Here is a 288,358-nt window from a genome sequence, read left to right as displayed (position 1 = left end):
AGTGTATTAAACAATTAATGTTATTAAACCTTCATTTCAGTTGAACTATGCGTATTATTTCACACTGGTACCTCTGTTCTCTTTGCGTAATTTTGCGAAAATTGGCCTGTTATTAAAAGTGCGGCCCGCGATCTTGCCTAAGGTTTTCAACGTGGCCCTCGAGCCCCTACAAACTGGAAACCCCTGATTTTGATAATATATATTTTAATTGAAAAAATGCCAAGATCTTCAAATTTAAGGTATGGTGTGTGGGAATTGTGCCGTGAAACACTGTAACCTGTTACGTCAAGTTCTGAAATGATTTTCCGGTTTATATATCATGTACCAAGTTACGACAGGCGCTACCAGAGTGAGAGCACGTGACGTGTGCATGCGTACGTCTCATTTGTCAGCACGTGTCCACTAGGTGTGTCATGACCAGTGGGGGTGGTCAGGTGAATAAATAATTACATATTTACCGTCATAAAACATTTCAAACGATCACAGAGTGCAGCTGTCATGGGCAGGTGACTCGTGCGCAGTTCAAAACAACGAACAAGCAAGCTTTTCTTCGGTTAAATGAATATTTTATATCTTCTTTTGTATTTTCACACTTTCTGCCTCTGTGATGTAGTGGTTAGTGTGATTAGCTGCCACTCCCGGTGGCCCGGGTTCGATTCCCGGCTCTGCCACAAAATTTGAAAATTGGTACGAGGGCTGGAACGTGGTCTACTCAGCCTCGGGAGGCCAACTGAGTAGAGAGGGGTGCCATTCCCACCTCACCCACCCTCGAAGTGGTTTTTTGTGGTTTCCCACTTCTCCTCCAGGCAAATGCCGGGATGGTACTTAAGGCCACTGCCGCTTCTTTCCCTCTTCCGTGCCTGTCTCTTCCAATCTTACCATCCCCCTCACAACGCCCCTCTTAAGCATAGCAGGTGAGGCCGTCTGGGCGAGGTACTGGTCCTCTTTCCCAGTTGTATCCCTCAACCCAAGGTCTCACTCGCCCTTGAGGTGGTAGGGTTGGGTTCCCTCGCTGAGTCCTAGGGAGAAATCAACCCTGGAGTGTAAACGGATTAAGAAAGGAAGAAGGACAGAAAATGTTCACACTTGAATGTATCTGACATATACTTTCATGCTTCAATAACATGCTTTATGAACGGAGACTTTCTTTTCTGTTTAACTGTCTGCTCTACATTTAAAAGGCGCTTAGATATTTAGATAGTATCACCGAATATATCCGCCCTTTGGTGTTTCCTGACAGATACAATATGTTTTCATCTGCCTCTTGGCACAGGCCAGAGCAGAATGTAGTTTCTACCGAAGTCCCAGTCCCATTTTTGGCTGTAACCGTATGGAAGCTGCTGAAGCATTGTTATTATTATTATTATTATTATTATTATTATTATTATTATTATTATTATTATTATTATTATTTATATGTGAATAAGCTCATTAAGACTACGCAAAGTACTTAGAGACGTGCATATGCCTTCCCTTGTGCTCGTATTCCTTTCATTATTTTACTGCGGGCTTCCTTTCTGTCTTCAGGCCAGGTTGTTCCAGTCGTTTTCTTTGGTCTTTCTTCTTGGTCAACTAGCCTTTTGTGAATTTTGGATCTGAATATAACCCGGTTTTGTATATCAACTGGTGTAATTTCTGCCTGTTTCAAATCGGTTTTGATTTCGCCAATTCATTTCACTGTGACTGTTTTAGCTTTACTCCTGTTTCATAGAATTCGACATTTGTTTGGTAAGTCTGTCTGGATGCATTCTTTTAATATGTCCATAGAATCTTAGCCTGCATTTTCTAATGTCACTGTGAATATTCGTACACTCTTTGATATCCTGTCTGCCTCTAAGTTGGTATTCTCCGTAGGTGAGTTCTGGGCCTAGACATTTTCTTATGATTTTGCGTTACTTTTCCACATTATTTTAAATGTTTGCTTTCCTGTTAAAAATTAGCGTCTCTGATCCATTAAGACATTCTGGTTTAATGACTGTATTGTAATATCTTAGTTTTGTGTGCTTGGAGATATATTTTTATTACAGATATTTTGGGTTAGTCGATATGCAGTTTCCATCTTTTGGCATCTAAGTTCATTGGCTTATTCATTCTTTCTTAAACTGCTCACACTCCAGGGTTAGTTTTTCCCTCGGACTCAGCGAGGGATCCCACCTCTACCGCCTCAAGGGCAGTGTCCTGGAGCGTGAGATATTGGGTCGGGGGATACAACTGGGGAGAACGACCTGTACCTCGCCCAGGTGGCCTCACCTGCCATGCTGAACAGGGACCTTGGTGTGGGATGGGAAGATTGGAAGGGATAGACAAGGAAGAGGGAAGGAAGCGGCCATGGCCTTAAGTTAGGTACCATCCCGGCATTTGTCTGGAGGAGAAGTGGGAAACCTCGGAAAACAACTTCCAGGATGGCTGAGGTGTGAATCGAACCCACCTCTACTCAGTTGACCTCCCGAGGCTGAGTGGACCCCGTTCCAGCCCTCGTACCACTTTTCAAATTTCGTGGCAGAGCCGGGAATTGAAGCCGGGCCTCCGGGGGTGGCAGGTAATCACACTAACCACTACACCAAAGAGGCGGACTCATTGGATTATTATTATTATTATTATTATTATTATTATTATTATTATTAAACTATCTTACTTTTCCAGTTTCTGTGTTAGTATTAGTACCGTTTATTTGCTGTAATTCTGGCGTAAGAAATATGGAAGGCCTATTGGAAAGGGGTGGGCCCTAGATACATAGTTATAAAATGATTTCTATGCTACTTTAAGAATTAGACATTACCTATAATATTTGCATAGTTTTCTAAATAAATGCATGTCTAAAATAAATAACTATCCAACTACATGAATAAATAAGTAATTGAAAAATATATCTAAATAACTACAGGCATGATATTTTCGCATTAATTTATATTGGGTTTCGCGAAAAGGAAACAATTTTTCGCGCTATTTTGCGAAATATGGCTGACCCCATCTCCATAATTTCGCTTTAATCCTTTCCTAAAGTTATTCATAAAAAGTTTAATTCGTGATATTTGCGAATTATTTACGTGAATGATAGATAAATAAAGAGAAATAATATTCGTAATACATTATTCCTTATGTAATCTTGATTGGAAGTATAATATAGCCGTAATTAAGATTAATAACAAATTGCCCTTTCACTCTACATAGCCGTAACATTCACCCTGTATCGCTATACCCTTACGGGATTTTAAAGAATATTAATGCAAAGAGGTAAATGAAATGGCGTATGGCTTTTAGTGCCGGGAATGTCCGAAGACATGTTCGGCTCGCCAGGTGCAGGTCTTTCGAGTTGACTCCCGTAGGCGACCTGCGCGTCGTGATGAGGATGAAATGATGATGAAGACAACATACACACCCAGCCCCCGTGCCATTGGAATTAACCAATTAAGGTTAAAATCCCCGACCAGGCCGGGAATCGAACCCGGGACCCTCTGAACCGAAGGCCAGTACGCTGACCGTTCAGCCAACGAGTCGGACATGCAAAGAGTTACTTCAGTCGAATTGAGAACTGCTTATTCTGTTTTTTGTTTCCCTTCACATTTGTGACATTGGAATACAATTTCAAGCTCGTTACTTTCCATGAATTTCGCTGAATTTTTGCACTTATCGCAAATTAAGTATATTTCGCTTTAAACTGGCCTTGTCGCTTTAATTCGCGAAAACAAAATCACTAATTTCCTAACCAGAAACATATGATTACGATATCTCAAAATCGCTTCAAAAGATTTTTGTCGCATTTATCGTTATTGCAAAGAAATCATGCCTCTATAAATAACTAACAAGGCCCTCTTATCTAAATGGATAAGTATATAGATAAATAAATAAGTGAATAAATATTAATCCTAGATAATAAAGTAAACATTATGCAACATGAAGTTGTATAAGGGGAGCAAAATTTAGTCAATTATAATCGTGCTACAAACGGTTAACCTGCTTAAGATCTGAAAAACTGTCCCTAGCGGCGTATGAAGCTTCAGTCACGTGCGACTTCCACCATCCATCCCTGCACTAGCTTCTTTTCGAAATGACTTAGCTAAGTAAGTTGCCCCATCAGGAGGGGTAGTTTGTCTGCCAACAGAACGGCTTTGTCATATAATTACGATGACACATTCAAGTAGACCATGACTCACAGCGTATATGATATACTTGTAAATGACTCATCGCATCCCCCATCCCACGATCCAGAAATGTTTTGTGCTGAAAGGAATATTAGATGCCGTCATTCCTATAGAACTGTCAGAATACTAAAGAGCACTACTTTCTTTCAATTCGCACTGAAAGAGAATCAACAGTGCGAAGGAAAGTGAGCGAGCGAAGTGAATATAACTTGCGGCATTCTCTGAAGGGATGTGCTAGGCACTACAGCGCTAAGTAACCCTTCCTTTTACATGTAACTAAATTAACAAAGTTAAGTCAAGATCAGCCTAATTATGTATGTTATGTTGAATACATTTCTTAACAGACTACGAAAAACGTAAAAGTAAGCAATTTCCTCAACTGTGCCGAAAGCTGAAGGGCTAAAGGTGCCGGTAAGATTTCAAATTGTGAGTATTGAATGACTATATCAAACTAACAAAGACATTTCGAAACATCACTACCGGCCTAATTGCAGTTCCAAAACGCAGCCTAAAATCGTTTGTGTCTTCACTAATTTTCTGCTTGATTCAAATCCTAGCCGAATTAACTTATTTACATAATTATTTCTGTAATGTGTTCTTTGCTTCAGTACCTTCAGAAGTTTTTGATTTTTTTGAAAATGTCCACACCGAATATAGTTATAAGGGCTTAAGTGAAACTCTACATTGACTCACACTAACGCTCGCAGTGGCGCTTAAGTGAAACAATGTACTGACTCACATTAGCGCTCGTAGTGGTAGAAAAATGTAAACTCCTAATCTAATCGGCCGGATAACAATGATTAAGAAAAGTTTATTAGTTTTTAGGAATAAATAAAGAATGTATTCTCATGCTTTATTATATTTTATGTACCTAAAAGTCCTAGCCCATATCCCTAGGATGTTTTCAACATCGCGTTGCTTGCCTGAAGATCTTTTAAAGTAGAAAAATTGACTGATATAGTGCATACAATAATCTGGTAATGCTATTCCATTTAATTGGAACTAGAAATACTAAAAAGCAGTACGGTACGGTATTCTACTTTACTTTTTCAGTAAACATCACTTATATTCTGAGAATTAAATTTTCTCCTGCCTCTTTTCTTATATTTCAACAACTGCTTTGGGGATCCATGTTGATTACATATAGGTAGGGGTGGTGATATTTCGCAGTAGTGATATTACTGAAAATACTTATTAAGGCTTGTACTGCTATATTTTCATTTTACATAACCTATGAGCCACTTTTTAATGTGTTTTGAAAACACGATGAAATGCAACATTTACTCAAAATGCGAAATTTATACTAAAATGCGATACAAATGTGCAAGATTTTATTCTTCTTCTGAAAAATTAAATCGAGGAGTTTGTGTACTCTTAGACTGCCTGAAAATGCTGTTGGCTGTTAATCTCAGATATCCAGTATTTATCTAAGCAGCTCTGTAATGTATTTGGGGTACTACGAAAATTTTATAAGTTGCAAAATATTTCAGTGAATACTATTTAATTTTAAGTGAGAGTAGAACGCGAAAGGCAGAATTAATTGTTCAGATATATTCAGCGATTTCCGTCAATAGCGTTGTTTATGAACTTGATCTAAGTTGTTTCTTATATTTCCTGTTTTATTATTCTTATTTTGTATCAATATAAAATGTCTGCTTTAAAGTTATACTTTACCTATATTCAATTAAAATAAGTGTACTTAATGCATTTGTGTTTCGCTATTACCTCTATGCAAAAGTGATTTCACTTACACATTAATTTTAGCAAAATACACCAGAATCAATTCAAATTCCGTGCTGTCATTCAAAAAAGCTACAAGAACCTATATTACAAATGTATATAAACGCTACAAAATTCACAAATCAAAATGTTAAATTTCTTATTCCAAAACACTAATACTCACCCTCCCCACAACGTACAGGTCAAAAACACCCCTATATACAATTTTAAACTTATTAGTGTGATTTGAGGATTCGATATAAGTTATATATTCTATTGTCAATCTCAAATGCGCAGAAATTGATCTGAAGCATTTCGAATGAAAGGTATACTGTATTATGATTTGGAAATGAGGACTTTACTCTATAAAGAGGCTAAATATAAGAATTGAACACGAATATCTGTGAAATATTGGGTCACTTTCTTTCTCACCGTTTTAGATCATTCTTCGCTACTCCTTTCAAGATAAACTTCACTTTACCTTACAATAGAATCATTGTTGGTGTGAGGGAGACGAGAGATGACATGAGAAGAAAACTCTAACTTCCGAAGAGTCGTTCCATTTATTTTTTAAAAAAAATTCAAATTACTGTTTGAATTCGTATAGGCTACCAACAAATATGAATGTATATTCCCGTATTTTAACTTTTTTCAGGCGTCATGTTAGTTATCGCATTTGCCTGGCCCTGAGTTGTGGTCCTAGTTGTATTCTGGTACTCAGTGTATTATTAATTGGTCATCACTTGTGTAAAGGATCACTACTTTCATTTGTTGTAGGATAATGGCAATTATGTATGATCTTCGATAAAAGTCACCGTCAGAGACGCAATGGACCAGAGTATGCACCTACAAGCTTGTTGCCAGGCAAATTAGTCATAGCATTTCGGATCTGATGATGCTTAATGTTAGGTTGCAACGCGCTTCCTACAGCCAAGAGCTTGGATCGCTTAAGTTATTGTATTATTTTATCAACAATATATTTCAGATTCCCGTTTTGAGTGCTTAGATGGTTAAGGTGCTGCCTTTCTGAGGTCAAGTTGGTAGGTCCCATCCTGGCTCACTCCGGTGATATATGAAGATGCTCAAATACGTCAGATCCGTCTCAGTAGATTTCCTGGCACCTAAAAGAAAACCCGCGGACAACGTTCCGGCACCTAGGCGTCCCGTAAACCGCAAATGTAGTTGGTGGAACGTAAAACCAATAAGATTATTATTATTATTATTATTATTATTATTATTATTATTATTATTATTATTATTATTATTATTATTATTATTATTATTATTATTATAACTGTTACGATCTCCGCTAATACTACGTATATTCACCTGCCGTCTATCTACTCAATTAATCACGTGACTCTGACGTCATCTTCTAAACGCATCGCCTTCTCCGCTTATGTGTGTGCTGGTGCTTACCTATTGGACACGTGATTATGACGTTTCTGAAACATGCTGGCTTTCAGCTTCTTTACTTTTCTCGATGTTTCTGTACTGTTATACAGGGTGAAGCGAAATTCGCGCACTCGGGCGTCGCAGCGCGACACCTCACATGCCAGCAATAAAAAAAGTCTCTCACAAAAGTTAGTCCTGCGAGTATATCCGGCAGAAAAAGAACGTTGAAGAGTGGCAGTTTGGCAACACTGTAACCACATGTTGGGTAACTACCTCTGTCAGCACATACTAGTTGTGCTGTACAGTTGGTGCAGTGGATGGAGGTTTGGGTTAGCAGGCAGGAGGTCGAGGGTTCGATCCTGGGATGAGGCGCACTTTCTAATTTTTAATTTCCATCGGAAATTACATACTGTAATACATAAGACACCGTTTCTTAGGTCACATGTATCCTACATTTACAAAATTTAGTAACGCTGAACACGTTGTAATGCATCTTCTTCTTCTTTTTAATCTGTTTACACTCCAGGGTCAGTTTTTCCCTCGGACTCAGCGAGGGATCCCACCTCTACCACCGAGCTCGATAGCTGCAGTCGCTTAAGTGCGGCCAGTATCCAGTATTCGGAAGATAGTAGGTTCGAACCCCACTGTCGGCAGCCCTGAAAATGGTTTTCCGTGGTTTCCCATTTTCACACCAGGCAAATGCTGGGGCTGTACTTTAATTAAGGCCACGGCCGCTTCCTTCCCACTCCCAGCCCTTTCCTGTCACATCGTCGCCATAAGACCTATCTGTGTCGGTGCGACGTATAGCAACTAGCCACCTCTACCGCCTCAAGGGCAGTGTCCTGGAGTTTCAGACTTTGGGTCGGGTGATGTAACTGGGGAGAATGACCAGTACCTCGCCCAGGCGGCCTCACCTGCTATGCTCAACTGGGGCCTTGTGGAGGGATGGGAAGATTGGATGGGACAGGCAAGGAAGAGGGAAGGAAGCGGCCGTGGCCTTAAGTTAGGTACCATCCTGGCATTTGCCTGGAGGAGAAGTGGGAAACCACGGAAAACCACTTCTAGGTTGGCTGAGGTGGGAATCGAACCCACCTCTACTCAGTTGACCTCCCGAGGCTGAGTGGACCCCGTTCCAGCCCTCGTACCACTTTTCAAATGTCATGGCAGAGCAGGGAATCGAACCCGGACCTCTGTGGGTGGCAGCTAATCACACTAACCACTACACCACAGAGGCGGACTGTAACGCATCTAGTAAATGAAATGGTGTGAATAAATTCACGCCCACGACGTGGAAAGAGCGTCTTTCAAAGCTGACCAATGAAAACGAATGTTTGTGCATATCTAGGATCGTAGTATGTAAGTGCAAATGGTTCCTAGAGGACCCGCTGCAATCGCTGTTGACAATTAAAATGCCAGAGACCATACCACCTGGACTACATTTACGAAATAAAAAACATACGCCTCAAACCACGAACGACCCCCTCTACCTCCTGCATGCTAACCCAAAACTCTATCCACTGCACCAACTATACAGCACGACGAAAATGTGCTGACAGAAGTAGTTCCCCTACATGTGGTTACAGTGTTGCCAGATTGCCACTCTTCGACGTCCTTTTTCTCCCGTATATACTCGCAGGACGAACTCTTGTGAGAGACATTTTTTTATTGCTGGCATTTGAGGAGTCGCGCTGCGACGGCCGAGTGCGCGAATTTTGCTTCATCCTGTATATTCTTACTCCGCCGCTCTAAAAATTGAGTCTGCCTTCGTCTCGGAGTGGTGAAGCACGAAAACAACTGTGCTACGTTCTATATTGTCACTACCATCTGGACTGTTATTTCCTCATGTAATTTGGTGAGCAAGACTTATCATAATGTTATTTTGACATTAAATTTTTATTAGAGAATCTGCCCCAGATGAACTTTCATTCCGCTGGCTTAATTTTGTATCAAAATCACATATGCAAGACTTTATTTCTACTATAACTTTTCAATCACGAACTGTGCTACGGGCAATGTAATTTTGAAATCGCATTATCTGCTTCCTAAGACCAATGCTACTTTGTGCTATAAATATCATAATAACAGATCCCGCAGCATAAACACACCCGGCGAAGAGAATCCTTTCCCCAGTTCGATCCCAACATCACTTCCCCGTTTCCCTACCTTTCGCATTTTTTCTTTCAGGTTTGTTCCTTTTTTTTTGCTACGGGCTTTACGTCGCACCGACTCAGATAGGTTTTATGGCGACGATGGGATAGGAAAGGCCTAGGAATGGGAAGGAAGCGGCCGTGGCCTTAATTAACGTACAGCCCCAGCATTTGCCTGGTGTGAAAATGGGAAACCACGGAAAACCATCTTCAGGGCTGCCGACAGTGGGATTCGAACCCACGATCTCCCGGATGCAAGCTCACAGCCGCGCGCCTCTACACGCACGGCCAACTCGCCCGGTGTGTTCCTTTTTTTTCGGCTTTTATTATTCTTCATTGTACGCTTTATATTTATTCATACGATTTTTGTATGCATTTCTTATAATCTATATTGTAAATGTGGCACATTTTTCTTATCTTCTGAGGTTTCCTCTACATAATTCGCTATCTTTCAAACTCTTGCCTTCGATTTATGGTCTTGTTGTGCAATGTTTAATTATTTATTTATTTACTGTTATATATAGCTTATTTATATTGTTAACATTTGGTTTTCTCTTGTTCCTATATTCTATATTCTTGGCCTAGATCCTTCTCACTGCACGTTTCCATCGTTCAATTATTATTATTATTATTATTATTATTATTATTATTATTATTATTATTATTATTATTATTATTATTATTATTATTATTATTATTATTTTGCCTCTTCTTTTACGACTTTTATGCTTAAGCTATATATTGTGCCCGTCGTAGTCAGTCTGCGAACACGAGACACCCCAGGGGTGCTCAGTTCGGTGGCTGTAGGCTTATAAAATAAATGAATGTGGCAGGATTATCATAGGGTTCATCAAATAAGCACGTTCCAAGTATAGAACAAATATGACACTTTTATTTAATTATATGCAGTATTGGCCATCCTGAAATCTGTGATTATGATTATGATCGTTACGTTACGGAATTTAATATGGCTCTTGACGTAACAAACCTATGTGCAATCAAATGGGATGGTACACGACAGTTATTTCCCTGACATTCTAACAGAGTATTTACATTGTGAAAAATTTTTTTCTCGTCTTTAAAGTTATTAAGTTATTTGTTTAAAGTTGAATTAAAAATTTTCATTCAGAAAAAATGAGGTCTGGGCCAAGCCTTCATCGATAATCTGGAAAAAATGCAGTAATTGTAAGAACGAGTATAATAAAGAAATATCCAAGATTCAAAAGTTAACACTCATAGCAAAAATAAAATTTACAGTCGTTATCTTAACAATAAAATGAAAAGTTGAATTTGCCTTGGTTTTCTCTAAGTTAATCCGAGACGTCGGATATACCTGTTCACGTCGTCTCACATCTCTTTCCGTGAGAATTATACTGAACGTTAAGTATTTGACCAACAATTAAACAAAATAAAACGCCTCCTGGGCTTGCAAACGTAAGTAAATGGGGAGAATACCATCCATGTGGAAATCCTGTCCACTATCAATCGATAATATCAGTGTCACATATTTCAGAACAGAACACATAAAAAAATAATCCTCTAAATACTAACAAATAACTACTTATACAGCTAACTACGGAAATTGTCAAGAAGACTGTAAGCACCAAGAAGAAAATATCTACACTATGTACATGTCGACGAGTGTCGATCAACCGTATTACTCTCGTGTTAACGAATTTATTGAGTTACAGCAAGATTGAGTTATCACATGAGAGCGAAAAATTGCATCAACGAATAGGCTGGTATAGTCACGAATCAGATATTATTTAGATATTTCGTCGAAGACCTGTTCTTTAGACCTAAGGCCTTCTCGAACATTCATCTGTACCTTGAGCTTGAAATTACTGGATTACTTGAGAAAATTTGGGATATTCCCACGAATTAAAAAGTACATCGATTAACATGGACTTTCATTTTCTTCATCTGAAGACACCAATATTAGGCTACACTGCATCTATCGCGAATAATCCATTAACATGTGAAAAGCTCAGTTTCACGAAGATTTGTGTCATGCACAATTATTCCATATACTCTACACGTACAGTGTACCACAATGACGACCCTAACTTGTCGCATCTTAATCTCAAATATGTGTAGCCGTGAAATATCAGGACCTACCATCGTCCTACAAATACATAATATCCACTTAAAAGTGTCTCGATGATTAATTACTCCAACTAATTATCACATGTTCCCAATGCACATGTTCACATTAAATTCATACATAGAATTCGGACTCAATATCCCGATGACACGTTGTCTCAGACACGAGGTACAAGTAGAAGTTCCATTACTAGGAAAATACAGAAAATGTGGACGAAATATCCTACCATTAAATCTATCAGACATAAATTAATTCATATTCGTGACGAAATTTACTCAATAAGCAAAGATGGTGTCGATAACACATGGATAACTCTATCAGAACCCTCACTGTCAAATTCATGGCCACATGGTCATTAAGTAATCACATGTGTCACATTTACGACGTATTCGAGCAAATAAACAACCATAAAATGTGTCAAAATAGCTTACTAAGAAGAAAGAAAGAATAGAACAAAACTACATAGAACAGATATAAATGAGACGTAATCGACTTAACTTATAGAGAAATCTTCATGTCTGGAAGTCTGGGTTCTCAATCAGCCATGCCAGGACGAAAGAATCTGCATCCCGACGCCGCTGACGATGGTCGATAGTTTAGAACTTCATGGTGAAGCACTGGTAATCCATGATGCGAAGTTCCGTCCTCTTCTGGAAATATTCACGTCCACGTCTTCCGCGTCCACTCGTAAGAAAGCTGAAACTTACACAAAATGCTTTAGAGTAGGCTCCAAACACACACGTAACTGTATTTTGGAAATGACACGTACTTAAGGGATTAATGTCTGCACATTCGACGTCTGATCACAGCACTGTTCTAAATTGTATCCAATTTTCAGACGTGTAGAGCACAGGAGTGAAGCCAGTATTCACGACGTTCCACGCTGAGCGACTGAAGGTGATAGTCCAGGAACACGCCAGTGTGTGAGAATGAGTATTCGTATCACATGACTTAAATATCATGTCTGGTGCACATGCACGGAAGTAAAGTCAATTTAGGAACTAAATTCTTCTACTGTACGAATCTACAACTTCACCACAATTTTAGCCACAAGGTCGTGCAAATTATTTCAAAATTTCAGTTTTTAATTTATATCCTCCAAATGTGCTATTCTTTTATCCAGTTTATTTTACTTTAACCCTTGAGCCTTCCGTAATTATGCACGTCGCCACCAAAGATATTACAAATATTTCATTCATATCGTTCCTCGCAATTACAGGTGACACGCGCTGGCCTCCTTCTTTCACTCGCCAACCTTCATTTTTTTATTTTTATTCCGTTAGCCAGCCGGCCGCTCTCCGCACAAAAAAAACTCGTTCTCGCCCTTGTCCAAGGTCGCGCGCACCCCATCTCGCCGACAAGCGAACACAAGCCGCACCAACACCTGTTCACTCATTTGTGGCCTCACGGTCACATCATATTAACTAATTCTATAACTATATTATCTCAGCATCGTATGTACATTACCACTACAGCCGTGCACTACAGCACGGTAACATAACTGACCGGTAGTATTACATCTTTGATCAATGGAATTACTGAATTATTTATTTCAAGTAATACTGCAGCTATTTTCCGTCATATAACGAACTTTTAGGCAAGAACTTCTTTCTACAAGAAAACTAGAGTATTAAAATGCGGTAATGCATGATTTAGTCTAATTTGTGTGATTCCTTTTTACGTAAAGTAAACTTATTTACGAATCTAAATTCTGAAAACATATGATTCATTTTGTAAAAGTTAACGCCTCCAGGTACACATTCCTTCTCCTTGGCCTTTTATTTAATTTCCTGGGGTCGGCTCTTGGTGTGGATTTGGCCCTGAATTATAGCCGGTTGCCCTTCACAACGGAAACCCTATGTTGTAGAGGAACGTATTCACTCTTGCATGTTTCTGTGCGGTTAAACCCACAGGTTAAGTAAATAGGTTAGCATTATTACATACATGCTCAGTTATGTATGTATGTATGTATGTATGTATGTATGTATGTATGTATGTATGTATGTATGTATGTATATCAAATCCATCTTCATTACCTGTAATCACGATACACTTCATTTCATGATAACGAAATATGTTTTAAACCGAACATTTAACATACTTCATTGTCCGACTCATTAGTTGAATGGTCAGCGTTGAGGCCCTCGGTTCAGAGGGTCCCGGGTTCGATTCTCGGCCGGGTCAGGGATTTTAATCGCTTCTGATTAATTCTTCTGGCTCGTGGACTGGATGTTTGTGTTTGCTCCAACACTCTCCTCTTCATATTCAGACAACACAGTACACTACCAACCGCCAGAGAAACACGCAGTAGTAATCACATCCCTCCATATAGGATTGGCGTCGGGAAGGGCATTCGGCCGTTAAACAGGGCAAAATCCACATATGCAAGACAGTTCGCACCCGCGACCCGACAGGTGTGGAAAAAGCGGTAGAAGAATAATACATAATGTACCGGGCGGTACACCTCCACGCCGCGAATTCAAATATTGCGCCAGTTGAAGTCCCTCTACAGGAGGAAGCCTGAACTTTAACAAACTGTACTAACTCAATGGTTTCTCGGAAGATGTCTCTACTGTAAATTTTGAAGTGTTCTGAACTATGTCTATTTCGATTTGTATTTGTTTGCTCTGTAGCAAGAAGTGTGGATATTCTCTTCTAGATGGCACTACTTAAGAATTATAATTATGCACCCTAGTGCGAAGTGAAGGAACTGTTTCTTTGAAGAAATTTGGTATTCATAAGTTTGTTCTTTGTTAAATTTCTTTCATTCATTTTTTGGGGTTGGCAGTATAACCCTTCTCTTTCCGCCAGTTTTAAATTTAGCCAATCCTAAATTTTCTAAAATTAATTTTACACCAATCCTAGATTTCTTCTTCAGTTTTGACTTGTAATCTTTAACCGACCAATAAAAGTTTGTGGGCGGGTTGTTATCATTCATGAAAGGTCTCGAATTTTCTACGAGGGTATAAAACCTGCTGATTTTCTTGTCTCCGGGCCACGTCAGTAACATCTCTCTTAGTGTGTGATTATGTAGCAGGGGGCGGGAAGCGCCTCTTTCTTCGGGCAGTAGTTCATCAACAAGGTAATGGCCTGTTAACATCTTCATTTCTTGCTAGCTCAGCAGTTTTAACCCGCGGGGGAAGGTTCGAAACCTTTTTAATGTAAACTTTACTATATTCATGTAAATTAACCGCAATTTGGGATAGAGAGTGTTTAACCCTCTCGAGCTCCCACTCATGTTGTTTTGAGGTGACTACGTTTTCATACCCGATTTCCTTCTCTTCTTAGTATTATAAATTATTCTTCTACGAGTCACTTCCCTAGTATGGGATTAGCCCCTGTATAACTGGCCGAGTGCCACCTAGGTTTGAAGAAGTTTCATATAGGAGTGCAAGCTACGCCTCCAGTCAATTTGGTTTTTTGGGCCATTTAATTAACCCAGAGTTTGTTTTCTTCATGTGAAGGCCCTGTAGGTTGGGTACAAGATACCCCTGTTTCACTGTATGTGTGCCTTAAGGTCAGTTAGGAATGAAGTTTGTTGTAGCCTTTGATAGGCTTGTAAAATTGAGAGCGGGTCTGCTCTTTTCCTCTTAACATTGTAATTAGGAGCAAGTGCTCCTCGTACTTAGGGGTTTTCTGCCCTTTAGCTATTGTGGTGGTGAGCTGAGAGCTCAGAAATTAATCTTGGGGCTCGAAGCCCGAATCTTGTAACAATTGTAATTTCTTAACTTGTTTTCCTGCTACTTGGTACCTGTTACTCTGTTGTTGTTATCTGTTGATTTTGAAAAAAAAATATAACCTTTGTTAAAGTTTTAAATTAACTTTAATTTTGTAAGTTGAGACCTATTCCCGCCCGCACCTTCTTTCACCTCTAACTACCACGGGTAACTCCATAACACATAATATTAAACATACTTCATTATGTGTGAGGAAAAGAACAGGAAACTACCTCACTCCTCATTTCCCTAGTACGCCTCAACAGTGATGCCTAGGACGTCTATGACACCTAATGATGGAACTGTTGGGGATCAAACCAGCCTTCGAGCTGAGGACTGAACATTACAAATTTTATTGTGCAGTTCACAATTTGGAGGATCATTATTCCTTATTCATCCCGTGGCGTACTATACGTCACCAGTGCATTTGTAGACATTTCTCTGTGCAGCTTCCGTGTTCATTCCACTTTGTATCCAGCAAGGCTTAAAAAAAATTAACATCAGTAGGAATTTTCCAATGAGAGGATGGTTCGTAGTAGGTGGAGTCTTTTGATCAATACATTCGTTACTTGCCGTGCAATGAAAGCACTGCGCAATCGTAGAGCAGTCTACAGGACTTAAATGTGACATGAGTTCCACACTCCCTTCTCCCTTTTGCGCATTGAATTCCATGTATAATAATAATAATAATAATAATAATAATAATAATAATAATAATAATAATAATAATAATAATAATAATAATAATAAATACCTAACGAGTTGACCATGATCTTGCATTCGGGAGATAGTGGGTTCGATCCTGAAGGTGGTTTTCCGTGGTTTCTCATTTTCGCACCAGATAAATGCTGGGGCTTCACCTTAATTAAAGGCCACGGCCGCTACCTTCCCAATCCTAGCCCTTTCCCATCCTCACATTGCCTAAAACATTCGATATGTTAGTGCGACGTCAAACCACTAGATAATAATAATAATAATAATAATAATAATAATAATAATAATAATAATAATAATAATAATAATAATAATGTCAAACTTCTTTTGGGTGACTTCAATGCCCAACTAGGTCGTGAGCAGAAGTACAAGAAAGTTATAGGAAATTACCCTGCTCACAAAAGAACCAATCCCAACGGCAAAAGACTGGTGACCATTTGCGAAAATCACAACCTGCAGGTCATGTCGACCCACTTTCGCCATCTACCCAGAAAGCAAATGACTTGGCGTTCTCCCGTCCAAGCTCTCGGAGAGTTCCAAATTGATCATGTTGCGATCTCCAGGAGAAACAGACCTGAGATTATGAATGTCAAGGTAAAGAAAGGCATCAATGTGGCCTCAGATCATTATATGTCTCTTATCAAATTCAAACCAATTCCCGCAAACACAAGGAAGACAACCAAACAGATCACACGCTTCGACAATGATAAACTTCGGCAAAGGGTCGAGGAGTTCCAGGAGAAGGCTAGACCAAATGACTGTGACTTTAACAACGCCAAAAGTCTCCTTGTTGCGGCCGCCAAAGACGTTGCAGAAATCAAGAGAAGCAAAAAGCATGCCTGGTGGAATAGTACCTACGAATCAGTCCTCCAAGAAAGACTCAATGCGTGGAAACAGTACAACTCTACGAAATCAGAAAATGATTGGGAAACCTACAAAACCCAACGTGCCCAAGCAGCTAGGGTGTTCAGAACTGAGGAACGTAAATACGAAAAATCTCTCATTGAAAAGATAGAACAAAACTTTAGGAAGAATGAAAGCAGAGAGTACTACAGAGCTTTCAAACGCAAACTCACTGGCTATAAACCACCATCTCTATGCTTTGAGCGAACGGACGGCACACTGGCGACGTCAAATGAAGAAAATTGCAGCATTCTGGCAGATTACTTCAAGAATTTACTTAATTGCTCTAAACCGCAAAGCGCCATTGAGACCAAGGAACCCTTACTCAGGTACCCAGATTCCAGACCACCCGACAGAGACGAAATCAAGCGCCACATTGTCCGTCTCAAAAATAACAAAGCGCCGGGGGAAGACTCAGTAGTAGCAGAACTATGGAAATATGCCCCAGAAGAATCACTTGATATCTTGCAAAAGCAAATAGAAGAAATTTGGAACAAGGAGACCCTACCCGAAGATTGGAAAATAGCTTTGATCCATCCATTACACAAGAAAGGCAGCATGAAGAACATCAACAACTACAGAGGAATATCTTTGCTACCCGTGACTTACAAAATTCTATCACTTGCCATCCTGGAGCGTTTGGAAGCACAAGTCGAACATCAAATAGGTGAATACCAAGCAGGGTTCAGAAAAGGTCGCTCAACAGCTGAACAGATCCAAAATCTGAAAACGATCATCAGACATTGTACACTAAGGTCCAAGCAGTATGTGTCTGTCTTTGTGGACTTTAAGAAAGCGTACGACCCCATTGACCGGGAAGTCCTGCTAAACATCTTAAATGAATTTGGAGTTGATTTGAAACTGCTGGCATTAATTAGAGCCACCCTGACCGATACAAAATCCAAGGTGAAGTTCCAAGGATGTCTCTCGCATTCCTTTGCCATCAAAACAGGAGTCCGACAAGGTGATGGGCTATCCCCGATACTCTTCAACTGTGTTCTTTAAAAGATCATCAGAACCTGGCGGGTGAGATTACAGGAAACCAACTACAGTCCATTGAGAATAGGAACCAAATCCAAGGGGATCGCAACAGACTGCTTAGCATTTGCCGATGATATTGCTGTTCTCTCAAGCGACATAGAAACCGCTAGAGCTCAAGTTGAAATTTTAAAGGAAAGTGCCGAACAAACTGGTTTGCAGACATCGTTTGAGAAAACAGAAGTAATGACTAACATCAAAGAGGCTCCACCAAAACTCCATACAAAATACGGGGACATCACCCGAGTAGACAAATTCAAATACCTGGGTGAGGTCATCATGAAAAATGGACTGGACAAAGAAGCACTTCAGGAGCGAGTACGCAAACTGGAAATAGCCTACCAAACATCCCGCACAATCTACAACAAAAAATGCCTTTCCCAAAACACCAAGATACGTCACTATGAAACAGTTCTGAAGCCAGTAGTTCTATATGCAGCCGAAACCCTGTCTCTAAATGCCAACAAAGGACTCCTTGAAGAACTGGAGAAAAGAGAACGCAAAATTGTGAGAGGAATCTTGGGGTCAAAGTACAGAAATGGAATCCAACAAAAGAGATCCAACAAGGAAGTCTACAGCAAAATAGAGAAAATTACCGACACAATCAGAAAAAGACGGGCACGATTTTACGGTCATCTGAAAAGAATGGACAGAAGAAAGTTAACTAAAGAAATCTTTCACTTTTTTTATTCAAACCCCAAAACCACAATTCCCTGGTTTAGAAATACCAAAGAAGACCTGCAAATGCTACATATCTCAGCTGAAGACGCCGTTAACAGAGATCTCTTCCGCAAGGAAATATTGACGAACGGGCTAAACCGAGACGAGCAACCGAAGAGAAGACACGGTGCCCCTTGGACAGAGGAGCGTAAGCAGGCCCACTCACAAAGAATGAGGGAAATTTGGGCTCTAAAGAAGGCCAAGTTCAGTGTCAAATGCAACAAGACTTAACGTGGTCCTTGATGGCCCCAGCGAATTATACAATAATAATAATAATAATAATAATAATAATAATAATAATACGTTGCTGAAGTCCCGTTAACGTAAATCCACTGTCACGCATTTCAGTGGCGTCTGAGCTACGACCATAACCATAACCAGTTAGCGAGCTCCTAACCATCTGTGTCAAGCAATTACTTATTCAGTCAAAGCCCATCTTTTTAATGCTATGTGAAGATATAGCTTTTTCTTTTGCTAGTAGCTTAACGTTGCACCAACTCAGACGGGTTATTTGACGTCAATTGGATATGAAGGATGAGGACTGGAAAAGAATCGACCGTGGCCTTAATTAAGGTGCGGCCCCATTATTTTGCTGTCATACCACACAAAAAATCTTCAGGGATGCCGATCGTGGTGTCGAACCCGTTATCCCCCAAATTAAAGCTAATAACTACACTGCTCGAACCGCGCAGCCAACTCGCTTGATGAAGAGAAAATGTAATATGGGCTAGATTTATATTTATTATTCTATATTAATTATGTCAGTTTTCCAATGTTATTCATTAAATTAAACCATTCAGAAAACAATGGAGATTATTAAAGCTATATTCTGTATCAAATGGGAATCTCTTTCTGTTGTGGTCGATATTATGAAGTAAAAATATTTTGGCCTAACGCAGGTGATATTTTCCGCGGAGTGCATCGTATTGAGTCGGCGGGATAACGCGACACCTAGCGACTTGGCTTGACAATTCTTATTAGCCTCTGGAGGTCAAACCGCTTCCCATTTGACATAGACAAGAGAAGCGTCTGGATACGTTATTGCGATTGCAGTATGTGCGATTTATTTCTGTATGTAAAAAGAATCTTGCCCTTTGACCTGGGATAATGAACTTTCCATTTCAAAATCACCAACCGGATTGAGTGGCTGAGAAAGTTGAGGCACTGGCCTTCTGACCCTAACTTGGCACGTTCGATCCTGGTTCAATCCGGACCGGGCGAGTTGGGCGTGTGGTTAGGAGCGCGCATCCAGGAGATAGTGGGTTCGAACACCACTGTCGGCAGCCCTGAAGATGGTTTTCCGTGGTTTCCCATTTTCACACCAGGCAAATGCTGGGGCCGTACCTCCATTAAGGCCACGGCCGCTTCCTTCCAATTCCTAGGCCTTTCCTATCCCATCATCGCCATAGGACCTATCTGTGTCGGTGCGACGTAAAGCAACTTGTAAACAAAAAGGTTCAGTCCGGTGGTATTTGAAGGTGTTCAAATACGTCAGCCTCGTGTCGGTAGATTTACTGGCACGTAAAAGACCTTCTGCGAGACAAAATTCCGGCACATCGGTGTCTTAACAAACCGTCAAAAAGTAGTTACTGTGACATAAAAAACAATAACATTATTATCAAAATCACCATGGCTTCTCGGCAACAGACACGGCTAATAATAAGATGCAGTGAAGCAGGGATTTCTGTGTTTAACACTTTATATCGTCGTTTCGCTTAGAAAAACCGTTATGTGATAACATTTCAAATTAGAAATTTGACCAGAAAAGTTTTGTCATCGAAGGTTTAGTATTGCATGAACTGTGTCAACGAATTTTCGTTCTGTGATACATGTGCTGCGGGTCGGTATTCTCCCCTGAACATTGTTACACAGCGGTATTTCGTGGCGCAACGTCGATATATACAATATTTGTTTTACAGACGGTTCCTGTAAGTAACTGTATCCACTTTACTTCGTATGCAATCAATAAAAATATATCGATTTACACATCACAAGGAAGAACAAAGTATCCTCACATTGTGTTAGTAGAAAATTCATTTCCCAGAACAATAGTAGATTGCTTGTAGAAAGCTAATCTGTCCTCATAGGGCTCAATGGACATGTCCTCGTACAGACTTCCATGAGAGAGAACGGAAGCTACTAGTAGCGTACCATATTTCTGAGTGGTTATTTTTCCATCCAGCAAAATATGAAGGGCTTCTCATGAAAATTGAATAATTGTGCAGTCGGCGAATACATAATTGTTAGAAAAAAGCATCGAGAGACAATATAATACTTTAAATTAACGGACTTGTAAACTAAAATATATTATCGTTCCAATTGCGACATGTACATTTTAAAAGATGCAACAGTTGTTTTAAACTCATTCCTGAAATACCTGGACATCAATTATGACGGGCATATTTTGTCCCCCATTTCTACCAATAAAAAAGTGGAGAGCTACAGTGTACTCTGTAATTATATCTCAAGAGTCTAAGTTTCTCTAGCTATTAAGGATAAGTCAAAGAAATATTTCTGTGACATACACTATATTAGTAAATTATTTCTCGTAACATTTTGTTAGTTGGAATATATTTGCCGTTATCAACAAAAGCTAACTGGATGTAATAATTATGATTAAAATTAAAGAACATCTTCTCCCCAGTTGGTGTTCATCCGCGATTGGAAGAGGACAGTATTCTATTCATTTATTCATTCATTCAATCATTCATTCATTCATTCAATTCGCCCCCATAACATACTTACCGTTTCTTCCACTGAAGTAGGGAAGCTGCTGATTGTGAGGTATGAGTGGTGCTGAGTAACCAGTAGCGGCGATTAGGGAGTTGGAGCTGTCGCCCCCCTCCCCCTTCCCCTCCCACTTTTTTGTGAAAAAGAATTACATTTTTTTCCATTTTATCCGGCTGAAACTAGCAATTATAGGAATTATTTGAAGAGAAAAAAGCAATTTGTACAAGCCCTGTGGTCTTAACAGATAATTCCTTACTTTATTTTATTTGATTATTAACAAAATTATTAGCGGAAATGTGCACAAAATGTCGTTCGTCGCGGCTAACCGATGTGTATAGCACCACAGCAAATAGTGGAGACTTTGCATGAGCTGTAAGGAAGGGTAACAGAGGTTTATTTTTTGTCCAAGGTCATGGACACAGTTATGGTTTACCCTCTTGCCGCGCGCATTCGTCAGTCAGGCAGTCTCTTGAGTGTATATTAGTTCCTCGCTAGTTGCTTTACGTCGCACCGACACAGATAGGTCTTATGGCGACGATGGGACAGGGAAGGGCTAGGAGTGGGAAGGAAGCGGCCGTGGCCTTAATTAAGGTACAGCCCCAGCATTTACCTGGTGTGAAAATGGAAAACCACGGAAAACCATTTTCAGGGCTGCCGATAGTGGGGTTCGAACCTACTATCTCCCGAATACTGGATACTGGCCGCACTTAAGCGACTGCAGCTATCGAGCTCGGTGTGTATATTAGTTTCTTAGTGTGTAGTCAAATACTAAATGTTTTTAATTGTATAATCACGCCATGCTTCTAGTTAATTGTAATACATGTGTAATTATTGTTGCTTTGTTGAAAGATTTATTGTAAAGTATTGAATCAAAATCTCGAAAAACTATTATTACCGCACTTACGTTGGTAAACTGTCAACCTTTACCTCTCTGTTAAAATTCGCTCAAATTTCAAATTAGAAATTTGAACAGAAAAGGTTTGTCATCGAAGGTTTAGTATTGCATGAACTGTGTCAACGAATTTTCGTTCTATGTGATACATGTGCTGCGGGTCGGTATTCTCCTCTGAGCATTGTTACACAGCGGTATTTCGTGGCGCAACGTCGATATATACAATATTTGTTTTACAGACGGTTCCTGTAAGTAACTGTATCCACTTTACTTCATATGCAATCAATAAAAATATATCGATTTATACATCACAAGGAAGAACAAAGTATCCTCTTAAACGCTGAAGAAGACTTGTAGTGTAACACATTTCTGAGTGGTTATTTTTCCATTCAGCTTCTCGTGAAAATTGAGTCGTTGTGCAGTCCCGTAAGTCTCCGCCTACATAAAAATCTTACCATTTTGTAGCTTTTCTCCCCTCAGTTTTGATGTGTATATCACCACCCCCCTCGTCCTCTATATCCCACAATCCCGCATACTTTTTTTGTCTCTACAATTTGTCCCGCCCCCCCACTTCTAAATCCCAATCGCCACTACTGCTGAGTAATGACGATCAAAACATAACCAACGCGTTTGGATGAAAAGTCGAGTTGCGATAACACTTTCTGGGTGAGTGAGGAAATGAATAACAAAATACCTCATTCTTCATCTTGCCTAGTGTAACGTCGTCATTAGCTTTTGAGGTTTCGTTATAACCGCACAGCCTTTGCTGGTGTTATTTACAGATCCAACCACAATCCGGGTTGATGACGTAACACATATGTTATTAACCAGATGCTCAAGTCTGTATACCAAGAAATCTTCCAGAGCTATCTACAGAAGTGATAAACAAACCCCCAACCCCATGGCACTACAGCCCCTGAAGGGCGATTGGCCTACCATGTGATCGCTGCTCAGCCCGAAGGCCTGCAGATTATGAGGTGTCGTGTGGTCAGCACGACGAATCCTCTCGGCCATTATTCTTGGCTTTGTATACCGGGATAGAAGTGATATTCTTGCGAAAAAGGAATATTTTTCTATGTTGATAATTATTTGTCCTACCTTCTTTCAGTCCTAATATGTAATACATTTCTTTAGGAGGACTCTAAAATATTGATTAATAAAACATTCATGAACACAGTGAAACTGCGTGATACACCACAACAACTCATTCTTGAACACCTCCCTCTTAGCCGTAGGTCAAGGTAGATGTGCATACCACAGGAAGCTGCCGTCGTCAATATCTCCGTGGAAACTCGTCATAAACGCTTAAGAAGACTTGTAGTGTAGCACATTTCTGAGTGGTTATTTATCCATTCAGCTTCTCGTGAAAATTGAGTAATTGTGCAGTCCCGTAAGTCTCCGCCTACATAAATGATAACGGAACCTATCAAGAAGATCCGAGGAATAATATCTCCAACATTGTGTAAAAGGCGTTGTGCAGCTGGAGCCTCTATCACCACCAACACCACACCCGGCTCCTCATACACATCACCATGCTCCGTGATTGAGCGTCAAATGGGATCACCCATGCCAGGTACTGGACATCATTTCATTCTAACATAGGCAAATACTGCGTCCTCACCCACCTGACGTCGCGATCACCGCAACCGTCTACATATGCAGCTGCGAACATGCGTAGATTTGTAGTTGTTGCCAAGAATCCAGCATTGGCACCTCATATTTCGCAACACAGTGTGATCAAACCAGCTCCTGCTGTATGTCCGTGGCCCTTTTTTATTTTATGAAAATCATGTACATAGACCCGGCAAAGGTGAACAACACTGTATCCTTTTGTTTCTATTTGCTTTACGTCGCACCGACACAGATAGGTATTATGGCGGCGATGGGATAGGAAAGACCTAGGAATGGGACGGAAACGGCCGTTGCCTTAAGGTACAGCCCCAGCATTTGCCTGTTGTGAAAATGGGAAACCACGGAAAACCATCTCCGGGGCTGCCGACAGTGGGATTCGAACCCACTATCTCCCGGATGCAAACTCACAGCTCCACGCCCCTAACCCCACGTCCAACTCGCCCGGTACCACTGTATCCAAGATAGAATCAGTGAGTGAATAGCATACACACTATTTAACCAGCAATGCCAACAAGTAGTTACTCTCTTGCTTCACCAACAACTACGCCAACCATTAAGTGTAAATCCAGCGATCCAGGGACGGCTATTTCGAGATAAAAACAGTAAAACCATTCCACAATCATCTAGCGTCAGCCAATGGTGTGGAACAGTTCCGGTCCTATTACCGAGCTGTAAACATGACGCAGCACGACGACCAGAACCTCCTTCTTGCCCCACACCCATATTCTTATTGGCGTACACCGCGACTGGCCGCTCAACTGCAACCAGAGGGCTACCGACTATACAAGGTCGTACGAATCCGAAACTCTCAGGATCCGATGTCTTTAGCTCGAATTCTCTCCAGGGATGTCACCACCTTCGAGGTGCTGCTCAGGGATGACGCAGTCATCTACGGCCACCGTCAAATGGAGCAGCCTTCCCGCTCGGCACTGCCCGAGAAGATCCAGTGCTACAAGTGCCAGCGGTACGACCATCCGCCTGGAGCTCCGTGTATTCAGCCGTAGGTGTATGCCATGTGTAACCAGGAGCATCCGACTCCCAGCTGTCCCAATGAGGCAAATCCTATCTGTGTTAACTGTAAGTTCCCCCATCCCGCCTTCTCCCATAAGTGTAAGGCGAAACACGCCACCGAGCCATCCCAACTCGAAACTGTTCTACTTGTCATTCCCTAGGACCTATCCACCCATGCCTCCCACTCTACTATCTTTTCTTCCACCTCTGAGAAGAAACTTCACTTTATAGCAATATTACTCCAGAACGACCTAACTTTAAACGTCCCCACATCCTTTCACAAGTCCAGTTGTCGGTAAAAATTGGTCTTAACACTCTCATGGACATAGCATACTCGGGGAATAAAATGCGCTCGCTTTAATGCAGTCCCCCTAATGTGATAATACAGTAATCAAGACATTCTATATCTATGTTCGTTCTATCATAACTAATCGTGTTCCACAGACACTTCCCTGCCTCTGTATGATCCGGAAGATTCTATTCTAAATAAAACATTTTGAACCCCCGAACAACACCCACACTTCGCCAAATATAATTTCTTCAGAGCAGACAGACCAGGAGAAGCCGAGGAAGTGTGGCCGTTGGAGAAAAGTTCATGACAATTAAACAACATGTCCCAAATTGTTTCTGAATATTAAATAATATTTTGTACCTAATAGTTCATCAATAGTATTAGCAACTCATATTTCTCCCCGAACCCCACCCCATATAGATTTTCTCAAATATAACTTTATAGACTCATTTCAACAATATATTTTCATTGCTGATATTAACATTTCCTTTCCATTCCCATCCCCTCTCAAACTTCACCCTGTTGCCCTCACCCTGTCCCCTTCGCTATCTACCTGTCCTACTATAGATAAATGAATACAAACTGGTTCTGACCACACCCCTGCACTTATAATCATTTCTTTTTTTGCTATTGGCTTTACGTCGCACCGACACAGATACGTCTTATGGCGACGATCGGACAGGAAAGGGCTAGGAGTGGGAAGGAAGCGGCCGTGGCCCCTTAATTAAGTTACAGCCCCAGAATTTGCCTGGTGTGAAAATGGGAAACCACGGAAAACCATCTTCAAGGCTGCTGACAGTGGGGTTCGAACCCACGATCTCCCGAATACTGGATACTGGCCGCACTTAAGCGACTGCAGCTATCGAGCTCGGTATTACCATTTCTAATACATTCTACAACACCCGTCCTCCACCAACAAGACGCTATTCTCAAACTATCCGAAAGTATTATCGGAAAAGAATTAGGGAATTTCTTAAGGACTGTCCACCCCCCCGCCCCCAATTCTTTACCCAATCTCATCTCCCTCATCCAAACAGCAGAACAAGCCATTATAACGTCAAACAACCTCCACATATTCCGCCATTCTTATCACCCAAACAAATACCCTACTCACCCAAAACTCTAAACTTGATGACCTATATGCCTTCCTCCGTAGCGTAACATTTAGTGTTATTAGCTGCCGTCCTCGGGGGCCCGGATTCGATTTCCGGTACTGCCAGAAATGTAAGAATGGCAGGAGGGCTGGTATGCGGTTGAAATAGCAAGCCTACATGCAGCGCACCTCCATTGGGGTGTGCCTGAAAAGAGCTGCACCCCATCGGGATGAGGACACGAGTTTAGTCCGGCTCCATGGCTAAATGGTCAGCATGCTGGCCTTTGGTTAAAGGGGTTCCCAGGTTCGATTCCCGGCAGGGTCGGGAATTTTAACCATAACTGGTTACTTCCCATGGCACTGGGATTGGGCGTATATGCCGTCTATATCATTTTATTCTCATCACATGCGTAGGTCGCCTACGGGAGTCAGATCAAAAGACCTACACCAGGCCTCTCCGGAGGCCACACGCCATTATTATATGGCCTATATTACTCCTATATACAAGCCAGAGACCTGATAACTTTACAACTCCGAAGAACATTGCGATATGCAATAATATAGCAATTAAACCAAAACAATAGTCAAACGCCTGTTCTGAACTCTCCGGCATGAATAACTCAAGAAAATTCCGGACCACTTTCCGACAGCTGACTTAAACCAAAATCCATCATCTACCCAATTCACATACCATCCACCCCTCTCATAAAATATAATGAAAAAGCCGACACATTTGCCGACCACTATGTGAGCATTTTCCCCTTTCTCAAATCCTTTACGTAATAATAATAATAATAATAATAATAATAATAATAATAATAATAATAATAATAATAATAATAATCGTGTGGTCACAGCTACTGTGTGCAGACATTTGAATTTGACGCCATCTGGCTGTCTGTTCGTCAATTTCGATGTTCCGTTGTACCCTAGGTCCACTCGATGGCAGACCGAGTAAACCGAATCTCTCTTGGGCGTCAGTGGCTGAGATTTAATGAATTTTGTCGGGTAAACACCAAATATGTCACCAGAGATCTTTTACATGCCGACATCGTACGACATGGAGTGTCGAATGGACCTTTTTTTCGCCCTTCAAAAATCCGACTACCTCTGCCTGGTTTGAAACCGCTATCTTCGGATCCGGAAGCCGACATTCTACCACTCATCCACAAAGGCAGCTCTCTATTATATGATCACCCTGATGAACCCACTATAAACCTGTCACCCTGATCTGCCACACCTCAAAACCTCTTTCCTACACTTTCATGACATAAATATTTTTCCTTCGTTAAACGCTCCAATAACTCCTCATCATCATCATCATCATCTGTTTACCCTCCAGGTTCGGTTTTTCCCTCGGACTCAACGAGGGATACCACCTCTACCGCCTCAAGGGCAGTGTCCTGGAGCTTCAGACTCTTGGTCGGGAGATACAACTGGGGAGAATGGCCAGTACCTCGCCCAGGCGGCGTCACCTGCTATGCTGAACAGGGGCCTTGCGGGGGATGAGGAAGATTGGAAGGGATAGACAAGGAAGAGGGAAGGAAGCGGCCGTGGCCTTAAGTTAGGTACCATCCCGGCATTCGCCTGGAGGAGAAGTGGGAAACCACGGAAACCCACTTCGAGGATGGCTGAGGTGGGAATCGAACCCACCTCTACTCAGTTGACCTCCCGAGGCTGAGTGGACCCCGTTCCAGCCCTCGTACCACTTTTCAAATTTCGTGACAGAGCCGGGAATCGAACCCGGACCTCCGGGGGTAGCAGCTAATCGCGCTAACCACTACACCATGGACGCGGACTAATAACTCCTCCTCCGTAACATCGCTTCCGGACACGACTACATCACATTCCGTCGCATAAAAGAAGCGCCTATGATCCTTCTTCACACTGTATCTAATATCTATAATACCATGTTTCACACCGGTCTTATCCTGGACACTGCGGTAAAGCAAGCATTCTTTTATTTCTCAAACCCAAGAAACTTCCCTCCGACATTCGCTCTTACCGTCTCATCAGTCTCCCCTCAGCCCTATCGAAAATATTTGAAGGAATCCTTAGCAAACGAATGTCCCAATGTCCCAATACCTTCACTCCACGAATATAATCCCATCTCCCAAGCAGGCTTTCGGACCCATTCTTCTATCCAAGACCACTTTTTTCATGTCACTTCTTCGCTGACCACATACCTAAATTCACACCGATCCGGAGCCCCCTGATAAGCCTGGATGTTAACCAACGCAATTTCATTACGTGTGGCATACAAGCCTCCTTTAAAAATGTCAACACCTTGCGCTTCCTTCAACTCCTTATTACCTCAAATCACGATATGCCGTCCGGCTCAATGGCTAAATCGTTAGCGTGCTGGCCTTTGGTCTAAGAGTCCCGGGTTCGATTCCCGTCCGGGTCGAGGATACTAGATCAGCTTGCGGCCCGCCTACCCCGCTTAGTGGTAGGAGTAGAAATAACCTTTTGTTGCTGCTGAACTTCTTGGAGAGACATTGTTATGGTCATATTTCTTTCTTTCTTCTTTCTTAATCCGTTTACCCTCCAGGGTTGGCATTTCCCTTGGACTCAATGAGGGATAACACCTCTACCGTCTCAAGGACAGTGTCCTGGAGCGTGATACATTGGGTCGGGGGATACAACTGGGAGGAGGACCAGTACCTCGCCCAGGTGGCCTCACCTGCCATGCTAAACAGGGGCCTTGTGGGGGTGGGAAGATTGGAAGGGATAGACAAGGAAGAGGGAACGAAGCGGCCTTGGCCTTAATTAGATACTATACGCGCATTTGCCTGGAGGAGAAGTGGGAAATCACGGAAAACCACTTCCAGGATGGCTGAGGTGAGAATCGAAACCCCTCCACTCAGTTGACCCATATTTACTCGCATAAAATGGCAGAAATCTGTACAAGGATTCGTCCTCATGATATCAAAAACGTTACTCTTCATACACTGAGCACATCTATCGCACAATACTTCGGGATGCTTGTTGTATACAAGGAACTTGATATACAAAGCACAACAGAAAAGTTTATTATTTGTAAATCTTTACACAGTATATACAAAAAAGGAACGAAAACTGACTTGATGCTTGAAGCGCTACACACGTTAAATAATGGCCTAAACTAGTAGACTGATGGTCTTGATAAGATAGGACGCTTGAAGTAACCAATGTCCGTGATAGCTGATGACTATCTGTAGTTTGTAGAAATATACAGGGAACTTGAATTAAAGTTCGTGGTAGCATAATGCTAGGCCGAAGATGGAGAACTTGCAGGGAACTTGTGGTAAAGTTCGTGAGTAGCAGAATGCTAGGACAGGATGCATGTCGGTGATACGGGAGGCAGGATATTTGAGGCGAAGATGTCCTGAGGTGAAACGTCCCGACCAGAATTAGCTCACCTGTTCGGAACACTTTTTAAGAGGGTACCTCCGTGTCTGACATACGGTGTAGTCTGATCGCTGGACACTGTGGGAGTGCCCTCAGTGGAGAAGACGTCGCCCAATTTATATCCGCTGACGTCACACACGATTAGGTCAGCGCGCTGCAGTCTACACCTCGTGATATCTAGAAGCGTCAGTGCTAGGCGGGTTGCGGAGCTTGCAGGCGGCGGAGGACACACACAACACTGCTCATAGACACTTCGATGCTATGGTTACCAGGGAATTTCCTGTTTCACGATCCCCTTACACAACGCGTCTTAAGTTTCCGAAGCTTGAAGAGATATCATAGTTGAAGCTTGTAACTTTCCGAAATTCGTGTACAAAGAAATACGGAATTGTTTTGAATTTTTAAAATCAGTTCTGCCACACGCATCTTGAGTGCGAGATTTAATTTAGTTTAACACTCACCAACAAATGCTTCTACATTATTATTCTGGCACCTATACAGTATAGGAGCCCTCGGAACTAAATCGAAAGAATGTTATGCCAGACTGAACATCGCCGTTCTGTGGGCATAGGAGTGATGGCTACTAAATTTCATTTTTTAAAACATGCTTTAAGCCTCACCGACACAGATAGGTCTTATGGAGACAATGGGATAAGAAGGGCCTAGGAGTGGGAAGGAATCGGCCATGGCCTTAAGTTACAGCCCTGCATTTGTCTGGTGTGAAAATGGGAAAACACGGAAATTACATTTTTAGGGCTGCCAACAGTTCGGTTCGAACCCACTATCTCCCGGATGCAAGCTCACAGCTGCACGCCCCTAACCGCGCGGCCAAATCTCCCGGTTTAAATTTCATTGAAAACAACCTTGAAATAGAGTATACGTGTTTACCTTCTGCAGTAGTTCCGGCATCAGACTGGCTCCTTGGCTGAATGATCAGCGACACGGACTTTGGTTCAGAATGCCTCGGGTTCTGTTCCCGGCCGTGCCGAGAATTGCGACCACGCCTGCTTAATTTGTCTAGCGCGGGGTATAGGTGATTGTGTTCGTCCTAATACACATATTCATTTACGTACAACACAACACAGTAATAATAATCGTATTGTCTCAACTTTCGTGATGCACAACTTCTGAAGTAGTGCCATATAGGCTGCCTGCCTACCAATTTGAATATTCTGATTGTGCTGATGTCTAGCAACGAAAGACGAATTTTCATCATCATCATCATCATCATCTGTTTACCCTCCAGGTTTGTTTTTTTCCCTCGGACTTAGCGAGGGATCCCACCTCTACCGCCTCAAGGGCAGTGTCCTGGAGCTTCAGACTCTTGGTCGGGGGATACAACTGGGGAGTATGACCAGTACCTCGCCCAGGCGGCCTCACCTGCTATGCTGAACAGGGGCCTTGTGAAGGGATGGGAAGATTGGAAGGGATAGGCAAGGAGGAGGGAAGGAAGCGGCCGTGGCCTTAAGTTAGGTACCATCCCGGCATTCGCCTGGAGGAGAAGTGGGAAACCACGGAAAACCACTTCCAGGATGGCTGAGGTGGGAATCGAACCCACCTCTACTCAGTTAACCTCCCGAGGCTGAGTGGACCCCGTTCCAGCCCTCGTACCACTTTTCAAATTTCGTGGCAGAGCCGGGAATCGAACCCGGGCCTCCGGGGGTGGCAGCTAATCACGCTAACCACTACACCACAGAGGCGGACAAGACGAATTTTACTGGACGAATACTATGGTTGTGTTGATTTATGTTTGTTCAGTGCACTATCAGAGTTCTTTCACATACCAACAACAATGGCATGGAGCGCCATGATTTTTGACCGACCTTCAAAAATTGATTACCTCAGGCAGGATCGAACCTACGAACTTGGGACAATGAGCCGGACACATTACCCCTGATCCACCGAGAAAGCTTACACCACACTAAAAATCACCACAGGAACACATTATACTGTAGTGAATACCACACTCCACGTAGGGTTGTTGTCAAGAAAAGCATCCTACCGTAAAACTGGGCTAATCCATACAAAGTGCCTACCTCAGGTAGTTGGGAAAAGGTAAGGAAGAAGAAGAAGAAGAAGAAGAAGTATAATAATAAGAAGAAGAAGTAGAAGTTCTGGCAGCAGCGTACTGTAGAGTTGCTGTAAAACTCTCATTCCCTCTTTCCCCAAGACTAGGAGCTCCTGAACACCGACTGTCCCGCCGCACAAACTACAAACATTCTAGCTGAATCAGTCCGCGATTTTTATTTTTCAGTCATATGGCTTTGTTAAGAATATTGCAGTCACTAGTCTCTTGTACATGTGAATATTATCTATTAGGCCTAAATTATTATTTAATGAATTTATTTATTTATTTATTTATTTATTTATTTATTTATTTATTTATTTATTTATTTATTTATTTATTTATTTATTTATTTATTTATTTATTTATTTATTTATTTATTTATTTATTTATTTCTGTACTGATGTCAGCTGTTTAAGACTATAAATAGGAAAAGTGGCCAGCAACTAGTTTTGTTAGTTACTGTGGGGAATCCTGGGGTGGTAGCATATTGGATCCAATCCACCCCACTGCTATAGACTCCGAGACATCCCGGTGAGTTAACACGATTATGGGAATGGCTTCAATATACTGTATATCTCCTCGAGTTGAGAATATGACTCCACTAAGTCTGGATTTGCTTTGGGTGCAGAAGAATCACGTTTCAATAAATTTTCTTCTAGTAAAATGGAGTGACGTCCGCCTCTGTGGTGAAATGGTTAGCGTGATTAGGTGCCACCCCCGGAGGCCCGGGTTCGATTCCCGGCTCTGCCACAAAATTTGAAAAGTGGTACGAGGGCTGGAAAGGGGTTCACTCAGACTCGGGAGGTCAACTGAGTAGAGGGGATTCGAATCCCACCTCAGCCATCCTGGAAGTGATTTTCCGTGGTTTCCCTCTTCTCCTCCAGGCAAATACCGGGATGGTACCTAACTTTAGGCCACGGCCGCTTCCTTCCCTCTTCCTTGTCTATCCTTTCCCTCTTCCCATCCCCCCGCAAGGCCCCTGTTCAGCATAGAAGGTGAGGACGCCTGGGCGAGGTACTGGTCATCCTCCCCAGTTGTATCCCCCGACCCAGAGTCTGAAGCTCCAGGACACTGCCCTTGAGGCGTTAGAGGTGTTATCCATCGCTGAGTAAGAGGGAAAACCAACCCTGGAGGGTAAACAGATTACGACGACGACGAAAATGGAGTGACGTGAATAACGACTGTTTATGATAAACTTTCCATTTTTAGCGATGCTGAACTACAGTGGTATTTACCAAATGTGACGCATCAACTGCTGATCGCTGTGATCTTGGCTTCTTTGAAAGCAAAATTTGAAATGATCTGTAGAAACTGACCCGTTATTCCAGATGGTTATTGTGGGTAATCAACAATATAATGTCGACGGTTTCAACCACATACACTTGAATCAAAATTCAGAAAATTGAGGTATAAATTATTACTGAAAATGTGGACTAGAATTTAGAACAGAATAAAAGCTAGAAGTTCATCCAACTTAAATGAGTAACTTACTACTGGCATTTACAAACAAAATCATACAATTATACTCCTCCGAAAAAATTGTGAATGAAATACTTTCTACATTCTATTCATTCATCGAGATAGTTGGCTGAGCGGTTAGGATCGCGGAGCTCTGAGCTTGCATCCGGGAGATGGTAGATTCGAATCGCACCGTCGGTACTCTTGAAGATGGTTTTCCATAGTTTCCAAGTTTCAGACCAGGCAAATGTTGGGGTTGTACCGCAATTTACTCGTTAGCTATTGCTTTTACGTCGCACCGACACAGATAGGTCTTATGGCGACGATGGAACAGGAATGGGCTAGGACTTGGAAGGAAGCGGCCGTGGCCTTAATTAAGGTACAGCCCCAGCATTTGCCTGGTGTGAAAATGGGAAACCACGGAAAACTATCTTCAGGGCTGCCGACAGTGGGGTTCGAACCCACTATCTCCCGAATACTGGATACTGGCCGCACTTAAGCGACTGCAGCTATCGAGCTCGGTGTACCGCAGTTAAGGCCATGGCTGCTATCCCAGTCCAAGCATTTTCCATCCTTGGGTCGCTGGAAACTTTCGATGCGTTAGTGCGACGTTAAACCTCTAGCGAAGAAAAAACGAAGAAAGGTTTAATGGTTCAGTGGATCTGTTGGGAACATCCGTAGAACAATCCTCATTTTCAAATGCGGCTCCGCATTCCCGGACACGACAGAATTCACGTAAGTCTATTGATTAGATTGAGAACTATTATTTACTACCTAGGAATCACGTGCAGATGTCACTTTGGATTATAAAACTGAGAAAAGCGTGACTTTATGCAAGGAAGCCGTTTAGGGATACCACCTCTGCTCCACCATCTTGAAAATCGTTAGATGTAGACATTTCGTACCATTTACAGAGATTTCAAGCGAGCTTTAGTTATAGACTGAGGAGCACTCTACGTCACTCGACTCATGTGATAGCTTAGACGATATAGCAACTGATCACCTGAGCTAAGGTGAAGGTGCTAAAATACGCCAGCCTCGTGCTGGTAGACTTATCGTCATGTAAAAGAACTCCTGTAGGAACTCGACGTCTCCGAAAACCGTAAAAAATAGTTAGTGGAATGTAAGGGCGTCAAACATTCGTACATTCGACCCAACATTAAATGAAGTTATATTGCCCCGTGGAGTAGAAGTAGCGTGCTTCTCTCTTCCCCGAAGGCCATGGGTTCATTTTCTGGCTATTGTGAGGATTTTAACTCTAGACTGAAGGCTGATACGAAATTTGCTCGGCCTCGTGAGACCAACAGAAGTGCTGTTGATATGATAGACAGCAGATCCCGTTGCGGAAGCCAAATAGTAAGGCTGAGGATGTATGGACGCTGACCACGTAATATTCCCATATCTGCAGGCCTTCTAACAGACCAAGGCCTTTAATGGGCTGCATGTATAATTGTTTTGTTTGTGTTTGTTTTTACATCGGTCAAGTAGAAGTAGTTAATGTTCATGTTCAGATTTTTATTGACGTACTACCTGAATTTGAATTGAATTATGTTTAACGTCAACATTAAATAACTAGTGACTACACATCGCACAGCCTCAATTAATTTACCAAAAAATGTATATTGCTAGCCTTTTAAGGTCCGACTCCTTGGCTGATGGTCAGCGTTGAGACCTTCGTTCAGAGGGTCCCAGGTTCGATTCCCGGCTTGGTCAGGCATTTTAATCGCGTCTGATTTATTCTTTGTGTTTGTCCCAGCACACTCTTCTTCATATTCAGACAACACACAACATTACCACTACAGAAGCATGCAATGTTGATTATATCCCTCCCCATAGAGTTGGCGACATGAAGGGCATCCGGCCGTAAAAAAGAACCAAATCCACATGTGGAATCAGTTAGCATCCTCAACTCCACAGATGTGGGGAAAAGCGGTAGAAGAGAAGAATTAGGCTTTCAAGAATCGAGCAGAGTGGCCTCACGTGTTATCGCGCTGCGGCTATGGAGCCAAGCTTTGCATTCGGGAGATGCGTAGGTTCGACCCCCCCCTTCCCCCCGTCAGCTGTCCTGAGAATGGTTTTCAATGCTTTCCCATGTTCACTTCCAGGCAAATGCCGGGAGAGTTCCAATCATCGGCCAAAGGCGATTCCTACCACTTCCTTACACAATTTCATTCTCCATCATTCATTTGATCTTCATTAGTTCCTCACCTGAAGTTGGCGTCAGGAAGGGCTTCCTGTCGTAAAAACGTGCCGTATCAAGAAACGGGACTAAGGAGTAGACAAACAACATTAGCCTATCAAGAGAAAATCGAGTTTATTCTAAGATGATATTACTTTTAGGTTACATAACGAGTAAGAAGCTAAGGCATCTTGTTTTTCGCAATATCATCGATTGAACAATCCCTTTATCTTTAAAACTAAACAGTTCGTGTCTCCTGTGATACATCATAGTAATTCTTATAAGTAATTTCAAGTATGGAGGATTGAGTGTATTAGAGTGGTCTAGGGGTAGTGAGGCTGCACCTTAACCGGAGGCTCTATGTTCGAATTTCGGCCAGGTCAATGATTTTTACCTGGATGTGTGGGCTGGCTATGGTCCTCTTAGCTTAAGTGAGATTAATTGAGGAGTTATCTGACTGTGAGATAGCGGTCCCGGTCTAGAAAGTCAAGCCGAGAGGATTCGTCACTCAAACCACGCAGAAACCTCGTTATCTGCAGACATTTGGACCGAGCATGTTGGTAGCCAAGGCCCGTCAGTGGTGTAGCCTCATGGTGTTTGTTTGTTTGTTTGTTTGTTTGTTTGTTTGTTTGTTTGTTTGTTTGTTTGTTTGTTTGTTTGTTTGTTTGTTTGTTTGTTCGTTTGTTTGTTTGTTTGTTTGTTTGCTTGCTTGCTTGTTTGTTTCAGCGTCTTAGACAAGACAGCCCATGTTGGTGGGTTCGATCCACGCTCATTCCGGTAGTATTTCTTAAATACATCACCGTTGTGCTGGTAATGCGTCCTGTGGGACAAAATTCCGAACTCTCGGCGTGTTCGAAAACCGTAAAAGTATTCATTGGGACGTAAAAATAATATTTAATTCATTTCAAATGTCTGAGGAGGTGATAGTTTCTTCAGTTATGAACGTATTTACTGTGATGCAGCGTGTATCTTATGCTAAAGTACCCTCTACACCAAGTGGTTTCCAGGCTCCCAATGTTTCCTTCAACTTAAACGACCCCATTCTGACCAAATTATATAGGAATGTCTTCATCTCTCTTTAAAACTGAACACCCGATGATTATGAAAAATCTCACGTTACTCGGTCAGTCAAAGTGGAGGCACGGTTCTGCAACCTGCTTCTGTTAACCTCGCGTACAGAGTCGTAAGCAAGCACTGCTACAGCATGACTCATGTCCAGGTTTCGGATAATTATGCACTTAAAATGCCAAAATATGCATGCAAATATGCACTTTAGCGTGTCAAAACATGAACTAACATTTTAAAAATATGCATTGAAAACAAATATAAATCTGATATCAATCAACAATTTATATCATAAAAGTAAAAATTGTTACACCTTAAAAACCGCCGAAATAACAGAAGAAAATACATACCGTACCACAGTAAAATGCTCCAGTTTCTCAGTGAAATTGACAAGTGTTGATTACACTTAATTACACCATGGTTCATCGGATGCTGAAGCGCAAACTTGCGCCTATTTTGACCTACAGTGGGAACACACTCTACATCACATGCCACAGTTGGAGCATACTCCGACTTATCAGAGACTTCTTGTATCGATGCATCGTCAAGTTTTCTTAGTCTTGGAGAACACCAGATATACTTTTTTGCGGAGACCAGAGGTTTTAATACTACACCCTGCATTTTTCTGATAAAACTTGATTTGTTAGGTTCATTACGGACCGTTCTTCTTTGTCAGCAATACCAGTAGTGATCTGAAGAGAAAGTCCTTTATCTTGCAATTTCTTGATGGCTGAAGGTATGCACATCAAACTGGAACAAATAAACAGTTATAAGGTGCTCACAAACACATCTTTGCTCAAGACTTCCTGTGCTCCTGTAATAGAAGCAGCTTCTTCAAATCAAGGTTTACAACTACCCCTTATACTTCAAAATAATCAACATAATAAGCAGCAGCTTCGACCCACATTCCCCAGTTGAGCGCGGAGCTGTGAGGTTGCATCCGGGAGATAGTGGGTTCGAACCCCACTGTCGGCAGCCCTGAAGATGGTTTTCCGTGGTTTCCCATTTTCACACCAGGCAAATGCTGGGGCTGTACCTTAATTAAGGCCACGGCCGCGTCCTTCCCATTCCTAGGCCTTTCCTATCCCATCGTCGCCATAAGACCTATCTGTGTCGGTGCGACGTAAAGCAAGTAGCAAAAAAAAATAAAAATTAAATTTTCCTGTCAAAACGTAGCTATAATTGTGTTCCCAAAAATATTCAGACACTTCTAAGGTACTTTCCACGGTAACTCTTAGGGACTCCAGTGTCCTTTGTGAAGCGAATGAATTTTGAGTATCTCTGAGAACATTCTGCCATTTAATTAATGTTTCGTGTGCCTGTGATCCTTTATACAGTGCTTGAGTGGGAATAGACGAATTTAATGCGTCAGACAGTTTAAATCGCTTGTGAAAATTTCCGTTTGTTTACTGTCTTCTAAACCCTGTGTTTTAATACCCCGATAGAATGCTATACCATTAGCGACTGATCTACTGAATAGTTGAAATGCCAGTCTTACATTCATTCGCTGAAACGAATTAGGATCCAAGTGGGCAGAGGTCAGTTTGTAGCAAACTTTCAATCCGAAAAATTCAGGAGACGAGTCACATTCGTAAACTTTTCTGTAGAATTAATAATCAACAATATTGTCATTATAATTAACCTGTCCTTTGTCATGAAAATCATTTCTTACACATTTAAATATATGTGGAGCGTCTGAAAATGGCCATAATGTTCTGTTGGAGTCAGCTGGATTGGAAATATAACACTTCAGATTCTTTATGTTACCAGATATTCCTGAGCATTTCCACAACTTTTTATTCGACTGGCTACCATCAGATGTGAAACCAATGATTCGGACACCAACCTGCTCTAATTGTATGATGACCTGAATGAGAATGTTTGCAATTATATCACCAGAGGTGGCGTTCCGGCTAGCATATATCGCTATGGGTTGTATCCAGTTATATAGAAAAGGAACAAACATAAAAACTCGAGCATGATTTGCCAACTGACCCTTGCTTTTATCTTCAGTAAATTTCCCCAAGTCGCCTCTGTGGTGTAGTGGTTAGTGTGATTAGCTGCCACCCCCGGAGGCCCGGGTTCGATTCCCGGCTCTGCCACGAAATTTGAAAAGTGGTATGAGGGCTGGAACGGGGTCCACTCAGCCTCGGGAGGTCAACTGAGTAGAAGTGGGTTCGATTCCCACCTCAGCCATCCTAGAAGTGGTTTTCCGTGGTTTCCCTCTTCTCCTCCAGGCGAATGCCGGGATGGTACCTAACATAAGGCCACGGCCGCTTCCTTCCCTCTTCCTTGCCTATCCCTTCCAATCTTCCCATCCCTCCACAAGGCCCCTGTTCAGCATAGCAGGTGAGGCCGCCTGGGCGAGGTACTGGTCATTCTTCCCAGTTGTATCCCCGACCAAGAGTCTGAAGCTCCAGGACACTGCCCTTGAGGCGGTAGAGGTGGGATCCCTCGCTAAGTCCGAGGGAAAAACCGAACCTGGAGGGTAAACAGATGATGATGATGAAATTTCCCCAAATCAACAAAACCATTCACTTGCAACGATTCCGAGTTAAAGCGAATTTCTTCTCGTAACTTCACCTCGTCAAATATCAACATCCCTAAGCGTTCATGTTCCTCCTTTCCATTTAAAAAAATCTGCTATGGTAGCGGTAGCATGCTCATTTATGCCGTACGAACATTTGAGGCACTTCACCAAATTTCTCAAGTCATGATTTAAACAGTGCCGATAACCCTTGGGAGACTTTATTTTTTAAAGAAGTGCATCAAGAAGAAATTCATCACTATATCTCATTCCTTTTTTACTTTTCGCTTGACATTTCTTTAACATTGTATCGACTTTAATTTTCTGTTTTTTTCTGAAAGAACCGAATTGTTTTGACTCAGTGAAATTTCTCTTGGATTTTATATCAGAAATGTCTTTTTCAAGCAAATGTATCTTAGCTTTAGCGACATTGAGTTGATTTTGCGTTCTAATGAAATTACGTTTCTGATTCTTCAATCTGCGACATTAGAGCTATCTTCAACTACTGACCATACAGGTTGATCACTATCACTGATATTTACGATCTGTTCAGGGCTTTTATTAGATAAATCTCTTCGTGTGGATTGCCTATTCGTGGGGGAGTTGCGTTTCTTAACTGCCTTAGAAATATACTTGGGTAGATTAGGAAATATGTGAGGAAATGCTTCTGGTTTTAATTTCCAGCGCTGTCTTGGTATCTCTACTCTTTCACCATTCACCGTAAACGAGTCTGCTTTCACTAGAAAGTCATCGCAAAAATGAATGTCACAAACGAAACAGTTATGAGTTAATTTTCGGTCTTTTCTATGGATAGCCTTCTCCCATTTCAGTAAAACACCACTCTCTTTAGGGGGCCTAAAGAAATGCCTACCTGAAAACGATCGGTCATATCCAGATCTGCAGCCGGGTACAAAACACGAGGGCATGATGTGATAGTTTCCTCCCGCACTGATATACGTTGCCTTATAGCACAATAGGAGAGCCTCCGTGGCTCAGACGGCAGCGCGTTGGCCTCTCACCGCTGGATACCGTGGTTCAAATCCCGGTCACTCCATGTGAGATTTGTGCTGGACAAAGCGGAGGCGGGACAGGTTTTCCTCCGGGTACTCCGGTTTTCCCTGTCATCTTTCATTCCAGCAACACTCTCCATTCTCATTTCACAGCATCTATCACTCATTAATGTAAATCACTTTGGGAGTGGCGACCCCATCGTAATAATAGCCTATATCTGATTCATTCATTACATCCCTGACCTGGTCAATGACTGGAAAGCAGGTTTAGGTTTTCATTTTCATTTTCATAGCACAATCGCGACAAAGACCGAGGTATTTAAAACATAACACTTCTCACACAACTCAATCGTGAATACACTAATAATGCAAACTGTCGAAACATCTCTGACAGCGACAATAATGAGCAATAAAAATTACTACATCTGAAGACAAATATAACGCGGGCTAATGGCCAAGGGTCTCTGTTGACATCGCAATCGCCTGTGCTGCCACCAAGCGGGTGCCCCACCAACCTCTTGAGCTCTCTTACGGGTGAACGGAGATGAAGTCGCACTTCCTCTTCGATACGCTACGCCAGTAGTTATAACTATCATCATCATCATCATCATCTGTTTACCCTCCAGGTTCGGTTTTTCCCTCGGACATAGCGAGTGATCCCACCTCTACCGCCTCAAGGGCAGTGTCCTGGAGCTTCAGACTCTTGGTCGGGGGATACAACTGGGGAGTATGACCAGTACCTCGCCCAGGCGGCCTCACCTGCTATGCTGAACAGGGGCCTTGTGGAGGGATGGGAAGATTGGAAGGGATAGGCAAGGAAGAGGGAAGGAAGCGGCCGTGGCCTTAAGTTAGGTACCATCCCGGCATTCGCCTGGAGGAGAAGTGGGAAACCACGGAAAACCACTTCCAGGATGGCTGAGGTGGGAATCGAACCCACCTCTACTCAGTTGACCTCCCGAGGCTGAGTGGACCCCGTTCCAGCCCTCGTACCACTTTTCAAATTTCGTGGCAGAGCCGGGAATCGAACCCGGGCCTCCGGGGGTGGCAGCTAATCACGCTAACCACTACACCACAGAGGCGGACCAGTAGTTATAACTACGTGTAATAATACAGTCAGCAGCAATGTCACCTGCGTCCACCTATCATCACCGTTACCAGAAGTTATAACTACGTGTAATAATTCAGTCAGCAGCAATGTCACCTGCGTCCACCTATCATCACCGTTACCAGAAGTTATAACTACGTGTAATAATACAGTCATCAGTAAAGCTGGGATTTTTATGTAGTATCAAGCGGTATAATATATACATAAATATGTAACAAAAAGCACCAAAATATGTAGCAAAATATGTAGAATGGACAAAATATGTGATATCATATGATTAATATAAACTTAACATTTTGTCAGTTACAACACACTAAACACACTTTATATTACATTTTGCAGCACAGTGAACAATTAAGTATTTTTAAATGTTCTTTGGAGTCATATTATATGAATATATCACACACATATTCAATAGAAACTTATTATTTTCAACACTCAAAGCACTTTATTCCTTAAATTTTGTAGCACAGTGAACTATTAATATTTTTCGATGTTCTCTGGGGTCATGGAAAGGCGTTTGTCACTTACGATGTTCTTATATGCAGAGAAAGACCTTTCAACATCACATGATGTAACTGCGGCAAATTTTAGTAGAGGAATATTCGCTGGAGAAATGTCCTCGGGAGGATCAATGTCATCTTCATTTAGAATTCGGCACACACTGTGAAATGCTGAATAACCAGGATTTCTCTTCAACACTTTTTGCAATTTACTCAATACACTTGCACCAGTTTCCCCATGCACAGCACTTAGTTTTTCAATAGCATCCTCTATGATGGCAATAGAATCTTGCAGTGGGAGTCCTGATGTTTCTAGACGTTTGATGGTTTCTGGAAGCCAGCAGAAGTTGCCTCTGATGTAGGTGATTGAGGAGACCACTCTGGAGTCACTAAAGGCAGTTTGTGATTCACTAATAGATACAGCATTTTCAGGATCAAAAGAATCTACCACAGTCTTTATAGCATCTAGATGCTCACTATAGAATTTAACTGCTTCTATCCATGTCCCCGACCTCGTTAACACTGGTTCCGGCGGCACTGGTATCTCTGGCAATTGCTGTTTGTAAGACAGCACTCGTTGTGGAGCTTTTAGAAAAACCTTTTTGTTGCTGAAATGAATCTGTTCACTTGTGGAAACTTAGCTCTAATGTCTTCAGCAACACGTTGCAGTCCATGAGCCAAGCATGTAAAATGGAGCATATTGAGATAAGACACCTTCAAAGCAGTTGCAGCCTTAAGCTTATATGCTGCAGCATCAGAATACATCACTAATACATTTTCCTCTTTCACCTCAGTCAGCCACAGAGCTCTTAATCCATCATTCACAACTCTCGTAATAGTTGAGTGATTTGTATAGTCTAGCTCTTTACAGTAGATCAAACATGGTTTTGAGGCGCTGTCAGGTTGTAGCTTCCCCACCACAAGATTTGCAATAAATCTACCCTTAGCATCTGTTGTTTCATCAACAGCAACCCATATGAAAGAATTTCCTGTATGCTGTCTTATGTTGTGCATTACCTCGTCGTAGCAGACTTGAAGATAATTCTTGCGTAGTGTTGATTGGTTAGGAACATGTTGCTTGCAGTATTTTTTCAGAAAAGATGTGAATTCGGGCACTTCAAGTTTATACCGTGGAATATTGGCTGCAATCATTGCACTGCATATGTCTTTATAAAAAGGGTTACTTGAAGGTGAAGGCTGCATCTGTTTTAAAAGGATTTGTTTCTTTTGTAGACCTAACTGTTGGTTTCTCTATGCAGAGCACTTCGTCCATGTTGCTCAAGTTGGGATTTCATGGAACATGCGATATGTTTGTTGCATGCTTGGTAAATCACTACTTTGCCATCAGTTGCAAAGGACTCGTCAACTGCAATCCATGATTTTAACTTTGAAGCCAGCGAGGACGCTACTGGTGCCATATTGACTCTAGAGGAAACTGATGTTGATGAACTATCTTCTATAGCTGTTCAGAAGAAACTAAAACCTAATTGAGACATTTCAAAGGAAGACAGCTCTAACAACAGATTTGGAAATTCCTAAGTACATAACAAATAGGTCACAGAAATGCGCTTAGAAAAATATTCCTGGAAACTCCAACATGAAAGTGGCTAGTTGTAAAGCAATTAACTCTAAAAGGGATGAAAGATTTAAGACTGGCACATATAAAGTAACAGTTTTCCTGCAGCTAACTGGAACCTTTAGAATAACCTATCATCCTCTCAAATACCTGTCACTCATAATTACCTTAATCCCCCTGTTGAGAGAACAGACAACAGCCCCACTTTAAGTGTGAAACTTCAGTTCAGCAATTTATTATATATGAAAACAGGAAAACGCTAAAATATGTAATTTTATGTAATATCACTAAGAATATGTAGAATACCCACAAATATAAAAAAATATGTAAAATGAAATTCGGTAATAATAACCCTAATATAGTGTTTTGTGAACATATGACTTTTCCCAGCACCTAAATAGCAAGGAACAAAATATGTAATTAATTACATAGAAATCCCAGCTCTAGTCATCAGCAATGTCACCTGCGTTCACCATCATCACCGTTACCAGTAGTTATAACTACGTGTAATAATACAGTCAGCAGCAATGTCGTCGGCATCCGCCTACCATCACCGTCACCACTGCTTACAGTATGTCCGCCTCCGTAGCGTAACGGTTAGTGTCATTAGCTGCCGTCCTCGGGGACCCGGGTTCGATTTGCGGTACTGCCAGAAATTTAAGAATGGCCGGAGGAATGGTATGTGGATGAAATGATACATGCAGCTCACTTCCATTGGGGGTGTGCATCGGTATGAGGTCACGAGTTTACTTTTACCCCTACTTATACTACCTTTAAATACAGCCAGCATCACTTCCTCCTATACTTATTACACTTGGTAGTGTGAAAAGTTCTATTACTTCCACCACCTATCCCACACTCTGGTGGGGTCGCGGTGCGAACTGGTTTGTATATGTGGACTTGACCTGGTTTTACGACGGGGTACCTTTCCTGACGTGAACCCTATGTGGAGAAATGCATTCTCTTTTTTGTATTTCTGTGGTGGTCGGTAGCGTAGTGTGATGTGTGTACATGAACAATAATGTAACTGAGACAAAATTAACAACCAGTAGCCGGCTAAGTTCAAAGGCTTTTTCCCACCATCCAATACTTAATTTATATTTATAGCTAGATTTTGTGCGTATAGAAACATGTGTCAACTTAAATTCTAGCTAAACAATACAAGAACATGTTTCATTCCATTTTGGAACACCTTCAGCTTTAATAAATGTATATTAAGTACAAATATTGACACACATAAAATATCGAGAACACGAAAGATGATAATGAATTTAAAATTTTCTTCCGTAGAAAATGAAAACACTCAATACGCCATTGCTCGTACTGATAATATAGTTCGTTGTGATATTAGTCTTTAGAGGGGAAGAGTTTCTTCTTTCTTCTAAAATATAAAAATGTTGTTGACATTATACAATGTACATTCCATTAACTTGTATGTACTGAGTGTTGAATTTTAAACTATAACAACCGGGGGAACTCCTTAAGATCAGAACCTTACTTGATAATTCGTGGTTAAAATATAGAGATGGGAGTCTGTAATGAAAGGAAATACAAAGTATTATCATCACCATCATCATCATCATCATCTGTTTACCCTCCAGGTTCGGTTTTTCCCTCGGACTCGGCGAGGGATCCCACCTCTACCGCCTCAAGGGCAGTGTCCTGGAGCTTCAGACTCTTGGTCGTGGGATGAAACTGGGGAGAATGACCAGTACCTCGCCCAGGCGGCCTCACCTGCTATGCTGAACAGGGGCCTTGTGGAGGGATGGGAAGATTGGAAGGGATAGACAAGGAAGAGGGAAGGAAGCGGCCGTGGAGAAGTGGGAAACCACGGAAAACCACTTCGAGGATGGCTGAGGTGGGAATCGAACCCACCTCTACTCAATTGACCTCCCGAGGCTGAGTGGACCCCGTTCCAGCCCTCGTACCACTTTTCAAATTTTCGTGGCAGAGCCGGGAATCGAACCCGGACCTCCGGGGGTGGCAGCTAATCACGCTAACCACTACACCACAGAGGCGGACACAAAGTATTATAAGGGAGAATTTAAGATGACTCATGTTTGTATACGCATAGAAAATAGCTGCAACAATAAAATGTATTGGAAGGTGGGAAAAATCCACTGACTTTAGTTGTTAAAGCCAATACGGGTTAAAAAATGAGATTCATATATTGTACTAGTAGCCGAGTAATGAAATGTCGTATGGTTTTTAGTGCCGGGATATCCCAGGACGGGTTCGGCTCGCCAGGTGCAGGTCTTTCTATTTGACTCCCGTAGGCGACCTGCGCTTCTTGATGAGGATGAAATGATGATGAAGACAACACATACAGCCAGCCCTCGTGCCATTGGAATTAACCAATTAAGGTTAAAATCCCCGACCCTGCCGGGAATCGAACCCAGGACCCTCTGAACCGAAGGCCAGTATGCTGACCGTTCAGCCAACGAGTCGGACAGTAGCCGAGTCAAATAAATTAACTAAACGTGGCCAAAATCCTGAACGTGCCCAAAAATCGATCCCAGTACCCTCAACATAGGAGTGTAACGAATTATTATCATTAATTCTCTATTCATATATTTTTTCTTGAGAAGAGATAACCTAGTTCACTGACAGCTCCATCAAGGAGCAGGAATTGTGCTAAGAGCTTCACAATATTTTCTTAAGATACGTGTACTTAATGACGTGGATCGCGTCATTCAGTGGCAGTGAATCAGCTGAGAATAATGGGGCGAGGAGTGTTGTCACCCCGGCCACCCCGCGCGGGAACATGACTCACGGATCAAGCTTATTAGTTAATGTGTAAACACAAAAGATGAGGGTCGTGTGATTTCACTCAAGTGGCCGGGTGAATCAGACATCATCTCCATGACGACCGCTGGGGGGATCCTGAGGATACAGGGATTTTATTTGTAATCAATGACTTTTATTTTAGTGTTTGGCTTACGCACTATTACGGATTCAATTAAAGGAATGAAGACCAGGTCGCACTTTTGTTTTAATGAAAATTTTCAACTATAATAAACAAGACGTACAATATGATTCGATGTCAGTTTGTGTCCAGTGTATTATATTTAAATAAATATTCCAACATCACAGTCCACTGAACTAAATGTAGGGCCTAACAGTTAACAATGAAGGTTAATGACTTCACAATAGATTTTTTACGGCAAACAAGTTGTTAGAAAGCTTTTAAAAGTTTTAATGTCCACCTTATTCAATACTATACAATTTCTTGTGTAGATGTAAGCACAACATATTATGTTTATTCACAACTAGTTTCGACGCTATACTGCGTCATCAGCCGAACAGAGGCATGGGAAAACTGGCAATCATATAAATATTATCAATATTAACATTATTACAAATTAAAATCTTGTAATATTACAATTAAAATGAATATAGATTTAAAAAGATATAGTGTTTGTCCTTCCTTTCTCAACAAGTCGAAGACTTGCGGTTCTGTGTACCAAATTATTAAAACAATATGCTATCAGGTTCGCTATAATTACTGTAATTTTAAGGTAATTTTATGCTTAATTAAATATAAAAGAGTCTTATGAACGGGACTATTTTAATAACTTTGTGTGTGAATTTTAATTTGAATTCACCTTAAAATTACAATACGTATAGCGAACCTGATCGCATATGGTTTTAATAATTTGGTACAACGGACCCGCAAGTCTTCGACTTGTTGAGAAAGGGACAAACACTATATCTTTTTAAATATATATTCATTTTAATTGTAATATTATAAGATTTTAATTTGTGTTAATGTTAATATTGATAATATTTATATGATTGCCAGTTTTTCTATGCCTCTGTTCGGCTGATGATGACGCAGTATAGCGTCGAAACTAGTTGTGAATAAACATAATATGTTGTAATTACATCCACACGACAAATTGTATAGTATTGAATAAGGTGGACATTAAAACTTTTAAAAGCTTTGTAATCTCAGTTCAATACGGATAAAAATGAAGTTTATTATTTTTAAACAAGTTGTTACCTCATTGGAGCGCTTTTTGCCGACTTGAGTCAGGCGTCTGAAACAATGACGGCCAAATAAAATCGATTAAAAGATCTCAAACGAGGTATATTTTTACCGTAATACTTGGTAAGAAAGTTGTTTGTTAACTGTTATTAACTCTACATAATGGACGTTAGCATTAAAAGAAAAGTTATACGGTTTCGTCCAATTTCCAGACATAATAGTTCCCATTGGATTAACTTCCGTTAGGTTATAGTCAGGTTGGACCAAAAAGACATTCGTTCGTACAATGTACAAAATGAAAAAGCTACATTCCTGATTTAACCCATGCCCATATTATTTAAAATTGATTGGGCAAAAGCTACGTTTCTACTTGGATTTCAAAACGAAAGGGTAGTGCGGTATGGGTTGTACAACTGTAAACTTGCACCCTGGAGACAGTGGGTTCGAATGCCACCGCCAGCAGCTCTGAATAAGGTTTCCCGTGGTTTCCCAATTTCACATCAGATAAATGTTGGAGCAGTATCTTATCCACGGCTTCGGCTACCCACGCAGTCCAAGCCCTTTCCTATCTCAGCGTCTCCAATTTCCAGACATAATAGTTCCCATTGGATTAACTTCCGTTATGTTATAGTCAGGTTGGACCAAAAAGACATTCGTTCGTACAATGTACAAAATGAAAAAGCTACATTCCTGATTTAACCCATGCCCATATTATTTAAAATTGATTGGGCAAAAGCTACGTTTCTACTTGGATTTCAAAACGAAAGGGTAGTGCGGTATGGGTTGTACAACTGTAAACTTGCATCCTGGAGACAGTGGGTTCGAATGCCACCGCCAGCAGCTCTGAATAAGGTTTCCCGTGGTTTCCCAATTTCACATCAGATAAATGTTGGAGCAGTATCTTATCCACGGTTTCGGCTACCCACGCAGTCCAAGCCCTTTCCTATCTCAGCGTTTCCAAAAGCCCCACTGTCAGCAGCCCTTAAAATGTATTTTCACACCAGGCTGCATCTGAATTAACGCCGCAGTCGCTTCCTTCCCAGTCATAACTTTGCCCTATCCCATTGTCCCCTTACGGCCTCTGTGAGACGGTGGGACGTAAAACTAATAGCAAAAAACGGTAAAAACCTACTTGAAAAATCTAGGTTTTGTAGTCCCACTAATAAAATGTTTGACCTGTCTTCGATATTACAGTTATTTGAGCAAAGCAATTTTTCACATTTGACAAGATTACCAGGGACTACACCATGAAAGGATCAATAAAAAGTCAACTCGTGTTCTTCTTCCGAAGTGCAGGTACATCCCCAATGGAGGTGAGCTGATGTACCATTTTAACCACATACTAGCCATCCTACCATTCATAAATCTCTGGCAGTACCGGAAATCGAACCCCGACCTCCGAGGACAGCAGTTAATAGAGCTAACCATTATGCAACGGAAGCGGACATTGGAACAACAATAAAAATCAATTTTCCAGTTAGGGTAAAATTGCCTAAGAGTACAATTATTTTTTAGGTTCAAATTTATCCAGTGGATTTCATCATCTATCAAGAACAGGGAATGTACTCTTAAATTGCTGAACCCTTTACAGGCCAGTGGCTAAATATGAAGCCACCTGAATTTTCCCTCAGTAATCAAATTTTATTTCTTATTGGAGGAACATTATTTGTAGCAGAGGTAACTGTTCGTTGGATGTCACTTGTTTTGACATTGTTTTCTCATAAAATCCTTTCTAACGAACTTCAGAACCTGGTGGCTTAATATTTAGTCACTGTTCATTTGTACTGACTGTAGGCTGGTGACTCAATATGTGCACTATTAGTTCCACATGGATTATTGACAATGGTTAAAAATTATTATACTTATATGCAAATATTAATATTGGGATATAATATGGCATTCACTCCAGAAACACTCGATAAATAGCAACAAACTGAGAATATGCACAGCACGTGAAAGTGCTAGGTACCAAATAGCTTAATATGAGCTATTTGCAGGTACGCAAGAACTCGACGTCTAAACATTTATACTGCTAATAATAAGGGTTGGTATCTGACATTTCTTAGCGGGAGGTCCGTTTACTGCGTGCCGAGGCGGGATAAAGGGAGTGGCTGTGTGGTTGCTATGGAAACGAGGGTGGGGCGACTGCGGTTGCCATGGAGATAACACTTCAGGGCAGCTCGTCTTGCTGGGAGTTGCCAAACCTGTCACTGTCACTGATAAGAACCTGATTGTATAAGAGTGATCGCAAATGGGACGACACCACCTGGCCAGGTAGTCTACAACAGATCACAGCGGCAAGAATGAAGGAGGGAACAAGTGAGCCGGAAGCGAGGGGTAAGAGTATGTAGAAAGGAATGCTGGAATGTGGCAACATCGTGAAATGGCACGTGCAGTGCTCCTCCCTCCAACCTTACCTGTCAGACACCAACTCTTATTTTTAGCACAGTCACTTTCATCCCAGATGGCAGCACAGTGCAAGAAACGATACGCAGAACAGAAAGTGTGCAAATATTAAACCATTGTACGTCTGCAGACACCACCAAATTCAATAAGATTTAATATCAATGGCTTCTGTCAAGCATATTCGACGTTATTGAAGTGTCCACGTATTTAGTCACTGTTCATGTACGCAAACTAAGCATAACTTAATGTGAGAGTTAAAGGGCTAACTTGTTAGCGCGCATTAGTTGCGACTGTATCGGCCTGAGGGGAGATACGTTAATTTCTCTACGTGGCTTTTCCATTGTCGTTCATATACTGATTTTATATATCTCCGCTCTGTAATTAATTATTGTTCATCTGATTTATTATAACACGCTTTACTGATGATATTCGAAACGTTGCGCTATAGCCCTAGAATATGCAGAAGAAGGTGGTGAAGTGGAGGATTTTGACGATGGTGATGATGACGATCTAGCCTATTTGTAGTTTGTATTCTTCTTCAAAGCCGGCCCCCGTGGTGTAGAGGTAGCGTGCCTGCCTCTTACCCGGAGGCCCCGGGTTCGATTCCCGGCCAGGTCAGGGATTTTTACCTGGACCTGAGGGCTGGTTCGAGGTCCACTCAGCCTACGTGACTAGAATTGAGGAGCTATCTGACGGTGAGATAGCGGCCCCGGTCTAGAAAGCCAAGAATAACGGCCGAGAGGATTCGTCGTGCTGACCACATGACACCTCGTAATCTGCAGGCCTTCGGACTGAGCAGCGGTCGCTTGGTAAGCCAAGGCCCTTCAAGGGCTGTAGTGCCATGGGGTTTGGTTTGGTTTTATTCTTCTTCAAAAAATTTCGTTGTTTTTTATTTTTTATTTTATTTACAATTTGCTTTACGTCGCACCGACACAGATAGGTCTTCTGGCGACGATGGAATAGAAAAGGCCTAGGAATGGGAAGGAACCAGCTTTGGCCTTAATTAAGGTACAGCCCCAGCACTTGCCTGGTGTGAAAACAGGAAACCACGGGAAACCATCTTCAGGGCTGCCGACAATGGGGTTCGAACCCACTATCTCCAGGATGGAAGCTCACAGCTGTGCGCACCTAACCGCCCGGCCAATTCGCCCGGTCAAAAATTTCGTGAAGAGTGGATTTAGGGCCAGAGCTGCTATCACAAGGCTCATATTGAACGTACCTGTATTGGGAGTCGAACAAAAACATACATACGTGAACCTTGCAACTGACAGTGTATTGGATACGTAAATAAATTAGTGTCCGCCCCTGTGGTGTAGTGGTTAGTGTGATTAGCTGCCACCCCCAGAAGTCCGGGTTCGATTCCCGGCTCTGCCACGAAATTTGAAAAGTGGTACGAGGGCTGGAACGGGGTCCACTCAGCCTCGTGAGGTCAACTGAGTAGAGTGGGGTTCGATTCCCTCCTCAGCCATCCTCGAAGTGGTTTTCCGTGGTTTCCCACTTCACCTCCATGCAAATGCCGGGATGGTATCACCCATAAGGCCATGGCCGCTTCCTTCTCTCTTCCTTGTCTATCCCTTCCAATCCTCCCATCCCCCGTAAGGCCCCTGTTCAGCATAGCAGGTGAGGCCGCCTGGGCGAGGTACTGGTCCTCCTCCCCGGTTGTATCCCCGACCTAGAGTCTGAAGCTCCAGGACACTGCCCTTGAGGCGGTAGAGGTGTGATCCCTCGCTGAGTCCGAGGGAAAAACCAACCCTGGAGGGTAAACAGATTAAGAAAGTTTTTTTTTTGCTATTGGCTTTACGTCGCACCGACACAGATATGTCTTATGGTGACGATGGGACAGGAAAGGGCTATGACTTGGTAGGAAGCGGCCGTGGCCTTAAATTAAGGTACAGCCCCAGCATTTGCCTGGTGTGAAAATGGGAAACCACGGAAAACCATCTTCAGGGCTGCCGACAGTGGGGTTCGAACCTACTATCTCCCGAATACTGGATACTGGCCGCACTTAAGCGACTGCAACTATCGAGCTCGGTATTAAGAAAGAAAGAAAGAAAGAAAGAAAAAAGAAAGAAATTAGTTTCATTAAGTAATATTGTTTTCAGTTTTCTTTCAAATATATACTTTGTGCAGAGTAAGTGCGAACCGACACCCTCAGAACGTCAGTTGCCCAATAGTAAGCATTTTCCACTATTTCATTACACAAACCTACAAAACATACAAATTTTCAATCTGAATAATTACTGCATTGTTATTTGGCTAAATCAACAAGAAATAGTTCAAGCATATTTCACGCTAAAATTTGGATTTGTTTCACAAAATACTGTATATTTTTAAAATGAGTAGGCCTACTCTTAGTTGGTATTAAACTACTGCCAAACGAACTGGCCAAAATGAACACATTTCTATAAATACATTGTTGTTCTTTCGGCTCATACTTTATCAGTGGCGTATTAACTTCTAATACATTTCTAAACGAAGGATTGTTTTCAAATGTTTTAACAGTTGTTTTTATGCAGAACTTCCTTCACCTCCGAACAGTTGGCAAAATACGGTCTTGGCATGTTTCAAGCAAGTTGGGAGGCTGTGCTTCAACATATAAATAGCTGTAATACATTGCAAAGGTCGTGAAACCAATATATTGAAGCCACGAGGAACTTGGATGAAGAAATTAACAACTGCCCGATTAAGCTTAATGTGGACATTGGTAACATCAGCATTAGAAAGGTACAATCCCAAGAAAATTACAACAGTTTCAAGTATCAGAAATTCGGGAAGTGCTGTCAGCTACGAAATAATGGGCAGGGAGTTTGTTTTACAAAGAAAAAATTCACTCCTTGTAACCGTTGGATAGAAGGCATGAAGGTCTCTCTAGTTCGAAGTGGAGGGATACTCTGAAAATGACATGCAACGTGGCACCTGTAAAAGCCACACCAGGAAGATCCTACATTGATACCCATAGCAGAAGATGCGGTGAGACCGAAACATTAGCTCACGTCTTAAGATTCTGTCCTTTTGGCAAAACTCTCAGAAACACTCGCCACCACATCATAAGGTCATCTTTTACGCAATCCTTCCGTACCAAAGGCTTTCAAGTACACGATGAGGTTCATGGACTTGCAATAAACGGCAGCACAAGAACTTAAGGGAAAAGCACGTCAGGCCCCGCGATGTAGGGGGCAACGCGTCCGCCTGTCACCCGGCGTCCCCGGGTTCGATTCCTCTCATATGGTAAAAGTAGTGTCAAAAGATCTGCAGAGGTCGACACCACGAACAAATATCATTAAAAAAGGAAAAGCACGCTATATTCCAGACCCCACGATAATATACGAGTCGCATTTAACTCAACCAGCCGAATGTGAGCTTATGTGTAGCTATATTTGAGTCGTACACTTCGGTCCGCCACAAACTAAACACTAATAAGTTGTGGAAACGTCACGAAATGTTGCTGTGAGGAGGTTTTTGTTATTTTCGGCCATAATTAAAACCATTGGGGATTTGATAGGGAATGGGTCAGTATTGTTGTAAGCACTGTGGTAGAGCGCCTTTTGCATTTCTAGTAGTCGTGAATGTTTTAGGGATGAAATAATATTGTTTGAATCAAACCACGTCATTCGAGAAAATAATACTGAATGGTTAATGGAGATGTTTTAGAAAAACATATTCTTCTGTGGGGAGCAAAGGAGTAGGCCTACCGGTACACACAAAAACATGGCCTAACATGTTCCTCAGTCTATAGTACGGTATGAGTAAATAAATCCGTACACCAGGTGGCTCCCGAACGCCGTGCCTGCTGCTTATAAATGTCCCGCATGTACAAATGATGAATGGGTTATCTACCAACTGATTTTCACAGGGGCGCTATTGCCAGCGGGCAGGTTACGTCAGAATATGAACCGCACTGTCGCTCGCAGCATGTCACTCAGCGCTACCGGTCTAATGCACCCCTTGTATTAGTAAACCTCGTTTTCCATCGCATAGATGTAGGCTGGTGTACAGTACAGTCACGCTATATTTGCTGTCTGCATATCGGCAATTGCTATTGTGTTCAGCAGCGACGAATACACAGACATTATTTTAATCTGGACAACCTGGTCGGAATGTAGTCAAATCTCTAAACAGACGTATACCTTCTACACGCGTATTTCTCGGAACAGTATTAGTTTTTGTTTCATACAAACGACTCTTTTATAGAGTGGAATCTCTACACGTGTATAAATTAATAAGTTATTAAATTTCCTTTTCTGCATCTTTGGCGTGTTTACAAACAGTAGCGGCGATTAGGGGGTTAGGCGCGGAGGGACAGTACCCCCCACTACCACTTTGTGGAGTAAACATTACATTTTGATTTATCTTTAGCCAGCTGGAGCTAGGAATTATTTCAGAAAAGCCATTTGTACAAGCCGTGTTGTCTTATCTGCTAATTCTTTCCTTTATTTAATTTAATTATCAACGTAATTATTGGCAGAAATACGCACAAAATGCCGTTCGTCGCGGCTAACCGATTTGTGTAGCGCTACGGCAAGTAGTGGAGACTTTGCACGTGCTGTGAGGAAGGGTAGTAGGGGTACATATTTTCTGGCCAAGGTCGTGGACGCTGAGGTATAACTCACTCGCTTGTCGCGCGCATTCTTCAGTCTGCCAGTCTCTTTAGTGCCCGTTAATTTCTTAGTGTGTATTGAGATACTAAACGATTTTAACTGCATAATCACGTCGTACATTTCTTTAATTTTACCGGGCGAGCTGGCCGTGGGGTTAGGGGCGCGCAGCTGTGAGCTTGAACCCGGGAGGTAGTGGTTTCGAATCCCACTGTTGGCAGCCCTGAAGATGGCTTTCCGTGGTTTCCCATTTTCACACCAGGCAAATGCTGGGGCTGTACCTTAATTAAGGCCACGGCCGCTTCCTTCCAACTCCTAGGCCTTTCCTATCCCATCGTCGCCATAAGACCTATCTGTGTCGGTGCGACGTAAAGCAACTAGCAAAAAAAAGGAAGGCCATTCGGCCTTAAAGCTGGGTAAGTTAGAATGTTAAACTAGCAGTATTTCTTTTAATATTTTCTTTCCATGGAATTGCTAGTTGTACACTTGTTGTTATAGTTGTTGTTGTTGTTGTTAATGGGTAATTATGTTTTAACTTCACTTTATTATCACTTGTGATGTTACGCTAATAGTAAGCAGCGGCATGCGGTAAATATATTCGTTACCCCAGCTGCAAAAATGTTTTTTTAAATATAAGTAATCGTAGCCCACTACACTCTCTAAAGTCAACATTACCATTTTATGAACTCACTTGATAACTACGTGGAAATATAACAAGCAAACAGACCACACAAGTAGTATTTCTTGTAATATTTTCTTTCCATGGAATTACTTATTGTTTTCCTGTTTTTGTAACTGATGTTGTTGGGTAATAATGTTGTAACTTTATTTTATTTTCACTTGTAATGTTAAGCTAGTAGTAAGCTCAACCCATAGTATTGTAAGCCGTAGTGTTAAGCACTGGAAGTGCTTTTAGGTTGTGTGTGAAATTGTATATGTATAGGATTTAGAATGTTAAACTAGTAGTATTTCTTGTAATGTTTTCTTTCCATGGAATTGCTTTTTGTACTCTTGTTGTTATAGTTGTTGTTGGCTAATTATGTTGTTGCTACTTCTACTACTACTAAATTCTTTTCATCCGTCTCGCAGGCCGGGAGATTTGTTACGGTGAAGGAGATGCACGGAGAAGGTGTGAGGGTTGGCGGCCGTGGCCTATACTAGAAACTGTCCCGGCATTCGCCTTTGTGCAGGACAATGCAAAACCACGGAAACCATTCTCAGCACAGCCGGCAGTTGGGGCCAGCTGTGAGGTCCAGCTCTGTCCCGTCTCCCGAATACAGAGGCGTAGAGCCACGATAAAGCCACGGCCACCCCTCCTCTGCTCGGTTGGCCGGTCAAAGTGCAGAGCTGTTGGACCACGGACCAGCCATGGCCTCTTATGGGCCGAGACCCACTCTGCATCTACCGATCTAATTATGTTGTAACGTTACTTCACTATCACAGTACTGTAAGTTAACATTGCCACCGGGATATTTCCGAATTGCTATCTATTTGTTAATCATAATAATAATAATAATAAGAATAAGAAGAAGAAGAAGAAGAAGAAGAAGCCACATACTTATAGCATCAGGTAGCAAGCCAGCCAGTATCGCTCTCGGGGAGTTAAAACACGGACCAGAAAGTCCCCTGTCCAGAAACAATTCCAAATGTCCCCGTTAGAGTGCACCACTCTGCGGAGATGACTTCATCCCTGCTTTCTCCCCTCTCGCAACGGTAATTCCTTTTCCACGCCACTAGGGTACGCCTTACCGCACCACCCACAATATCACCAACATTGGTATTTCATCGGTAATCATAATCAATTGGTTTACCCCCAAATTTGTTTTGAGGATATACTTTCGGAAGAAAAGTTTTCTCATCAGCATGACTTCATGCTATACTTTTGTCGACTGTTAAAGAATTCAAGACATGCTTGGAGAACAATGTCTCCTAATATTTACAATCATCAGTGCCAAAGTCCTTCAGTTCTTTTAAATATTATTATGTGAGAAGCTTCGCGCCATTAACACTTATTCCGTCTGCCACTCATGTTCAAATCAGGATAATCCACTTGTTTAAACACAGGTTACCAGAAACTTGTCAAATTAGGTTAATTTCTAGAACCAACAAATCTTTGTATTCAATTGTATTACCTACAAGGAAAATCACGCGTTCTGCTTTATTATTTAAAAAAGTGCAAAATAATTAAAAAGCACACAACCTTAGCCCAAAAGCAAATCCCCCTCCATCTCCAATTTTCGCATTCCTTTAGCCACCTGCTTGCTCCATCACATCTCCCCAACCCGCCTGCATCTCTTAGACAGACAGGGGGCGTAACCCTCTAGGTGGCCCACCCCACCCCTTCACGGTGAAGAATGAAAACATTCATACTTAGATAGATAGATAGATAGACCAGCCGTAAAATGAGCTTAGTGCCAACATGTGGCTAAATGGCTGTACTGTTGCGATATGGTGTTGTTGGTGTTACTGTAGAAGTTATGCTTACATGTATTACGTGTAGGTCTAGGTGTGTTTTAAGGTGATTGAATGTTTTGGTTCTAGATAGTTTTTTATGCGTTATTATTTCTGATATATTATGGGTGAGTATGAGTTCGTCACAAAGTTGCCGGTGTTTGTATAGTTTAGTTTAACTATTTGTTGGTGTCGTTTCACGTCATTAGAGCTCAAATCTATCACCTGGGGTGTATTTGAATTTTGTTGTAGCTGAATGTTTAGTTTGAAATATTAACTTTTCAAGGCGTAATCTCATGTATAGCGGAGTGTGAGTGAAAATGAATACCGTAAATAATTTACAAGTTGAAAAGTTTTTACATCTTTCTAATGAGGAGAAAGTTACTGTAAAGACACTCGTAAGATCATTGCCAGATGTAAATATTGTGCAAAATATTAATACTGGAAATGGATTGTTTAAGAAGGTGTTTAAAAGGGATATTTATAAAAATAGTGATTGGTTGTATGGCTGCGAAGTTAAAAATACGTTATTCTGCTTCTCGCGCCTGTTGTTTGGTGGGGCACCCGCGTGGATCTAAGTAGGAGTTACGGACATAAACCATTTAAGTACCAAAAGAAACTTGAATGTTCAGCTATTAACATACAAAAATGCCTTTGCTGGCGAGATGTAGTGTTTACAGTGCACTATGTTTTCAGGTATGGGCTATATCAAATTTGTTACTTTCATTGACCTGTCTCAGTCTCATCCTTGGCTTTGACAATATGAAAGTGACTGAGGTATGAGTGATGCTAATAATACCATTCCTTATGCAGGCAGTTCCTGTTATGAATGGTGTGAAAATATCGCTCATAGGGTCGGTTGGTGCATGCATTTCAGTGGGCTTGGCAGACTGATATGTAATAGCAACAGCTGGCTCGGTGAGGAAAACAACGGGAAACTACCTCACTCCTCATTTCCCTAGTACGCCTCTTCAGTGACGTCTAGGCTATTTATGACAGCTGTTGGTGGAGCTGCAGAGGATCAATCCAGCCTTCGGGCTGAATACCCAACATACAACATACATACAACATACAAAACTGTTTAAGACTCACACTTTTTAGAAATGTCAACGTAGCTGCACAATAGTATAGTGCGTATAGGAGGAAAATTGCGGAGTATAACGAAAACGTTAGGCATAACATGTACAGTATGTGTTAAATAACTTTATAAACTGAATTCGTTTCTGCGGTTCTTTTGAACTCTCACTAAGGCAACTGTTCTCAAAGGAACATCCAAAACAATCCAAAATGAACTTTTGCAAATTATGTTGGAGATGTGCCAAGAAGACATATCAAAACAAATAAGGGAATCAGAATTTTTAGCTATTAAGCAGATGAAACCACTGACATTTCATGTATATTTCAGATGGTTGTTGTGTACTGTTACGTAGTAAGAGGCAAACCAATGGAAAGGTTCTGGATCTTTCTGTCTCCTGAATAAGCATGACGCACAGACGTTAGCTGCATGTTTATTTGAAGAATTAAAGAAGCTCAAAGTAAATGAAACTCCCCAAAACTGAATTGCACAGACATATGACGGGGTATCCGTTGTGGCTGGTTCCTCTGGTGAGGTACAAGCTATTGTAAAAAGAAAATCCTATCCCAACGCAGAATATGTGAATTTCTATGCCCATCAAGTTAATCTTGTAATGAGCAAGGCGGCATCAATCAACCGCAATGTAATTTTTTTTTTCAAATTTATAAGGAATTGTGCATTCTTCTCCAACAGCCCACAGCGGACCGCGATACTTGATGAGGTGGTGAGGAAACGTTTGCCAAGAGCTTCTTCTACTAGTATAGGTGGAATTTTTAATCACGGTGCGTAAACACAGTTTATGACTGCAAGGAAAACATTTTTGAGTGTATGGACCAGATATTGGAAGGTGACTCTGTAATGGTTGAAACTACAATTTGTAGGGTTCTTGGTCATTAAAAAAAAAAAAAAAAAAGGTTCTCTCCAGTTGTAGTTTCAATTATTGCCTGGAATTCTTCCGGAAAGCCGCCTCTGTGGTGTAGTGGTTAGCGTGATTAGCCGCCACCCCCGGAGGCCCGGGTTCGATTCCCGGCTCTGCCACGAAATTTGAAAAGTGGTACGAGGGCTGGAACGGGGTCCACTCAGCCTCGGGAGGTCAACTGAGTAGAGGTGGGTTCGATTCCCATCTCAGCCATCCTGGAAGTGGTTTTCCGTGGTTTCCCACTTCTCCTCCAGGCGAATGCCGGGATAGTACCTAACTTAAGGCCACGGCCGCTTCCTTCCCTCTGCCTTGCCTATCCCTTCCAATCTTCCCATCCCTCCACAAGGCCCCTGTTCAGCATAGCAGGTGCGGCCGCCTGGGCGAGGTACTGGTCACACTCCCCAGTTGTATCCCCCGACCAAGAGTCTGAAGCTCCAGGACACTGCCCTTGAGGCGGTAGAGGTGGGATCCCTCGCGAAGTCCGAGGGAAAAACCGAACCTGGAGGGTAAACAGATGATGATGATGATGATTCTTCCGGAAAGTTATGTCATTAGTCGAAGCTTTCTGCGGTCAGATACAACATAGAGACACTGATGCGGGTTCTGCACATAAGGCCGTTTTAGCATTTGAAGTAAACATCACCAAGATCCGAGAAGAAATTGACTGCACGAGCGGTAATGAACCTACATATTGCTCATTGAGGGAAAGGAAAGTGGACGAGACTCTCACAACACAATAATATCAATAAGTAAGAGTGTTTAGCACGACCCGGGATTATTGCAAACAATACTACAATAATAATAAAAAAGAACACTTACCAATAAATCCCAAGGAAAAGGTCATCGGGAGTTGTGGAAACAAGGGCACGAGAGGCCGAGTGGAAGAATTGAAACTAAGTTTTAATTAATAGTTGGCTGAAATAACAAATCCTCAGATTTGATTTTTTTAAGGAAACTTTAATAGAGGCTAAATTAATTAAAACAAACTTCCGACCTTGTCTAACAATGTACAAGTTTAAATATTTGAAATATCATTCATCAATTGAAGATTAATTAAAAAATTATTAGCACCAATATTTACAATGGTTGAACGCTAGAATAGGATACCAACTGAAAACCTTTTCTAATGCACTATCTCGGTTGTACTTGATATATGAAAATGGTATTTAACCACAAACGTGATGCAACTCCAATTATCCGGGAGAAGAAAATCAATAATCATGCAATAAATACCCACAAATGAGGGACAAATAAATAAATAAAATCACTACTCCAAGAGACACATTAATTAACTAAATGCCACAAGACCGCAGACGGTGTCCCGCACGCAGGAAAAATCATATGCACATCAGGCGAATGTCAATTGTCATCAATAGTTAACCGATACTCACATGTCAAACACAACAGAGTAACGCCCACTAACAGTTTTCATTCTGTTACATGACAGCGCAACTCATGACCACCACCATAATCAAGATGGCTACACGAATGTACCGAGGAGTTCATTAGAAAAGCTTTCTCCTAATTATCTTACTTGCTCAAATGGTGGTTGAAAAATCTTCAAATAATAAACATGATTTTTAGAATAAATTAAATAAAATGAAATTAAACCACCTTATAGATTATACTCATACTACGTACATAACCACTCTTTGTTAGGAGCTCCTCTACATAGATTTTTTATCTTACGTCCATGAATCTTTTAAACGACTGCATCATGAAGCTAAAATCAATTACATCATTACAATTACATTGAAACCCCAAGGCTATTATTCAACATCACCTGCATATGATCACGACCTGTTTCTCAAATATTTGCGAAAGATTGGATCCATAATTTTTCACACACTTACAACGCCGAAATAGTTTCTATTTTCCTTAAATACGGTACCACGAAATAGATTCCGTTGACTAGGTTACTCCAGTAGGCAAGAACATTGAAGCATAGGTAGGTACTCACAAGGTCGGAGAATAATAACTCGTTAAACAACAAACCAAGTCTTCGGGCCTAATCGCCCAGATGGACGATCCATTACCCAGGATCTAGTCCTAAAACCATCTTCACAGTCCTCCAATGTGCAGTTTTATTCCTTAATGTAGGAGCCGATCGTTGCCAGCAAACTTCCTTCTTCAGAGTAATAATCAGAAGAAAAAAACAACTGCTTTCCTCGTTCATTGTCGTCTTACGTCATTCGACCGTAGAGTCAGTTCAATTTCTCGTAGCTAGAGAGAAGCACATACTAGCGAGAATGCAATAAGGCAATGCATATCTCGATGTTCAAGCTCACTCAACAGGTGACAATTACATGAAGGCCAAAATGAGCCGCAAAATACATCATGCCATGCGACGAGTAATTCAAAAATCCATTATAAGACTAAGTGGAAAAGAGAAGCAAAGGAATTGTGTGATCTGATCATTTCCCAGGCTAAAGGTCATTTTAGCTCCTCGGGTCATCTTGTAGCTTCATCATATTTTTTCTTCTAGATACGTTCCCCTTGTACTAAGTTCCCTGAAGGTATCTTACAGACAGTATGTTCAGTGTACCTATACGTTTTTGGACAAACTGAAACTACGCCATGAATTATATCTTCCATCTATTTAGCACAAGAATTCAGATCAATGTCGGGTGCTGTTAGTGTATCAGAGTTTATAATAACCAACAACCTAGAGAGGACGTTTACCGAGTGCTTGAAACTATTGAAGTTAATTCTTACAATTCCTATTACATCTGTCAAAGCAGAAATATGTTTGTCTACTTTGAAGGGAATTACATCTTTCTTAAGGAACCGTATGACCCAGGAAAGATTGTGGGCTTTAGCAATGCTTTCTATTGAAATAGATCTGGTGATGGAAATCGCAGACTTCAATCAATGGCTGACTGACAACTTTGTATCAATGAAAAACAGGAGAGGAAATTTACAATTCATAATATGCATCTGCCAAAGTTATTCAGTGGGACGTGATTGGTAGTGAAAACTTTGAAAAACTGTTTGATTGAAGTTAATATTTTAACTGGTTGTGGGACATGAGAAACTGTCTTAATATAGAGGATCCCTACGATACCTTCAGATTTTCCTTTTGATTTCAAACGAGTCCAGTTCCCGGTAATAGTTCGCTTTGGCATGACAATAAACAAAGCACAGGGTCAGGCAGCGTGGCCGGAGTTGATCTCAGTGGAAAATGCTTTCTTGTGGACAGTTTTACGTGTCCTCTCGCGTGTTGAGTCAAAACGAAATCTTTTTGTGTTCACTACCGGAGGAAAAACGACTAATGTCGTATACAAGGAAGTATTATAAGTCCTCCGTTAAAGGGTGGCCTCTCGCCTTAAATTCATAACTGCTCCCATTCGAATCCGGAGCGGGTAGCTACTAACAGATAAAGGAAGAAAATATAGAACTAAGTCTGACAGGTGTATCGACAAAGGAACCTAGTACAGAAGTCGAATAAGCATTTATCAATACTAAAACAAACCGATTAAATTAAAATCGATTTTTTGTTAATCCCTACAATTTTAAGGACTAGCGTGTACACAAAGTAAACGGGAAGTGCAACAAATTGCATAGTCCTGTGACGGACCGATAATAATGGAGTGTGAATGCAAGCAAATATTTCATGCCGGTACTTCATTATTTATAACGACCGACTCGTTGACTGAATGGTCAGCGTACTGGCCTTCGATTCAGAGGGTACTGGGTTCGATTCCCGGCCGGGACGGGGATTTTAACCTTCATCGGTTAATTCCAGTGGCTCGGGGCTGGGTGTTTGTGCTGTCCTCAATATCCCTGCAACTCACACACCACACACAACACTATCCTCCACCACAATAACACGCAGTTACCTATACATGACAGATACCACCCATCCTCATCGGAGGGTCTGCCTTACAAGGGCTGCACCCGGCTAGAAATAGCCACACGAAATTATTATTATTATTATTATTATTATTATTATTATTATTATTATTATTATTATTATTATTATTATTATTATTATTATTATTATTATTATTATTATTATTATTATTATTTATAACAGGTACATTTCCCGGCGAATAACAGAAAAGTACCATCTAATTTGATCAGTCCTTGGCAGTGGCGGCGATTATTCCATTATTATTCCATTTTAGCCACCTGAATCTAGGAATTATAGGACTTATACAAACCTTGTTGTCTTAAGACTTAATTCTTTCATTTAATTTATTTAATTATTAAAAAGTACTTAGCGGAAATACGCACAAAAGGTCATTCGTCGCGGCTAACTGATATGTATACTATTAGTGTTGGCTACTGAATTGATGATTCGAAGCAGTGTATCGATTCATTCAAGTGTCCGAGTGAATCGATTCACAGGAACGGCGAGCTCACGGCACACGATTCAGTTTACTCCCAGCGGACAGTGCTAAGTGGCGTACTCACTGGACGTTGACGGGGAGCCGAGCTTCCGCTGCAGCGAGACAGTGAATCATAGCACATCGAAAGAATCGTGAACGAGCGCGGCTCAGTGAGACGTAAGATACTCACCGCTCCTTATCGGCTCACTGGACACTGGAGGGTGGCGGAGAGCCGAGCTTCCGCTGCAGCGAGACATACAGTGAGCCATGGCACACCGAAAGAATCGTGAACGAGCACGGCTCAGTGAGACACAAGATACACACGGCTCCTTATCGGCACACTGGACAGTGGACACTGGCGGAGAGCCGAACTTCCGCTGCAGCGAGACATACAGTGAGCCATGGCACACAGAAAGAATCGTGAACGAGCACGGCTCAGTGAGACACAAGATACACACGGCTCCTTATTGGCACACTGGATAGTGGACACTGACGGAGAGCCGGGCTTCCTCTGAAGCAATACATACAGCGTCATGGTACACTGAAAGAACCGTACGCTAAATGGACTCCCGAGCACAGCTCATTTGAAAATAATACCCACATGCATTCACTGTCCTCTTCTTAAGGGAGGTTTAAATAATAGATGGATTTATTTTCAGTGTTAAAAAGGTAGTCAAAACATAATTCTAAAGTACCTAGTAAGTAGGTAAGCTATTAGGTTATACTATTTAATAGTTTAATGAATCTTAGTATTATAACTTAGTTGACATTTGACAGTTAATTAAACTCGACTCTAGCCTGCCCTATGACTATGAGTCATGCTCATGACCACTCAAAAGAACGGCTCATTATTGTCTCAGTTCGTATGTCACATCGTTGCACAAGACTTCAATAATATGTGGGCAGTAAGTGAGCCGACTGACGCAATAACTTAACCAACAGTATGTTGTATCAGAAAACCAGTGGGCTACTGTACATCTCGGGTAGCCTCTACAAAATATGACGATTTTAAAAAAATCCTCTGCTGATAGAAAAATACAGTACATATTTTCAAAAGTGACTTAGCGAGTTGGACGTGCGGTTAGTATTGCGTAGCTATGCGCTTGCATTCGGGGGATGGTGGGTTCGAATCCCAACGTCGGCAGCCGTTAAGATGGTTTTCCGTAGTTTTCCCATTTTTACACCAGGAAATCCTGGGACTGTACCTTAATTAAGGCCATTGGTGCTACCTTCCTAATCCAGAACTTTTCCCATCCTGCGTCGCCGGAAATCTTCAATATATTAGAGTGACTAGCATTTCTTTTTTAAGAAAGGAGTTCATAGTATGAAGACCAGGTGGCAGCAGCGAACTATGAATGCTGTTGCTGCTGTCTTACCATTACATACTACACAGATGTAGTAGGAGCGTTGACTAATGTGTCGTGAATCGGATCACTGTATCGATTCAGTAACGTGAACGGAATCAAATGAATCGATTCAGTAAAATGAATCGAATGTCCCTTCACTATATACTATAGCACCACAGAAGTTAGTGGAGAATCACGCAGCATGTGCTGTGAGGAAGCGTAGCAGGGGTATATTTTGCCAAGGTTATGGAAACTGTAGTATGCTTAACCCGCTTGCTGCATGTATTCGTCAGTCTCATTCGGTCAATGTGTTTGTGTAGTTCTATCTAATGTCTGTTACTTTGTGAGCGTGTAGTCATACACTGTATGACTTTTTAATTGTATAATCACGTAGTACTTTTATTTAATTGCAGTACACATGTAATTTTTCATTCGGTGAAAGTTTTATTGGATAGTATTGAATCAACTACTGCACTTAGTAGACTGTCAACCTTTACATCTCAGTCGCAATTCGCTCAGAGAGCATCAAAATCATATCATTTTGTGGCTATTTTTCTTTCAACTTTGATGTCTACCAGCCCTGCAATCTCCCAGACCAGGGTTCTTTCTTGTTGTCTATACGTTTTTGTGTCCCTCCCTCTTTCCCACCACTTCTAATTCCCAATCGCCGCCACTGGTTCTTAGGGGAGTGACGAACATGATCACTGTATATAAAGAGAGACAATAAACGAAAATATTTAGGTATGTTTAATTTATTACTGGCACAGCTGCCATTTTGTTGAGGCACACGCGGCGGAGAACATTGTAAGAGATTCATCAATCTTTTTGGCTTTACTCTCCCACAAGACAACAATCAGAAGCTCACTATGACTGACATCTTAACTTACAACCCTTCAAACCACACATCATCACACAACACAAGCACTCAGTATTTCGATTCATATTGCACAAAGTCAACAATGCACCGTTCTCCATGGGGGATTTACATGGAGATCTACAGTAGGTCTACATCCCATAAGGTATCTCGCAGTTGCCAATTCTTAAAACCCTACACTCATTGACAGCATCCTACACAAAGTAAAGAACAGAAGTCACACACTCTCTCCCTTCAAATCCATTTTAGTCGTGCCAAAACTGACAGGATTTTCCCCAAATCCAAAGTTAAAGTTTTAATATAGGCTATCGCAATGGCTGAAAAGAAAACAAGAAAACTGTTTTGCCTGAGTATTGCACTATTTCAATGTTCTAAAATCAAGGTCGATCGTATTCATACCATCAATTTCCTAAAGAGGAGTAGTGATGGGACATTCGATTCATTTTACTGAATCGATTCATTTGATTCCGTTCACGTTACTGAATCGATACAGTGATCCGATTCACGGCACATTAGAGTCATCGCTCCTACTGCATCTGTGTAGTATGTAATGGTAAGACAGCAGCAACAGCATTCATAGTTCGCTGCTGCCATCTGGTCTTCATACTATAAACTTTCTTAGAAACAAATGCTAGTCACTCTAATACATTGAAGGTTTCCGGCGACGCAGGATGGGAAAGGTCCTGGATTAGGAAGGTAGCAGCCATGGCCTTAATTAAGGTACAGTCCCAGGATTTCCTGGTGTAAAAATGGGGAAACTACGAAAAACCATCTTAACGGCTGCCGACGTTGGGATTCGAACCCACCATCCCCCGAATGCAAGCGCATAGCTACGCAATACTAACCGCACGTCCAACTCGCTAAGTCACTTTTGAAAATACGTACTGTATTTTTCTATCAGCAGAGGATTTTTTAAATCGTCATATTTTGTTTAGGCTACCCGAGATGTACAGTAGCCCACTGGTTTTCTGATTCAACATACTGTTGGTTAAGTTATTGCGTCAGTCAGCTCACTTACTGTCCACATATTATTGAAGTCTTGTGCAACGATGTGACATACGAACTGAGACAATACTGAGCCGTTCTTCCCAATATAAAACAGGCACTTTTGAGTGGTCATGAGCATGACTCATAGTCATAGGGCAGGCTAGAGTCGAGTTTAATTAATTGTCAAATGTCAACTAAGTTATAATACTAAGATTCATTAAACTTTTCTTTTTTTGCTAGGGGCTTTACGTCGCACCGACACAGATAGGTCTTTTGGCGACGATGGGATGGGAAAGGCCTAGGAGATGGAAGGAAGCGGCCGTGGCCTTAATTAAGGTACAGCCCCATCATTTGCCTGGTGTGAAAATGGGAAACCACGGAAAACCATTTTCAGGGCTGCCGATAGTGGGATTCGAACCTACTATCTCCCGGATGCAAGCTCACAGCCGCGCGCCTCTACACGCACGGCCAACTCGCCCGGTATTCATTAAACTAATAAATAGTATAACCTAATAGCCTACCTACTTACCAGCTACTTTAGAATTATGTTTTGACTACCTTTTTAACACTGAAAATAAATCCATCTATTATTTAAACCTCCCTGTAAGAAGAGGACAGTGAATGCAAGTGGGTATTATTTTCAAATGAGCTGAGCTCGGTAGTCCATTTAGCGTACGATTCTTTCAGTGTACCGTGGCTTGGATGTATTGCTTCATAGGATGCCCGGCTCTCCGCCAGTGTCCACTATCCAGTGTGTCGATAAGGAGCCGTGTGTATCTTGTGCCTCACTGAGCCGTGCTCGTTCACGATTCTTTCGGTGTGCCATGGCTTAATGTATGTCTCGCTGCAGCGGAAGCTCGGCTCTCCGCCACCCTCCAGCGTCCAGTGAGCCGATAAGGAGCCGTGTGTATCTTGTGTCTCACTGAGCCGCGCTCGTTCACGATTCTTTCGATGTGCCATGATTCACTGTCTCGCTGCAGCGGAAGCTCGGCTCTCCGTCAACGTCCAGTGAGTGCGCCACTCAGCACTGTCCGCTGGGAGTAAGCTGAATCGAATGCCGCGAGCTCGCCGTTCCTGTGAATCGATTCACTCGGACACTTGAATGAATCGATACACTGCTTCGAATCATGCATTCAGTAGCCAACACTAAAGAGGAGCTCTTCCGTAAAAAGTGATTGCAAGCGCTTATTAGATAAGACCTAAGAAATAAAATTGTGACTCATAATATCAATGTCTGCTCGAAGCATTTTGCAACTGAAGATTTTGTCATTACTGAAACGAGTGAATGAGATAATTCATTGTATTTAAGAAATAATTTTATAATACGTTAGTGACATCCTGATTAGTTAATATGACCTGTTTCAATCATTTTAGTCGCGCTGAGTAGCTCGGACTGTAGAGCGCTGGCCTTCTAAGACCACCTTGGCAGGGTTCGATCCTAGCTCAGACCGGTGGTACGCCAGCCTCGTGTCGGTATATTTACTGGCACGTAAAAGAACTCCTGCGGGACAAAATACCGGCACCTTGGCGTCTCCAAAAACTGTAAAAGTAGTAAGCGGGACATAAAAATTATAACATTCTTTATTATTCAATAAGCCTCCGTGGTTTATGCGACAGCGCCCAGGCCTCTCACCGCTGGCTTCCGTGATTCAAATCCTAGTCACTCCATGTGAGATTTGTGCTGAACAAAGCGGAGGCGGGACAGGTTTTTCTCCGGGTACTCCGGGTTTCCCTGTCATCGTTCATTCCAGTAACACACTCTAATTTCAATTAATTTCATCTGTCAGCAATTAATCATTGCCCCAATGGAGTGCGACAGGCTTCGGCAGCCGGCACAATGCCTATCCTCACCGCTAGATGGGGCTTCATTCACTCCATTCCTGACCCTGTCGAATGACTGGAAACAGGCTGAGGGTTTTCATTTTCAGTATTATTCAATAATTTTAGGTGAAAGACTTAACCCTTTACTGCATACAACTTTTCACCTGTATAAATGGATACAGATTGTGGAGAGAGGTAGTTTTATGGCACACCTTCAACTGTACAGTCATCTAAAGACATATACCAGTGATGCCTTTTTTTTTTACATAAGACAAAACAGCCCTACAACCAAAGGTATTCCTTCTACCCCCTCAACATCCACGCGTACCAACCACCGTTTATTTTACGTGGGCCCTCCCCATCACATTACCACAGGCTTCAGGAGTACCTCTGGCTCAACCAGGGGCGTAGCCAGGGGGGGGGGGGTTACTGGGGGTTAGAACCCCCCCCCCATTGAACTTTCACAAAAAGAAAATAAATAGAAACTGACAGTAAACAATAAACTTCTTTTATGTGATCAAAATAAAACTCCCTGCAATCTACTGCTTATTGAGAGTGTTTGCCAACCTACCTGTCACCACTGCAGCCAGTGAGAGATCATTTTCAACATTAAGACGCCTTAAAACCTACCTCAGAAATACCACAAGTGAAAGTCGACTCAACGGGTTGGCTCCCTTGAACATTCACAGAGACATAGTTGTAAAACCAACAGATGTGTTAAATTTATTTTCTAGGAAGCCTCGAAAATTAGATTTTAGATTGTAAACTGAACATACCGTTTGAGATAAAACTGCTGACCTCGAACATATTGTTCTTGTTCTGTATTTTAAAGTAAGAATTTTGTAGTGTATTGCAATCTGAATATCACATACAGTAATTCACTCTTGTATCAGTATCCTTATGACAGTCATACATGCGCGTACCAGACACGCACAAGCACAAGCACTTTCATTATGTTATTTCTTAATTTTGTAACTGTAAACCCCCCCCCCCCCATTGGCCGATCCTGGCTACGCTACTGGGCTCAACCTCAAAGACATTACCGACCTATGGTCGTGCAAGCTGTACTTGCGCCTTGCTGTACGTACCCATGGCCAGTAGGCAGTAATATTCGGTCTTTGAATGTTAAAAGCTTAGCGTGAAATCGTGAAAAATCGTATATATAGGCCTACTCCGTCATGGCAATCCATATCACATACGAGTGTTAAGCTATTAGTCCCAGTTAAGAATTGCTGGTAAATCTAAAACAATGATTTGTGGAGGTTGGATGTAATAGGCATTTCGGATCCTGTAGAGAAAGTTACGAAGAGGGAACGAAAAGTTGCAGCGAAAGATCATTTCCTCCAAAGTGTTCATCGCACTGAAGAAAGTCAATATCAAGTTCGGCTACCTTGGACTGAGGGGCTTCCCGTCTTGCAATCAAGTCTGAATCTCGCTGTAAGAAGATTGGATTCGATGAGGAAGAAATTATCTGAAGATCTTTTTTCGAGATTACAATAATAATAATAATAATAATAATAATAATAATAATAATAATAATAATAATAATAATAATAATAATAATAATCGTATGGCCTCAGCTACCGTGTGTAGACATTTCAATTTGACGTCATCTGGCTGTCTGCTCGTCAATTTCGACGTTCCCTTTTACTCTAGGCCCACTAGATGGCAGACCGAGTAAACCGAAACTCTCTTGGGCGTCTATGGCTGAGATTTATGAATTTTGTCGGGTAAACACCAAATGTGTCACCAGAGATCTTTTACATGCCGACATCGTACAACATGGAGTGTCTAATGGACTTTTTTCGGCCTTCAAAAATCCGACTACCTCTGCCGGGTTTCAACCCGCTATCTAGGGATCCGGAGGCCGACACTCTACCAACTGATCCACAGAGGCAGCTCGAGATTGCAATGAAGTGTTTGAAGATTGGTTGTCTGAGGGAATTATAGAAGAAGTGCCTGAATCTGAACTTGTTCATTGTTCTCACTACTTACCGCACAGACCAGTTGTAAAACAAAACAGTGCAACTACAAGAATCAGACCTGTTTTTGATGCTTCGGCAAAACTAGGCAGTTCTCCATCTTTAAGTACTGTCTTGAAACTGGTCCAAATCTGATTGAATTCATCCCAAATGTGCTGTTAAGATTTAGAGAAAAGAAGATAGGAGTGGTTACTGATATTAAACGAGCATACTTACAGATTGGTATTCACCCTGAAGACAGGAACTTTCTATGTTTTTTTATGGTGGAACTGTTATGGAAAACTGGAGGTTAGGGTATTCTGGCATGCAAGAGTAGTTTTTGGTGTAAAGTGTAGAAGTCCTTTCCTCTTAGGATCTGTAATGGAACGCCACTTATTGAGAGAAGAAGATTCAAATCATTCTCTTAAAGAAAAGTTACTGCACAGCTTTTATGTTGATAATGTTGTTTCTAGTGTGGACACTGAAGCTGAACTCAATGCATTCATGTAAGAATCGGTCAAAGTCATGGCAAATGCCAAATTCGACTTTAGGGGTTGGGCATGGTCAAGTGAAAAATGTCAGAGTGCTCGTGATAACTCTTATTCTGCAGTACTGGGTTTGTTGTGGAATCAAGAATGTGATGAACTCAAAGTTAACATGAGTTGGATTAGAGATTTCCATTTTTACACCATTACCAAGAGGATAATCCTGTCGATCTCTCACAAAGTGTTTGACCATATAGGTTTTAGTTGCCCTGTTATGTTGTGTCCTAATTTGCTTTTGCAGAAAATGTGGAGGATGGAACTTGTATGGGATACAGAAATTGACGATACTATCAGGAAAGAATTTATGTTGTGGTATGACGAACTCCCTCAATTAGAAGAAATTCTCATCCCCGATGTGTACAGAAACCTGTGAATATAGAGGAATGCGCTTTACACACATTTTGTGATTCCAGTAAAAAAGCATATGCAGCAGTAGTTTTCCTCAGGATAGAGACAAGCGACAATGCTCAACTTCATCTGTTGGCGGCGAAGACACGAGTCTCTCCTATAAAGATTTCTATACCTCGTTTGGACCTTATGGCTGTAACTGTAGGAGCGAGGCTTGCGAAGTCAGTTCTGAACGGATTAGGATGGAAAAATGTGAAGACTGTTCTGGAGCGATTCTACTACAGTAATTGCGTGGATTACTAGTGGAGACAAGTGGACGGTCTTTGTCAGAAATCGAGTTGATGAAATTAGGAACATCACGTACTCTGAATCTTGGAAGTATGTTCCAGGGGAACAAGGTGGAATAAAAATGTGGGTGTGCCTCTTTACTTCCGCGGTGTTTAGAGCTGTCCATCTGGAACTGGTATCGTCAGTCTTGACAGAAGCATTCTTGCAAGCACTCCGTCGATTTGTGGCTCGCAGAGGAAGATGTTCTGTTATCTACAGTGACAATGGGACGAACTTCACCGAGGCTTCTAATTTGCTTCGAACTCTGAACTAGGAGGATATATCTAAGTACAGCACTGCTAGGATCATTGAATGGTGTTTTAAGTCCCCCAATCCACCTTGGTGGGGTGGATTGTGGAAGCGCATGATAAGCCTTCTCAAATATTTATTGAAGAGGATGTTGGGTAGGTCATGTCTTACTTACGAGGAGATAATGACTACATTATGTGACTGTGAGCGTTTGAAGAATTCTCGACCTTTGACTTATATCATGGAAGAAGGTTCTGACCTAGTGTCTCTCTCCTCTTCCTTATTCCTGCAAGATATAAGGGAGTTGGTGATCATGACCTCGGTACGATAGCACACAGAAACTCAAAAGAGGGTTTAGGCACCTTTATCGATAAACTTTGAAAAGGGATTTGAGGAAAAGATTCAGAAGTGACTAATTGGGGCAGTTGGCGTTACATCGTGAAAAAGAGGGCACCCGTTCTGTAGCTGTGGGGGACGTTGTGTTGATTGGGTGTGACAATCTCAAGCATATGCCGTAGACTGGCCATTGGGATACATATTTGAAGTTATATCAGGTAAGGATGGTGTCGTTAGAACAGTGAATCTCAGAACTGGTCAGGGCGAGTTATTACGTCCAATACAAAGGATTTATCCATTGGAAGTGTCTTCTGATGACCCTATTGTGCTCTCTAGAAACAGTGATTCTCCAGGTGTACCAAAGGATGACAACAGTGGTGATCGAGTTGTTACTCGAAGTGGTCGGGCGGCGAGAGTTCCTGACAGACTTGACTTGTAAGCAGTAGGTTTGTATTTGTTGGTATTGTTGATCAAGGTGGGAGTATGTTACGTCAGACTTTGCTGTCGACACTGTCGGCCATTTGCCAGCAGTTCAATCTGCTGGACACTTAAGAAAAAGAAACAATTTATTGTAGTAATGGCCGCTATGTTTAGTAAAGTATAAAGCGAACGTATAAAGTGATGTAAGCTGTATAAAGGTTTTAACATTAATTTCAGTGCAGCCCCATTGTAAGACTTCCTTAAAATATGTTCCTGCGTGTAATGGTATTACACAACACCGTGTCTTTCCATTACGCTGCCTAGCGAACACGTTTTGCGTGATACATCCCTATTTGGTCATTACAACAATCGTAATCAGATTTTGGGATTTCCCTCGTGGGCGTAAAAGTGTAAATCTTTCTTGGACGACCACAATGAAAAAGAAATGGACTCAGCTTGTACTGTACTTCATTCTGATGTGAAGAGCTCTTTCTTATACCAGATGCGAACTATGTTTCATAGATACATACGAGTTCCTTCTAAAAAGATGGAACCTACCGGTATATTATTCGAAAGGGCACCCCTAAGGTCTTAGTCATTCCTTCCTACGTCAATAATCTGTAGTTATGTAAAGCTGTTTGTTCTCTAAGGAAATCTAGAAGAATTACCGTGCTGTTTGTATCTGACATTTGCTATAACATTATATTCTGCTTGGATAAAACAAATCTTATTAAAGTAAATTGTGGTACCGTATCGGTAAATAAGAATTATTTTTTTATTCTCAAAAGACGATACAGGTATAGTTAGACTGAACGTACTCGAGATGAAGTAAGTACATATATTTAGAACACCGCCGTCTCAATCCTACATACTGCCTGCTCTATGCTATGCGGTTAACATGCTTCTCAGCGTGAGCTCTTAGTGTTACGAACCTCCGGTAGGGGCGCCAGGTAAGGCACCCAACTTATCTCCGTACCCACGTTATTGTGTTCCAGTGCGTTTGCATCGAGCATTTGTGTGTGTGTGTGTGTGTGTGTGTGTGTGTGTGTGTGTGTGTGTGTGTGTGTGTGTGTGTGTCTGGTTGTAAAATGAACTGTTGTGTTCCTCTCTGTATATCAAAGCAGGAAATCTAAATTCTGCAGGTGTGAGGATTCCTGTTATCCCCCCGCCAAGTAAAGAACTTTGGGAAAATTGGCTTAACGCTGTATCAAGGCAAGGATTAACAAAGGATAATCAATGGATTCCATCCAATTATTCTCGTGTTAATAGCCTGAATTTTAGAGATGGGAATAACAGATCAAATTAAAATGAAAACCTACAACCTGTTTTCCAGTCAATAACCGGGTCAGGGATGGGATGAATGAAGCCCCCAACTTGCGGCGAGGATAGGAATTGTGCCGGCTGCCAAGGCCTGTCGCACTCCTCTGGGGCAATGATTAATGGCTGAGAGGTGAAATGAAATTATAGTGGAGAGTGTTGCTGGAATGAAAGAAGACTGGGAAAACAGAAGTGCCCGGAGAAAAACCTGTCCGGCCTCCGCTTTGCCCAGCACAAGTCTCACATAGAGTGACCGGGATTTGAACCACGGTATCCAGCGGTGAGAGGGCGGCGTGCTGCCGCCTGAGCCACGGAGGTTCTCAAAAGATAAAACTAAAAGAAAAATATATTGAAGCCAGAAAGCGTGCCTAGTCGGTTTTCGAATTATCCCCATTACTTTCAAACCAGAAAAATAGCCCCACGAAAGACCAGACAGCAACAAGATATTTCTTCGGAAGAAATCTGTGATGAAACAAGCTCTTCAACCGCAGGAAATACATTGGATGACGAGTACGAAATTCATTTGAACACCGATGTATCAATCCAAATCAATATTCCAACCAGTAAGAATGACATCAGTGATCAGAAAATCAGAAATTAGAGGCTCCGATCAAGAATTCTGAGACTGCGATAACAGCTGATGACTAACCATAATGAAGTTAAAAGACTACAGAGACAATTCGAAGACAACCCAGAATTTGGTCGTCTGAATAAAGTAAAGGAAGCAACCAAATATAAAGGAAAAACGACCGTTTTAAAAAATCAAATCCATAATTTTCGCAAGACAAAATTCGGGCAGTCAGAACAAATCACGAGGTACTATGTGGCGTGGGGAATATTATCCCAAACGGTTACGTAAATGGCAGGACTCCTGGTCTAGTGTCAGCTCCGTCATAAAGTACTCTGGACAGGTAGCCTAAATGGAAAATGTTGATAGTGATTGTCGGGATTTCCCAATTAGTGAAGGAAAGACTTAGAGTTGAATGTAAAACTCTCAGGGCCATTTTCTCCAAATCGAGTTAAACCTGGTATAAATTAAACCCGTTTAACTTTAGTACCTAGTTTAAACTTGCGTCCATTTTCTCCACCAATATCTGACACTCGTTTAGTTTAAATGGGCGAGCTGTCGTTGGCGCTAACGTTGGCTGCACTGAAGGAATAGTCGAAGGCATGGTCGATTGGAATTGGCCAATCAGAGCCAAGTAATTCAATGACCGACATTTTTGTAATAATATCAGCTGTTTGTGGCGAATTAATGCTATCGTACGTAGTGAATAAAGAACAAATTCGGAGGGATATTAGCTTTACTGATAAATAAATTGTTTACATTTGTGCGAAGTGTTGTGTCATATAATTTTACCTATTGCTGTCTACAATTTCTTGGAACGCACTTTTATACCGGTATCTTATTTTTCTCTGTCATGCTTTACCATAAACAAGTACTGTGGACCTAATACGTGTCTTTTGATGTTTGTATTGTCTTACGGAATAAACGGGAACATTGAAATATTAAAATCCTGTTCTTTCAGCAACAGGCCTACAGTATTCCTTTCTTCAGAAAATCAACATTTACCGGTATGTGAATTTCCAGTAAACAAATTCCAAGCATGCTCGGGATCTATCTCCTATTAAAATCCATCGCCCTCGGCCGGGATCAATCTCACAAACCTTAGATCCAGCAGACAGATCACTGAGGATGTATTATTTGGAGATGTATTACTGTATGCATAATACTCTTCTCCCTATAGCATTAATATTTCTATTGCTGGTATGCTGGCAATAGTTACGATGAAACATTCTTAACCATAATTTATTCTATTACAAGTTTACTAGCAAGCATGAAACACTTTATTGTTTTTCTGATCCTATAAGTATATAATCTACCGGTAGCGATTAGAAAGTGTATACCACCGCCTCTCCTACCGTACCGGTCAACATTCTAATGGTAAAAATATTTTCGACAAACTGGATTCGAACCGTCTAGTCACGGATTCAGACGATGCTGACCTAACGATTCAGCAACAACAGCCACCAGGCACCGCATGGAGAGCGGACGTATTACACGACTTATGTAGGAATATTTTTATGCTTCACATTACAGTATTCATACTACCAACAGTATTTTACAGTATATAATATTATAAGGAGACTGCAATTTAAGGTCTGTGGTCCCTGTTGTTAATAAGAAAAATGCCTGCTGCATCATATCTTAAAGCAACCAGAATCATTGCTTCCAGCGAAATAGCATTATTTCGTGCATTTGACGTTTTAAATGGATCCTTCTTCGATACTAGACAATCCTTGCTGTTCGCTTATGAATTATAAATCCATTAAAAAAAACCTCTGTTACATCCGATTTTCCAAGATTGCAAACTTTTGTTGGAATGTGGCTTCTTAACCACACTTGCACATCAAAATTATTTCCTATTTAACCAAAGACTTCAACAAATTCTCCCATTTTTCTAATGCTAATAATAGGCTATAATTTTAGTATGTTTTCTAGTAAAGTGCTGCAGTACTGGTAGTCAAAACTAACCCTTCTACTAGGAAAATCACAGATACGTTAATAAAATGTCAAGAAGATTGAATATAAACAGCAGTTTAAACCAACAATATAGAAAGTTTAACTTTGAACCAAGTTTAAATTTGATACAAAGTTTAAACCAATATGGAGAAAATGAATGTTAGTTTAAACTCAGACTTAAACCAGATTAAAATAAACCTAGTTTAAACTCATTTGGGGAAAACGGCCCTCAGACTAACAGAGAGGAGTGTAACAGTGATCGCCGATTAAATAGCTAATTAGGTACGGCTCCTCTACAACCGAACCAGTGACAAGTTCGTTTGCGTGGTCAATGTGAAGGTGTATGCGGCACAGATATTGTAAAATCTCCTGCTCTTGCGAATAAACTGTTGTGTTTTCTTGTAATTCGACTTTCAAAGAAGTTGTCTAGTCATGCTGCCTATTTCCTCGTTAAGGGATTAGAAGTTTCCGATCTATCCATTTTAGTTCAGAAATGATTACTGTAATGCCTTTCGGCAAACAATCCAGATTGTGTACATTTCTATTCACCAGCAGATAAAATACTTACAATGGTTGAATGATGATTTCATCGAGTACGTTAAAATAATTCAGTTGGAATCAAAACGTGAAAAACTGAAGTGTCTGACTAATGAGACGGCAGATGCTGTCTCGCTGACTGTGAAATCTATAGTGGAATGTGTGTCTTATCTGTTACAAAATCAGTTATTTTATGTTCTCACTAGATGATTTTCTGGAGACGCAATAGATGCTCTGTTTAGTTCAGTGAGATTAGGTGGTGGATTTAATGACATGACGAACGCACGCACTGCATTATGTGCTATAAAAAGTATCCTGAAATCTAGTCATGAACAAAAGGTCAGCGAAATAGTGATAGCAATATTTTTGCGTCCACTGCTGGTAAATAACAGTAAAAAAAAAAGACTGAAATGGTGCTCCGTTACTTGTGTCGAGAACATTCTGAGATTTTTATATACCGTGCAGTATGGGATGGTCCTAATAATATCTACTGTAACTGGTAAGATTTTATATATTTTACGTTTCTATATCTTAAGCCAAGCTCAAATGTGAAATGTTAGTTTCTGTATGTGCATTATCTCCTCAATGAGGAACATGTTAAGGATTATTTTTCATTCTATATTGGTGTAACGGACCAACTCTCCCTTAATCAACATGTGCTCTGGGTGCGGTAAGTGCTGCCATCTGCAATGTCGCTGTAAACGCAATTCTCGCGGCACAGAGCAGACAGTATATAGAGATTGAGACGGCGCTGATTTAGAATAATGGTAAGCTGTGTTTCTCAACTGTCACAACTCTTTAAACAGCTTGCGTTAAAATCGTTGGGATAAATTTTCCATGGATTGTATAAAGTTCGTTATCATTGATACCTTTGTATCTGACATTTGCTATAACACTAGATTCTGCTTGGATAATCTTATCAAAGTAAAATTGTGGTATACAGGAATTACTTTTTTATTCTCAAAAGACGTTACAAGAAAACACTGAATGTACTCGAGATGAAGTAAGTCTATATATATAAAATAAGAGTTTTATCTGTACATTGCTCAAAATATGAAAATAATAGTATTTCTGTATCGGTCATGTCCATAGTAACAAGGAAATGCATTTTCAATTTTCCGTAATTTCTGTCTGTCTGTCTGTCTGTCTGTCTGTCTGTCTGTCTGTCTGTCTGTCTGTATGTATGTACACGCATCACGTGAAAACGGCTGAAGAAAATTGAATGAAAATCGGTACCGGTATGTAAAGTCCGGGAATAAGTCGCTATAATCTAGGCCATAAATAATATTTTTCAGGCTGAGAGAAATGGTAGTTTAGGGGAAGGCCTAAAATTTAATTCTCAAATATGTGTTATTAGTTGTACCATCGTAAATAAAATCTAGGCAATAAATAACTTTATTCACGCTCAGCGAAATGGTAATTTAGAGGAAGGCCCAAAGTTTAATTCTCGAATATTTGTATTATTAGTGGTCTCATGGACAATTACTATATAAATAAAGTTACATAGTTCCAATCATTTATGTCTTATACATCTTCACCGTATCGGCTATGATAACGGAGATATTCATGAATATGAATTTTTGTTGCTAAGATCTTATCAGCGCCGTCACGAGAAAATGGGTAAACAGAAATCGGTACCGTATGTAAAGTCGGGGATTAAGGAACTACAGTCTACGCTATACTTAATTTTATAAGACGGCCTTATATTACAGAGTCGAAAGAAAACTGAATGTGCAGAACTACAATACAGGAAGCTCATATCATTGATCAACAATAACATTACATTGACCATTGTTTGTTGTGATTTGCTTTGTGTCTCTGTTGCCATTCATCTCCGATAGATCGGTTTACTGATGGGATTACTGCTGTATACCGAGATTTTAAAAATTTGCTCCACGTCGCGCCGACACAGATAGGACTCATGGCGACGATGGGATATGAAAGGGCTAGGAGTGGGAAGGAATCAGCCCCTACGTTAATTACGTTACAACCCCAGCATTTTCCTGGTTCGAACCCACTACCTTCCGGATGCAAGCTCACAGCTATGCCCCCTAACTGCACAGCCAACTCACCCGGTCGTACCGAGTATAACAGCCTGCCTGAAAATTGGCGGGAAGTAGCTGAGGAGTTAGATGGTACGTAACAAACTGGTTCATCATAGCATTCGAGCTATTCAATTCCTACTCTGATGCACTGATTGGAATGAGCAGTGTGCATATTTAACGGAATAATGGCAGAGAAGTGTTCACGGCTGTCTGCGGTCTGGTCATTGCAGCACTGGAACTTTGGATTGTTAGATCGGCACCGTAGTACTGTTCGTTAAAAGTGAGAAAATGTGCGGTTTATTAATTTGATCGAGTATTTTATATAACATTGCTTTTAATCACTACATTCCTTCTGACGACTTCAGGTAGGAAAACCACAAAGACAGTCTTTCTGAGAATCCCGTAGCGAAGCACGGGTACATCAGCTAGTAGTAAATATATTTAGAATAATGGTCCGCTGTACTTCTCAACTGTCACAACTGTTTAAACAGCTGACTCTTTAAAAACATGGGAGGGTGAATTTTCCATGGATGTTATAGAGCTCGTTATCATTGACAGTTTTGTTATTCTGTGCTTCGAATGTAACGGATGGTAACACTTCTTTGCGCTTCTTTGTATTCTTAAGTCGAGAATTTGAAAGGGGGCGGTGTTAGAGAGTGAGGTGTTGCTGTTCTGATGTAGGAAATTCATGTTTGTATTTCTGTTTCATCATTACTTATCGGTTACGTGAGAAGAATATATCATCATTTTCTCTACGTTCATTTGTCTGGGAGAATATTTGATATAATGTTTTATATTTATTTGATATGTTCAAAACATGTCAAACGAATTTGAAGGTTATAGGTGTGTTTGGGACATCTCTGTATTATGAGGTGTTTTCATTCTAGACATAAGTAGACGGCTAATATAATGACTTCAGAACAGGAATCTGTTGAGAGGAAACTCAGTTTCGTCTTTCCAACGTGCACATCGAAAGACGAATATTGTTTAGAAGTTCCGATTCATGTACCATTTAGTGGTTCAACCAGTGAACTTACTCAACGACTTATATCTACATTTAAACTGCCACCGTATGTTGAAAAAGGTTAGTGAACTGGTGTACCTCGGTTTGCTATTTATCTGACACTTGCTGTCTTGCTGGTCACTAGTGAAAAGTCAGTTGAGTTTGTAATTTGAGTTATAAATAGTAAACAACTAAGTTACTATGAACTTATTCTTCCTACATCATAGAGCTTATTTGTGTTATTGCTGCTACTATTCATTCCTGTTATTTGAATAGATTAAATATCTTGTATGTGTTGTTTTCTTGCAAGTTGCTTTATGTTGCACCGACAGACAGGTCTTATGGGGATGATGGGACGGGAAAGGGCTAGGAATGGGAAGGGAGCGGTCGTGGCCTTAATTATGGTACGGTCCCAGCATTTGCCTTCTGTGAAAATGGGAAACCATGGAAAACCATCTTCAGGGCTGCCGACGGTGGGGTTCGAACCCGCTATCTCCCAAATACCGGATACTGGCCACACTTAAGCAACTGCAGCTATTGATCTCAGTGTATGTGTTGTTGTTGGCAAAATGAATTGCATGTGTTTGTCCTTGCACTTAGTAGAATCTGACTACTTTGTTTTGTTATGTTTTGATTTGTTATGTTCTTTGGGTACATTTTGTTATTTCTTTTTCATAATTGCTTGGTAATTTTGTCAGGCACTTTTCTTGGTTGAGCATTGAATTAAACCTGCTTATTTGAGTTTTTGGGTAATTCAACTGGTTATTAATGAAGGGGGGAGTTTGTGTCAATTTGTGGTAGGGTCAAAGTTGCTGATGGTTAAATTGAGATAATTTAATTCCTGCGCTATTTGAGATTTACTGGGAACTACTTATAGTAAGCTGCCATCAGTAGTATGTTGTCCAGCTCCATGGCTAAATAATTAACCTTCTGGCCTTTGGTCAAGGGGTTTCCAGGTTCAATTCCCAGCCGGGTCGGGAATTTTAACCATTGGTTAATTCTGATGGCTTGGGGGGCTGGGTGTGTTTGTGTGCGTGTGTGTGTGTGTGCAGTCTTCATCATTAGAATTAGTCATAGGTAGGGCCCCATCCTCATAGATGCGCAGGTCGCCTATACGGCGTCAGCTCAGAAGACCTGCACCAGACCTCTTTGGGGGCCACACACCATTATTATTGTTATGCATGCAGAATGTGTCATCTACTAACTTACTGCAGTATGTGGCTCCTGCAGAAATTTGTGCCTATTCTAGGTAGTTAATGAAAATATTTGTGACAGTACTGCGATGCCGTTCAGCAGTTTATATATTACTTTATTGTTGAACTGAATAAAGTTCTGATCTAGAGTGAGCTTTAAGAGTTGAGTGATTTTACTAGTTACTATGCACAATTATTAATTTTAAGAGGCACTGTCTAATTAGGATTGTTTTATTAATTGGGACATTGCTGTTCTTATTAGTTGTGCTGACTATAATTATTTCTTGTTAAGTTACACAAAACAAAACAAAGTTTAATTGGAACAAATAATGATAAAACAGGGAAAAAAAGTATGGTTTCAGCACTCAAGTCCCTATTCTAAAAAAGCAAAATAATTAAAGTAATTAAAGCAGATAAAGGTAACACAGCCATGTTACTGAATAAATAAGAATGCTTTAACATAACATCCAGATTTGTAAATAACAAAACTTATTCAGCTATGTAGAAATCCAACAAATTTGAAAATCTGTTGAATAAGGCACTGAAGCAATTGGAGGTTACTTTTGTTGATGCTAAGAAATCATAAGTTAACTAAAATGGATCCAAATTTTCTTAAAAGGCTTTACTGAAATTTCATGAAGATATATGTTCAATAGCAGAACAAAATAAACTATAAGCAGTGAACTCCAAAAAAATTCAAAGGCACATGTTAAATATAGAGATCAGTCAGGTGCAGAATTTCAGTATATGCTCTGTGCCATAGATGTCATTACAGTGAAAGATACAAATCTTACCTTGTATTACTGCTTAAAAGTCTCTCAGTGGCACAAAACTTGGGGGCTTTTCTTAAAATAGGTCATGTTTATTTAGGCATTATAATACCATTTTTTGAGTTTGGAAAAATTCTTGACTTGTGCTATACAGGACGTTGTGTGAAATCGTGCTCAAGCCAGGTGGTTAAAAGTTAAGGTAATTAAAGATCATATCTGTAACAAACAGAAAAAAGCTGTAAGCGTTGAGAGCCAAAAATAATAATAATGGCATATGGTCTCCGGAGAGGCCTGGTGCAGGTCTTTTTCTAGTAGACGGCCTATTAGGTGACCTGCATGTCTGTGAAGATGAGGGCCTTACCTAGGATGATTTCTAATGTTGAATACGCCACACACACACACAGCCCCCGAGTCATTGGAATTAACCAATTAAGGTTAAAATCCCTGACCCGGCCGGGAATCGAACCCGGGACCGTCTGAACCGAAGGCTAGTATGCTAACCATTCAGCCAACGAGTTGGACAGAGCCAAGAATAGTGGGGGGTAAGAAAATAATGGGATGGAAAGTGACAGAAAAGCAACTTTTTAATTTTAATTAAATTGATATTTGTACTGGAAGGGGGAACTTCTGTGAACTGTTTTATAAGCTTTACAGTGACAATACAGAAACATTAGAAAGTTTAGAGTATTTAATTGCTAGAATAGAAATATATTTTACAGCAAAAATATCGGAAAGCCTGCAACATTTTTCGTACATCCTAGGTGAAGGAAGAGCCACTACCATTGCCTGAAATTAGTTAAGTATGGCATCACTCCCAGAATTCAACACACATTTTATTAACAACTACCGATTAATAAAAACTGACAAACAGGGCCCCAGCTACTTGGAGAGATAGTGGGCGAGTTGGCCGTGCAGTTGGGGGTGTGCGGCTGTGAGCTTGCATCCGGGAGATAGTGGGTTTGAATCCTACTGTCAGCAGCCCTGAAGATGGTTTTCTGTGGCTTCCCATTTTCACACCAGGCAAATGCTGGGGCTGTACCTTAATTAAGGCCAGGCTGCTTCTTTCCAACTCCTAGGCCTTTTCTATCCCATCATCGCCATAAGACCTATCTCTGTCAGTGCAACGTAAAGCCACTAGCAAAAATCATGGAGACACTCCCCTGTGAGACACAATGCTATGTATCTCTGATGTGATAAATCATTGGGTTTTGTCTCTAGTGAGGACATACACAGACCAATAAAGAGAGTGCTTCAGTAGCTGAGGTCAGTTGGCAACAGTTCATAGGAAGTAAACTAAGCTACTAGGAGCAAAAGACAGTCGTGATATGATGATCCGCTGCATGGTGCAGTGGTGCATCTGGCAGCTAGACTACGGAGTGAATGCCGGAGTTATGCCTAATTTACGAGCTAGAAAGAGGACTATAGAGTGGCTATTGGACCGCCATACTTGAATCTACCTGTATGCCGCATCTGCCATATTTTAAGCAATCAAAACGTAGGTGTGGTGATGAAGCAAGTACACAGGCTGTGGAAATAAGTACCGTTTCACAGTTTTTTAATTAGGAAAGCACTCAAAGATACTCATGTCTTTTAAGAGGACATTAAAAATACAAGGTATAGGCTACATACTAACATATTGCATTGAGAAGGAAATTGAACTCATTCCCAGTAATTACAAAAGAAATCGCAATACATTGTCATGAAACAAATTTAGCCCTACTTACAGAGAATGAAAATATAGAACAGAAATCCTTGAACAAAATAATATAGCAACATGGAGAAATAATTCATATAATAAAAATTCCTGGTCTCTTCCTAGTTACCTGGATTTGGCATTTTGTATGGATTCAGGCAAATTTTACGGTCTGATGCCCTTCCTGACTCCAACCTTAGGTGGAGTTATGTATTCACTATTGCATGTTTCTTTGGTGGTTTGTAGTACGTATTTCTGTTGTTTGTAGATGAAGATGGTTATCAAGTTCCAGATCCAGTAGAATTAACTCTCAAATACTCAGTTAAAATCCTAGACACGGTCGAATCCGGGGCCCTCTGAACCCATGGCCAACACGCTGATCATTCAGCAAAGGAACCGGATACTAAGCAATAATAATAATAATAATAATAATAATAATAATAATAATAATAATAATAATGGGCTGATTGACTCAGACAGTTGAGGTGTTGGCCTTCTGACCCCAGCTTGGCAAGTTCGATCCTGGCTCAGTCCGGTGGTATTTGAAGGTGCTGAAATAAGTCAGCCTTATGTTGGTAGATTTACTGGCACGCAAAAGAACTCCTGCCGGACAGCATTCCGGCACTTCATTGTCTCTGAAAACCTTCAGAAGCAGTTAATGGGACGTAAAAGCAATAACATTATTATGAAATAATAATATAATTTACAAAAATATAAGTATCCTAGAGCTGTGGAGTAAAAGGTTTGAAGTGAACAATGGTGTAATAAAGTATCCCATAATAATAATAATAATAATAATAATAATAATAATAATAATAATAAATAGGCTATAATAAAAAAATTGAAATCAGAACAAGAAGTTGGAAAGGGGACATTCTTTCTTGTGTTAATGATCTTAAATCACATACTTACCTGAATAATTCACTTCAATATTTTTGGACGACGATTCTGATATTGCCGATTCTTTTTCGTTTTGCCTTATGTTGCATCATTTACGCCTTACCGCTGCGGTGGAATATTACTAGGCGAAGACTGCTAAGGAAGTGCCACTGGCCTTAATTAAGATTCAAAGGACCCCGCATTTGCCTGATGTGAAAATGGGAACCACAGAAAATCATTTATCAGGGCTGTCGACGGTGGGATTCGTACTCTCTATATCCCACTATATGCTGCGAACCACATAGCCAACTCGCTCAGTAGTAGTTTTGATGTAGGACTGGAAGTCCTCATGTTGCTCCGCATCATTGGGAACAGGATGAGGTGACTAGGAAATTCTAAGCATTGTAGGTGTGGCATTGGACATCAAGCATCTTGTATCATCATTGTTTTTCCATATATTTATTTTGAAAATGCTGCAAAACTGCACTTTGTAGGATACAGTTTAATAATAAATAGTATTACTGGTTTTTCACCCTACCAACTACTTTGTACAGTTTTTAGAGAAGCTGAGGTGCCAGACTTTTGTTCCGCTGGAGCTGCCTTACAGGCCAGTAAATCTGCTGACACAAGGGTGACCTATTTGAGCACGTTTAAATCTTAAATATGCCAGCTTGGCCTCAGAATGTCAGTGTTTTACCATGTGAGCCACTCAGCCAGGCAGTACACCGCTCATCATGTTTCGCTGTTCGGTCAGTTCCTCCAAGAAAATAAAAGTAGGCCCGTTATATACACACTGGATTGTGTTACAAGCATAGGCAATGTAATCCTGTTAATTGCCAAAAACTATCTACTCCACCTTTCCCCTGTCCCATGATGGCTTAGCTCAGCGGAGACGCTGCGTGGTTATGTCCGAGAAACAAAATGTTTAGCAAAATTTATCATTGAAGAATGGGATTGAATCTAGAATACATATTCGTGAATGAGAGCTCAGTAATATAAAGGAGGTAAAATCATGATTTATTATGTCAAAAGCATAAAGGTTAAATCAAACAAGCATACCTAATAAAACTCTAAATTAAATTACACGCAAATTTACACTTGAAAATTTGCCACTAAAGGTCGTTCAAAAGCCTGCTGGTTGAGAACCCAAGCATATCAAGTTCAGTAGCATCAGAAACATGAAATCTACCTATTTGTGACGGAGATCAAAATAAGTTGAATGTTATTAGCCCGCAGGCTGCAATTAAGTTCTGTCTCTTCCATGAATATATAATAACTAGCAGTTACCTGCGGCTACTCTCACGTCGATTAAATAATTTGAAAAAAGTAATCATTCCTCGGCACTGTACTAAGGTACTATCTGAAAATCGGTGTCCGGATTTCATTGCTAAATGGTTAGCGTGCTGGCCTTTGGTCACAGGGGTCCCGGGTTTGATTCCTGGGAGGGTCGGGAATTTCAACCATCATTGGTTAATTTCCTCGGCATGGGGGCTGGGTGTATGTGTTTTCTTCATGGTCATTTCATCCTCATCACGATGCGCAGGTCACCTACGGGAGTCAAATCAAAAGACCTGCTTTTGGCGAGCCGAACCCGTCCTGGGATCTCCCAACACTAAAAGCCATATGCCATTACATTTCATCTGAAAATCCCTAAAGTACAAAAACTCACTGAAAAATAGTTTCATTTACCCCAGAAACTCTTTGTAAATCACGTTTAAGGTATTGCCTTTTGGGGCTAAAACGACCATCCGACACAGAACTGTACATGTGAGAAACAGTCTTCTCTCAAGTCAAAAAAAATATATGTTTCTTTATTTTTAAAGAAGATTCCAAATACCAATTTTCACGTCTGTAACATCGTTAGTTTTTGAGATATAAGTATCCTCATACAAAGAAATCAACTAACTTTTCAGTTCATTCACCCCCCCCCCCCCCCGTAAGTGGATTTTCCGAAGACAAGACTAAAGAATAAGTATTCTTTTACTTTGAAGGAAGATTTCAAATACAAATTTTCATGTGTGTAACATCTTCAGTTTTTAAGGTAAGTATCCTCATAAAAATAATTCAACTCTTTTTATCACCCTCGCCTGTTAATTTGATCATTACCCCCCCCCCCCCATTTAAAAATGTGCGTTTTCTATATTTTTAAAGGATATTCCAAATACCACTTTCCACCTCTGTAATCGTCAGTTTTTGAGACATAAGTTTCTCCATAAAAATAATTCTTTTTTTTTTACTTTCTTTCACTCTCCCACGTAAGTGAATTTTCCGAAAACGAAAAAGGGTTTTCTTTATTTATAAAGGTGTTTCCAAATACCAATTATCACAACTGTAACATCTTCAGTTTTTGAGATATATGTATCCTCATAAAAAGAACTGAACTCATTTCCACGACCCCCTTCCCCAGATTATCATGACTGTAATATCTTCATTTTTTGAGATATATTTATCCTCACAAAAATATTTCAACTCCTCCCCCCCCCTCCCAAGTGAATTTTCCGCTAAAACTGCGTGATTATTTTTGAAACTTACCTGTTTTAATGTCAGTAATATCTTTAGATTTTTAGATATAAGTACCATTGTACAAATAATTCAAATAATTTTTCAATTCTTTCACTCCCTTAAGTGGATTTTCCATAAACAAAAGAATCCGTCTTTATTATTTTTTAAGGAGATTCCGAATACCAATTTTCACTTCTACAACATCTTTAGTTTTTGAGATATAAGCATCCTCATACAAAGAATTCAATTCATTTTTCAATTCCTTCACCCCCTTTAATTGAATTTTCTGAGAAAAGGAAATACGTATTTGTTTATTATTAAAGAAGACTCCAAATACCAATTTTCATGCCTGTAACATCTTCAGTTTTGAGATCTCACTATCCTAATAAAAAAATTCAACCCCCTCTTCAGTCTTTTTTAACCCCCCCCCCTCCCGTTATGCGGTTTCTTCCAAAAACAAAAAAATTCATGTTGCTTTCTTTTTAAAAGATTAAATTACAAATGTTCACATCTGTAACATGTTATGTTTCTGAGATGTTCTGTAGATATATCCATTTTAAAAATTCAGTCCCTTTTTCAGTTTCCCTTAAGTGGATTTTCCAAAAACAAACTATCTGTGTTTCTTTACTTTTACAGGAGGTTCCAAGTACCAGTTTTCAAGTCTGTAACATGTTAAGTGTCTGAGATATATTATAGGCCTAGATATATATTTTTTAAACTCCACCCCATTTGTCACTCCCGTTCATCCCCTATTCATTTGATTTTTGAAAAACCAAAAATACGTGTTTCTTTATTTTTAAAGGAGATTCCAAATACCAATTTTCACATCTGCAACGTGTTAAGTTTTTGAGACATACTGTCCTGTAGATATACTAATTTTAAAACTTCACCCCTTTTTCAGTTCCCCTTAAATGGATTTTCGAAAAAAGTATTTGTTTCTTTACTTTAACAGAAAATTCCAAATACCAATTTTCAAATCTGTAATATGTTACGTGTCTGAGATAATTTGCAGGTATAGTCTTTTTAAAAATTCACTCTGTCACTCCTGTTCACCCCCTATTCATCGGATTATCCAAAAATGCAAAAATACGTGTTTATTTTCAAAGGAGATTCCAAATACCAATTTTCATGTCTGTAACATCTTTAGTTTTTGAGATATAAGTCTCTTCATAAAAGGTGTTCAACCACTTTTCCCCCTTTTTTCGCCCCCCTTAATGGGATTTTCCGAATACAAAAAAATATGTGTTTCTATATTTTTAAAGAGGATTCCAAATACCAATTTTTACATCTGTAAACTTTCAAGTTTTTGAGATATAGATATCCTCATTTTGAAAATTCACCCCCCCCCCCCACCTTTTCACACCGTTAGAGACGGAATATCCAAAAATCCTCCCTTAGTGAGCACCTATACCCTAATATAAATGTATCCCCAAAATTTCATTTCTTTATGTCCAGTAGTTTTGGCTTGGCGATGATGAATCAGTCTGTCAGGTCATGCTATTTTATATACATAGATTGATTCAATATTGGCCTAATTACACTAATCCCGAAATTGTCGGGTATTTTTATATATATATAAAAGGAACATTTTGTTTGGGACTGCCCAATGTTTAAACCACCAAAATAACATAGATTCTAATACACGTTATCTGTATTGTGGACAAAAGTCGGAGGTCTAGAAAACCTTGCAACCCAACTACAGCCAACGGGCTGAAAACCTTGCAACCCAACTTCAGCCAACGGGCTATGGACCACTAATCAACACAAATAATTGGCAACACTATCACTCACATAAGACACACAGAACAATGAACACAAACCACATCTGTAAAAGGACATAAATGATACACATTCACCATCAGATCAAGCGGTAATCGCTCTGCAGGTTAGCGTAGTTCTCGTGACATAACTGGTCACATTATCGGCTATCTTTGTTTACCTGTCATAAGCAGCTGGCGATGGAAAGAAATACATTCATTGTGTATGTGGCTCAGGCATCCCTCTCTCACATAGCTGACGGGTCTATGCATAACTTTCACTCATGGCCTTCCGAGAATCATACAGTTTGCTTGTGTTCCACCTGGAACACACTCTCATTCAGCGGAGAGTAATCTTGGCTAAATAAGCCTTTAAATATGTCACTCATTACAACATCTGGTACCGGGCGAGTTGGCCGTGCGCGTAGAGGCGTGCGGCTGTGAGCTTGCATCCGGGAGATAGTAGGTTCGAATCCCACTATCGGCAGCCCTGAAGATGGTTTTCCGTGGTTTCCCATTTTCACACCAGGCAAATGTTGGGGCTGTACCTTAATTAAGGCCACGGCCGCTTCCTTCCAACTCCTAGGCCTTTCCTATCCCATCGTCGCCATAAGACCTATCTGTGTCGGTGCGATGTCAAGCCCCTAGCGGAAAAAAAAAAAAAAAAATCTGGTCTGGGATACACCCCCCTCACAAACCATGTACAACTTATTAATTCAGCCTCTACGGCAATCTCCAATTTTAGGCCTCAAGACAAATCATCACGGCACATCATAGCCTCATATTTCATAGTCCCCAGTTCAATTCTGGTGCACTGTTAGGGTTGCCTGCCACTTTCTATAAATGACCCTCACTAAATACAACAATGGTGATAGCCCTCTGCACACGTTATCAGCTGAAAAACATGCAACACTACAACATCATGCATAGCCTGTCTAAAGATTAGTTCTATATATCCCTACGTGCCTGTTCGAATCTCAAGAGGTTCTGTCCTTCCAGTCTGTATATATGAACATGACATCGCTTATACCTTAGTGTCTGCATGACACGCGTGAAAATATCAAAACTTACACCAAAACACTACTCTGTCACCTAACATATCCCTCGTGTCCCAACTCGAAATAACCCTAAAATAAAACTAGATTATAGCATGCATTCAGCTCCAAACATTATTTACAATACAAATGAAAAACAAAACAATGCCACTCTGGCTTACATTACAATTATTATTTACATTTAATGAAAGGGCCAAATATGAATCTGATCACTACTTATCATGCTTAAAAAATACAGTTCAACTCGTATTTATCTCCTTTTCTGCCATCCGCAGTGTCCTTGGGACCGCCTGATTTATACGAGTTAGTACATGACAGCGGCACTGTCTACAGGTCTAGAAGTCTGCTGGTTTAGTCCTCTTCGGTCCATGGTTTGATGTCTTCGTTCTCGTACTGCTGTTGGTGCCTGCAACCTGGTAACTTTGATCAGTACCAATCCTCTTCTCAGTTTCGTTTGTGCACGAATACACAGTTGTAACCTTGGCAAGGATACAATTGACGATATCCTCTATCAAGACATTAGTCCGGTCAGCGATAGTAAGCAAATTAAGGGATATTTCTCAGTTCTGATTGAGTCTTTAATAACGGTACATCGTCCTTAGCTGCACTCAATTTATTTCACTGCACGAACTCGCACTAAACATTTATAAACTAATCAAAATGTTGCTTGGGTGAGCTTAAACAAACGGTTACTAAGTCTCGTCTATCACTGATACAATTACTATATACTTGGTAGATTACATCTCGAACATCACTTTGCTACTGCGACACTGACGTACTGAGAATGAGCGTCTTGTAGAATCCGAATGAGCAGAGAATGGGAGTAAGAATGAGAGTTTACCGGGCAAGTTGGCTGTGTGGTTAGGAGTGTGCAGCTGTGAGCTTGCACCCGGGAGATAGTGGGTTTGAGCCCCTCTGTCGGCAGCCCTGAAGATGGTTTTCCATGGTTTCCCATTTTCACACCAGGCGAATGCTGGGGCTGTACCTTTATTAACGCCACGGTCGATGCCTTCCCACTGCTAGGCCTTTCCTATCCCATCATCGCCATAAGACCGAACTGTATTGGTGCAACGTAAAGCAAGTTTACAAAAAAAATTAAAAAGTGAGAATTTGTACTGACGCTATTGGCCTTTTATAGTAGGACGGTAGGGTCGCACCTGCTAGTACTTCTCCGAGATACAACAGCCTTCCTTTTGTGTACGGTCAACTACCTCACAAGGGATCCTTCAAAGAAGTTGTAAATAATCAAAACAGTTACAGTTACATAGTTTTAATGGCTCACGGTACTAGGAAAATATAACAAGGAATTGTCCTTATCTTGGATCTATGGGATATGGCTCTGTGATCTAAGATATTGGATCATATTCAAATGATTCCAGTCCTAGATACTTCGTGTTAGATGGCAGTCTGACGTTGTTCTGTAGTTGCATGCCATATGTGCTTTCTCTTTTCCTTTTCGCGTACCCGTGCCATCGACAGGGTTCACACCAGTAAAATTACGGCATCCTGCCTTGGTTCGTCTGAGGGAAAAGTGCACCACCTGCTTGCTACGGGTTCGACACATATAACCACACGGTCACCCAACGTTCCTAAGCTCGTTCCTCAGCGGTAAATTCAAAATACTCCAGAGTGTTAAATTAATTTAGATGGACCGTGGTCTGATATGGTTCAGTACTTTGGTAAAAAAAAAAAAACTTATTTAGAATATGATATATCATTTGTGTTTTCTCAACAATTTATGCATAATTTATCCAGTTAATTTATTCAATCTAATCTAAAAAAAGGAAGAAACTACATGGATGGCGCTTAAACTATGGTATTGCTGTTTTGCCTTGGCACCACGCACAGCGCTGTAGCAGCCATGTTAGCCACTCTATAGTCCTCTTTCTAGCTCGTTGCTAATTTAGAACACAATGGAGCTAGTGAAAAGACTACATTCTACTGAAATCAAACTGAATATGGAAACAATATCATGCTTCATAACTAACAAAAACACTAATATTCTAATGAACACAACAACCCCAGTTAAAGAATATCTCATAAAATCTAATAATTCTAACAAAGTTATTATAAGTTAAGTTATTTTATGTGCCAGTAAATCTACCAACACGAGGCTGACTTATTTGAGCACTTTCAAATACCATTGGACTGAGCTAGGATTGAACCTGCCAAGTTGGGGTCAGAAGGCTAGCACCTCAACTGTCTGAGCCACTCAGACCGGTACAAATTTTCAGTATAATAAGCCCCAGGAAGAGCAATTGAATATTTTCTGATTCTTTGCTGATAACTGGAAATAAATATAATTTACTTGACCATTTCATCTTTAATTTGTGTAAATCGTTGAGAAATATTAACTGCAGGTAGGTTCTAAGTATATCCTTATTATGCACTAGAACTGTTCAAATTAATTTTGTAGTGAGAATAGGTACTCTTTTTAGTGCTACTGCTTCAAATGGTTAAGGTATGAAGAATATAATCATTTACGGTATTGACAGTGGTATAAAGAGCACCAATCCACTCTCCAAATTGGCCCATGCCCTAACAAATAATTTCATGGGGCTAGTACAGCTGGATGCAGTCCTTCTAAAACAGACTCTCGAATGGTGGGGGCTTCTACTGTGTGCTGCGGAACTGCATGGTATTGTGCGGGAAGGTAGTGTTGTATGTGGTGTGTAAGTTGCAAGAACATTAGAGACGATGCAAACACCTAGTCTGACAAAAGTTGATCTTGATTCTTGTTTGTGTAAACTTTATGTATTATGTATGATAGTAGAGTGCTGGGTGACCTTTCATTCTTCGAATTGAAGGTACTCGAGGAGTTCAGCTATCTGTTTACTTTTCCTAGTTAAACAGCACAGTTAGCTTTTATTCCTACAACAGAATTTTGTGGTCTGCTTACACTTTGGCCTGTTGACTGTTTCTGGGGAGACAGAGCAAGTTGGCTACGTGGTTTGTGTCGTGTAGCTATGATCTTGCATTTGGGAGATAGTGGGTTCGAGCCCCTGTGTCGGCAGGCCATTTTCACACTAGGTAAATACTGGGGTTGTACCTTACTTAAGGGCACAGCTGCTTCCTTCCCAGTCCCAACTCTCTCCTGTCCCATCATTGCCATAAGACCTGACTGTGTCAGTACAACATAAAAAAGAAGAAGAAAGAAGCCATACTTTTCAGTGTCGCCAGCCACTGTTAATGAAACTTTAAAGCTTTTCAGACTGCCAAAAACACTAATTATAATACATATAACACTATAACACACCTGTAAAAATATGCAGACTATTAAACGAAGAATCTTTGTTAGAATTTGTTTTCAACAGACTTTGAAAAGCTTTTAAAATTAGAAAAAAAAAACTGTCAAGTTTGGAAACACTCCCTAAAATTTTACTTAAACCATACAGATTTGCTGCCTGACTGCACTGTACCTATCACACCACACCAATGCATGGAGGAAATATTTTAGTAATAAATTATGAAGCTCAACATTTCAAAAGTGTTGTCACTCCTATTCAGGCATGAATGATCTTGCTATTGATGGGTAAATTGCTATATTGCACTGAAAGACCAGGGACATCTTAGTCATTAGTTTCTTGTATATTTGAAGATTCTTTGCTATTCTGGAGTGAATAAATGTGAGACCATATATGAGGCGGTCCGTTCCAAAACTTGTCGTATCCACCATAAGTGATTTTTTAGGAAAAGCGAAAAACCTGTAATTTTTGTAATATAAGTCTTACTTGTTTAAATGTATTACGACGTGTTCAAGTCCAATGTCATAGGGTCGTCTTACTGAAGAATTATAAATATAATTAGTAGAAAGTCAATAAATTACATTTGTATTTTGGATAAGACGAGTTTTGGAGGATCGAAAAAAAAATCAAAATATATTACCTCACACAACTTATTTTAAAACAAGAAAAATGAAAGAATTGAGAATATAATGTAATAAAACTCACTAGTACACTAATACACCTTTTTGCTATCAGTATAATGATATTCACTAATAAATTAAACACAGCAGTGTGATTTATCATATTTACATCCTATCTATAGTATTTGGAGAGAATTCTTCCTTTATAGGCTACACAGCACTCACAATAGAAGTAACTTGAACAATAAAACATCACTTTGTTGTTAATCAGACTCTCAAATCTGTTCCCTCCTTGAGATCCATCACAAAGAACTTCTGTTTCTTCAGCAAGATTGTTTTCATCTACAGAAGTTGAGGTGAACAGATTCTTATAAAAAGAAAGCAACTCATTCCTTTCCCAATCCATTCCAAAATGCTTTTCAAGCAAACTTTTTACGTCCTTTACTTTGGCAGGATTCAAGTTTACTCCTGGCAGTAATTCAGGTGGCATTAGCATATCTCGCAGGCGTTTTCCCTTTTTCATTACCGATTTTCCTAAACCAATGTCTGAGTTGTAATGAGGTTCTCCCCTAAGGGTGACATTTCCCAGTGAGTCTTTGCTAATAACAAATCGTTTCACTGAAGAAAATTTAAAGTGCCAAGATGCAGGTTTTTTCATCATATTTTCAGCAACCATTTTCCAATTGTTCACCGAGCAGTCTCTGCCAAACTTGAAGACTTCAGCATGTTTGCTAAAGATGTCTTCATATTCTGCGGGATTACAGATTATAGGGCATTTCCGTATCTCTCTCTCGACTTGAGCAAATACCCTGTCAGAGGGCAGAAATGAGTGGCCTGTCATAGGAAAGACCAATTCAACACTTTCTATATTAGGCAGAGCTGTGTGTGTCAAGAAATATTAGCACATTGCAATCATTGTAGAATTGCGGTTCTGTCCTCCGCAGCCTTCTGCACAAAGTCGTATAGTTGTGAAGTTTGACAAATCAGTTTGTGATAATTGATGGTAAACTGCAGATGACGTTTCATTAGACCCCTTCTTGAATTCATGCTCCATCCATGTGTATCTAAAAACATTCTCCTTTGTCAACTTGGCATGTGAGGTACCCCTCACAATGGTAAAATTATAGGTGTACAATTGGCAACTGTAATAGGCAATTTGATCTGGAACTTTTGGATTCACAAGATTCTTTTGGCAGTCAAATGAAAATATTGCCATGCTGTCCCTTTATTCTTGGAGCTTTTTGAAGAAAGCTGCAACCCTTAGTTTGTGTACTCTATGTTCCAAGATTAAATCATTCTTCAGTGATACGTTCAAACTTTCAAGTTTAATTTTCTCTTTGAGCTCTATGCACTTTGAGCAAGCATCAGTAACTGGTGTTCCAAATCTTATGTTGTAGCAACACGTAAAAATTTCACAGAAGAACCACCGTTTCACCCCGAGTTCTTCAGGCGATTTGTTTTTACACATTTTGTAAAGGTTAGCGATGCTTAAATTTCCGGGTAGATACTGTCTGACTGGTGACTTTCCGTGGCAATAGTGACTTTCACAACACTGCAAACTTTCAATGAATCGTTTCACGGAGTGCCTCTTTTCAGTGTACTCTGGTTTGATCCTAGCTCCTCCCCTCTTTTCTGTTGGAAGTTTCCCTGTCGTGAAGTGATTTCTGCCAATCCTCTGAACCCGATCTTTGCTACATGCAATACATTCAAGAATGTCTTTTGGCAAACCTGAATGTGAAACTGTTCTGTATTAGTAAGTTTTATGTAGTACTTAACACTGAAACCTTTTCTTGAAATTCCCTCCTTGATAGTTCTTTCCCTTTTGGGCTTCTCTATACTCAGATACTTTAAAATGAATGTATCTTGTTGAATCTCATTGTTACATTCATAAAAGTTTCCATGAAACTGCTGAATGTCAATCATCCGCAATTTACAACGTTTGAAGGTTGGACCATTGTGACTACATTGTGGGTAGTCTTGAGGACTAGTAGGCCCATGCCTGCAATGAAAATGAATGATTTCTCATCAATGTACTGTATATCGCAAAATTGCTGATCTTTAAGATTTCACAATACAACAATATGCTACTTCTCATTACAGTGAAACCTTGTTCCTTCCTCATACGTTTTATTGCTTAGTATGATAACATTTTACGTGGCCCTGAAAGCATTCTTTGTCCATCCCTTGTGGAATGTGAACCTCCCTTGATCTCTTGTCTAGGCCACAGGACGGACAAAGTTTGCGAGATAACAAGCAGGTAGCTTGACCTTGAAGCTCGTTGAGTTTGTGAATACTATAACACCTTGTTCCTATGGGTGTGTGTATTCAGTGTTCTGACAAGAAAGTTGAGATATGGAAGAGAAATTGTTAAATCGTTAACTAATGAAGACAAAATTAAAATACTTCCAGTAGACAAGATTGTCCCCTGCTGAAACATGTTATGAGGTTTCACTGTATTTTAAAAGTAGCAGCTCTCAACTAAACTATTAGGATGTAACATTCATAGCATACCTATATTTTTTTTCCCTCAGTTTTTCTCCGTGAATCAGAATCACTCTTCCTTCTCCCTTTACCTTCCGTAACAAGAGCAATATTTTCCGCCGTCTTAATACACTCTGTTCACAGCACAAAACTGCATGAAGGACCAACACAGTTCAAGAACAACTCAAAGAGTGGAAAGACTGGCATAAAACGTGGGTAAATTGTAGCGTGAGTCACGTGCTGAAATTATCCCTTCCTATTGGTTGATTGTATAAGGCGAGTTTTGGAACGACAAGCGCCGTGGATAAGGCGAGTTATGGAACAATAGCCTAAGTTTGGTGACAGATTTTTGTGGGAAAAGGCGAATTTTGGTGCGTAATTTTGTGATAGAACTATCACAAACATCACCAAGAAGGCAATGCTACCTCTAACACATTTTTTTTTTTTTTTTATGTACAAGACGAGTTTTGGAACGGACCGCCTCATATAGTGGTCACCATCAGTGCCAGGGACTTGAACTCCAGTTCTCCAAAACTTACAACTCTCCAAAATGCTCCTTTGGCTGAAAGAGTTATAAAAGCAAGTTGGTGAATAATTAGGTCTTGATAGTTGCAGCTCTTCTTTGTACTATTATAACTTTAAAGCATCTGTTTGCAAGGACAATAAATACTCTACGGCTGTGAGCTTACATCCGGGAGATAGTGGGTTCGAATCCCACTGTCGGCAGCCCTGAAGATGGTATTCCATGGCTTCCCCATTTTCACACCAGGCAAATGCTGGGGCTGTACCTTAATTAAGGCCACAGCTGCTTCCTTCCAATTCCTAGGCCTTTTCTTAGCCCATCACCTCCATAAGACCTATCTGTGTCGGTGCGACATAAAGCCACTAGCAATAATATGAGTGTAAAATGATTGTCATTTTATCAATAATAAAATGTACATATATGAAGAGCTTGTGCAGTATGTTTCAAGAGAATGTACTCTCTCTGACATTAAAAGTTAAGCAACTAGAAGAAATTTTGGAAATAAAACTAAACTAAACTGTATGTGTTGAAAGGTCATGTGACTGTTTGGCAGTGATACGGTCATCAGATCAAATGGATGACAGAGTTGGCAGTACAGGTATCCTGCCGGTCCCATATCAGTAGAACCAGTTTTGGCCTTGGTTTGGTTTTGGAGGTTTAAGTGATGATGATGATGATGATGATGATGCAGTAGGTCACTGACTTATCACTGTGCCATCAGGATCCCCTGAATCAGTACAAGAGGTGACCTGAAGTCATGCCATATGGTTCAGCATACCATGATGTGAGGAGTAATAAGTGTTAAACCTCATGGTACAGTCTATCTGCAAGACAACCCTTGTCCACTTGCAAGTGCCAATGGATTGTCTGCATCATGCTGAAGTACCCCTTAACCACTGCCTTTGTTTCATTTGGTATTCAGCTCTAGCCTGGCTGATGCCAGTTGTGCAGTCATGGAGAAGAATGGTATAGGGTTTTGTAGAGAATCCAGTAACTATGTCTGGATGGCAGGTGCAGATGTTGTGGGGTTGTATAGTATTTGGTGCACAATATGACCGATCCTTCCTTGGTGAGATCTGTCTTCATCAGGTAGAATCTTCACAAGGGGGGTAGGTGCGTGCACATACCCGTTGATTCCAGGATCAGGCCACTGTGGCATCTGAACAACCCACAGGGCTAATAATAGTATGAAACTTCTTGACCTTGTGGTGAACCGAGCTCGATAGCTGCAGTCGCTTAAGTGCAGCCAGTATCCAGTATTCAGGAGATAGTGGGTTCGAACCCCACTGTCGGCAGCCTTGAAGATGGTTTTCCGTGGTTTCCCATTTTCACACCAGGCAAATGCTGGGGCTGTACCTTATTAAGGCCACGGCTGCTTCCTTCCCACTCCTAGCCCTTCCCTGTCCCATCGTCGCCATAAGACCTATCTGTGTCAATGCGACGTAAAGCAACTAGCCGACCTTGTGGTGATCCACAATGCGGTCCCCATCAAAGTCCTTCAAGTGCTGGTAATGCTGACTAACGCAGCTGCAAGACATGCTGTGTGTTCAGTGACCTTCCTTTACTGCATTGATGACTGACTGATGATCCACAAAAGCCTGATAACACTATAAACGTGGTGGCACCACTAATACACTCTGATGACCATTGTGGATCTTACACATCATTGCTACTCTAATCGTTTACACTCTCATTGATGGTATGTGCATGAACCAAATTACATCCTGGTTGGACTAATCTGAATGCTTAACATTCTTTTGTCGAAGTAAGCACCACCTCATCTGCAGTAAATGTCTTCAAAAAGTTTGTCAATTGAAAGTGTGTTAATATTGTGCCATGAACACCCCTACTTTCATTTTCCTTCTCTAGTGTAAATATTCAACTGACTTTAGTTCTTTCCAATTATTTACAGATCTTTTGCAAGCCCTTGAGTCATTTATAGAAGAAGAAACTACCAAATACCATGATGAAGTTGCAGAGAACTTGGTAGAAAATGCTAGACGTGACGATATTGATGTTGAAGACGTTATCAAAGCTTGGGAAAGGGCTTTCAGAGAGGTTAGGAATTGAAATAATCCTTTACAATAATTACTCACAGTGCATGTATCATAGCTTTATTCCGATGTTAATTTTATTGAGAAAAGTCTAATTACTCCAATATTTTTGTTATATAAACCTGTGAGCCTTATGTGTGTCATAGAGAGACTTATGAAATTTTGCTGAACAAACTATCATGAATGCTACCAAAAATTTGTGTATGGAGAAAATGGTAACAATAGACAATGTTTTAAGTAACTCTCATTAAATTATTAAAGGATGTTTTATCTACTTTAAACCAAAACATTACTTAAAATGAGGGTTTGTGGTTTAATTGGTTCAGTTGTTGACCATATGAAAGATAGTTATTACTATTATGTTTCAAACTGAATTTAGTCATCTGAACACTATACTCCTCACTTTTTAATCAGTTAAACATAAAATTCTTTTACATCTTTTGTTGATGGTTTAATCTTCCCAGGATGTTATTTCATCAGATGTTGCAGATTTGGTGGACTAGAACCAGTGAACTACTGTTTCCACCCCATCATAATGCACTCCTCTGTTCTTTCAGGAGATGAGATTCTCATTTCTTTGTGTGGATCTGCTCATAAGTGGACCAGTTCTTCTTATCATGCAGCTGGAGACAGTGGAACATTTCATATGCCAGTGGCAGTAGACCAAAAGCTATTCCAAACAAAGGTCTTTTGACCAAGGAAAGAATGTACAGTACATGATTTTCATCATCCTGTTATGAACTTCACACAAAGAATCCAGTCAAATCCTGAAACTGCCAAATTAAGATATGATTGTTCCATTGTTCAAGCCAATTTGATTGCACAGCTTAGAGTAGCAGTCTATCTAATTGCTTTGTCATCTTCTCTTAATGAAGCTGCTTTAATTATTGATACATTAGGTTGCAACTGACAAGGGAATTTCGGCAATGGTTAAATCGCCGATCGCGACGAAACTTGGAAAACACATTGAGGTACACGTTAAAACAAATGTCGGCATCAATTTTGGGTGCCAACATTCATTAGGGCATTAACTATGGGGCCTAAAAGTTGCGGCATTTCAAATTCCGCGCGATCAGCGATGAATATCTGCTGGTCAATGCTAAGCTGGCACACTGCGTACCTGGAGACACGCCTCTGCACCTCCTCTCCTCCCAACTCCAACTGGTTCCCCACCGCACGTTTCCCTTTTCCCCGCGCTTGCCGGCTGCTTAGCTGTTCAACGGGACCGGCTCTATACTTTGCTTCTTTTCGTACTATAATTATTGAAATCCTTTAAATAACATTCCGTTTCACACATGATAATAAATAAACTACACCAGTATACCCATATTTTATTCAAATGTTATATTTTCATTCCTGCTAATTCCGGTGAGTTGTCACATTCGTGGGTACAACTCCGAGTTAAGTACCACCGGGCGTGGTCAAACGTGGGATGGGGTACCGCGTCCTACGTACGCTTAAATAATTATTTACTTCTAAAACACCTTAAAGCTGTCGGTAGTGTCCTTCCGAGTGGACATACATATGAAATTAAATTAAATCACCCACCACTAAATAAATCTCCCAACTTTAAACAACGTTAAATACCTTTTCATGTAAAGAAATTATGTGCCTGGGTAGAGGATCTCAATGAATGTAATGAGATTTGGTACCTCGGGATATCAAAACCTGGTTATAGGTCCAGATCTTCTTTTTATGTCCCCTTCCCCCCCACCCCCACCCCCACCCATTTAGTGTACGCTATCAGTTGTGTCATAACGAAACGACATTGCAGACGACAACAAGAACAATTATAAACTCCGAGTTTGAAACTACTGGTATTTTCTGTATTGTGTACTCTGGTATAAGGAATAGGCCTATAGGTAGAATGTTTTTATTTGTGCTTGTACTGAATGATTTATTTATGTTTTGCAGTGACAGGCACAACACATTTCAATTGCAGCAATGGTTGTCGAATATAAATAAATTTATTCCATAGGCAACTTTGATACGAGTATGACATGGAATGTAGTAAAGTTTGACGTAATAAGAAAAGCCTTGAAAAAAAAAAAAAAAAAATGTGTATGTATATATGCAGTTGATATACAGTAATCACAGGCAGACCTGTAGTTTTACTGTACCGGTACTTTTGCGTTATAGCTGATGAAGGTCTATGTATTCAACAAGTACCGATATTAAAGTATCACACTAGTCTTCTGGGTATAATGGCAGTTACATACGCAAAAATTTAAATGGCTATTGTACGAACTGGTACAACAACAAACAATTACAAGGCAACACAACAAATGACTCCGTATACATTACATCGGGCAAACTCCCCGTCATTAACTGATAGTAAACAAAAACAACCTTTGGTCTATTTGAAACATTAAAAAATAGTGAAAAGAAAACCGAAACAAAACACAATTAACAACAGGCACCATACTTTTTTTTGCTAATTGCTTTACGTCGCACCGACACAGATAGGTCTTATGGCGACGATGGGATAGGAAAGGCCTAGGAGTTGGAAGGAAGCGCCCGTGGCCTTAATTAAGGTACAACCCCAGCATTTGCCTGATGTGAAAATGGGAAACCACAGAAAACCATCTTCAGGGCTGCCAACAGTGGGATTCGAACCCACTATCTCCCGGATGCAAGCTCACAGTCGCGCGCCTCTAACCGCACGGCCAACTCGCCTGGTGCAAACGTTTTCATAAACATTTCAGGAAACGTAAACTGACTAATACAGTGTGGAAATTACAAAGGAGAGATATGAGGAAGGCTGATAGTGTACACAGTGTGTAGCACCGGTTCTCTTCGACAGCTAAGAAGACGGGCAGGCGCGTGGAGAAGGGAAACTTGCGGTGGCGAACCAGAAGGAAGGTCGGAGGTGTGTAGGGGAGGAGGTGCAGAGGCGTGTCTCCAAGCACGCAGTGTGCTGGCTTAGCATTGGCCAGCAGGTATTCATCGCTGATCATGCGGAATTTGAAATGTCGCAACTTTTAGGCCCCGTAGTTAACGCCCTAATGAATGTTGGCACCCAAAATTGATGCCGACATCGTTTTTACATGTACCTCTATGTGTTTTCCAAGTTTCATCGCGATTGGCTACTTAACCATTGCTGATGTTCCCTTGTGAGTGTTTCTCCTTCCTTTCTTAATGCAAGATATATATATATATATTTCTGTTTATTTGCAGCCTCATCATTTAGAAAGGTGAACATAGGAGTCACTATGATTGTCACGTTTAGATCTTCGGCAACTCTTCTGTAGCTTCAGGAATTAAGTTTACTATGTATCCTATTTCTAAATGATGCTATGTTTATTCTGATGTCTTGTAAGCTTTCAAGGTTTTCTTTTTTTTTCATGTTTAGATCTTAAGCAACTCTTTAGTAGCTTCAGAAATTCAATTTTAATGTCTACTCTACTTCTGAATGGTGCTATCTTTATATTGATGTTATGTAAGCCTTCAAGATTTTTTTTCAGTATTGAACTAGGGGTGACTGTACTTTCCAGTATGGCTTCTTTACTTTTTTTAAAATTAGTTTTTAAACAGATTCAAGTGATTTGCAGCTTTGTAGGAGATGAAACTTTCTAATAACTTACATACTCCACACTTCCCATTTTGTGTATTTTATCTACATTGCTTGTGGAACATGTTTGAACGTGAAATATTGTTGAATTCTTTTGCTAGGTTGTTCATGGGTATAGATTGTTCATGTGTTTTGACATAATTTTACTTATAAATCCAATGCACAAGCTCAGATTCAAAGCAAGTAATGTGGGAATTTAATCCTACTACTGCTGAAGTAAAGTTAGGTACTTCTTAGAAAAGTATCTTTATTTGGAAATGAAAACAGGAAGATGCAGAGAATTGTACATCATATGAGAAACCTTTATCTACTAATGTTTCTTGTCACTCAGAGCTTGTTGAAAGCCATTGTAACCAGCAGTTTGAAGAACTTTCCACATTTGGTCCATTAGGCTTTTTTCATGTTCTTCTGCAACTTGTATTCTGATGCAGGATAAACTTGTCTAAATCCACGAACAATTTTTATTTGTTTTTAATTGAATAATATTCTTTGCAGTTTTACCTAAACTTAATTCCCGTTGCTGTGGGAACATTGGGAGTTTGTCTTCTCAACAAATTCAGTGTCTTTCTCTTGCATAGTAAGTTTAATATTATGTGTAACAGTGAAACTTCTTCAAAGTGGAATCACAAGAGACAAAAATTATTTTCTGAATTGGACAAGTTTCTGCATTATAAAAAAAACATGAAAGTTTCAAGAAAATATAATGAATGAAGCCGGGCTATGTTGAATTATGTGCGTAAGATACACTGATTCCTATAATAACAACAACAACAACAGAATGTGGTTATACCTATTCTCAAGAAATCACATGCTGACAAGTGTGAAAATTAACAAGACAAGTTGAAGCTGATTTTGGAGAAGATTAAGTTGGATTCAGAAGAAATGTAGGAACACTTTAAGCAATCCTGACTTTACTTCCGATCTTAGAGGATTGAATTAAGAAAGGCAAGCCTGCGTACATGGCATCCGTAGATCTAGAAAAGGCATTCGATAATGCTGATTGGACCAAGCTATTCGAGATTCTGATGGTGATCGGGATCGAATACAGTGAAAAAAGAATTGTCTACAATCTGTACAAAAGTCAGTCCGCAGTGATAAGAATTGAAGGCTATGTAAAAGCAGCAGAAATTCATAAAGGATTGAGGCAAGGCTGCAGTTTGTCTCATCTGCTTTTCAGTGTTTACATAGAACAGGTGTTAAATGAAATCAAAGAAGAATTCGGAAAAGGAATTACACTCCAAGGAGAGGAAATCAAAACTCTGAGATTTGCCGATGATATTATTTTATCTGAGTCTGCAGAAGGTCTGCAGAAATTGCTGAATGGTATGTACACAGTCTTGGAGGAATGCAATATCAAAATACTGTAAATAGATCCAAAACAAAAGTAATGGAGTGCAGTTGAACGAAGTCGGGTGATGCAGAAAATATCGGACTTCATTTCCTAATGAAGTTTTAAGGGAAGTAGATGGATATTTTTATTGGATAGTAGAATAGCTAATGGTGGCAGAAGTAAGTAAGGAAGGTCTTTCTTAAAAAAGGAAATTTGGTATAGGAATTAGAAAGATATTTTTGAAGAATTTTGTCTGGAACGTGGGATTGTATGAAGTGAAACATGGGCGATAACTAGGTTAGAATGAAAGAGAATAAACACTTTTGAATGTGTTGTTACAAAAGAATGCTGAAGGTGAGATGGATAGATCAAGTCATAAATGAAGTGATACTGAATCAAATTAGTGAGAGGAGAACAATTTGGCAAAATTTGACCAGAAGAAGAAGAATGAAAGGACACATCCTAAGACACCCAGGACTTGTTCACTTTGTTTTTGAGGGAAGTGTACGCGGTAAAATTGGCAGCGGTAGATGAAGGTATGAATATGACCAACAGATTAGTGTAGATATATGATGTAGTAGTTACAAAGAAATGAAAAGATTAGCATAGGATAGGGTGGCATGGAGGGATGCATTAAACCAGTCCATGGACTGATGACCCAAACAATAATGACATTATCACAATATTTTATTTTGTTATTTCACTACACAAGCCTGTTGTGCACTTGAGAATAAGAGAATGTTTGACTTTCTTAAAAAGAAAATCTAATGAAGCAAATTTGTTTCCTTTGCAATATTCTGTTACACTATTTAATAACACGATACTGTTATATCCTTGTGTGCCAAATCATTCAGCATTCTTCCAAGAATCTAATAAAGAAACTTATGGAAACTTTTTTGAATACAGTCCTGCACTGTATTCAGTAGCTCAAGAAGTTTGGAAGAATTAGAATCAACGGCAAATTACATTGTGTCACGACTGTAGGGTTTGTTCATGTGAGCGTATCTTGGTTTGAACATTTCCTTTGACTTTGTCCTCCTCTTCTGTTTTCCTTCTCCTGCTTTTCTGTATTTCCATTCGAGTTCACTGTGTCGAGATTTGACGCAGATTTTGCTCACTCGTAAGAGCTATTGGCTTTTTCCTTTTGTATGATCAAAGATTGCATGAACCTTTTCTGTACCAAATTCTATTCACCCTTATGAATGCTCAACCAGAGTTTTTCTGGATGTTTCAACAATAGATGGAATAGGCTACATTTACATTTTAAAAATGAATTTACTGAAAAATCATACAAGAAAAATATTAATAAAAATTCTCTCTCCCCTCTTTCACCATAACTGAAAAAGTGTTTGATTAGTTTCCACAAATTTATTCACTGCAAGGTTGTCTTCACTACCCATATAAAATCCATATCCATATATCATATCACCATTCCCGACAATATCTAAAATATCACCCTCCATCATGCTTTCATTACACCTGGGCGGAAACAGGGCGGAAGACAGAAGAAAGCTGTTGACATTGAACACCTGGGCATAGAATTATCATGAGAATACTGTAAAGTGATGAATCGAATTGACTGTTGTCATCATTGGGCACTGTCAGATGATACCACCTTGTGTTAAACAAAAGGAACTGCAGCATCAGATTAAACTGGAGACTAGGAGAGAGTGTGACATTTGAAATCAGAGTTAACTCATGGTTGAGACATTGGAAAACATGTTGACTTCCGAATTAACTAGGTCGTGGGATGGAAAACAGCAAGGGAATGCCTAGGAACAACTGTGTGTAAAGATAGGAAAAAGCAAACATCTTCGTGGAATAATGATGTGAGAACAGCTTGGAAACGTAAAAAGAAGGCTTATCAGAAATGGCTCCTAGCATGGGCTGATGCAGACAAGGAATTGCACATAGATGGAAAGAAACAAAGTGAAACAAATAGTTGTTGAATCCAAAAGGAAGCCTTGGGAAGATTTTGGTAATAACCTGGAAAGGCTAGGTCAAGCAGGAGGGAAACCTTTCTGGACAGTAATAAAGAATCTTAGGAAGGGAGGGAAAAGGGCAATGAACAGTGTTTTGGGTAATTCAGGTGAACTCATAATAGATCCCAGGGAATCGCTGGCCAGGTGGAGCGAATCTTTTGAAAATATTCTCACCGTAAAAGGAAATCTTCATGGTGGTGTCGCGAACAACTGAGACCATGGGGAGGAGGAAAATGATGTTGGTGAAATTACATTTGAGGAAGCGGAAAGGATGGTAAATAAACTCCATTGTCATAAAACAGCAGGAATAGATGAAGTTAGACCTGAAATTGTGAAGTATAGTGGGAAGGCAGGGATGAAATGGCTTCAGAGAGTAATAAGATTAGCATGCAGTATTGGTAAGGTACCTTCATATTGGACAAAAGCAGTAATTGCACCTATCTATAAGCATGGGAACAGGAGGAATTGCAACAACTATCGAGGTATCTCATTGATTACTATACCAGGCAAAGTATTCACTGGCATCTTGGAAGGGAGGGTGCGATCAGTGGTTGAGAGGAAGTTGGATGAAAACCAGTGTGGTTTCAGACCACAGAGGGGCTGTCAGGATCAGATTTTTAGCATGCGCCAGGTAATTGAAAAATGCTACAAGAGGAATAGACAGTTGTGTTTGTTTCGTAGATCTAGAGAAAGCATATGATAGGGTACCGAGAGTAAAGATGTTCACCATACTGGGGGACTATGGGATTATCGGCAGATTATTAAAATACATCGAAGGCATTTATGTTGACAATTGGGCTGCAGTGGGAATTGATGGTAGAATGAGTTCTTGGTTCAGGGTACTTACAGGGGTTAGACAACGCTGTAATCTTTCACCTTTGAAGTTAGTAGTTTACATGGATAATCTGCTGAAAGACAAAAAGTGGCAGGGAGGTATTCAGTTAGGTGGAAGTGTAGTAAACAGTCTGGCCTGTGCTGACGACTTGGTCTTAATGGAAGATTGTGCCGAAAGCCTGCAGTCTAATATCTTGCAACTTGCAAATAGGTGCAATGAGTATGGTATGAAAATTAGCCTTTCGAAGACGAAATTGATACAATTTACGAACTTCATCGTATAGATCGGTATTGATACAGTTAAAACTAATAACCAGTGTTAGGTTTTGGTCCACCCAATCAATACACATCACTTTACAAGTGTACTATTTAATTTTAAAACATATTAAATATATTTAGGGACATGTTTTGTCTCTATTTTATGGCTGATGAAGTCTCAAATAGAGACGAAACATATCCCTAAATATATTTAATATGTTTTATAATTAAATAGTTCACTTGTAAAGTGATGTGTATTGATTGGGTGGACCAGAACCTAACATTGTTTCTTAGACTAAATTGATGTCAGTAGGTAAGAAATTTAACAGAATTGAATGTCAGATTGATGGTAAAAAGCTGAAACAGGTAGATAATTTTAAGTACTCAGGATGTGTGTTCTTCCAAGATGGTAGGCCTAATATAATAAGTGAGATTGAATCAAGGTGCAGTAAAGCTAATGCAGTGAACTCGCAGTCGCGATCAACAATATTCTGTAAGAAGGAAGTCAGCTCCCGGACGAAACTATCTTTAAATCTGTCTGTTTTCCGAAAAACTTTGTTTTACAGGAGTGAAAGCTGGGTGGACTCAGGATATCTTATAAGTTAGAAGTAACAAACATGAAAGTAGCGAGAATGATTGTGTGTAGAAACAGATGGGAACAATTTGCAGGAGGGTACTCTGAATGGGGAGATAAAGGCTAAGTTAGAAATGAACTTGATGGATTAAACTGTACGCATAAACTGTCTTTGGTAGTGGGGTCATGTGAGGCGAATGGAGGAGGATAGGTTACCTAGGAGAATAATGGACTCTGTTATGCAGGGTAAGAGAAGTAGAGGGAGACCAAGATGACTATGCTTAGACTCAGTTTTTTTGCTATTGGCTTTACGTCGCAGTGACACAGATAGGTCTTATGGCGACGATGGGACAGGAAAGGGCTAGGACTGGGAAGGAAACGGCCGTGGCCTTAATTAAGGTACAGCCCCAGCATTTGCCCGGTGTGAAAATGGGAAACCACGGAAAACCATTTTCAGGGCTGCCGACAGTGGGGTTCGAACCCACGATCTCCCGAATACTGGATACTGGCCACACTTAAGCGACTGCAGCTATCGAGCTCGGTAACGACTCAGTTTTAACAATTTAAAGATAAGAGGTATAGAACTAAATGAGGCCACATCACTAGTTGCAAATAGAGGATTGTGGCGACATTTAGTAAATTCACAGAGGCTTGCAGACTGAACGCTGAAAGGCATAATAGTCTATAATGATGATGTATGTCCGTATGTGGGATGGGGAAGGTTAAAAGCTACCTGTTGGAACCATATGCGAGGGATGTAATTGTACTAGTGTCACTGCTTAGTGCTCGCCTGGCAATTTGTATGTGGACTAGTAGTAGAATGTCACTGGAAATAATGGATCTCAACACTGAACATGGAGTTTGTTCAATCAGAGTGCAAAACCTAGCCTATCAGTGCTTTCCAAAGGTGAAAATTTGTGCCTAAGTGGTCATGTAAATCATGTGAAAGAAATAAGAGAGGGCATATTAATTATATCCACGGAAGTGTTACTGCAAATGTCTGTGACACTACCACAATATATTGTAGAACTCTAGTTAACTGTTATATGTGTGTTTTTTTTTCCTGCTCCTTATTAGGAAAATTGCTAAGTCATCTTTTAAATGTCATGTTTCTTGGTTGATTTGGAACATAATGTTCTGAGTGAAGAACGTCTGCTTTGCAGGAGGTGAAACTTGTAAACACGTCACGAGTGTGTTTTACTGTCAGCAATGAACATTCCTCTTCCAAAATCATTGTGCCACAAACCTGGGGGTAACAAAGTTCTATGAAACTGCAGAAAGGGAAATATTTGAGAGAAAAGCATACAGAAGAACTTTATTCCAGAAAGAAATTGAAGTATACTATCCCTATCTTCTCTTTGACAAAGGGTGACCTTAAGATATTAATTGTCCTTTAAGCTGCATAATAGAAAAAAATTGAACAGTAATAGACAGGGCCAGTAAAAATAATGGATTTGTTGTTAACTTCTGTAGAATGTGATATGCTGTAGAATGAGATATGCTGGAACAGGGTTGTAAAATTGCAGTTTCAAAACTGCTAGAGAATAAAAAAATAAAATAATCTTGTGAGATGACATTTAGACCACTTGGTGAATATGTACGAGGGCAGATCCAAATCCGTGGTTACGGGTGTGTGACCAAGCTCGATAGCTGCAGTCGCTTAAGTACGGCCATATCCAGTATTCGGGAAAGAGTGGGTTTGAACCCCACAGTGGGCAGCCCTGAAAATGGCTTACCGTGGTTTCCCATTTTCACAACAGGCAAATGCTGGGGCTGTACCTTAAGTCCACGGCCGCCTCCTTCCAACTCCAAGGTCTTTCCTATCCCATCGTCGCCGTAAGACCTATCTGTGTCGGTGCGGCGTAAAGCCACTAGCAAAAAAATTTATATTTGTGACTCTCAAGGTTCAATTTAATATATCCAAATTTTTCAGACCTCTTCAGGTATTTTAATTGCAGTGAATCATTTTCCCTATCCATTGACAAGTCTATCAACCTGTTAAACGTTTCCAAAAAAGAAATATATATATATATATATATATATATATATATATATATATATATTAGAACACCTGGAAAGACAATTACAAGAAATGAAATTCATTTTTAGCCCCTATTGTCAAACTTAACAAGTGTTATGGCTTTTCTTTTTTTTTTTTTTTTAGGAACTTCCATCTTTACAATACTAATTAAATTATTTCTTTCAGAATAACCTCATTGAATCATGGTACATGTTTCGTTTTTATTAAAATAAATCTTCAGCCATCAAAATACAAAAATTGAGAACATTGATATATTAAAAAACACTAAATGTTTCTTAATGATGATGAATTTTGACTAGAGTCCATAGATTTTAAGTCTATGCATGTGTGTTACGGTGATCATATGCTTTTAACAGTGATGATTTCTGACTGGAATTCACAGACATCATTAGACATATAAGTAACATTTAGTGTTAACAAAAATATGTTTTAACAAAGACAAAACGTGTACCATGATTCCTTGATGGTATTCTAAAAATAATAAATAAATTAGTATTGTAATGGTGGAAATTCCTCGAAAAAGAACCATAACACTGGAAAGAAAATGTTGATTTTGATCCAATGATGGCATATGCCACCTGGTGGATAGTAGATGTACTGATAATGGTTTCAGCATCGTCCACCAGCAGATAGCATAGTGGTATAGCTACCAGTGTGCCATCTGCACCTACCTTTTAAAAAGGGATGCTCGGGGCCGTAAGTGCTCGGTGTGGTGCAAACGTGTAAAGCAAGCAGGCACCTTGCTGCAGAGATGCACTCATGCTTCTTACAACCAACTGAGCGAGTTTGGAAGGGGTCAAATTGTGGCCTTCCAAAGTGGCAGGATGGTCCTTTCAGAGAGTTGCCACACAAGTTGGATGTACCTCGTCAGTTGTGCAATGGTGCTGGCAACAGTAGACACGAGGTTTGAACGTCCACGCTGCACAGACGCCCATCAAGATCTTCATATTGTAAGGACAGCTGTGGCAGATTTTATAGCTACCACTGTACAGATAAGAGCGACTGTGAGCTCAGAAGGGTCAACACGAAATGTTGTGAACCGGTTACTAGCAGTGGGACTACATGCATGCACGTGCGCGCGCGCACACACACACACACACACACACACACACACACACACACACACCCTCTAGCCCGTCTTCCACTTAACACAACAGCATTGACATGCATTTTCCCATCAGAGGATCACCTAGAAGATGTACTAGCGTACCATGGTCATCAGCGATGAAAGCTTATTATGCCTGCATCAAAAAGATGGTCGTTCACGTGTATGACGTAGACCTGGTGAGCGCTGTCTCATAGAATGCATTTGTCCAGGACACACTGGCCCCACCCCAGGCCTTATGGTCTGAGATGTGATAAGCTACAACTCTTGCTCATCTTTGATGTTTGTTGAGGGAACAGTGACCAGCGCTGTTGTGAGACCCGTTCTTTTACTCTTCTTGCAACAGGAAGGTGATGTGCTGTTCCAACAGGATAATGCCTATGCGTACACTGCATGTGAGACTCAATGTGCTCTGCAAAATGTGTGGCAACTTCCCTGTCCAGCACAATCTCCGGACTTGTCTCCAATCGAGCACATATGGGACATGATGGGATGACAAGTGACTCGTGCGACTCGTCAACACACAACTCTTACAGATCTATGTGAACAAGTTGAGCAGGCGTGGAATAACGTACCTAAAGACAGTATTCACCACCTGTATGATTGACTGCACGCCACAGTTTGTGCCTGCGTAGCTGCCCGTGAAGGCTACACTGCCTACTAATAAGGGTGTTTCAACATGGGCCCATCCTTGGTACCTCAGAAGCTCTTGAGCTGTTGATCTGTAAATGTAATAATTTCATGTACTCCATATGTATCATTTCTAATAATAATAATAATAATAATAATAATAATAATAATAATAATAATAATAATAATAATATTGGCTTTACATCCCACTAACTACTTTCACAGTTTTCAGAGATGTATTGTTTCTGCAGTAAATATTGAGTGAGTTGGAAACCTCTGAAAGGGTGTTCTAATTTTTTTCTGGCAGTGTATTTTTAGGAAAAACACACATATTTCAGTGGAACAGTACTAATTCAATGGAAACTTAACTATTTCAATTGAAAGAATATTAAACTGGTCAGACTTATCTATATAATGGGTACAATAGATTGCTGCAATCCAATATTTTATTTTAACACCAAATGTCCTATATTCTACGGATTTGCCCATAAGGATATTTGAAAAAGAGATTTTGCTCTCTAATGACAGAGTCATAGGAATGGCAGTATCAGTCTGAAGACAGGCAGACTGTTCTGATTGGTTGTTCCAGTGAAAAATATGGGTTTCTGCTAGTCATAGAGCATATTGTATATAAACTAGAAGCATTTTAATTATTTTGCAAATGGACTTACCACTGAAAATAAATGTAAGTTTTCTGTACATAATCTAGAATATAGTAAAAAAAAGAGGTAAAAGCCAGGGAATCATATCAAGATAATTTTCATGTAACAGTTGTCCGGCTCCATGGCTAAGTGGTTAGGGTGCTGGCCTATGGTCGCAGGGGTCTCGGGTTCGATTCCCGGCAGGGTCGGGAATTTTAACCATAGTTGGTTCATTCCCCTGGCACGGGGACTGGATGTATGTGCCATCTTCATCATTATTTCATCCTCATCACGACGCGCAGGTCGCCTACGGGCACCAAATCAAAAGACCTGCACCAGGCCTCTTCATTTCATTTCATGTAACAGTTGTCCAGTGTGGTATAAATATTGTTCACAAGCAACAACGCTGATTATGTGGCAGCCCTGATGGTATATGTACTAAAGATGGAATTGGCTAAACATTGATTAGAAATTAAATGTCTATCTTGTAAAAAGAAATTCGTAATAGATGAAGCACCCCTGTGGGTGGGGGACGCAGATGAAGAATACAACCACGGTATCCCCTGCCTGTCGTAAGAGGCGACTAAAAGGGGCCCAAGGGGCTCTCAACTTGGGAGTGTGGGTTGGCGACCATGGGGCCCTTAGCCGAGTCCTGGCATTGCTTCCACTTACTTGTGCCAGGCTCCTCACTTTCGTCTATCCTGTCCGACCTCCCTTGGTCAACTCTTGTTCTTTTCCAACCCCTACGGTATTAGAGTATTCGAGGCCTAGGGAGTCTTTCATTTTCATGCCCTTCGTGGCCCTTGCCTTTCTTCGTCCGTTACTTCATTTTTCGAAGTGACGGATCCCTTCTTTTTCTCTCTGTCTACCCCCTATGGGTGGGGGATGCAAACGAAAAATACACCCACGGTATCCCCTGCCTGTCGTGAGAGGCGACTAAAAGGAGCGACCAAGGGATGATTGTATTAGAACCATGAAACTACTTTTGATCAGTACCATCTCACGGGGAACACCAAGGGTCGCCTTTACTTGTGAGTAGTACCGCAGTATTAGGTACGAAATAGGCTTGTGATTAGTAGCAGCAGGGAGTGGGTCACTGTGGGTTTCCAGTACCTGGAGTTGTACCCTTGTGAGCAACACCACGGGTCTGGGCATTGCCTGTGATTAGTACCACTATATGAGCGGCACCGTGGGTCTGCGTTGCCTGTGCTTAGTACCCACTACTTGGGGAACACCACGAGAATACTGGCACCCGTAATTAGTACACCTAGGTGAAGAACACCATCGGTTTGCGTTGCCTATGTGTGGCACCAATATGTGAGATACACCATAGGTCTGCGTTACCTGTATGACGTCTAATACTCGTGAGTAGTACCATCATGTGTGGAACACCATGAGTCTACGCTACTTTTGATTAGTGCCCCAAGATGACAAATACCATGGTTCTCCTTTACTAGTGATAAGTACCATTATGTGGTGGGGCCATTGACCTGGATTTTGGACCTCTTTAGATAACAAGCATTCTCGATTCAGGATTGTGCTTTATAAGGGGTCTTTTGGTCAGTAATACTATTTTTTATGGTATTTTTGGGTAGGATCCACTGATTGTTTTAAATTCATATCCATCCATTCATTCTTCATGCTATGTTTTATTTTGGTCATTGGATGATTTAAAACTTTTAATTTGTCAACTCATTTCGTTCCATCAGGGGCCGATGACCTAGATGTTAGGCCCCTTAAAACAACAAGCATCATCATCCTTCATGACATTTTTTATTTTAGTCAGTGGATGATATTGAACTTAAAATTTGTCATTACATTTTGTACCATTAGGGTTCGATGACCTAGATGTTAGGCCTCTTTAAAGAACAATCATCATCTTCAAAACAGTAACCACCACCACCATCTTCGATTCAGGATTGTGCTTTGGAAGCAGCCCCTTGGTCAGTGTATACCATTGTTTTAAGATAGTTTCTGGGAAAGTAAGACATTGCAGGTCGAATCCACTGATTGTTTTAAGTTTATAATGATTGTTCATCGCTGTCTTATTGAATTCTAGTCAGTGGAATGATTTTGGAATTATTTTTAACTTTCAATATTGTGAGTTGGATCCGCAGATTATTTTAAATTCATATTCATCCATTCATTCTCAATCATCATGGTTTGTATTCTGGTCATTGGATGAAATTTGGAATTCTAAATTGTCATTACATTTTGTGTCATTTCGTACCATTAGGGGCCGCTGACCTAGATCTTGGACCCCTTTAAATAATAAGCATCATCAGCATCATCAATAGATAAAGCAAGAAATTTCAATGTTATGTACCTTTATATAGATAATGAGAAAGAAGTGATGTTGAAAAATCACACATTTATTACACATGGTGCCAATTGGTTGTGCATTTAGGAGGGTTAAATATATGTGATTAATGTGAATATACCATAGCACAGTTCTGCCAGGAGGAAATTAGGTTATATAAAGACATTCCATTCATTCAAAATTGTGTGCATTATACAAGGGTTGTAAATAAAGTAGTGGCAATGTAGTACAGACACTCACAGGAGATCGGACATGTGCAAATAGGACATGGGAGCGGTCGAGTGGCGCTGTTGTCGATGTATAGTGTGCATTTGGCGGGCATCCAGTTTGGATCGTGGCATTGAAGTGAAGAGTGTCCATTTCACCACTCTGTAGCATGTTTTCAAAAGGTGATCAGCATTCGTGGATTAAAGTAGAGGTTGTGAATGGCAAAAATGCAACAGAATGTTATAGAGGATTACGTGTAGCCTGTGGAAAGAATACATTACTGTATAGGACATAACAAACATTTTATTAAATACCAAATATCTTCATTAGATATAAAGGACCAGTTTCAACCGTGTAAACAGGGCCATCTGCAGCCTTGATTACCAGTTAGGAAAACATAGAAAATCTTATACAACACAATCATAAATATTCCACTGAATTGTATATGAAACTTATTAACAAATAGTGTTCATTAGCACTTACGTTTTATGGTTAAAATATAGTCATTTATACTTATGTCCTTGGTTGTATAAGTCTTTTCTTGAATTGTAATCTTAAGGTAAAACTATATGAATACACATTCACAATTAAAAGAGATAAATAGGTTAACGTAACACATTAAAATCTTCTTCTGGTAAGAAATTGCAATGTCTGTTGATAAGGTATTATTTTCATCATGGTGCTGATGTATGTTGTATAACCTCTAAGGGGTGGTTATGTGTCTATAATTATGTAAAGTAGCTAGGTATAACACTATCAATATAGTTATAGTAATCAACTACGAGTAGGTGGACTTCTGATAGAGTTGGGAGTGACCAAACTGTTCGATATAGAGTGAATGTCCCCTGGTGCTGCTATGTGTGGTGTAGACAACCGAAGAAAGTAGGAGCCAACAAGTGTGAAGACTACCGTAACATTAGTCTTGTTTCGTATGCGTGTAAAATCTTAACGAGGATTATTTACAGAAAATCTTAACGAGGATTATTTACAGAAGGATTGGAAGACAAATTGGGGGAAGACCAGATTGGATTTTGAAAGAATGTAGGAACTCTTATGCATGGATATTAGTTCATTATTATTCATAGATACACCTCAGTTTAGCAGTAAATTCCGTGCTTTGTGACAGAAAACACACTTTAAGTTTCATCCTCATTCCCATTTTCATAATTTGGCTTGAATTCTTCATTAATCCATTTCATAAGACTTCAAGTTGAACAGCAGTCAGATAGCTAGTAACTTCGTCATTGGTTAAGCACCATGTACTTAAGGAATGCCCTCAGGTGTTCAGGCAGTCAGAAAAAAATACTGTAAGTAATTTATTTTAATGTCAAGGCTTCATTAAATATGGTGTAAATCAGTGTTCCATGTGAATTTTGACATACCACAATATTACACCATAAATATGCTATTTCATTTTGCTGTAGATGCGTATTACTTGGGACTAGATGCTGTCCTCCAACAGTCTTATAATGAGTTTCAGTAGTATTTTTATTTCTGCATATCCTTACTTTTTTCTTTCTACTATTCTTTAGATTATTTTGGCAACATATGATAATACTGGTAGGTAAAATTGTTCCTTTTGCCTATCTTTAGATCATATTTCTCTTTCCTTACTGCCTTTTGAGTAATCCGTATGACCACCACAGTCCCTTAGTTCCAGTTACTTTTATCAGCTCTACTGTGATGCCTATTCCCTTAGTTTATACTGCCAGTCCCATCTTGCCGTGTATGTGTAAGAGCGTGTTTCTATTATTTCTTTAGTTTTTTCCACTTCAATCATTTGTTTCTACTTTGCGAGCAAGTTAGTTGTACACTATGAATAGTGTAGCTATAAGGTTACATGTCAGGTGATGATGGGTTCGAGACCTGGTGTTGGCAGTCCTGAAGATAGGTTTCTGTCTTTTCCCATTTTCATATCAAGCAAATGCTAGGACTGTGTCTTGATTGAGGTCTTGGCTGAAACCTTCCATGTCCAGACGTTGCCAGTAGTGTTGGCATCAGGAAAGGCATTTGCCCATAAAACTGAGCTCAGTCTGTGTTCTCATTTGGGCAGGTGTGCTGATTCAGGACTATTTCAAGTCATCATATTAACCATGGAGGTACCTTACTTCGTTGTCTGACAAGACAAGGAACCGAAGATAGATAGATAGGTCAATCAATCACTACTGATCTGCATTTAGGGTAGTCGCCCACGTGGCAGATTTCCTATCTGTTGGTTACATCAGACAATCTGTGACCGCTATCCAAGCATATACCAACTGGCTGTGTTGCTCTTGGATAAGTGTCGTACAGCTGGCTTCAATTGTGGAATACGCACGGATAGCTTGGGTGAAGTGGCATGTCGCAAATTTGCAGCATAGGAAAATAGTATTTGTAGGTGCCTCAAGTTTATGGCAGCAACCAGATTCAGCGAGCAGGCTAGCAATGGGGCTTGTACGGAAAGCTCCTGTTGCCAACCTAACTCTGATGTGGTGGATGCTGTTCAGTTAAACAAGGACGTTTTGCCTTCCTGATCCATATGCTGCACTGCCATAGTCTAACCTGGATAAAATATGTGCCCTATAAAATCGTAGTAGCCCTCCAAGTAGAGCTGCTAAGAAACTTCAAAATATTCAGTTTCTTAGCGCATTTGGCTTTTAACTGATGCACGTGTGGTTCCCACGATAATTTACTGTTGAAAAGGAGCCAAAAAAATCAGTGTCAACTACAAGAACAACATCATCCCCTAAATAAAGCTCAGAATGGGGGTGAAGAGTGCTTCTGGCATGAGGGAACAGAGGTCTTTGGAGGTGAAAACTGTAAGTCATGTTCTAAGGTCCACTGTTCCACTCCCCTAATAGCTTGCTGGGCTCGCTCTGCGACTCCCATACTTTGTGAGCTATAATAAAGAGAAAAATCATCTACATAGAGTGACAGTATTACTGCTGAACCAGCAGCAGCGGCAATACCATTTATGGCAATCGCGAACAGAGTGACACTGAGAAACGACCCTGTGGGACTCCATTTTCCTGAATACGATATTGCGAATATGCCCTCCATACTCAGACACGGAATAGATGGAGGAACAAAAAATTCGAAACAAAAACTGGCTAGTTACCTTGGAATCTCCATTAATGCAGGACTGAAAGGATGCCATGTCACCATGTGGTATCATAGGCCTTTTCCAAGTCAAAGAAAACAGCCATCAAAAGCTGTTTTGGGAGAAATGCATCCTGGATAGAACTCTCCAGGTGTACCAAATGGTCAGTGGTGGAGCAGGCAGCTCAAAAATCACATTGGTACTCCAAAAAAAGTCCCCTCCTCTCCAAACACCATAAGTCAGAAATTCACCATCCTCTCAATGGTATTCGGGTGACAGTGGATTCTAACCCCACTGTTGGCAGCGCTGAAGATAGTTTTCCAGGGTTTCCCCATTTTCACACCAGGCACATGCTGGGATTGTACCTTAATTAACCCTGCCTTATCCTACCATTGCCATAAAACCTCTCTGTATTGGTTTAACGTCAGAAATTTCATTATTGGTCCATATTGAAACAAGATTTACAGTTAAAGTCAAGTGTAGGGTCCTCCACCTGTTCAACACCACAAAAAATGTGAAATTATTAAAACGTCGCATTCCCATTGTCATTCTTGGCACCGGCTTCAGCAGTTCCACTTGCCATCATCAGCCCATGAGGAAGCCACAAGGACATCCAACCAGCCACGTTAGAACATTTATAACATATGCATGCACAAACACAGAACCCTCCAAAACAAGCTCGCCATTTACAATTGCATCACATCACAAAACATCCGGACAGCTGAAAAACAAAGACCAAACACCTCCCTATGGTGTAGTGCCAATCCCAAGTAATTGGGAAAAAGTTAGGAAAGAGAAGAATTCTGTAAAGCTGTTTAGCTGCAGCAGTGCCCCTCTTTTTAGAACATAGCTTTAAGAGCTTGAGTTATCAGGATGTTATTCTATACTTGAATGTACAGGTTAATGTTAGAGACAGACCTAAGTTTGGCACCAAAGGCACTATTCCTGTTGGTAGGGTTTTGACGCAAGTTTGGACTTGGAATGCAGTTCATTATGGATATCATCATATTGTTGAGGGGCTTAAGTGTCCATTCTTTGAAGTTGCCTAAATACTTAATTTCAGTTACTAGTGTTGATTATTTTGTCTCCTGGCAATCTCTGTAGAAAATATTGTGTTAGATAAGGAGTGAATTTTTATTTGTCAAAGATTTTAGAGATATATATCTGTTTATTACTTGTTTTATAGGAAACCATTGAATATGCTGAACGTCGGGGTGCAACAGATGAGGAGTTGTTTTCAACCGTATATCATAAATTGGTGCATTCTCCTGCATTAGAAGCAATTCTTCAGGTAGAGCATTCATATGCTCTTGCAGTCCGGGAACTAACTGGACAGCGTGATGAGCAAGTTGCAGCTCTCACTTCAAAGTATGGAGAATTTACTCTTTTTATACAAAAGTTGTTTTGGTTGATCATACAAGGAAAGTATCAGGTAAGGCAGGTCAAAACCTATCCTGAATTTTTTTTGACACATTCGTTGTACTGTAAGAAAATAGTGTGCGGAGAATGGGCCTCCAGTTTTAACTGCAAGGCTCCGAAATTGTACCTTGAATCCTGGTATCCATGCATGACGCGTGGCGCAGCTGGACAGCCCTGAGCCAGAGCTCGGAGTTGTGGTGTGGCGGGCCTGTGTGCATGCAGTCTCTCGACCTGCTCTGAAATTTTCATTCAGTCACAAATTGTGTAGCAGAAATTACTGTTATAAATCGCATGATCATAACACAAGATTTTTGTACACCAAGCACAACGAATTAGAACTTCATTGTTGCACTGTTCTACACACGTTTTTCTTCCTTCTCCAAACAATATTTAGTGGGCACTAGTCGCTCTCTTGTGTAATTTGTTGCAAACCATGAATATTTCATCATATCCCAAAATTGTGGAAATAACTGAAAATATATGAAAGACTGCAATTTAAGGATTGTGTCTCTGTGGAGGACATCAACTGTAGCATCACTATGCAAAGTTATAATTTCTTTTAATTGGCGGTAAAAAGCTTTCCACTGCTGGAAGAAGAAATTGTCTAATGGTTAAATTATGCCCATAGTACATGGAGGAATCTGAAGCAGTTCGGTTGTTTTGCTTGGAGGGATGTCTTCATGACAATTTGTACCACTGTATATGGCCCACAAATCGAAAAGCAGGGCGCAGTTGTCTTCAGAGAAGGGGAGGAAAAAAAAAGGCTTCTCTGAAACATATTTTCAGTTCTGTTTGTGGCAGTGACAACGGTGTTATCTGCTCTAAACCTATTTTTTGAAGCCAGAGAACTGAAGGAAACAAAGAACAGTCCATACTGATTGTTGGTATGATGGTGTATGAATGTATGAGTGAAGTGACTGATTGGGCTATTGAGTGCGCGATTTTCTCACGTATAAATTTTTGCGGCCCGCAAGATCACTGTAAGAAATAATGTGAAGAAAAGTCGCCGAAATATTTAATTGTTCTTTAATACTAGTTCCTTTTTTCAAGTATTCTCTTCTCAGCAGATTATTTTTTATTTTAAAACATTTAAAAGCCAAATTTCAAGTAATAATGTTATTATTTTTGCGTCCCACTGACTACTTTTGATGGTTTTCTGAGACGCCGAGGTGTCGAAAGTTTGTCCCACAGGAGTTCTTTTACGTGCCAGTAAATCTACCGACACGCGGCTGACGTATTTGAGCACCTTCAAATACCACCAGACTGAGACATAATCGAACCTGCCAAGCTAGGGTCAAAGGCCAGCGCCTCAACCGTCTCAGCCACTCAGCCCGGCTCCAAATTTCACTCTTTTATGCAATTTTAAAATAATGTTTTAAGCAATTAAAATGATCAAATCCTCATTTCAGTTGAACTATACATATTATTTCATAATGGTGCTTCTGTACTATTTGCAGAATTTTACAAAAATTGGCCTATTCAAGTGCGGTCCACGAACATGACTAAGGTTTCCAAAATGGCTCTCGAGGCCTTACAAATTTGGAAACCCCTGTTATTGAGGACGGGGTGTAATGGAGAATTATTGTTCTTGAGCTGTCTTCTAGAAATTCTTCTGCAGCCTTATTCTTTTGTTTTTCGTCCTGAATATGCGAACGGGATACACATTTCGTTGCTTTCCTACTCCCAGTTCTGTGTTGTTTCTTGAAATGGCTGATCCAAACACGAGAGGCAGAGAAATTACTTTTTCCGATAGATAGTTCACGTGCAATTTGCGAGGCCCACACTTACATTTCGCCTTCCCCTTCATGCCACGTGGAAACAGGAATAGAGTTTTTCACACATAACCTTTTTATGTTCAGTTGGACTTGTCGACGTACCCATATTTTGCAACTGCTTCTTCCACAAGTAAAGATATCGCTCTGACTTCAATAAGCGAAAATATTTATGAATGTGTGAAAGTGATAATTGGTTTTTACCATCTTCGTTAAGCCAGAATTGTATAGCCCTGTCCTTTTACTCCATACTTTTTACATGACTAGGAACGTAACTAGAACTGGACGATTTGCATAGCAGCAGACTTGGAGCATCACTAGATTTTGCAGAGTCATATTATAGTTTCGAACTGGGATCCGGAGCTTTACTTTTGATCGGCAGAAAGTTTTGACTAACTGAATCACTTGAGTTGCTTTCACTGTCTCCGCTGTGGAGAAACCTCCTCAATACGTTGTACTCCTCTACGATTATTTTCCATCAGATCAATCAGATATTGCCCGATTTCCTTTTCTTTGGAGCTGATTTTTCCTGAAAACAAAAACGCCTTTTCATGGAAATAACTCATTAAAAACACCGATACGTTAATAAGATTTAAAATGTCATCCTCCGAGGAACTCATTTTCACTGTCTTGCTTTCTTTAATACAACCATCAAAACTGTTATATTACTGCTTGATACAGTGAAAACATCCCACAGCTGATCAGCACGCTTGGCTCTGCTTATCACTGGCCTTACATACGTCGGTCACTAGGGCTGTCCACTCCAGCCAACATGTAGCCTACATGTACAGTCCTTGCGCGACATCCCATTGATCTATGTGAGAGATTCAGCACATGATTTCAGAGACTTGCAGTTAAAACTGGAAGCTGATTTTTCTGCACGTTGTCCTCTGAGAGAACAATGATTGTGTCAAAAAAATTTCAAGGTAGGTTTTGATCTGTCTTACCTGATACCTTCTTTGTTAGGGGATTATTTAAAAAAAAATATTCTTGGCATATTGCTGATTTTGTTTTATCTAATACTTTTGATAGTCCTTTTGACTCTGAACCGGTAGAAAGAGTGAATAAATTATGACTTTAGTGAGGCTCTTGAGTATTGTGAATATGTTTTAGCTTTATTTTATAGATTTCTTTAGATTTTGAATTTAATATAGCCTCCATCTGCCTCATTTTGTTACCATTATATGGGATTATTTCAGACATAGAAGAAATTAACAGGAAAAGTTATATTTTTTGTTTTGTGTTTCTTAGCCTGCACCCCTTATGGTGGAATTTCTGTGCTCACTATTAGACGGACTCTATTACCTATTTTTGCATGTTGATCTTATTTTACAAAAGAAAAGTGCATTTTAACGAGGGTCTTTGTTGCTTGCTTCATTTTATGATTTATAATTTCTATACAACTTATTACTAATCTGTGTCGCACTTGTTTACACTCGCTAGATTACATACCAAAAGCCTGGATTCAATTCCAGACCTCTCCGTGGTGTTCATATGGAGTGAGGGCATATGACTTTGATGGTTATTTATCCATCGGATGGAACGTTAAGCCTTGAACAGACTCCTTGGTGTCATTCAACGGGGTTAGGCTATGTGCTGATATTGGACTTCACCCTTTCCCTACTTCATTATCATCGCTCACCGACGTGCTGGTTGCCTATGGGCGTCAGATATAGAGACCTGCACCATGCGAGCGAAACATGTCCTCGACATTTTTGGCACTAAAAACCATATGCTAAATAAAATAAAAATGTTCCCATGATAGAGGGTTTATGAATTGGTGGCATTTGAGTGTGTTTATATGTAACAACTCCATGTAGTCGATTTCCAGCACATTAAAGAACTTCTGCAGGACAGTTTTCCAACAACCAAGCATTTGTTAAAATGTATAGCAATTGAAGGAACATTAAGTGAAAAACATTTTAATGGTTTTTATACAACTTCTTAGCATGCGCAGTGAGTGAAAGGATCTAGATATATGTGATTATTGACCACCATTTCTCTACTTCTGTTTAGAAGTAACTACGATTGTTCAGAGTTCATCTTCACAAATTCTAACTTGAACACAGATTTTCATATAGCTGTGTTAGACTGAGGTTATTTTGGGCAATGCTGTATGTGTACAAAAGTAAATTATGAATTTAGATATATTTGAATTGCAAGCAAAACAAAATTTATTAGGGTAATTGGCTCAGAACTTAGCCTACAAGGAACACAAAGCCTGCCCAATAGCCACTCATAGCTGTCCGCCCTGTGGACGCTATATTTGCCGCTAGAGGCGCTGCAATTCAACCTCACATGAACACGTCGGTTGGCGGTATTTCTACACACTGTATGCTTACTGGTGACGAAAGTTGAATGTTAATACCGATAGAAATAATGAAACTCAATGATGATTTTGTTTTGTCCGAATCCTTGGCTGAATGGTCAGCGTTGAGGCCTTCGGTTCTGAAGGTCCCAGATTCGATTGCCGGCCGGATGGGTGATTATAATCACGTCTAATTAATTCTTCTGGCTCGGGGACTGGTGTTTGTGTTTGTTGATATAGTGATTACTAGATCTCGGATTTTTAGGTGCTAAAATGTTATTTTAACTGCCTAAAACAGACTCTCAAATAGGCTCTAAAGTATTTTTAGGCAGCTGCAGTTTTACGTATCTTAATATGCATTATTTAAAACACCGTGTTGATTTTGTTAAATTGATAATAATTCGTTATGGGGAAATATAAAACAAGTTTCACTCACCTCTTGCTGCAAACGTCGCAGAATATAATTTTACCATCCGATGTGAAATGGGGAAACTCTTGTAAATTGAGGATGAATTGGAACCTGACACCTTCTGCTTAATTCACACACTGGCCAAATGGGAAAAGGATATGGTTAAAAACGTCAATCATATTACGCTGATGTACTGCTGCGTTCCGTTTTGTAAACAAGGCTCTAGAAATAAAGTTCCTGGAACTAGTTTCCATGAATTCCCTTGCTAAGAGCCAACTAGGAAATTATGGATTAAAGCAATAAACAGACCAGGTATGGTACAGTAAATACGCAGACCATGAGACGGCAAAAATTAGGTTACTTATTATTATTGCTCCTATTCTGATGATAATAATTTCCTTATTCTGTTGTGTAGGTAGTACCAAGAATAAGTTATGGAACCTTAGTGACCGCTCCGTCGAGCGCTGCAATGGCATATATTGGAGGGTATTTGGTAAGAGTTGTCGAAGACCACATGCCATGTCAAGAGTGTGTTGATAAAATTAGTAGTATCCAGAGTCCATCTCCACTAACATCATTAATAAAAATCAAAGACAGAGGTGGCCTCAGGTATCTAAAGCCAAGTTTTATTTCACTGCTGATGAAACTGGGGCAAGTAAGGGACGAAATGTTATCGGTAACGCTGGGCAGTCCAAAAACAGCACAAATATTAACCGAAATACAGTTGCCACGTGTTGCTAAAAATCCTATTCTACAGTGTGGGAAAAGTGATCATCCTGAGAAACAAAGCAGAATAATACTGCAGAAGTTTCTGCACTTCTCTGTCACTAACTACGCTAATGGCATGGCAGGTGAGTATTACTGAGAATACTTCTCGATAAGAAAAACAATTTATGAGAAGAAAATATCAAGGAAAATAGTTAAAGTCGTTCCTTTTCACTGAAAATCTATGGAGCGGTAGTAAAAATATCTAGTAAAGACCTTACATCCTTTAAATGCCAGACATATATTTCGACAGTTATATGTGTTATCTGAAATGAAAATCCACAGCTGAATTGAACTCCTAGGGGTAAAAGGTGAACGTTAATTATTTTCTACTTCATTCTGCTCAGTAATGTATATAATATACAGGAAGTATAGTATAGAGGTCAATTTGTGCTGGTTTTAACTCCCGTTACCAATGCTACTGAGTGCTGATGTGAGGTGGTATACTAGCGCTGCAGCGGTCAAGACGCGCACTGCCAGGCGGACACTGTTTCTGAAGAGAACACTGCGAGTGAGCAGGCTTTGTATTCCTTGTAGGCTAAGCTCAGAATCAACATTGATGTTATGCGCTGCCTCACTCCTCCACCCTGTGGCACGAAGCACTGTCAGTGTTGCTAATACGCGGTCATACTCCTACCACCAACCACAGGTTGCCTGAGTGGAGGAGTGCAGACACTGGCAGTTTCAAGCTTGCCCTTGCCTTATTACTTGTTCTGTACTGCTGCCTGCTGTGTCGCTAGCCACAACACTGCACACCTTATCGCCATTTGCAAGGTAGTCTTCACACCATTTCCTCATACCCCGATTATACCCATGCAATGTCTCTAAGGGAACTGCATAATTTCTCTAGGGGCTTTGAATCTAGAATTTGCCAAGCTGAGTGGCTCAGACGGCTCTTTCAGACCACACAAATTCTCTTTGACTCCAAAAACTTCCATTTGTTAGTCAATATGGAATCGTCTGGCCATATAATCATTCAGTGCTAGAATTCAAATAAACTACCAGTTGGAACACAATGATCACTCAGGTGGTTACAAGACATAACTTGTTGAACATTTGTATATCATGGGTATACTTCAAAAAGTGACCAAGTCAAATAATGTACTTCTTCAGGAAATGCATTTGAAACTTCCACATGATGCCAAAAATCAGGTTTAAAGATCTTCTAATTTATCACTTTATAACTTTTCCATATGTTTTTCAAGAAAATGAAAAAAAAAAAACTTTTTGTACATTGATGGGTTCAAGGATTAGAGCATGAGTAACCACTTGGTCACCAATAGATTTTTCAGATAATGTGACTTGGTCACTTCTCCTTAAGTGATTACTAAACATAAGAAGTTAAGGTGTTTGAATACATTCATTTAATAATACAAATGAGAAACGAAAATACAATCGTATTGACACTGATATTTTCATATTAAGTCTAATTTTCTATATCTTTTCAATAACACTTCTTTTGCTTCATAAAAAGGAACCTATTTCTTAAACAAGAACAGAGTGCTTCGGCCGTGCAGTTAGGGACACGCTGCTGTGAGCTTGCATTTGGGAGACAGTGGATTCAAACCTTACTTGTCAGCAGCCCTGAAGATGGTATTTCGTGGTTTCCTATTTTCACACCAGGCAAATATACCTCAATGCCACGGCTGTTTCCTACCCACTCCTAGCCCTTTATTATCCCGTGTCACCATAAGACCTGTCTGTGTCGGTGTGATGTAAAGCAACCTGTGAAAAGTAAAACAAGATCTAAGACATAACACAAGTTCAGTCAAGTTTAAACAAACATAATTGTCAAAATATAATTCTCCTTAAGAATTTATTTTGTAAGTTACCTAATACTGGTACTGATGAAAAAGTGAAACACTCAACATTTTGAAAGAACTCTCTTAATCAAAACATTCATTCATCCATGAGAATCGTCTGAGATATTTGACTGCTCTGGAGCATGGTCATTCTTGTTGGTGTCAACTGTTAAGGACTTGTACCATTCATGGAATTCAGCTGGAGCAACTTTGCTAGGGCATAACCGAAGCAAATCTTTTTTGCAAGCAGAGTTAGGTAATTGGCTGTTGTATAAAGCAGGCTACTTTGCCAGAATACTTGGACGACCTCGACCAGTAGTTCGAGTACTCCTGAATTCAGGGTCTTCATGATTGTACTTGTATAAAATAATACCTAAAAGGGACTTCTCGAAGAGTAGCCTAATTATTTCTGTAGAACGTACACTCAGTAATATCTTCATTGTTGGTTTCTTTTAATGCAGGTGTCAACATTTTTCATCCCCAACTCAGTCTTCAATTTCTATTACTTTTAACATTATTTCAAACATGTACAACATTCCCAAATAAACTCTCATGCAAGCTTGCAAAAATGGCTCATTACAAGTAGTGAATGCTAACCTCATAACTTCATTTGAGATCGGCTAAGAATGACAATCATGTCAGTCACCTATTGAAACTGAAGCATTTCACATGTAAAAGGGACTAAAGTGACTTGGTCAAAACTAGCTGTAAGTTAATCAATATAAGATCACATTTCCACCTAATCAATACCTTTCTTTTATTTTGCCTGTGGCAGTTTATAAAATCATCAAGAATAACAGGACATGTTTCGATCATTTTGCGATCAGCATCAGCTGCATACACAAAAGCTTAGATAAAACACCATAAAGCAATCACATAGTGAAATCTTTGTTGACTTTGAAAACTAATGTTAGTAAAGGTCTTATGGGTTGGAGGGGGAGGGGGTGAAGGTAGTGTGCGACGGCGGGGGTGTACAGTTGTTAAGGACGTTAAACTTTGAAATGAATTAAAATATTATCTATGAGCTAAAATGTCATTGATATCACTTTAGGTCCTGAAGGCTTAATGAAATCAATTGTTGTTTAAAAACTAAAAATTGGTGTTGTGATCCTGCAGAAATGTTTTTGCTGAAATATGCTTCTTCTTTATTAAGACGTGTAAGACAAGGAAAACTTACAGTGAGGTGTACGTATGACATCTTATGATCACGGATTCATGGCTAGTTAAAAATTAGCTTCGTAGACCCATTTGTATAAAGGAATTTTGAGGGAAGAAAGCAGAGTGATGGAAATGTGAACAAATTGAATTCATTTGGTTTTATGCATTAAGCCTGTTGGTGTTGAAAACTCTTGACTCATTCTCAACAAAGAGTTTTGAGATATGATTATGACAAGATTAAAATCACTGAATACTGCTGAACATGTTTTGTGTATTGTAATTGAAGAGCCTGGTGCTTCAGTCCATTTTGCTTTTTTATTGTAAACTATCTTGAAGAGATGCTCAATCCGTTAGTACAAGTATCCAATTGTTCCCCAGATTTGGTGCACAATAGTAGTGAAAAAAGTGCAGAGAATCTTAATACAATTGGAATGAAAAAATAAAAATGAAACAAAAGCACAGGAGAACATATTCACCAGAAGAGTCACAAGTTCATTGTTCACGAAGTTAAGCAGACTGTTTTTGGACACATACAAACTCGCTTCAAGAACCTATTTAAAGGGCAGGTCTTTACTCGTAAAGGTGCAGCACTTAAAATATCAACAGTACAACAGCAGTGAAATGTCGTAGTGTCACTGTGAGTACCATGGTAAGAGATTCTTTTGTTTAAAAACAGTGATAAAAAACAAAACTAGAGCTACCGTACTCTTTCCTTACAAGGTGCATTTTGTCTTTTACAACAGTATGTTAAAACTCCATCCAAATCAGGTTAAGGATGTTAAAGATATAGCATCAAAGTATGTTCCACTGTACTATTTGTGGTTCTGCAATCAGATAGTGTCAACTGGGAATGGTATTGTAATTGATAAGGATGTTGATGCTGAATAATGAACGTCTTGTGTACTTGTTATATACTTAGCTGACAAAAATTTCCTTACATTGTAATAATATTTAGTTTCATAGCAAGTTTTCTGTAATACAATAAAGAACATTACATAGAAACCTGTTGTCAGTAGTGCCAGTTATTGCATCTTTTCACACTAAATGCCTTTATCGGGTGAAGAAGAGCAAAAACTGAGTGTATGCATAAACTGAGAGGTGTAAACTATAACAAAAAAATCTAATATCTACTTTTATATGCATGTTATTATTGTTTCTAGCTAATGTATATGGAATAGCCTTACTTTTTTCAAAATTTAACCATTTTATTAATTTTTTCTTTGCTATTTGCTTTACGTCGCACCGACACAGATAGGTCTTATGGAACTATGGAACAGGAAAGGCCTAGGAATGGGAAGGAAGCTGCTATGGCCTTAATTAAGGTATAGCCCCAGCATTTGCCTGGTGTGAAAATGGGAAACCACGGAAAACCATCTTCAAGGCTGCCGACAGTGGGGTTCGAACTCACTATCTCCCGGATGCGAGCTCACAGCTGCGCGCTCCTAACCGCATGGCCATTATTAATTTTTTGTGTCTCCTGTAGACTTATGATTTGGAGCTGCCTCGTTCATGCATCGGGCTCTTCAATAGCTGTGGATTTAGTAATAAATTATTATTTCTCCTGAGATAAGGTACTAAAATATTGAGTTTATAACATACAGAGAGTGTACAGAAGTACAAACCTACAAATAATAGTGTCACTCTTATTCACATTGAAAGATTTTATCAGATTATTTTTATGGAATTGTCAGCCTCTGTCTGAGAGTGAAATTTTTCTTAAAGGTTAGTTTCTCTATGTGCCCTGTGTCTTCTGGTATAGGCTAGAATAAATTTGTTACTTTCATTGACCTGTCTCAGTCTTATCCGTGGCTTTAACAATACGAAAGTGACCAAGGTATGAGCGATGCTAGTAATACCATTCGTTATTCAGTCAGTCCCTGTTATGAATGGTGTGAAAATATCACTCATAGGGTTGGTTGGTGCGTGCATTTCAGTGAGCTTGGCAGACTGTTATGTAATAGCAACTTCTGGCCCAATGAGGAAAGCAACGGGAAACTACTTTAGTACTCATTTCCCTAGTACACCTCTTCAGCGATGCCTAGGCTATCTATGATAGCTGTTGGCAGAGCTGTGGAGGATCAAACCAGCCTTCGGGCTGAATACCCAACATACGTATACAGTTTATCTATAAACAGTACTTCCTAACCAACAATAAGCAGAATATGTTAAGAATACCTTACAGGCATGCTAGTTTAGCGAAAGAAGTTACATGATTTTGTCTCTGCTCTGTTGTTGCAGATATATCTATCTCCAGTGTGAGTTGGGAAATCAAGGATGTCTGGTGAAATGATATTTTATCATTATACTGGGAGGATTGGGGTTTACTTCCTGAGGGCATCCACCCTCTCAATTTGTCCTCTTTTATAACTCGCTGTGAAACAATTAATGTAAAATGTATTACCGTAATAAACTTAATTATATAGTAAAAACAGTCCTTTGTCTTTCTCCTTACATAAAATAAGTTCTGATAAGAATGGAGATATTTCAAATAACATTAAGATAATGTTACTGTACATCTGAATATGATTGTATTATTATTATTCCACATCTTTTATATTTCTCTCCACAAATTTATCCATATCATCTTTTTTGCATCCCATCTAGGGATGAAATCCTGTACTCCATTCTCTGTCCTTAACCGTATCATGATTTTTCTATTACTTATGTAGTCCACTTTATCTTACATACCGGTACTCATCTAAGATCTTGTTGGTTATTATTCCCACTCCATTCTCTACCTTATGTCATGTCCTCCACTCCAGCAGAGAGTGTACCCTTTCCTCAACTTCTTTCACTTTCCTCTCCACTTAACTTTGCTCATTCCTGTCATAACTACATTGTCCTCCTTTTCACCTCTTCAGACTTTTCAGTCAGTGACACGAGGTTGATGTTCTCTACTGATCACCCACTTCTCACAGTTCTCCCTTCATAAGAGCTGCTCATCCCTTCCCTAGCCTTTTCCAAGGTTGATTTAAAAGTGCTATTTTCATTTTAGACTGTTATCACGATGGTATTGCTACTCTCAAAGGCATTTTAGAGCTATTGCCAGGAGGTGAGCAGGCCGCCGGCTCCTGACATGGAGTATAAACACCTTTTGCAGCCTCCCTTAACCTGTTGTCAGATATTACCCTCTGAGTTCCAGTGTCATATCCTACACTGAGGGGACCATCACCCCACCGAACATATCTCATCCGCCATTGGTCACCTTAGGATTATTCTTCTGCCCAACACTCGGCTTTGAGACGCTGCCTGTACGGTCTAGTCATTACCGTAGCGGGGTAATCAGCCCTTTTTTTTTCCTTTCCCAAATACATGCAGTTGGGAGATATCCTGGTGGCAGTACCTGCTTATGATAGTATAACAAGGAAATTAAATGAAGAACATTACTTATGTAACAGCAACAACAAAAATACGACAAACAATTACATGAAAACAAAATATTTCAAGGAATTAGGCCTATATAAAAGCAAAATATTTTATGATGATGAAAATAAGAAGCAAAAAATACATGATAATATTTTTCAGCTAGTGGTGAATGTCCCACTCACACACAGAAGGCTTTTGGTGTTGCAAGGATGAGAGAGGGCTGGGAAAGGGAAGATAGCAGTCATGCCCTTAATTGAGGTGCATTTGCCTGTTGTGAATACAGCAAACCATGTTTAGAGCTACCAACAATGCTTTACCCACCATCTCCTGAATGCAAGCTCACTGCTTCATGACCTGAATCACATAGCCAACTAGATCAGTAACATTTGAAAAATCAAGTAGTGTAACAATGAAAGGTAAATGCATAGGAATTCATATGAAATTTATTAAAAATATAAAAATATTGCTTCACATGTAGCCTAACATAGTTACATGATTATTGGTAGGCTATAATAACAAAATAGGAAATCCATATTTTTCTTTAATGTCAAATTAATTTGTTCTTAAACCTTTCTTGCAAGTCAAGGAGGATTGAACTTATATTTTGGGACAGTAGAGGAAAATTTGAGTGTTGATTCTTAGAGCTATTGCATTTAATTTTAAAGTTTGTAAGCTGATAACTTTCCATATTGACTCTTTCTACCATATCTTGAAATTATCATCTTGTACAACATTCACATGTGATATTTATTTTAATTTTCCTCAGGGAGAGGTTATGTATCAAAATCTATGTGTAATTAATATTTATCATATTGTGACTTTCAAATTTGAGACTGCATAACATATTGTGTACAACACAGGCAAACTGAAGAAATGTCTCGCGCTGTGGAGGGAGTTCCTGTGTACAACTCCGAGCAGGATATAAATGAAATGGCTGCCAGGCATTTTGAGGATCAGAATCTGTTGCACGGTAAATGGAATAGCGAGGTGGATACGCTGAAAGAAAATCAGAGGAAAGAATATAGAGAATGGCTGATGAAAATGTTGGAAGAGCACCAAACCAACGTAACTCTTCCTACACCCGTGTAAGTTGTGGGGAATATGACTGCTAGAGAACATAATGCATGCTGCTTTTCAAAGCTACTTTCTTGGTAGTGTGGTGGGGTGTGATATAACTCTTATGAATGTGAGGAAATGAGTGAAGGTCATTTGTACTCATAGCTAAGTTTGAGCTCATGTTAATCTTTTCATTTTTTTTATCTGGTTCTCCTTGTTAAGACACAGTGATGTAATGTTTGTGGAATGGGCCTTATTGTTGAAGCATGAATGTTGTGAACAGTGTGGATATATCTCCTCCCTCTTCCATTAGTGGTGTTGGTGGAAACATTACCTCCATTTAATGATATCCCTTGGGATTTTAAAAGTAATAAAATTCTAATCTTTATGTCTTGCATTGCTTCAGAGTACTCTTTTGAGGAAGGGGAAGAAAAGTAATAATAGGCTGTTGTGTAACTTTATGATGCTTGTGATCACTGGAATACCTGTACAAAGCTCAAGATCATGTATAAATTGAGACATCTAACAATCGGTTCAAGATAGAAACTGGAGATACAGGTGGCCAGTTCAGCAAGAATATAGGATCATTGTTAAGAATACCTTAGTTAATATCTGAGTGGAGAAGCTTCAGAATGATCGATCCAGGGATTTCTAAATAGCATGTAAAATAACTGTGTTTATATTCAGAGTTCGGATCAGTCACAGTTAATTTCTGGTTGGGCAAGATTCAGAATGATTGACCCAAAGATTTCTATGTAGAATATAAAATAACTTAGTTGCTATTCGGAGTTCTGAGTTGTCATTGCTAATGTAAGAGCAAATGCTGTGTGAAATTCTACTATGAGAAACATGTAAGAGTTTTCATTTATTGCAACATATGAGTTATATAAAAATTATACTTTTAAAGTATTAAATGTCATACTTGGATAGGTGTTTTGGGGTGGAGTTAGAGTTATTTTGAATTTCAACAAGGTCAGTGTTTTTAGAAACACACCCAGAACATTTGTTTCCTCTCTCGTTCCTGCTTTGCTTTTGCATGCCTGTTCATTGCACCTATGTAATCAGTATTCTGTGAGGCTTTGCTGGGCTGTTTCTTAACAGTCCTGGCAATGAAATTAACTTACGCAAAATATTATTCTTCACAAGAAATTAAAATTATTGTGACAATTTACAAGGGTAAGTCAGAAGGTAAGTTTCCTTATTTTATTATTCGGATGATAATAGCATATTGCAACTTCGGAATGTGATAAGTGATCTCACTACTGGATTGGACACATCTTCACCATCCCTAACTAGATTTACATATGTAGAGCCCTGAATGAATGTAGATACAACAGTTGTGAAATGTTAAAATATTTTGTATAAAGAAAGGAGGTATGTTCACTTACCTTATTTTAAGAGTAGAAAGTTTTAAACCTTTTGCTCTCCACAGATAGATTATTTAAAGCCAGCAAAAGCAGAATTGCCAATGGGCACTGTAGTGTGAAAATTGAGGAGGGGAGTATTTAAACACCCAAGATCTGTAACTGTCTGGCTTGATGTGGGAGAGCAGATATTGCTGAATGCAGTAGGAACAGTTTGTATTCTCTTAGTGTAACATGTAATATTTAAGTACTATATAACACTATTGTGAGGAGCTGAAAAATCTAATTTTATGCTTAATGCTTAATTTTTTTACTTTGACAGGTAGTCTGAGGCAATAAATTTGTTGCATGTCACAGAGCAACATACAGTTTTATTTTGTTTTATCTAACTAGATAATTAAATTCTTTCAGACTTTTCTGGTTTGGAAATTGTTATACAAAACCAGATAGATTGCACAGGCTTAGTTTGTCTCATGAGTCACCCCAAAAAATAAGTTCAGGACATATTTCTGCAATCACAACTTACAAATTATGTAACACAACATATATGTTATTTTCCAGCATTGTTACCATATCGATTGAGATGTCTGTCTAGTTTCTAAATGTTATTTGCTTGGATTTCAGTGTCCTACAAGTCCAACCGGCATTTTGTTATTCTTTTTATCATTATTACTCAAATTGTGGCCGTCAAGATGTCGCTTAAGAGCTGGGAAGAGGCAATAATCGTTTGGTCTAGATTAAGACTTTACTCTTATAGGTCTAGTTCATAAGTCACAGTGGTGGTGTAACAAAACATTGTCATGGAGAAACATCATTCCACTCGACAACAGACCCAGACATTTCCATTTAATTGTGTGTGTGTGTGTGTGTGTGTGTGTGTGTGTGTGTGTGTGTGTGTGTGTGTGTGTGTGTGTGTGTGTGTGTGTGTGTGTGTGTGTGTGTGTGTGTGTGTGTGTGTGTGTGTGTGTGTGTGTGTGTGTGTGTGTGTGTGTGTGTGTGTGTGTGTGTGTGTGTGTGTGTGTGTGATATGTACAGATAACACGTTTGTTGCCCATAAATATATATTTATTTTTAAAAAGTCTTGTCTGGCATTCTGGATGACCACAAGGGTCCAGAAGAAACTGGCACAAATACATGCATATACCTAAAATTACATTCCCCCTTTTATAATCTAGTGACAGGATATTTTGGAAGGTGCCATACAAATGGTAGTACAAAATATTTAGTGGATCTTTTAAAATAATGGTACAAATGTCATCGATCTCATTTTCAGCTATTCAGAGTTCCTTTGATATAGATGTTGATTCCCATAGGGAATCTGAAATATTTGTCCTGAATGAGCAAATTTATAATACCAATATAAATGGTCCGTTATTGGACATTATAAATTTTCCAGCTAGCTCATTCTTGGTTGCCAGCGTTTCGCCCTCGTGTGCTAGGGTGGGCTCATCAGTTGGTACCTAGCACACCTACCAATACGCTGGCTAGTGCATACCGTGGAGGCCACTGCGTAGGCTAACTGGAGCCACCGGCAGTGCCAATGCACTAAGAGACTTTGTCTCATCACTAAAAATTGATGCCTGCTTGGCCATCAGATGATATAGATGTTGATTCCCATAGGGAATCTGAAATATTTGTCCTGAATGAGCAAATTTATAATACCAATATAAATGGTCCGTTATTAGACATTATAAATTTTCCAGCTACCTCATTCTTGGTTGCCAGCGTTTCGCCCTCGTGTGCTAGGGTGGGCTCATCAGTTGGTACCTGGCACACCTACCAATATGCTGGCTAGTGCATACCGTGGAGGCCTTTAGCATGGCTACCAATGTGCTTGGAAGCTGTTCCTTGAGCTCTGAAGAGAAGACCCTTTACCACCCATGCCTTTGTGTTCTAGTTATATATAAATCACTGAAGTGAGGTATGCATGGTCGGTAGATAGGCTCCTCCTCCTGGTCAATGCGAACTGTGTGCTGGTTGTCCTGTTTCATTTGCACTGTTGGGTCAATCCTTGTTTTTCATAAACTCATAAACTTCCTACTGCAATTTATGTATTGATGTGGCAATTGAAGAACACACTCTGTGATGATGAGTTTCTCAACAATTCATCTTTAGAACACTTCTCCAGCACATGACCCAGTGTCTCTGGTTCTCCACAGTCTGGATGTTTGCACAGTGTTGTGTGTTGGTTCTTTTCACTGCTGAGATGTTACATGAATCTTGATGGAATTAGCCCATTGGGAGCACAATGACCCTTTCCTACCTGTTCATCCACAAATTAGTCTTGAGATGTTGCCCATAAACTTCAACTCCTGTCTCTTTATGAGGGAGTTTACATCATACTTCGTAAGGTTGTTTCCTCCTCTCATTTCGTATCCAATGCCCGGATTCCGATGTTATATCCTCATTGAAGAGAATGTCCAGATATTGCAGTATGTTTTCCTTTTCTGTCTGAAGATCTCTGCAGATGATCAAATGGTCATCATTAATTCAGAGCAGCCTTGGAGCGATGTTGAACTGCTATTTATGCGCTTCCCACTCAGCCTTAATTAAATGCAGCCCTCGAAAATTCCTGGTTGCATATCTCATTGGGACAGTCATGTTGTAATCCAATTATATCCTTCACAGCTTATTGCAAAATTTGTCAATATCTGCCAGAAAATGAGATTAAATTTTGCTTAAGGGAGTACTCTGAAGTGGGTAGATCATACTTGGCCATATGAAAATGAAAACCTACAGCCTGTTCTCCAGTCATTGACCGGGTCAGGGATGTAATGAATGAAACATATATAGGCTGTTATTACAATGGGGTTGCCACTCCCAAGGTGACTTGGCCATATATACTGGTTAATTATACAGGATATCTGAAAATAAGTTACAGAAATTTATGGGCATGATAAACCCAATAATGTAAGAAAGGATCATCACCCGTTTTTTTCCTAAACAGTTTGGTTAATCGCCTGGGGTAAAAAGAGAAGAAGCTATTTGTTCGGGGCATTGACCTAGAAAGATCGCCTGGGGTAACTGGTTCATATCTCTTATATCCTGCCACATAATGCATTGGATTTGCAACAGAATGTTGGCAGTGAAGATTGTTAATGTTAGCATTCAAAATTCCCAACGAAAATGCATGGAGTACGCAGAAATGATCAGAACCTTTATAGTGAATGGAATACAGGCATTAGTGCGTGGCTGAGGATCACACAATATTGGCGGTTTACATGTGCTGTACAATTGGCAAGCAATAGAGTAATGTAATGTATTGTGTGACTCAACACATGTAGGGGAGGGGAATGGACATCTGGAAGGAGAAAATAAAGCATCAATTCCTGTATGTGTGTCATTGGGCTTGTGCCCTGTGCTGGGTGAAACACACTACAAAAATGTAATAAAAATATTAATATTCACAGTATGTACAATATATGGACAATTAACAGAAAACAGTTATCACTAAGCATATCTCTTCAGTGGCCTGTAAAGTCGAGCTGTAAAGGCCTGGCCTGTTATGTCAGGAAATCTGAATAATGTAACGACATTAAAGGCATTAAAAGTGGTGTACATTTCTGATTAACACCTATCAAAACATAACAATGTACGGAACTGTGTTGGACTTAGTTTTATTAGCGTATATCCTAGGATACTCTGTTCCAAACTTAGCCTTCGATACTGTCAGACCAGGCGAGTTGGCAGTATGGTTAGGGGCACGCAGCTGTGAGCTTGCATCCGGGATATGGTGGGTTCAAACCCCACTGTCAGCAGCCCTGAAGATGGTTTTCCGTGGTTTCCCATTTTCACACCAGGCAAATGCTGGGGCTCTTTCTTAATTAAAGCCATGGCCGCTTCCTTCTCACCCCTAGCCCTTTCCTATTCCATCATCGCCATAAGACCTATCTGTGTCGGTGTGATGTAAAGCATCTTGGAAAAAAAAGAGAGATGTTTGTGCCCTGTGTTATCATAAGTCTTTGAAACATCAAGGAATATAACAGCATTTTTGTCCTTTAGCCAGTAATAATTGATTTATTCACATGGATGTGATAAAACCTCTTTGATGTGCTGAAAATTCTAAGAATACTTAGTCTTCTATCAGTGGCTTTTTACAATAATGTGTCTGATTGTTGAAAATATGTCAATAGGTCTCTGGTTAGATGTACAGCATCTTCATCACACCCTCCCTTTTGAATACGTATTGTCCTGGGTGGTAATTTTTTCATGTATATCATGTTCTCTGTCATGCATGTTGTTGTGAAACCTCCATTCTTTGAATAGCCACATATTGTGACTTGGCTGGTTCAGTATTGTGGGCATCACTTTGCCATGGTCTGATGACTAATCTCTTGGTCACCATAGCCTTCCACTTGCTGACAAATTTCTGCATTTGATATATTCTTGACTTCGAGAAATCTAAGAAATCTAATGATACCATTGATCTCCAATTTTGGACACTGTCTTGTATTGTCGATTGTGCATGGTGGTGTCAACTATCACCAAAATATCGAAAGAGAGCAAAGAAATATAACTTGACAATTCTCAACAGCCTAGTAACAACAGTACAGATACTACACTCATTTTAAACTTTCACTATTACTTATGTCACGTATGGACAAACCTCAAGCCTCTTGATAAGCAAGTTGCAAAGTCAGCCAACCCCATGCACTGCGAAACGAACCAGTATATGGAGGCATAAATGGACGATGGGTGCATTTGTGGTTGCTGATTCTTAGACAAATACTGATTATGGCTTTCATGTACTTTAGACTACGGTAAACAAATAATTACAAGATTTTAGTTTTGATTACATTTTACAAATATTTCACTAAAATTGTACAAATAAACACTGAACTCCTGCACTGCCATATCTTGGAGTTTGCACAAAGATCAAAAACCACTTAACAGTTCATGAATTGGTTAAAGCCCATGAACCTGCATGTTTCACAGCAAGGTAATTTATTTTGAGTTAGTGCTGAACTTTTACTCTTAACTCATTGAAGACAGTACCATGTCCTGCTCAGGCTTCGTTTTCTTAACTAATAAATCACCATGTGCTGGAAATACGTCTGTCTCTCTTCTGGTAAACATAAATGACAGCATTACAATTCCCTATACTCCTGCTAGATCGTATCACTGATTCTTGCCAGATAGAATACAAACGCCTTTTCTGAGCATGTGTTTTGAGCGCTTTGTTTTCCTGCTCGTTCCTACAGTGGCATTATGGTATCTTGATTCTCTGAGCAATAGCATGATAGAAACACTGATAAACTGAACATAAGACCTAAAAGAGTATGCAAAGTCTACTCAGAAAGCTGCAATACTCTTCTCTGTTTACCCAAATGTTTCGAACTTTATCACACAAAGACACAAATTTTTAATTGGGACTGTAGGAAAAGGATTACCTTTACCAATCACATTGTTTCCTTTTAGACAGCATATTAATACTAATGTAACAATGTTAGATGTGATTAAGATTAAAATCAATTTGATATGAAATAAATGGAAAAATAAAAAGCTCAGGAACTTGATAAAATATTGCCCCTTTCATATTTCAGTGTCAAATGGAAGAACCAAATGACGTCACTGTTAATAATTACAGTTTCTGATACAAAAATAATAATTATTTTGCCTCAAAAATTGTCAAAATATGCCTAAAAAGGCTGAGTAACTCAGATGGTAGAGCGCTCTCCTTCTGAGCCCAACTTGGCAGGCTTGATCCTGGCTCAGTCCAGTGGTATTTGAAGGTACTAAAATGTGTCAGCCTTGTGGCGGTAGATTTACTTGCATGTTAAAGATCTCCTGCGGGACAAAATTCTGGCACATCAGTGCCTCCGAAAACCATAAAAGTAGTTACTGGGACTAAAACCAATAACGTTATTGTTATTTGAAATGCTCAGTATACAGCAGTTAACCCGTTACAAATATGCCAGTGTTCAATGTGTTAACCTCTTTTATGTAATTGCTGATACTCCTCTGTTATCCATTCCAGTGTTTTCTTTCTTTTTTCCCCCTCCCTATATGCACACGTTTAAGCAGATCTTGCTTATAGCCCAAATGATGTCAATCACTACATAGGTTTGTAAAGATGACCACAGTTAGCAAATGATAACGTTCTTAGCCACAGCACACTATACAAGAGGTGGGATTGTCTGTGGAGGGCATTGTGACGTCGCTAGGCCTAGCTATTCACACTCGCACCACTGCTTGTCAAGAACGAGTTTTCGCTGTGCGCCGTGGTATTAGCCTGTGCATATTTCTTTCATGGAACAAATTGCTGGGAAAATGTCTTGTACCAGACTGTACATGTAATTATGCCATAAGAGGTGTTGAATACATATTGTGTTTTGGTTTCCCAACAGAGCAAGTGTTACACAAAGTGTAGGTGCAGAAAATTTGAAGAAAAGACTGGGTGCGTCATCCTCGAGTGTTGTGAGTCGGAATGTATACAGCGTGAAGTTTTGTATAAGGTTGCAAACAGTGAAGAAAGGGTATTCATATATGACAAACTAAAATTGAAAGCTGGTCCTTTACTAACTATTTTCAGTCAGTTAAAACAAAGCATCCAGATGATAGAGCCTTGGAGATCGATGACAGAAGAAAAGATGTTAGGAAGAGACATTCAAAAAGGCAGCTGAAAATGATAAAATCAGTGAATTTCAACAGTGTGTGCACAAAATTTCTGGTAAGCTAACAGATATTCAAATTGAAAACAAAGGATCTAGTTTTAAACTGTTCAATAATCAACAATTTGTCTTTGCAATAGATAAGAACTTGAAAGTTTCTGCTTATTTGAATGATAGTGAAGTGTGTTATTAGATGCTAAGTTGAAATTCTCAGGCCACAGCTATTGCTACACAAGTGGGGATGGCCGTGACAATTACGTAATCGGGTGAGTAATCTTAACAAGGTAAGGGCACGTACTGGGGAATCACAGATCTTACCTAAATTTTGTACAGACATTAAATGAGCCAAGAATAACACAACAGCCAAAACATCTCTTTCGGAAATCGAGTGAACCCAGCACGTACCAGTCAAACATACGAACTTTAACGCTTTCTGTAGGTCAAACGAATTAATTTCCTAAAGAAATATTTTGGCCATTGTGTTATTCTTTGCTCACTTAATGTGTGTGCAAAATTTACATAAGCTCGGCGATTCCCCGGTAAGCATCCTTCCCTTGTAAGTCATAGTCTTCCATTGGGTAATATATTAGTTGAGACTGTGAAATCAAAGCTTCAGGACTTAAAGGTGCGCTTATAAAAATGATGAAATACTTGCTGACCAGGTTGAATTTTTTGGAACAAAATCTCCTTAATTTTCACTTAGAAAAAGTTACTCTGTGGGGATGATGTTGACAATATTCATCATTTACAATCAAAAAAGCATTATGGGGCAATCAGGGCCAACAAAATTCTCACACTGCCACATTCAAACTTTTTGCAGCAATTGACTGCTTCTGTACATTTTTTGACCAAATTGGATGAACGAAAATGATCATTTTTATGAAAATTGTCAGGGACAAATCGAGTGGAACAGTTGGCTGAGCGTTGATAACGAGGGTATAGACTACAGTTCAGGAAATATCATAGGTATCACAGAAACCCATGAATACCTTACAGAAACAAAAACTGTTTCTTGCTTATTGGGAATCCTCAGCATTTTCTTTTCTCAAACTTATTGCCTTACCTGCAAAGAGAACAATCACTGGAGCGAAATGGCAGATGTAACCAAAAAAGATGTGAAACTTTTAGAGGACTGTAACTTTGTGCATCATGTCTTATAAGGTCAGTCAGAATATGTTTTGATGGTTAAACAAAGGCTCCAAAGATGAGTGCACACTTTTTATGTCCAAAATAGATAATCCAGTATACACTTCATCTTCCTAAGAACATTAGAAACAATTTGACAAACCAAAAGAATCCTTCCAAAACCCTCATGTTCCCTGCCTTTAAATATGAAACAGGAGACAACACCAGAGATACATTTAAAAGAGCCAATATGAAACAGGAGACAACACCAGAGATACATTTAAAAGAGCCAAATTTAGTAGCTGAAGAACAATTATAAGAATGAAAGAAACAATATTTTGAAGAAAGTATACAAATTGAACTTTGAATAAAACATTGTATCCCAGCAGTCTAGAGGGGCAACATGTGTTGCCTGCCTTAAATATTTTTGATGCAAGCAACAAAGCCTCTTTGATTGTAATGGGCGCCGGGAAATGTTCTCCGCAGTGCCTTCGTGCTGCTGCGTAAGGTAGCTAGAGCAGTTTAGTTGGCAGCATGGTGACATATCTGTCACCATCACTCACCTACAGTCCAAGGTAAACAGGCTAGCAGTACAGAGAAGGCCACACGTATGAGCTGTGGTCTGTCAAAATCGTCAGTGTGTGTTGCAGTAAGCCAGTGTTCAGATAGATTATTGAAATAGTGCAACAGGTTACAGGCGGTAATGTTTACTACTGCAGAGTGAGCTTTTTCGGTGGAGTACGTTTTTGACGAAGGCGATCGGGTTACAGAAAATGTAAAACTAAAATTTCAGGCGCGGTTTCCTAATTCAGTGTTCAAACAGGGATACAATTCGGGATTTGATAAGTACATTTCATGTGACCGGTCATTTCACGATGTACCGGGAACAGCCAGACCTACGCTTTTAGCAGACGAAAAACTTGATGAAATTTCCGATACAATGCTGTGAAAGTCTTTGACAATATGTGTAGACCTGTTGAAGTCTGTCTTCGAACACAAGGACAACACTTCCAGCATCTGTTATAAATTGCTGTGGTGAGTACAAAGTTTACTGTTTACTGATTGTTGTTTGTTTTGTTACAAGCGGCAGCAGCCGTGCTGCCAACTTAACTGCTCATGCTACCTCGCGCAGCAGCACGTAGGCGCTGCTGCGGAGAACATTTCCGGGTGCTCTGTACATGGCAGTGAAGACCCTGTTGAATTCATTGCTATATTATGTAAATGGCAGTCCATTGTAAATACAGAGAGCAGCAAAATTAATGTTCAGAGAATGAATAAATTTGGTGGTCCATTTTCTGCTGTTTCAGATTTTAGGTTTCAGTTTTCTGAAAAATTGGTCATTTGCGTTCAGAAATGGATGAAGATAGGGACGAGTTTGAAAGGCGGATCTTTAATCTCCTACACTGAGATAGCCCTCATCAAAAGTACAAAAATGCTTATGAAGTTTATACAGTTCTGTTCGGCAATTGTGAATGTAAAATATGTGCATTCTGTTAAATTTCAGACTGATAAATTAGAAAAGAGATTCAGTGTTTACAGACAATTTAGTGGTGAAAATTACAACATTAGTGTGACACGATTAATGGATGCTGAAAGAAAAAATTAGAATGAAAAATGTACTTGGGATAAAATCTGCAAAATATGGCACGATAACCCTGAATTTTCAATCACTGGATTTGATGGCTGAAGCCCTAAATGAAGAAAACTGCAGTCAGAAAATTGGAAGAACAGTTTCAAGATATCTTTTGCAATACAGTTAGTGAATAAGAAATTGATAGGTTGGCACATTTTTAGGTTTGTGGCTATCATGCTTTCAAAGTATCTGCAAGAATAATTGAGGCGCTCGGGGCTAGATAATGGTAAGCCACACATTGAGCAATATTGAGATTTGTACGCATTTTATATCTGCTAGAGGATGTCAAGCCACTGGAGGAGTAGTATTTGAAGAAACCAAGAGATGGCAGCACACGCTCTGTTGTTATGTATTGCACCAAGACACAGCACGTCATTTTTGTGCTTTAGTATGGTAAGCCACAGCAAGATGGCGTCTTGCAGGGGAAACAGTGTGAGCTGTTGTTCCGATGAAAAAATGCAATTAGGATCCGAAACGGAAGCCGATTGTCTTGAGAGTGAATCCTCGTGCGATGACAGTGTTGTAGATGTGGATTATCAGCCAAATCCATGTGATATCTCATCATCATCAGAGGTAAGCATCAACAAAATCTTATTATGTGGCATGCCATATTATAGCATGTGACAATGTGGCTTATCATGACAATACAGTACATGTAGTACTGTAAGATAAGGCTAATATTTAATGGAACTATGAACTACGGGACTATTTCTAAGATACTTATATGGAGCCAAGTAACCATAAACGACTGTTAAAGTAAGATGGGCATCACTAAGTGACTGCTATACGGGTTATTGTGGCTTGCCATTATATAGCTGTTAAATTGCTGTATTGTTCATTGTAGTTTCATAGGTTCATGCTATTAGTTTTTTCATCTTTCTTCCGTAAGGATGAAGACTTAGCTCCTGTTGTTAGAGAGGTGCCCATCTCACCTGGTAAGAATGGAAGGCATCGATGGCGGCAGCAAACACCGGAGTTGAGTAAAAGGGCTAAACGTAAACGCCGGCGTAATCGGGTATGTACTTAAACATAGCTATTAACCAGAATTTAAAAAATATTAGAAAAATAATTACTTTAATTAAATAATAATAATTAATATTATTATTTAGGAGAGCCGGCACAGAATATCGAATTTATATTAAATTAGCAATACAATATGTTTCATAAACATGTTGTAACATGAACATTATTTTTTTATTTTTAAGGGTGAAGAGTACACGAGTGATGCAACGAAAAAGAAAGTAGGTGCCAGAGAAATGGGACCTCCATGTGCTTGTCGTCGGAAGTGTATGACGAAGATAGGAGAAGCAGCTTCCAAAATATTCCATGGCTTCTGGGACATTGGAAATGTTGATGCGCAAAACAACTACATCTTTTCGTGTATCTCAACGGCACCTCCAAAACGTTCCTACCCGAAGAAAAGGAAAAAGGAGCAGTCTTCTCGAAAAATCACTGCTACGTACTCTGTTAAGGTGCAAGGTGAAGGAATCCAAGTCTGTAAAGTGGCATTTCTCTCTGTACATGGGCTACAAGGATCAAGAGGAAGAGTGGAAAACATCATACAGCAAGTTGCTAGTGGTCAAGAGTTTGTTAAGAAAGACCAAAGGGGGCGCCATAAAAATCATCGGAAATATCCACCCGAAGTTATAGCAGGTGTTCACGACCATATACGAAGCATACCCACTTACCAGAGTCACTACAGTAGGCACAAGAATCCCCAAAAGGCTTATTTTGACTGCGAGATGACAATCAGTTCTTTATACCGGGATCATTATCTACCCTACTGTGAGGAACGGAAAATTGCCAGTGTTAAAGAGGATAAGTACAGACGGATTTTCTGCACAGAATACAACATAGGCTTCAAGATGCCCCTTTCTGACACCTGTAAAGTATGTGACGAACTTGCTACTCAGATTAACTCCTGCCACCTACCCAATGATCAACAAACATTCGACGACCTGAGGAAGAAAAGAGAACTACATCACCGGAAAGCGGAAGCAATGCAAGCTACCATGACAGCAGATATCGCCAGAGCCAAGACTGATTCCAGTATCGCGGTCATCTCAGTTGACTTGCAGCAGGCCCTCCCTGTTCCAAAACTTACTGTTGGTCCAGCTTTTTACAAGAGAAAAATATGGATGTACAACGTGGGTATACATGACTGCGGAACCGGCATCGGACACATGTACATGTGGACTGAGGATGTTGCAAAACGCGGCAGTGATGAGATATGCAGCTGTATATTAAAGTTTCTCCAGACAAAAAGCGTTGCTTCCAAAATAATATGCTATTCAGATAACTGTGCCGGACAAAATAAGAATTGGACGGTTATGTGCATGTGGTTGTCACTGGTACGTGGTGACAAATTCATAGAAATTGAACACAGATTTTTGATTAGTGGTCATACACGACTGCCATCTGATAGAGATTTTGCATCCATTGAGAAATACCAAAGGCGCCATGCGAGCCAAGTTTTCTCGCCCACTGACTGGGTTGATGTTGTCAAGAAAAGCAGAGTAGAAAAGAAATTTGACGTGACTGTTATGCAACAAGACGATATCCTAGAGTTCAGCAAACTGCCAGCACAGTACATAACAAAGAGAAATACAGCAACAGATGGACATCCTATTAACTTTTCAGAAGCTACAGTGTTCAAAGTTTTGGCCTCAAATCCTGATTCAATTTTCCTGAAGCACACTGTTCACGGAGACTTCCGTGAAATTAATGTCAAGAAGCGTGGCCGTCCTACACAGACATCGTGGATTGCGACCTTAACACCAAAATATCGTAGGTCCATTCCTATACAGCATAAAAAACTGTCTGACGTCATGGACCTGCTTCCCTACATACCTGCGGTGCATCATGGATATTATTTATCTCTGACTCAATACGAAACCACAGAGCAGGTTGATGAACCTGAATTAATTGATGGCAGTTTCTTAGATGACGGTGAGAGTGATGTGAATGGTGATCAGTAAAGCCAAATGTTGGCACTGAAACTTTGGTGATAGACAATGACAAGCCACAAAATTATATGTATTCCTTGAACTTAATGTTCTTTTTTACTACGTTCATTAGTTAAAAAGGTTCTATTTCATGTTACAAGAATACATTAATGTATGTAGTACCTTATCATTCAATAAAAATACCTCCTATGTCCATCACCTGATTTATGGAATTTTTTGAAACTTCATATGGCTCTCCTGTAAAATTTCCTCAATGTGGCTTACCATTATCTAGCCCCGAGCGCCTCAATTCAAGTATTGTGTGCTGTTGGTGGCTGGTAAAAGTATGAGTGATGGGTATTTGGAGGAAATTAACAGAGGGTGTTAACAGTTCGAACTGATGAAGTATTGAATGTAGGAAAGATGGCATTCCAGATCATGAGCAGCTTGTTTCCAGCAAGTATGAGAAATCGTTTCTTTGAGATTGTGACAAACAATATAAAGTGTTGTGCAGATTAATAGTGCAAAACGTCAGACACAGAGCTCGGGGAAACTGTACAGAAAACCTTATCTGTGGAACTTCTGTCTTGGAAATTATAGATAGAATTGTTAGTATTTGTGTAACAGTTTGTCTTCAGATTACAAGAAAATACTCAGCAATATCTATCCCATAATAAAGGAGAAACTTCTGTAAGAAAATTAAAACCCTGAAATAATAGTACCCGGGTATGTTACTGTTTTTTTATGCATATTTTTTAAATTGTATGTACCTTTTAGTAGTTGTCTATTTCATTGTTATAGTTTTTACATTGTTATGTGCTTTTACAAGAAGTTAAATCATGGCACCATGATTTAATCACATTTACTGTCAAAAATTATTAAAAGTGTAATTGAAATTGTTAATAATTTTTGTCAGAAATAGTCTGTTATTTTTAAAAGTAATGAATAATAATCACCCTGACAAATTTTGGAAGTGCTGTAGTAAACACAGCTCTACTTATTACAAAATACACTTGTATAGCTAATGAAATACAATGCTGCATCTTGCCAGAGTTGGCTTATTGAAGTCGGTGGTAAAAATCAAGATTATAATAAAATAATTGTAACAGGCTTTAACTTACTTCTTAAATACCATGAAGTAGCCCAGTGGCCAGAATTCAGTATTACCTTGAGTACTTTAAAACACTGATGCACAACTACCTTCAGAACAATCATCTTGGGTGATGAATATACAATTTTTCAGCATGGGAAAAAGTTCAGGAAACCCTATTGGCAGCCATCTTTTGCAGCCTCGCGTAATGCCTGCTGCAAGGGTGTTTTTACCTTATTTGGTGATGCAATGTGACACACATTCAGATGTCTAAGATGGCCAGTATGAGTGATTAGACAAGATTGTAATGCATGGAAGTTCCATTAAAAAACAAAAAAACAAAACCTGTGGCAAATACAGCCCATTAGGTGCCATGGCTTACTGAGAGGGCTGCTGCACAGCATGAGCCGTATTGCTTGGCTTTTGTGATTGGAACTGAAGGTCATGTTTGGCATTGAACTCTGAGACCAGTAAGGGACTGATGTGCAGGTGGATTTGTCATAGGGAAAGTACCAGTATCCTCTTTGCCACATCTCTGACTATTTGCAACTAAGGAACTCCTGCAAATATCGTAAAATATCCAAATGCAACTCCTTGCTTATGTATAATGATTTAACTCATCCATGCAGTCACAGAATTACTAGAGCACTCATTATTGGTGATGGGTTCTTGGTATTCTTTAAAACATCCATGACCGGGTGAGTTGGCCGTGCAGTTAGGGGCGCGCAGCTGTGAGCTTGCATCCGGGAGATAGTAGATTCGAGCCCCACTGTCGGCAGCCCTAAAGATGGTTTTCCGTGGTTTTCCATTTTCACACCATGCAAATGATGGGGCTGTACCTTAATTAAGGCCACGGCCCCTTCCTTCCCACTCCTAAGCCTTTCCTATCCCATTGTCACCATAAGACCTGTCTGTGTCGGTGCGACTTACAATTGAAAAAAATGGAAAAAATCAACATCGATGCCACTCAAACACTTTTGATATTCCCATTGTAGTTGCTGTATGCTGCCATCTGCAAGTCTTCGAAGGTATTTTTCCTCAAATGCTAACAAAATGTAATGTTTGTCCATGTTTCCATGTTTCGTACTTCACAAAACAAACATGGCTAACATAGTTAACTAGGGAAGAACATCTTCGTGCCCACTGTTGTTGCACTGTTCACAAGCAAGACCATTTTTGATTGAGGGTAGAGATGGTAGGATGCATTTCAAACTCTTTAAATATATGCTTGTGGTTTACCGGTGCATGCAGTACCCAAACATTCAAATCAAACTTCATATTTGGTGGAATGTAAACTGGTATTTGAAGCCCTACATGTACTACATTGTATTCGAAATTGCATTGGAACATGTCAGGATGAGATTGATAACGATTTATATTTTAAGGATTGCACACTTAGTACTTAATCGTGCTTATTTAAAATGATGTATATCAGATACACAGCCATCTTCAATTTATGCATCGATGTTTTGTTTTGACCTGCGGCTGGTTGATATGTTGTGTATATTTGTTCTAGGAATTCTCCTTTAACCTTGTGTCCTCCAAGAGGGTTTCAGCACAGTGGAAGCCAAGATGAAGACTCGTTCATTAGATTGGAAGAGAGTTTCACCATACATTTGGGCTCACAAATGAAGCAAATGCATAATATACGCATACTGTCTGCTGATCTTCTTGATTTCTGCAAAGTGAAACTACAGAATTCAGGGTATTTGCTTTCACTTATTTACTATCCTCAGCATATACTACTGAAAATGGAAATAGCAACCAGGAAGAGTTGTGATAACTGAATTTATATTAAAAACTGTTTCTCTTACTTACACGACGATAGCAAATTCAGGATCTAGCTAGTTCATTTACATGATAGCCTGCACCACTGCACAGTGGTTAGCACAGCTTGCTTTGGGCCAACGGATCCTGGGTTTGATTTTTGTGCAATTTTCACTATGGCAGGTTAATTCCTTTGGCCTGTGGGCTAGGTGTTTATGCTGTTCCTTTCACCCCTGCTCCACTTACACATTATTATTATTATTATTATTATTATTATTATTATTATTATTATTATTATTATTATTATTATTATTATTATTATTATCCCCATGGTGAAGGGGTAGTGTGCCTGCCATGTCGCACCAACACAGATAGGTCTTATGGTGAAGATGGGATAGGAAAGGCCTAGGAGTTGGAAAGAAGCGGCCGTGGCCTTAATTATGGCACCACCGAAAACCATCTTCAGGGCTGCCGATAGTGTGATTCGAACCCACTATCTCCCAGAAGCAAGCTCACAGCCGCACCCTAACCACACAGCCAATACGCCCGGTCAGTAATTTTTACCTGGGTCTGAGGGCAGGTTCGAGGTCCACTGAGCCTACATGATTAACGAGCTATCTGACAGTGAAATAACGGCCCCGGTTTAGAAATCAAAGAATACTGGCTGGGAGTTTCATTGTGCCGACCACACGATGCCTCGTTATCTGCAGTCCTTAGGGCTGAGCAGCAGTTGCTTGGTGGCAAAGGCCCTTTGCGGTTGTTATGCAATTGGGTATGGCATTGTTACGTGGGTCGAGTCATAAGTCATGGCAACTATTTTTTTTCTCACGAACAGGAGACAACATGGAAAATCTAAGATATGCATTTGGAAATATAGGGCATGTATTTATGCATAGTGCCTGAAGACAAATTCTGACTTCAGGAGATTCTCGTAGGAAAGTGACAGAACACAGGCCATTGGTAAACATTGTTTTGTTATGGTATAGACAGCAAATGTTAAAGACTACATACGAAGGACAGGTCTCCACTGGTTACAGACGTTCGAAATAATCACCCAAGGTTTCCACTGTGTGTTGCCAGCGGTGGGACAGGCGCTGAATACCATTCACTGCATGTGTATCGCTAATGTGTGACACCTCTCTCCGAAATGCTGTTACGATGTCCTCTTTGTTAGGAAATCGTTGTCCACGTAATGGCTTCTTGACTTTGGGGACTGGCGTGCATTTCTGCCGTGGAGAACTGCTATTTTAATATACGATTGTTGCTCCTGCCTGTTGACTTCCATTTTGTGACGCTCTCACTCACACACTGAACTTGGAGGCATGCTTAGACCCACACTATTGTTTACATACACCATCTAGTGGCATCATACACAAGTACATACCGTATGTTTCCAAATGCACATCTTAGATTTTCCGTGTTGTCTCCTGTTCGCTAGAAAAAAGTAGTTGCCATGACTTATACTCGGCCTACGTATTTCATGTTTCTAAGTTGAGAAAATGTAACTGCTCTTGGGACTTGAACCTAAATCCCAGGTCTCAAGATGGTGTGTGTACTATTCCATTAGGACAATCAACACATGAGATACACACTCAGCTCTTTGGTGTTGAATTGGCTATTATTCACTTTTCTATTTATGTAGTTATATTAATTATTATGGATTCCTATTTATATTTTTATAAAGCAAGGTAGCTCTTGTTCCTGCTGTCCATTCTCCTTCTGTTTCAACTCACCCTTGCTACCAGTGCAGCTCATTTTCAGTTTGCAACTTGTATAGTCACTCAAAAAACGAATGAGTGCATCATGTTATTGTACGTTCCCTGCATTTAATATTTTATCAGACTACTTCTAATCATTATCAAAATATAATTCATCATCTGTGTAAATACACAATCCTATAGTTATCCACAGCAAACATTATATCCATAGGTTCAGTTGTTTCTGAGATAAGTGTACCTGTGTACACAAGTGTACAATTTAATAGCGTTTGGCCTCCGGAGAGGCCTTGTGCAGGTCAAGTTGATGACATATAGGCGACCTGTACATCTGTGAGGATGGGGCCCTGTCTAAGATGAATACTAATGCTGAAGACTGCACAGAAACCCAGCCCTTGAGCCAGAGGAATCAACTAACGAAAGTTAAAATCCCGGACCCATTTGGGAATCTAACATGGGATCCCATGGACCAAAAGCCAGAATGCTAACCATTTAGCCATAGAGCCGGACAGTGAATACAATACCGTGCACTATTTAATTATTTTTTTAAATTTAGGGCGACTGGATATTCTGCTGTCAAGGAAGATAGTGTGTGGCTGAATAGATGTTCTAAGCAATTATCATGACTGCAAAATTCACAGTTAAAAAAATGTAGGATTATTTGTTTATTTATATGAGCTCTAAATACAGTTGCTGCATACATAATCTTTTTATCACATCATAAACAAAATTATACCAATAAACCATACAAATTAGAAAGTGTTGTACCTAGCAAGTGACCACATGGCTTGGGTCATGTAGCTATCAGCTTGCATTCAGGAGATAGCGGATTCGAGCTATACTGTCAGCAGCCCTGAAGGTGGTTTTCCGTGGGTTTCCCATTTTCACACTAGACAAATGCTGGGGCTGTACCTTCATTAACCCTTTCAGTCACAATTTATCATTTCTGAACATAAAATTTTAGAATTTGGTACATGAACTAAACAAGATATTTGGAATTTTTTCTGATAATTAAAACTTGAATTGGATTATCCTGAACAGAGATACAGATCGTCCACTGTAGTGGACAAAGTGACTGGCAGATAAGAGATTGTCTAAAAAAATAGTCAATTGATGTCTGTAATGCCCTCATAAAACATCATTGGAGAATAATTATCAAAATACTGTATTTGTAAAGTATTTATAATTGGGCCAATAACAATGAACATCTCAATAATGAATACACTCAAACAATTCATAGTCAGTCTAGGCAGTTACTTTGTATGAAACTGTCGAAAGCAGTTTCTGTCTCTTGCAATGCACAGGTGCAATCTACACTTAGCACACTTCATGTGCGTTTTTGCTTTGCACCCCGGGTTATTGCACCTCGATGCTGACTGTTGTTCGTCAAAGCAAGGTAAGTGGCCGACTGAATCAAACCGCACATCCTCTACTGGTTTCAGCTCATTTCTTCTCTTGGCCGGTACAACTGATGGCACGGATTCATTTGACAGTCTGCCCCCTCTTCTTTGCAATGGGTTTACCAGCCATAATCCATGCTTCTGCTACGTGCTGGCGAAAATGTATCAAATTCAATGTTTTATTTGCAGGAAGGCCAAGGACCTTTGCTTCACCCACATACTCTAACCATGAATTGGTTATGGCCATGTCCAGGGCATGTGTAAATAGGCATTCTGTCCACTTTCTTGAGTATATGAAGGTACGGTACATTGAAATCAGAAAGTCAAATTTATCAACACCACCCATGCAAGTGTTGTAGTGTCTCACAGCTTCAGGTCTCGGAACATTGAGGTATTCCTTTTTTTTCTTGTCCCAATGCTTGCACGTGTCCGCATTCCCAATTCCTTGGAAGTTAGATCCCATGAACACGGAACTGTTGTCGAACTACTTCGTAAGGATTACAGCACCATCATTACTGATTACCTCTTGCATGAATCCTCGAACTTTTTTTTTTTTTTACATCTGCATCAGCACGAAGAGGTGGGCTATGAAACCGGTTCACACGAACTGTGCCAGTAGAATAAATACCTTTATTCTGTAACCACTGAAATAGCCAATACGTGCTAAAATAGTTGTCAAAATACAACTGAGGGAATGGCACATTTATGCGCTTGGAAAGCTGCATAACAACACTAGCTCCAAGCCCAAATTGTTTGTACTCTGCGTTTATTGGCGTTGAAGCACCTTGAAAAAGGAGGAAGTTGTACATCATGCCACTCTCTCCACACAAAATAAATACCTTCAAGCCCCACTTAGTAGGTTTGTTCTGAACATATTGTTTGACATTGATGTGGCCCTTGAAAGGTATCATTTGTTCATCTATGCAGAGTTTACCTTCCAGTTCTACCTCTTTACATCTAGATTTTATCACATCAAACAAAGGACGGACTTTCCAAAAACGATCTGTGTTGTTGGGATCTTTGTTTCTGTTATCTACAAAGTGCACATCTTGGCGCAGTTTAAAAAATCTGTTCAATGTCATGTTTTTGGATATCAGAGGCACACAAAATTTAGGTTCCCAATACAAATGAACTCGTGGATAATTCAAGTTTCCCATAAGTAAATGAATTCCAATGAACGTTTTTTCTTCTTGTGCTGTTGTAGGTGGAAAGTTAGCTGTGTTCTGCACTGCATACAAGTTCGTATTTTCAACTATTTCCTCAAGTAAATTCTTATTGCAATACTTTTCAAAGTAAGAAATTGGTTGAGTGAACAAGCTATATTGGCTGCCAAAAACATGGGTATAAATTAATTAAATTTCAAAATTCAAAATAAAATTGCCGGTGAATTGAAGACATACAAATCAGTTGATTCCACTACTAACCAAGATGATGTCAACTATCTACCCAAATTTTTGAACTAGCTGGATTTGCCAGGATTGCCTCCTCACATTCTTCAATTAAAGGTTGGTTCAGTGGTCATAATGTTGCGAAATATCAACCAACCGTGTCTTTGTAATGGCACACGGCTAGTGGTGAAAACATTACTGAACAACACGATCGAAGCAACCATTCTAAAGGGGAAGTATAAAGGAGAAGACGTTTTGATACCACGCATCCCTATGATTCCGACTGACATACCATTTGAATTTAAACGACTGCAGTTTCTAGTGCGGCTCACTTTTGCTATGGCCATAAATAAATCCCAGGGGCAGTCATTGAGTGTTTGTGGCATTAATCTTGAAAACCCATGTTTCTCGCATGGCCAATTGTATGTTGCCTGTTCCCGTGTTGGAAAACCATCAACTTTGTTTGTTTACGTGCCGACCTGGCGAGTTGGCCATGCAGTTAGGTGCACGCAGCTGTGAGCTCGCATCTGGGAGATAGTGGGTTTGAATCCCACTGTCGGCAGCCCTGAAGATGGTTTTCCGTGGTTTCCCATTCTCACACCAGGCAAATGCGGGGGCTGTACCTTAATTAAGGCCACGGCCGCTTCCTTCCTATTCCTAGGCCTTTCCTGTCTCATCGTCGCCATAAGACCTATCTGTGTCGGTGTCACGTAAAGCAAATAGCAAAAAAAAAATTACGCGCCAGGTAATCAAACAAAAAATATCGTGTACCTTAAAGTTTTACAATGAAAAATATCTTCATAGTGTTGATTGGAATCAGTGTATTCTATGATAGTTATTTCCTATGAAGAAAGAGGAGTAAGTTTTGCCACATTATCTTCATGCCATCAACTTGTCAAATTACTTGATTTGCAACGGAGGATAATTATGGCTCTGTGAGGGATTTGAAGACCTGCTCAACAGTTCCCATCTACGTTACAGTCAGTCAGGGTTATTTCTGGGTGGTGATATGCTGTGATCTATTTGAGCATTTCCTTATTCACAATCAAAATATTAATATTACAGGTAATGAAAACATGTTTTTCCAGTAGTTTGTTGCTAACTTTTGGTAGCAGTAGAAAATTAACTCATTTGATGTTGATGATGATGTAGTCATTTGCATTATTTTTATTTTTGCGTGCAGTACAGACTGAATTCGAGTTTGTTCCATTGTCATTTATTTTTGGCAGATCGACGTATGTCGGGTCAGCTAGTTCTCAATATAGAACACATTGTACTGTACAGTCTGAACATGAATAAATGAACACATATCCCATCTCAGATCAGAGTGTTCTTTGTTTTGCTGAAAGGACTGAATGCATGTGCCTGGATGCAAGTATAATATTGTAAAATACATAATATTATTTTTGTCTTCATATTACGTTTGATTACTAAAGCTGTGAATGCAGATTTTGCTTCATCAGTCCAATTTCACCACAAACGCACCTTATGGTTTACCTGCCAGCATACATTTGTCTATCCCACACACTTTTACTTGAATATAGGAGTAATGAGGAATAGCTGGAACACTGGTTAGACGTGGTTGTGTTCCTGGGGCACGAGTCTTGGCCACACTTCCTTTAGACTTATAGTTCATATTTGTTGTTGCTTTTTGTCTTCTCTCTTCAGCTTTAACGTATCTCAATTGCTTTCACTGAAATTCGTTATAATTTCCTTCATCACTACCATAACTGCACTTTAAAATTACAATATTTTCACTTTCTAAAGGATTTTCATATTTCTCAATCACAGAAGTACGAAAACATGCAACTGACTTATCCTCCAGATCAATAGTACTTCATAGCACATCTTACATTCTAACTTGACCTAAAGCAATATGATTATTAACCCCTCAGCATGGTAGATTTAAATGTCTGGTCATCTGTGCTGCGGGAGGAGTTCTGAGCATGGTGTTTAAACTTTCTCCGATTCGTGCAAGGTTATATTCAAAACAACACAACTTTGGTACTATTGTACGGATTTCAATAAAATTTTCACATGTTCAGAAAGCTCCGTTCTTTTGGAAAATATGATGCTATCTTACCTTAATAGTGGAGTTTGGTGTGGAACGTCTTGAAGCATCCCTCAACCCAAAGACTTGCTTCGCAGTCTGGGCACCAAAACACTGTCTCTCTCTGAATTTTCTGTTTGTAGCACACAACACATCATTTGGTTGGCCTACTCTTTCCCTCAGTCGGTGGGTTTCTCCCACGGAAATCCCTTTCAGTGAGACCGGGCTTACTTTTGTCCGAAGAATGATATCCAGGCACTTTTCTTTCAAATGAACCTGAATGTTCCACAAGCAGTGCCTGGACGACATCCACCCTAAATTTCAAATGAGCTATTCTAGTTTCAGGTGAATTTCTCCAGCGAATGATCATTGCATTTAGAATTGCAACATTTATTATTAACCTCCTGAATAACCACTTCGTCATCTTCTTCCTCTCTAAAAGATAGCCATGAAGTAGCTGATCTTTCAGATCGACTCCACCCATGTGATCATTATAGTCAGCTCTTTTTCCTGACCTCACTTTGTTTTCTTTGTGACGGTTTCTGCCCCATGGAATGTAGAAATCATTGTGACATCTTTATCACGCTACTTAAGGAGGAAATCTGGTCGGAGCTATAATTTCCCCCTTCTTTAGTTTTGTGTTGACCACATCTTTTGGAACGTTCTTTCTGTTCCCACACAGTCAGTTTTCAATGATTTTAACTTATGAGCCAAAGCAGATGAATTATGAAAATTATCCATCCACAAAGTGTATCCTTTGTTGAGAAGTGGCTCCACAAGCTATAAAACAATAGCATAAATTTTTGTTGTGTCTGTTGATGTGTGTATTGTTTCAAATACAGTATATTTGCCTGTGTATATTAGAAATGACCAAGATAGCCTGAACTTGACTCACATAATTTGTACGATTTTATGCCAAATTTTGCGAATTTTAGAGGTATATATTGCCTAAAAGACAACCTACCCTGCCATAGGATTAGTGACTCATCAACTGCGATGTTCTGTTCTGGTAAGTACAAAGTATCTAACTTATTTTTTAGGTAGGAGATAATCAAATAAATTATGAAAGTTTGGGTGGTCCCGGATATGAATTAACTGCCTCATTGTTGCTGAAATGCATAAAATTACTAATTGACTCAAATCTATCCATTGAAATAACAGACCCAAATATTGGCGTAGACAAAATAGAATTTTTAGAAAAATAGCTTCGTAGCGTAGGCATATAAAGAGCATTCACAATGTATATCTCATCCTTCGTGACTGGTTTCCAATTCCGCATTCTAGAACAAAGGGCTAATAAGCCCTTTGATCAGATTCTTTGCTCAGCGTATAAATTTGTTTCACAAACTATTATTTTCACTAACTCATCTGTAAGGAACATCTTAAAATTCACTGCATCACATTCCCCAATTGCTTCATTCTGAGGTCCTGTGTTCCCTATAAACTGTTTTATTTGACCCATGTAATTAGACATGTTTTCCCATCGAAATGTATTAGCCGTGACATGCACATTGCCATTCTGCGCAGTGTCACTCGTATCTGATTCCGAATCGAGGACTTCACTACAGCGATGTCATCCTCATCACTCAAATCACCATCTGAATCCAACAAACTTTCATCAGAACCACTCAACTGTTCTAAAACATCCTCTATTTCCACACTTGATAACCCAAACTTGCTTGTAGAAGCCATCTCCACTCACGACTGACGGAATGCAAGTCAGTGTGTGATAAGGAAATGGGACGGGAAAAGCAGTCTCGAGAGCCCTGATTTGATCAAATTTATTATTTTGTTGACAGTCAAATTCTTCCCCAATAGGAAATTAAGGTATAATGTGAGAAGTGTGCATAGTAGTTGCCACATAGCAGACAAAAACAGTGCTTGCCCCTGGTGGTAGAGATAAACATTCCTTGAAATATATCTCAAATTTCAGTGACAAAACACTATCAAAATAGGGATCAAGATATATTGTTCGAAAGCTCAAACCTTCCTCTTCAGGGAGAAATGAGTTCAATCACAAACAGCTTTGATTGTAACCTGCTAGATCGCCGTAGAGTACACGTGCGTACCGTGCGAGCAGTGCTCATCAATCCACCGCGCGCGATGTTCACTGCATGACGAACAGTGCTCAGCACTCCCATGCTGACAGGTTAATCTTTGACTCGTGCTGTATCACTACGAACACAGACAACTGACAAATATGAAAGAGTATCGTCGCCATAAGACCTATCTGTGTCGGTGCGACGTAAAGCAAAAAAAAAAAAAAAAACCAAATATGAAAGAGTACCTGTATGATCCTGACTGGCATTGCTGACGATGAGTAAAGAATGACTCGTCAGAACCCTCTAATGGCTGTAACCATGGAATTCAGAGGTGTGTACATGACCACCTCGTGAGATTTGGAGGGGTTTTATTTGGTATTCATTTAAGTTCAACACATATTACTTGCAGTTAAGAAACATTATGATTTAATGGAAGAAAGTGTGATTTTGATGCTGTTTGCTTAGAATTTCAGTAGCAGTTCTAATTGCTATATGTTCAGTCACAACTGTTTCTCTGATATAGTTACTTAATGTGTTATACTATTATCGAGTAATATGGTTACATCTGAAAATAATATTGAAAAAATTGATACTGTCCCATTTTTAACAAGAATATTCAAATATGCTTGTTACAATGCAACTGATTTGATAAAAACAAGGAGATTTGGATTAAAATGTGTGTGAAATGTTGTGTGATAATAATCATAAGAATGTTATTAAAAGAGCAAGGTAGATTGGGTATATTTGTGATTTTAAAAAATTACTTTTCAGATGTTTAGATCCACAACCTCAACGTCTTCAGACTGCTCTGACTCTCTACTCTAATGATTTGTATGGATTGGTTCTTTTAACCGATAATCATGTTGGTAGCTACTCAGGATTAACTAAAGGTAATTATATTTCCTTATAAATAAATTATCTTGGTCGTCTTCTGAAATGGTTTAGAATAGTACTGTATAATATTAGATTCATACTTGACCTAGGGTTTAGCATATGACTATTGTTACATTATTTTTTGTGTATAACCTACTTCTACTGAGAAATATTAAATACGATTCATTTTAAGGAACTCGGTACTGGAATTCGTGATACTGAAGAATTCTTGAGCTGTGTCTTGAATTGTTCATTGCCTTTAAGTTGGCACTAAAAGGTTAGCCCATTGCTCCTGGGCAGACCAATTTATTAGAAGGGGGGGGGGGGGAGCAGGGGAGTTGCATTGTTTTGTTATTTGAGGTTGAATGTGTGGTGACAATGGATATTCATGGTATGATTTTGTCCTACAGTATTATCCTCTTTGCAGTTGCAACTTTCCTTCTCAATCCTCTTGACCAAGATATCTCTTACGTTTACATTTTGGGTAGTGTGGCAAGTACTTGTGGACGGACACACAGGTTTGAAGTCTCACTGCTGACCCTTCTTGAAAGGATTTTCAGTGGTACTCTATTTCATCTCTAAGCAAATGCTTGAATGACAACTTTCTCAATCCTTTGGCCGGTTCCTTCCTAATTCCTTTACCAGTTAAGTGCAAATAATCAATGGAACAGACATTGCAGTAATACACATTGTGCGATTCACACATACTACTCCCCTCCACTGATGTTATTAGCCATTAAAAGAAACAGTTTCTAATTTGTACCTTTCATGTCTACTTTTCTTTATTTTAAAGCGTTTTAGACATTTGTTTTTTCTACATTCTAAGCAGTTATTACAGCAAAGCCACTTGTTCTCCAGCTTCCCATCAAGGTAGACATGGTTTGAATTTCTATCACTTCAAGTGAGGTTTTTGAAATGGAAAGACGCATACCGTGATTCAGATTAGACTTGAAACATAGATCCCATAGCTTAAGATTAATAGATCAGTCATTTTGTATTACTTTGTAGGGTATTATAGTTTGATATTTTAAAGAAAATAATGCCTAGCATGTAGGGTATAGGAACCTACTGCAAAGCAAACTTGACTCCCTGACCAGAACTGCTGATTTAAAGTGAGGGATCAGTTCTGAGAATGCTCCACTTTCAAGGTGAACAGACAGGCATCATAAGTGTATTTGTAATTCTAATAAAGCAAGAGTCATATTCATTGATAGGTAAATTGTGGTTTTTGTTAGCAAGATACGTGTTGCAATTTATGGTATATCATACCGACAAAAATAATGGGGGGTGGGGTTTTTCCAAGTAGAATGGGTCATTTTTGAATCGTGAAAACTGTTGTGCCAGCCCCGTGGTGTAGGGGTAGCGTGCCTCTCTCTTACCCGGAGGCCCCGGGTTCGATTCCCGGCCAGCTCAGGGATTTTTATCTGGATCTGAGGGCTGGTTCGAGGTCCACTCAGCCTACGTTATTAGAATTGAGGAGCTATCTGACGGTGAGATAGCGGCCCCAGTGCAGAAAGCCAAGAATAACGGTTGAGAGGATTTGTCGTGCTGACCACAAGACACCTCGTAATCTGCAGGCCTTCGGACTGAGCAGCGGTCGCTTGGTAGGCCAAGACCCTTCAGGGCTGTAGTGCCATGGGGTTAGGTTAGGTGTCCGGCTCCATGGCTAAATGGTTAGTGTGCTGGCCTTTGGTCACAGGGGTACCAGGTTCGATTCCCGGCAGGGTCGGGAATTTTAACCATCATTGGTTAATTTCTCTGGCACGGGGGCTGGGTGTATGTGTTATCTTCGTCATTTCATCCTCATCACGACACACAGGTCGCCTACGGGCGTCAAATCAAAAGACCTGGACCTGGTGAGCCGAACATGTCCTCGGACACTCCCGGCACTAAAAGCCATACGCCATTTCACTTCAGTAAGATTAGGTTAGAAAACTGTTGTGTAAGGGCATTGGTTATTTGCTGATAACAGCAACATTGAAATGAAAACTTAAAAACTTGTTTCTGTAAAAAATGGTATATGTCAGGGGTGCTCAACTTAATTTGTGGGCAGGCTGGATGGTAGATTTATTAATGAATGATGATCCACATTATTCCCGCATTCACCTTTCTCCCCCATTAAGACACAAATACATAGGCACACCCAGTTGTCCCTAGGGGCTTATGAGTTGAGAGTCTGGGAGTGCATCTCTGACCTGATGCATGCCTTTCTTTTCCTGTTTTTTGTATGCCCCGCCCCCTCCTGGTTTTTGTCATCACCTTTCTTAGCCTTTCAGTTCTTCCATACTGAAACCATTGGATTCCTAGATGAGGATCTAAGGTTATTTCTTTAAGTCAGGGTATGTAGGTCACGGTTATATTTCCCCTATCCCCTTCTACAACTGACCGACCTACCTACCTACCTACCTACCTACCTACCTACCTCACACACACCTATTCAGCAATAGGAACAATAACTGGACACACAGTAGAAAGCAAACTGAGGAAAGTAAACAGTATTCTGTAACTTTAGATAAACTTACCAATTAGCGAGATGTCTGGACCTGCACTTGAAATGTCTGGAAATAGATTTGACACAGCCATCCTCAGAATGGAATGCAGGTGTTCATCAGTGATGCATGATGTACATAATTTTGATTTTATCCTTATCATTCTTGAAAACTGGCTAGTTAATGTAGATTTTATTAGAGCATGTAGAAAATACTATAAATAAGAGAAATATACTTTGTTTAGATATTCTTCTGTATCACCTTATTGGAAAAGAACACAATTCCTTCAGAATAATGTGACATATTCATTGCATTATAAACTTCAGTTCATAGAATTTTGGCCCGGTTGTGGAATGTAAGTTTTTTTTTTAAACGTGACAAAAGTGTTATAACCCTTTCTCACCTGACTCGCACAGTCATTTGAGATAATTTTAAAGAAATCTGGTGTACTAATGAATTTTATTAAATTTCTATACATGAGAAAATAGGGTGAATTTCCTTTGAATGTATGCCATAGGTGTCTGCTCATAGGTGCTCATTTCAAGACTCTTAGGTCACATATAGATTTATGTGAAGTTGTAAATAGCATTCTTGATGATTCATAGTTTCTTTCATTATTAAAATTAAATGTCCTGCAGGCAAAAACACAAGTTTCACTTACTTTCTGGGTGAAAATGTGATAACAGCCAGTGACAATAACTCACCACTTCACAGAATATACAGTAAGTATAACAGCCTGGCTGCATGAGAATGCGATTAGACTTTGACTGCAACAAGCTAAATATTGTCCAACTCAGGCTCATGATTTAGGCACTAACAGAATTTTAAAATGTGATCAATTATATACTTATCATTAAAATGAAATTACTGAGAAGTCGCTTTCTCTGCATCCACCCAGCCTGCAATGATTATGTGTGTTTTGCAATATGTGTTTCTACTGATCATGTTGCTGTGGTTGGCCAGTAGTTGCAGGCCTAGAATTTGTGACGCAATAGCAGAATCAAAACTCACTGTGTAAAGTGTGAGGTCAAATCCATTGCAGACTCTGTTGATGCACTAATGCCACCTATGAACTGTTTTTTGAACTGCTTGGATTTATAGTTTCACATCCCTCTCCTGATAACCGCTGATAATTCTTGCTGCAATAAATACGAGAACATTATTAGCCAGCAAACATTAAACATGGTTTTAGGTTATCATAGTTGTTAATGTAGCAATTTGATGATGATGATGATGATGATGATGATGATGATGATCTGAGAGTATACCTTTAAATAATCGATATGAACTTCATTGACAGAAAGCAGAAACACCAGCCAGTGCTTAGAATAGGCCTATGATTTTACAAGAAATAGTTGACCAGTTATTGTGCACCATAATAGTCACACTCAGCCTACATGATTACGAAGTAATAACCACACTCAGAATAGACAGTATCAACAACAGGATTAATGTTTCAGATCTTCATATAGTCTGGTCATGAAGCTGGTTAACGTGCTTAGTTAAAAATATGGATTCTATTATATTTTTTCTGTAAGAATGATAGGAGTGTAGAACAAAGTATAGATGTTTTCAACAAGCATTCTTACAAAAATATTATCCAAGAATTATAAAAAATATACAGCCAGAAGTGATAAGTAAGACAAAGAATAAGAAATGGAAGCCCAGTTCACATGCTCATGCTCATTAGCCCTGAAATGAGGGAAGAGCTATTTGGCCCATGAAGTATTAGCCCTATTCTTAACAAGCAATAGATATATTCTCACATGGAGAGTATATATTGAGCGTTTGGCATTTCAGTATTTTGTCATAATATGCCGCATACTCATGCGGTGTTTACTTCATAATTTTCTTGACATTTTCTATTTTGTTCGGCTTAATGGAAATACTCGCTTTATTGCAGGGCACTGAGGAAGAGGAATACATGGATTTCCTGGCAAACTAAATCAAAAGTGTGTTTTACAAGTCCACTAATGAAATCAAAAGTGGTCACAGTACGTGGAATTGTTGAGTTATATTGGAATTCAGAGTAACTGGCAGGTTTGAATGATTCCTCTGACTGGTGTTCCACTCCTCTTCCTTGCGTTTCCATGGAGAATCCTGCCTTCTTATTCGGCCAGCACCTGTTAAAATCCAAAATTTCCTCTGTGCCCACCATGTAGACTGCAAATTTGTCATTCTTGGCTCAGTTTAAAATGACTTCCACTTTTTTGGTATATACACTCTATCTAAATAACCAACAACTCGCTTGATGATTCCAAAATCCCTATCATGTGGTATGTATGAACAAACCGGTGTCAGTGAGAAATGTTAGAAGCCAAATCTTTAAATGATTCTTGTTCTGACACACAGATGAATCGGAGAACAAATGTAAAACCTTCACAGAATGTGATATATACTCCTCTATATAGCTGTATAGGAATTAACACACCTCACTGGCACCTTTCTATACTGTACTTTCTTCATACATGTGCAGTAAAATTTTCCCACTCTTAATATTGTGTATGCAAAATATATTAACCCCACAACTGCCATAAATAGAATCATTCCAGAATTGGAATTTCAGGCAAAGGCAGATTTTGCTTGAAACTGAAACTTAACAGCAGTTACATAGTCTCTTTCATGGCAAATACTCAGAGATTCTTTCATGGTGACAAAACTTCTTTGCATGCCATTTGTGAACCATTAACTAAGTGACTGCAGCCACTTTTGGCAGTATAATTCTATTGTAAGAAAATACCTCTTTATTTCAAGCCCCACATCACCTATCTAAGCCCAAATGAAAGGCTGAGTCTAACAGTGGTCTAACCCTCCTCAATGATGAAATTAATTGCACCATCTGTTATTATTAGTCTTGAACTACATAGTAGAATCGATATATATATATACACACACACACACACACCCATGAAACTATTTGTTATTAGTACCATCACGTGGGGAAAACCATGGGTCAACTTACTTGTGAGTAGTACCTCTGTTAGGTACATAATAGGTTTGTGATTAGTAGCAATAGTGAGTGGGTCACTATGGGTTTACAGTACCAGTGATTAGTACCACTATATGTGGAACACCAAGGGCTTATGTTGCCTGTGAATAGTACTATTGTGAGTAACACCACAGGTCTGCACGTTGCCTGTGATTAGTAGCACTATATGAGTGACACTGTGGGTCTGCATTGCCTGTGATTAGTACCCACTATGTGAGGAACACCACAGGATAGTAAGAGTCCCTATGATTAGTACACCTATGTGAAGAACACCATGGGTTACCTATGAGTGGTGCCATTATGTGAGAAACACCATAGGTCTGCGTTACCTGTGCGACGTACAATACTTTTGAGTAGTACAATAATATTTGAAACACCGTGAGTCTATGCTACTCTTGATTATTACCGCAACTTGAGAAAGAAGATGGTTCTACTTTACTAGCGATAAGTACCATTATGAGAGGCCATTTACCATGATTTTGGACCCCTTTGGACAACGAGAATCATTGATTCAGAATTGTGCTTTGTAAGCAGTCCCTTGGTCAGTAATACTAACTTTTCAATATAATTTCTTGGAAGGTGAGTCATTGCAGGTCGGATCCACTGATTTTTTTTTACGTTCATAATCATTGTTCGTCATCTTTTTGAATTCTCGCCAGTGGGTCCATTTTGGAATTATTTTTAACTTTCAGTATTGTGAATTGGCTCTGCTGATTATTTTAAGTTCATATTTATCCTCTCATTCTTCATCATCACGTTTTAAATTCTAGTCCGTGGATGAATTTTGGACTATTGAATTGCCATTGCATTTTGTCTGATTTTGTACCATCAGGGGTCAATGACCTACATGTTAGGCCCTTTTAAACAACAACAATCATCATCATCATCATCATCATCATCATATAATGAATAAAGTCATTTTTTGTGTGTTGACAGCTATATTACTTTTTGCCCTCAAAATAAAGCAACGAATGTTTAGTGCAACAGTGGTCTAAGCCATTTCTGCATATCAGAATTGGCATATGAGGTCACGTGCACAAACAAACAAAATGGCTGATGGCATTAGTGTTGTATGTGATGTAGATAATTCTGAGAAAAATTCAATGGAAAATGATAGTGCAAGAGGTTGAAAGAGAACAAGAAACAAGGAGATGTGGGCTAGAAATGCGAGGTAGAAAAAAAAAAAAGAAACACTGGAGAATAATATGTCGGTCGTACCGGAAAGGCAGTTGCCAAGAGACAACGAGGTCCACAATGCAACTGTATAAGTAAGTGCTATGAAAGTATCAGTAAGAACAACAGAAACAGAATTTTTTTGGAAAGATTTTTGGAGTCTAAGAGATTTTGCTCTACAAAATGCATTTATAAGTGGTTATGTAAAAGTGAGTAATGTAAACAAACGTTATGATGAAGATAAAGTAAACAGCAGGAGTGAATTTTTCTCGAATATTTTGTTTGTGTTCAGGGTTGTGATAGGAAAAATTTGTAAAGAAGCCGTCATTTCCCTACTGGGAATAAGTAATAGTAGACTGAGTCACCGTGCTTCCACTAGACAAGTGGAAGGAACTCCCAAACATGGTGGTAGGATAAAACACAACAGTAGGCCTAATAATACTACTACTGCGCAAGGGGCCATACGGTTAGGGTCGTGCAGCTGTGAGCTTGAATTCAGGAGATATTGGGTTCGAAACCCACTCTCGGCAGCCCTGAAGATGGTTTTCCACGGTTTCCCGTTTTCACACCAGGCAAATGCCTTTATTAAGCCCAGGGCCACTTCGTTCCCACTCCTAGCCCTTTTCTATCTCATCATCGCCGTAATACCTATCTGTGTCGGTGCGACGTAAAGCAAATTGGAAAACAATAAAACTACTGAAAAACGAAAAATATATATATATATGTACAGGGACGTAAACATGCAACTTATTATTCCATGAACGTGATTCCTCACAGAAGATATCTTTCAGAGGAGTTAAATGTATCTAGACTTTAATTGTTATATGTTGAATGGATGAAAACTGAACATAAGAATGAACCTGTTGTGTGTGAATATATGTATAGACATTTTTTTCAATACCAGATTTATCGTTTTTTCCAAAAACCTGCAACTCACACTTGTTAAACATGTGATGTGTTAAATTCTAAGCTAGAGTGTGCAGGCGAGGAGGAAGATAGAATGACATTTAAAAAATCAGATTTAGAACTGCACCAAAGAAAGGCTGCATAGGCCTAGGAAAATCTTAAGGATGACATTAAAAAGTCAAAAGAAATCAATGACATGACGGTTATTAAATTTGATATGCAACAAACACTATTGACCCCTCATCTTCACACTAATGAAGTGTTTTATAAGAGTCAGTTATGGATATATAGCTTTTGTATACATGACTGCACATGTAATGATGTTTATATGTATGTTTGGCCTGAAAATTATGCAGGAAGGAGTGCAGATGAGATAATTACTTGTTTGAGTAAATTTTGTGATGAACACTTGCAGGGTATTAAAACTCCAGTTGCATATTCAGACAGCTGCTTTTGTCAGAACAAGAACATTACTGTTGTTGCGTTTTGGCTATATATTATTCACAAATGTTCAGTTGAAACATTGGAGCACAAATATCTTGTCTCTCGCCACAGCTGTTAATCATGTGACAGAGACTTTGGTCTTATTGAAAACAGAAAAAAGGTACATAAATATGCATTTACTCCTTCAGAATGTGATTGTGTAATCTTCCAATCAAGACTTAAACATCCATTCAAGGTAAAAGAAATGAAACAGCATGACTTTGTTTCAGCACTATCACTAGTGGATAAAATGTGTAACAGAAAGTTTTCTGATAAAGATAAACCTGCAGTTAATTTTAGTAAAATTTCATGTTTGACATTTACTAAGGATCACCCATAGAAATACCTTTTTTAATCATTCACAGTCACAACTAGAGGGTTACAGTTCAGTAAATGTTACTAAGGGGAAAATACGTAGAGAGAAACATACTTTTGATCTTGCTACCATTAAGCTCCCTGTAAAGCAAAAAACTCCAAGGCCAATCAAAGCCAGTAAACTGAATAATATCAAAGAGCTGCTAAAATATGTACAACCCATATTCCATGCTTTCTTCATTGGTCTCACTTCTGATGCTGATCAGGAAGGATTGAAGATGATTGCTTTTATATACCTGATTATTTGTAAGTAATCACATTGTTTTCTTTTTTTTTTTTTTTTTTTTTTTGAAACCTATTTCTCAAATATTCTGACATGGCAATGAAGATGATAGATATGATATATCTGATTATAAATAATCACAATATTTTCTTTTTTAAAATCATATTTCTCAAATGACTGCTTTGGTACACCTGGTTATGTTTCATCACAATCCTTTTTTTTCTTCTTAATAATCCCATTTCTAAAATTTTGTATTACATGTTATGATATTTTGAAGTACCTGTAATACAAGAGTAGATAATAATAAAAGTACATTTCCGAAAGGTTCAAGTATTTCTAATGTTTTGTTCTGAAGTAGAAAATGTTATAGCTCTGTGCAACAGTGGTCTAACCCATTCCATGATATGTCAAGTATCAATGTTTAATTAATTTTAGCCTTTTCATTTCATTTTAAGGCAGTTTATTTAATGTATACAAGATTACCAAGATTCATACTAAGTACTGATGGAAATAAAATGGATATAACAGTAAAATATGAAAAACTGGCTTATGTCATCTTAGCAGTACAGTATATCCATTTTAAAAAAAAGAACGCTGTTGCATTCTGCCTTTCAAATATTTATATCTGTTTTCACTGATTTATGGAACTTTTCAGTTTTCTGTACTCAGGAGTGTGTGGCTGGTGAACAAAGATGTTCCAAGCAACTTATGTGAAACACTGACCAACATGAATAAATAAATAAATAAATAAATGAATGAATGAATAAATGAATAAATAAATCTATATATATATATATATATAGTAACTTGTCCTGACTGACTGACTAACTGACTGATTCAGCATCGCTGAGCCAAAACTACTGGACATAAAGAAATTAAATTTTGAGGATACATTTATATTACAATGTAGGTGCTCGCTAAGGGAGAATTTTTTTGATATTCCGTCACCAAGGGGGTGAAAAGGGGGGTGAATTTTTGAAATGATTGTATCTATATCTCAAAACTTTAAATGTTTACAGATCTAAAAGTTGGTATTTAGAATCTCTTTTAAAAATAAAGAAACATGTATTTCTTCGTTTTCGAAAAATCCCAATAGGAGAGATGAAAAAGGGTGAAAATTGGGTTGAATGCCTTTAATGAGGATACTTATATTTCAGAAACTGAAGACATTAAAGACCTGAAAATTAGTATTTGGGATCTCCTTTAAAAATAAAGAAACACGTATTTTTCTGTTTTTGGAAAATCCTATTAATGGGGGTGAAAAGGGGAGTGAATTTTTAAAAAGAGTGTATCTATATCTCAAAACTTTAAATGTTTACAGGTGTAAAAATTGGTATTTAGAATCTCCCTTAAATATAAAGAAACACATATTTTTTTGTTTTCGGAAAACCAATAGGAGGGGTGGAAATGGTGAGAAAGGGGTTGAATGCCTTCAATCAGGATTCTTGTATCTCAGAAACTGAAGATATTACAGACATGAAAATTTGTATTTGGGAGATCCTATAAAAATAAAGAAACGCATATTTTTTGTTTTTGGAAAATACAGTTAATGAGAGTGAAAAGGGGGTGATTTTTAAAATGAGTGTATCTATATCTCAAAACTCTAAAAGTTTACAGATGTAAAAATTGGTATTTAGAATCTCCTTTAAAAATAAAGAAACAAGTAATATTTGTTTTTGGAAAATCCCAATAGGAGGGGTGAAAAAGGGGTGAAGAAGGGGTTGAGTGCCTTTAATGAGGATACTTATATCTCAGAAACTGATGATATTACACACCTGAAAATGGGTATTTGGGATCTCATTTAAAAACGAAGAAACACTAATTTTTTGTTTTTGGAAAATCCAATTAATGAGAGTTAAACGGGAGTGACAAATTGGGGTGAATTTTAGAAAGATTATAACTTCAGTGTATCTCAGAAACGTAAAATGTTACAGACATAAAAATTGGTATTTGGAATCTCCTGTAAAAGTAAAGAAACATAGATATTTTTTTTTGGAAACTCCACTTAAGGGGAACTAAAAAGGGGGTGAAATTTTAAAATGAGCATTTCTACATTATATATCTCAAAAACTTAACATGTCATGGAAGTGAAAAATAGTATTTTTGATCTCTACTAAAAATAAAGAAACATGTATTTTTTGTTTTCGGAAAAAAAAACACTTGAGTGGGGGGGGGGGTAAGAGTGAATGAAAAAGGGGTTGAATTCTTTTAATTACCATACAGACGTGAAGTTTGGTATTTGAAATCTCCTTTAAAATATAGAAATACGTAGTGTTTGTTTCCGGAAATCCACATTGGGGGGGGGGTAGCGAAATTGAAAAATTAGTTGAATTATTTACATGAAGATAATATTATCTCAAAAACGAAAGATTTTGCAGACGTGAACATTGGTATTTCGAATCTTTTTTAAAAAGTAAAGAAACACGTATTCTCGGAAAATCCAATGAAGGCGGGCGGAGGTGAAAGGACTGAAACATTAATTGAATTAATTGTATGTGGATACGTACATCTAATAAAAACTAAAGTTGTTACATACGTGAAAATTTGTATTTTTATCTCCTTTAATTAAAAGAAAAACACGTTTTTTGGGGGAAATCATCTTTGGTGGCGGGGGTAAAATGGAGTTGAATTCCTTTTATAAGGACACATATCTCAAATCCGAAGATGTTAGAGTCTTGATAAATGGTATTTAGAAGATCCTTTACTATTAATGAAACAAGTATTTTTTGCCAGAAAATTGACTTCCGGGGGGGGGGGGGGGGAGAAGTGTGAAAGGAAGTTAAAAAAGTGAATTATTCTTATGGGGATACTCATATCTCAAAACTGAAGGTAACAGGCGTGAACATTGGTATTTGGAATCTCCTTTAAACATAAAGAAACATGCCTTCTTTATTCTTGGGGTGGGGGGTGGGGTGTAAATCAACTTAACGTCGGTGTCGGTGGGGTGAAAAAGTAGTTGAGACCAATAGATTTTACTCTTCATAATATACTTATTCTGATCATAAACCGATCATTTTTAATCTTTCCTGGGTTCGTTTCTGTGAGCCGTCTTTTCCTTTGGAGAACTTAAAGTTAGATTCTCCTAGCATATAAATAAAAATTTTAACACATTTGAAATAAACGATGTGAACAATTGCTCGGTCAATATAATTCATATCTATAATAAGGTCAATAACGCACGGATGTATATCATTCGCATCGCCAGAAACCCCGCGCACTTGCCTACGCGCAATAATGCTGCTGGTCACATTGTCAGTAATGACAATGGCAGCAGATGTAATTTACTGCCAAGTAGCGGTCTTGCATCTTGCTGTGGGGTCCAGAACATCAATAATAATAATAATAATAATAATAATAATAATAATAATAATAATAATAGCCTAAATTCAACTAATATCACCCACCCTAATATTAATAATAATAATAATAATAATAATAATAATAATAATAATAATAATAATAATAATGTTCTGGACTGTCATCAAAATGTGCGGACCATGCTGGAAACGGGGTCCTGGCCGGGTAATGACTACGAATGCAGTCCGGCTGCAGGTTCAGTACCACCAAGGCACCTAAGACGACACCACTCCAGACCTCCTCAAGGATTTGATCCATATTAAAAATGCTTACAGGAAAAGATGGCAAACAAAGATTCAGGGACCCATCTGACCGGGTGGTATACCTGAACCTAGCCCGGGAAGTACAAAATCGATTCCTGGAAAGAAAGATTGAAAAATGGGAGGAAATTTGCCGTAATCTCTAAGAAAACGAGTCAGATCGTGAATTTCGGTGGATTATATATAAAACGTTAAGCATTTAATTATAAATTTCAGTATAATACCGTAGCGAAGCACGGATATCTTTCTAGTATATATATATATATACACTGACTGACAGAGCAAATGCAACACCAAGAAGGAGTGGTCAGAACTTTATGCCAATTGCAGGGTAGACTGACGTCACTGAGGTATGCTCATGATGTGAAATGCGCCGCTGTGCTGCACACGTAGCGAACGATAAATGGGACACGGCGTTGGCGAGTGGCCCACTTCGTATTGTGATTTCTCAGCCGACAGTCATTGTAGAACGTGTTGTCGTGTGCCACAGGACACGTGTATAGCTAAGAATGCCAGGCCGCCGTCAATGGAGGCATTTCCAGCAGACAGACGACTTTACAAGGGGTATGGTGATCGGGCTGAGAAGGGCAGGTTGGTCGCTTCGTCAAATCGCAGCCGATACCCATAGGGATGTGTCCACGGTGCAGCGCCTGTGGCGAAGATGGTTGGCGCAGGGACATGTGGCACGTGCGAGGGGTCCAGGCGCAGCCCGAGTGACTTCAGCACGCGAGGATCGGCGCATCCGCCGCCAAGCGGTGGCAGCCCCGCACGCCACGTCAACCGCCATTCTTCAGCATGTGCAAGACACCCTGGCTGTTCCAATATCGACCAGAACAATTTCCCGTCGATTGGTTGAAGGAGGCCTGCACTCCCGGCGGCCGCTCAGAAGACTACCATTGACTCCACAGCATAGACGTGCACGCCTGGCATGGTGCCGGGCTAGAGCGACTTGGATGAGGGAATGGCGGAACGTCGTGTTCTCCGATGAGTCACGCTTCTGTTCTGTCAGTGATAGTCACCGCAGACGAGTGTGGCGTCGGCGTGGAGAAAGGTCAAATCCGGCAGTAACTGTGGAGCGCCCTACCGCTAGACAACACGGCATCATGGTTTGGGGCGCTATTGCGTATGATTCCACGTCACCTCTAGTGCGTATTCAAGGCACGTTAAATGCCCACCGCTACGTGCAGCATGTGCTGTGGCCGGTGGCACTCCCGTACCTTCAGGGGCAGCCCAATGCTCTGTTTCAGCAGGATAATGCCCGCCCACACACTGCTCGCATCTCCCAACAGGCTCTACGAGGTGTACAGATGCTTCCGTGGCCAGCGTACTCTCCGGATCTCTCACCAATCGAACACGTGTGGGATCTCATTGGACGCCATTTGCAAACTCTGCCCTAGCCTCGTACGGACGACCAACTGTGGCAAATGGTTGACAGAGAATGGAGAACCATCCCTCAGGACACCATCCGCACTCTTATTGACTCTGTACCTCGACGTGTTTCTGCGTGCATCGCCGCTCGCGGTGGTCCTACATCCTACTGAGTCGATGCCGTGCGCATTGTGTAACCTGCATATCGGTTTGAAATAAACATCAGTTATTCGTCCGTGCCGTCTCTGTTTTTTCCCCAACTTTCATCCCTTTCGAACCACTCCTTCTTGGTGTTGCATTTGCTCTGTCAGTCAGTGTATATAAAATAACTTGTCCTGACTGACTGACTGACTGACTGACTGACTGACTGACTGATTCATCATCGCCAAGCCAAAACTACTGGACAGAAAGAAATGAAATTTTTAGGATACATTCATATTAACATGTAGGTGCTCGCTAAGGGAGGATCTTTGGATATTCTATCGCTAAGGGGGTGAAATTTTAAAATGACTGTGTCTATATCTCAAAACTTTAAAAGTTTACAGATGTAAAAATTGATAATTTTTGAATCTCCTTTAAAAATAAGGAAACATGTATTTTTTTTTCTTTCAGAAAATCCCAATAGGAGGGGTGAAAAGGGTGAAAAATGGGTTGAATGCCTTTAATGAGGATACTTATATCTCAGAAACTGAAGATATTACAGACCTGAACATTTGTATTTGGGATCTCCTTTAAAAATAAAGAAGTACAATTTTTTGGTTTTTGGAAAATCCAATTAATAGGAGGGTGAAAAGGGGGTGAATGTTTAAAATGAAGGTATCTATATCTCAAAACTTTAAAAGTTTACAGATGTAAAAATTGGTGTTTAGAATCTTCTTTAAAAATAAACACACATTTTTTTTGTTTTCGGAAACTCCCAATAGGAGGGGTGAAAAGGGGTGAAAAAATGTTTGAATGCCTTTAATTGGGGTACTTAAATCTCAGAAACTGAAGATATTGCAGACCTGTAAATTGGTATTTGGGATCTCTTTCAAAAATAAAGAAACATGTATTTTTTTTTTTTTTTGGAAAATCCAATTAATTGGGGGATGAAAAGAGGAGATGAATTTTTGAAATGAGTGTATCTATATCTCAAAACATTAAAAGTTTACAGATGTAAAAATTGGTATTTGGAATCCCCTTTAAAAATAAAGAAACACATACTCTTTTGTTTTCTTGGAAAATCCCAATAGGAGGGGTGAAAAAGGGTTTGAATGCCTTAAATGAGTATACTTATATTTCAGAAACAGAAGATATTACAGACCTGAAAATTGGTATTTGGGATCTCCTTTAAAAATTAAAAAAACCTATTTTTTTGTTTTTGGAAAATTAAATTAATGGGAGGGTGAAAAGTGGCGTGAATTTTAAAATGAGTATGTCTATATCTCAAAACTTTTGAAGTTGACGGGTATAAAATTTAGTATTTAGAATCTCCTTTAAAAATAAAGAAACACATATTTTTTGTTTTCTGAAAATCCCAATAGGAGGGGTGAAAAGGGATGAAAAGGGTTGAATGCCTTTAATGAGGGTACTGATATCTCAGAAACTGAAGATATTACAGACCTGAAAATTGGCTTTTGGGGTCTCCTTTAAAAATAAAGAAATACTTATTTTTTGATTTTGAAGAATCCAATTAATAGGAGGGTGAAAAGGGGGTGAATTTTTAAAATGAATGTATGTCTCAAAACTTTAAAAGTTTACAGATGTAAAAATTGGTGTTTACAATCTCCTTTAAAAATAAAGAAACCATATTTTTTTGTTTTCTGAAAATCCCAATAGGAGGGGTGAAAAGAGATGAAAAGGGTTGAATGCCTTTAATGAGGGTACTGATATCTCAGAAACTGAAGATATTACAGACCTGAAAATTGGCTTTTGGGATCTCCTTTAAAAATAAAGAAATACTTATTTTTTGATTTTGAAGAATCCAATTAATAGGAGGGTGAAAAGGGGGTGAATTTTTAAAATGAATGTCTGTCTCAAAACTTTAAAAGTTTACAGATGTAAAAATTGGTGTTTACAATCTCCTTCAAAAATAAAGAAACCATATTTTTTTGTTTTCTGAAAATCCCAATAGGAGGGGTGAAAAGGGATGGGTTGAATGCCTTTATTGAGGATTCTGATATCTCCGAAACTGAAGATATTACAGACCTGAAAATTGGCTTTTGGGGTCTCCTATAAAAATAAAGAAATACATATTTTTTGTTTTTGGAAAATCCAATCAATGGGGGTTAAACAGGAGTGACAAATTGGGGTGATTTTTTAGAAAGACTATATCTACAGTACATCTCAGAAATGTAAAATGTTACAGACGTGAAAATTGGTATTTGGATCTCGATTAAAAACAGAGAAGAAAGCGTTTTTTGGGGAAATCAGCTTGGGGGGCGGGGGTGAAAAGGAGTTGAATTCCTTTTATGAGGACACATATCCCAAAAACTGAAGATGTTAGAGTTATTATAATTGGGATTTAGAATATCCTTTACTATTAAAGAAACAAGTATTTTTTCAGGAAAATTCACTTAAGGGGGAGGGAGTGTGAAAGGAATTAAAAAAGTTAATTCTTTTTATAGGGATTCTTATATCTCAAAACTGAAGGCAACACATGTGAATATTCGTGTTTGGAATCTCCTTTAAACATAAAGAAACACGCTTTCTTTTTTTGGGGGTGGGGGTAAATCAACTTAACGGCGGTGGGGTGGAAAATGAGTTGAGACCAATTGATTTTACTGTTCATAATGTACTTATTCTGATCATAAACTGACATTTTAATATTTCCTGGGTTTGTTTTCAGGAGCCATCTTTTCCTTTGGAGAACAGAAAGTTAGATTACAGTAGATTCTCCTGGCATATAAATAAAAATTTAAACACATTTGAAATAAACTATAGGAATGAATTGACCGTGCGATTGTTGACCTCTATAATAAGGTCAATAATGCGTGGAAGTATATCATTTGCGTCGCCAGAAATCCCGCGCACTTGCCTCCACGTGACGATGGTGCTGGTCACGTTATCACATTATCAGCAATGAAAATGGCAGCAGGTGTAATTTACTGCCAAGTAGCGGTCTTGCATCTTGCTGTGGGGTCCAGAATAATAATAATAATAATAATAATAATAATAATAATAATAATAATAATGTTCTGGACCGTCGTCCAAATGTGCGGACCGCGCTAGAAACGGGTCCTGCCCGGGTAATGACTACGATTGCAGTCCGGCCGCGGGTTCAGTACCGCCAAGGCACCCAAGTCGACACCAAGCCTGATATCCTCAAGATTTGAACCATATTAAAAATGCTTATAGGAAAAGATGGCAAAGATTTAGGGACCCAAGTGACTGGGTGGAATACCTGGAATTAGCCCGGGAAGTACGAAACCGATTGTTGGAAAGAAAGATTGAAAAATGGGAGGAGCTTTACCGTAATCTCTCAGAAAACGAGTCAGATCACGAATTTTGGAGGATTCTCTCAGAAAACGAGTCAGATCGCGCAATTCGGCGGATTATATGTAAAACGTTAAGCATTCAATTATAAATTTAATTATAATACCGTAGCGAAGCACGGGTATCCTGCTAGTAAATAAATAAATAAATAAATAAATAAATAAATAAATAAATAAATAAATAAATACTGGGCCTATTTCCTATGTTTTCTGTTTGTTAAATTGTTTAAGAGCTCTTAAAATATGAGTTTAGAAAACATTTACTTTATGTTAAAGGTTAAAGTGGTGCATTTTTTGTGATAATTTAATAGGTATAAAGTGAAAAATGTAATTTACCAGAGTTGTATGTGTGGAGGTCTGGAGGACCTTTAATTTGGTTGTACAGGTGTTTGAGATGTTTGAAAAGTGACCTGTTCTAAGCAAGAAGTGATGATGTTTTAATTTTTAAACAAAATTAGGCTGAAAAGCCATGATATTTCTTAATATGTACAATTTTAAAACTTGTTCCCAAGAGATAAAATTATGAATAGGATTTTATATTTGTTGGGTTTTGTTTATTCATGAAAACTTGATAAAGTGGGGATCCTTTCTGAATCAACATAATCAAGAAGAAGAAGAAGAAGAAGAAGAAGAAGAAGAAGAAGAAGAAGAAGAAGAAGAAGAAGAAGAAGAAGAAGAAGAAGAAGAAGAAGAAGAAGAAGAAGAAGAAGAAGAAGAAGAAGAAGAAGAAGAAGAAGAAGAAGAAGAAGAAGAAGAAGAAGAAGAATTTGTTTATAGAATCCGTATCATCAGGATTTTGCTGTGTCAGGATAGCTTCTTTAAGTTCATTAATAAACTTGAAAGGATAGACTTTTCTTCTTTTGTGTTTGAAATGGATTCTTTGTTTGAAGTTGGTGTTGCTGCAGATTTTCAATACTTTTGCAAATACTAACTTTCATGGTATTTGGTTTTGAGGGATCGTTGCCATTGAATGAAGGTCCCATCTCTAGTTGGCTTTAAGATCGAATCATACTCTGAAGTAAAAATGAATTTAAATACTTGCACATTATTAGTAATTGTTACTTCTTAATTGCAAGGAATATTAACACATAGCTTATGCTTTTTAAGAATGAAAATTATTACAAGCACCTAAATTAGATTATAATGGACAGTCTCTATCTTATGCTGTGCCACTGGCATGCACATGAAAGTAAATTGTACCATACCACATATTTTCTTTTCTCTCTTTGCTTAACGTCGCACCGACACAGATATGTCTTATGGCAATGATATACCACATATTTGAATTTGTATTTATCCATGAGAAGAAACTTGTTAAGGTTAAGGTTCTGATGTGAAGTAACCTGTTAAACAAAGGTAGTTGTTTACACACTGTATTGAGAAAGGTTTCTTTCTTTCTTTCTTTCTTTCTTTCTTTCTTTCTTTCTTTCTTTCTTTCTTTCTTTCATTATTTATTTATTTATTTATTTACATGGCATGACTCAGGCTATTGAGCCTGCTATTTTGCCAGACCATGTCTTATAATGTACATACAGCTCAACAACCTATAACACACACACTATAATACTAAACTGTACACATACAGTAGTTATAAAAACACATTAAAGGAAAGAAAAATGAACATATCTAAAATAATCCAGAATACAGTGGAACCTCGATTCTCTGTTTTTGGAGGGACCACAGAAAAAAAGTACAACATGGGAAAACGGAAAATCCGGGAACATCGACAATTTGGCTAAACTTCACAAAAATGAAATATGTATAATTATAATCTTACAAACACTCTTAAACCAAACCAAACTACAGCCCCAATGGGACTTCAGCCTACCATGCGACCGCTGCTCAGCGCAAAGGCCTACAGATTACAAGATGACGCTTGGTCAGTGTGGCGAATTCCTGGCTCTCTAGACTGGGGTCGCCATCTCACCATTCAATACCATCTCAATTAAAGGCAATCATAGAATGAGTGAATTTGGAACCAGCCCTTATATCGAGGTAAAAATGCCTGACTTGGCCGGGAGTCGAACCCGGGCCCTCCGGGTGAGAGGCAGGCAAGTTAGTCCGCGGGGCCGGCAATCGACCACAAGTAATTCTTAATTGTCTAATCTAATAAAATAAAGCACATTACAAACAAAATCGCCCAACATGATGGCAAAATCCTTTTTTTTAAATCTGTAATTTTGTCACTGATATAATGTTCGTAGTCAGTTTATGGAAATCTTCTACGGCGGAAATTAGGCCTACATCGACTTTTAAAGGTTATGTTGAACTCCAGAATATGGTTTTGAATGTAAATATTGATTCTCAAAAGTTTTCGAATGCATTATATTCAATTCTGCCCATCAGCAATCACAATCAAATTGGAAAGAAGAAAAATATCATCAAAACTTCAGAAACTATGGTTATTCGTGACCTTAAGTTCAGCTGGAAAGTGTGCTTGCTGTACAAGTCGGTACGAGTGTGAAATGATACAAACTTTTAAAATGTAACATGCGCAAATAAAAGACTGCGGTTTTTATAACATTTTAACACAAAAACATGAAATTCCCAGTCTTATATTAGGACCAAAACAGTAATAGGCAATCCTGAAACCTCCCATGGCTTTATGTAGACCTATGTAAGTTTCAACATCTGTTCTGGTGTCTATAACATAATCGTATTATACGATAATATTAAAATACTAAATTTGTGTTAAGAAGGAGCAGTTTCAATTCCTGCCTGAAAGCCCGGTGACTATACAGTGCCCTGAGGGAAGTGCCAAAAACCTGTTTGGTGATACAATAGAAAAAATTGAAGAAAATAAATATCTAACCCTGGACATAATGTAACTTTTTGCAAGTAAGAGCATTTGACGAAATTCGTTCCATCTTAAAGTAGAGCTGTTGCAATGTGGTCTGTCTCCTTCCAGTTGTTGTGGCCACTCTCTGCTTTATGATTTCCTAGGATTCTCTAAACAATACCACCAGACTGCAATGCTTTTATGGTCCCTTATGCAAGTACACTGCCGATCACTTTTCCAGTACAGTACTTCGTCTAATCATCGCTATGATATAGATGTTGATTCCCATAGGGAATCTGAAATATTTGTCCTGAATGAGCAAATTTATAATACCAATATAAATGGTCCGTTATTGGACATTATCGGTATGCACTGGCCAGCGTATTGGTAGGTGTGCTAGGTACCAACTGATGAGCCCACCCTAGCACACGAGGGCGAAACGCTGGCAACCAAGAATGAGCTAGCTGGAAAATTTATAATGTCCAATAACGGACCATTTATATTGGTATTAATCATCGCTATGACGAGATGTTAACACCAAGATCCATAAGTATGCTGTAGCTGTCCTTTGATGAGATATAGTTTCTTAAAAAATGCCTGATCAAGGATTTAGCGTTGATGGGACTGACATTTCTGGACAGTTGATCCGGGAAATCGTTTCTTCGAGGAATGGATAATGCAGGTTTTTTACAGCATGTTTTAATTAGGATGCTCGTGGGACCACGTAATTTGAACTAATAATACGGGTAAACGTAGTTTCCAGGAACGTATAATCAAGGTTCTACTGTAAATAAAATTGTCCTAATGCATCGTTGAAAACAAATTTTGTAAAACTTAGTGACACACAGAATGAAATAACAAAACAAGAAAGCAGAATTAATGTATTTACACTCTACTTGATCCGTCTCAATACCTCTGCCAATATTTCTTTTTAAATACTGGTTCAGATAAGGTGTAGCTTAGGTCAATGGGCAACAAATTCCATGTTTGAATTGTACTGACAGCAAAATAATTATTGTAGAGGGTGGATCTGTGATTTGATATTTTGAGGTTCAGGTTGGGATGTTATGAATGGTTGAGAGCAACTGGAAATAATCTGTTGGTGTATTCTTTTGAAGTCACCTGGCTTTTTAACTTGATGCAAATAATTGTTCAGTGTGTTTCAAGCCTCCAGTTCATGCTTAATGATAAATTTAGTTTTGACATTTTTGAAATATAGTCTGGATTCAAGGGCACAAAATTGCTGTATGTTAATCAGAAACATCTGTTCTTGTTGTGTATTACTTCAGTTTAATGCTCCTTCAGGTAGCCCTGAAAGTATGTTCTTCCATGAAATCTGCAAGTATTGTTTAAATTTTGTTTTTAAATGTCCTGTACAGTAGGCCTACATTGATTTGAGTGTACTTTTTCAGGATAGATATAATCTTGTAGGAAGTATTTTATTGCTATGTTTGTTGTACATTATTTCTGTGCAGAATTGAGTCACTTATGCCAGCATTCCACTGAGTTCCATTTTCTCTCAATGGATGATCAATTGGAGAAGATCAGAGAAGAAGTGAAAGATGCAGTGTCATGGAGGAACTCTCACTGGAACCAGGAACATCTGGTGACTTTAACATCATCTGAACAGCAGGTACATTGTGTTGAAGCTTATGATGGGTTAGTTGAATATTTTCCTCTTTTATTTACCCTCTGATATGGTATGGCAAGACATTTCACAAATAGGTTGTATGTCTTTGTTATGAAGGATTGCATGCAAGCATTGAGGGTTATATTGCAGATAGGGATGATCATTGCTCATAGTAATGAGCCAGGCTGAGTGGCTCAGATTGTAGAAGACTGGCGTTTTGAGCTTGGTGAGTTTGATCCTGGCTTGGTCCCATGGTAATTAAAAGTGCTTGAATACCCAACCTTGTGTTGATAGATTTACCAGCTTGTAAAATCTCATGTAGTATGAAATTCTGGCTCCTCATTGTCTCTAAAAACTGTAAAAGTAGTTGGTAGGACAAAAACCAACAACCTTATTATCCTTATAGTAATGAGAATTTGTGAGCATATTGATGCCCAACAGAACATTTCTTCCTGACTGGTAAATGCAATTATAATGGCCCCACAGTCTAAGGGTAGTAAACCTACCTCTTACCCCAAGTCCTTGGGTTCAATTTCTTGCCAGGTCAGGTCAGAGATTTTTTTACCTGGATTTAACGAGTTGTTCGAGGTCCACCCACCCTATGTGAGAACATTTGAGGAATCATCCGACGGTGAGATAGCAGCCCTGGTCTAGAAAGCAAAGGATAACAGCTTAGAGTATTCTTTGCGCTGACCACATGTTACCTTGTAATCTGCAGGGCTTTGTACTGAGCAGCAGTTGTGTGGTGGTAGACCAAGGCCCATTAGGGCTGTTGTGCCATGTGGTTTGTTTGGTAAATGAATGGCTCGTCAAAGATAACCAGACAATTGTGATACTGCAGTCTCAGTGCCGGAAGTTTCTTCTTCTTCTTCTTCTTCTTCTTCTTCTTCTTCTTCTTCTTCTTCTTCTTCTTCTTCTTCTTCTTCTTCTTCTTCTTCTTCTTCTTCTTCTTCTTCTTCTTCTTCTTCTTCTTCTAGTTACACATTGTCTTGAGTGTAGTTACTTCAGTTGTAAATATTATAAGATCAAGATATAGCCCAACTCCTTAGCTGAAGGGTCAACATAGTGGCCTTTGATTTATAGGGCCCCAGGTTCGATTTCCATCCAGGCTGGGGATTTTAGCCACATCTGGTTAATTCTAGCTAGGGGGCTGGATGTTTTTGATTGTCTTAATACGTATCTTCATTTACATACAACACACCATACTACCAAGCACGTTAACATGCAATAATTAATACATCCCTCTACTTAGGGTTGGTATCAGGAAGGGCATCCAACAATAGGACTGGGCTTAATCTGCATTAGTTCCTACTCCACATAACTGGGAAAGAAGAAGATATTAAATTTGTTGCCAGCGTGATGGTGTTTGGGGGGGGAGGGGTGTAGCATATCTGTCTCTTCTCTGCAGGCCCTGGGTTTAATTTCAGCTCGTCCAAGAACCTTAAATTTGAAACAGGATTCACTCAGCCTTGTGAAGCTAACTGAGGAGCTGTCTGATATGACAAGCAGTGGACCTCATCAAGAAAGCAGAGTAATATGGCTGAAGATGTCGTCAAGCTGACTGCATTGCACTCCAGTATCTGCAGAGCATCTGGCTGAGTAGCTATCATTTTACTAGGTTAAGACTCTTTATGAGATGAATGTGCCACAGTTTTCTTTATGATCAGAATCGCTCATTGCTGACATCCATTGTTTAGTGATAAAAGTTACATGGAATGATATCAATTTCTCTCCTATCTTTGAATAGTACCAGTAAGTGAATAACCTCTATGGGGCACTTTGAACTGCTAAGTAACAGCTGTTCTCACCAACTCACTCCTGGGACAGGAACATTTGATGTGTCATATTCATTATCTAAATTGCATTCTTGTATGATGTGTTTGTATTTTCTATGTGGTTTGAATTGTCTGTTTGGGAATGTTGGTACAGTACTTTGATATATTGTGTGGTTCTTCTTCTTCTTCATTTCTTTCACATTGCTGCGAGAAATATAAGTTTAAGATTTATAGAAACTACACTATGCTTAAAATCTTGAGCCAAAACACTTCAAATTACACATTGTAAGCACTTACCAATCTGATTAATTTTACACGGATTCAACACCACACCACTCTGCACAGAAGATTACAGTAAAGTACTACACACCATAAGAAAACTGGTTACAATCACATACTAATTTACAGCCTCCTGCAAAAAAATATAGAACAAAATATACAATAATCCCAATAACCGGAACAACGGAGCATTTGTCTCACTTACTCAAACATTAAGAAAATTAGGGAAAAAAGTAACATTGAGAATAGTGAACAGGACCCTTTACAGAATTCAACCTAGGAACAACATCCAGCACACAGAAATGTATAACTTACAAAATGATTACCAACTCATTTTCAGTGAATTCCCCAAATTCTACATCAAACAAACCAGTAAAAATTTCAAAACAAGGTATGTACATGGAACTAATCGGAACACTTAGCCATATGGCAAAAAAAGGAGATGTTGACACAGGAAACGTATACGCAGACATCAACACGAATACTGAAATTCACATCAGCCATAGGATGAGGGGCTGGTGGGGGTAACCCATAACACTTCAGAACAATATGAAATATGAAAACACACTATATCTCTGTTCCACTCAGTTTTATTCTCAATGAAAACAATTTAAAATCTCAGAACTATATGGTCATATCCTTCATCAGTTCCTAACTGCATTGTTAGTAACAGAGAATAAATATGTAGTTTTCCTGCCACGGGTGTGTTTTTGAGGAGATGTTGAAGTTTGAACAAGGTAATGTATTTACTATTTTAATATTTTAGGCAGCATTGAAATCGGTATAATTTCTTCTCAACAAAATTACAGTATTGATTTTGAACATTTTAAACACAAAAGTGGTATACTTCATGACCTGTGGAATATCAATCTAGCATGGAAATATTTTTTCAGAGAATCACTAATCATGATCAGTATTTTATTATGTTATTTGCTTTCTGAACTATTTTGTTTGCCTGCGTGGTTTATGAATGCTTTCATATTTGGTCATGAGAGTATTTTAATAAGCATACAATTTTGATTCATTTTCAGTCTCGTCGTTTGGGTTCTACAAGAAATTTGCAGACAGGTGATGTTTATGTTACAAAACATTCCAATTTGGCAGAAGTTCATGTTGTTTTCCACATGGTGGTAGACGACTCATTAAGATCAAGTAAGTGTACCTTGTTATGTTCGTATGTTTGGTTTTTGTTTTGTTTGTTATTTGTTGTACTTTGCACCAATATAGAGATTTACAGTCAAAGATAAGGATAGGGTTTTCCACCTGTTTAATACTATAAAAGAAGTGAAATTATTCAAATGTCACATTTTTATTGTCATTTTTGGTACCGGTTTTGGCAATTTTATTTGCCATCACCAGCCTATGAGGAAGTTACAAGGACATTTAACTAGTTACATTAGAATATTTATAAAATATGTATGTACAAACACAGTACCGTCTAAAATAAGTTTGTTACTTTCAACTGCGTTATATCATAAAACAAAAGTTCTAGAAAAGACATAAAATGTTCTATATACTGTACTGGTTACGACCTGTACATGCATATTTTTTGAGAGATAATTGTATTTAATCATCACGCGTATTACTCCGTGCAAGCCTGGTTTGTTTACATTCAGCGGGACGAGCGAGCAAGCTGAGAACAGCTGTGTGTGTGACGTAGCTGCAGGGGCTAGTTAGATCACCCGCCTGTCATGCCACGTGCTGCTGGCCTGAACTCGTATGTTCCAGATTCAAGCGTCACACCTTCCCGAACATTCGACGGAAAAAAAGCTAAAACTCCTATAATAATTATGGTAGCGACTTGATCAACATGTCATTTTAAAGGGAATTACATAAACGTCGCAATGCTTGAATTTCAAGAAAAACCATCGAGGGATTCAGGAGATAACCAGCTTCACGGCATATGTGACGTAGATGTCCCCAAACCAAATATAAGGAGGGCTCAATATAGCCTGATATCTCAGTCAGTCAGTCACAGTCGAGTAGTCAACGTGGCTCTACTCGCTGCCATTATCGTCGGAAGCTACCTTCGTGTGGTTATAGTCTCACTGAGGAACTCTGAATTTCTTCTAAGTCTTTATAAAAGGGACTTGTAATATTTACCAGTGATGGACTCTAAAATTTCACCAGTGATTATTCAAAGACTTGTAATATTCACGAGTGATGAACTTTACATTTATTCGAAGTTTCCATGAGCATAGACTTGTGATTTTTGCCAGTGATTACTTAAAGACTTGTAACTTTTGCCATTGAAAGTGTACATTAACATGGACTTGTCATTTCCACGAGTGTTAAAGAGTGAATTCTTGAAAGTCTTGACTAGTGATTTTACTAGCGGTGAGAAAACTAATTGTTCACGGTTCTCATGAACTTTGACTCATAATTCTGCAAGTGACGAAGAACACATTTTGGAGTTTGTGGGCATTGATTCTATCAACCTCATTGTACTTGGGTAATGTGATTACCTGCACCATCGTCAGGAACCAGCGGAGGTCATCACGAGCATTGGGAATTTGAGGAGTATTCCATGCAACCAACCTGGATGGTCCGTCCGCATCTTGACGGAGTACTTGGGCATCTTATGGAATGTGTTCCAGCCGGTGCGGCCTGGTGAGCTGGAGACCCGGGCCATTTAAAGGACAATGTGGAAGACAACCCCTATCTACCATGAGGTGATGTGCAATTTAATATGCATTACATGAATAAACTCTTATCAAATCAGATTCAAACTTTTCTTGTAGACAGGACCCTGCCTCCTGTACAAAGCCCTAGCTAATATTCATCCAGTTTAGCCCTGAGAACTATTCCATGCTTACGTTGAAAATAAATCTTAAAGTCGGGCTCTTTTACTGGTACAATACAGTCTTGTACATGTATATCTTCTGGCGTTGTTAAATGTTTGTGACTGTATATAAAATTAATTATAGCACCGAGTTTCAGATAAAATTTCCTTTCTTAATTTTGTCATAATAGCTGTTAAAAATGTACAACTGGCCCTGAAACAATATATAAAACCTTTTAAACATTCTGTTATGAGAGATCTTAACAAGAATACACTACCAGCTAATTTTGTTCTTTTAATCTTTTAATCTTACAACCAAACAATCCAAGCATTATAGTTGGTGCATTAATCATAATCCATGAGGAACTGTTTTCTGCACAAATTGGTCAATAAAATGGTCTTCTACCTATTTACACTTTATAACTATACTCTAGTCCAAACTTTTTTTTTTTTTTTTTTTTTTTTTGCTATGGGCTTTACGTCGCACCGACACAGATAGGTCTTATGGCGACGATGGGAGAGGAAAGGCCTAGGAGTTAGAAGGAAGCGGCCGTGGCCTTAATTAAGGTACAGCCCCAGCATTTGCCTGGTGTGAAAATGGCAAACCACGGAAAACCATTTTCAGGGCTGCCGATAGTGGGATTCAAACCTACTATCTCCCGGATGCAAGCTCACAGCCGCGCGCCTCTACGCGCACGGCCAACTCGCCCGGTAGTCCAAAATTAGCTGGTAGTGTATTCTTGTAAAGATCTCTCATAACAGAATGTTTAAAAGGTTTTATATATCGCTTCATGGCCAGTTGTATATTTTTAACAGCTAGTAAGATCCAATTAATTGAAGGAACAAGAATCCACCTGATCGATACTTTCACTTTTATTTAGCCTTAGGCTATTTCAATAGACATTAGATTAAAAGTTCAGAACATGTTTCGAATGCGTTGCATTCATCATCAGCTGCTTGCATTTGGCAAAAGTAAAAATTAGCTAAAAACAGTCTCACAATTTTCTTAAAACCTTAAAAACAAGTGAAAGTAGTGCGTGTGTGAATGGATGGGGGGGGGGGGGAAGAGGGGGGGGGGGGGTGCATTGAAGGCGTTTGTTAGTTAAACTAAGACTTATTATTAAAAATCTTAATGTTAAAAACACTGATGGACTAAAATACAATTCACTATGAGTCTTGTGAATTTTCCATGAGTTCGTTGATTACTGAAGAACTTGTATGCACTATGTGAAGTATTTCTGTTGAGCTATTAGTGAAAAGTTTCCTTGAGAAGGCATCCGGTGTTTTCACGTCTCTTATCTCCTGTTGAGTGGAGAGGTGTGGCTTGTTTCGAATATGAAGTTTGCTAATTTGTAGTTTGTATGAAAACAGTTGGATCGTCTGTATCACGATCTGTAACTGGCAGGAAAAATGCGGCTGTTAGTTGGAGTTTGAAAGACGTAACGGATAATAAGTCTTTAAATGTAGGAAAGTATAAAAGTATGAACTTACCCTTGTCTTGCGTGTTAGTTTAACTTCCCGTGCTGCGGGAGTGGGTTTAATCCGGCTGCCTTCAGCCTTGTATTGTAACTGTGTGCTGTAGTTCGTGAGTTAGCCTGGTTAGGAGGGAGGGGAAATGCGGACGCGTCGTCATTTGCTATATCGGGCGGGGAGGATGTTACTGCTTGTGACGTATCGGCCTTGTGATTGCTTGAAGTATGCGCTGGGCGTGTTTGCTTCCTTCGTAATAACTCAATGTATCTCAGTATGCATTCAAATAAGGGGTTCCTCTGTTCGTTTACTTCATTCAAATTCTTGTCCTTATTAAATGACTTGTCTAGAAGGATATGAATATTTTCCAGACTGTTCATTAACCTTCCCTTGTTTAGCGTATTGAGAATTACTAGGTCTTGTTTAATGTCTGTGAATCTATGGCCTGTTTCACTCATGTGTACTCCCATTGCTGAGAATCTTTTATGTTTCTCCGCGTTGACGTGTTCTAAGTACCTTATTGTGAAGTTACGTCCGGATTGCCCTATGTATGTGGCCTTGCACTGATTGCATGTCAGTTTATAAACACCTGAATCCTGGAACCGCTCCTCGCTATTTTGATTGACCATATTGTGGTTGAAAAATTTTTGTCTTGTATTGTTAGTCGTCGAGAACGCTATTTTTATGTCATGCTTCTTGAATAAATTGGTAATTGCATAAATGTTGGGATTGTTAAAGGTGAACCTTACGTACTTTTTTGTTTGCTCTGATTGTTTTGTTAAGTTTGTTTGTAGTTTATGCTTGCGTTTGGCAATTAATCCGTTAATGGTTTTTAAGTTAAAACCATTAATAAGGGCCTGCTGTTGAATGAAGGCTAATTCTTTATTTCTCTCTTTGTTGTTTAACGGGATTTCAAAAGCTCTGTTGATAAAACTGTGATACGCTGATTTTTTGTGTGAATCGGGGTGTAGGGAGTTACTATGAATGGTTGTTGGGGTGAATGTAGGTTTTCTATAAATACTAAAGTGAAATTCGTTGTCTTTTTTAGTTGTGGTCACGTCTAAAAAATTAATCGAACCATTTTCTTCTTCTTCGACCGTAAACTGTATATTGGGGTCTAAGGTGTTCAACATGTGTAAAATGCTAGAACTGTCATTATGATCCTTGTCAATTATGGCGTACGTATCATCAACGTAGCGTACCCATAAATCAAGTCCTTGGATATGGTCTATAATGTAGGAATGTTCCAAGTAATCCAAGTAAATGTTTGCTAGTATGCCCGAGGCTGGAGCGCCCATGGGGAGGCCATCCTGCCGATAAATCTTACCGTTAAACATAAAATAGTTCTGACTAAGGACGAATTCAAGGATAACCATAAATTCTTCTATTTCGGGTATGCTTACCTTTTTGTGTTCTAATAGGTTGGTTTTTATGATTTTAATAGCCTTCTCTATGGGGATATTGGTGTACATATCTTTTATATCGAAGGAACATACTGTGTGAGAGGATTTGAGTTTGAAGTCCTTAATTCTCTTGCAGAAATCGCTAGAATTTTTTACGGCTGTGTTGGCGTAGTAGACGTAATTTTGTGTTAAAAATCTATGAATGTATTGCGATGTTTTGTATGTAGGGCTCTTACGAAAGTTGATTATCGGTCTAATAGGTATGTCTTTTTTATGCAATTTGGGCAAAGCTCTTGCAGTAGGGAGTCCTGGGTTCATATTAATCAGCTTTTGTGATTCCTGCTCACTAAGAAGAAAGGTACTTTGTTTGAGTATACTTTTCAAGTTTCTCTGAATCTTTAGGGTGGGATCTTTACTCACTATTTTAAACTTGTTGTTATTAAAAAAGGTTTCGGTTTTCTCAATGTAATCGTATTTGTTCAGAATAACTATTGATTCTCCCTTATCTGCCTTGGTTACGACTACGTCGCTTTGCTTGATTTTCCGTTGTAATTCGTTATTTGCTCGAGTGTTATGGATGTTATTCTTAAAACCGTTTATGAGGGACGGAATTTTTCTCGATCGATCAGGTGGATTCTTGTTCCTTCAATTAATTGGATCTTATAGTCGATACGGATATGAAGTGGATAGTATGTAACACGAACGCCAACCAGGCAGGAAATATTGCGAACACCTACTTAAAGTTAAAGGTAAAAATAGCGAAAGTCAGCAAAGACATAGTTTTTCTTAAAGAATGCCTTAAAAATGACCTAATACCTAAATTTCTAAAAGGAACTCAAAAGAAAAAATTGCATTCAGAATACCACTCAGCAACCCAAAAAATGGTCAATCGAACCTGGTTAAAGAGGGAAATTAAATTCATGTATAAAAAGAAACAATTTCTTAATCACGAACTATACACCACTCATCTCAAAGCGGCAACCACCCTTTTACCGTTAGAATGGAATTCTTTCCTCATATTTAGCAGAAATAAAATAGAAAAGTTAATGGATAAGAAACAGGTTACTTTAAATAATAAGTTAGATAATCTAAATGAAGATCGTTCGAAGAAGGGGAACGAGTTAAAGTTTAAATCAGCAACTAGACAAATCACACACCCACCTGCTGTCGAAAATTTATCAAAAACTGTTTTTACAGAACAGGAATTGCAAATTTTGAGTAAAGGCCCGAAATATAATTGGCAGGCTACTAATAGAAGTAAGGAGTTAACCCTTACCTTAGCAGAAACCGAAGCAGCAATTCAAACCCTTCCATTTGAAATACAGAACGATTTGAGATATGAGGCTAAGAGAAAAATTCCGTCCCTCATAAACGGTTTTAAGAATAACATCCATAACACTCGAGCAAATAACGAATTACAACGGAAAATCAAGCAAAGCGACGTAGTCGTAACCAAGGCAGATAAGGGAGAATCAATAGTTATTCTGAACAAATACGATTACATTGAGAAAACCGAAACCTTTTTTAATAACAACAAGTTTAAAATAGTGAGTAAAGATCCCACCCTAAAGATTCAGAGAAACTTGAAAAGTATACTCAAACAAAGTACCTTTCTTCTTAGTGAGCAGGAATCACAAAAGCTGATTAATATGAACCCAGGACTCCCTACTGCAAGAGCTTTGCCCAAATTGCATAAAAAAGACATACCTATTAGACCGATAATCAACTTTCGTAAGAGCCCTACATACAAAACATCGCAATACATTCATAGATTTTTAACACAAAATTACGTCTACTACGCCAACACAGCCGTAAAAAATTCTAGCGATTTCTGCAAGAGAATTAAGGACTTCAAACTCAAATCCTCTCACACAGTATGTTCCTTCGATATAAAAGATATGTACACCAATATCCCCATAGAGAAGGCTATTAAAATCATAAAAACCAACCTATTAGAACACAAAAAGGTAAGCATACCCGAAATAGAAGAATTTATGGTTATCCTTGAATTCGTCCTTAGTCAGAACTATTTTATGTTTAACGGTAAGATTTATCGGCAGGATGGCCTCCCCATGGGCGCTCCAGCCTCGGGCATACTAGCAAACATTTACTTGGATTACTTGGAACATTCCTACATTATAGACCATATCCAAGGACTTGATTTATGGGTACGCTACGTTGATGATACGTACGCTATAATTGACAAGGATCATAATGACAGTTCTAGCATTTTACACATGTTGAACACCTTAGACCCCAATATACAGTTTACGGTCGAAGAAGAAGAAAATGGTTCGATTAATTTTTTAGACGTGACCACAACTAAAAAAGACAACGAATTTCACTTTAGTATTTATAGAAAACCTACATTCACCCCAACAACCATTCATAGTAACTCCCTACACCCCGATTCACACAAAAAATCAGCGTATCACAGTTTTATCAACAGAGCTTTTGAAATCCCGTTAAACAACAAAGAGAGAAATAAAGAATTAGCCTTCATTCAACAGCAGGCCCTTATTAATGGTTTTAACTTAAAAACCATTAACGGATTAATTGCCAAACGCAAGCATAAACTACAAACAAACTTAACAAAACAATCAGAGCAAACAAAAAAGTACGTAAGGTTCACCTTTAACAATCCCAACATTTATGCAATTACCAATTTATTCAAGAAGCATGACATAAAAATAGCGTTCTCGACGACTAACAATACAAGACAAAAATTTTTCAACCACAATATGGTCAATCAAAATAGCGAGGAGCGGTTCCAGGATTCAGGTGTTTATAAACTGACATGCAATCAGTGCAAGGCCACATACATAGGGCAATCCGGACGTAACTTCACAATAAGGTACTTAGAACACGTCAACGCGGAGAAACATAAAAGATTCTCAGCAATGGGAGTACACATGAGTGAAACAGGCCATAGATTCACAGACATTAAACAAGACCTAGTAATTCTCAATACGCTAAACAAGGGAAGGTTAATGAACAGTCTGGAAAATATTCATATCCTTCTAGACAAGTCATTTAATAAGGACAAGAATTTGAATGAAGTAAACGAACAGAGGAACCCCTTATTTGAATGCATACTGAGATACATTGAGTTATTACGAAGGAAGCAAACACGCCCAGCGCATACTTCAAGCAATCACAAGGCCGATACGTCACAAGCAGTAACATCCTCCCCGCCCGATATAGCAAATGATGACGCGTCCGCATTTCCCCTCCCTCCTAACCAGGCTAACTCACGAACTACAGCACACAGTTACAATACAAGGCTGAAGGCAGCCGGATTAAACCCACTCCCGCAGCACGGGAAGTTAAACTAACACGCAAGACAAGGGTAAGTTCATACTTTTATACTTTCCTACATTTAAAGACTTATTATCCGTTACGTCTTTCAAACTCCAACTAACAGCCGCATTTTTCCTGCCAGTTACAGATCGTGATACAGACGATCCAACTGTTTTCATACAAACTACAAATTAGCAAACTTCATATTCGAAACAAGCCACACCTCTCCACTCAACAGGAGATAAGAGACGTGAAAACACCGGATGCCTTCTCAAGGAAACTTTTTACTAATAGCTCAACAGAAATACTTCACATAGTGCATACAAGTTCTTCAGTAATCAACGAACTCATGGAAAATTCACAAGACTCATAGTGAATTGTATTTTAGTCCATCAGTGTTTTTAACATTAAGATTTTTAATAATAAGTCTTAGTTTAACTAACAAACGCCTTCAATGCATCCCCCCCCCTCTTCCCCCCCCCCCATCCATTCACACACGCACTACTAACACTTGTTTTTAAGGTTTTAAGAAAATTGTGAGACTGTTTTTAGCTAATTTTTACTTTTGCCAAAAGCAAGCAGCTGATGATGAATGCAACGCATTCGAAACATGTTCTGAACTTTTAATCTAATGTCTATTGAAATAGCCTAAGGCTAAATAAAAGTGAAAGTATCGATCAGGTGGATTCTTGTTCCTTCAATTAATTGGATCTTATAGTCGATACGGATATGAAGTGGATAGTATGTAACAGCTAGTAAGATGTAATTAAAAAAGGAAATTTTATCTGAAACTTGGTGCTATAATTAATTTTATGTATAGTCACAAACATTTAACAACGCCAGGAGATATACATGTACAAGGCTGTATATAGAACATTTTATGTCTTTTCTAGAACCTTATAAGGAGGTATTTAGTTTTTGTTTTTCAACTATCCAAATGTTTTATGATATAATGCAATTCTAAATAACAAACTTATTTTAGAAAGTTCTGTGTTTATACATACATATATTATAAATATTCTAACGTAACTAGTTGGATGTCCTTGTAACTTCCTCATAGGCTGATGATGGCAAATACAACTGCCGAAACCGGTACCAAGAATGACAATAAAAATGTGACGTTTTAATAATTTCACATTTTTTATAGTATTGAACAGGTGGAAAATCCTACCCTTAACTTTGACTGTAAATCTTGTTTCAGTACGGACCAATAATGAAATTTTTGACGTTAAACCAATACAGGGAGGTTTTATGGCAATGGTAGGATAGGGCAGGGTTAATTAAGGTACAATCCCAGCATGTGCCTGGTGTGAAAATGGGAAACTATGGAAAACTATCTTCAGCGCTGCCAACAGTGGGGTTACAATCCACTGTCACCCGAATACCATTGAGAGGATGGTGAATTCCTGACTTATGGTGTTTGGAGAGGAGGGGACTTTTTTGGAGTACCAGTGTCATTTTCGAGCTGCCTGCTCCACCACTGACCATTTGGTACACCTGGAGAGTTCTATCCAAGATGCAATTTCTCCCAAAACAGCTTTTGGTGGCTGTTTTCTTTGACTTGGAAAAGGCCTATAATACCACATGGTGATATGGCATCCTTTCAGTCCTGCATTAATGGAGATTCCAAGGTAACTAGCCAGTTTTTGTTTCGAATTTTTTGTTCCTCCATCTATTCCATGTCTGAGTATGGAGGGCATATTCGCAATATCGTATTCAGTGCAGCATATGGATTAGCAAGGCAAAACGTCCTTGTTTAACTAAATAGCATCCACCACATCAGAGTTAGGTTGGCAACAGGAGCTTTCCGTATAAGCCCCATTGCTAGCCTGCTCGCTGAATCTGGTTGCTGCCTTAAACTTGAGGCGCCAACAAATACTATTTTCCTATGCCGCAAATTTGCAACATGCCACTTCACCCAAGCTATCCGTGCGTATTCCACAATTGAAACCAGCTGTACGACACTTATCCATGAGCAATACAGCCAGTTGGTATACGCTTGGATAGCGGTCACAGATTGTCTGATGTAATCAACAGATAGGGAATCTGCCACCTGGGCGACTGCCCTAAATGCAGATCAGTATTGATTGATTGATTGACCTATCTATCTATCTTCGGTTCCTTGTCTTGTCAGACAAAGAAGTAAGGTACCTCCATGGTTAATATGATGACTTGAAATAGTCCTGGATCAGCACATCGGCCCAAAAGAGAACACAGATCTCTTGATTTATCGGAGGCTCTTTCTGTCCTTTGTTGACCGTTATCCAGATTTTGTAGTTGTATACACGGATGGTTTGAGGGCAGTAGCGAAAGTAGGCTGTGTGTTCGTTGTCAATGATAACAGGTTTCTTTTCCCTCTACCAGAAGCCTGTAGTGTGTACACAGCAGAGCACTATCCCATTCTTGACACTCTGCAGTATGCGCAGTCCAGTGAGTGTCGGCACTTTCTATTGTGTATCGACTCCTTGAGCTCGCTACAATCTATTGATGCATGTTTCCCTTGGCACCCTCTAGTGCAGCGGATCGAGGACCTGCTGGCCAGGTGTTGGATTGCTAGCACCATTATCATGTTCTTGCGGTTCTCACACCACATGGGTGTAGTGAGAAACAAGTTAGCTGATAGGGCTCCCAAGGAGGCGGTCGCATTGCCCCTGTTGGCCTTCAAAGTTCCAGCGAGTGATATTCGCTCTCGGCTGAGACATTTGGTTATGTCCCTGTGAGAGATTGAGTGGCTGGCCATCCCTCTTCCAAATAAGCTGAGAATGATAAAAGGAACTATGAAGGTAGGGAAGTCTTCCCTTCGGGTTTCTTGGAGAGAAGCTGTGGTTTTGTGTCGTCTTCAGATTGGCCATAGTATAAAATGCACTATTATTTAATGAAGGGAAACTCCTCCGGGTGTGTACTTGCGGCAATCACCTTACCGTAGTACACATCCTTACGGAGTGGGTGGACCTGGCCGATCTGCGCCGTAGTCTAAAACTTCTGAGTACCACATCCATCATCTTACAAGATGACGAACAATTAGCAAACCTCGTCATACAAGTGTTTTTCTATTTATTTTTAATTTTAATTTTATACTTTATTAAGTTTTATGGCCAGGCAGGCATCGATTTTTGGAAATGAGGCAAAGTCTCTCATAGTGCATTGGCACTGCCAAGTAGCCTACGCAGTGGCCTCCACGGTATGCACTAGCCATGCGTCTTAGTGGGTGTGCTATTTACCAACTGATGAGCCCAACGTAGCACACTGAGGCGAAACGCTGGCAACCAGGAATGAGTTAGCTGGAAGATTTATAATGTCCAATAACGGACCAACTACGTTGGTATTATAAGTTTTAACTTGTAATGTAAAAAGAAACATAACCAAAAAATCGTATAGAAGAATATATATATATATATATATATATATAGAGAGAGAGAGAGAGAGAGAGAGAGTGTGTGTGTGTGTAAACAATTCTTGAATTCTTCGTGATAAGTATCAATATGTAAGATAGCATCAAAATGATCATCCTGTAGAAAAGTTTGGAAATTGACAATTATAAAAAATGGAATGAAATATGTTGCCAATACAGAAAACAAAAGAAATGCAGTAAAAACATTAAACTGATCAATCAGTTGCCACTGATCTGCATTGAGGGCAGTCACCCATGTGGCAGATTCCTTACCTGTTGTTTACCCAGTCTTTTCTTAAATAATTGCAAAAAATTTGAAAATTTATTGAACATCTCCCTTGGTAAATTATTCCAATTCCCAACTCCTCTTCCTATAAACAAATATTTTCCCCAGTTTGTCCTCTTGAATTCCAACTTTATATTCATATTGTGATCTTTCCCACTTAATTATATGATTATATGCTGTCCTTCATTTTTCTAGATCATTCTTATTGTCCGCTAGAAGAATTTATGCTGACTATGGTTGAATTTGTTCAGTTTTCATTTAGACGCATAGTTTGAAGTACGACCCCTATTCAATTGTTTGTTGTGTAAATTTATTCTAAATCTTCAAAAGATTGGCACATTTGGTGTAACCCCTGTCCAATTTATTCTGGTTATGAAGTTTACTTGTTTGTTTCTGTCTCTGCCATCTTCGACCTAGTGTAATAGCCGTGTAGACATCTAGAAAAATGAAGGACAGCATATAATCAAGACAAGTGAACTGAGCATTGAGTGAAACACAGTTGAACCTAATGAAGAACTAGTGTAGTGCCATAGAAGGAATTTTAGGAAGTTTTAGTTTAGAAATAGCTTTTAATTTGTATATCTAATTTTAACATCCCCCTCCCCCCCCCCCAACCCTCCCTCCCTCCCTCCCTCACCATTAAGTGTCTTTTAGCAACAAATTTTAATTATGAAATGTTTTATGCTTTTTCACCTAAGCTTTAAGATAAGCAGCTGATGATGATTGCCAAGCAATTGAAACATGTACTGCAATTTTTAATGACATAAAATTTAGCCTAAGGTTAAATAATAAAAGTATCGATCAGGTGGAATTTTTTTACTTAATTCTTATCTTGATTGCAATATCGATACGGAATGCAGTGGATAGTATGTAATACGTACCACTTAGTCGAGCAGCCCGTCTCCTTTCTCCCAAGTCTTCCCGGCCCAAACTTTGCAACATTTTTGTAACGCTCCCCTTTTGTCGAAAATCACCCAGAACAAATCGAGCTGCTTTTCTTTGGATTTCTTCCAGTTCTTGAATCAAGTAATTCTAGTGAGGGTCCCATACACTGGAACCAAACTCTAGTAGGGGTCTTACCAGAGACTGATAACTGATACACTGCCAAGCAGGTCAGCTATTGATCATGGCAAAGGAGGGGGAGGAGGAAATCGTGGGAGGGAGAACTTTTATGAAATGACTCGAAGTGTATGACTTCATGTTTTATCAAGAAGGATTATTAATGTCTCGAAAAGAAAGTTAGTTTGTTCATTAATTTCATTTAAATTGAAAATATGGTTAATCCTTTGATCCAAATGGATGAAAATGCTTTCATGGATGTTAAGTAATATGCCTTTATTTTTTCTATAGAGAATTAATAAATCATCATCAATGGATGTGAATTGATGGAAATCTGATATATGTTCACTTATAGCTGAAAATTTGTTGTGCTTTTTAGCATTAACATGTTGCTGATAACAGATACTGAAATTTCTACCAGTTTGGCCAATGTAGCTTGAAGTGCAGTTTTGACATTTGAGTTCAGAATCTAGGCATATAGGCCACATTTATTTCCTTCCCAACTCTAACCCCACTTATATAAACACACCAGTAGCCCACAGAGTCTCAACCACTGCCTCACAGTTCATCATACTTAACAGGCACTTACCATGCGAGGCTGTTCATTGTGTTTTCCAAAGTCTTGTGAATCAACATTCCTACCCTGTGCTGGGCAAGTGGTTTGCTCAAGTTCTCCTTAGCAGATTTCAGAACCTTAAAGTTTAGTCCCTAGATATACTTCAAGCTGATCATATCAATACCAATTTTTTTTAATGTATATTTTTATTGTATTACTTTCTCATTTTCAGGTGATATAAATTCAAGACATCCTGTTATTTTGGGTCTTCGAAATATTCTCAAAACTGCATGTTCAAATGATATTACGACTCTGACACTCCCAGTTCTTCTGATGCACGAGATGACAGAGGTAAATTTATTCTTTAAATGTACAGTTCAGTGTATTGTAGAATTAAAATGGGTATCTTTTTCTTGAGTTAGACTTGGATAGAGTTCTCTATTACCAAGAATTACCTGAGTAATACTAATTAAATGCTCAAATATTCAGGTAACCACTATGAAGGTGGATGTAGTAAAGCATGATTAATGCAAATATTGATGTGTATAGAAGGGAAATTTATATTATATGTGTATATTTTTGTGCGATAACTGTACCTTTAATGCAGATAGAGCCGGTATAGTTAGCATAATCAGTTCTGTAATGTATGAATTCATACCCATTTTTATACTGCAGGTTCTTCAAATCCAGAGGCAAGGTATATGGAATGGACTCTGTAAGATTTTAAGGAATTGAAAAGAAGCCAGTCCTAAAATATTACATCTCATCCAAATAAGTCAGATGAATGTGTACTATAATGCTGGTGTATTAAATAATGTGTTATCAGAATTTATAAAGCTTATATTTCTCATATTTATCAATACCTGGATGATGAAAGGGATAACAGTTATATAGATATTGGATATGATCTATTAAATGAACTCATATTAGTAAATAACCCAATCATCTCTTCTCGAAAGATAAAGCACCGCATACCGTATTTACCCGTGTATTAGACTCCTAATACCAATATAAATGGTCCGCTATTGGACATTATAAATCTTCCAGCTAACTCATTCCTGGCTGCCAGCGCCCCGCCCCCGTGCGCCAGGCCGGGCTCATCAGTTGGCACCTAGCACACCTACCAAGACGCCGGCTAGTGCATACCGTGGAGGCCACTGCGTAAGCTAATTGTAGCCACCGGCAGTGCCAATGCACTATGAGACACTTTGTCCCATTATCAAAAATTGATGCCTGCTTGGCCTGGCGCACGGGGGCGGGGCGCTGGCAGCCAGGAATGAGTTAGCTGGAAGATTTATAATGTCCAATAGCGGACCATTTATATTGGTATTATAAATTTGCTCATCTGATGGCCAAGCAGGCATCAATTTTTGATAATGGGACAAAGTGTCTCATAGTGCATTGGCACTGCCGGTGGCTACAATTAGCTTACGCAGTGGCCTCCACGGTATGCACTACCCGGCGTCTTGGTAGGTGTGCTAGGTGCCAACTGATGAGCCCGGCCTGGCGCACGGGGGCGGGGCGCTGGCAGCCAGGAATGAGTTAGCTGGAAGATTTATAATGTCCAATAGCGGACCATTTATATTGGTATTATAAATTTGCTCATTCGGAACAAATGTTTCAGATTCCCTATGGGAATCAACATCTATATCATATTAGACTCCTTGCGATTAGACCCCCCTAGCTTTTCGAGACAAAGAAAATAAAAAAAATAAATCTTGCATACAAGAACCCTTCCCCCCCCCCCAACGTAATTCATCAGAGAAGAACGATACCGTTTCGAAGTGGGTACAAGCCTTACTGCAGCTCCAATGACATCACACAAATTTGTGAATGGTTTCGTCTGTACGACCGCGCAATAAAACGCGTCAGAGTCATGCGGTACACCTGTGTTTCGTAGTTAAGAAATGTCCGCCTCCGTAGCGTAGGCGTACTGCAGCTCTGATGACGTCGCACGAATAGGTGAATAGTTTTGTGTGTGACCTGCACATTGCAAGCACACATCAGTCCTGCTATATGTCTTTGTTTTGTAGTTAAGAATGTCCACCAGCCAGCATAATGGTTAGCACAGTTAGCTGCCATTCTAGGGGGCCTGAGTTTGATTCTCGGTACTGCCAGAGATTTAAGAAGGACAGAAAGGTTAATATGCGGTAAAAATGGTACATGCAGCTCCCCTCCATTGGGGGCATGCCTAAAAAGAGCTGCACCACCTTGAGATGAGGAAACAAGTTTACCATAGTTAAGAAATATTCGCGGTTCTTGCTATTAATATAGCAGGCGAGATCATTAACAAAGTGCTCATTTAATATCTCATAACTTGGGCCAATGTAGGTAATTTTTGGAGAGAAGTAGGTTTAAAATGTAATAAAAACAATCCAGTCATTGTTTTACTCACCAATGTACCTAACAAATGATGATAATGATAATGTTATTGATTTTATGTCCCCACTAACTACTTTTACGATTTTTGGAAACCCCACACAAAACATACTACGGTGTACGTTAATAAAAAAAAGTGGAGACAGCGAATGTATGAAATTAAACATTATGATAATAAAACGCATTACCACCACACCTGTAGATGTTCATAAATGCGGCAAGCTTTCCTGTTATGTATTGTTATTTTTTCCGTTGTGGATCTTCTGGCACTAACCTAAATAATGCAGTCTCTCTTATCTCAGTTACAGCTGTCTAGACAAATCCTGATGTTATAAATATAGAGAACATGCATGAAATATACTTAAAAATAAAGGTCTGGCTTTCAACAGTTGCTCTTTTCAGAGCCAAACAAAGGACATAGGGCCCACTCTGAAGGTCCTACAACTGAATGTTGAGGGTATAAGCCGATCCAAAAGTGACTACCTCTTAAAACTGCTTAACGACAACCATGTAGATGTCGTACTACTTCAAGAAACACATTGCGAGAATGAAAACCACCTTCACTCCAGATGTAAACTACCAGGATTCAATCTTGTTGCAGCTACCTTCCATAAAAGCTATGGCATCTCTACGCACATTCAAAATAATATTGAGGAAGTAAAAGTTCTTGACATCAGCTCTGATAACATTTTCACCACCAGGATTAAAGTTGTAGATTTGGAAATAGTAAACATTTACAAACCACCATCTCAACCTTGGTGTAATGAAGCCATCAAGAATGTAAATCATCCGGTAGCCATTATGGGAGATTTCAACAGTAGGAGTACTTCCTGGGGGTATGGCGATACTAATTCAAATGGTCTTGGTGTGTTAGAATGGTCTGAAACAGATGATGTTTTTCTTGTGTACGATGCAAAAGAGAGAGGTTCCTTTCACTCAGGAAGATGGAAGGAGGACACCAACCCAGACCTCTGTTTTGTTTCAAGGGACGGGCACGGAAAACCTTTACAGTGCAGCAGGAAAGTACTGAACAATTTTCCCCGAAGTCAGCATAGACCAATTCTTCTAAAAATTGGCATTGAAGTCCCAATAATAAGATCAACACGTGTACCTTGCTGAAATTTTGAAAGAGCAAACTGGGAAGCGTTTACTAATGAGATGGATCACAATATGCAATGATTCCACCCAAACTGGACAACTATAAGCGATTTGTTAGTTTAACATGCTCCATAGCAAAGAAACACATTCCTAGAGGATTTAGAAAATAATATATACCCGGATGGAGTAGATGATGTGATGAACTTTACGAAGAATACCAAATCAGCAACAGAATAGAAGTCGCTGATGAACTATTGCAATGCCTAGATTCTGCCAGAAAAGATAAATGGAACTCAATGACAGCAAGCATGAATTTCCAACACTCAAGCAGAAAAGCATGGACTCTTCTTAGAAAACTTGGAAGTTGTACTCCCAAATATATTAATAAGAGCTTAGAGGTATTGCCAGTAGATGTAGCTAAAAGAATCATCAAACTATCCAAAATACCAGAAAATGTAAAAGATGAATCAAAAAACTCAAGAAAGAGCTAAAAACTAGGTTTTCCTCGACTGAATCACTCACCCCCCCCCCCATCCAGTTCTCAGGAGAATTCACAACTGCAGAAATCTCAACAGCTCTAAAAGATATAAAACCAGGCAAAGCAGCAGGAGTGGATGGGATATATCCAGAATTCCTGAAACATTGTGGACTTAGAACTCTACACTGGTTAGTTATGTTCTTTAATGACATCTTAAGAAGTGGTAGACTTCCATCCTTGCTAAAGAGAACTAAAACAGTTGCCATTCTAAAGCCTGGAAAAAGTGGAGATAGTCCTGAAGATTATAGGCCAATAGCACTCTTAAGTATTTGCTACAAGTTAATGGAAAGAATGATTTACAACAGAATCTCAACCACAGCCTTCCAACACATACCAACTGAACAAGCAGGATTCTGTCCTAACCGAAGCTGCTGTGACCAGGTCTTGGCACTCACCAGCCACTTTGAGAATGGATTTCAAGACAAGAAGAAGACCATCGCTGTTTTTGTGGACTTGACATCAGCTTATGACACAGTATGGCGACAAGGGATGAATTTGAAATTCTTAAGATCATTCCCTGTATGAACCTTGCGACACTGCTGAACAACATGCTATGCAATAGAGCGTTCAAAATACATTTAAACAGCAATAAGAGTAAGCCCTAAACGATGGTTTACCCCAAGAATCAGTTCTTGCTCCTCTACTGTTCAGCATCTATACTGCAGATCTCCCTGAAACTACTTCCAGGAAATTCATATATGCAGATGACATAGCTCTGGCTGCCCAATCGAGTGACTTCAAAACTGCAGAAACTACACTCATAAAGGATCTCCATAACCTGAACAAATATTTCAGTACATGGTGAATCAAACCTAACTTGAACAAAGATCAAGTAAGCTGCTTCCACCTAGACAACCAAAAAGCCAACTATGTACCTCAAGTTGAATTCAAAGGCCAGAAACTTAAGTATAACCCATATTCAAAGTACCTGGGTGTCACAACAGATTGGACACTTTCATACAAGCAACACCTCTCTAACACTGCAGTCAAAATAAAACCAAGGAACAACATATTACACAAGCTCAGTTGAACAGGATGGGGAGCAAACGCGACAGTACTACGGACATCAGCTCTTGCCTTGATCTATCCAGTTGCAGAATACTGCTGCCCTGTGTGGCTTAACAGTGCATATACTTCAAAAGTTGATACACAACTGAATGATACCATGAGGGCAATATCAGGTTACCATCTAATCGATACACCTAAAATGGTTACCCGTTTTATCCAACATCCATCCCCCTCGCATGCGAAGAGAACTGGCTCTTGCAAGAGAATGGCAGAAATGCCGCAATAATCCTCAACTGCCCTTACATCAGGACTGCAACCCTCAGAAATCAAAGAGATTAAAGTCCAGAAACCCATCATGGAAGTTAGGCGAGAAGCTCCTGGAAACAAATTATGATGCTGATGAGATCTGGCATGAAGGATGGACCTCTTTAAATCCTGATCACCTGGGATTAATTCACCATCCTTGTAGAGCTCCTCCTGGTTTCAACTTACCGAGAAGGGAATGGACATCTCTAAACAGAATCAGGACAAACCATGGAAGGTGTAAATTCTGGCTTCACAAGTGGGGAAAGTCTGTAGACCCATTCTGCGACTGTGATAATGTGCCTCAAACCATCCAGCACGTTGTTATGGACTGCCCAAAAAGAAGATTCAATGGATCTGTTCAAGAATTACATAGTGCCTCTACAGAAGCAGTGGACTGGTTGAAAAGTCTGGACATAAAATTTTGAATGCTGGCCTGTAAATTACTTACTTATTTAAGAATTATGTATTTATAATGTATCCTTGTTTTGCCATACGAAATAAATAAATAACATTCGGAAGTACAATTTATAACATACGCTAGTGTCAGCTGGTGGGTTTACACGCTTTCTATGGCGCGACTTTATTCGGAAGAGGTGACTTCTGCTACACATACATCAACTGGGAGTAACAAAGACCATCTCCAGAAACCATTTGTGAATGGATTCTAACTGCTTGGACTCTATAGTCAGGAATGAAACTATTTTTATGTTTCAAAAAGACGGGATCTCAATTGCTCTCGATGGCAGTAAAGATGACTTCATTTGGAATGATGACACGCCGGTAACAGGGAAGTTGGCGGCGCAAGACGGCTATAATTCAAATGAAAGCAGTGATCAGGTTTACTGTCTGGTAGGCTTACTGTTCAACTGACAGAGACAACTGACTGGCTATTAAGCTCTTTTGTATTAATACTGCATAAAACAATAATATGCTACCCTTATCCCCTTTCTCTACAGAGTCGAGTATGAAGTGAGACAAATCTTCGTAGCGAGTATTTATGACTGGATACCCTTCCTGACGTAAACCTTATCAGAGGAGTTATTGAGATGAAATTAATGACTTTTTTTTTTTAAGATACCCTTCTCCCTTAATCTCAAAAACCATAGATTAGGGAGAGGGTATTGTTTATTGTAACAGTTTCATAATTTGTGATACATGCAGTATACAAAATTAGAAAGAGTAACTATTGAGAATTGTGTTAATAAATGGTACATTTGATGAATATTAATATAAAACAGATGATTAGAAATTGAACAGAGAAAGAATAATTTAAACTGAATATTGGAGTTGCATTGATAGATGGCATTTTGAAAGAAAAACCAAAACATCTATGGATATTAATATCTTTTCAGATTATAAACAAAACCTCAAAGAATCTCAATATTGCCTTTACGGACTATTGAGAAAAGGGAAAAAATGAAAATTAGTATTCACCAATACGGCAGACTAATAGAACTACTGCGACAAGATAGTTCCATACTATACCTTAAGCCTACGTACCTAATGGCTCTAGACTTCAACGGAGTTATATTGTCTAGGTTACCTTAGGTACAATTCAGTTCCTGGCTGACATGTATCACATCCTTTCCTTCCCTCAATTTCTACTCCACATTCCCCTAATAATGTTAAATAATTTTGCGATTCTCCCCGGGTGCATCCATTCTCTGTTCAAGAACTTTACAATTGTATACAAGTGATTTTTGTTCTCAATTTTCTTTACATCCTCCTCATCTATAAATTTCTCTCGTATGTGCTTTGTCATTGAACAATCTTTTATAATGTGTGCCTATCCCATTTCTTCAGAACATGGTAAACATTTATTTTCATCTCTGTTTTGTCTGTATGCTTTGTTTTTATGTATCCCCCATTAACCACCATATTACACCCCTCATTCCCTTTTTTGTTATAATCTCTACATTTATCCTCATTCTCCCACTTACATTACAAAATTCTCCTAATGACCTCTTACTTCTACATTGTGCAGCAATACATTGCTTTTCAATATCCTTAATTCTTAGAACTATTTTTTTTTACATATTCTCATCTTCTCTATACAGTCCCTTTTCCAGTAATATCCCATTCCTATAGTTTCCAAAATGTTCCGTACCCCATCCACCCAGTATCCTTGGTTCGGATGTTTCATTTGGTGTTGATATGCTATCTGTAATACTTTGCCACCTTCTCCCAGCTTCAGTCTCAGCCAATACTTTATTATCCTTTTAATAATATCCGCTTGCAGACTCATATCTTTGCACATCATTCTCACTCCACAGTTAGCTGTACAACTGGGTAGACCCATAATTATTTTACCAAATCTACTCGTGATTGCATCAAGTGAATCAACCCTCCCTTCAACTCCCCAAATTTCTGCTCCGTACAACACTCTGGATGTAACTAATGCATTTAAAACATTTTTATACACTCTGTAGTCTGTGTTGGGCATCTTTTTCTCCAGTATGTTAATACCTTTTAGTTTCGATCTTTTTATTTGCTCTGTCCATTTTCGACTTCCACTTAATATCAAACCCAAGTATTCCACTTTCTTGACAACTTCTAACCTCGTCTCGCCCATCCACCATTTTTCATTCTTTGACAATTTATATCCTTTTTTGCACACCATTACCTTGGTTTTCTGTGCATTAATTTTTAAATTCCACTCTTTACAGTAATTTACCACTACATTTATACTACCCTGCATACTATTGGGTGTCAAAGTGAGCAGAAGGATGTCGTCAGCAAAAATGAGACCCGGAATATGCTGGTTCTCAAGACTTGGGTAAACCCCTGCCTCAAAACCTTTCGATTGAAAGATATCATTTATAAACAGTAGGAACAGTACCGGTGACAACTTACAACCCTGTTTCAGCCCTACTTTAGAGAATATTTCCCCAAATACTGCTCCCTCCTTAGTTTTAATTGAGCACTTCACTTCTAAATATATGTTTTCAACTGCTCTTATCTTCTGAGACACCCCTATACTTCTCATCTTGGCTACGACTGCCCCTTTGCTCACAGAATCAAATGCTTTCTCCAAGTCAATAGCAGTAATGTACAATTTTCCACCTTTCTTTCTTACATACTAATCCATTATTGTTTTCACTACAAAAATGTCAATCAATCAATCAATCAATCAATCAATCAATCAATCAATGAATCAATCAATCAATCACTACTGATCTGCATTTATTGCAGTCACCCAGGTGGCAGATTCCCTATCTGTTGTTTTCCTAGCCTTTTCTTAAATGATCGCAAAGAAATTGGAAAATTATTGAACATTTCCCTTGGTAAGTTATTCCAATCCCTAACTCTCTTTCCTATAAACGAATATTTGCCCCAATTTGTCCTCTTGAATTCCAACTTTATCTTCATATTGTGATCTTTCCTACTTTTAAAGACACCACTCAAACTTATTCGTCTACTGATGTCATCCCACGCCATCTCTCCTCTGACAGCTCGGAACATACCATTTATAATACCAATATAAATGGTCCGTTATTGGACATTATAAATTTTCCAGCTAGCTCATTCTTGGTTGCCAGCGTTTCGCCCTCGTGTGCTAGGGTGGGCTCATCAGTTGGTACCTAGCACACCTACCAATACGCTGGCTAGCGCATACCGTGGAGGCCACTGCGTAGGCTAACTGGAGCCACCGGCAGTGCCAATGCACTAAGAGACTTTGTCTCATCACTAAAAATTGATGCCTGCTTGGCCATCAGATGATATAGATGTTGATTCCCATAGGGAATCTGAAATATTTGTCCTGAATGAGCAAATTTATAATACCAATATAAATGGTCCGTTATTGGACATTATAAATTTTCCAGCTAGCTCATTCTTGGTTGCCAGCGTTTCGCCCTCGTGTGCTAGGGTGGGCTCATCAGTTGGTACCTAGCACACCTACCAATACGCTGGCTAGCGCATACCGTGGAGGCGTATTGGTAGGTGTGCTAGGTACCAACTGATGAGCCCACCCTAGCACACGAGGGCGAAACGCTGGCAACCAAGAATGAGCTAGCTGGAAAATTTATAATGTCCAATAACGGACCATTTATATTGGTATTATAAATTTGCTCATTCAGGACAAATATTTCAGATTCCCTATGGGAATCAACATCTATATCAACATACCATTTAATCGAGCAGTTCGTCTCCTTTCTCTCAAATCTTCCCAGCCCAAACTTTGCAACATTTTTATAACGCTACTCTTTTGTCGGAAATCACCCAGAACAAATCGAGCTGCTTTTTTTTGGATTTTTTTCCAGTTCTTGAATCAAGTAACCCTGGTGAGGGTCCCATACACTGGAACCATACTCTAGTTGGGGTCTTACCAGAGACTTATATGCCCTCTCCTTTACATCCTTATTAAAACCCCTAAATACCCTCATAACCATGTGCAGAGATCTGTACCCTTTATTAACAATCATATTTATGTGATTACCCCAATGAAGGTCTTTTCTTATATTAACACCTAGGTACTTACAATGATCCCCAAAAGGAACTTTCACCCCATCAACGCAGTAATTAAAACTGAGAGGACTTTTCCTATTTGTGAAACTCACAACCTGACTTTTAACCTCGTTTATCATCATACCATTGCCCACCGTCCATCTAACAACGCTATCGATGTCACCCTGCAACCTCTCACTATCTTGTAACTTATTTATTACTCTGTACAGAATAACATCATCTGCAAACAGCCTTATCTCTGATTTCTTTACACCTATCATTGATATATATAAGAAAACATAAAGGTCCAATAATACTGCCCTGAGGAATTCCTCTGTTAATTATTACAGGGTCAGATAAAGCTTCGCCTACTGTAATTCTCACAGTTCTATTTTCTAGAAATATAGTCACGCATTCAGTCACTCTTTTTTCTAGTCCAATTGCACTCATTTTTGCCAGTTGTCTTCCATGATCTACCCTATCAAATGCCTTAGATAGGTCAATCGCAATACAGTCCATTTGGCCTCCTGAATCCAGGATATCTGCTATATCATGCTGAAATCCTACAAGCTGAGCTTCAGTCGAATAACCTTTCCTAAACCCAAACTGCCTTCTGTCAAACCAGTTATTAATTTCACAAACATGTCTAATATAATCAGAAAGAATGCTTTCCCAAAGCTTACATACAATGCATGACAAACTGACTGGCCTGTAATTTTCAGCTTTATGTCTATCACCCTTTCCTTTATATACAGGGGCTACTATAGCAACTCTCCATTCATTTGGTATAGCTCCTTCAACCAAACAATAATCAAATAAGTATTTCAGATGTGGTACTATATCCCAACCCATTGCCTTTAGTATATCCCCAGAAATCTTATCAATTTCAGCTGCTTTTCTAGTTTTCAACTTTTGTATCTTACTGTAAATGTCATTATCATAGGTAAATTTTAATACTTCTTTAGTGTTACTCACATCCCCTATCTGGACATTATCCTTGTAACCAACAATATTTACATACTTCTGACTGAATACTTCTGCCTTTTGAAGATCCTCGCATACACACTCCCCTTGTTCATTAATGATTCCTGGAATGTCCTTCTTTGAACCTGTTTCTGCCTTAAAGTACCTGTACATACTCTTCCATTTTTCACTAAAATTTGTATGACCACCAATTATGCTTGCCATCATGTTATCCTTAGCTGACTTCTTCGCTAGATTCAATTTCCTAGTAAGTTCCTTCAATTTCTCCTTACTTCCATAACCATTTCTAACTCTATTTCTTTCCAGCCTGCACCTCCTTTTTAGTCTCTTTACTTCTCTGTTATAATATAGTGGATCCTTACCACCTTTAAAGGAACAAACCTATTTTCACATTCCTCAACAATTGCTTTAAACCCATCCCAGAGTCTGTTTACATTTTTATTTAGCATTTTCCAGCGATCATAGTTACTTTTTAAAAACTACCTCATGCCTGTTTTATCAGCCATATGGTACCGCCTAATAGTCCTAATTTTAATACCTTCCTTTCTTTCACGTTTATTTTTAACTACGACAAAAACAGCTTCGTGATCACTAATACCATCTATTACTTCAGTTTCTCTATAGAGCTCGTCTGATTTTATCAGCACCACATCCAAAATATTCTTCCCTCTTGTTGGTTCCATCACTTTTTGAATCAGGTGCCATTCCCATATTAACTTATTTGCCATTTGTTGGTCATGCTTCCTGTCATTCGCATTACCTTCCCAATTGACATTTGGTAAATTGAGATCACCTGCTACTATCACATTCCTTTCCATATCATTTCCAACATAGCTGATTATCTTGTCAAATAATTCTGAATCAGCGTCAGCGCTACCCTTCCCCGGTCTGTACACTCCAGAGACATCAAGTTGCCAATTATCTTTAGAGAAGAGCCTTACACCCAGAATTTCATGTTTTTCATCCTTAAAATTTTCGTAGCTTACAAATTCTTCTTTCACCAGAATGAATACTCCCCCCTCCTACCATTTCTGTCCTATCTCTACGATGTACACTCCAGTTCTGTGAGAATATCTCTGCATCCATTATATCATTTCTCAGCCATGATTCAACTCCTATTACAATATCTGGTAAGTATAAATCTATTAAATTACTTAATTCGATTCCTTTGTTTACAATGCTTCTACAGTTGAGCACTAACATTTTTATGTCATCCCTACTTGATTTCCAGTTCCCTGTTCGCTTAACACCGCTCCCTAGGCCACCCCGTTTCCCTGAATGTACCTGCCTATAATCCTTCTAAACAAGTTTCCTGACTTATATGTTGTCCTCATCCTTTCTCTAAAGCCTGACTGAAGTCTCTCCGGAATTGATCCCCCCTCTGCCCACTTCATTATTCTTTTTGCTAACACACCTGTGTATATTTTACTTAATGTATCCAGCAACATTATGCCCCTGTAATTATTTGGGTTAGATTTATCTCCTTTCTTCTTGTAGATTGAGCAGATCACTCCCTCTTGCCAAGATTTTGGAAACTCCCCTCCTTCAAATATTCTGTTAAATGGTTTCACCATACTTTCTAGGATATCTTTATTCTGCAACACCTGCTTCCAAAATTCGTTAGTGATGCCTGAAATTGCTCCTGATTTGGCTTTCTTGGCTTTCCCTAAGACCTCTCTTATTTTCTCTAACAATATTTCCTTGCCTAATGTAGGCACAGTACACCCCAGCCCTACCAATGTTCCACTTTCATCTATTCTCGGTCTCCACCTATCTTCAACCTCTAATAGTTTCTTATAGTACTCCACCCAGATAGCCTGACTTATTTAAGTCTGCCGCGGAAGCTTCCGCATTCCACAAATCCTCCTAATTTTACTCCATACTTTCCTACTATCATTCTGTTTTGCATTGCTATTCAATTCAATAACTCTGCTCCGGCCATTCGGACTTAGTTGTATACAGTATTTCACTATATTCTCTTCTCAAGTTACAAAATTCCATCCTATAGTTTTCTCCCCCGTGCTTTCTATACGCCTTCAATGCTTTCAGTACTTCATACTTTTTATGCCTGCATTCGTCATTGTACCAACCCTTTCCTATTATGTTCTTCCCCTCCTTTATCCTCATCTTCGCCCCTGCCATCTTTACAGTGTTCTCTATTATTTTAACTGCTGTACTCGTTTGGTTAATCTCGATCATTGAGTCTATTCCAGCTTTCACTATCTGGCCTATCTGCCTCATAATAGTTCATAAACTCCTTCTTTAGCTCCTCTCTCAACCTGCATTTAGTAACTAACGTTTCTTTGAATTTTATCATATTGCTTGTTAATGCCCTACCCTTTCTATCATTTACTTTGACAATAATTGGTAGGTGATGTGACTCACTCCATTCCTTAACCTTCATGCTTTTAATCACAGGCAACACATTCCTAGAGCATAGCACCAAGTCTATGCTACTACCCCCTGTCTCCGTTATGTATGTCAGGTTCCCTAATTCGTCGCTATGCCACCATCCATTCAAAATACACAGCTCTAGTAACTTTTCTCCATTTTTATTACAGCCCTTTTCCTGGCTCACTCTCTTTTGTACATAAACTTCTTCTGCCTCCTTGTCGTACACCGGCTTCTGATCCGCAACCCTCGCATTGAAGTCCCCCATTATTAGAATACCTGCATCCTCAAAAATGTTTTGAATTCTATTAATTTCTAGTGCCAACTCAACAAAGAAATCCTTTTTTGCAAATGGAGAGGCTTCAGGAGGGTTGTAGACAAAACCAATACATAAATCTGGCTCATTCTCATCGTACATCTTTATTTTGACTCACATCATCTCTTCCATTTCTGATTCAATTTGGACTATTCTAGCGTACAAATCCTCCCTAACCATAACCATTATCCCACCTGGGTATCTGCCCATGCCAGTTCGTCTTTCTTTTGCCTTATAGTAGACCATGAACTCTTCTATTTCTACATTACTTTTTGGTGGAATCCAGGTTTCCATACATGTGAGGATATGCAAGCTTCGTAACAACTCTTTAAAAGATTCATTCTGTGACTTACTTATAAGGCCTTCAATATTGATGCACCCTACTGTTATCTCTAGTTATTTCTTTCTCCCCTGCCCCTCACTCTGGCTGTTCTTCTTAGACCTCGTAATCCTAGTAACACCCAGTTCATCAGAGTACTCATCTAGAGTATTAACACATTCCCTATCGAGACCACCCTCGTTTAAATTACCTTTTCTGTGCCAGAAGTCCTTGACTCTCACGTCTGCGTTTTGGTGTTGCGTCTCTCATGGTGTCAGCACTCAGCTGTTGCTGAAGGTCACCAGGACTGCCCTCACTATTAGTTGTCTCTGCGTCTGCTTCTTCCTCTCTCTGTCCTTGTTGCTTCACTACCTGGTCGTCACTCGCTGCTCCGCCTTCTGCTGATCTCGGCTGCCTCGTGCGTTCACCTTCCTCCTCGGCCAGTGTACTCGCTGTGTTGTACATATTCTTTAACTGCTCTACCCCCCATGCTCTAGTCCACTTGCCGTCACCCACCACTAATTTGTTGCGCCTTATGTAGGCCATTAATCCTGCACGCCTAGCTTTTCCTAGGTGGAACTGTAGCATTTTCTGGTTCCTGAAAGCTTCTTTCTCCAGCTCCTGTTTGATCCATAATTTTTCACCTTTCAATCGGCTTGTATTATACAAAATCTTCTTTGCTAGTAGGGTTGATACGAACCTCACTCTCACTGGGCTCTTGCCTTTTGCTTTCTCCTTTCTCTGTATCTTGTCTATATCGGCCTCCCTGCAGCTGATCTTCAACCTCTTGTTTATTAGCTCCAGCACTTTGAATACCAGATCTTCTTTAGTGTCCTCGGGTAGCCCATATATAAAAATATTTTTCTTTTGGGTTTCCTGCTGTCGCTTTTTCTCCTGCCACCTCAATTCTTTTATCTCTTCCTCCATTCTTCTCACCTTATCCCCCTCAACTTGATATTTCTTTATTATTTTGCACCACCATTTCTGTCACCTTGCCTTTCTCCTCTTTCACTATTTCTCATAGTTCACTAGATTGCTCTCATAGTAACTCTCTCATTTGTTCAGCTTGAGCCTTAACACTATGCGCCCGCCGGTAGTAATATTACCACCACGCGGCGTGCGCCTGAGTGCCGCTGTTAGTAATACTACTACCACGATCTTTGAAATTCAGCCACACGAAAGCTATTCAAGATATCGAAATAGTTTTTGCTTTGACATGTTGTCAATTTCCTTTACTATCGTCAGGTGGTGTTGTCGATCAATTGTGATTGGTGGTGCAACTTAGGGACGATGTTTCCTAGCTACGTGCGCTCAGTTAGATCTTACGTAATTGCTGACATACGTACTCCTCGCGCGCTCCGGTTAGATAAGCTCAAATTTATGTGCGTGTGTTCTAATGATAGATTATAATATGACTTCAAAAATTTAGAATGAAAGTGTAGTGAGGCAACAGTCTGCAATCATCTCTCAAGTAGTCGATTTATACTGTATAATTATGATCATCTGTGGGACTGTCAGACTAAAGCAGCTGCTGCCGTGATGCCAAATCGGAAAGGAGTGCCAAAATCAGAGTTCGCGAAAAACTGAAAAAGGGTGTAAAAATGTCATTGCAGAAAGAACACCTTCTAGCAATAAAGTGGCGAGATGTTCGAGACGTGTATATGCTGAGCACTGCACATGATGACATGATTGAAGTACCTGCAGCAAGAGGGAGCCATGAGAAATCCAAACCATCAGCAGTAGTAGACTATAACAAATTCAATATTGGTGTTGATAAGTCCGACCAATTGTTGGCATATTATGCATTCACAAGGAAATCGATCAAGTGGTGGAAAAAATTATTTTTCCATCTGCTTGATCTTGCCATAGTGAATGCCTATATATTGTACCGTAAGGCTTCTTCAAAAAAACTTCCCCTTTCGAAATTTTGTGAACGTTTAGCGGATGATTTGGTGAGTAGTGTTGGGGCCGAAATTACTGAAGAATCACGAGCATCAACTGCGGGAAGGCTAGTAGGTAGAGATCATTTTCCAGACAGAATACCTGCAATAGGCGCGAAGAAGGAAGGACACGCGCAGCATACGTACAAGGTTTGCTACGACATGTCCAAACATAACACCGGTCGTGCTGTGAAGAAAATGACAACCATACATTGTCGTAAATGTGACGTAGGTCTTTGCATAGGAGAATGTTTTGAGTGTTACCATATCAAAGCTAAGTATTGGGAATAACAATGTGTAATTCTGTTATTCAGAGACTAAAAACTATCGAATTTTCTAGTGAATTAGAAATTCAAGTGCGTGAACAAGGATAACAGAATGGACCAATATTGTAGCCTAAGTTTCTTTCCAGTGCTGAAGGAAAGCATTTTTTATTTGATTTTGTGGGATAGCCCACTCTTTGTACAATACATATATAAATTCGTTAATTTATAATGCAAAAACTGACAGAACTGTGATATTTTATCTGAGAGTCTAAATTACGCCGGCACAGGGTAGGGACGCCATCTTGAAATGACCGGGCTCATAGTGTTAATGATTTCCCTACCGAGCTCGCAAGCTGCAGTCGCTTAAGTGTGGCCAGTATCCAGTATTCGGGAGATAGTAGGTTCGAACCCCACTATCGGCAGCCCTGAAAATGGTTTTCCGTGGTTTCCCATTTTCACACCAGGCAAATTCTGGGGCTGTGCCTTAATTAAGGCCACGGCCGTTTCCTTCCCACTCCTGGCCCTTTCCTGTCCCATCGTCGCCATAAGACATATCTGTGTCGGTGCGACGTTAAGCAGCTTGCAGAAAATAAAAATAATAATAATGATTTCCCTTATCTTCTCCATCTCTTCCCATCTAACCGCATTATCATGATCAGGTCCGGGGTTCATCTTGACCCCTCCAATGACCAACAGCACTGCCATCACTGATGCAGCCATCAAAATTGAAATCAAACTCACCTGCTGTCAGGCTCTGCAGCCCATGTTGCGCCTCGTGGGCCTGCCTCTACCGTGCCAACGATCAATCGTCGCCCGGTACAATTCTGTTGAAATCCCCATGTCAGCACTCACTCACTCACTCACTCACTCAATAACCTTCCTCTTTGCTTGCACGATTACAACTGGAATTTAATGACATAATATAAGAGTAACTAAAACTGACTATATTTACTTTATATGTAGGCCTAAAAGTCATGTGTTCACCATTTATTGTCTTTTTTAAATTTAGAAATACTGCCATCCAACAAAAATAGCCGGTAAAACTGAGAATAAATTCATAAGTTTGTTAAAAAATGGTGCAGAATGTTTACATATACAATTTATAGCTCTTTATAGCCCAAAAGTTGTGTGTTCACTGCACAAAATTTGAGATTATCACATTTCGGACCCCCCCCCCCCTACATTTTTTGTCTGTAAAAGTGAAAAAAAAGGGTCTAATGTATGAGTAAATATGGTATTCCTTTATTTTTGGTACACATAATTATTGTTATATTATTATTGAAGATGACGGTCATATGAGTTAATTGAAATATGCTAAAGGTTCACGATTTGTCTCCTTTTAGGAAATGACTGTTTCATGGTGCACAAAAAGAGCAGAACTGGTTTTCAAATGTGTTAAAGGCTTCATGATCGAAATGGCTTCATGGGGCGGCTCTGAATTAAAGAATCTACAGTTTCTTGTTCCAAAGGTAACGTACGTTTTCATGAGCATATTGATACAGGTGAAAAGGGTTTGATGAATATGTATTGCATGGCTCTTAATGGAGATAAAAAGTGTGAGAAGGCTCATGTAATTTCCAAGAGGTTGTAACACTGAACATGATTTCAGGTATCCTGATCTGAACTTTGATTCCCTGGAATCATAATTTAATTATATCCATTACCCTCAACCAGCTCCCACCGGGTTGGGATGTTAATGGCACTTTTCCATCTTTCTCTGTCTGACCACCGTTGTTCCTCCTTAACTGTCTTCCAATTCAGGTTTCCTCTAATAATACTATTCTTGATCTAAACCACCACATCCTGAGTCTCCCTCATGCCATCCTTCCTTCTATTTGGGTTTTCATCATCTGCTTTGGTATTCTTCCTTCACCCATCCTCTTTGTCAAAACCATCTAGATTTATCCCTCTCCCTTCTGTTGAAATGCTTTTTCCACTCTTGATTTTCTTCTTGACGTCCCTTGACATCCTCATTTCTTACTGTGCCCTATATTGTCTTTCCTATCCAACTTCTAAAAATGTAATTTCATTACCTGGATTTTATTCTCCTGTCTTTTTGTTAGTGTCCAGGTCTCTGCTGCACATGTCAGTATTGGGCAGTACTACACCTTAAACATCACCTCTTCATACTTGGTAGGTACTTCCTTCCTCCTTACCAGGTTTCTCACACTCTCATATATTGCATTTACCTGTTAAATCCTTATACTGATCTCCATATCTAGCCCTGTATCCTTCATCAGTTTGCTTTGCCAGACAGTTGAGGCGCTGGCCTTCTGAACCCAACCTGGCAGGTTCGATCCTGGCTCAATCCGGTGGTATTTGAAGGTGCTCAAATACTCAGCCTTGTGTCAGTAGATTTACTGGCACATAAAAACTCCTGTAGGACTAAATTCTTGCACCTTGGTGTCTCCAAACCGAGCTCGATAGCTGCAGTCACTTAAGTGCGGCCAGTATCCAGTATTCGGAAGATAGTAGGTTCGAACCCCACTGTCGGCAGCCCTGAAGATGGTTTTCCGTGGTTTCCCATTTTCATACCAGGCAAATTCTGGGGCTGTACCTTAATTAAGGCCACGGCCGCTTCCTTCCCACTCCTAGCCCTTTCCTGTCCCATCGTCGCCATAAGACCTGTCTGTGTCAGTGCGACATAAAGCAAAAAAAAAAAAAGGGTGTCTCCGAAAACCATAAAAGTAGTTAGCAGGATGTAAATCCTATAACATTATTATTATTATTATTATTATTATTATTATTATTATTATTATTATTTTGAATCCCAAGTACTAGAAACTCTCCACAATCTGATTGTTTTGTCTCTCTATTTTTATAATTCCCATCCTTTCCCTTCCCTTTCTCATATACTGTACACCATTGTCCTACTCTTCTCCATGCTGATTTTCATTCCATATTTTCAATAATCTCGCTCAATATATCAAGTTACTCGTGTACTTCCTCTCTGTTTGCTTCCCACACATCATCATTGGCAGGCAGTATACCTTTAGATCCCTGTCCCCATATTTTACCTTTGTCTCCTTCAGTGTCATCCATAACCGTTATGAATAACAATGGTGACAGCACACTTCCTTGTTGTTGTCCAGTTTCATTCCAAAACCACTTGTTTCTCTCCACGTGTCTGTACGCTGCTGTAACAATTTGTGTACATTGCTTGCACATATTCTATCATTTGTTTACTAAATCCTTTCTGTTGCATTACTTTCCATACCTTTGCTGTGGGTACACTATCGTAAGCCTTTTCTAATTTACAATGCTTGGTAAAGCTAAAGGTTCCACCTATTCAATACATTATCATAATGGTCTGTTTAGAACACACATATTTATTTAACTTATTGTAAAATACATTTTTGGGACCGGTTTCGGCAATCCATTATGCCATCATCAGCCATTGAAAGTTTAATAGCAAGGAATATTCAAAAAGTAAAAATATGCTATAGAATCAGTACAAAATGTATGCTTGGCATACTTTTAGGAGCAAGTCCTATTCTACATGAAAAACATTAAGAATGGCTAGATAACATTGACCCATTATACTATTCAAATAACATGTCTTTTTTGAAAAAATACAGTATTATTTGGTGCGTCTAAAATTATTTTGTAGATGACTGAAAAAGTCTATGGTTTGGTGTAGCTTATGTACAAGAAATTCATATAAAATTGATAAATGATTCCACAAAACATTTGCCATTTTAAAAAAAGACATGTTATTTGAATAGTATAATGGGTCAATGTTATCTAGCCATTTTTAATATTTTTCATGTACGGACAAAAAATGAAGTTTTTAATACTAAATAAGCCTTTTCTAAATCGAGAAATGACATCACAGTTTCGCTTCCATATTCCCAGTGTTCTTCAATTAACTGCTTCATACTGAAGATGTGGTCTAGTGTTCATCTTCCATTTCAAAAGCCATGCTGCTCTTCTTGTTATTGTCCTTCTACCTTTCTTCTCATTCTCTTTTTTAGCACCTTTTAAATATTTTTGCTATATGAGATATGAGTGTGATTCCTTGATAATTATCACGTATTTTCTTGTCTTATTTCTTATATGTAGCTGTTATTACTCCTTTATTCCAATTATCTGTCACTGATTTTTTTCTTTCCAAATGCAGTACATCTAAATAGCCTGTACAGCCACTGCTGCTTTTATAATTTCCACACATAATTCATCCAGTCCTGCTGTTTTTCCCACTTGTATTCCTTTGACAGCAGTTTCCACTTCTTCCATTGGGATTTCACTCTCTGATTCTGTCTCCTCACGCTGTACCTCTGTCATCTTCTGTACAACCCTTCTCGCATTCAGGAGTTCTTCAAAGTAATCCTTCCATCTATTCCTTATCTTCTCTGGTTGTGTTATTCTTTCCCCTTCACCATCTTTGTGTCGACTCTTACTTTTCTTTTCCTTCTTACAGGTCCATACATCATCCTTTCATCTCCAAACGCATCCTCTTCCAACACTTGTGTAAATCCTTGCCTGCTTTCCTTCTTTTCGTCACTGACTACTTTCTCGTGCCTTCTTTTCATTTCCTGCTACCGTTTTATCCATATTCCATAATTTCCATGCTTTCTTCTTACTTTTTTGTTTTTTTTTGTTTTTTTTTGCTAGGGGCTTTACGTCGCACCGACACAGATAGGTCTTATGGCGACGATGGGATAGGAAAGGCCTAGGAGTTGGAAGGAAGCGGCCGTGGCCTTAATTAAGGTACAGCCCCAGCATTTGCCTGGTGTGAAAATGGGAAACCACGGAAAACCATTTTCAGGGCTGCCGATAGTGGGATTCGAACCTACTATCTCCCGGATGCAAGCTCACAGCCACACGCCTCTACGCGCACGGCCAACTCGCCCGGTCTTCTTACTTTTCACTGCTTCCTTTACTCTCTCATTACACCATGGTGTCTCTCTTATCAACCACTCTTCCAGCTATTCTGCCACAAGCACACTCTGCGCAGCCGACAAATGCTTCCTAAAACATGTCTCATTCCACTTCCGCACTCTCCACTTTCGTTCTGGGTATGTGTTGTTTCAATTCATTTTAGAATTTTTGTTTTACCTCCATATCTTTTATTTTCCATACTTTTATTCTCTTCTCTCTTATTTCATTCATTCTCACTATTTTTCCTACTTTCATTTTTGCTACCACTACTCTATGGTCTCCATCAAAGATTAATTGTGACAAGGCTGTTCGGGGTTCTCCCTAGGACCTTTTTAATGGGTGCACCACCCTGGCCTTTTTACAGACTGCCTGGCTAATTTAACCTATGTATGTGCTAGTTATATAATATTAATACATTTTTGAGTCATTGGATGCTCCAAATTAACATGTAAATACTGCAAAACTGTTAATTTAAATGAAAAATCATTATTGTCAGCATAATTGCATCAGTTGCATCTGGGATCAAATGTTTAGCTTGACCACCACATAGTGTTGTGCGCGAACGGGGTCTGGATTAGCGTGGAATCGCATGCGTGCCCTTTATTCCGCATTACGTCACAAACCCGTACGGCAGTCCGCATGTCTACAGCAACCAAGCGGTAGGCCTAAGTCTGCTGTAACACGATTTGGAATGAGCAATAGAACACTAGAAGTCAAAAAAATCTGTTATGCCTTGTTCGTGATAAAAACACTTAAAGTAGTTCAATTTTACCGTTAATGTTTACCTGTCTGACATTACTGTTAATGCCCTGAGGGGAATGAATTGACATTTTTTTTTCATATTGAAGTTTTATGTAGTATTCCCTGCCTGGCTACTCATTCCTGCCACTCGGTTGACGAAAATTTCTGGGGAGAACACTGCTGTCTTTGTCCTCCTGTTTCCCCATTCATATCTTCCAATCTTTCTGCTATTCTTCTTCCTGCAACACATATTGCCCACACTTAACCATTTCTCACACAGAAATCCACCAACTTCTCTCCCTCTTCATTCCTCTTTCAGTCAGTCAGAATCAGTCAACGATCTACATTTAGTGCTGTCGACCACATGGCAATTCCCAATTAATTGTTTTTCTAAACTTATCTTAAATGTCTTCAAAGAACTTGGGAATTTATTAAACATTTCCCTTGATAAATTATTCCAATCCCTTAATCCTTGTCCTACAAAAGAATATTTGCCCCAGTTTGTCTTCTTGAATTCCAGTTTTATCTTCATATTATGATCTTCCTACTTTTAAAAGCTCCACTCAAGCTTACTCATCTACTAATATCATTGCAGACATCTCCGAAAACCATAAAAGTAGTTCATGGGACGTTAAGCAAATAACAATTATTATTAATTTCATTGCACGCCGTCACTCCACTGAAAACTTGGAACATACTGCTTATTACATGTTATAAATTTCATGATTTTGGTCTGTATTGAACAATACAAATGAGCAAAGGAATTCCCTTGAGGGTCCACCTATTCAACACTTCATATAATCTTATTTATGACCTATACATTTATTTAATATATCCAATGTAATCAATAAGATTACATGAAGTATTGAATAGGTGGACCCTCAAGGGAATTCTTTCACTCTATGGAATAACATACTGCTTAGTCAAGCAGCTTGTCTCCTTACTCCCAAGTCTTTCCACTCCAAAGTTTGCAAAAGTTTGGTGTCTGTTATTAGAAATTGCCAAGAAGAAATCACGCTGCTTTCATTTGGATATTTTCCAGTTCTCATGTCAAGTAATCTTGGTAGGGGTCCCATAGACTGGAACCATACTCTAATTATGGTCTTACCAGAGACTTGAATGCCCTCTCCTTTACATCCCTACTACAAGACTTAAATTTCCTCATAACCATGTAAAGAGATTTGCACACTTTCTTTACAACCTCGTCAAATTGTTAATCCCATTGAAGATCATTATATTAACACCTAGGTTCTTACAGTGATGCCCATGAGGTACTATCACCCCATCAACATGGTAATTAAAACTGAGAGGACTTTTTCTCTTGGTAAAATTTACAACCTGATTTTTAATCCCGTTAACAATCATCTCACAACATTGTCTAGTCTTTTTGTAGTTGCTCATAATCCTGTCACTTAATTCTTACTCCCTACTGTATAAAATCATCTGCAAATAACCATATACAGTAGAGTCTCGATTATCCGACCTAAACGGGACCTGGAGTATGTCGGATCAGCGAAAATGTCGGATAATACAGAATAACTTTGAATATGAACTAAAACAAACAGGAAGGTCATACTGTATTACTAAAACAATGACATGTTTTACGGTACATTATTTATTGAAGTATCAATTCAATTGTACAGTACATGCAGTACTGAACCAAAATATTCCAAATATCTTACGAAAAGAAACTTGTCAACAATTAAGGATGAAAGGAGTTTCCGCCGACATTTCCTCTTCAGTGTTTCCAGCACACGTTGGAACATGAATTTGATGTCACCACTTCTATGTTGCTGCTCATTTGGGTGTGATGGAGCGTTGTCTAGTTGAAGAAGAGGTTTTGTAGGGAGATTGTTTGAAGCTGGAAATGTTTCTACATCTGGAACAAACTGTGTAACGAAACAGTCTTTAAAGATGTCAGCAGACATCCAGGTGTAATGGACTGGAAGAGAAGAAATATTTTTAAATGCCCTAGGCTTCTTTGATTTACCAATCATAAGCAATTTTCCTTTTAAGTTGCCAGTAACATTACTATAGCCAAGAACAGTAAATCTGCGAGGGCTGCGAGAGTTTTTGATGGCAGCATCTTGAAATTTCATCCAGTCTCATAACAATTAAAAATCTGATAACCGGTTAATCCTTCAGCAAGTATTATTACTTGACGTTCCTTTTAGAATGTCACAACATCATCGGAGTTTTTCTCCACATATATTAAACTGACTAATGCCGTACCGTGTTTTCCACTGATGAAGCCAACCAGCACTGGCAGGCAGTAAATGTAAGGTCGGTCCCCTTTATTAAACTCCTTCTGGAAATACACCGCCTTTTCTTGCAGAATGGGGCCAGATATTGGCAGGCCCTTTTCCCAGTTTTGAATGAACCAAAGAAACAGTGCTTCACTTACTTTTTCGTACACACATTTCTTCATTGTTTTTCTAATTTTCAGTGCTTCACTTGTTGCTCTGGTAGAGCACCATTTTTAAAATCCTTCCCTCTTTATTTTTCCACTCTCCCACTGTAACACGCCCAATACCACATTCTGAAACCACTTTTGAAGAGCTTCCCTTTTGTCCAGTCTCTTTAACGCACTCAGCTTTTCTTCCATAGAAAGAATCACTTTCATCCGTTTACTCGCCATACTCGCCCAACCGATACTACACTGAACAATGACTGAAGAATCGCTCCACCTGTTCTTGAGAAAAAATCGGTCCTACCGCCAGCAGTCAGGCCAGTGGTGTTCCCACGGTCGCACCCTCCACTCCGGGTGTCCCAGAATTTAGTCTCCATCAAAAGTTCTAAATTAAGTCTACCAGTGTCGGATAACACGGAATGTCGGATAAGCGAAGGTCGGTTGAGCGAGACTCTACTGTATGTGATTTCAGCTCTTTAATCATATCATTTGTCTATGTATATAAAATAACATGTCCTGACTGACTGACTGACTGACTGACCCACCCAAAACCACTGGACATAAAGAAATGAAATTTTGGGGATACATTTATATTAGAGTGTAGGTGCTCACTAAGGGAGGATTTTTGGATATTTCATCGCTAAGGGGGTGTAAAGGGGTGTGAATTTTTAAAATGAGAAAAAGTTTACAGACATAAAAATTGATATTTGGAATCTCCTTTAAAAATAAAGAAATATGTATTTTTTTGTTTTTGGAAAATCCTATTGGGCAGATGAAAAAGGAAAATGGGTTGAACACCTATTATGAGGCAACTTATATCTCAAAAAATGAATATGTTACAGACATGAAAACCGGGCGAGTTGGCCGTGCGCGTAGAGGCGCGCGGCTGTGAGCTTGCATCCGGGAGATAGTAGGTTCGAATCCCACTATCGGCAGCCCTGAAAATGGTTTTCCGTGGTTTCCCATTTTCACACCAGGCAAATGCTGGGGCTGTACCTTAATTAAGGCCACGGCCGCTTCCTTCCAACTCCTAGGCCTTTCCTATCCTATCGTCGCCATAAGACCTATCTGTGTCAGTGCGACGTAAAGCCCCTAGCAAAAAAAAAAAAACAGACATGAAAATTGAAATTTGGAATGTCCTTTGAAAATAAACACGTATTTTTGTGTTTTTTGATAATCCGATGAATGGGGGTTAACAGGAGTGACAAATGGGGTGAATTATTAAAAAGACTATATCTGCAAATTGTCTCAGACACGTAACATATTACATTTGAAAACTGGTATTTGGAATTTCGTGTAAAAGTAAAGGAACACAAATATTTTTTTGGAAAATCCCCTTAAGGGGAACTGGAAAAGGGGGTGAATTTTTAAAATTAGCATATCTACAGTATATCTGAAAAACATAACATGTTACAGACATGAAAATTGGTACTTGGAATCTCCATTAAAAATAAGGAAACGCGTGTTCTTTGGTTTTAAAAAAGAAAAACGTTAACGGAGGAGGGGGGTGAAAAAATTGAAAAATAAGTTGAATTATTTGTATGATAATATATATGTACATACCAAATAATCTGAAGATGTTACAAATGTGAAAATTGGTATTTGGAATCTCCTTTAAAAATAAAGAAGTACGCATTTTTTCGGTGGGGGAAACCATCTTAACGGGCGGATGTGGAGTGGAAAAGGAGTTGAATTATTTTCATGAGGATATTTATATCTCAAAAGATGAAGATATTACAGACATGAAAATGTGTATTTGGAATTTTCCTTCAAAGTAAAGAAACAAGTAATCTTTTGTGTTTGGAAAATCCACTTAAGGGCCATGAATTAATTAAAAAATTAGAATAATACTTTGTATGAGGATATTTATATCTCAAAAGTTACAGATGTTAAAGATGTGGCAATTGGTATTTGGAATCTCCTTTAAAAATAAGGAACACGCACTTTTGGGGAGGGGGGAATCAACTTAACGGGTAGGAAATTGGGAGGGTGAAAACAGAGTTGAATTACTTTTATGAGGATACTTATATCTCAAAAACTGAAGATGTTACAGACGCGAAAATTAGTATTTGGAATCTCCTTTAAAAATAAATAAAATCGCATTTGTGGGGGGGGGGTCAACTTGGTGGCGGGGGCGGTGTAAAAGGAGTTTAATTCCTTGTTATGAGGATACATATTTTTCAAAACTGAAGATGTTACAGTCGTGATAATTGGCATTTGGAAGCTCCTTTATAAATAAAGAAATAAGTGTTTTTTGGTTTTTGGAAAATTCACTTAAGGGGTGAGGGTGAAAGGAAATGAAAAAAATTCTTTTTATGGAGAAACTCATGTCTCAAAAACTTAAGGTTACACACGTGAAAATTTGTATTTGGAATCTCCTTTAAAAATGAAGAAACACGCATTGTTTGGACGGAGGGGGGGGGGAATAAACTTAATGGGCTGGGGTGAAAAAGTAGTTGAATTCTTTTTATTAGGATACTTATATCTCAGAAACTGAAGATGGTAAGAGGCGTGAACATGTGTATTTGGAATCTTCTTTCAAAGTAAAGAAACATGTGTTCTCTTGTCTTTGGAAAATCTACTTAAGAGGGGTGAATGAATTGAATAGTTAGTTGAATTCTTTGTATGACGATACTTACATCTCAAAAGCTAAAGACGTGACAATTGGTATTTGGAATCTCCTTTAAAAATAAGGAACACACGCTTTTGGGGAGGGGGGAATCAACTTAACGGGTAGAAAATTGGGGGAGGGCGAAAACGGAGTTGAATTGTACTTTTATGAGGATACTTACATCTCAAAAACTGAAAATGTTACAGACGTGAAAATTAGTATTTGGAATCTCCTTTGAAAATAAAGAAACACACATTTGGTTTTTGTTTGGAAAATCGACGTAAGGGGTGTGGTGTTGAAAATAAGTAAATAAGGAGTTGAAGTATATTTATGAGGATACTTTATCTTAAAAACTGAAAGAAGCTGTTACAGACGTGAAAGTTGGTATTTTGAATTTCCTTTCAAAATAAAGAAACACGTATTTTTTGTTTTCCGAAAGTCCACTTAAGGCGGTAGAGAGGTGGAAGGAAGTCAAGAGGAAGAAGTTGAATTATTCTTATGAGTATACATTTATCTCAGAAACTGAAGGTGTTACAGACGTACAAACATGAAAACTGGTATTTGGAATCTCCTTTAAAAATAATGAAACATGTATTTTTTTGTTTTAAAAAATCCAGTTAAGGGGCTGAAAAAACCGGATGAATTTTAAAATGAGTACCGGTATATCTACATTATATGTTAGAGGCAAGAAACTTGGTATTTGGAAAGTCCTTTAAAAATACAGGAACATGTACTTTTTTGTTTTCAGAGAATGCACTTAACGGGGGGGGGTTGGAAATGAAATATAGTTGAATAATTTTATATGAGGATACTTACTGTAGTCACGTCCTAGTTCGTGAACCATGGGCAACGGCTGAGTGGCCTAGTAAGTGGTCCTGGGAGTCGGGATACCAGTTGCTATGGAATGGGAGTGGGCATCTCGGACATATTCTGAGTCGTGGCCCTCCTTGTGCTCAGGCGGCTAGGACTATACAATTCACCGGTGGTCCATAACCCGTTAGAGGAGAGATCCTCACTTGGACTATGTGCAAGTAGGGCAGCATCCTGCTTCATGAATTAACCGAGCTCAGAACACTTTAAGCAAGCCTCGGACCTATGGGAGTAATGGAGTCCCACTCCCATTTGACAGGCGAGGGACTCCTTGGAAACAACTTGGCGAATGAAATGGAATTCGATGGGGAGCTATCAATATTAATGGGGCTTATAGAAGAAAGAAGGTAGAACTGGCTGAGTCAGCAAAGAGGATGCATCTGGATGTATTAGGAGTAAGTGATATTCGGGTAAGGGGAGATAATGAGGAAGAGATAGGAGATTATAAAGTGTACTTGACGGGTGTTAGAAAGGGAAGGGCAGAGTCTGGGGTAGGGCTCTTTATCAGGAATACCATTGCACGCAACATAGTTTCTGTTAGGCACGTAAATGAGCGAATGATGTGGGTAGATTTGTCAGTGGGAGGAATTAGGACAAGAATTGTGTCCGTGTATTCACCATGTGAGGGTGCAGATGAGGATGAAGTTGAGAAGTTTTATGAAGCATTGAGTGACATCGCAGTCAGGGTGAACAGCAAGGATAGTATAGTGCTAATGGGCGATTTCAATGCGAGAGTTGGGAATAGAACTGAAGGATACGAAAGGGTGATTGGTAAATGTGGGGAAGATATGGAAGCTAATGGGAATGGGAAGCGTTTGCTGGACTTCTGTGCTAGTATGGGTTTAGCTGTTACGAATACATTCTTCAAGCATAAGGCTATTCACCGCTACACATGGGAGGCTAGGGGCACCAGATCCATAATAGACTATATCTTAACGGACTTTGAATTCAGGAAATCTGTTAGGAATGTACGAGTTTTTCATGGATTTTTCGATGATACAGACCACTACCTGATCTGTAGTGAACTAAGTATCTCTAGGCCTAGGGTAGAGAAAGTGAAATCTGTCTGCAAACGAATAAGAGTAGAAAATCTCCAGGACGAGGAAATTAGACAGAAGTACATGGATATGATTAGTGAGAAGTTTCGAACAGTAGACAGTAAGCAGGTTCAGGATATAGAAAATGAATGGGTGGCATACAGGGATGCTGTAGTAGAAACAGCAAGGGAATGCCTAGGAACAACTGTGTGTAAAGATGGGAAAAGGCGAACATCTTGGTGGAATGATGAAGTGAGAGCAGCCTGTAAACGTAAAAAGAAGGCTTATCAGAAATGGCTCCAAACAAGGGCCGAGGCAGAGAGGGATTTGTACGTAGATGAAAGAAACAGAGCGAAACAAATAGTTGTTGAATCCAAAAAGAAGTCATGGGAAGATTTTGGTAATAACCTGGAAAGGCTAGGTCAAGCAGCAGGGAAACCTTTCTGGACAGTAATAAAGAATCTTAGGAAGGGAGGGAAAAAGGAAATAAACAGTGTTTTGAGTAATTCAGGTGAACTCATAATAGATCCCAGGGAATCACTGGAGAGGTGGAGGGAATATTTTGAACATCTTCTCAATGTAAAAGGAAATCATCCTGGTGGTGTTGCAAACAGCCAAGCTCATGGGGAGGAGGAAAATGATGTTGGTGAAATTATGCTTGAGGAAGTGGAAAGGATAGTAAATAAACTCCATTGTCATAAGGCAGCGGGAATAGATGAAATTAGACCTGAAATGGTTAAGTATAGTGGGAAGGCAGGGATGAAATGGCTTCATAGAGTAGTAAAATTAGCGTGGAGTGTTGGTAAGGTATCTTCAGATTGGACAAAAGCAGTAATTGCACCTATCTATAAGCAAGGGAACAGGAAGGATTGCAACAACTATCGAGGTATCTCATTGATTAGTATACCAGGCAAAGTATTCACTGGCATCTTGGAAGGGAGGGTGCGATCAGTCATTGAGAGGAAGTTGGATGAAAACCAGTGTGGTTTCAGACCACAGAGAGGCTGTCAGGATCAGATTTTCAGTATGCGCCAGGTAATTGAAAAATGCTACGAGAGGAATAGGCAGTTGTGTTTATGTTTCGTGGATCTAGAGAAAGCATATGACAGGGTACCGAGGGAAAAGATGTTCGCCATACTGGGGGACTATGGAATTAAAAGTAGATTATTAAAATCAATCAAAGGCATTTATGTTGACAATTGGGCTTCAGTGAGAATTGATGGTAGAATGAGTTCTTGGTTCGGGGTACTTACAGGAGTTAGACAAGGTTGTAATCTTTCACCTTTGCTGTTCGTAGTTTACATGGATCATCTGCTGAAAGGTATAAAATGGCAGGGAGGGATTCAGTTAGGTGGAAATGTAGTAAGCAGTTTGGCCTATGCTGACGACTTGGTCTTAATGGCAGACTGTGCCGAAAGCCTGCAATCTAATATCTTGGAACTTGAAAATAGGTGCAATGAGTATGGTATGAAAATTAGCCTCTCGAAGACTAAATTGATGTCAGTAGGTAAGAAATTCAACAGAATTGAATGTCAGATTGGTGATACAAAGCTAGAACAGGTTGATAATTTCAAGTATTTAGGTTGTGTGTTCTCCCAGGATGGTAATATAGTAAGTGAGATTGAATCAAGGTGTAGTAAAGCTAATGCAGTGCGCTCGCAGTTGCGATCAGCAGTATTCTGTAAGAAGGAAGTCAGCTCCCAGATGAAACTATCTTTACATTGGTCTGTTTTCAGACCAACTTTGCTTTACGGGAGCGAAAGCTGGGTGGACTCAGGATATCTTATTCGTAAGTTAGAAGTAACAGACATGAAAGTAGCAAGAATGATTGTAGGTACAAACAGGTGGGAGCAATGGCAGGAGGGTACTCGGAATGAGAAGATAAAGGCTAATTTAGGAATGAACTCAATGGATGAAACTGTACGCATAAACCGGCTTCGGTGGTGGGGTCATGTGAGGCGAATGGAGGAGGATAGGTTACCTAGGAGAATAATGGACTCTGTTATGGAGGGTAAGAGAAGTAGAGGGAGACCAAGACGACGATGGTTAGACTCGGTTTCTAACGATTTAAAGATAAGAGGTATAGAACTAAATGAAGCCACAACACTAGTTGCAAATCAAGGATTGTGGCGACGTTTAGTGAATTCTCAGAGGCTTGCAGACTGAACGCTGAAAGGCATAACAGTCTATAATGATAATGTATGTATGTATGTATGTATGTATGTATGTATGTATGTATGTATGTATGTATGTATGTATGTATGTATGTAGTTATATCTTAAAAACTGAAGATGTAACAGATGTGAAAATTGGTATTTGGAATCTCCTTTAAAAATAAAAAACATGTATTTATTTGTTCTACTTGAGAGAAGACTGTTTCTCACATGTATATTTCTATGTCGCATGTTCATCTTAGCCCGAAAAGGTAATACCACAAACATGGTTTACAAAGAATTTCTGGGGTAAATGAAACTCAATTTTTGGGTGAATTTTTATACTTTAGGAATTTTCAGATAATGTCTTAGTACATTGCCGAAGAGCAATTTCTTTGATCAAATTACGAAATTCACACGAGCGAAACCGCAGGTAATTGCTAGTATGTATATAAAGAAACATAAAGGTCCAGTAATACTGCCCTGTGGGACCCCCCATTTAATCATTACAGGATCAGATAAAACTTCACCTACTCTAATATTCTGAGTTCTATTTTCTAGAAGTTGAGCCACCCATTCAACCACTCTTTTGTCTACTCCAATAGCTTTCGCTTTCATCAGTCATCTCCCATTACCTACCCTACCAAAAGCCTTGGATAGGTCAATAGTGATACAGCCCATTTGACATCCCACATCCAAAATAGTTGCTATATCTTGCTGGAATCCTACAAGTTGAGCTTCTCTGGAATAACCTTTCCTGAACCCAAACTGCCTTCTGTCAAACCAGTTTGTTATTTTGCAGACTCATCTAATATAATCAGAAAGAATGTTTTCCCAGAACTTTCAAACAACACTTGTTAAGCTGACTGGCCTGTAATTATCTGCTTTTTGTTTATTACTCTTTCCCTTATACACTGGGGCCACCATTGAAACTCTCCATTCCTTTGCTATAGCTTCTTCATGCAAACCATCATCAAAGTACTTATGATATGGCACTATATCCCAACACATAGCCTTTAATGTATACCCTGAAATCCCCCGAAATCTTATCAATCCCAGCTGCTTTTCTAGCTTTCAACTTTTGTATATTTTTGTAAATATCTTTGTTATCATATGTAAATTTCAGTACTTCGTTAGTATTAGCAATCTTCTCTACCTGGACATTATTCGTGTAACCAACCATCTTTACATAGTGCTGACTGAATACTTCTGCCTGCTGTGAGCTTGCATCCAGAAGATAGTGATTACAATCTTCTCCTTACCCTCCTCCTTCCCTTCTGTTTTTCTCAACAGCTGCCTTAACCTAATTCTTGGATAATGCCCTGGTTCCATTTCCTCCACACACTTTCCCCCCATGTCTAACACCCATGACCAGGTCTCATCCCTGCCCACTTCATTAGAGCCCCTTCTCTCCTTTCTACTACCCTGTTCCTATCTTCTACTATACATTTCAGTTTCCTACCATTCCATTTCCTCATGCCTTGCCCCTCCTCTGTAATAATTCCCTGATCTCTAACTTTTCTTTACTGTTCTACCTGTAATGACTCATACCAATTCCTCACCAGTACCTCTCCTGGGCTCCATATCCAAAATGTCCAGCTACTTATTCCATTCCTTTTCTGTCACATCCCTCCATTACATTAAAGTCTCCCATGACAGTCACTTCCACATCCTTTATTTCTCTCTACAGTATCTCCAGGAATTTGTCCGTATCATCCTCTTTGCATTCTGTCTGGGGTGCAGACTCTTCGATGAAATCCTTTACTCCATTCCCTGTCCTTACCTGTATCTTGGTACTGATCTGGTCCACGCAATCTGTATACTCATCTAAGAACATGTTCGTTGTTATCCTTACTCCATTCTTTGCCTAATGTCCTCCACTCCACTCCAATCCACTCCACTCCAGTCCAGTAGAGTGTGTATCCCTTCCTCAAATTCTTCTTTCCTTCTGCTCTCCACTTACCGTCACTCAATCCCATCATAGCTATATTCTCCTTCTTCATGAAATCAATCACCTCATCTGACTTTCCATTCAGTGACATGAAGTTCAATATTACCACCTTCATAAAGTTCTGTACTGGTTGCTCACTTCTCATAGTTCCTCCAGCATAAGAAGTGCACGTCACTTCCACAGCATAAGAACTGCACGTCACTTCCAGGGAATACCCTAACTGATTTAAAAGTGCCATTTTCATTTTAGGCTGTTACTACGATGGGGTTGCCTCTCCAAAATGCATTTAAGAGCTATTGCCAACATGTAATCAGGCCGCTCCTAACATGGAGTACAGACTCTTGGGTTCCAGTGTCATTTCATACACCGAGGGGACCATCACGTCATCTAAGGAAACTCATCCGCCCGAAGCCATTGGTGACCTTATGGGATTGGATTATATACCACTGTCCAGCACTCTGCATTGAGACACTGACTGTATGGTCCACTCGTTACTGTAGTAGGGGCAAGAGAATAACCCGATAGATATACAGTAAAACCTTGTTAAGATGTTTCTGCAGGGGACAACAAAAATGAACGTCTTAAGCAAGAAAATGTACTATAGAATATACAAATAAAAACTATCCAACAGAGATATGGAAACACTAGATATGATTTTTTCCAACATGAGGGTGTTTTACGTTGTGTATCCGCAGGTACAGTTAAACTATATCTACCATTTCTAAAGACGAGAGGAAAGTATTAAAAGGTGTGAAAAACACAAGAGGACAAATATGAACCAGACAACCAATATGAAAACATATGCTGGAGGGAGGGACACACACACACACACACACACACACACACACACACACACACACACACACACACACACACACACACAGTATTATTGCAGATCACACTCTTTCTAAAACAAATGTTAGTAGAAGCATTTTATTTCAGAATAGTTATTAAACATTATCTTCTGGTCGATGAATTGCAGGTTACACTCACCCATGTGCGACCGGGAAGAATCAGGATCGGGCCATTGACTGCCATTTTGAAAACTTTGACCAAGGACCAAGATAAATGATCGAGTCGAAACTCGAAGGTGCAAGTTCAATATTCGCGACCTCTGCACGCTTATAGATGCGGATGCCAGTCTACTTTCTGAAAGATTTTAATTTTGTCTTGATTAGTAACGAATTTCACGATGTTTTCCATATCCATATCTAGGCTATCACAAGACAAATATGCACCACGCTAGTCAATTTGACATGATTATGTTCTTAATCCAGATATAGGCTACCGTATCACGCGACAAAACTTCGCTGTACGTAAATTACATTCCTTTCACAAGAGATGAAATGACATTTCCAGGGCTAGGAAAAATATTATCGTACTCGTAGTAAGCGGTAACAGCGAAAATTCGTGATGCGATAGGTATGTTCATATGTTCTTAATCCAGACATAGGCTACCGTATCATGTGGCAAATATTCGCTACACTTCACTGTACCACTCAACACAAAATAAATTTCTAACTTCTGAATGGAATGCAAAATATAAGCACAAATAGACTCACTGTGTTATTCAGCAATCTTACTGCTAACCGGCAAGTAAAACTGAACATTCCTGAGCCTAACGGCTTGCTCCCCGGACGTGCAACTTATACTGTGGAATTCAGGAATTTAAGGCCTTTTTCCGTAATCACGCAACTGTGGCGACGAATCTTACCCGAGTTGGAAATCACGTTTGTTTCACAAGGGATGTCAAATAACAATTTCAGGGCTAGGAAAAATGTAATCGTACTAAGCGGTAATAGCAAAAATTTGTGACATGATAAGAGAGGTATTTTTATACGGTACAGATTTAATACAATGAGAATTGGGACTTCAAATTTACAGTGTGCTAAGCGGGAAAACGTGTTAATGAGGAATGCACTAACGAGGTTTCACTGTATATGTATATATATATATATATATACTAATTTATTAGCTTTTTGTAACTTGCTTAAAACAACTATTAACATCTCTCTACCTGAAGTGCATTAATTATTAAAAAAATGAAATATACAAGTATTTACTGGGGTGCAGCTAAAACTAATTTCCCGATTTTTATTATTAAATTCGGGAAACACATTGCCAAAACTTGGAAACAAAATTGGGCACCACTGTAATGTTATTACAGAAATAAAATAATAATTTAGTTTTGCCTAGAATGAGTGCTCCTCTTCTCCCTTAGCGACGATCATGTGCTGACAAGTCTCCAAATTTCCTTATAACCTTACCTGACACTATTTAGATCCAGAAAATGAATCTGGGTAGCATGCCAGATTTTCACTTTATCAGTAAAAGTTGTCATAAGTTAAGCTATTAATTTACTGGGAATTAATGATCATCAAAATATTCTAACAGCGCTCACAGTGCGCAATTACAGTACATTTCCCTCTCCCTTATTCACAAACAACACAATATATCTCTAAACTTCACTTTAAAGATTGACACTGTACATACCTCATATGGTAATATTCCTTATAACAAATCCAATCACTTATAACTTTCTCTCAACATTCTAACTAGTAAAGACAAGGTGCCACAACAAACCATATGATTGGAAGCCACTTATTTACTTAGTGCATCCCTAACCTAACACATACTTCTTCAATCTTGGGTCGTGGGCCTCTCGTGTTGCCACAACCGTCTATAGAAGTTGGTTTCTCGTTCCCCAACAGCTCTAAGACATCACAAGCCAGGGATCACTGCACCCATTTCACTGACATATGTTCAGATTTCAAATGGCCAAGCCCCTGATTGATGATTTAGAGAGTATGAGATCACCATCCCATTTTAATCACATATGTACATTGAATAAGAACCACCATCAGTAAAAGGTACCATCACTGTATGAGGTAATAATGTAAAATCACTCGCCATGCTAGTTGAAGATCGCAAGTCAACCCCTCGCAGTGTAAAAATATCAAGTCAAGTTTAGCAATGAAATTATGAAATCCAGTCTCTGCATTGCAAAATATCAAATATCAAGCCAAGTCTAGCCATATGTCTGCATCCTGCTGAGGCTAGTCTATATAAGCACCTGGACCATGTGGAGATCGCATATTTAAAAGCAAGTGGTAGGTGTTTTTGCATGTCTGAGCTCCTAGCATCTTTCAATCATTGTTACCTTGTTTGAAATTAGTTTGAATTTTCAGTGGCCTGATTGGCCACTGCAAATTTTACACACAGTGCTCTTAATGCTGCTCTTCCATTTTACATTGATTGGTTGCAGTCTTAAATCTAGATTTCCTGTTTTTAACTGGGTTTTCCAAACAGTATGTTTCATCACTTTCTGGTTTAATCAGTGAGTTTTAACCGTCTTTCCAGATATAGCTACAGTTTTCTCCATTGCACAATGATGAGTAACATTACTGTTATAATACATTCAGACTTCCATCAGTGTCATAATAAATACAAAATCACATAATTCTATCCTTTCACATTCCTTAATACACTGACTGACAGAGCAAATGCAACACCAAGAAGGAGTGGTTCGAAAGGGATGAAAGTTGGGGAAGAAACAGAGACGGCACGGACGAATAATTGATGTTTATTTCAAACCGATATGCAGGTTACACAATGCGCACGGCATCGACTCAGTAGGATGTAGGACCACCGCGAGCAGCGATGCACGCAGAAACACGTCGAGGTACAGAGTCAATAAGAGTGCGGATGGTGTCTTGAGGGATGGTTCTCCATTCTCTGTCAACCATTTGCCACAGTTGGTCGTCCGTACGAGGCTGGGGCAGAGTTTGCAAACGGCGTCCAATGAGATCCCACACGTGTTCGATTGGTGAGAGATCCGGTGAGTACGCTGGCCACGGAAGCATCTGTACACCTCGTAGAGCCTGTTGGGAGATGCGAGCAGTGTGTGGGCGGGCATTATCCTGCTGAAACAGAGCATTGGGCAGCCCCTGAAGGTACGGGAGTGCCACCGGCCGCAGCACATGCTGCACGTAGCGGTGGGCATTTAACGTGCCTTGAATACGCACTAGAGGTGACGTGGAATCATACGCAATAGCGCCCCAAAGCGGGCGCCGGGAGTGTAGGCCTCCTTCAACCAATCGACGGGAAATTGTTCTGGTCGATATTGGAACAGCCAGGGTGTCTTGCACATGCTGAAGAATGGCGGTTGACGTGGCATGCGGGGCTGCCACCGCTTGGCGGCGGATGCGGCGATCCTCGCGTGCTGACGTCACTCGGGCTGCGTCTGGACCCCTCGCACGTGCCACATGTCCCTGCGCCAACCATCTTCGCCACAGGCGCTGCACCGTGGACACATCCCTATGGGTATCGGCTGCGATTTGACGAAGCGACCAACCTGCCCTTCTCAGCCCGATCACCATACCCCTCGTAAAGTCGTCTGTCTGCTGGAAATGCCTCCGTTGACGGCGGCCTGGCATTCTTAGCTATACACGTGTCCTGTGGCACACGACAACACGTTCTACAATGACTGTCGGCTGAGAAATCACGGTACGAAGTGGGCCATTCGCCAACACCGTGTCCCATTTATCGTTCGCTACGTGCGCAGCACAGCGGCGCATTTCACATCATGAGCATACCTCAGTGACGTCAGTCTACCCTGCAATTGGCATAAAGTTCTGACCACTCCTTCTTGGTGTTGCATTTGCTCTGTCAGTCAGTGTAGTTAAACATGCTCATAATGCCATGTACTCTTACATATTGCTGTGATTGAATTACATTACTATTACTGATTTACATTATCAGTTAAATGGTGGAGTTCACATTTTTTAAGATCAGGGGTTCGAATATATAAATGATATGAGCCATGAACTGAAATTACAGATGTTTGCAGATGATTTTTTACTATATAGGGTACCGGTAATAAGTTACAGGATTGTGAGCAACTGTAAAAAGACCTTGACATTGTTGTAAGACGAACAGCAGACTATGGTATAATTGTAAACGGGGTGATCAGGTTGTAAATTTTACCAAGAGGGAAAGCCCTCTCGGTTTTAATTACAGTGTTGGAGTGGAAGTACCTCAAGGGGATCACTAAGTACCTATGTGTTAATATAAGGAAAGATCTTCATTGGGGTAATCACAATTAATGAGATTGTAAATAAAAGTTATAGATATCTTCATATGGTTATGAGAATATTTAGGGGTTACAAAAAACTTTGTTATTTAAGGTCAACGTAATCGGTACTTGTTTTAAACAAGAATAAATATAATACAATAAGATTAACAAGTACGTACCTTCCAACTTTCCCGATTTAGGCCAGAGACTCCTGATTTTCGGCAGCTTTTCCCGCCTCCCGATTACTCTATTATTTCTCCCGTTTTTAGCTTATTTTTTGGTGAACTTCAAACATTTTTCATATCCCACCATTTTAGGTTTGTATGCCAGTGGCTGGAAGTCTTTTGCTTATTGACCGCTTTTGAATGAAATATTGACATTTATTAATACGAGAAATGCACGCAAATGTGCGATTTTTATTGAAACCTGTATACTGTGACGCATATATCGGTTGTCAATTTCTTGTTCTCACATGCTATGTTTTCGTTCACATCAGTCTAGTCTATTCTAGAGACCAGTTGCTAGATTTGGAGTCTCCTTTTTTAGTAATTTAGTGACAGAATTTCAAAGAGAGTGACTTGTGACCAAAGACTTTAATATTACTTGTCTAGACTTATAGAACGCGCTGATACTATGCAGAATATTGAACACTTTTGCCCATTGTCATGTTGCGGGTGCTTCAGCTTCGAATGCATGGGTAGCACGTGATAATGTTTACAGTCCCGTGCATGTTTTCGATTTTAATCATGTCTGTTAGTGGATCTGTTGTAGTTTTATATGTGATGGAGTGATAATATATTGTCAAATATTTTCAAGAAATGTGGGAGCTGATACATTACGGTAAAGTTGATCGGCAATATTAGGCATAAAGTTAGGCCTTTCGTGTGGAATAGAAAGGTATTCACGAATGTGAATTTGTGTGCAGCCTTCATTTGTACAGGTTGTTTTCAGAAGGGATCTGATATTTCTTTTCAAATGCAAGTGGAAATTGAACTGTCATAAAATAACTTTCAATGACCATAATCGAGAACTAAACAGGTTATAGGGTGGATGATTCAGAGAGCAGGACGACATGACATTTAGAATTTTTAGGCTTCTTCTTTTTCTTGTTTGCCCATTTCCAATTCATCAGGGATAATTGTTTAGAACTAAACAGCTGTTCTGAAAAAGACTACGTGATTTTCATACAGACTGTGTAGACCTACCGTTATTACAAATTTGATAAACCTGGGCCTAGAATCCGTAAGACATGATTGATAAAGCTTGATGTAACGCTTTTAATATTAGGGTAAAGTACTGCTTCAAATTATCAATTATCTGAAAAATGATTTATTAGTATCGTATGTCTTAAGCTCTCAGTTTTTTTACACTTGCTTTATAATAAAAGAATACAATTATTCATACGCTATTCCATAAAAATTTGACAATGAAAATAAAAATGAAAATCCACAGCCTGTTCCCAGTCATTCGACCGGGTCAGGAATGGAATGACAATATAAAGTCTAAATAAAGCTCATTATAAACTTGTCAATCCTAGTCTGTATTAGAAAATGCTAATCAAAATAACTGTTTAACTATGATTTTAATCTTCTTGCAAGTGTTTTACATTCAACTTCATTTTTTCTGGTGTAAATCATGGTGCCCACATTCAAGAAAAATTAGAATGCACTTTCAATTTTTATTTGTGCTCAGATAATGTTAATTCAGATTGAGTTTGTAAAAGCAGTAATACGGGTATTTAAAAAGATAATATTATGAAGAGGGTTTCACATCTTAAATTATAACTTTCTTACTTAAGCCTAAATGACTCAGAGAAACTCAGACTAACCCTAGACATTTAATTTATTTTAAGAAATACACAATAGAGGCAGACTAGCACCAGTGTAATGAATGTCAGGCAGCATTTACCTAAGTCCAAATCACATAGAAATGACAATTTAACTTCTACTAACCCAATTACGTTATTTCATATCCGAACCAAACCAAACCCCATGGCCTACGAAGCGATCGCTGCTCAGCCTGAAGGCCTGCACGAGGTGTCGTGTGGTCAGCACGACGAATACTCTCGGCCATTATCTCACCGTCAGGTAGTTCCGCAATTGTAATCACGTAGGCTGAGTGGAATTCGAACCAGCTCTCAGATCCAGGTAAAAATCTCTGACCTGACCGGGGATTGAATCCCGGGCCACAGGGTAAGAGGTAGACACGCTACTCCTACACAGCGAAGCTGGCATTTCATATTCAGAAAATGACAAAAAATGTATCTGATCATTTTAGAAAGATTTCTGCAGTCATGTACTTTTTAAACAATATGTTCAGAGAATTGAGTAAAACTTGCTTTAATGACTTATAGGAGAGGAATCATAAGCTATGTACCTTTCATAGAAAGATTTTATTTCACAGGTTTCCTTTTTGTTGGTATTGAAGATTATTGCTATCGGTACAGAAGTTTGTAAATATTTAATGTGCCCTCCAGTCTGCTAAGAGACAGGCAATTTTTATCTTACGATATGTAATCGTACTTAAGTAGACTGGTGTCATTTGAACATGTCTTCGTATTTTCTATAAATCAAAAGTGTAGAGCCTAGGTTTCAATTACATGTATCTGTTCTGAATGTTCAAACAAAACAGCTACAACATGACCCTTATATTAAAATGAGCGACATTATCATTTATGAGGTACCCGTAGGGCTGTATACTGTTTTTCCTGTTTTCGGGGACTGAAATTCAAATATGTATTTATATATATTTATTTTTGTAGTAGTGTATTTTTCAGTCTTCTTATTCAGTCTCCTAAAGGTTTTTTTAAATTTTTAATATGCGCCACCTATGGGCTATCCAAAGAATTTGTGTAGATTGTTCAGCTGTACAGTCTTGATATTATGTATATTTATTGCGTGTGTACACGGTAGTCGGTATAGGCTGTCATTCATTTACTAGGGCGGGTGTTTTCATATGTGCAAAATGTAAGTTCATGCATGAATTCCATACGATCTCCTTGTCAAGCTGAGGAGCGCCCTTAACGTGGCGGTACGCACATGGACACGACTTCCCCTGTCACACGCTTCTGCGCAGCCAGCAGTGTGGGGCCTTGCTTGTGACTTTTCTAAATATTTTAGGAACCATTTGAGCCATTCTGGTGAATTTTAATTTATTACTTGACAAATATCATTGTGCTTCGCATAATCGTGCGGGCATGTGATGCATTATATTGCATTTGCTAAGTAATGGCATCCAAGTGCATGACTGATTCACACCTGTGGAGCACGAGTTCATACTATTTTCGGAAGGCTTATCAGAGACCGATCATTTCACTCACATACTTCCTGTGAGGGAATAGATATGTGTAATTTTTAACCTTGTAGCCTCATATAGCAACAGTCAGATTTTGAGACAATAAGTATTATAATTTATACCATAGTACTCCTGTATTGACTGGATGAGTTGACCGTTTGGTTAGGGGAGCGCTGCTGTGAGCTTGCATCCAGGAGATAGTGGGTTCGAACCCCACTGTCAGCAGCTCCGAAGGTGGTTTTCTGTGGTTTCCCATTTTCACACCAGGCAAATGCTGGGGCTGTACCTTAATTAAGGCCACAGCTGCTTCCTTCCCGTTCCTAGGCCTTTCCTATCCCATCGTCGCCATGAGACCTCTCTCTGTCGGTGCGACGTAAAACAAATAGCAAAAAAATAAAAGAAACTTTTGTATTGTTTGAAGTTGTAGTGGCATTGTTCTTAGTTGTTATGAGAAGGGATATTGAATTTAATTTGTGATTATGGGGAAGCCATCATACAGTATGTACAAAGCTAAGGAATCAGACCGAGTGAGTTGGTGCCATGCGGTTAGGGGCACGCTGCTGTCAGTTTGCATTCGGGAGGTAGTGGGTTCAAACCCCACTGGCGTCAGCCCTGAAGATGGTTTTCTGTGGTTTCCCATTTTCACATCAGAAAAATGTTGGGGCTTTACCTTAATTAAGGCTATGGCTACTTCCTTCCCACTCCCAGCCCTTTTCTATCCCATCGTCGCCATAAGACCTATTTGTGATGGTGCGAGGTAAAGCAGATTGTAAAAAAAAAAAAAAAAATCTAAGAAGAAACATGTTATTGGTACCGGTATGTACTTTCAGAAATGTTATGTGTGTAATTGGTATAGGCCTATATCAGCAAATATATGCAACCTTCGTTGTCTGCTGTGGAGGAGCAGAAAAATTAAGAATTATTTTTGTTCTAACTAGGTACATGAATTTAATTTCTTAAATGACTAATTATCATACAAATAAAGTGCAACTGGATTATGGTAGTTAATTCGATTTAGCAACTTTTAATTTAGAATTTGGTGACTTTTGGCTAACACTGGTTTGGATGCTTCTATTGTTGAGTGTTCTGTTATATATTTGTGTTCATTGGTGTTCTGTCTTGTTCGGTTTGATGCGTGCGTGTGTTTCAGTGAAGCATATCAATTATTTATTGAAGATTTTATAGTGGGCTGAATGTTATTTGGTTTCCCGAACTGCTGAAGGTGGTTTGTTTTCATGTTAAGTGGGTGTTTATAGATTATAATACAAATTTTCATCATATTGTAGTGTTTTTGCTTGGTGTTTTGATTGGTCACTATGGCCAAGAAATACAATTCGGTTTCCTTGAAACAGTTTTTGGGACAGTTTCCGTGCATTATTGAAACCAGGAAAGGTGCATCTTTTGCATTTTGTACTGCTTGTCGATGTAATATTTGTGTGTATCTCATGGTGGAAAAAAATTATGTTTCAAAACACGTGGAAACAAAGAAGAGAAAATGTTACATGTATAGACAGTGATAAAAAATTAAATACTGTTAAAAGTGAAGGTGATAGGGTGATAAATGTTGAATGCTTGTTTACATCATTCATTTTGGAGCATAATTTGCCACATAATTGAGCAGATCACACAAGTCACATTTTCAGAAAAATGTTCCTGGACAGTGTAAAGAAATATGGCTGTGCAAGAACAAAAACTGCTGCAATTATTGGAGAAATGGCAAATATGGCCAGTCAGTATATAATTTATGTGTAGTGAAACGTGAAATTAGAATGTGCCTTTGTGTATTCCTTCATGTTCATTTAATACTAATTTGCAATTGTCTCATACTCCTCATGATTCTAAATCAAGTATATATCCTTGTATTTTTAATGACCTGGTTCCTTATTTCCCTGTGATCTGTTTTTATATTCATTTTGAAAGTGTGTTGTATAATTGAACTCTTGAACACTTTTATTTTTATTTTCAGGGTATATCTGAAGAAGTGTTCGTTACATTGGCCACGATGCTACCAAGTATTTTTCGTGTTTCTAATCCTCTAGTTTTCAAAGTTTCTTCAACACCTCATACTCCAAAGAGTGGTTGATGAAAACAAGTGTCAAATGTGGAATAATAGCTGGCTATTTTTGAATAAAGTTCAGAATGTTGAAGTTACATAGCCTTGTTTGTATTCAGAGAATTCCTTTAGGCCCTACTCATTTCTTCCTGGTTTGAACACACAAGTCTTAGCTCATAATGTAAGTCAGTAGTCACTTCCATTTATTGAGTAAATTTAGAAGAATCCACAGTTTAAACATAGTTGAGACACCTCTGTACTAAAAGATTATGTGTTTGTGGTGCAGTGATGGACCTCTCATTATTGGCTCCCCAGTCCTTTAAAGTGAAATAATTATAATTAAGATTGCCTATATGCATTTTTCTTCCCCTCTGCTGTCATAAAAGACCTGTACCTTTCTTTCATCCATGTGACAGTTAAGTAGTTTTACAAGATCTTGTACAGGTATTTCATTTTCTGTTCTTATTTATTGTGAAGACACATTTTCTCCGGCTAGGCATAATCATCATCAGCATAGCACCCCTCCAGCGTGCCGGGTAGGGTGGTGTTGAACATGTCCTTACCATCATTGTCTGTCCAGAAATATTTTCCCTCTCACTGCTAACTCTCAATTTCCTCCTCATCTCTCCACATCCTCTCTCAGCTGGTGTAGCCATATCTTCTTAGGTCTTCCCACTGGCCTCCTCCTTTCAACCCTTCCTTCTAGGCAGCACATGGTGTTCTTGTGTCAAGCATTTGCTTTACATGTCCATACTATGTTAGTCTTGAAGTCCTTAGCTTCTCTTCTATCGAGTCCAGTTCCATTCTGACATCTTCATTCCTTACATGGTCCTTGCATGTCTTTTTAGAGGGTAGTTTGTAGAAACTTCATTTCACATGCTTGCAATTTACTAACTTCTCTTTCTTTCAGTGTACAAGTTTCTATACTGTATGTGAGGATGGGCACAAAGTATGACCTATACAGAGTCATCTTGGTTCTCTTGGGCACTTCGTTATCCCAAAGCAGATGTCTTACATGGTTGTATAATTTGGAACTGCTAGACACTCTGTGTACTATTTCTTTATCTGCAGTACCCCTGCTGGAAATCATACTCCCGAGGTATTTGAATACACATTGAATGTTTTCACCTTCAAGCTTTATGTGGCAGCCAGTATCTTTCCTACTCATTTTCTGTGCAACAGTTTTTGTTGTGCTAACTTTCATCTGTTACTGTTTGAACTTTGCTACCCATTCATCCAGGCTAGTTTGTACCTTTACTTCTGTCCCTCCCCAGATGGCTACATCATCAGCAAACACCAATGTGTGTAGTTCTCTATCTAGTTCTCTTTTCAGGTGTTTAAGAATACAGTAAAACCTTGTTAATTCAAAGTCGTTGGGACGCAAATATTGGACTTGGAATTAACCGCCAACTCATAATTCAGAAATGCCAACCCTTGCCGCATCACAAAATATTCTAAGACCCATTACTGCATGCAATTAACCTTGATTCACAGTTTAAGCCTTTCAAATGCCATGAAGAAAAAAAAAAAAAAAAGAAAGCTATTTCCAAAATGTATCCAACAAGGTGCATTTTACACTATCCAAATAATGCACTTGGGTAACCCACTGACAAACATAACCTCACGCAATGAGAGGGGGGGGGGGGGGGGAAGAAGAGCATGTTTCAAAAACGAGGAGAAATCTATGCTGGCTCCCCTGTGCAAGTGCTTTATTTATTAGACCACTGTACTGTATGAATTTTAGATGCCTTGTACTTGCACAGAAAGTATCTGATGCCTTTAATACATCGCAGGTTATTGAACTTTCCTAGGACGAGGGGAGGAAATTTTTAATTTTTTTTTTTTCACCATGTTGGTTAATACTTATTGACTTATATTTAAATTTCCATAGAACACTTTCCTGCCTTGTCAATACTTTACATATTTTATTATACTTAATTACCATACATGTTTCGAGAGCTGACTACTCTCTTCTTCAGCGGTGCCAAAACATCAATTAATCTTTCAACTTGGTACATTGGTACAAATATACTTATCAACAGAACAATTATGTATAAATCTTGAAATTGTTAAGATATTTCTTTGTGTTTCAACTGTTACTTACTTACTTACTTACTATGTCATTTATTACAGACTTTAAAATATAAATTTTCAAATCATAAATGAATAAAATCTATTAAATTAGTCACTATATGCTAAAATTTTAAATCTGCTCTGCTCTTGGAACTTATGCCCTTATTTACATCTAAAAAAGAAATAAAATGTTTTTTTGTGTCTAAATTTACCTTTACTTTTTCCATTTCATAAAACACTTTAAAATAGAATAATTTTCAATTCGTAAAATAAATAAATAAATAAATAAATAAATAAATAAATAGACACCTATTAAGTTAGTCACAATGTTGAACTTAAAATATTTTCTGCTCTCTTCTTGAAAATTTCTCCTTTCCTTAAGTCCTAAAAAAGAAAAACTTATTTAAATTTCTAATCTGTAATTCCATTATCTTATTTATTCCAATAATTGTCACTTAACTTACTGCTATATTTCTGAGACCTTTCACATAAATCGGAATTTCCTCCTCTTAATCCTGTCCGACCATGCTAGCCATTTTAACCATCCAATTCCTTTAAAATAACCAACAAATCAACTTTAGAGACATTTTTGCAAAAAGAGGACAACTCAGATTACTGGGGAATTTTATTTTACTTACTCCAGTTTCAACTAAATTTATTAACAAATTAAAATGACATAACACTGGTCGGAACCAAACAATATATCCTCGCTTGCTGTCAATGACCTTACGGGGCGAGCTGCTACTATGCTGCCAGTTACATAATGACCATGTTAGCCATTTTAACTGTCAAATTCCTTTAAATAAACAACCAACAAACCAACTTTTAGCAACATACAGTATTTTACGAAAGGAGGACATCTCACATGATTAGAGAATTTTATTTACTTCAGTTTCAACTGGTTACCAAATTTATCCACGAACGAAATATTACTACACTAGTCTGAATCAAACAAACATGTTCTTGCTCTTTGCTTGCTGTCAATGACCTTACGAGGTGCGCTGCTACTTGTCGCTATGCTGCCGGTTACGTAATGTATGGGGAGGGGAGAGCGCGCTCTCTCTTTATCTCCTTCCTTATATGATTGTATGCTAATCTGTACATTGCATTTTCTTCATTCAGTGGTTCATTTAAATTATTTTCGTTATTGCTTATCTGGTCTATATATATACTTATTTTCTCTAGAGCATCCATTAATTTTCTTTTCGTTGTCGTGTGCAATATTCCATATCCTTATCAATTTCTGTAAAATTATGGTTGTTTTCTTCTATGCGTTCATCCATTCCTGATTCCTGAGAACATTTTGTCTCTTACTGCATTCATGTGATCCTTGTATCTCATCTCCAGACTCCTCCCTGATTGTTCAATATATTTCTTTCCACAACTTTGGCACTTGATGCAATATACTTCTGATTTATTGAACCTACTGGACCTGATTAACCTTATGTGAATTGAATAAAATTCTCTTATTTTTGTTTGTCTTAAACCCAATGTCAATGCCCTTCTTGCTAAAGATCTTTTTTATTCTGTATGAGTGTCTGTTGTGGAATATTATTACCACTACATTCATCCTTTCTTTCTTTTCTTTTTCCACATTTGATCTCTGTTTATTTATTAACTTGCTCTTTACTTTATCTACAAATTTCTTTGCATGTCCATTTCTCTTCGCGATCTCATATATAGTAATCATTTATTTTTTGAAAGCTTGTCCTTTTAAGGGAAATTTAAGGGCCTTACTGATAATACTGTAAAATGTTGCCTTCTGCTGCCCTGGATGGTTGGAGTCCTTCCTAATAATAGTGCTAGTGCTCGTTTCTTTTCTAAAAACCTGGTACTCTAATTCACTTCCATTTCTCGTTATTTTGACGTCTAAGTAGTTCAGCGATCCTCCTTCCTCTGACTCCATTGTAAATTTATCTGTCTATTTCGTTCACCCTTCTTAATGCTTCTACCAGACCTATTTCTTTTTCATCTATAATAATGAAAACGTCGTCCACATATCTCAACCATTTGATTAATCCTTTAATTTTCTCAAATATTTTATTTGATTCCAAATAGTCCATGTAAATACTCGACAGAATACTCGATGCCAGGGAACCTATAGCCAACCCCTTTTCCTGTTTGTATATTTTGTTGTTAAATCGGAAATAATTGTTCTCTAATATGTATGCTAACAACTTATAAATTCTTCAATCTCTATTTTACTTAAACCGCTATGTTCTGTAAATTCCTTCTAACAATATTTATTGTCTTAGAGATGGGGATGTTGGGATACATGTCTTTAATATCGAGACTATGAATTGTGTAATTTTCCTTCATTTCAGTATACCTTGTTCTATCACAGAAATCGCTTGTATTGCTGACTATTGCCTCCATTGTGAATTTAAAATGCTTTCTTAAGAATACCTGTATAAATTTGGCTAACGCGTACATCGGACTATTTCTATGTCTTATTTCTATGTCTTATTTATGGATTTTGGGCAATGCCCTCATAGTGGGCATTCCCGGGTTCATATTTATTACACTATTCATGTCCTTTGAGTATAAATCAAATCCTACTTCTTTCGACATCTTTTTTAATTCTTTTGAACTACGTTCATTGGATCCTTCTTACTTAAAGTGAACTTGCCATTCCTTAGAAACTCCTCTGTTTTATCAATATATTCTTGTTTATTCATTAGAACGATCGTATTACCTTTATCTGCTTTGGTCACTGTAATGTTGCTGCTTTCGATTTTCCCTTTAAATCCTTTAATTCTCTTATTTTTCCTACTTCATGCCTTGTCGCTTCTTGCTCCTCGAATTCCACTTCGGATATGACCTGTTCTACCTCTGCTATTATTTCCATTGCTTCCCTCGTATTATTATTATTATTATTATTATTATTATTATTATTATTATTATTATTATTATTATTATTATTATTATTATTATTATTACAAATTTTCATCCAGTTATGCTTCGGCAATGTTAGAAACTTAATTGAACATGCAGTACTATCCTAGGCTTTCGACAAAATTTATCTGCACACACTGTTCCATATGAGAACGATGATGCTATACTGATGATGATTATAATGATGCTTGTTGTTTAAAGAAGCCTAACAGGTGATATACTATGAAGCTTAGGGGAGACCGGGGTATTGGCGAACACTGAGGTAATGGCGAACAGGGTATTTTGCGGGCAACAGTTGGCATGCTTGTGTCTTAATTGGTGCTGCTACCTAGCGCGAGTGCTCCTCTGAATGCCGCATCAGCCTAAACTCCAGTTGGCCGCAAGACGCCAGTGTGAGAAGGTCAAACGTGTTTACTACGCGACTGCTTGTAACACTGTGCAGCTGTTAATTGCAAAAGTACATACATATTTGCCTACTTTGTATTTATATGGATAGTACCTGTAAAATTTACCTTCATTTATACAATATCTCAACCCTACAGAACTCTTTTAAACCGTTTATTTCGTAAGTTAACAATAAGGCAATATCATGGCGTACAACGGGGCTATCGCGAACAACTTGTTCGGCATTGCCCCATGTATTTTGCGATTAATAAAACACATTTTATTAATTTTAAAACATTCAATTTAGGGTGATATGTCTCGTTTTATGTGTCACAGATATATATTTATTTATTTATCTGTTCACTTGTTCATTCAGTTTATTTATTAACACATCTTAAAAACGTTTCAGATGAGGAATCCGAAGAGGAAGACAGCAAAAGCGAGCTGGACAGAGGAGGACCTCGAAAGAGCCAAGAAAGTTAGAGCAGAAGGCAGACCTATACGAGAAGTAGCTAGATTATTCAATATTCCTGTTACTACTCTATATGATAAACTTAAATCTGGTAACACGGAGGCACCAAACATGGGGAGAAAACCTGTATTTTGTATAGATCAAGAAAAAGATATGGCCTGTCATGTAATTTGTTTAGCCAAAGCGTTCTATGGAATTAGTCCAAGCGAATTAAGACGTTTTGCATTTGAGTTTGCAGAAAAAAATGAAATCACAAATAACTTCAATAAAGAGAAACGTGAAGCTGGTGACGATTGGTTAGCTGTATTCTTAAAAAGAAATCCTTCCATTAGCGTAAGGAAACCTGAGGCAACGAGTCTGAATCGCATAACGGCGTTCAACAAAGAGGAAGTTCATAGGTTTTATTCACTCTTGTCTGAACTGATGGCTAAGTACAACTTCCCTCCATCGAAGATATTTAATATGGAGGAAAGTGGCTTAAGTTGTGTCCAGAAACCAGGTACTATTCTGGCTCCCAAAGGTCAGAAGCCGGTAGGAGCTGCTACTAGTGGAGAAAGGGGAAGAACAATCACCGTATGCTGTGCAATGAATGCTGTTGGGTCATACGTTCCCCCAATGATGATTTTTCCTGCAATGCGCCTTAAAGCCGAATTTCGTTGCGGTGGACCAGAAGGAACAATCTGTGCTTGCTCGAAATCGGGTTGGATCACAGAAGAGTTGTTTAACATCTGGTTGCTACATTTTGCTTCTTTTGTTGGTGCCTCAAGATCAAACCCGGTTCTTCTAGTGCTGGACAATCACTCCGGCCACATTTCTTTGTCTTCATATAATTTCTGCAAGGACAATGGTATATGCATGCTATCATTACCCCCACATTCTTCTCATCGCATGCAACCCCTTGACTTTACTTCCTATGGGCCTCTGAAAGCCACTTTCAATAAAGAGTGTGATATTCACATGAGAAAGAACCCAAAGATCATCATGTCTGATGTGCCGATCATTTTCAAGAGAGCCTTTATCAAAGTAGTGAACATTGAGAAAGGGGTGTCTGGCTTTAGAACGACAGGAATATACCCTCTTCACCCAGGTGTTTTCAGTGAGGAGGACTTCCTTGGTGCTACAGTGAGAACTGTTCATGACAATGAGACACCTGAAGGAGAACAACCAGAGGAAGAGATTAGTGAAGGAGTTGAAAGCAGGCCAAATTAAATTTCAACAGATCATATGGCTTTGCCAGTTTGTACCAATCAAAAGGGAAATGGGTACATTTCTCTTGCAGATATTTCACCAATCCCTGGCCCTTCATCAAATTCAGGGCAAAAATATCATGGTGCAGGGGGACGAAAGAAACAACATTCAGAACATCTAACAGCAACTTCAATGAAAGAAAGACTTCAAGAAAAGGAGAAGAGAAGGTTGAATGCACAAAAGAAACAGTAGGTGGTGCCCACAGTATCTAAAAAGGGTGTTGGAAGAAAAAAGAAGAATATCATTGACAATCCTTCATGCAGTAGGTCAATTAATTTTGGATCATCAGAACATGAAGATGTAAGTGAAAATATTTGTGACTACACTGATGAAGATGTTGATCTTGTCGACATATTGGACATGGATGGTGAATCCAAAACTGATTCCGACGAGTTATGTTGTGTTTGTGCAGAATTTGGACGTGACAATGAGTTACGGTATAAATGTTCAAATGCATCTTGCAAGCACTGGACTCACAAAGACTGCAGTTATTGGGAAAATAAATCTGAACGTTACTTATGTGATTTTTGGATCAGAAAGTGTCAATAAGAGTTTAACCTAAATCATACTGTTCAAAACATTGTAAGTTATGCTTTAGTAGCCTGAATATAGTTTTCATATTATTTTGAACATATTATTTGCATGAGGGGTATTGGTGAACATAATGTTCGCTATTACCCCTGATAGTGGGGTAATGCCGAACTTTGCAGTAATTTTTTGGAACTGATTTTTAAAACATTTCTAACTACATTTGAATACTATAATTGTGAGTACTTACAGGGTAAATACGATGGATTTTACTAATCCACATTGTTTTTTCTCCCGTCTTAAAACTTTCGTAAAATCTCGCTTCAAAGCTTAGGTGTTCGGCAGTACCCCGGTCTCCCCTACGCCTGTAGTTACCGGAACATCGCACAGCTTGCAGTACAGGGGAATCAGTCTAGAGAGCGTTATCATTCATCCCTGTTGAAAGAATTGGAGCAAACTCAGGTTGCGTATGCAGCAAAGCACATCTTGCCCCACCTCTTTTACGAATAATGCACGCCTCTAGTATCCAGGCAGGTGTACATCCTATCTACAGTTATTCACAATCTATTCAGGGTTATTCAGCTAAGATGTCCACCTCCAAAAAGTCGTTTACTGTTTACGATACTTACATTCTGTTTTCATGTTTGTTAATGGTATTAAGGGGTTCATAGTTGGACATGCAGTACTTATCCAGGCTTTTCATAAAATTTATCAGCTCAGACGTTTCCTTATGAGAACGTTATTTCAGGCAATATCTGCTTATGGGTATACTATCAAGCTTACACTCATAATTACTGGGACGTTGTATACCTCGCAACACAGGAGGATCGGTCTCGATATTCTCGCGAGAGTCTCAAGATCTGTGACGTCAGTCTCGAGCGAGAGCAAGAACGTTGCCCATCACTAGCACAAGGCAAGTGACCATGGCATGTGGTACATCTCAAAGTACAACATGGAGGGTACTTCACGGACCTCTCCTGTATTTGTATAATTTTCAACGTGCGCAGGGCCTTTCGCTTGCCGATCGCCGATCACCCATCACGGAAGAACATTTGCCGATGGTTTATTGCACAAACTGCCAATCTGTTATTTGTCTCTTCAATTTTATTTTACAGACGAGGAAACGTTTGGAAGAGATGGAATAAGACATTTCCACAACCAACACATATGGGTAGTTGTCAATCCTCGTGCTACAGTTCAAGCTAGACATCAGCATGAGTTTAGGATTAATGTGTGGGCTGAAATTATAGGTGACTGTCTGGTAGGTCTGTATGTTATCCCAGCAAGTCGTACAGGTGATGTCTACAGGGACATTATTAAAAACACCCACCCGGACTTACTACAAGATATACTCCTGCAAATAAGGAGAAATATGTGGTTTATGCATGACAGGATTGCAGCACATTTTAGTGTCAATGTTCGAGATGCTTGGCTGGTATCTTCCATGGCAGATGAGAGATGAGAGGAGGACCAGTTCTATGGCCTGGACATTCCCCCGCTCTCAATCCTTCGGATTTTGATCTCTGGGAGACCTTAACAATTGGTTTATGCAGCAGAAGTATCTCTCTTTCGAGGTGTCATGGAAGCCTACGAAACCACTCAGCACCGGCAGGGAGTATTTGAAAGGGTACGACAGTTCATGATTCGGTGAGTGCATATGTGTCTAGATGCAAGACGAGGACATTTTGAGCATTTGATATGAGTTTATATATTGAACACTTCCTAACAAGCCAAAACCAGATTAATGTGTCACATTTTAATGTTCCTTCATTAATAATATTTGGAACTTGAATAAGTCAACTTGGCACATATGTTTATGTGAATTTTTTTCTTGTTTTGGTGTAAGAAATCCGTTGCCAAATTTGTAAAAGTATTTTAGAATCACCCTCTATAAATATGCAATTAATTTCAGGCACTTTTATATTCAGTTAAGTAACAAATTGTAAATAGGTAAAAGTAAAGTAAATAATTATATCCAATGCTCGATATCTTGATATAGACGCGCCAGAACTGTAACCTTCCGGGTGTGTGAGATGTACTCCAAATTATTAGCCTGAAAAGAGAGACCTTTGTTATCTGAAAACTTGAATATTTTATTTAATTCCAAATTTTATTTTGCAAAACAAATAAACAAATTTGTTGTAGTAAAGTAATAAAAGCAGTAAAAAGCAAAGATTCATGATTGTTTAAGTTGTCTGTCCATCCCGAGAGATAGTAAAAAACTTCAACATGTTTTCATCATACTTCTTGTCTCTTGACCTCTCCTTACCCTTGACTGCTAATTCTGAATGGTATGCATAACAAGCCAAGAGTCAACATACTGAGCTGGGTTAAAGATCCAGAGAGGAGGTTCATTGATCTTTACAAACAACAGGCCGGAAACTGTTGCAATATTCAGTGGTGTGATAGAGGTTCATCTGTGAGAAACCTCTTTCACATTCACTCGACGATGTGGCTATCCAATTGATTGACTGTTTCAACAGGGTGAGTCTTTCCTGAAACACCCTGGAGTGAAGATACTCTTGGAATCCTGTAATTAGTTGCCTTTCATTGAGTTTGAACTTGGAGGCAAGTTTCCTCATTTCATTTTCCCCAAAATGTTATTGGGACATTTTGTGGTCAGTATTTTTTCATCCATTATTTTGATGGTGTCAGGAAGCTCAAAGTCTTTTTCACTGAGTTTCAATAGACTTTTTAAGTGCCCTGTAAAACTTTTCGGAGTTAAAAGGCTGGTTGTCTTCCTTACCTTATTTTTTGTGGAGAGGAATTCCCGAAAACGACAAGTAGTTTACTGCTTCTTGAGCCGCCGATGAGTAAAATCCTGGAACTGATTTTCTTTCCTTCAACAAAGCAGCTGTAATTTTTTATCTTTTGTTAGCATAGCTTAGATCCATGTTGCGATCTTGCAATGCATCAGCCATCAAGACCAAGTCTAGAATGAAATTAGTTCCAGCAATCTTTTTCTGAGGAGGCCTTCAAACGTACTTTTTTCTTTGCTGTCTCCGTTTGGGTCATTTGAAGCTTCTTTAAAGTGATCGACTAGTGTTCTTAAGACGTCCAAACGGCTGACACAAATCTGGAACTAGACGCAACTCAATGTGGGCTCAAAACTCTTCTGTCTCAAGTAAACTTGCTCAGGTTCGCAGTTCCCAGCTGTTCTTTGGTGAAGCATGGTACACAATATACAGTTTGTCGATGCAGGATTTAAATCTATCAACTCCTGAAACTGACTTTGCCGGGCTGAGTGGCTCAGATAGTAGTGGCACTGGCCTTCTGACCCCAACTTGGCAGGTTCGATCCTGGCTCAGTCGGGTGGTATTTGAAGGTGCTCAAATACGTCAGCCTCGTGTCGGTAGATTTATTGGCACGTAAAAGTGCTCCTGCAGGACTAAATTCCGGCACCTTGGCGTCTCCGAAAACCGTAAAAGTAGTTAGTGGGACGTAAAGCAAATAACATTATTATTATTATTGAAACTGACTTAACTACATCAGACACTGAAAGCTCAAAGCACAGTGCTAAACAATAACAGAAGGGAATTTTACACTAAATAATGCTCCAACACCTTTGTTTTGACCATCATTGTAACAGCGCCATCACATGTTAAGCTTGTTAAATTTTTTCTTAAGATCATGTCAGTTATTCCATTGGAGTGAAGACAGTTAACCAAAGAGTCAAATACTGACTTAGCAGTAACACCATGAAGTTCGATTAAATCTAAAAAGACTTTGGTGGAACCACACATACCATTTTTAGGCAAAGAACAACGGATGTATGCAATCAATCTTGACTTAGTAACTGTGGGATGTTGACTCATCAATTATCAGGCCAATATTCGTGTCAATATTATTTCATTAAAAAATATTTTCTTCATTTCTTTACTTACGTGCAAGGCAATAACAGCATGTGCTTTGTCTGAATATAAAATGCTACCTATGTCACACCCATTAAGTAATTGCAAATCAATTTCTGTTTCAAAGTTGTTAAAGGACTGACATTTTCAGTAGTCTGTTTTTCGTGAGCATGCTGCATCAAAACAACTTTCTTCAATACTTCATTTTTACATCCACATACAATTTTGACAGCTTCTCTGTGACCAGCACTTTCTTCTTCGTATTCATACATTTTTCCCTTAACGAAATTTGCGTTTTAAAAATTTAGTGTCACCATAGCTACTTATCTCACCATTTGCCCACTCTTTTGAAATTTTCATACCTGTTTTTTTCTGGACAGATATGTGGCACCTGAGAAAGATCTAACATAACCACACATAACAGCTGTATAAATCTGAAATGTGTTTATTTCAAAAATTATACTTAAACATATTTTGATATATTAATTTCAAAGTGCATAAAGAATTAATATGCATTTGTTGGCGGAACCTAGTGTTTACAGTGCACTATGTCTTCTGATATACGCTAGAGCAATTTTGTTACTTTCATTGATCTGTGTCTGTCCTTGGCTTTGGCAATATGAAAGTGACTGAGGTATGAGCGATGCTAGTAATGTCATTCCTTATGCAGCCAGTCCTTGCTATTAATGGTGTGAAAATGTTGCTCATAGAGTCGGTTGGTGCATGCATGTCAGTGGGCTTGGCAGACTGATATGCAATAGTAACTTATGGCTTGGTGAGGAAAGCAACGGGAAACTATTTCACTCCTCATTCCCTAGTACGCCTCTTCAGTGATACCTAGGCCATCTATGACAGCTGATGGTGAGCTGTTGAGGATCCAACCAGCCTTCGGCTGAGGACTGAACATACACACAAATAATTAATTATTATGAATAATGCATTTCTTATTTTCAATAATTATATGACACATTTAATGGAAAGTGTTATTGAAATAATTTATTCTAAAAATATTTATCAGCATTCTTTTTGTAAACACTGAAAATTAAGTTTATATATACAGATAATTTTTAGTGTTAATAAATTAAAATTATAAAATAATAAGTACTATATTAGAATATAATTATCTTTTTTTGCTAGTGGCTTTACGTCGCACCGACACAGATAGGTCTTATGGCGACAACGATATAGGAAGGGACTAGGAGTTGGAAGGAAGCAGCTGTGGCCCTAATTAAGGTACAGTCCCAGCATTTGCCTGGTGTGAAAAAGGGAAACCATGGAAAACCATCTTTAGGGCTGCCGACAGAGGGATTCGAACCCACTATCTCCCGGATGCAAGCTCACAGCTACGCGTCCCTAACCGCACGGCCAACTCACTCGGTGAGAATAGGAATATACTTCTAGCAGTATTCTTACTTATACAGAAGAATTAAAAGAGAGGCACTATAAATCTCAGCTTTGTGAACATTTTATTTGTTGCCATTCGCTGGCATTGGCCAGCCGGGTCAGCTGTCATGAAGACGTTTTTCTGTTGCCTGCAATAGATCCTGCATCATGTCTCCCCACAAGGCATGTCCATTAATAGAAACCCTATAGGCAGATAATATTATTTAATATTAAATAATGTTAGGGGTAATTAAAATATAAATACAGTATATATTTTAATGTTATAGGAATATTCCAAAAATATTATTTATAATATTAAAGTATCATAGAAACACTATTTTAACATTACATTGGCATTCCCAGAATTTTATTTTAATGTTTTTTGATTTCAAAAATCAAAATGTTTCCATTTCGGATCGACGCGTATATGTAAAATATTATATGTTTATTAGGTAAAGATTGGAATTTGCCTATTTTATTCTGTATTCAGAAACGTAGGCTTTTGAGATAGAAATCCGTTATAGGGTCTTTTTAGCCAGATTCCGTTGGTTTTATTGTGCTTATTAATACCTGTTTCAGAGGTTTGTGTCTATTTGGAGTATAATTGCCTATTTGATGCCTTTTGAGTATATTTCAAGGAAGCCGATTTTCTTCCAGTGCATTATATTTCAACTGGTGTGCTCGACAGAATTATCTTCTCAATATCTGTTTACACCACGAACAAAAATGAGTACTCTTAGAAGTCACCAGAAATAGTTCTTGAGAAATTTCCGTCAGGAGAAACAAGGAACAATTTTATCTCGAAGCCTTCAACACCACCTTCCTCCTAAAACATACGCGAGAACCACTCAACGTCGAACTGTTGCACAACCCATATACCCTATACCTCCGTATCGATGAGAACTGTTGTACGCGTACGCTTTATTTTCAGAACGTGTTGTGATTTATTGTGAACTAGCAATTACCCGCGGCTTCGCTCGCGTGGATTTCGTAATTTGATCAATGTAATCGTTCCTTGGCATTGTACTAAGACAATATCTGCAAATTATTAAAGTATAAAGACTCACCCAAAAACTGAGTTTCATTTACCCCAATAATTCTTTGTAAACCATGTTTGTGGTATTACGTTTTGGGGCTAAGACGACCATGCGACCTACAACTGTACATGTGAGAAACAGTCTACTCTCAAGTCGAAAAAAGAAATACCTGTTCTTTATTTTTAAAGGAGATTCCAAATACCTATTCCCACATCTGTAACATTTTCAATTTTTGAGATATACATAAGTATTCCCATAAAAGGAATTCAACCCCTTGATGAGTCCTTCCCCCACCCCGACCCCCATCTAGGTCCATTTTCCAAAAACAAAAATACATGTTTCTTTATGTTTAAAGGAGATTCCAAATACCAATTTTCACGCCTGTAACATCCTCATTTTTAAGATATAAGTATCATCATAAACACTTATTCAGCTATTTTTCACTTATTTTCACCCCCCCCCCCCCTCCCGTTATGTGCGTTCACCGAAAACAAAAAGGCACATGTTCCTATATTTTAAAGGACTTTCCAAATACCAAGTTTCTTGTCCTAACATGATAAGTTTTTGACATATAATGTAGATAATCCGGTTATCATTTTAAAAATTCTCCCGCTTTTCCAATTTTTTCAGCACCTTCACTGGATTTTCCGAAAACAAAAAAATACGTGTTTCATTATTTTTAAAGGGATTCCAAATACCAGTTTTCATGCCTGTACGTCTGTAACACCTTCAGTTTTTGAGATAAAGTATCCTCATAAACATATTTCAACTCTTTATTTACTTATTTTCAACCCCACACCCCTTACGTCGATTTTCCGAAAAAAACAAATGCGTGTTTATTTTTGAAGGATATTCCAAATACTAATTTTCACATCTGTAACATCTTCAGATTTGGGATATAAGTATCCTCATAAAAGTAATTCAACACTTTTTTAACCCCCCCCCCCCTACATTTTCCTACCTGTTAAATTGATTCCCCCTCCCCAAAAGTACGTGTTTCTTTATTTTTAAAAGAGTTTCCAAATACATATTTCCACGTCTGTAACCTTCAGTTCTGAGATATAATTTTCTCCAGAAAAAGAATTCAATTTTTTACTTCCTTTCACACTCCCCACTCAAGTGAATTTTCCGAAAACAAACAGTATCCGTTTCTTTAAAAGAGCTTCCAAATACCAGTTATCATGACTGTAACATCTTCCGCTTTTGAGATATATGTATCCTCGTAAAAGGAATTCATCTCCGTTTTCATACCCCCCCCCCCCCCGCCAAATGCGTGTTTATTTATTTTTAAAGGAGATTCCAAATACCAGTTTTCACGTTTGTAATATCTTTAGATGAGTACTAGGTTAATTCCTGGGGGCAAAGGCGGCCGGGCGTAGAGCTAACCACTCGACCCCATCACGTGCCGAGGTTAACAATGGTGGAAGCCTTTACCTTCCACTCCTCCAAGGGCCTTCATGGCCTGTACGGAGGTGACTTTGCTTTGCTATGTATATATATATTCTCATACAAATAATTCAACCAATTTTTCAAATCTTTCATCCCCCCTCCCGTTGAGGGTTTTCCCTAAAACCAAAGAATACGTGTTCCCTTATTTTTAAAGGAGATTCCAAATACCAATTTTCACATCTGCAATATCTTTCGTTTTTATGATATACTGCAGATACGCTATTTTAAAACATTCACAGTTCCCATTAAGTGGATTTTCCGAAAAAATATATTTACGTTTCTTTACTTTTACTCGAAATTCCAAGTACCAGTTTTCAAATCTGTAATATGTTACGTATCTGAGATAATTTGCAGATATTGTCTTTTTAAAAACTCACCAGGTTTGTCACTCCTGTTCACCCCCTATTCATCAGATAATCCAAAAACACAAAAATACGTGTTTCTTTGTTTTCAAAGGAGATTCCAAATTTCAATTTTCATATCTGTAACATCTTCAGTTTTTGAGATATAAGTCTCCTGATAAAAGATGTTGAACCATTTTCCCCCGTTTTTCACACCCCTTAATGGGATTTTCTGAAAACGAAAAAATACGTGTTTCTTTATTTTTAGTGAAGATTCCAATACCAATTTTTACGTCTAAACGTTTTTGCTTTTGAGATATAGATGTCCTCATTTTAAAAATTCACCCTCCTTTTCACCCCCTTAGCGACGGAATATCAAAAAATCTTCCCTTAGCGAGCACCTGCATCTTAATATGAATGTATCCCCAAAATTTCATTTCTCTATGTCTAGTAGTTTTGGCTCGGCGATGATGAATCAGTCAGTCAGTCAGTCAGTCAGTCAGTCAGGACAAGTTATTTTATATAGATAATAATAATAATAATAATAATAATAATAATAATAATAATAATAATAATAATATGAGGAGGAGGAGAAGAATAAGAAGAAGTGTCTGAGGCAAGGCCCAAAGAAAAATCGTCCAAGTCCTACTGAATGAAGCAGTGGATCACAGGGGATCCCAGTTTCACTACGGATGGAACGGTAGTCTTCTATCAAGCTTGCTGTAAGGAGGTAAGTTCGCTCGTTCCTTTTATCTTTTTTGTGATTGAGAACTACGATCGCATCCATTTATAGGCCTATTAATTTATGTATTGTGGCAAGTTGTTTTGTTGCAATGTTGTATTAGTCGTGAACTTTCAATAATTTATATTGCTAAAATGTAAATAATCATTTAATTACTGAACGAGGAGTTAGAATGCCGGTGGTCTCTTGTCACAGATTGGATGAAAATTAAAAATCGGTATTTTGAACTGATTCATATCCTGTGAAAATAGATATTTACAACTGAAATGGAATTTAAAAAAATCGTGGGCAACTTTCACCAGCGCTATGTGTAGGCTCTAGTGAACTCTATTACGCTTCCGCTAAGTCTTCACGAAACATAGGTTGCAGATCCAATGTGGCGTGACTTGGACGATGTCACGGAAGATAGACATACAACATGGCACGGCTGGGACGATGTCATCGCGTGATTTACAAGGCTGCCAAAACTATCTTTACAAGACCAGGCCAGTGAAAAGACCGTTGATCTGGACTGGTGAGGTCCGGTTAGTAACAGTTTAGCTTGGGGGGGGGGGGGGGGTAAGCAAAGAGAGTCTGGGGGCCGTTAGCTCCCAGGTCAGGGCCGCGAAGCGGCCAACAAGCCTCTAGCATCACCTCTAGATTCTTGCTAAATTGTGACAAAAGTAAGGTTATGGGCGAATGCCACGACAATTTCATTACGCAATTTTATAATTTTCAACGAGCCTTTCAACCAGTCCACTATGAACAGCGACCAACAATTTTCTTCAGACCTATGCACTGCAATGGTGGGAGCTAATATCCTCCTGCATAGACTGGAGCTTCTTCAGATCTCAACAAGCTGCCGGAAGCAATCACAGAGTTGGAGAAGAGTGGCATGCCCCTGGTGGAGTAATTTAGGATTGTGGGAGAAGTCAGGGGAAGTTTTACCGAAACTCTGGGAAGATAGCCGCTGTCAGCGAGAAGTTCGATAGGATCCTGCAGCAGAATACAGGATGGAAAGCGATGGTAAAATTAGTCAGGGTGCTACAATGTGAGGTAGATGAAAGAATAGGGAACATGCATGATCCGGGGTTTTAATTAAAAATATGCTAATCTGATTCAAAATTGCATGCAGAATTCAAAAATGTGATCAGAATGTACAAATAACTCCAAACATGATAAAAATCTACGAAAATGTCACGTCACGCGATCTCATTGGTCTGACGCCATCGTACAGGTTGACTGAATTAGCAGACGAAATAACACATAGTGTGCTGTGAGAGGCAAGATACACTTCGCGTATTTCTACTTTACGTTAGTGTCTAGTATGGTTAAATTCGAGGTCTATACATTGGATAATAATCTGAGTGGTATATTTTAGACTTAAAATGAATCCTGTGCAGACAGTGAGGCAGAAAACTTATAAATGGTGTAGAGTTCCGATGTGCAATAGCACATCGCATACCATACCAAACAAATTGTTTATAAACGTTCCAAAGACGCTAAAACTAGGGAGAAATGGATTTTGGCGAGCTGGAGAAATGCTGGTGATATATCGGAAAAGTCTACAGTTTATTTTTTTAAAGATTTTAACGTAAGATGAATTTGTTTGAATTTTCAAATCACTTTTCCATGTCAGCTGTTCTAGTGGTAAAACTTTAAATTTTAATGTATGATGCTTTATTTAAATGCTTCAATTACATCTTGGAATATGAAAGTAATAAACAGTGCATTAAGTAATGCTGATTATTAAAGTATTCTCCAAACCTAACCTATGTTTTGGGTGATCCATGTCAAGATAAATCAAAGGGGTTATGAACCATTTTGACAGCTCTAATTCTACCAATATATCTTGGCATGGGACAGTTATGTATGTCTTTATTGAAGAGCTTAATTGGTAAAGAAATTTAGGCTATATCTAAATACTCTATAATGTAACAAAGAATAGGCGTGTACATCATGAAAGGAAACAACGTGAATTTAACAAATATATAACTCTACACAAAACCAATGCTTGTCTGTTGGGGTCTTATAAGTTAACAATGCTCAATTATAATAATTATCATAATATTAATGAAATACATAACATAATTGCACACAGGTGAAAATAGTGATGTAGGTGTTTAAAAAATTATCCAACTTAGCCTAAGTTTTAGGTTATACAAGCCAAGTCAATAAACCGAAGGGTAAAAATACCGCGCGAGTTGGCCGTGCGGTTAGGAGCGCGCAGCTGTGAGCTCGCATCCGGGAGATAGTGGGTTTTGAAGCCCTGAAGATGGTTTTTCGTGGTTTCCTATTTTCACACCAGGCAAATGCTGAGGCTGTACCTAAGGCCACGGCCGCTTTGTTCCCATTCCTAGGCCTTTCCTGTCCCATCGTCGCCATAAGACCTATATGTGACGGTGTGACGTAAAGCAAAAAAAAAAAAAAAAAAGAAAAAAAAAAAGAAAAAAAAAGTAAAAGTCACAGCATCCAAAGACATTCTGTATTGAGCGACTAAAATGTCACCAGGACACTTTTCTTTCCTGATATGCTCAGCAAATGTAATTAATGTTACTGGCTTCACGCTCCGCTAACTACTACTACGATTTTCGGAGACGCCGATGTGCAGGAATTTAGTCCTGCAGGAGTTATTTTACGTGCCAGTAAATCTACCGACACGAGGCTGACGTATTTGAGCACCTTCAACTACCACCGGACTGAACCAGGATCGAACCTGCCAAGTTGGGGTCAGAAGGCCAGTACCTCAACAGTCTGAACCACTCAGCCCGACTTGTGAAAACTAGATGAAGTCATATTTATCTTTATCATGTTTAACTTTTTCCCTCCACAAAGATATTTAATTCTCTTTCATGGGCCCCGGAAGTGGGTAGGCCAGTTGTCCCAACCATAAATATATATATTTTTTGGGAATTATAGAGTATAGCCCTATAGTACTATGATATTTCTTTCTTTCCTTCTTTCTTTCTTAATCAGTTTATCCTTCAGGGTTGGTTTTCTCTCGGACTCAGCGAGGGATTTCACCTCTACCACTTCAAGGGCAGTGTCCTGGAACGTGAGACTTTGAATATGGTGATGAAACTGGTGAGGCGGGCCATTACCTCGCCCAGGCGGCCTCACCTGTTATGCTTAACAGGGGCCTTGTTGGAGGATGGGAGGATCGGAAGGGATAGACAAGGAAGAGGGAAGGAAACGGCCGTGGCCTTAGGTGCCTGGAGGAGAAGTAGGAAAATACGAAAAACCACTTCGAGGATAGCTGAGGTGAGATTCGAAACCCTTCTACTCAGTTGACCTCCCGAGGCTGAGTAGACCCCGTTCCAGCCCTCGTACTATTTGTTTTCAACTTTCATGGCAGAGAAAATTTGGCAAATTTGCTATGGTTTGCTTTAATATCGGGGTTATTATTATTATTTTATTATTATTATTTTTTCCCTACACTCTGGTCTGTCTGTGATGGTTAATCTCAAGAACCGCCGGATAGATTTTGATGCGGTTTCACCATTTTATTAAGCATTTTTCGAGAAAGGTTAGATATAGAAACATTCATTTATGACCGAAGGAAGTCGAGCAGTAACGATTTCAGTTGGAGCAAATCTAAAGGAAAGTGGCCGTTCATGCGTTCATTAGCTAATATTGGATACAGGTTCGTTGTTATCCTAATACTATGGGTTACAGTACATTGCACGTATATAAAAGACGCCACTTACAAACTTGCTTGTTATCCGCGAATTTCTGCGGCCACAAAAGTCACTATTTTTCAAGAATGATGACATTTACACATGATAGATTGTCTGATTGTGCTGTTTTGAACCTTTCTTCTGTCATTTTGAAGTTATTCGCGATCATGAATAATAAACAATCGGCTTTTAGCAACGGCTGATGCACAACGGCTGGTAGAGCTCCATGCGGTACTGGATCGTGACGTCACAGCGCGCCGCTTACGTCAGAGGCCGTTTCACTCGCCTTGCGGAAAGGCACTATTAAATATTTTTTTAATGGTAGAAAACAAAGCAACATACCACAATGTAATACGTTTACGTACTATTTCATTGGTGTACTTTTCAAAAAAAATATTTTTGAAAATGATGCATGTTCCCAATTGAACTGAAACCAGATGAAGTGGCTTCATTGAAGTTTTGTCCAATCATTTTGCGTGATGTTGAGAGACCTTTCTCTCAGTACAAAAATATTCTGCATGGCAGGAGAACAAGATTGTTACCGGAAAACATTGAAAAGTTGCTTGTTGTAAATTCCTTTATAGTAATTGAGTGCCTATTAAATTATACGTATTTTTTGTTGCCTATTTTGCACGTTAGTGGCCATTTACATGCCAATTTTAGCTAATTTAAGAGCCTATATGCCTGCCTATTTTAACTGTTTTCAGTGCCTATAATTCACATCTCTTACATTCCATTTATTACAAAACAACTATATTTATATATAAAACAAATATCTTTTTAGCTTCGTATCTTCATTAACCCTTTTTTTGTAACATTGGAAATTGTGTTTTATAACTTATATCTATAATATCGACGTTGCGCTTAGGAATACCGCTACCGGGCGAGTTGGCCATGCGGTTAGGGTCGCGCAGCTGTGAGCTTGCATCCGGGAGATAGTGGGTTGGAACCCCACTGTCGGCAGCCCTGAAGATGGTTTTCCGTGGTTTCCCATCTTCACACCAGGCAAATGCTGGGACTATACCTTAATTAGGGCTACGGCCGCTTCCTTCCCATTCCTAGGCCTTTCCTCTCCTATCGTCGCCATAAGACCTCTTTGTGTCGGTGTGACGTAAAGCAAATAGAAAAAAAAAGAGAGTACCGCTATGTAATAAAATTTCAAGGTAGAACACTAATCAGAAAGGTTCTGTCGTTTAAGGTTCAGTACTGCATGAACAATATCAACGAATTTCGTTCTAAGTGATACATGTGCTGCGGGACAGTATTTCTCCCCTCAAAATTGTCACATAGCGGTATTTCGAGGTGCAACGGCAGTATCTTATTTAAAGATTTCATATTTGCCACACTTCTGTATCCACTTTGTCAGCCCAGTGATTGGCGTATACGATCCAATAGAAATTCAGCTGCGCAATGCTTCTTTCACCTTTGTATTTACACTACGAGTCCGACTACCGGCCCGTCAGCCGGCCAATGTCAAGCCACCCTACCACCCACTACAGAGAAGTAGTCGCGGTACTCAATAGTAACGCACAACAAACTACTCTACCCTCGCATCTTAATCTATCGTTATGACCTGCGAATAGTTCTTTTACAAATTCACATGAAGTGTAACAAGTAGTAGGCCAGGCCCACTCACTAACAACAGAGCAATATGTGATTAGTCCGGCACCGTGGTGTAGGGAGCAACGCGTCCGCCTGTCACCCGGCGGCCCCAGGTTCGGTTCATGGATTGGTCAGGGGTTTTCGATTGTAAATGATTAATATCCCTGGCCTGGGGACTGGGCGTTTGTGTCGTCCTTAACGGTCCTTTCCTCACATTCAACACTCTACACTTCCTCCATTCCAATTACACGCAGGTTCATATCAGATGGTGCAAGTAGGGGCAAAAGATTTCTATAGGTCGACGCACTCGAACAAATAGCATTAAAAAAATATCTGATTAAATAACTTAAATGTTTTTAAATATCGTGATCTTCTCCCCTAAAGAGAGGTACCGGGACGCCGTTCCAGTGTGTTCAGCCTCATATCGGATCCTGGTTATATCTATATTTTGTATATACGATGCAAATCAGACAGCCTATAATAGTAGGTCATTATGCCAAACTTGAGAAACCCAGTTATTTTGGTACGCAGCTGTTAAGTTAGAAATCTCCAGAAATTTGCCTGAAGCCACAAGCTACAAACGGAAAATATTTTAACTTATGTAAAGAGGATGTGATTGGTCGATTTTTGCAGAAACAGTTTGTAATATTTCGAAATGAAGCAACATTTGGTCGTTACTACAAGAATAGTTCGGTAAACGGAAATAAATATGAATTTGATGTAGAGTGTATAAAGGCGTACTAATAAAGAAGCGTGACAGTTATGTTGTCAGTGGTCGTGAACATTAGTAGTAATGGGTACCGTTATTAACATGCTCTCTTGATTCGAGGGTACTAGTTACGATCACTGTTCTCTATGTAATCGGTGGTCGTGCACATTAGTTGCGACGGGCACTGTTCTTTAAATCGTTCGTGGTCGTGCTTGTTGTCTTTGTCACTGTTTCATTCAAGATTTCGGTGGTTGTAATGAGTGCCACTTATGTTTGGGAACTTTTCACTACTGGGTCAGTCGTCATGTGTTACTAGATCGTGACTGACTGGTTATCATTAATGGGTACGAGTTCCTTATCTCGAAAAGGAAGTTGGACATTACGAGTCTGTACTTGGAGCAGAGAATTACAACTGGAGCAGGGAATGTGGACATCGTAGCAAGGGGAACTGAACCAAGGACGACTTATGCTGAACGAGATAGAAGGGAGGCAATCCATGAGACCATTATTATTATTATTATTATTATTATTATTATTATTATTATTATTATTATTATTATGCCATTTTACTTTAATAAAACATTATTATCCAATCAATGACTTTATTTTTATAGCAGCCTAATTGCATGCTCCTATCAATTTTCTACCGTGCTTAGATGGTACCAGGTGAGGATTAGTCAACAGGATACCAGATGTTCAGCGTATGTGCGGGACCTGAGATAGAACTAATTTTTACTACTACTACTACTACCACCACTTTTTTACAATTACTTTTACGTCGCACCTACACATGTAGGTCTTATGGCGATAATGTAATAGGAAAGGCCCAGGAGTGGGAAGACAGCGGCCGTGGCCTTAATTAAGGTACTTCCCGACCATTTGCCTGGTGTGAAAATGGGAAACCACGGAAGGTCATCTTTATGACTCCCGAGAGTGGGGTTCGAACCCACTATCTTCAGGATGCAAGCTCACAGCTGCATGCCTCTAACCGCACGGCCAACTCGCCCGGTAATACTAAAATCTGTAACAGAAACCAAACTGCTGCAGCTTTGTATCCATGGAGGGTATGTAACGTGCATGCAGTAAATCTGGGAGCAAGAATACGATTCTTTAAACAAGGAAGCAAACTTGTGGTTTCCGTGACTGTGATAATAGCCATGGGATCTCCAGTGTTACGTGGAATTCCATTCGCAAAGACGTAACTTTTTACATTTAATAATCCCCTAATGCATTTTCGGGGTTCGAAGCGCGGCCGCCTTCGCGAGGAGCAAGTGACTATCCCTCTCGGCTAACACTCCTTCCCATGCAATTCCTCTTGAGTGTTGATTGATTGTGGTGAGATTCGATCCCACAACTTTAAGCAGAGGAAGGGAATGATTAGCCAGTTGCGCCTCAAGAAAAACCGCTTCACTTTAATTTATAGTTTGGTTTCGAAGTCTGTGTGAAATACATACTACAAGGAACAGACCTCCTTGAATAGAACATAACTGGTTAATTAATTCATTTTTATTTATTTATTTATTTATTTATTTATTTATTTATTTATTTATTTATTTATTTATTAATGCATTTTTCTACTTGGCGGAGCTCAGGCTATGCAGGCTGCTGTTATGCCAAACCATATAATTAATATTTGTACCCGTTCTTCGCAAGGGAAGCAAGATTTATTAACTTAATTTTGTTATTGTTGAATGTGCTAGTCTGTAATAAATGTCAGAAACCTGTTGTTGTATATTTTTGTATTATTATCGCTAGTCCTTGTCTCTTTCCCTGCCTTCAAAAATTAGCAAAGCCAAACGACGAACGGTGCACCCTTGGGACTCACGTTCTCCGGCTGAGCCAAGCCCGGTATGAAGGGGGCAATATGCACATGATAACGCAATCCTGAGTGAGTAGAATCCAAATAGGTAGTTTGGTTGAAATAAGTCCAGCAGTTTTCCACTTTTATTAATATACAAACAGACAGAGAGACACCAAAGGGAAAAGTCTACCTCATGTTAGCTCGGTGTTCAGATACATTAGGTGGGGGTAATTTTAAAGTCGAGAGAATTATGATGTATCCTATGATTTTTCTCACCGGGCGAGTTGGCCGTGCGCGTAGAGGCGCGCGGCTGTGAGCTTGCATCCGGGAGATAGTAGGTTCGAATCCCACTATCGGCAGCCCTGAAGATGGTTTTCCGTGGTTTCCCATTTTCACACCAGGCAAATGCTGGGGATGTACCTTAATTAAGGCCACGGCCGCTTCCTTCCAACTCCTAGGCCTTTCCTATCCCATCGTCGCCATAAGACCTATCTGTGTCGGTGCGACGTAAAGCCCCTAGCAAAAAAAAAAAAAAAAAAAAAAAAAAAAAGATTTTTCTCCTGTTATGGATCATTCAAATAACTGTACGTCTGCGAGGGTGTCCGCCACTGGTTGCAGAGCATGAAGCCGGCAGGAAATAGTAATGTACTCCGTCATTTGAAGAGTAAACGAAATTATGTACCTAACAAAAATTATTTAAAATAAAGAGGCGTTACACATATAGTCTACAGATTATACATATAATCAACAGTGTAAGAGAAAATTGAAAAACCCTTCTGTCTTCTTATAAACTCTCAGTTTTTCAGTGATTTTTAAATTATCATATTGAAACCTGCTCATGGATGAGTAGACTCTAAATATGAAGTTTGGTGGAGATATAATCAATAGTGTAAGACAAATTGGAAAAAAAGTCTCTTCCGGTCTTCTTATAAAATCCCAGTCTGTTAAGTGATTTTAAATTATATTTATATTGAAACCTGATCCTGGAAGCGTAGACTAAATATGAAGTTTGGTCGAGATATAATTAATAGTGTAAGAGAAAATTGAAAAAGAGGTTAGTCTTCCTATAAATCCCCAGTCTGTTCAGTGATTTTTAAATGATATGTATATGCAAACATGCTCCTGGATGAGTTGACTCTAAATATGAAGTTTAGTTGAGATATAATCAATAGTGTAAGAGAAAATTGAAAGAAACTCTTCTATTCTTCCTATAAACCTCCAGTCTATTCAGTGATTCCGATGTGATATGCATATCAAAATCCGCTCCTGGATGATTAGACTCTAGATATGAAGTTTGGTTGAGATACTTTCAATAGTGTAAGAGAAAATTGAAAAAAAAAATCTTCTGGTCTTCGTATAAACACACAGTCTGTTCAGAGATTTTTAAATGAAATGCATATCAAAACCTGCTCTTGAATGAGTAGACTCTAAATATGAAGTTTTGTCGAGATCTATTCAGCCGTTTACCCGTGATGGTGGAACAAACAAACAAACAAACAAACAAACAAACAAACAAACACGAAATCTAAAAACTACTGATACGATCTTGAATTGATCCGAAACTGATAAATATATCAAAATTTGGCGAATTAAATGCCATTACACACAACAGACCCCCTAGAATTGTATTTATAAGATAATGTTATTGGCTTTACGCCCCACTATCTACTTTTACGGTTTTCGGAGACGCCGAGGTGCCGGAAATTTGTCCTGCAGTATTTCTTTTACGTGCCAGTAATTCTACCGAAACGAGGCTGACGTATTTGAACACCTTCAAATACCACCGGACTGAGCCAGGATCGAACCTGCCAAGTTGGGTTCACAAGGCCAGCGCCTCAACCGTCTGAGCCACTCGGCCCGGCCATATAATTATACACCTATATAAACTGAATATACTGTTCGCTATAACTATTTAAAATTGAATTTGATTTAATTTAAAAATAACATAAAAATGTAATTAATTGAAATCGAATAAACGGAAAACTAACGTTGAACTTATTTACATGAATATAGTTACTATGTTTAAAAACTGGATCTTGATAAATTTAAACTGTATTATAAATGGACATTACATTTACGCAATTCGTTTTATTATAATTAACTTCGTCCACTTCTGTGGTGTGGTTGGTAGGATTAGCTGCCACCCCCGGAGCCCATGGCTGGAACGGGGTCCACTCAGCCTCAGGAGGTCAGCTGAGTAGACGGGGGTTCGATTCCCACCTCAGCCATCCTCAAAGTGGTATTTCATGGTTTCCCACTTCTCCTCGAGGCAAGTACTGGGATGGTACCTAATTTAAGGCCACGGCCGCTTCCTTCCCTCTTTCTTGTCTATCCCTTCCAATCTTCCCATCCCTCACAAGGCCTCTGTTCAACATAGCAAGTGAGGCCGCCTGGGCGAGGTCCTCCTTCGCAGCTGTATCCCCCCGACCCAAAGTCTCGCGTTCTAGGACACTGCCCTTGAGGTAGTGGAGGTGGAGTCCCTCGCGGAGTCCGAGGGAAAAAAAACCTGGAGGGCAAACAGATTAAGAAGTAGAAGTAGAAGTAGAAAAAACAACTTACACTGAATACAGCAATTTTTTTGAATAGCTTTAGGTTACTTATGTCTCGAATTTCAGCCGGGTAGAATTTCAGGAACGCATGGTCCTTGATACCAATGCGTTGTTGTACATACTGCTGCGATGACTGGGGATGGACAGCTAGGATTGTAGTGATGACCTTGAGGGTGCTCTACCTGAGGGTAGATTCAGTTGAAATCTATTCTGAGATAATCTGCTTTTCCTGTTTGCAGTATTATTTAATGAAGGAGAAAAACAGCACTGTACTGTCAGGATTTTTTGAAAATGCATATGCGCATAAGCAAATGCATTTTTTTTTTTTGCTAGGGGCTTTACGTCGCACCGACACAGATAGGTCTTATGGCGACGATAATGCATATTTTGTGGGGTTTTGGTTTTATTGCATATTCTAAACATAACAGCATATTTCTGCAGACACATTTGAAATTTGGTATAATTTAAAACATCTCAAACAAAAATTGGTTTTGCCTGCGTGGTGGACATCCCTTGTAAGCAACTTTCTGAGTAACAAATAACGGGATAACAGTATGTTAGGCAAACATGCTGCCTGATTATTTCCAGAAAGGGATGATGTGGGACGTTTCCTTCACCATCTGGGCAACCAGTAGCCCGGGGTTAGTTTTGTGCGGAGTTTCTTCAGTTCATGTGTTATTTTATTCGTAGTCTACATATCCTTTACTCAAAATGCCTAAAGATAAGAGTAGCAGAAAGTATTTATTAAATCAGTGGGTGTCAGGTAATAGTGATTAATAATCACTCCAATGAATTCCGTTCCAGGTGAAATTGGAAAGAAAAGTAAATGAAAGTTAGGAAAGGTAATAAACTGGAACCTGGGACTAAAGAAGTTTCAAACAATTAGTCAGGATTCTTCCGTGCCAGTGTATACGTTTTGTCCCATCACTTCATTTGACGTAGAAAAGTCATTCTCGGCCCATAAACTTGTTTTGACAGACAATACAGTAGAAGTATATTGTTTCCACAAAACATTGAAAAACGTGCAGTTATATATTGTGATGCTGCTTTCTGTAGTGAATAATACATGTATAAACGGAGTGAATAAAACTTTTAAAATTTTAAAAATTTTAATGCATATTTTCTACGTTTTAGTGCATAATTAGATACATATTTTAATCGTTTTTAGTGCAGAAAGAACCGGTCAGTAGCAGTTATGTTGAATCTGAACACCTGCCCATCGGCGATAGTCCCGCTAAACATCTCCTTCAACAAGGATCCCTGTACTAAAGTGGAAAGTAAGAATATCTCCTTTAAGGAAGGTGTTTTGCGGGACTGTCGTTTCTTCGATTAGCACCGACGAGCTGCAGTTGAGCTTGGCCGGTCCATCCTAACCCTGTTGCTTGTGAAGTGCATTCTGAACTGCCAAATTGTAGAGGGTAATATGTAGGTCATCAGCTCTTCAAGAGGGGAGTTGCTTCATGGGAAACCTGGACGAGTGCCTTACATCTTTTATTTAATAAAATACTTTGTTTTCGGTCTTTTGTTATTTCTTCGTTCGGCTCCATGGCTAATTGGTTAGCATACTGCCCTTTGGTCCATGGGGTCACAGGTTTGATTCCTGTCCGGGTCGGGGATTTTAACCTTCTCTGATACGGGAGCTGGGTGTGTGAGCCGTCTTCAACATTAGAATTCACCATACATGGGGGTTCCATACTCACAGATACGCAGGTCGCCCACGGTCTCCCTCAAAAGACCTGCATCAATCGTCTTCGGAGGCCACATGGCTTTATAATAACAATAACAATAATTTCTTTGTTTCCATTCAAACGTAGGCTGCTTTCGTATCTACATTCCTAGAGAACTGAAAAGTTATATGTTTGTTTTATACTTAGCGAGCTAATGTGATGGTGATGCTTGTTGTTTTAAGGGGCCTAACATCTAGGTCATCGGCCCCTGATGGTACGAAATGAGACGAGATGCAATGACAAAATAAAAATCCAAAATCCTCCACTGACCAGACTTCAAAGCGTGAGGACGAAAAATGAACGGATGGATATGAATTTAAAACAATCAGTGGAGCCGACCCGCAATGCCTCAGTCTCAGAAATTGACGGAAAACAATAGTAATACTGACCAAGGGACTGCTTCTGGAGCTCAATACTGAATTGATGATGCTTGCAAACTAACGGGGTCCAAAATATAGGTCATTGGCCTCTCATAATGGTACTTATCGCTTGGAAAGTAGAACCATGATATTTGACATGGTGCGGTACTAATCAAAAGTATCGTAGACTCGTGGTATTCCACACATTATAGTACTACTCACAGGTAATGAAATTCGCACATGTGATACAGACCTATGGTGTTTCACACATAGCGGCGCCGTTTACAGGCAACGCAAACCTATGGTTTTCTTCACATAAGTGTACTAACCACAGGGACTCGTACTATCCCGTGGTGTTCCTTATATGGTGGGTACTAATCATAGGCAAGCCAGAACCCTGGTGTCGCTCATATAGTGCTACTAATCACAGGTAGCGTAAAAGCCTGACCGCACGGTGCTCCTGATTGATACTAATCAAAAACCTATTTGGTACCTAACATAGTTGTACTACGCGCAAGTAACAGCGACCCACGGTGTTCCCCGCGTGGTGGTACTAATCACAAGTAGTTTCATGGTTCTAATACAATCATCCCTTGGTCGCCCCTTTTAGTCGCCTCTTACGACAGGCAGGGGATACCGTGGGTATATCTTCGTCTGCGTCCCTCACCCACAGGGGGTACGAGCTAATGTTAGATCTCGTCTATAAATATTCGAATCCCGGGCGAGTTGGCCGTGCGGTTAGGGGCGCGCAGCTGGGAGCTTGCATGCGGGAGATAGTGGGTTCAAACCCCACTGTCGGCAGCCCTGAAGATGGTTTTCCGTGGTTTCCCATTTTCACACCAGGCAAATGCTGGGGCTGTACGTTACTTAAGGTCACGGCCGCTTCCTTCCCACTCCTAGCCCTTTCCTATCCCATCATCACCATAAGACCTATCTGTGTCGGTGCGACGTAAACTATCTAGAAAAAAAACGAATTATTATTTTTGTGAATTAGTCGGGCTGAGTGGCTCAGACGGTTGAGGCGCTGGCCTTTTGACTCCAACTTGGTAGGTTCGATCCTGGCTCAGTCCGGTGGTATTTGAAGGTCCTCAAATACGTCAGGCTCGTGTCGAGAGATTTAATGACACATACATTTCAGGCACCTCGGCGACTCTCGAAACCTTAAAAGTAGTTAGTGGGATTTAAAGGAAATAACGTTGTTATTATTATTATTATTATTATTATTATTATTATTATTATTATTATTATTATTATTATTATTATTATTTTAATGAGTTGAATTTTTTTGTTTGCAAGTTGCTTACGTCGCACCTACACCGGCAAGTCTTATGGCGACGATGGGAGAGGAAGAAGCTAGGAGTGGGAAGGAAGTGACCGTGGCCTTAATTAGGTACATCCCTAGCATTTGCCTGGTGTGAAAATGGGAAACCACGGAAAACCATCTTTAGGGCTGCCGACGTGGGGTTCGAACCCACTATTTCCCGAATACTGGATATGTGACACTTCAGTATCTGAATGTCATCCTGCCAGGACATGATCCTAAATGTGTCTTAAGGCCCATAGGTATGGTCTGCAATGGATTTAACGTAAACCAGAGATTCCGAGAATATCAGAACATGTTACGTGGTGTCAAAATATCTAGATTTACATCCTGATTCGGAGATGAACTTCGCCCTGTGGGTGGGGGACGCAGACGAATAATACACCCACGGTATCCTCTGCCTGTCGTAAGAGGCGAATAAAAGGTGCGTCCAAGGGATGTTGACATCAGAACCATGAGACTATTTGTGATTAATACCATTACGTGCGGAACACCATGGGTCGACGTTACTTGCGACCAGTACCACCTTGTGAGGTAAACCATGGGTCTACGTTACATAGGACAGTACCATTATGCGAGGAACGCTACGGGTCTGGGAGTTTCTTATGATTAGTGTCATCGTGTGTATAGCACTAGTCGGTTCCACTGTGTTCAGAATGGGTCTGAGTTACCTATGAGTAGTACCATTTTATGAGAAACACCAAGGGTATACGTTGCCTGTGACTAATACCACTATATGAGAAACACTACGGGTTTGGCTGGCGCCCGTGATTAGTACCACAATGTAATGAAAACCATGAGTCTGCGTTGCCTGAGAGTAGTACCATTATGTGAGGAGCACCATGGGTTTGTGTTGTCTATGGGCGTTACATCGCGGGTTTACATTGCCTATGATTAGTACCACTATGTGAGCGACACCATGGATATATGTGGCCTTTGATTACTTCCACTAAGTGAGGAACACCACGGGAATACCGGCGCCCGTGATTAGTACCACTATGCGGGGAACACCATAGGTCAACTTTGCCTTACACGCGAAACACCATAGGTTTGTGTTACCTGTGAGTAGTGCCATTGTGTGTGACATACCATGGGTCTACATTACCTGTGATTAGTACCATCATGCGAGAAGCACTATGAGTCTACGTTACCTGTGATTAGTACCGCTATAGGAGGAACACCACTAATTATCAGTAATTAGTGTCATTATGAGCGGTCGGTGACCTGGATTTTGGACTCCTTTAGATATTAAGTATCATTCCATTAATTGTGAATTGATTGTTTTTGTTTCACGACATTTTTTCATAATTCGTTTTAGATTCTATTTTGCGGTAGTAATTTTCATTTCGTTCACCTCCTGCCATTAGGGGCCGACGACCTAACCTTTAGGCCCCTTTAAACAACAAACATCATCATCATCATCATCATTTGTAGATGAACTTCATCCACTTCTGCAACATTAATTTCTCAAAATCTTGCGATTCACCTCTTCCCAGTATAATTTTCTAGATAAGGTGCTATCCCCGAGTAAACCACAATACAATTTTTTAACTGCGTAATGACTGTTGATCAACGTTTCTGGTCAATAGTGGACATAATGTATGGTAGATTACTTGTAAACTCTTGTTGCGGCAATTCTATGCTATGTAGACACTCTTATACCTTGTGTCACGGTAGATTATCAACGATAGTACGTATTATAAACATGTACTAATAATAGCTGTCAATAGCGGCTGGGAATTCACAGGTTCCGTGGTAAGTACGTAAAGTGGAGGGAAGAAGTTAAAGCGTGATGCGCTGAGGAAACCAAATTTCACCGGGCGTGTTGGCTGTGCGCATAGGGGCGCGCAGCGGTGAGCTTGCATCCGGGAGAGAGTGGGTTCGAATCCCACTGTCGGAAGCCCTGAAGATGGTTTTCCGTGGTTTCCCATTTTCACACCAGGCAAATGCTGGGGCTGTACCTTATTTTTCTTTTTTGCTAGTTGCTTTACGTCGCACCGACACAGATAGGTCTTATGGCGACGATGGGATAGGAAAGGGCTAGGAATGGGAAGGAAGAGGCCGTGGCCTTAATTAAGGTACAGCCCCAGCATTTGCCTGGTGTGAAAATGGGAAACCACGGAAAACCATATTCAGGGCTGCCGACAGTGGGGTTCGAACCTACTATCTCCCGATTACTGGATACTGGCCGCACTTAAGCGACTGCAGCAATCGAGCTCGGTGTGTACCTTATTAAGACCACGGCCGCTTCCTTCCCACTTCTAGTCCTTTCCTGTCCCATTGTCGCCTAAAACCTATCTGTGTCTGTGCGACGTAAAGTAACTTGTAAAAAAAAACGATCAGAGTTCCCAGCCAACCGTCCGTATAACGGAGATTGATATAACGAAAAACCCACATTAAGCGATATTTTTGTCCGGTCTCGAAAAATTCCCTGTCTGAAAACGTTCATTATTATCCATAACGACGATGAAGCATTTTCAGAAACAATGATTCTCTGAAAGCGATAAGCTGGTTTCTGCGGCGAATATCAGGTACGACTGATGGCCCGACGGTGTGAATTTCAGTGGATCAATAGGAGCATGATGTACACAACCTTTAACAATAGTCAGTCTTCTCTATTATCTTTTGTGCTTAGACGTAACGTATTGTGCCTGTAACATGTATGAAAGTAATCTGACGACAACACATACCTTAGCTCAATGGCGAATAAACAAGAGAGTTCTCAGGTAATGACCTGTACTAAATGATTCTGGCGCACATAACGCATTGTGGTAGCACATGGAACATAAATGGAGGATATAGGAGCACTGAAGAAAGCTGATAAACTCACAGAAATACCTTTCATTTCACGTATTTATTCAAATTAGTTCATATCAAAAATCTGCGACAATGAATCATGATTGCTACTTGACTTACTGAGTTTATACGACTGGAACGTTACAAAATCAACAAATTCGAGCAAATGGAGTGGTACAGCAGTATTAATTAAGTAATTTTTCTTAGAAATTTTAAGTATTATCTTCTGTTTCTTCAAAATTTAATTTTATAATTAATGATGATGTTTGCTTTTTAAAGGGGCCTAACAGCTAGGTCATCGGCCCCATTTACAATTAATCTTTGAAAAATCTCCTTCAAAAATCTCCAATTGAACATCTGCTGGTTCTGAAATTATTCTGGAAAAACCACGAACCTGCTACGCTGGCGTAGCAGGGGAAGAGGTGATACTCCCACGTGGCGCGTCTCAGGTGGCGGATAGGGGGTTCCTAACCGGCTTGCCGGCGGACTTGAGGGAAATAAAATACCTCTCGCGGACCAAACACACAGCCCCCTGTGGGTGGGGGACACCGACGAAGAATACACCCACGGTATCCCCTGCCTGTCGTAAGAGGCGACTAAAAGGGGCGACCAAGGGATGATTGTCTTGGAAACATGAAACTACTTGTGATTAGTACGACCACGCGGAGAACATCATGTGTCGCTTTTACTTGCGCGTAGTAGCCTACCTCTATACAGTATTGGGTACCAAATAGGTTTGTGATTAGTAGCACACAGGAGCACCGTGCGGTCGGCTTTTGCAGTACCTGTGATTAGTACCACCATATGAGCAGGACCATGGGATGATAGCTACCATGGTTCTGCCTTGCCTGTGATTAGTACGCACTATATGAGTAACACCACGGGATAGTGGAAGGTCCCTGTGGTTAGTACTCTTATGTGATGAACACCATAGGTTTGCGTTGCCTGTAAATGGCGCCGCAAAGTGAGAAAAACATAGGTCTGTATTATATGTCGAATTTCATAACCTCTGAGTAGTACAATAATGTGTGGAATACCGCAAGTCTCTGCTACTTTTGATTAGTACCGCAACAGGACAAATACCATGGTCCTACATTCCTAGCGATTAGTACCGTTATGAGGGGCCGATAACTTGGATTTTGGACCCCCTTTAGACTGCAAGCATCACCGTTTCAGTGTTATGCTATAGCAGCGGTCCCTTGGTCAGTAATCCTATTCTTTTACGTCAGTTTGTGTGAATGTAAAGCACTGCGGGTCGCATTCACTGATTGTTTTAAATTCATGCCCATCCATTCATTCTTCGTTCTCACGCTTTGAATTCTGGTCAGTGGAGAATTTTAGACTTTTAATTTGTCATTCCATTTCGTCTCATTTCGTACCATCAGGGGCCGATGACCTTGATGTTAGGCCCCTTTAAACAACAATCATCATAATCATCATCATATATTCTGGAAAAGTGAGAAAAGGAAATCTTAAATATTGCCATTAACATCTGATATCAACACAATTACGTAGTAAAATCTCACTGAATGACAAAATAATAATTGAAATGACCTTCATTAAGAATAAAATTGACATGATCTGGTTGGATGATATTCACTACATAAAAATGTGAATTTCACAAAAAATAATTCAAACCATTTGTCGAGATATGAACATTGCACGTTCATCAAAATTAATTAATTCAACAAAAATTAATCTATGTGCTTCACAAATTATTTACAAGGTGTACACAACAACGTTGCTTTTCTGAAAATAAATCCACAACGATGGATTGGATCACTTATAACTAACACAAATCACATGGTCGAATACTAAAAAATGACAAGAACATAAATACCATCTCGGCTAACTACAACCAGACCGTCTAATTAAAAATCATAAAAATAACCCAAAAATCTACAATTACACAAACATTCGCGTATTTCTTCTTCCTTTAGATAAAAGTGTGCCGTGGACGTCTCCTCCGGCCCTTGGTATTTTATTCAGCCTGGCCAAACTGTTTTCTTGTATATGTATTGTACCCTGATGAGATAGGCCCTAGTTTCATGATTTGATTTTGATATGAGAAATACAGATATATAGAAATATTAAATGAAATACAGTGTCAGTTTTGTGTGGACGGGAGAATTTCAACATAGCCCGGACATATCGCGACTGTCCGTCGCCACACAGTAAGCTTGTCATTAGGGGGGAAAATGTTTCTTGGCCAGAAGATAAGAGGATTAAATCTAGAGCTCACAACAACAGAATAATGACTTCGAGGAAGTGAAAGAGTATATATTTCGGACCAAGGGCGAGCGAATGTATCACCAATACCGAGAATGTGACGTGCCAGTTTTTCCACGCCCGAGGCATTTGGTGTTGTCAACGTTACAAGGAAGAGATTTCAAACTAACCGAAGCGGTGTTGACCAATGAGAAAATTTATCACAGGCCCGCAGATAAACCAACATAAGAAAAACTCAGAGTGAACTCCAGTTAGCTTCTCCGATAACAATAATTAAATTATTCCAACCACAAAATTGAATAGAGGGGATTTTTGTGATATCGTTCCCATGTTGATTAATTGTAATCGTAACAAATTAAAGTAATGAATTCGTGGAAATGACCCACGCTATCTCGCCATTGGTCGAGATGAGCACGCCATCAGGGACGCCGAGTTAGCGCGCGAAAGGTGGAGGACAGAAATTAAGTGATATTTCCATGATCACCGAACGATAGGAGTTCAGAATACGACACATGAATGTGTATCGCCAGTGTATTAAGTAGGATAAAGCAAGAGATCCAAATCCGCCTGCATATGCCGATTTAGGATAACCAACCCCCCTCTCCAGGAGTTGACCGCGGATGACCCCGGCGGGAAATCATATCGTCCATAAAAGTCCAGTAGCGAACCTCACATCACTCAGTTCTTACCAGTCACCAGTCGTTATCGGTCACCAGTCGTGTCAGTCGTATGAAGTAGTTGAGACTCTGACACGTTGACTCTGTAAGTCAGTACCTCGGGACGCATTCGAAGTCAGTTAAAGCTGAAAGTGCGTGAATTATTAGGAGAATGAATACGAACAGTGAAATTATCCATAGTACCGAGTGTAACTAATCAGTACAACTGCATGCAGAATTTAATAAATGCCATGTGATTGAATAATAAATAATTAACGGAACGCCGATAGTACCTTTGGAGGGCAGTGTGCGGAGCCTGAAGTAAACACCTCAAGATAGACGGTGAATAACTATCCGAGCAGGGAACCATAGGAGCTAGGCGATTATCAAGACGGCTTAGAAATAAACCAGGAAGTGCCGGTTGAAGACGCGATACGCGCCGGTTCAAATGAACGACATTTCGTCGTAATGTGTCACGACGTGTGTTTCGGGCGTATATGAAGAGTATATTGTGCGAGTGTCAGGGGTCTTGGAGCACCTATAAGTGTTTTTTTTGTTATTAGTATTCTTGTGTAAAATAGTGTAATAAGGTATTAATCATGGGTAGTCACCCAGAAGTGTTTTATTGTGTTAAATTTGTATTGTGCGACATGATGGACGAGTAGATCACCATGGGGCCGTAAGGCCTATATCTCATCTGCTACGAGACAATGGAATTCTACATAGGAATGAGTACACAATTTTGATATTGGGGGATGTTATCGCGACTAAACGGGGTTCAGTGTAAATTAATTATGGTTACTTAACATGGTCCGCTTCCCGAGTCCATGATTTTATTTTTTTTGTTAGACGGACGAACTAATTTATATTAACGGAATAATGGGTTAGATTAATTAATTTGAGTATTTGTTTGTTGTATATAATGTAAAAATGGGATATATTTCTTTCAATTAATGCATGCTGTTCGTAATACTTTGACTTAAGTTCAATTCAAGTGTTAATTTTCTTTTTTTTGTGCTAACCCATGTATTTGAATTTCATTCACTGCGGTGATCATTTGTATTTTAATTAGGAATAATTTCTATTAGACAGCCAGATTATGAAAGAGCCAGAGTATGTAAGATTTGTGTTGCGTACGGAAGGTCATTAAAATACTAATAATAATCATGTTTGTGAGTCGACAAAGGAAAGTAAAATAATAATAATAATAATAATATTTGGGCGTGTGCAAGTTAAAGTATAATAATAATAATGACGGTGCTTCGCGAGTTAGCCAGTGCAAATATAATAATCAATGTGGAGATGACATGTAGCGTTAAAGACTTTCATTCGCGTAGTCAGTTTGATTTTACGTAAATTTTTGATTTTACGTTTTTGGACTTTAATTTAACCATTAAAATTTTGTTTAAAAGCGATATAGGCACGTGAATTAGAATGGTCACGATATGTTAAAAGCCCAGAATGATTTGAGCCCATATTTAGAGTTGGAAGTCATGAGGGACGAATATCCGGCGTGAAATAAATTGAGCCGTATTGTTTGTAATGATGAAATAGATGAATCTCAAGGCCTAAGATGATATAAATGCATATGCCGGTGTTATTAGTGGTAGAATCCACGCACCGAGGATTATTTTATGAATTAAATGTTTGAAGAGTTCCGATGAAAGGAAATGGACTTCAAATTGGAAGGAATAGTTTAGCAATCGCCGGCATTGGAGGTATTTGCCCAGCCGCGATGTGCCATAGGTTGTGAGATGTGTCTTGGGAGGACAGGTGTCCCCATATAAAATTAACGGCAGTACGAAGTTGAAGGTACGGTCCCGAATACCGTGTTGTCCCGACCAATATAAAGCAGATCTTAGTGGTTCATAACGGGATTTAACATATGTGACTAAATTCTAAAGAGTGGAAATTAAAATATCATCTTTCCATTTTTAATAATAATAATAATAATAACAATAATCATACTCCAAGTGAATCTTGTCTTAAATCAAGTGCTTAGTGCCAAGATAAATCGGAATCGTAAAAGGGGTTATGCGTTAAACATATTAAGAGTGGACTACCGTGTAACAGGCGAAATTAATTTTTTTAATTAATAATAATAATAAATAAAAACTAAGCTATTTTTTTGTTTTTGAAGAATTTACTTTTTTTATATTTTGGACATAATAATGATGTTGGGAGTTGAAATGAAAGATTTGAGATTTTTAACTAATAATAATAATAAATAAAATATTTGAAGAAGGAGAAGAAGAATAACCAATGAAGCTACTTTTTTTTTTAATTTTAATTTTTTGATGAAAATAATAAGAGCGAGAAGTTGAAGTATTATAGCAAGGATGATTACGGGTTACGATAATCACGATTTCCACTATTAATAATAATAATAATAATAATAATAATAATAATAATGAAAAGTTGAAGGAGCAGAAGATAAAGAACTTGCAATAATAATTTGAGAATAATAATTATGATGAAAGGAAATTAAGATATTTAATGGGCGATGATTCATTGTTACGAATATAATAATAATAATAATAATAATAATAATAATAATAATAATAATAATAATAATAATAATAATAATAATAATAATAAAATATTTATGAGGAAGCTGATCATTATATTGTGCGGATAAATTAGGAGGAAGAACGACCCTTCGTTTGAAACGTCGGCAAGGGTTGGCATATAATCATCCCGGATGACAAATGATAATAATCAAATACAGGATTATAATTGAAATTAATGATAATAATAAAATTAATTGATGGTAGTCAAAGAATATGATAATGATCAGATAAAGAATGGTAATGATATTATTTAATAATCATAGGAGGATATGATTGGGACAGTCATCCTGTGTCGAACCGCTCCGAACCAGATGTTGGGTTTTCACGGGGAGATTGTTAGCAGTAGATACGTAAATAACCCACGGACGGCACATGTTTTCAGGGTCAGAGCATAGTAATGAACCTTTCCGTACGTCTTGTCGTATTGACAAGTGTAAATATTAAAGTAGCTTTTGAGTTAATGAACTCTACCTGGTGTGTTTGTGAATCTGGAAATAATAGGCTAGAGTTTGTCCGTATTATAAATTCCCGTTTTTTCGAGGCGATAACATTTTCTACGGTGGGTGTCCGGCTCACCAGAATGTACATACCGGAAGTGTCTCATGTCCAAACGGAACGAGGAGACGACAGTAAAAAGTTACTGTCGTGCCTTCGTCTCCGAAAGAAGATCTCCAGCGGTGAAACGTCCAATCATACGGATGTGAATTCGATCCCCAGTAACCAATTGGGGCGAATTCACCAGATGTTTTACACTACCAGAGTAGTGAGGTAAAATCCAAGTATTATGTCATTTATTTTTCAGGATGAAAGTGTCCCAATGTAAAATTGTCATCATGTGTAGTATGCAAAATAAGTGAATAAATTGCTCTTCATTGCAATTTCAATAGGAAACAGTTTCCATATCTTTTCATTGTAGTTAGTCCAGTATGCCCATGGAATTTAAGTTGTCACTTCCCAGTCCTATTGTGGAGTCAAAAATTTGTATCCATGAATGAGTCGTCCCCCGTAACCTTAAATTTGCATGCCCCGTTCATCCCTGTGTTCATTTGATGCGCCGATATATATTTTTTTGAATTTCTTTATATAATTCTTTTTTTATCGTTTTCGAACTGATCACCCCTGAGATAAATGCTAGTCTGGGACTCAGGAGGTGAGCGGGTGCAGTATATTTTGTGTATTCATTTCTTAGCCTGCCTTCCTTCCCTTAACCCTCGAGACGTCGCGCGAGGCAGTGTAACGTCAGTCGTCGCGTGCGGTGGAAAAGACCGCGCAAGAATTCCATATCGTTTTTGTATTTCAATTTGCTATTTATTTTTGTTATGTTGCTATATTTTTGTTTACTCTCTATTTTCATCATTAAAAATACAAATATTATTTATTTGCATTTGAATAGTGCTTTAAAATAACACAATAACTCACGTTACGTTCTACTTAACACACATCAAAAAACAGTGAAATGGAAAGAACATAGATTCACAGAATTCACAAAAGTAAACTGGTAAAAGAAGTATAGTGCAATGTACGAGTAATTTACAACTATCAGTAAAAATGTGTACAAAACAAAGTTACAGCAATACAAATGAGGTATACAGTCCAATGGTAAGAGCAAGGCTACAACAGATAGAGGGGTAACAACGATTAGAGATTTACTGTTCACTAAAGACAATTTATTTGTTATTCTTCATTATATTCGTGAGCTGACTGTGTCCTTAGATAATAAAACGGTCATCTTCATTTTCTTCATCTTCACCTGCTGTCCCCATACTGCAGCCCTGACAGGTGAAGACAGTGTGCTCCCGGCATATGCACAGAGAGTAGGTAGCACACGAAGTCTTCGTCTTTCTGTTTCCTTTTCCACACCATCAATCAATTTGTTTATCCTATCAACTTCTTTGGAATCCATTTTCACGCACAACACAAGTAAACAGTCAAACAATTCGTGTATACGAATAGTTGAGCGTCCAGGGTTAGAAGCAAATTCAACAAACGGCAGTAGTCGCCCGCGGTCGAAAGCACCGCGCACTCACATAAACACCCACAGCGACAACAGAAGAGCAATTAGGGAGCGCAACCTGGCTATAAACACTTGAGGAAGGTTGCGGGGTATATATGGTGGAGGGAGAAATCTGTCCTGTAACAATCGTAGACATAGTAACCGTAGAAGGATGCGTGCTGTCGAAAAGACCGCGGCGCAACGTCCCGAGGGTTAATAAAGTGTCATTCCTTGCTTATTAAGTATGGCTCCAGAGGAAGTGGGTCTCTCCCACTCTGGAAGCGTTTCCCCTCTTCTCATGCCTCCATGTCTTTGGGCTACTTCCCCTGCGCCTCTCGGGGGTCCAATCTTTGTTGACTCGCTCGGCACGTGACCTCGCCCCTGCGGCAAGGTCACCCTTGACCGAACTCAGAGAGAACATTCTGCTTCTCGTGCTTGAAGACGACACACATACGAGCCGGTGCCGTGTGGAGGTCGAACTGGGTTCCACTGACATGGGGGTAGGAGCTGAAATTTCTATAGTTCCCGATGTCTTACCAAGTAAGAAAGGGTAAGAGGTGGTTGGACCCCTTTTAGTAAAGAAATGAAATTAAAGTGTTAGGTTTGCGCAAAAATCATTTGTAACATTCATTTGTAAAACTCTAGTTGGTGCGGTTATGTAGAGATAATGCTCGTTATTTCTTGTACTGTATTTTTACTTCTGACGTGGCAGTTTGTTTGATGAGGCATGTCGTATCCCTTGCATGGGGATGTTTAAATTGTAAAGTCCTTGATTATGAAATGTAAAGCCACGGGTAATGTTATTTGAGGTTCCTTATGATGAAGTGGCAAGGTTTTACGCATCTTCGTGTAATGCCAAGTAAAGTGTGATTTGGTAGCATCGGTTGGAAACTAGAAGAGTTTCTTCGCTGTTCTGAGAGCTATTTAGACGTTATTGTAATCTCGTCTTTTACCTAAAGTGTAATGATTAATTAGATTGTTAGCCACGTTATTTTCTAGAATTACCTTTGATAATTGGCAATTTATATGAAGTGGGATACCCTCCTCTTTAAGCTTGTATTAATTGTATTTTTAAATTACCTGGGCTGGTTCCCTAGGTTACCTTGTGTGACATTTGTAAATTATATATTATACTAGCAAGATACCCGTGCTTCGCTACGGTAATATACTGAAATTTATAATTGAATGCTTATCGTTTTATATACAACCCGCCGATATTCGTGATCTGACTCGTTTACTGAGAGATTACGGCAATGTTCCTCCCATTTTTCAATCTTTCTTTCCAGCAATCGATTTCGTATTTCCCGGGCTAGGTCCAGGTATTCCACCCGGTCAGTTGGGTTCCTAAATCTTAGCCATGCTTTCCTATAAGCATTTTTAATGTGGATCAAATCCTTGAGGAGATCCGGCGTGGTGTCCTCTTAGGTGCCTTGGCGGTACTAAACCGGCGGCCGGACTGCAATCGTAGTCATTACCCGTCCAGCACGGTCCGCACATGTTGACGACGGTCCAGGATATTATTATTGTTATTATTATTATTATTATTATTATTATTATTATTATTATTATTATTATTATTATTGATGTTCTGGACCCCACAGCAATATGCAAGACCGCTACTTGGCGGTAAAATACATCTGCTGCCATTGTCATTGCTAACAATGTGACCAGCACCATTGTTGCGCGTAGGCAAGTGTGCGGAATTTCTGGCGATACGAATGACATACCTCCGTGTATTATTGACCTTATTATAGAGGTGAACAATTTGACGGCCAATCTCATTCCTATCGTTTATTTCAAATGTGTTTACATTTTTATTTATATGCCAGGAGAATCTACTCTAATCTAAGAACGTTCTCCGAAGGAAAATATGGCTGTTGAAAAAGAACCCAGGAAAGATTAAAAATGATCGGTTTATGATCAGAATAAGTACATCGCAAGTCTACAGCCTGTTTCCTATCATTCGACAGGATCAGTGATGGAATGAATAAAGCCCCATCTAGCGGCGACAATAGGAATTGTGCCGGCTGCCGAAGCTCCCCTCTGGGGCAATGATCGATGAGTGACAAATGAAATGAAATATTGGACAGTGTTGCTGGAATGAATGATGACAGGGAAAGCCGGAGTATCCGGAGAAAAACCTGTCCCGCCTCCATTTTGTCCAGCACGAATGTCACATGGAGTGACCGGGATTTGAAACACGGAACCCAGCTGTGAGAGGCCGGCGCGCTGCCGCCTGAGCAACGGAGGCTCCTTATAAGTACATTACGAACAGTAAAATCAATTGGTCTCACCTCCTTTTACACCCCACCGCCGTTAAGTTTATTTACCCCCACCCTCCAAAAAATAAAAAGAAGGCGTGTTTCTTTATGTTTAAAGGAGATTCCAAATACCAATATTCACGTTTATTACCTTCAGTTTTGAGATATAAGTATCCCATTAAAAATAATTCACCTTTTTAATTTCCTTCCACACTCCCCCCCCCCTCCTCACAAAGTGATATTAAAGCAAAAAATACTTGTTCCTTTAATAGTAAAGGATCTTCTAAATACCAATTATCACCACTCTAATCTTCAGTTTTTGATTTATGTGTCCTCATGAAAGGAATTCAACTGCTTTTCACTCCCGCCCCCCCCCCCCAAGATTGTTTCCCCCCAAAACGCGCTTTTCTTTGTTTTTAAAGGAGATCAAAATACCATTTTTCACGTCTGTAACAACTTTAGTTTTTATTAGATGTATGTATTCTCATACAATTAATTTTCTCTATCCTTTAACACTCCAAATCCCCTTCATTGGATTTTCCGAGAATACGTGTTTGTCTACTTTTAAAGCAGATTCCAAAAATATAATTTCACGTGTGTAACATCTTCATTTTTGAGATATCAGTAGCCTAATTAAAAGAATTCATCACCATTTTCAGTCACTTTTACCCCCCCACCCCCACTACCCAAGTGGTATTTCCGAAAACTAAAAATACACTTTTCTTTATTTTTAATAGGATAAAAAAATGACCATTTTTCACTTCTGTACATGTTAAGTTTTTTGAGATATACTGTAGAAATTCTCATTTTAAAATTTCACCCCATTTTAGTTCCCCTTAAGTGGAGTTTCCAAAGACAAATCACCTATGTTTCTTTACACTTACAGGAGATTCCAAATACCCACTATTTACGTCTGTAACATTTTACGCTTCTCAGATATTCTGTAAATATAGTTTTTCAAAAAATTCACCCCAATTTGCCACTCCTGTTTAACCGCCATTAATTGAATTTTCCAAAAGCAAAAATATACGTGTTTCTATATTTTTAAAGGAGATCCCATTTACAAATTATCAGTTCTGTAATATCTTCAGTTTCTGGGATATATGTATCCTCATTAAAGGCATTCAACCCATTATTCACCCTTTTACACCCCTCCTATTGGGATTTAGAGAAAACAAAGAAATACGTGTTCCTTTATTTTTAAGGGAGATTCTAAACACCAGTTTTTACATCTGTAAACGTTTAAAGTTTTAAGACGTAGACACACTCATTTTAAAAATTCACCCCCCTTTTCACCCCCCATTATTTGGATTTTCCCAAAACGAAAAACTACCTGTTTCTTTTTTTAAAGTAGATCCCAAATACCAATTTTCGGGTCTGTAATATATTCAGTTTCTAAGATATAAGTATTCTCTTTAAAGGCATCCGAACCCATTTTTCACCCCTTTTCACCCCTCCTATTGGGATTTTCCGAAAACAAAAAAATACGTGTTCCTTTATTTTTAATGAAGATTCTAAATACCAATTTTTACATCTCTAAACTTTAAAACTTTTGAGATATAGATGCACTCATTTTAAAAATTCACCCCCCTTTTCACCCTCGCATTAATTGGATTTTCCAAAAACAAAAAAAAATTGTGTTTCTTTATTTTTGAAAGCGATCAAAAGTACCAATTTTGAGGTCTGTAATATCTTCAGTTTCTGAGATATATGTATTCTCTTTAAAGGCATTCAACACATTTTTCACCCCTTTTCACCCCTCCTATTGGGATTTTCCGAAAACAAAAAAAGACGTGTTCCTTTATTTTTAATGAAGATTCTAAATACTATTTTTTACATCTCTAAACTTTAAAGCTTTTGAGATATAGATGCACTCATTTTAAAAATTCACCCCCCCCTTTCACCCTCGCATTAATTGGATTTTCCAAAAACAAAAAAATATGTGTTCCTTTATTTTTCACAGCGATCAAAAGTACCAATTTTGAGGTCTGTAATATCTTCAGTTTGTGAGATATAAGTAGCGTATCCGGATTAAAGGCATTCAACCCCTTTTTCACCCTTTTTCACCCCTCCTATTGGGATTGTCTGAAAACAAAAAAATACGTGTTTCCTTATTTTTAAAGAAGATTCTAAATACCAATTTTCACATCTGTAAACTTTTAAAGTTTTGAGATATAGACACACTCATTTTAAAATTTCACCCCCCTTTTTCACCCCGTTAGCGATGGAATATCCAAAAATCCTCTCTTAGCGAGCACCTACATCTGAATATGAATCTATGTCCAAAATTTCATTTCTTTATGTCCAGTAGTTTTGGCTCGGCGATGATGAATCAGTCAGTCAGTCAGTCAGTCAGTCAGTCAGGACAAGCTACTTTATATATATAGATGAGAGTGTTCCTATTATATATTGGATAAAGAGTCTGACAGAGTTTATTTAAGGTGCGAAGCAAATGTTGTCATCAAAACAAGGCAAATTTAAATCATTTATATAATAAAGTTTAAATCATTTATATAATAAAGTTTTGGCACTTTGATTTCGAGTGCCTATCTGTCCAGCCCCATAGGCCCACCACTTTCTTCTCTTCCGCTACGCTCGCCATAGGTTGGCATAGAACTGTTAGCAGAGCGGTCGTGGTTGAATGGGGCTGGCCTAGCACCAACCGGTATATGAGCTTGGGAGAGACGTGTGCCCTGAGGGTGTTTCCGTCAGTGGGATCCATGCATTTCTTTATTTTTGCCGTAAAATGGCTACTCGAGATATAGTCTATCCTGGGGCTCTCCGTAAGGAGGAACTTTTGTACGGATTAGCTATTCGCGGCTTAGAATCTAGAGGCACTGTTAAGAGAGACGAGGTATTGTTAAGAACTGATTTAGACAAAGTTATCTCTGTGCCCAACCTAACTGACGGCGAGGTTGGTGGAGCGGCCTCATTGGCTGAAGCAAACTTATCTGACATTTTGTCAGTAATAGAATTTCTAGAGAGCGATGTAGCACCGAACCACCAACTTAGAAGAGTTCAAGGTCGCATTACTCATTATCTTCACCGTATTGAAGGCCTACTCTCGTTAACCTTGAAGGAGGAAACTAGAAACCAAATTAAGGATTTAGAAGCTAAGGCCGGTAGCCTTTTAGACAAGGTTGACTCGTGGCTTAGTAAGTTGACTGTTAAGACCAAATCTGCCCCGCTTGGTGTAGTTGTAGGTGAAGATGATTTGGGTAAACACAGAGAGAATTTAGAATCGGTAGAGCAGCAACCTTTACAGTCAACCTTACCGTCATATGCCTCGCCCTTTTCTAATATTCCCCATCCGTTGACCTTGATGTTAAAAGAGGCTCCATACAATTGTGTAAATTCGGCTAGCGATACTGTTTCTTTCCTGCGTTTTCTCGTGGAGTTCCAAAGTCATGCCTCGGTCTTTGGATTATCACACGGTCATATGTTACAAATTATTTATCCGCTTGCTCTTGGTGTTTTGTCGCAAAAGAGAGTTAATGCAATTGCTGAGCATATGTCCATTGAACAGTTTCTTGCATATTTATTAACACATTTCATTCCGGCTCGGGCACTTAATTCCTTTATTCAAGGTTACTATTTTAGAGTGCAGCTCGTTGACGAGTCCTCATCGGACTTCATTTCTGACATCAAATTTTATGCGAGAGTCTTTGCGTTGAACTACTCGGAAGAGCAAATTGTCTCAGTCATCGTAGAGGGGATTTCTGCTATTTACCGCTCCTGTTTGTGTTTTGCGGCCCATCCTCGCAATTTTTTGGACTTGGAGGCGATGGTAGTATCCGCCGAAGGAGTTCGTCATGCGGACTCTCTGCGTGCGTCGAATGATTCCTCCGTGCCTAAGGCCCTTAGTACTCCTTCGTCACGCAAGTCAGGGAATGTAAGGAAATGCTATGCCTGCGGCTTGTCAGGACATCTGCGAAACCGCTGCCCAGTTAAATTGTCGGATGCGCGATCTTCTAGAGTCAGCACTGGCGTAAATGGGCAATCAAGGAGTAATAGGTTGATTTGCTTTAAGTGTGGTCTCGCAGGCCATCTGGCGAGAGATTGTCTGGGAACTTCACGTTCCAGTTGACTAGGTGAGGGAGCAGTCGTGGATGTGTCCACTGATGAACCCCCGTGTGTCAATGGTGATAAAGGTCTGCCTATTGATCATCCTGCTAGTATGTGTCCGGTAGAGTATTTAAGCATCTCGTCCAATCTTAAAGGTCCTGTTCGCTTTATTAAGGTTGAGGTTGGTAACGAAACCGTGTCTGCACTGTTAGACTCTGGCAGTGTGGTGTCCCTCATAAGTGAAAAGTGGTATGCCGCCCATAAGTCTATTTGTAAGTTTTCGGAATTGGAACCTGTTTCGCTTTCGTGTGTATCGGCTAACTCTTCGAACATAGAGATTAGGGGTTTGGTTAGGGCGAAAATTCGTATCTCTAACTTCTCTTGGAAATTTCCTTTTTTCGTAGCTGTAAATTTATCGTGGCCTGTCATCTTAGGAACAAACTTTTTTTCTTATTCCGGATTAATTTTAGACTTCCAGGATCACACCTGTTGCTTTACATTTTGTAATTCTGTAAAAATGCCGCTAAGTCTTTTTTTAAATTCTGCTCCCTTCCTTTCGGTTACGCCCCCTCGGAGCGAGATGGTGTGTGACCTTAGCCATCTGCCTGAGGATCAGGCGCAGAGTGAGAGGGAGTTGTGTGACGCATTTTCTGATGCTTTTTCCGAGAAATTGGGTATGACTAATGTGTTGGACTATAAAATCGAAGTCTCGGATCCTACTCCTGTAAGAATTCCTCCTTATTGATTATCTCCTCCTAAGGTCAAGGCCTTGAAGGAGATCATCGATAAAATGCTCGATCAGGGAATCATTCGGCCTTCCACCTCGGCCTACTCGTCACCAATTTTTCTCGTCCCTAAACCTCAGGGCGGGTTCAGGCCGGTACTTGACTATAGGGTCCTAAATAAGAAAATTGTGTTACAGTCGGCTCCTCTCCCTGATTTGCACTCGTGCTTTTCGTGGTTTAGGAAGGCCCGCTATTTTACGGTATTAGTTCTAAATCAAGCTTATTATCAGATTCCCCTTGCCGACCGCATTCGCCACCGACTGGAATTTATACGAGTTCTGTCGGTTCTCTTTTGTCATTTCTTCAGGCGCCGCGTTGCTAACGAGGCTATTGGATAAGATATTTTCAGACCTTAAGTTCAATTACCTCTACCATTATTTGGACGATTTAGTCGTCTATTCGGAAAGTTTTGAGCAGCACCTGGTACACCTCAAGGAGGTATTGACCCGTCTCCGTAAGGCTGGGCTCACGGTTAAGCTCTCGAAGGTCTCTTTTGCGAAGCCCCAAATGTCATTCCTTGGACATATCGTTTCTCCTGGAGGTGTTTGTGTCATTTGTCCCGAACTCAGGCTATTCGCGAGTTCCCCCTCCAAAGGATGTAAAAGGGTTTGCTCGTTTTGTCAGCATGATAAACTTTTTCTGGAAGTTTATCCCGGTCTTTGCTAAGCGTGCTGCCCCACTGAACGCTCTCCGTCGGAAAGGTGTTAAATTTGAGTGGGGTCCATACCAGCGAGCAGCCTTTGAAGACTTTAAGCTAACTATCTCTAATGCCCCCGTCTTTTCGAAAACGTTTGTGGTTCAAACTGATGCATCTTCCTCTGCAGTCGCTGCTGCTTTAATGCAGGACTCCGAGTTAAGGAAACGTCTCATCGCGTACGCATCCAGAATCCTTTCTCCCCTTGAATCTAAGTACTCCATATATGAGTTGGAGGGCTCGCCGTGCTTTGCCCTCGAGAAATTTCGAATGTATTTGGAACACGTCAAGTTTGAGCCAGGCGTTGAGCTGGGTCTTGGGTAGGCCCAGAAGAACTCGTCGTTTAGCTCGTTGGGCAATTAGGATTGCAACTTTCAAGTTTGATGTCCATCATATTCGGGGCACGGAAAATGTAATAGCCGATTCTCTGAGTCGTATGTTTTATCCCAGCGTTGAACAGAAAGACGACTTGGGCCCGGATCCTATAACATCGTTGTCGATTTCTGGGGCAATTTTGTCCGATACACCTCTTCTATACCACGATATAGCTAAGCTTCAAGTTGACGATTTTGAGTTAGGACCAGTTATTCAGGAGTTAAAGAAAGGAAACCCGGTCACTCCCTATATTCTCAGAAATGGAGTTCTTTGTTGTCCTTCTCGCCACGATCAGAAGATGAAGGTGGTGGTGCCCACTGTTTTGGTTCCAATGATATTCTAATATTATTATGAAACTCTTGTTGGGCATCAAGTAGTATTTAAAACTAGGGAAAACATTAGGGAGTGTTTTTGTTACAAGTGAACTACACTGACTGACAGAGCAAATGCAACACCAAGAAGGAGTGGTCAGAACTTTATGCCAATTGCAGGGTAGACTGACGTCACTGAGGTATGCTCATGATGTGAAATGCGCCGCTGTGCTGCGCACGTAGCGAACGATAAATGGGACACGGCGTTGGCGAATGGCCCACTTCGTACCGTGATTTCTCAGCCGACAGTCATTGTAGAACGTGTTGTCGTGTGCCACAGGACACGTGTATAGCTAAGAATGCCAGGCCGCCGTCAACGGAGGCATTTCCAGCAGACAGACGACTTTACGAGGAGTATGGTGATCGGGCTGAGAAGGGCAGGTTGGTCGCTTCGTCAAATCGCAGCCGATACCCATAGGGATGTGTCCATGGTGCAGCGCCTGTGGCGAAGATGGTTGGCGCAGGGACATGTGGCACGTGCGAGGGGTCCAGGCGCAGCCCGAGTGACGTCAACACACGAGGATCGGCGCATCCGCCGCCAAGCGGTGGCAGCCCCGCACGCCACATCAACCGCCATTCTTCAGCATGTGCAAGACACCCTGGCTGTTCCAATATCGACCAGAACAATTTCCCGTCGATTGGTTGAAGGAGGCCTGCACTCCCGGCGTCCGCTCAGAAGACTACCATTGACTCCACAGCATAGACGTGCACGCCTGGCATGGTGCCGGGCTAGAGCGACTTGGATGAGGGAATGGCTTAACGTCGTGTTCTCCGATGAGTCACGCTTCTGTTCTGTCAGTGATAGTCACCGCAGACGAGTGTGGCGTCGGCGTGGAGAAAGGTCAAATCCGGCAGTAACTGTGGAGCGCCCTACCGCTAGACAACGCGGCATCATGGTTTGGGGCGCTATTGCGTATGATTCCACGTCACCTCTAGTGCGAATTCAAGGCACGTTAAATGCCCACCGCTACGTGCAGCATGTGCTGCGGCCGGTGGCACTCCCGTACCTTCAGGGGCTGCCCAATGCTCTGTTTCAGCAGGATAATGCCCGCCCACACACTGCTCGCATCTCCCAACAGGCTCTACGAGGTGTACAGATGCTTCCGTGGCCAGCGTACTCTCCGGATCTCTCACCAATCGAACACGTGTGGGATCTCATTGGACGCCGTTTGCAAACTCTGCCCCAGCCTCGTACAGACGACCAACTGTGGCAAATGGTTGACAGAGAATGGAGAACCATCCCTCGGGACACCATCCGCACTCTTATTGACTCTGTACCTCGACGTGTTTCTGCGTGCATCGCCGCTCGCGGTGGTCCTACATCCTACTGAGTCGATGCCGTGCGCATTGTGTAACCTGCATATCGGTTTGAAATAAACATCAATTATTCGTCCGTGCCGTCTCTGTTTTTTCCCCAACTTTCATCCCTTTCGAACCACTCCTCCTTGATGTTGCATTGTCACTGTCAGTCAGTGTATGTAGTGCGAGTGGAATGTATTTTTTGAAGACTTTATTTGTAAAATACGATATGATGTTTTATTTTTATTGACCTAACCTGTACTGTATAATATTGTAACATAGGCATTTGTAAATAGTAGAATTCTGTCTATAGTTCCTGGAAAGATCCA

General features: G+C 39.4%; 1 protein-coding gene across 3 annotated transcripts; it reads left to right on the top strand.

Moving 5' to 3' along the window:
- The first annotated feature begins 79,168 nt into the window (after positions 1–79,168).
- Positions 79,169–237,906, top strand: LOC136863273 (FERRY endosomal RAB5 effector complex subunit 3). Of its 3 annotated transcripts, XM_067139656.2 has the most exons (11): positions 79,169–79,615; positions 98,165–98,310; positions 118,065–118,246; positions 130,738–130,962; positions 147,218–147,406; positions 156,835–156,953; positions 178,287–178,444; positions 181,527–181,647; positions 194,975–195,093; positions 212,077–212,202; positions 237,722–237,906. In XM_067139656.2, exons 1-11 carry the CDS (start codon positions 79,441–79,443, stop codon positions 237,836–237,838), a joined length of 1,677 nt encoding a protein of 558 aa, XP_066995757.1. In that variant the 5' UTR covers positions 79,169–79,440; the 3' UTR covers positions 237,839–237,906. The 3 variants fall into 3 exon arrangements, with proteins under 3 accessions (XP_066995757.1, XP_066995761.1, XP_066995758.1); XM_067139660.2 differs by lacking the exon at positions 98,165–98,310; XM_067139657.2 differs by lacking the exon at positions 147,218–147,406.
- The last annotated feature ends 50,452 nt before the right edge of the window (positions 237,907–288,358 follow it).

Source organism: Anabrus simplex, chromosome 2 (genome assembly GCF_040414725.1).
Source record: "Anabrus simplex isolate iqAnaSimp1 chromosome 2, ASM4041472v1, whole genome shotgun sequence".
NCBI lineage: Eukaryota > Metazoa > Arthropoda > Insecta > Orthoptera > Tettigoniidae > Anabrus > Anabrus simplex.
This window is presented reverse-complemented; position numbering and strand designations above follow the sequence as displayed.

Excerpts from the sequence above, each read along its gene's own strand:
- LOC136863273 (XM_067139656.2), top strand. The coding sequence starts at position 79,441 with ATGACTTCAGAACAGGAATCTGTTGAGAGGAAACTCAGTTTCGTCTTT. Across the intron at positions 98,311-118,064 it reads GGGAAAGGGCTTTCAGAGAG|GAAACCATTGAATATGCTGA; the intron begins GTTAGGAATTGA and ends CTTGTTTTATAG. Across the intron at positions 156,954-178,286 it reads CTACTCAGGATTAACTAAAG|AATTGAGTCACTTATGCCAG; the intron begins GTAATTATATTT and ends ATTTCTGTGCAG.